Genomic DNA, 288,358 nt, shown 5'->3' with positions numbered 1-288,358 from the left:
CCTGAAGATGTAACAGAAGTGGTGGGTCATGACAATGAGCTGCTGGTTATGTATCTTCAGAAAACAGCTGGCAGTCATTGTATTTCCTTTCATGGGTCTGGCAAAAGCCATCTTTGTTTCTCTTTTGGACATATTTGGGGATTATTTGAGTTGATTAAGTTTGTCAACTGGAACGAGTAGGTATGGTGTATGTAGATTATCAGAAGGCTTCTGATAAAGTCCCACATAGGAGGTTTGCATTGTAAACAAAAGAAAACATGTGGGAATAAGGATAATATACACGACATGGATTGAGATTTGGCTGGAAGCCAAAAGTAGGAATAAATGATTAATTCTCAGGTTGGCAGGCTATGGTCTTTGGGGTATCTCGGGATCAGTACTTGTGCCCCTACTATTCACAATTTATATCAATGATTTGGATGTGGGGCCCAATTGTAACATTCCCAAGTTTTGAGATGATACAAAATTTGATGGGAGCGTGAGCTGTGAGGAGGATTAAAAACAGGCTTTGAATATATTTATACAGGCTGAGTGAGCATGAGCAACCCCCACTAGTGTTGTCCTGACTGGGTAAGAACACGGCACATGGAGTATAATGGATATCTGTGAGGTTATTCACCTTCCAGAGAGGAACAGAGTTAATTTTTAGATGTTGAAAGATTGGGAAATGATGATGTTTAAAGAAATCTAGCTGCCCTTGTTCCTAAGTTACTTGGAGGCTAGCACACAAGTACAGCAAGCTGTTCAGAAAGTAAAAGAAATTTTGTTTATATCGAGAGGATTTGAGTGCAGGAGTGAAGGGGTCTTGCTTCCATTGTTTAGAGCTCACCTGGAATACTGCGTGTAGTTCTGGTCCCCTTGCCTCAGATAAGATGTTCTTGCCCTGGAGGGAGTGCAGCGGAGGGTTGTCAGACTGATTTCTGAGATGGTGGGAGTGATGGTGGGTTTGCAAATGTTATTCATTCAGAGGGTGGGGGAAGCCACTGCCTGAAAGGGTGGTTGGGTCAGAAGCTCTAACATTTAAGCAATATTTAGACACTCATTTGCATTACCACAGGGGGCATGAACTGAAAAGGGGCAGTTCAGTGGCAATGTTCTCACTTTTAAGTCTGAAGGTTGAGAGTTTGAGCCTGAGCACAGAGATTGGACCGAAGGGTCTGTTTCTGCACTGCTTAGCTCTATGATTCTATAAATTCTACATTGCATGCAAGTATATCATTCAGATCTATGGGCCAAAAGCTTGAAAAAATGATTCATAAAATTGATCTTTTCTGGCCAGTGCAGACATGATGAGTTGAATGGCATCCTCCTGTTCTGTGTGTAAGAGTCTGAGTCTCACCAATAGACAGGTTGTCAATGGCCCCTGTGGACTATGGATAAAAGACTGTCTGTTCACCATATGACTTGCCACTGCCTCAGTCCTATGCCTCTACCATTGGTTACTCAACATGCCAAGCCTCTTGGTGTACCATCTTTCTACATCAAATGGAAAGTGAACAAATTTGCTGATTTGAAAAGTCTTGACCAATACTTCAGATCATTTACCATTGTCATTTATGGGTGTGAAAGCCTAAAAGAAAGTAAATAAATATGTTTTCTATTAACGCTTATGATTACTCTCCTGGGTTACTGCCAATGCATTCAGTATTTCTGCTCCCTCTATGACTGGTCAGCTCTGCAGAGAGACAGTCAACTTTCCACTTCAAGTAACTGATGAGCTGCAGCGGAGTCTCAATGTGACACTTCCCAGTTCTCTGACTTCACTGAAATGCGGCTGAAAGCTGAATCTGACTCACTGTCTCAGACTGAGCCTATCTCTTCAATACAAGTATTTCACCATAGATTCAATTTCACAATCATGATTGTTTTTGTTCCAAATCGACAGGGGCAATTTTCACTTTGTGCCAGCATCGGGCATGTAATGCAATTTCACCATGGCCTGAATGCCGTTGGTAAGAGGTTGAAGGACAACAAACCATTTTCGTTTGGTTGCTGAGTTGTGACACTGAGCCACACTTACAATAAATTCACCAAGTGAGGAACATAGTGGGCATGAACTGAAAAGGGGCAGTTCAGTGGCAATAGTCTCACTTCTAAATCTGAAAGTTGAGAGTTTGAGCCTCAGCACAGAGATTGGACCGAAGGGTCTGTTTCCATGCTGTTTAGCTCTATGATTCTATAAATTCTACATTGCATGCAAGTATATTGTCAGGAGCAAGAGTAGGCCATTCAGCCCCTCAGAACTGCTCCACATTTAATAGGAACATCATAGCCTCCACTCCACTTCCCTACCTACCCCCAATATCATTCGACTCCCTTGTTGGTCAAGAATCTATATATCTCCAGCCTAAAAATATCCAATGAATGCCTCCTTCATTCTCTCGGGAAGAGAGATTAATGACCCTCTGAGAGAAAAGGTTTCTCAACAACTTCATCTTAAATGGGAGACCTCTTATTTTCAAAACTTGTCTCTGAATTCTTGTCTCTCCCGCAAGAGAAAATTTCCTTTGGTATCATCTCTGTCAAGTCCCATCAGGATATTATACGTTTCAATAAGATTGCTTCTAAACTTCAAATGATACAGATGCAGCCTGTTCAGCCTCATAAAATCAGATGATCTGGCGACATTCACACTGTGGGACCTTGCTATGCATAAACTGGTAGCCTGTCTCTGACATGATAACCATGACTACACTTTGACTTTGTTGGTCATAAAGCACTTTGGAATGTTTTGAAGTTGTGAAAGGCACTATACAACTACAAGTGCTTTATTTCTTTACTGTACGTGGAGAATTTGGATGGGCTATGTGGAGAATTTGGATTTGCTCAAGGCAAAATCTTTGCAAAGATAAGAGCATTCCCATGTTAACAAGATCCAAGGAAATTGCAGTAATTCCTTTTTATGGCAGTGTTGCCAAATGATCTGCAGCAGTCTCTTCACACAGTATTGCCTCACGGTCACTTGTGTGTTAAATCATTCAGTTGTTGGCTGGTTAAAACCAAGAGCCTTCCATAATTGCACTGAGGTTACTGTGAATCAAGAGAACTGGCTGGAGAAATAATCATCTGAAAACTAGACAGATTACTGATGAATAATTCTGCCACACTCACACGATTCAGCAAGTCGAAATGGTTGTGAAAGAACTTGGTGCAAGTGGATAATCAAAAATCATCCCATCTCAAACTGCAGAGAATTAACTTGCAAAAACGAGCCACAAATGAGTAAGTGAGAAACCTTCACATTATTCTGAGTTTAAATGTCACAGAATGGCAACGTCACATTAATACGATACAAGCATACAGCTACAAGTCAGCGAGAGGAAACGAAACAGCAAATGCAATTTTTCCAATTTGTTTAATTGTCCCTTTCCTCCCCACCCCTTCCCAAACTGGTATTTCCTCTGAAATGTCAGAGTGCGTCAGAGAATTTTAAACGACAATGTCTTCACAGATAATTTATTCCTGTCAACCTATAATGTTAACGATGGGAGCCATTAATTGGCAGGTACAGATGATGAAATAATTAAGGATAATGACACTTTAATGAGAGGTGAAGGGTTTATTGAACTGCCAAAGACAGGAGTAGGGAAACACAAATGCTGTAGGCCATTCAATCCTCCCAGCTAGTTTCTCTACTTAATTAGATCATGGCTGGTTTGAATATTAATTTCATTCACTGCTTTGGTTCAAAATCCTTCCTTGAAGTTTATTGATCCTAAGCTTTCAATGGATTGAGTCTCAATAGATTTTCACTACAATTTGTGTGGCTAAGAGCTTTCTGACGCATATCAGCCTCGATTTAATTTTAACGTAATGCATCTTGTCTGGACTGTCCTAGAAAGGAAATTGTTTAGCTCCATTTAACCTATCAACTTGTTTGATCACCTATAACATCCCTAGCAGCTTAGTCCTTACACTGCTAAACTCAAGGGAATATTACTGACATGCTTAGTTTGTTTGTAAGCAGCATCTTTGCACTTCATTGCTATGGTGACAAGATAACCGTTATGGATAATTCTCCTGGAAAAAAGGCCAGAACCATTCCCATCCAGCACCACCCTCCTCCGCCTGGCTGAGCTCATCCCTACTCTGAACAACTTCTCTTCTAACTCTCTCACTTTCATCAGGTCAAACAGGTGGCTATGGGTATCTGCATGGGCCCCAGTTATGCCTGTCTCTTTCTGGATATGTGAAACATTCCTTGTTCCAGTCCCCAAACACAACTCCTTCTCCAGTCGATCGGTTATGTCATCGGTCTTGCTTCCTTCTCTCATCTGAAATTGGAAAAATTGTATCAATTTCTCTTCCAATATCCACCCTGCTCTTACTTTCACATATTTCGTCACTGACTCCTCCATTTCCTTCTTTGACATCTCTCTTTCCACTTCTGTGGAATTGGCTGGACACCAATATCCAAAACAAAGAAACCAACTCCCAAAGCTACCTGGACTGTACATCCTCGCACCTTACTTCCTCCATTTCATTCTCCCAGTTCCACCATCTCCATCGCGTATGTTCTGATGAGGCCAGCTTTGATAAGGGACCCTCCAAAATGTCCACCTTCTTCATCAGCACCATTGTTGACAGGGCCCTCAGCCAGGTATGATCCATCTCCCACACTTTGGCCTTCACTTCCATCTTCCCTTCTGCCACAGCGATAGGGCCCTTCTGGTCCTCATCTACTATTGCACCAGCATCACATCCAGAGGATCATTAGCCACCATTTCTGCCACCTCCAACGATCAGACGTATTCCCCTCCCCCCTCCCCCCCACTTGTCTGCCTTTGGCAGGAAGGCCATGTGGTCCACTTCTCCTTCACCCCCAACTCCCCCCAACAGGCCAATGGCACCTTCCCCTGCAACCGCAGAAAGTGTAACACCTGCCTGTTTAACGTCCTCTCTCCTCAGTATCCAAGGGCCCCAACATACTTCCAGGTGAAACAACACTTTTCCTGCACTTCACTCAATCTAGTCTATAGCATTCACTGCTCACAGTGGTCTCCTCTACATTGGGGAAACGATGTGTAGATTGGGTGACCATTTTGCAAAGCACCTATGTCCTGTCTGAAAAAAACCCCTGAGCTTCCAACCTGCTACTTAAACACACTGCCCTGTTCCCTGGCCCACATCTCTGTCTCAGGCTTGCTGCAGTGCTCCAGTTAAGCAAAGCTCAAGCTGGAAGAACAGCATCTCATTTTATGCTTGGGGACCCTGCAGCCTTCTGGACTCAATATCGAGTTCAATGACTTCAGGGCTTGAGCATCTTCCCCACCCCCACACACCAGGCCTTATTATCACATGGTCTGCTCTTACACACAACCCATTGTTAGTCACTAACAGTCCCCATTGTCAGTTATTCATTCTCCCAGGCTGATCATTATCCAATCCTTTGTCTGTCCAACTGTTTTGCTCTCTCTTTGGCCTCTAACTTCACCTATCATTTACTCCTTACCTCTTTCCCCCTCACCCTATCTTCTGCATAAAAACCAACATTTTCCTAGCTACCATCAGTTCTGAGGAAAGGCCACTGGATCTGAAATGTTAATTCAGATTTCTCACCATAGATGCTGCAAGGTCTGCTGAGTTTTTCCAGCAATCTCTGTTTCTGTTTATTGTTTCTAGCATCTGCAGTTCTTTCAGTTATGATTATTGCTAATTTGCCTATTATAGATGGTTGAGGAGAAAGTGAGGACTGCAGATGCTGGAGATCAGAGCTGAAAATGTGTTGCTGGAAAAGCGCAGCAGGTCAGGCAGCATCCAGGGAACTTCTCCTGTTCCCTGGATGCTGCCTGACCTGCTGCGCTTTTCCAGCAACACATTTTCAGCTATTATAGATGGTTACTTGTTGTAAGTATGGGTAATGTACTTATTGGTGGGAAGAACTGTCAATATAAAGCAAAGTACAAAATTCAGTGTATAAAATGTTTGCTCTATATCCTTATTTGATGCAACATATTCCAATTCTGTAAAAGAATAAGTAAACATGATTATGTTTTAAAATCTTTGATGCAATTTTTCTCCATGACATCTCCTTTAAATAAACAGGTTGTCATTGAAACTTCCAGTGAAGTATAAAATTTCTGGACTTGAATAGTAAAATAACACAGAGTGGGGCAATCAAAAATTTTGTCCTTGTAATGTTGGGTGTTTCTACAGCCATTATTTTGAGTTGCACTACATTAAAGTGACATGCTGACAGATACAAGTCTGCCTCTGATGTTAAGTGATTTCAGATGATGGTTTAAGAGATTTAATGTGCTCTCAAAGTAATAGTTATGCAGTAGATGAGTTAATTTTGTTCATTGTTTTTTTTTAGCAACACACAAGTTTACTCTCCTGGAACTTGAACACATCACAACTAATGTACAACAATGAATTCAGACAACTCAAATATGTGATGATAATGCTGAACAGATGAGTGGAGAGTCAGTGAAATCATTAAAAAAGGGACCAGTTTCTAAATCAGGCAGCTGATCGACCCCAACACACTACCATCAAGGCAGCAATGCCAAAACACTCTGTTAACTCTTAACATCCCACCATTTGAAGGTATTTCTGCTTATGTCTAGGTGTGCCCCAGCTGATACCACTTCCTGGGGATAGGTGGAGATGATCTAGAGTGTCATGTTCCTTGGAGGGACAACAATCTGTTCTGGACCACCCACATTGATGCAATGGTCAAGATGGCACAACAACACCTCTTCTTCCTCAGGAGGCGAAGGAAATTCAGCATGTTCCTCACTCGCTTTTACAGATGCACCATTCTGTCCGGATGCATCGTGGCTTGGTACAGCAACTGCTCTGCCCAGGACCGTAAGAAACTACAAAAAAGGTTGTGAATTACAGCCCAGACCATCACACAAGCCAACCTTCCATTCATTCATCTACACTTCTTGCTTCTGCAGAAAGGCAACCAACATCATCAAAGACCTCTCCAACATCTTCCAACCTCTTCCATCAGGCAGAAGATACAAAAGCTTAAACATACATCCCAGCAAATTCAAGAACCTCTCAAATTTCAAATCTAATGTTGATCTTGCTTTATGCGCACCTTCTTTGCAGCCATAACCCTGCATTCCTCGCTCTATTCAATCACCCTATGATCTTCACAACTTTGTATGTTAGGATCTGCTGTACTGCACACAAAACAAAACCTTCACTGTACTTAGGTACATGTGACAATAAAAAAATCAACTCAAACCATCCCTGCTGCAGCCTCTGGTGTCAGGGCAATGATGGAGAAGGTTCCGCTCTCATTCTGCTGGTGCTGCTCATTCAAGTTACAAACCCCAAAAACGAAGGTATCAATTCAAGCTCTTCATTTCTGGTCGTGGAATCCGGCTGGTGCAATGCAAATAAATTCAGAATGAATTATTGACAGAATGTGACCTGTCAGAATATACGGTACTTCACCTCTCCCCTCTATCTCAAGAAGTAATTTATTCATGAGGCAGTGGAGCCTTGAGAATTAAGTAGAATCTAAAATGTAATGCCTTATTCTAATGTACTGGCTGATGACCCATTTTTATTTACTAATGTCTACGACCATTAGCAGATGCATTAGAAGTACAGATTTGTTTTAATTTATTCCATATTGAATTACAACAATGGTAATAATTTAAGGAATAAATAGAACATGGAGTATTGACCCTGGTTGTGCTTTCAACTGTTAATTTGTGCCATGAATAGATTAGAATCTACAATGATTCATTAACTTGTATTGCTGTGGGCTGCCAAACTGAACACATCAAAGTGAAGTAATACACTGAACAGAACAGGGTAGCATGATGAATGTGAAGTAATACACTGAACAGAACAGGGTAGCATGATGAATGTGAAGTAATACACTGAACAGAACAGGGTAGCATGATGAATGTGAAGTAAGACGCTGAACAGAACAGGGTAGCATGATGAATGTGAAGTAATACACTGAACAGAACAGGGTAGCATGATGAATGTGAAGTAATACGCTGAACAGAACAGGGTAGCATGATGAATGTGAAGTAATACGCTGAACAGAACAGGGTAGCATGATGAATGTGAAGTAATACGCTGAACAGAACAGGGTAGCATGATGAATGTGAAGTAATACACTGAACAGAACAGGGTAGCATGATGAATGTGAAGTAATACACTGAACAGAACAGGGTAGCATGATGAATGTGAAGATTTCAAAATTTCAAGGTAGTTAAACAAGGTTCAGATTTACTCCAGGCCGGGTGCGGGATGAGACTTTAAGATCTGGATGCTTTAATTTCCTTGACTCTGTTTCTTTTACTTCTGCTTTTCGTGTGTTTTTTTGAAATTCTGGTTGGTGCCAGGTAATGGCAGACTTTGAACACTTTTCACTGTACTTCTGTATTCCTGCGCTTGAGTACTCGTGACAATAAATCTAATTCTAATTCTAATTTGGTCTGTTTCTGTCCTGAGAGCAGTAATTAGGAGCCAGTTGCCTAGAGTGGTGCAGAATAATACCAGCAGCAAAGGTTCAATCTGTCTATCGCTATTAGAATTTGTTGAACTGCTTCCTTGGCTTGTTCTAGGATGGCACGGTGGCTCAGCGGTTAGCACTGCTGCCTCACAGCGCTAGGGACCTGGGTTCGATTTCAGCCTTGGGTGACTCTCTGTGTGGAGTTTGTACATTCTCCCCGTGTCTGCGTGGGTTTCCTCTGAGTGTGCCAGTTTCCTCTCACAATCCAAAGCTGTGCAGGTTAGGTGAATTGGCCCAAAGTGTTCAGGGATGTATAGGTTAGGTGCATTAGTCAGGGGAAATGTAGAGTAGGGGAATGAGTCTGGGTGGGATACTCTTTGGAAGGTTGGTGTGGACTTGTTGGACCAAAGGGTCTAGTTCTACACTATAGGTATTCTAAGTTCCATGCTTGATGTGGAATGCTACCCCTTAAGCCATATAACCACTTGATTCTCTCTATTGGACAGAGATGCCTTCAGTAGTCCTCATGCACTACTGTGCATCGTCAGCAGTGCAGACAGAATGCTGCTCTGTCAGAGTTGGCACCTTTTGGATGAGATTTTAAATTAAGTCCTGCAGCATTCAAAGAAGTGTGTTGGAGTTCCCTCCAAAATCCTGGTCAACACTGTTCTCTCAACTAAAACATGAATCCTCGGATTTGGTCATTTTCACATCGCTGTTTGCAGGATGTAAAACTGCCTGTTGCTCTTCTCAAAACGGATAATGCTTTTAAAAAAAATCTTAATTGGCTGCAACACATGTACAGTATCCTAAAAGATACTATATAAAAGAGAGTCTCCCTTTCTTTTACATTGAAAGAAATCTGGCAGTGATTTTCTGACATTTGCTGATAATTTGTTTGACTGAGGCAGAAAATAGGAGAAAGTGTTAAAAATAACAGGAAATATTTGGTGTTTAGATCACAATTGGTGAGTCTGTCCATATCGGTGAAGGCATGTTTTAATGTTAGAATGATGGAAATATGTCATCATATCTGTGTTTTTTTAAGCTGTGTCACAGCAGTGCTGAATATGAACTTCATAGCTAGTGTCAAATGTAAGAGGAGTAGGACTAGGTAATTAACAGTTAAAGGTTGTGCAATTAATGACTGAGAAAATGATTATTTAGGGGTTTTAGACAATTTTCATAATCTTCACCTGGCAGTACAGAAATTACTGGCCTGGGGCAGGATTCTGGGGACAAGGGATTTGACAGTGATCGGAAATTATGACTTCAGTCCTTCAGCTAAGGAGAAAGTGAAGGCGGCAAATGCAGAAGATCAGAGTCAAAAAGTGTGGGGCTGGAAATGCACTGTTGGTCAGGCAGCATCCAAGGAGCAGGAGAGTTAACGTTTTGAGCATGGGCTCCTCATTCAGGAATTCCTACATTCCTGATGAAGAGCTTATGCTTGAAATGTCGACTCTCCTGCTCCTCGGATGCTGCCTGACTGGCTGTGCTTTTCCAGCCCCACACTTTTGATTCAGTCTTTCAGCTGTTCTGTTGGGAGAGATTATGGCTCCTTTATGACTTGATGTCAAACAGATAGTCTGACAGTGGTCATGGGAATTGAGAGAGGGTGTGCAGAGGTTAGAAAGCGGTGACATTGGCATTCCAGGTGCAAGTTGGCATCACATGCCACCATGTGATGCTACTGTGAAGCAGGATGGTGATGAAGAGCAGGTGAGGGACTGAAGACTGACCTTTGGTAATGTCATATGGGCTCTATTCCTTAGACATAAGACCACAACATAGGTGGAGAAGTAGGCCATTCAGCCCATTGAGTCTTCTCCACTATGATCTGATAACCTTCCTTCCTCCTTTTTCCCCATACCTTCAATTCCCTTACTGATTGAATATACAGAATGACCCAGACTTGATAGCCCTCTGCAGTAAGGAATTCCACAGATTCCCTACCCTCCAAGAAAATGCGTGACCCCTTACTCTGAGATTATGTCCTGTTGCCCCAGACTCTCCCACCAGAGCCTTTCTGCATCTACCTTGTCGGGTCCCCATAGAACTTTCTATATTGTCTGCATTTGGATGATTAGAAGTGAAACTATGTCAGGACAATAGTAGAAAAGTCAAAGAGTCATAGCAGGGTCACAGTGAGAGGCTGGAATACAACTTTATCCAGAATGTCTTGGTACTATGAACAAGGAGGAAACTTACATGGACAGGAGAGGGAGTCTGGAGCAAGATGGCACGGTGTCAGTATATGGTCAATGACATGATTTGGAGGTTTGGGTTCAATACGATTTTTTTCTCTGTCTTGTCTTTCTGTTGGAGACAGGGGACATCCTTGGAGCAGCCATCATAAACTGTCTGGGCTTCCCCCACTGACCACTACCTTCACACTATCCGTATTGTAAGGTAATGGCTCTGAAGGAGCAAATAATTGTGTTACGTTGAGCTCCATCCCATGTGACGATGCCATACAATTGCATTCTGCCTGAGTAGGTAAGGGCAGCAAATGTAATCAATACAGCTCCCGAGAATCATAGTAATTATGCCTTGTCTATTAATGTACACAGGTTGCTCTGCTATCATGCAATAAACTCCTGTGTTGTAGTAAAACAAGTTCCTTTTCTGTTTTGACTCACCAACAGTCTACTACTATCCTCTACCACTGATAGTTACAGAGATCCTAGACTGAGCATCGAGAAAGACGAATTGCTGGCAGGTAAATACCCAAACCAGAAAGCACGGGGGCACTGGCCTGTCTCTGAAAATATTCCAAAATGCACTGTCTGAAAGTGTGGTGGAGGCATGTTCATTTGAGGCATTCCAAAGGGAAGTCTGAATTCTGAGGAGAAGATGAAGGAATGTCTTCAGGTGAATTGCTTCTCAATCTGGCGTAGACACAATGGGCAGAGCGACCTCCTCTTCACTGAGAATCCTGTGATTTTATGTGAGATAGCTGAGGGAAGGGTATAAAGCATCTGGTGTGATATTTTGGTTTTGGCTGTCACCTTTCTTACTTTGCAATTCTCAATGCTCTGCTCTGCCACAACAGCACAATGCAATGTGAATCCAGGAGAAGGAGCATTGCCTCACCAAGATTTTTGTGCCCTGAATTTGGGCATGACTTTCCACTCCATGAGGTGCTGAGAATAATGGTGGGCGTGATGAGTTAATTTGATGATAATCGAAAAATCAGGTTCTTGCTATTGAGCTAAGCGTTTGCAAGTAAGTCCTCCTTCCTTAGATGGTGATAAGGTAAAATTATTGCCATCAGATGGTGAGAATGTATTTGCATCTCATTAATTATAAGCTTGCCAGAATTAACTCTCTCACTTGGCATTTCAGAAACCTGGTTACATAAACCAAGTGTAAATAGAGTCATAGAGTTTTTACAGCACAGCAAAAGGACCTTCAGCCCATAGTGTCCATGCCAGTCATCAAGCATCCATCTATTCAATTCCTGGTTCAAAGATGTGCAGGTTAGGTGGATTGGTCATGGGAAATGCAGGGTTACAGGGATAGGGTAGGAGCGTGGGTCTGGGTTGGAAGCTCTTTGGAGGGTCGATGTGGACTCGATGGGCCAAATGGCCTGTTTTCATACTGTAGAGATTCTCTGATACTATTTTCCAGCACTTGACTGATAACCTTCATTGCTTTGGCATTTCAAATGTTAATTTAAATACTTTTTTAATGCCTTGAGGGTTCCACCTTCTACCACTCTTTCATGCAGTGGGTTCCTGATGCTCATCACCTTTTAGGTCAATTCCTTTTTCCTTAAATTCCCGCTGAACCTTCTGCTCCTTACCTTCAAACTATGCCGCCTGGATATTGACCCCTTTACTTAGGAGAAAGGGTTCTCACTATCTGCACTATCCATGGTCCTCAGAGGTTTGCAAACATCAATCAGGTTCCCCCCTCAACCACCCCAGCCTATCTAATTTCTCTTCATAGCTGTATCACTCCAGCTCAGGCAACATCCTGCTTAGAGTGCGGTGGCTGGTAAATGGGACAAGTTTAATTTAGGTTATCTGGTTGGCATAAACAAATTGGACTGAAGGGTCTGTTTCCATGCTATACATCTCTATAACTTTATGTCCAGAACTGCACACAGTATTCCAGCTGTGGCCTAACTAATGTTATATACAGCTTCATTAAAGCCTCCTTGCTCTTATATTCAATGTATTGACTAATAAAGGCCATATGCCTTCTTACCCACCTCAACTACCTGTCTTGCTGCCTTCAAGGATATATGGACAAGCACACTAAGGTCCTTCTGATCCTTTGTACTCCCTAGGATCTTATCATTCAAGTACTCTGTTGCTTTGTTAATCTTCCCAACCCACACTTTTCAGGATTAAATTCCATTTGTCACTGTTCAACCCATCTGACCAGCCTGTTGTCTAAGGCTTTCCTCCTCACTATGTCCCACACCACAAATGTTTGAGTCATCTACGAACTTACTAATCAGATCTCCTAAACACATGTCCAGCTCATTGTTATACACGACAACAGCAAGGGACCCAGCAGGGAGCCCTGTAATATACCACAGGACACAGGATTCCAGTTAGAAAAACACCATTCAACTATACAAGGTTATAGTGCAACCGATTTATTTGGAAGCACTCGCTTTCGGAGCGCTGCTCCCTCATCAGGTGGTTGTGCACTTCATCAGGTGGATAAAGGAGCGATGCTCCGAAAGCTAGTGCTTCCAAATAAACCTGTTGGACTATAACCTGGTGTTGTGTCATTTTTAACTTTGTACACCCCAGTCGAACACCAGCATCTCCAAATCATGACTACCATTCCACTATCGCCCTCTGCTTCCTGCCACTAAACCAATTTAGATCCAATTTGCCAAATTTCTCTGGATTCCATGGCTGTTAGTTTCTTAACCAGTCTGCCACGCAAGACTTGATCAAAAGCCTTCCCAAAGTTCACATGCACAACTCTACTATTCTCACCTACCCACCCAGTAACCTCCTTGAAAAATTCAATCAAACCTGTCCCCTGACAAAGCCCTGCTGACCATTATTGATTAATCCTTGCCTCTCCAAGTGCAAATGAATTCTATCCCTTATAATCTTTTGATATAGTTTCCCCATCACTGGTGTGTAGTTCCCTGGTTTATCCATTCTTGCATAATGGTATCTCCAGTCCTCTAGCACCCATCCTGTCTCCAAAGAGGGTCTGAAAATTAATATTAGGCTGTAATCTCCTCCCTCACCTTCCACAGCCATTGGGAAGTAGTGACCATAATACAATAAGCTTCAATCTGCAATTTGAGAGGGAGAGGGTACAGTCGGAAGTGACAGTTTTTCTGTTGAATAAAGGGAACTATGGAGCTATGAGGGAGGAGCTGGCCAAAGTTCAATGGTGCAATACCTTAGCAGGGATGACCGTGGAGGAACAATGGCGGATATTTCTGTGTATAATGCAGAAGTTGCAGGATCAGTTCATTCCTAAAAGGAAGAAAGATCCCAGGAGGAGGCATGGGCGGCCGTGGCTGACGAGGGAAGTAAAGAAACATTTAAAATTAAAAGAGAAAAAGTATAACCTAGCTAAGATAACTGGGAAAACTGAGGACTGGGAAGCTTTTAAAGAACAACACAAGATTACTAAGAAGGAAATACGCAGAGGAAAAATGAGGTACGAAGGTAAACTGGCCAAGAATATTAAGGAGGATAGTAAAAGCTTTTTTAGGTATGTGCAAGGCAAAAAAATGGTTAGGACAAAAATTGGGCCCTTGAAGACAGAAACAGGGGAATATATTACTAGGAACAAAGAAATTGCAGAGGAATTAAATAGGTACTTCAGATCTGTGTTCACTGGAGAAGACACAAGCAATCTCCCTGACGTAACAGTGGCTGAAGGACCTGAACTTAAGGGAATTTATATTTGCCAGGATTTAGTGTTGGAGAGACTGTTAGGTCTGAAGGTTGATAAGTCTCCGGGGCCTGATGGTCTACATCCCAGGGTAATGAAGGAGGTGGCTCGAGAAATCGTGGATGCGTTGGTGATTATTTTCCAGAGTTCAATAGATTCGGGGTCGGTTCCTAAGGATTGGAGGGTGGCTAATGTTATACCACTTTTTAAGGAAGGTGGGCGAGAGAAAGCAGGAAATTATAGACCAGTTAGTCTGACCTCAGTGGTGGGAAAGATGCTGGAGTCTATTATAAAGGATGAAATTACTGCACATCTGGATAGTAGTAACAGGATAGGACAGAGTCAGCATGGATTTATGAAGGGTAAATCATGCTTGATTAATCTTCTTGAATTTTTTGAGGATGTAACTCTGAAGTTGGACGAGGGAGATCCAGTAGATGTAGAGTACCTGGACTTTCAGAAAGCTTTTGATAAAGTCCCACACAGGAGGTTAGTGAGTAAAATTAGGGCGCATGGTATTGGGGGCAAAGTACTAGATTGGATTGAAAATTGGTTGGCTAATAGGAAACAAAGGGTAGTGATAAATGGCTCCATTTCAGAATGGCAGGCAGTGACCAGTGGGGTACCGCAGGGATCCGTGCTGGGACCGCAGCTTTTTACAATATATGTTAATGATATAGAAGATGGTATCAGCAATAACATTAGCAAATTTGCTGATGATACAAAGCTGGGTGGCAGGGTGAAATGTGATGAGGATATTAGGAGATTACAGGGTGACCTGGACAAGTTAAGTGAGTGGGCAGATGCATGGCAGATGCAGTTTAATGTGGATAAATGTATGGTTATCCACTTTGGTGGCAAAAACAGGAAGGCAGACTACTACCTCAATGGAATAAATTTATGGAAAGGGGCAGTACAGAGAGATCTGGGTGTTCTTGTACACCAGTCAATGAAGGCAAGCATGCAGGTATAGCAGGTAGTGAAGAAGGCTAATAGCAGGCTGGCCTTCATAACAAGAGGAATTGAGTATAGAAGCAAAGAGGTGCTTCTGCAGCTGTACAGGGCCCTGGTGAGACCACACCTGGAGTACTGTGTGCAGTTCTGGTCTCCAAATTTGAGAAAAGACATTTTGGCTATTGAGGGAGTGCAGCGTAGATTCACGAGGTCAATTCCTGGAATGGCAGGACTACCTTACACTGAAAGACTGAAGCGACTGGGCTTGTACCCTTGAGTTTCGAAGACTGAGAGGGGATCTGATTGAGACATATAAGATTATGAAAGGATTGGACACTCTGGCAGTAGGAAACATATTTCTACTGATGGGTGAGTGCCGAACCAGAGGACACAGCTTAAAAATACGGGGTAGACCATTTAGGACAGAGCTCAGGAGAAACTTCTTCACCCAGAGAGTGGTGGCTGTGTGGAATGCTCTGCCCCAGAGGGCAGTGGAGGCGCAGTCTCTGGATTCATTTAAGAAAGAGTTGGATAGACCTCTCAAAGATAGTGGAATCAAGGGTTATGGAGATAAGGCAGGAACAGGATACTGATTAGGAATGATCAGCCATGATTATATTGAATGGCGGTGCAGGCTCAAAGGACTGAATGGCCTACTCCTGCACCTATTGTCTATTGTCTATTGTCCTGATCAGGTGTACCAGAGAACTCTGTGGGAAGCTAGAGAAGTGATTGCTGGGCCTCTTGCTGAGATATTTGTATCATCGATAGTCACAGGTGAGGTGCCGGAAGACTGGAGGTTGGCAAACGTGGTGCCACTGTTTAAGAAAGGTGGTAAAGACAAGCCAGGGAACTATAGACCGGTGAGTCTGACCTCGGTGGCGGGCACGTTGTTGGAGGGAATCTACTTTTTGTCATTTACACAGATGATTTGGATGTGAGCATATGAGGTACAGTTAATAAGTTTGCAGATGACACCAAAATTGGAGCTGTAGTGGACAGCGAAGAGGGTTACCTCAGATTACAACAGGATCTTGACCAGATAGGCCAATGGGCTGAGGAGTGGCAGATGGAGTTTAATTCAGATAAATGCGAGGTGCTGCATTTTGGGAAAGCAAATCTTAGCAGGACTTATACACTTAATGGTAAGGTCCGAGGGAGTTTTGTTGAACAAAGAGACCTTGGAGTGCAGGTTCATAGCTCCTTGAACGTGGAGTTGCAGGTAGATAGGATAGTGAAGAAGGCGTTTGGTATGCTTTCGTTTATTGGTCAGAGTATTGAGTACAGGAGTTGGGAGGTCATGTTGCAGTTGTACAGGACATTGGTTAGGCCACTGTTAGAATATTCTGGTCTCCTTCCTATCGGAAAGATGATGTGAAACTTGAAAGGGTTCAGTAAAGATTTACGAGGATGTTGCCAGGGTTGGAGGATTTGAGTTATAGGGAGAGGTGGAAAAGGCTGGGGCTGTTTTCCCTGGAGCTTTGGAGGCTGAGGGGTGACCTTATAGAAGTTTACAAATTTATGAGGGGCTTGAGTAGGGTAAATAGACAAAGTCTTTTCCCTGGGGTTGGGGAGTCCTGAACTAGAGGGCATAGGTTTAGCGTGAGAGGGGAAAGATATAAAAGAGACCTAAGTGGCAACTATTTCACACAGAGGGTGGTACGTGTATGGAATGAGCTGCCAGAGGAAGTGGTTGGAGGCTGGTACAATTGCAACATTTAAGAGGCATTTGGATGGGTATATGAATAGGAAGGGTTTGGAGGATATCGGCCGGTGCTGGCAAATGGGACTAGATTGGGTTGGGATATCTGGTCGGCATGGACGGGTTGGACCGAAGGGTCTGTTTCCATGCTGTACATCTCTATGACTCTATGACTCTATATAACAGTTCCTGGATGGGCATGTGAATAGGAAAGATTTAGTGGGATATGGGCCAAATGCTGGCAAGTTTCACGAGATTAATTTCAGATATCAGGTCGGCATGGACGAGTTGGACCAAAGGGTTTGTTTCTGTGCTGTACAGCTCTATGACTCTGTCAGACTCATGTTGACCCTGTGCTCTCACTATGGCCATTTTAAGTGTCTGGTGCCTTTGCTTTTCTGTCTGGGTGAGTACATAGCTTTGGCTGCCTACTGAAACCTTCTCTTAATCTTCACTTTGGCTGCAAACCTTTACAACTGCAATGGGAACTTCTGGGCGACTGGGGCAGAAAGTGTCCCTGGACCCAGTGAAAAATAGCAATGCATCAGCTCAGCTTCACAAGTGATGTGTTAGCAGACAGGGCCAGCGAGCAGCTTTTACATCAGAATGACACTTTAGTGCAGCAGGCAAGGCAGGAACATGTGGCTGTAGGCAACAGTGAAGTGTCAATGTGGAAGAGGAGGACATCCCGCTGTATGGCATGGTGCTGTGTCAACGCACGAGGTGGCTTGGTAAACATACCACATGTAAAGAGCATTGCAATGTGCGAAAGGCAAAGGGAAGGCATGGACTATTGGGGAGAGTAGTCAAGTAGCACCACCACAGTCAGTCCAGGGGCTGATCCAGGGACAGTCAGGCGGTTGGTTCATCACAATCCCAGTGATTGTCTCCATTCCATTTTGGGGATTGGACCATGCTCAGGACTGGGGGTCAAACAGAATCTCTTCAGGCTTTGCTGGTCCGTCTGTCAGGGTCATCCTGCAAATTCAGCCCAGCAGGTGGGCCGTGGTTAGTTGGGACTGTACTGTCCTGTGAAGTCTGTTCAGGAAACGGGCCACAGTCATTTGGAGCAGGTTGTTGTGTATAATCTGGGGAATATTTCGGACCTATCAGTGGCACCTTTGAGGCTGGAGCAGCTCAAGTCAGGGATTGATCCTAATGGTATTTGTTAGCTGAGGGGTGCCATCTGAACCAGGGCCAAAGCAAGTTATGTTTACTCTGGCCTCAGTGTGAGGAGGGAGCAATGATAGTCAGGTCATGGACTCTGGTGGTAAAATGGGGAGGTGGACGGCAAAATAAAGTGGCTCACTTTATGGGAATGATGGTGAAGGGTCATTGAGGAAACAGAGAGGAGGGAAGTAATGAATGAGAGGGGTTATTCTGGGTCACAAACAGAACTTGCCAATCGTGACTGCAAGTGCAAATCCTAAAGCTTATCATATTGGTCCAAAAATCAACTGTGCAACATGCTTTGACATCGGCAGAGTGCACCCAGAGAGACAGGAGTAAATAATAGTCTTTTTGAAAGGGAGCAGAGGTCAGGGCTGGAATGGGAGGCTACCGAAAGGGCTGTTCCAGTAATCAGGAATCCAGAGATTGCATATCACTATCCTTTGACCGTCAGTCCCCTCTCAAACAGCACGTCAGCCTTGTCATACAATTGCAGTGTCCATACCTCAGATCAGGATACCTGCTCTAGAAATATGTCATTGTTTAACATATTTTAACAATGATTAACGTACCTGATATCATCCACCTATTGCAAAACTAATCTGAAAATACCCGATTTCAGAAGCTAAACAACCTCAAGCCTTATTAATACTTGGGTAAGAGAGCTCAGGTACAGTAAATCCAAGGGTCTTGTGGTATTCTCCCCACCTCTGGGCCAGAGTTTGTTTCTCACTCATTGGATGTGGGTGTTGCTGGCTGGCCAGCATTTATCACTCATTCCTTGGTGCCCTTGAGAGGCTGATGGTGAGCTGCTTTCTTGATCCACTGCAGTTTATTTGGAATCAGTACACCCGTAATGCTGTTAAAGAAGGAATGGCAGGATGTTGACCAAACAACGATGAAGGAACAGTGACGTAGGTCCAAATTAGGATGATGAGTGGCTTGGAGGGGAACTTGCAGGTGGTGGTATTCCCAAGTATCTGCTTCCCTTGTCCTACTAAATGGAAGTGGTCATGAGCCTGAAGGGTACTGTGAAAGGAGTTTTGGTAAATTTCTGCAGGGCATCTAGTAGATAGTATTCGCTTCTGCTACTGAGTGTCAGTGGGTGGAGGGAGTGAATGTTTGTTAATGTAGTGCCATTCAAGCGGACTCTTTGTCCTGAATGGTGTCAAGCTTTTTGAGTGTTGTTGGAGCTGCACCCATCCAGGCAAGTGGGGAATCTTCCATCACACTCCTGACCTGTGCCTTGTAAATGGTGGACAGGCTTTGGCAAGTCAGGAGGTGAGTTACTCGCTGCAGTATTCCGAACCTCTGACCTGCTCTTATAGTCACTGTATTTATATGGTGAGTCCAGTTGAGTTTCTGGTCAATGGTACCCTCCCAGAATGTTGATAGTTGGAGATTTGGTGATACTAAGGCCATTATTAGATTATCTCTTGTTGGCAATGGTAACTGCCTGGCATTTGTGTTATGCAAATGTTACTCGCCACTTGTCAGCCCAACTCTGGATATTGCCCAGACCTTGGTGCACTTGGGTATTGGCTGCCTCAGTATCTGAGGAGGTGTAACTGGAGCTGAACATTGAATAATCATCAGCGAATAACTAATTGTAGCCTTGATGTCAATAGCATCATTCTGACCTCACAGCCTGCAGAGCAAGGAGCAGCAGGACAAAAGCCAGTAGGCCGAAGGAGAGTTCCTGCAGGGAAGGGGATTGTTAGCTTCCTGCAAATGAATGAGAACTAGAGGAGGAGATGACGCAGTTGGTCCTGAGCCAGCATCTCATACCTGTGCCAGCTGCTGGGCAAAGATCTATATTCCCAGGGACGCGGTGGAAATCCCATCCAAACAGCCTGAAATGTAGCAGCTGCCCTTCATTTCATTGCCAGCGGATCATTTCAGGGCCCCGTGTGGCTCTTCATAGTCCTCATCTCGTAACTGCATCGGGTGCTGTCATTGTGAATGTCCAACCATCATCACATTTCCCCTTTTGAGGAGAGTCAGAGAGCGAGGGTTTGAGGATTCTCAGCCATCACTGGGTCCCCACAAGGTTCAGGGGCCAATTGATTGCACCCACACAGCAATCAGGGTGCTCTATCACTGGTCAGCAACCTTTGCAAACAGCAAACGATTCCACTCCATTAACATCCAAATCATTTACGACTACAGTAGCCAAAGAATGCATGAGACATCCAGGGAACTGCCATGAATTGTACACCCTGGACCACTCAGTCAGTCGTCTCTTGCTGTATCCCATTCTTGAATCCTTCTCGAATTGAATTATTTATGCGATGAACTCTTGACTGTCCCTTTTAACTGTGATTCTTTTGCAAAGCGTGTGAAAAGCTTGCTCTGACCCAGTGTTAATGCAAAAGTGACTCTGATACAGTGAGCACTTCCATTGCTTTGGATAATTGTGCTAAAATGGTCCCTGCGCCAAAGACATTTAACAGATGTCAGCTTTGGCAGCACATGTCTTAACACTAACAATGCAGAAAAGATTAGCAAGGCATTACATGGATAATATGCAAATTCGTGAGGCACTGGGAAGCCCTCTTATGACACTGTAGTAGTGTCCCTAGCCCTGGATGGGGAAGCCTGGGTTCTAGTCCCACCTGCTCCAGAGCTGTGTAATAATATTTCTGAACAGGTTGCTTAAAAATAAGCTTAAGTCATGTGACACCCTGGTGGATGCTCGCAAGTTGTCTCAAAAACTGAGATTGTTCCTTTTGTGTTTTATACTTTTACTACCAATGTTGTGCCACAGGATGAAGTGAGCTTTCAACCCCTGCAACACTTGAGCACCTTGACTGACAGTGCTTTCACGATGATGGGCTTCATGGTCTTCCCTCTGTTCAGCTGCTCTTACAGCCACCTTGAGAAGAAGGGACATCTGGAGGAGAGTGCCTCACCTCTCTCTTGCCTTCCCATTAATTCTGGGCAGACATTATTTGAGTGATGGAGTGCAGGCCCAAACCCACATCCAGCAGCCATTGAGCATTGTCCTGGATCTGGGTTTCAAAGGTGACCCCCCTCCCCTCCACCCTCTCCATGGAGACAGCCAAGAACAAGAATCACTTGAGAACTTGAATGTTTTAATCCAATGTATCTAGCAAACGTGATTAGCTCTGCACTGGTAGTGGGCACAGGTGAACGCCTTGCTGATGTATCCTTTGAAGGTTCACAGCTTGCTCCTCCCTGAGCTGGTGCTGGAGCAGAGGGACTAAGGTGTCCATCTGTTGCACTCAGCCTGGTGCTGCATGGTGTCAGCTCCTGGAGATAGGTAATTCAGCCCCTTGAGCCTGCTCCACCATTCAATACAATCAGGGATGATCTCATCATGGCCTCAACTCCGCATTCCTGCCTTTTCTTCACAACCCTTCCATCCATTACTAAGTAAAGGTCTGTGTGTCTTCTCCTTAAATTTACTCAATGTCCCAGAACTCTGGTGTAACATATTCCACTGAAACAGAACACTTTGAGACAAGTGATTCCTCCTCATCTCTGTTTTAAATCTGTTACCCTTTATCCTCAAACCATGACCTCTCATTCTAGATTGTCCCACAAGAAGAACACCCTCTCTACATTCACTGTCAATCCTGATTAGCATCATCTTATATACTTCAATTAGATCTCCTCTCATTCTTCTAAACTTCAGAGAGTATAGGCTTAAACCTCATTAAAAACAAGTCTTTCATCTCTGTAATTAATCTTGCGAACCTTCTCTGAACTGTTTCCAATGCAATTCCATCCTTGCTCAAATTCGGGAACCAAAACTGTGTGCAGTACTCCAGATGTAGTCTCATTGATGCCTTGTACAGTTATAACAACACTTCCCTTCTTTTATACTCCATTCCTTCAGCAATAAATGTCAAAATTCCATTTGCCCTCCTTATTACCAACTATACTTGCTTATTAACTTCTTTTGACTCATGCATGAGGACATTCAAATGCCTCTGCAGTGAAGCATTTTGAAGTTTGTCTCCATCGAGATAATAAGTTGCCTTTCTATTCTTCCAACCAAAATGGCTAATCTCACTAATATCCAAGTTAAATTCCATCTACCAAATTTTGGCCCTATCATCTAATCTGTATATTTGTAAATTTCTTATTTCTTCATTGCAACTTAGCTTCTGATCTATTTTAGTCTAATCTGCAAGCTTGGTTATTATACTTTCTAGATTAGAGTGGTGCTGGAAAAGCAGGTCAGGCGGCATCCGAGGAACAGGAAAATTGATGTTTCGTGCAAAAGCCTTTCTGTCCCTGTTACTAATATAGTTGTAAATAGTTGGACCCAAGACTGAATCCTATAGCACCTCAGTAGCTCGAGCTTGCCAGTCAAAGAATGACCAATTTATTCCAACTCTCTGCTTTCTGTTGGTTGGCCAAGTCTCTATTCAAGCTAAAATGTGATCCCTAACCCCGTGTGATCTTAGATTGTGAACTTACCTTTTGAGCAGCCCCTTATACAATACCTTTGGGAAATCCAGATATACTACACCTAATGGATCCTCATTACTCACTTTGCTTATTACTTCTTTGAAGAATTCTAGCAAATAAGTCAGATATGATTTACCCTTCACAAAACCATGTTGATTCTGATCAATTGCATTTTGACTTTCCAAATGTCGTGTTATTGCTTCCTTCGAATTTGAAGCAATTATTTCACTTTAACAACTTTTAATGGCAGGTGTTAAACTAACAGGTCTGTAATTTCTTACTGTCTGTCTACTTTCCTTTTTGAACATGGGCTTTACTTTATCATTTTTCTAATACACTGGATTCTTCTAGAGATTCAGGGAATGCTGGAATATTATAATCAATGCATCCATTATCTCTGCTGCCACTTCCTTTAAGACCCTTGGATGTAGATTATCACACCCTGGTGCTTGTCTGCCTTTGACCCGAATAGTCTGTTTAGCAGTTGCTCCCTTTGTGGCAAAGTGGCAATATGATTGATCCTTGTATCCATTCAAGAAGAGCAGACTAAACTGTTGCTCACTGGCCTTATGTCCCATCACCACAGTAATATTCCCTGATCTTCTCTGGTCACCTGGGATCTTTTTACCTGTCAACCCCTGACAATCTTGGTGTTTTCTTCTGGATGGCTTTTTGCCAGATATTCCTGGATTGAACGCAATGAGAGTTTTGGCCCCATAGAGGATGGAACCTCAACCCAGCACCTGAGACCATGTGACCTTGTGATGGACACATTCCAAATTGTGAGGGTGATATTACAGCAAATCAACTGCGTGTGCAGTTTGCAAACAGCAGACTCGATCTTCCTCTCTATTCTGGGTTTAAGGGCCTTTTCGATGAATAGTGGTAGAGGATAAGCCATTCATGAGTCTTAATGAGAGGAGGTTCTCACTGTCACATTCTGGAGTATATTGTATGATAGTGTTCAGTTCAATTGCATTGACTGATTAAGATATAAGAAACAAGAACATTAGGAGACATTTCTAACTCATCAGTCTCCATTGGGACTTTGCTCCTTTGGTCCTCCACCCAAGACTGTATGACATCATTAAATAGGATGGATCTGAATACAATCTTCAACATTAACCCCATTTCACAACCATTACCTACATCACAGGACATGATCTTCATATTATCAGGAATGAACATGATATTCCAACTATGATCTAAATAAAAAAGTAAGATGTCACAAGATGCTTTATGGCCAGATAAACACAAAAGCTATGAAACCATTGCTCATATATCCCAGAATTTTATTAGGGCTTTCATTACGTGTCCCATTATTTTTATATGGAAAATATTATGTCTATGATCACTCAGATATTCCTTTCTAAATCACTTTATATTATTTCTATTCCATTCATTCTATGCTGAAATTGCACCCTATATCCCTATAGTGTACTCTTTATATTTGTCACTGTTGACATTAATTTGACATTTGTTTTCCTATTGCAAAATCATGATTTGAACCTCTTTGTAAATGATTAAATGTGTAATCTGTCTTTACCACCACCAGTTGATGTGGAGCAATGGGAATATCATCATCCTCTATGAAAGTGGTTGATAAAGCATGATGCAGGAGCACGTTAGGGTGTATCAGGGATTTGCAGGTTGTTTAGATTAACCTAATCAAGCTTTATAGATGGATGCCAAGATGATCAGGCTGCACAAATATCACATAGGATTAGAAACAGGGGCAAGTACAAAGTAAGGTGATAATGTTAAAATTAGAGACATCAGTGGTCAGGTCTAAGTGTAAATATGACATTGCAGATTGATATGCTCAATGGGAACACTCTAATTATCATTTCCATTGGGAAAACTGAATGGTTTCTACACTGAGCAGCCTATCTGTGACACCCATTTTATAGCCAGGAACAAGTTCAAATCCAGTCTATTCTGTCCAGTTTGGAAGGGATGTCAAATTGTAGAATAATGGGATATGAATTTGTCAACGATGTTGATGCCACTCTGACATCAACAGAACAGAGAAGGAGGGAAAACTTCTTCAGAAAAGACTTGAGCAAAGAAGCATTGTACCAACGAGTATGATGTACATAAGAGTAAATAATGAGTTTATAGTAGTAGAGAATGAGAGACTTACTTTAAGTTAAGGATAAACTGGAGATGCAAGGGATTCAGAACAATAGCCTAGTAAAAAGCTGCAACCTCGAAGAATACAAATGTAGATAACCCAAGAGAATCAAGAGAGTATGTTCTCTGTGAAAGGACGACCAATAAGTAATAGTTAATGACATAAGCACAATCTGTAGTATTAGGTCCAATAGCCCAAGGTATGGAGGCTGCAGAATTCTGTTGAAGTATGGTGACAGCAAGGAAGATTTCAACTTTAACAAATTGAAGACAGATCATGGTCCTGGAGGCAGCAGAAAAAGAAGAGGGAAGATCAGGAAGTTGGAAGATGTTAATGGCAAAAAGGTGCAATAGGAGAAGAGAAGGAGAAATAACCAGAAGACTTCAAAAGACAAGAGGAAAGAAATACCAAGGTCAGCACATTGCCGTCACTGCTTGGGATGGCAGTTCCAGTGGGAAAACTGCCAGCTGCCAGTGACAAGGGGAATCAATTGAAACATTTGTAATTGACTTATACAGAGCAGCAGGGTGCTGTGAATATACAGCTTTAAAGGATGAGCTTATAAGAGATTGCATCGTCTTAGGTCTCAGGATTGAAAGATTTTCCGATTTATTTTGCCAAGAGGAGCTCACGCTTGAGTGAGCAATTCCCTATTCCACATAAACGAGGTTAGGTAAAATATCGAGGGGAGCCTGACTGAATTTTGGTTGACAGCTGATTTTGGTTAAAATCAGTGGGTATTCAGTTGGCAATTATCAAACAGCAAAATCCCAGGGGCACAGATTGTCAGGTGCATGGTCAGTTTGCCACCACACTCAGCCACCAAGAGAGACCAAAAACACTCTGCATACATCCAGCAAGGTCTCTTAAAGAGAGCAGGTACAGTGCTACAAGAGAAACATAGGAAATAATTTTGCCAGGAGTTTCCAGAGCTTTTCACAGGCTTAGGATAACTCAAACAAGAAACCACATGAAACTGCAGAAAGATGCTAAGTCAATACACTTGTCTACACTCCTGAAAAAGTACTTCAACCAGTGTTGAGAATGTGAAGGCAGAACTAGACAATGTGGAGAAGCAGAGTCAAGAGTATAGCGCTGGAAAAGCAGAGCAGGTCAGGCAGCATCTGAAGAGCAGGAGAATCGACGTTTCGGCAAGAGCCCTTCATCAGGAATGACGCTCTTGCTGATGAATGGATCTTGCCCGAAACATCGATTCTCCTGCTCCTCGGATGCTGCCTGACCTGCTCTGCTTTTCTAGCACCACACTCTTGACTCTGATCTCCAGCATCTGCAGTCCTCACCTTCTCCAATGTGAAGAAGCAGCATTACGTCTGCGTTTACAGATGGAGCTCACGACTGTAGCAGTTCACAAACTCAATAGAGAACCACGGATTTGTGCCATTCTCGTTCAACTGATCAAGATGGTTCAAAGAGACTGTTACCCTATCCTATTCCTGATGAAGGGCTTTTGCCCGAAACATCGATTTTACTGCTCCTCGGATGCTGCTTTTCCAGCACCACTCTAATCTAGATCCTATTTCTTCAGTCAACAACAATTTGGGCAGATTAGCAGAAGCAGAATTTTAACCAAATTGACTGCAAATAGCTGATTTTTACATGCTGAGACCATCAGACAGGTTTGTTAACCATTTTCATCATGCCTCTTAGACGATACTGTTACCATTGTCTCCCTTTTAGAATCTTGTAATCAGCAGAAATCTTTCATTGTGCGACATCACAGATCCTTAAGAGCAAGTAAGGTAGTACTGGTATACAATCCTTTATCTAAAATCCTTGGGACCAGTTGTTTTTCAGATTTCGGAATTTTTCTGATTTTGGAATAAATGACATTTTCACAGTGAAATAAAAAAGAATGATCGAACAGCAGACGCACATGTAAATAGTACAAGCGCTGAGCCACAACTGACACCTGCTAGTGCTGGGCCACACCACCACGTCACATCTGCGTGACATGGTTTGAGTTGGTGTGGAGTTGGGTCACCTGCTCGCATGCTAAAATGACCCTCCACACTCCACGAAAATAATTCGGATTTTGGATTTCAGATAAAGGATTGTGTACCTGTTTTGTCACATGGATGCTAACCTGGCACATAGTCAGACTAAAAAGTAACATGATCACATAGCCAGAAAATGCTCTCAAAAGCATCACAAAGTGTAGGCCTTACGCTGAACAAAAAATGTTAATTCTCCAAGACAAAAATCATTTTTGTGGGACACATAACACAAGTGCAAGATTTCAGAAAGATGAAGGTTAAAAGACAAATTCCCACACCTGAAGTATTTAATTGATATACAGAGTTTCCTGGTGAACCATGAAGAAACGTTGATTCCTAAATTAGACCTACTTACACAACCAATGGTTGACATCTTAAAGCAAAGTCAAACATGTTAGAAACAGACTGCAGCTTCTAAGAAGATAAATTAAAAGCCAAGCTCAGCAATACTGAGGTAAGCCCACAGAAGTAGCTACACTCAGATTCAGAATGATGAAACCTGGAAACCGATACATTTTGCATCAACAGCATTGACAGAAACAGGACAGAGATGCTGGACAAATGATGACTGTGTAGTCATTGCCAAATGTTGTAAAAAGCCTATCTGGTTCACTGATATCCATTTGGGAAGGAAATCTGTCGTCCGTACCTGATCTGGCCTACATGTGACTCCAGGCTCTTTGGGCAATCAGAGATGGGCAATAAATTCTGGCCTGGCCGTTGATATCCCATGCATGTTTTCAGACCCATTGCCTTATACAACATATCTCCCCAGCCTCTCTTCCCATAACTAACCTGTACATATTCACATGTATAACTATATTTATCACTTCCCTGCTCTCCCCTAAGTCTCTGACATCACAAGTGCAGGCAATCAGGAGGTTTCATCATTCTTCCAGAACATGATTTCTTTGCATTGGAGGGTTGATTGGTCTTGGCCTGAAGATGTTAACTATGATTCTGTCCTAGACTCAAAAGACCTGTGAAGTCTCGTCCCTATACAAGACCTTGAATGTTCTTCAGAAAGGACATTGCTCCTGCTGAACCAAACAATTGATCATTTGTTCCATCTGAGGACCCTTGAGCTCCTGAATTTCCTTTGCAGTTTTTTTCCATGCTGAAACAGGGAACTACCACATAGCATCATTTTGGAGTCATTTGCTCCCACGAATTTCCTTTGTGGAAGATAATTGGCTTGATTAAGCAGGTATTTTTGGATTTCTCAGCCACTCAACATTTTTCTTGGCAATACCTTGGCTATCCGTGCCAGATGGCTTCTTGTTGTCCCGAATGTGTGGTTACCCCAAATCAAAAATGGCTTTAATAGAGTCATATACAGCTCATTCTCAATCTCAAAAAATACAGTCCGCAGATTCCTCAAGAACAAACCACGACAAGCAGACCAAATACAGCCAGAAACCCTAACCACCTTACCATACATCAAAGAAGTCTCAGAAATGACAGGCAGCCTACTAAGACCCCTCGGAATCCTAGTAGCACACAAACCCACCAACACTCTCAAACAAAAACTAACAAACTTAAAAGACCCAGTACATCCCATGGACAAAACCAACGTCGCCTACAAAATTCCATGCAAGGACTGCCACAAACACTACGTAGGACAAACAGGAAGAAAGTTAGCCACCAGGATACACGAACACCAGCTAGCCACAAAAAGACACGACCCTCTCTCCCTCGTAGCCCTTCACACGGATGAAAAAAACCCCACCATTTCGACTGGGACAACACATCTATCCTATGACAGGCTAAGCAAAGACATGCCAAAGAATTCCTAGAGGCCTGGCACTCCAACCACAACGCCATAAACAAACACATGGATCTAGATGCCATCTATCAACCCCTCAGAAAATGAACAGGAAATGACATCAGCACAAACCCCAGGAACCCCATCCAGGAGAAAGATATAAATAGAAAGCAGGAGACAACAGCTTCGCTTCACTTGGAGGTCGCCACTGATGATGTTACCTAGCCTGGTAATGAAACGTCTGGATATCAAACCTACAGCTCAGCGAGCAAACCTACACCCTAAACCTCAACCTGAGCTACAAACCTTCCAAAAATCATTCTCAATCTGTGCAAGGAATCTGTTGATCGATTTGTGCTGACCTATGTAGACTCTGGATTTTTTTTGTTCATGAGAATGGAAACCTGCATTCACCCACTGTGCTCACTTTACCAATGAACCCCCACATGTTCACTTCCACAATTGTACAACTTGAAGATTGCTACTTGCTCAGCATGATGTCTGTCACCGATCCTGATCATTCTTCCTTGAAAAATTAAAGAATCGAAATGTTCCCCTTGAACCTGTCTCATCTCATCATCTGATAACAGAGTTAGTTCTACCACAATGAGTCATAGAGCACAGCATGGATCTTTCGGCTCAACTCGTCCATGCTGACCAAGTTTCCCAAACTAAACTAGCCCCATTCTCCTACATTTGACCTATATCCCTCTAAACCTTTCCTATTCATGTACCTGTCCAAATACCTTTTAAATATTGCAACTGTACTCACCTCTACCACTTCCATAGCTCATTTCATATACCCATCACCCTCTGCATAAAAAAGGTTGCTCCTTAGGTCCCTTCTAAATATTTCCCCTTTCTCCTTAAAATTATACCATCTAGTTTTGAACTCCCCTACCCTAAGAAAAAGACCTTTGCTATTCACTTTATCTACCCTCCTCATGATGTTATAAACCTCTATAAGATCACCCTTCAACCTCCTATGCTTCAGTGATAAAGGTCCCAATCTGTCCAGCCTCTCCTTATAACGCAAACTCTCCAGTCCCGAATAATATCCTTGTAAAGCTTTTCTACACACTTTCCAATTTAATCACATCCTACCTATAGTACAGCAATCAGAATTGTACACAGTACTCCCAAACTGGCCTCACCATTGTCTTGTACTGCTGTAACATGGTGTCCCAACTCCTATACTCAATAGCATGAGCAATGAAAGTCAGCATGATAAATACCTTCTTCACAACCCATGTACCTGGACCCCTTGGTCTGTCTGTTCGACAACACTTCCCAGGGCCCTACTATTAACTGTGTAAGACCTATCTTTGTTTATCATAAAAAAATGCAACATCTCACACTTATCTAAATTAACCTCCACCTGCCACTCCTCAGCCCATTGGCCCAGTTGATCAAGATTCCTCTTAGACAACCTTTCATTGTCTACTATATCACCAATTTTGGTGTCATCCACACAGTTACTAACCGTGCTTCCTATATTCTCATCCAAATTGTTTGTACAAATTAACTTTGCTGGTCACCAGACTCGTGTCTGAAAACCAACCCTCCACTGCCATCTTCTACTGGCAAGCCAACTTTGTATCCAATTGGCAAGCTCACCTTGGGTCCCAGGTGATCTAACTTTACTGACCAGTCTACCATGCGTAACCCTGTCAAAGCCTTGCTGAAGTCTATGTTTTCAATGTCTACCACTCTGTTCTCATCTATTTTCTTGGTCATATCCTCAAAAACTCAATTAATTTAGTGAGGCATGATTTCCCACGCACAAAGCCATGCTGACTTCCCTAATCAATGCTTGCATCTCCAAACGCATGTAGATCCTATAGCTCAGAATTCCCTCCTACAGTGTACCCACCATTGACATTAGACGTACCAGTTTATAGTTCCTAGCCACAACACTGGTCATCATCCAGTCTTCCTGCATCTCACCCCTGGCCACAGATGATACAAATATCTCAGCAAGGGGTCCTGCAATTTCTTCCCTATCTTCCCACAATGAGCTGGGATAGACTTGATCAGGTCCTGGAGATTTATCCACCTTTATGCATCTTAAGACATCCTGTAATGTGGACTGTTTTCACGAGATCAATATTTATTTCCCTGAGTTTCCTAGCTTCCATGTCTTTCTCCCCAGTAAATACTCATGCAAAATATTCAATTAGTGTCCCTTCTATCTCCTGTGGTTTTACACATAGACAGTCTCATTGATCTTTAAGGGTGCTATTCTCACCCGAGTTGCTCTTTAGTCCTTAATGTACTTATAGAATCTCTTTGTATTACCCTTATCTAACAAGGCTTTCTTTTGACTTATTCACCAAACTGTGTGAACAGTTAAAGATTAATCATTGTATTCAAGTGGATTGTACTGCTCATTGTCTTTCTAATAATTTTCATCTTACAGTCATAGAGTCATAGAGATGTACAGCACGGAAACAGACCCTTCTGTCCAACCTGTCCATGCCAACCAGATATCCCAACCCAATCTAGCTCGACCTGCCAGCACCCGGCCCATATCCCTCCAAACTCTTCCTATTCATGTACCCATCCATATGCCTCTTAAATGTTGCAATTGTACCAGCCTCCACCCCTTCCTCTGGCAGCTCATTCTATACACGTACCACTCTCTGCGTGAAAAAGTTGCCCCTCGGTACTCCTTTACATCTTTCTCCTCTCACCCTAAACCTATGCCCTCTAGTTCTGGACTCCCCGACCCCAGGGACAAGACTTTGTCTATTTATCCTATCCATGCCCCTCATAATTTTGTAAACTCTATAAGGTCACCCCTCCGCCTCCGACACTCCAGGGAAAACAGCCCCAGTCTGTTCCGCCTCTCCCTATAGCTCAAATCCTCCAAACCCGGCAACATCCTTATGAATCTTTTCTGAACCCTTTCAAGTTTCACAACATCTTTCTGATAGGAAGGAGACCAGAATTGCACACAACATTCCAACAATGACCTAACCAATGTCCTGTGCAGCCGCAACATGACCTCCCAACTCCTTACTCAATACTCTGACCAATAAACGAAAGCATACCAAACGCCTTCTTCATTATCCTATCTACCTGCAACTCCACTTTCAAGGAGCTATGAACCTGCACTCCAAGGTCTTTTTGTTCAGCAACACTCCCTAGGACCTTACCATTAAGTGTATAAGCCCTGCTAAGATTTGCATTCCCAAAATGCAGCACCTCGCATTTATCTGAATTAAACTCCATCTGCCACTTCTCAGCCCATTGGCCCATCTGGTCCAGATCCTGTTGGAATCTGAGGTAACCTTCTTCACTGTCCACTACACCTCCAATTTTGGTGTCATCTGCAAACTTACTAACTGTACCTCTTATGCTCGTATCCAAATTATTTATGTAAATGACAAAACATAGAGGACCCAGCACCAATCCTTGTGGCACTCCACAGGTCACAGGCCTCCAGTCTGAAAAACAACGCTCCACCACCACCCTCTGTCTTCTACCTTTGAGCCAGTTCTGTACCCAAATGGCTAGTTCTCCCCGTATTCCATGAGATCTAACCTAGTTAATCAGTCTCCCATGGGGAACCTTGTCGAACACCTTACTGAAAGTCCATATATAGATCACATCTACCGCTCTGCCCTCATCAATCTTCTTTGTTACTTGTTCAAAAAACTCAATCAAGTTTGTGAGACATGATTTCTCCCCCACAAAGCCATGTTGACTATCCCTAATCAGTCCTCGCCTTTCCAAATACATGTGCATCCTGTCCCTCAGGATTCCCTCCAACAACTTGCCCACCACTGAGGTCAGGCTCACCAATTTATAGTTCCCTGGCTTGTCTTTACCACCCTTCTTAAACAGTGGCACCACGTTTGCCAACTTCCAGTCTTCCGGCATCTCACTGTGACTATCGATGATACAAATATCTCAGCAAGAGGCCCAGCAATCACTTTTCTGGCTTCCTACAGAGTTCTCTGGTACACCTGATCAAGTCCTGGGGATTTATCCACCTTTAACCATTTCAAGACATCCAACATTTCCTCCTCTGTAATCTGGACATTTTGCAAGATGTCACCATCTATTTCCCTATTGTCTATATCTTCCATATCCTTTTCCACATTAAATACTAAATGAATATTTTGCATCAGTATCTCCCCCATTTTCTGTGGCTCCACACAAAGGCCTCCTTGCTGATCTTTGAGGGGCCCTATTCTCTCCCTAGTTACCCTTTTGTCCTTAATATATTTGTAAAAACCCTTTGGATTCTCCCTAATTCTATTTGCCAAAGCTTTCTCATGTCCCCTTTCTGCCCTCCTGATTTCCCTCTTAAGTATACTTCTACTTCCTTTATACTCTTCTAAGGATTCATTCGATCTACCCTGTCTATACCTGACATATGCTTCCTTCTTTTTCTTAATCAAACCCTCAATTACTTTAGTCATCCAGCATTCCCTATACCTACCAGCTTTCCCTTTCACCCTAACAGGAATATACTTTCTCTGGATTCTTGTTATCTCATTGCATTTTGTGCTCATTCTGACTCAGTAATTTGTTTCTGTCACTGCTGGCCACGGTCTCACATAGGGAATCACCTGGGACGTAAATAAGAGCTGTTTCAGTGCTGGGGCAGGTTGGGAAACCCTTGTGGAAGAATTCAAATATGGAATTCCAGGAAAAATGGGCACAGATGTGCAACATTATCAATGATTTTGGAGAGGGTGGGGAGCTTGGAGATGACGGAGCAGGGTTTTGCTTTGATTTGAGGAGAACAGGGATGACAGCAGATTGTAAGGAGAGAGAGAACAATGATTGAAGAAACCATGAATGACATTGGCTAATATGGGTACTAGGAGAAGGGAGGATAAGTAACTTAGTGGGAATGGGGCTAAAGGAAGAGAAGGTTGGTCTCATGGGTGAGATGAGGATAATAAGAAAGAAACAAGAGAAAGACGTGGGTGTAATGTTGGAGGAGGTTTGGTCAGTGGGAGAAATGTAGCAGAAAGAAATGTTCAGATAGTCCAAATCTCAGAGGCAAAGCAATCCATGAGTCAATTTGAATTGTGCACATGAACAGCAGGGGAATTTCTGTGGATATAATGGTATTTAACACGATACACAATAATTAATGGAGGTGATAGGAGTCTTGTTAAAGACAAGCATTGCCTTTTTAGAGTAATCCTGCCACATTAAGTGTCACTCCAGCACTTATCAGGCCAGAAGTGGGACTTCCTCCAGGATCAAGGACCCTGGGGGTAGAAGTCTTACCCACAAAGAGCTACCAGCCAATCAGAGGCTGGTGGCTGTATTGAATGGCAATGCCACTTTTGAGGCAGTGGTTATTGGAAATATGACGCTCAGCCAAAGCCCATTGGGAGACAGTTGTGAGTTGGGGATACAGGTGGAGTGGGGGCTGGGTGGTGAATCTCATCATACTTTGCCATTTCTGACACTGGGTCCCTTAAAGAAACAATGAGTGCCTTTGAATGGGAGACATCCCGGGAGCCGGCAAGTAACCCTGCCATGTGTTTGGTTGTCATACTCTCTGACAATACGGAAGGTGGCCCGAATTGGCACCAGGGTGGGAAGACCATCCATAGATTCCTCCACCCACCACACTCCAGCTTGACTAAATGACCCCGTCACCAAATTAGTCATGAGGGAGGGGAATGTTTTTGCACGGTACATGTTTAGGTTATGACTCTCAGTGCTTAAAAGTGCTTTAACATTTTCTGAGAAGCTTGAATAAAAACCCGTACAATGGATTAATGCAGAATGAAGCCCTCACTAGCAGAATCAGTTTTCATTATGAGCAACATGATTGATGATATTTTAGTTTTTCTTATCTTCTGGGCAAATGTGACTTTTATACAATGAGTTACAATGCTTTCCTTTTTGCAATAAAAAAGCTCAGAAACCTATTAAATAAGTTTTATTCGTCATCACTTGATAACGAATCTGCCCATTTACAAACATAAGGTGCAGTTGGTCGATGATGACTGATGCCCAATCTCAGACGCCCTGTAGGTAAATCACTCCGCATCCCCAAACAAGCTTCAACCTCATCCTTGGTACAGGCATCTCAGAGTCATTCGGTACTGACATGATTCACTTCTGCCTTGCAGTGTTGGCAGATGTCACAAAATGTATGGTGCAAAAGGGCCTCCTGGAGGGCAAAGCAGCAAATGTTAAAATTATTCAGAAAATGAGTCAACTTGTTGTGAGCATCGTGTCTCGGTGCACCATGTAGTGACTGAAATGGGAGAGATGTATGATAGCAGCTCACCTGCTTGACGTGCTGATTGGCTTGTGGCAAGTGAGGTATCTAAAGAGAGTTGGTGATAAAGAATTAAGAGTTAAGCAGATTGATGAAGGGGAAATTTTTTTGTCTCAGTTACTCACAAAATTCAGTCAGACACTTTGATGTGTTGCTGAGGAAGCTTTGTCCTATTCAAGGGAATGTCTTTGAGGTGTGATATTATAGCTGGATCTCTTCTGCTTGCTCATGTGAATATAAAATACCACACAGTGCTATTTGAAGAAGAGTATAGTGGTTTTCCGCAATGACCTGGCCAGTATTTATCCTGCTAACAACATGACTAAATCAGTTTGTCTGGTCATTATGGCACTGCTGTTCATGGAAACTTGGTGAGTGCAAGTTATCTGAGAGATAGTTTCATTCATTCTCACATCACAAATGTAACAATTCCCGAAAACATGAGGAAGGTTGACCATGAGCTGTCAATTTTGTCAAGCTAACGGTGGAACTGAGCAAATTATGTGATAATGTAGATCTGTCACATCCAGTTTGTAGGCAATGTTCCCAATTGTTATAGTTCCATATAGTTCCACGGCTCAAACCATTGATCTTCTAAGCATGGAGGAGAGAACTGTCTCCCCTTCTTTATTCACCCACTGCCTTGGTTGGTCACAACAGGGTTAGATTACAAAAGATCCCTACCCTTATGGATTCCTTTCTCCCAGGTCTGAATGAATTTATATTTTAAAAGGAGACAATTTAGCCAGGCTTTCTTGAACTAACAAAAAGAGTTTAGTAATTACTAATTGGAAGAACAATAACAATGCATCATACATACAGATTTGAAATGAGAGGCAAATCCATAAAAAGAATTACATATACAGATCAGACTCTGAATTGTGAAGAGTGGCTTGTTGAATCTTATGTCTATTGAAGTGGAGATTAATGGTAGTGTTGACATTGGCAGTTGAACAGTTGCATTTTGATTGAGACTCCTGATTCCTCTCTCAGTGGCTGACTGGCAGCACTCAGCATGAAAGAGAGAGAGAGAGAGAGACATCTTCCTTTTCTTCTACCTGCAGCGCAGAAGTGTTTAAATGGCTGTTCTTACAGTTGTGATTAGAGTGGTGCTGGAAAAGCACAGCAGGTCAAGCAGCATCTGAGGAGCAGGAAAATCGATGTTTCGGGCAAAAGTCCTTCATCAGGATGAAGGGCTTTTGCCTGAAACGTTGATTTTCCTGCTCCTCAGATGCTGCCTAACCTGCTATGCTTTTCCAGCACCACTCTAACCTTGACTCTATTCTCCAGCATCTGCAGTACCCACCTTTGTCTGTTCTTAGAGTTGTGACGGTCAAAACATGCGAGCTTACACACAAGGATGTCAGGTCACTATAATACACTGTCTAGAGTTGAACCTTGCTTCTAACCCCTGTTCCTGTGTATTCCTGAAAGGGGTAAACACAAATATGCATCTTGCCCAGCACGCTGCCTTTTTTCAATCATCATGTTCCCAGGCTGAGGCCTCCCAGGAGATTACAAGTTCAGTTTATAGTGCCTTTCTCCATTTTGAAAATTGTTTGAGAATTCACCAAAAGCGTGACATTCCAGAATCTGTCTCTGTCTCTCTCTCTCTCTTTCTGGAAGGCTACTCCATTTATATTTGCAATCAACTTTTGGCTGTGATGAAAGTCCGATATGCCCATAGGTGATCCAAGTTTATGGTGTGTGGTCATGACAAAACTCACCAGAATTTGAAAAGAGAGAAAACAAAAACCAACTCCATCCTTCTGATACAGTCTACTCCTGTTACTTTGAGTAGGTTTTAGCCGGAAGATAGCGAAACAAAAAAGTAAATAGCACAAATTTGGCATTCTTTTGTAAAACTGCACAGGGGGCTTTCAAAAAAAAAATTCAGATGAATAACTTGCATGGAAATTAGGGAGCTTTGAGTGCCTGCACTCATTAGCTTGTGATTTACTGTCATTCACTTTCATAGGGATAACATCACAGCTTGTGAATACATACACAGAAGCCCTTGGCTCACTTGTGTTTAATAGAGCCCATGCATTCATCTGTTAGCTGTTTTCAGATCCAAATGATCCTTTGCATTCCTGGTCATTTCAGATTTTCAGAATTTTATGAATGCAATATGGATATCAGAATGATCCATCTTTTCTGACTTATCTACACAGTTTATAAATTATTACCTTTAGTAATTAATTACATTCTTCAGAAATTTTCAGTACCTACTCAGCACTGTCAGTGCTCTCTGTGTCATAGGTAGGCTACAACATGGATTTTTGACCACAGGCTCCCCATTCACATTCCTGATGAAGGGCTTATGTTCAAAATGTAGACCCTCCTGCAGCTCGGATGCTGCCTGACTGGCTGTGCTTTTCCAGTGCCACACTTTTTGACTCTGATCTCCAGCATCTGCAATCCTCACTTTCTTCCCATTCACAGTATTGGACCAAACATGTAAATTTCTGATAATCAGTCTGCTGTTGACAAAGACTTTGGACCTTGGAGACTGCTACCCATGAAATATATGTATTGGAGAAGTTCCTGTCACTGGGAAGTCATACTTAGTCGATCTCTCATACAATATATAACTGGTAAGACGGCCATTATAATACATGAAGTAACCAGTTGTACAATAAAACTTACTGGGACTGTTCTCACTCATAGGGCAATGGTGTTTATCCATTCCTGGAATCGGGGTGACACTGGCTAGGCCAAAATTTATTACTTATCCCTAATAATTCCAAGAGAAAGTGGTGGTGAGCTGTCTTCTTGAACTATGACAGTCCTTGGCTGGATAAGTATATCCAGAATGCTGGTTGGAGGAGAGCTCCAGGATTTTGACTTGGTTAAAGCTGTGATGCTTTTTTCTGGCAGGCAACTTTTGTAAATATAGGTCAGTTAGTTTCACAGCTTTCATTGGGAAAGTGTCAAAGGATGCAATAGGAGACTATTTATTAATTAATAACATAATCAGTCAAAGTCCACATGGCTGGATAAAACAAACATCGTGCTGGCCTATTTTATTAGAATTCTTTGAGGCAGTAACAAGCAGGTTAGATAAAGGGGAGGCACTAGATGTCATGTAATTGGATTTTCCAAAGGTGTTTAATCGGGTATCACATGTAGGCTGCTCAGTAAGATAAGAGCCTGTGGTGTTGGGGGTGGCATATTTGTATAAATACAGGTTTGGTTAACTAATAGAAGAGAGTTAGGATAAGGGGTCATTTTCAGGATGGTAACCTGTAACCACAGGGATCAGGGTTGGGGCCACAATTATTTACGGTATATATTAATGGCTTGGATGAGGAAAGTGAACTATCATTAGTTTTGCAGATGATACAAAAAGGAGTGGAAAGGCAAGTAGTGAGGATGATGCAAAGAGTCTCCCAAAGGACAGGTTACGTGAGTGGAGCAAACTGATTATAAATTGGTGGAAAAGTGCTTTTCCAGCAACACATTTTTCAGCTCTGATCTCCAGCATCTGCAGTCCTCACTTTCTCCTGATTATAAATTGGGAAAATTGTAATGTTACGTACTTTGGCAGGAAGAATAGAACAGCTAAATATTATTAAAGTGAACAAAGACTACAGAAAGTTGCAACATCTAAGATCTAGGAGTCCTTGTGGCTGAATCATAAACGACTAGAGTCCAAGTTCAATGTGTAATAGGGAAGGCAAATGGACTGTGATGTTTATTTCAAAGGAAATACACTATAACAATAGGAAGGTCTGCTGAACCTATACAAGAAACCCCTCAGATAACAGTTGGAATAATGTAAACCATTTTGGTCCCTCTTATCTAAAGAAGGATGTACTGGTATTGGAAGCAATCCAGAGAAGGTTCACTAGGTTGACCCTGGATATGGAGGAAAGTGAGGACTGCAGATGCTGGAGATCAGAGCTGAAAATGTGTTGCTGGAAAAGCGCAGCAGGTCAGGCAGCATCCAAGGAGCAGGAGAATCGACGTTTCAGGCATGAGCCCTTCTTCAGGAATGAGGAAAGTGTGCCAAGCAGGCTAAGATAAAAGGCAGGGAGGAGGGACTTGGGAGAGGGGCGTTGGAAATGCGATAGGTGGAAGGAGGTCAAGGTGAGTGTGATAGGCCGGAGTGGGGTGAGGGCGGAGAGGTCAGGAAGAAGATTGCAGGTTAGGAAGGTGGTGCTGAGTTTGAGGGTTGGGACTGAGACAAGGTGGGGGGAGGGGAAATGAGGAAACTGGAGAAATCTGAATTCATCCCTCGTGGTTGGAGGGTTCCTAGGCGGAAGATGAGGCGCTCTTCCTCCAGCCGTCGTGTTGCTATGGTCTAGCGATGGAGGAGTCCAAGGACCTGCATGTCCTTGGTAGAGTGGGAGGGGGAGTTGAGGTGTTGAGCCACGGGGTGGTTGGGTTGGTTGGTCCGGGTGTCCCAGAGGTGTTCTCTGAAACGTTCCGCAAGTAGGCGGCCTGTCTCCCCAATATAGAGGAGGCCACATCGGGTACAGCGGATACAGTAAATGATGTGTGAGGAGGTGCAGGTGAATTTATGGTGGATATGGAAGGATTCCTTGGGGCCTTGGAGGGAATAAAGGGGGAGGTGTGGGTGCAAGTTTTGCATTTCTTGCGGTTGCAGGGGAAGGTGCCAGGACTGGAGCTTGGGTTGGTGGGGGGTGTGGACCTGACGAGGGAGTCACGGAGGGAGTGGTCTTTTCGGAACGCTGATAGGGGAGGGGAGGGAAATATATCCCTGGTGGTGGGGTCCATTTGGAGATGGCATGAGAGGGGCAGTATGAGAAGAGTCTGATTAGATTGGGCCTGTGCTAATTCGAATTAGAGGTGAACTTATTGAAACATCAAAGATTCTTAAGGTTGACAGGTTAGATCTGGAAAGGTTGTTTCCCATGTGGGAAAGTCTAGAATGAGAGGGAACAGTCTTTGAACAAGGGATCACACATTTAAGACATTGAGGAGGAATGTCCTCTCTCGGATGGTGTTGAATCTGTGGAATTCTTCATCACAGAATGCCATCAAGGCTGGGCTGTTAAGTATATCCAAAGCTGAGGCAGGCAGATTTTTAAAAAGTAAGGGAATCAAGGGTTATAGGTAGAAGGCAAAAAAAGTGGAGTAGAGGTTTATTAGATCAGCCATGGTCTCATTGATGGTAGAGCAGATCTGATGGGCTGATTGGCCTACTCCTGCTCCCAGATCTTATAGATTCCTAATTAGCCGCCTGTGTGTGTAGTTTCCAATTTGGTCTGGTGACTGGGCTTCACATAGCATCATTTCAATCAGACAGCAGTCTGCTCTGAAACTCCTGCAACACCACAAGGGTATGTGGCCAGTCTAAGGAATGCAGGGGACGTTGACAGCCAGACAGGTAAGTTTCATGGTCACAAGACAAAGGGGAAATCACTGGGGACAAGCATTGCTTTCATCGTCCATAATCCCTTCTTTGCTCCCTGGGCCTTTGCCCCAACCCTGAAATATGAGAGGGAAGCCATCTCGATTCAGGAGGCTACCCTGCTCCAAATGGGGATTTGCCCAGGTGCTGGCAAAATGCTGACAGCCCCAGTTAGATGGGCCCCAGTTGTGCTTTTCATGATGTGACTCACCTGACCTGCCTAGGGCATTGGGGCAGGCAGCCTCTTCTTATCCATCCCACCATTGGTAAAATGCTCTAACAATAGACGGTACCAAACCAGCCTGGCTCTCCAATATTTTACCATCTCCTAACCTCCCCCCACCCCAACACTCCTTCCACCAGTCCTCAGAGGACTGGCAGAATCTTGTGGTCAGTCTCACACCTGGTAAACCCCAGTAGACTTGACACGTTTGTGTCAAGTACACTGTCTGACACTCCGACAGTGCCAAAACAAACAACATATTCACTGCAGAAACGGATCTGTTACATTTGCATGGTGCACGTGGCCACAGAAATAATGTGTTAATAAATAGAGAAATGTAGATCAGATTGGAATTCAGAATTCCCGAGGAATTAAGTAGTCTGGCTCCAGATGACCTCACAGCTAACAGGGTAAACTGGGCAAGTTATTTAATGCTTTGTTTCATTGGTGAGTGGCCAGGACTTTGTGCCTTACAAAGTTGGACAAAAACAGGGTCTGCACACACAAAGACATTCTATAATTGTCCAAAATTGACCTTTTGTTGAGATTAACTCTTTTGTTTTGCTATGTTTAGTTTTGTTTCTCAGCATCATACTGTTTCCTGTTCACAAGGGTTGCTGGGTTATTTATTATCCTTTTGTTTGGATTCAGCTTTGCTGATGCATCAGATAATTGACAGCACTTGGCCTGACATGGGCATTGTTCCTGCCTGGTGTGCAGTCACAGTCTATCACCTCACCTTCACGATAATACTCAGAGAAGGTGCCATCATTTCAGAAGGTGCAGTGACTGGTCAGCAAGTCTGTAGTCACTGTGACTATGTGTGTGAAACAATGGTGGAAATGCCCCTGCTATATTAATCCAGGGGAAAACCTGAGGAATTCACCAACATGCAAAATTCCCCACTGTCAATGCATCCAAAACAAGAGTTTCAGGCCTCTCCCATTCTGATTCAGTGAAGCCTTTGCTTTTTGTTTTGTGAACATTGATGGTTGGCTGCCCAAATCAACTCAATGCCATTCTGTAAAACATGTCACTATCACCAGGTGAGATTGTGAGAAAACCACATTCCAAGCTATTTACAATTTCTGAAGTGTTTTTCAAAGTCCCAGAAGTGTGAATTTTTCTACAAAACACTCAAAACTCTCCAAGGACGTACCCTTCTTTTACAAGCATCACTTTGCAATGAGGTCACACAGTATTTTGCAAGTACAACCACAGCATGTTTAATTGCGTGCTCTTTAGATTTTGGAATATACAATGAAGCTAAAATAATCATGTTAACTGTTCTCCTAATATTTATCTAGAATGTCACACTTTAAATAATTCCTTATTAAGATCATCCTTTCTTTTGTGAAAATTGAAAATGCTTGAGAACATGAGTTCTGCAGTAGAAATTATCAGGTATATTTGTCCTTATTAAAGAGTCATTCACAGTTCCAGCTGCATTGAATGATACTGGGCCCTCTCTGCTGTCCCAGAGGTCATTCTTCATGTGTTAACCCAGAACATGATGTGTGCAGGTATCAGGCTAACTGCTGGATTCCATTATGACCCCACGGCCAAGGTTTCAATGGAATTGCTCTTGTTAATGAATTGAAATTCTCTTTTGATTATCCCCAATCCTTTAGGGTGCAGCTCAAAGCAATTTTTACCTAAACGTCACAGGGGAGGCAATGGTGTAGTTGTACTATCTGGACTATTAATCCTGAAGTGCAGGTAATATTCTGGAGACCACAGCAGATTGTAGAATTTGATTTCACTTTTAAAAAAATCTAACAGTGACCATGAAACCATTGCTGATCAGCAGGGGGAAAAAAAACTCACTTGGTTCACTAATACAGAAGGAAATCTGCTGCCCCTACCTGGTCTGAACTATATGTGATTCCAGATCCATAGAATTGTGGTTGGCTCTTAATTGCCCTCTGGACAATAAACTCTGGTCCAGCCAATGATCCTGTGGATGAATTTTAAAAAAACTTCAACTACCCAAAACTACACCTGGATCCATGAGTCATCATGGAACCGGGGGATGAACCCAGGAATCTTGACCCAGTGGCCACCCTAGAAGATTTGTGACACCCTTAGGGTTCAGGAATGACAGAAGATGAGATTCCAGCATCTGCAGTCATTGTTTTTACCCATAATAACACCATTACCATGCAAGTGTCATTCAATGTTTGCAGCAGGAAATTCCAGAGTTTGTGATGAACAACAGGAAGTTGGACTCATTTACACCCTCTGAAAGAATAGTGGCCACTAGCCAACATGCTCGAAAGAATGAATGCTATCTTAACTGCACTGGGAGGAGGTGAGTAAGGGATCTCAGCTGGTTTCAGGGAGGTTGTCATTATAACTTTATTCACATTCTGGTTAACTTTCTGATGTTGCCTGACAAAATGGTTTCACTGTAATAAAGGAGGACAGTGAACATCACTCTGGCAAGAGCTACTTTAACAGGTCAATGTATCACTGTCATGGAATCATATCACACAAAAGGAGGCTTTTTGACCCAATCTGCTTCTCCTTACTGTTTGAGGTAGCTATTTAACTCGAATCGTATCCAGGTCTTTCCCCATTGCCTTCTAAGTGTTTCCTTTTCAAGTATCCGTACGCACAAACACACACGGTGGGCGGCACGGTGGCACAGTGGTTAGCACTGCTGCCTCACAGCGCCAGAGACCCGGGTTCAATTCCCGTCTCAGGCGACTGACTGTGTGGAGTTTGCATGTTCTCCCCGTGTCTGCGTGGGTTTCCTCCGGGTGCTCCGGTTTCCTCCCACAGTCCAAAGATGTGCAGGGCCAGGTGAATTGGCCATACTAAATTGCCCGTAATGTTAGGTAAGGGGTAAATGCAGGGGTATGGGGTGGGTTTCGCTTCGGCGGGTCGGTGTGGACTTGTTGGCCCGAAGGGCCTGTTTCCACACTGTAATCTAATCTAAACAAGAACATGCAAATTAGCTCACAGGTTGGCCATTTGGCTCCTTGAACCTGCTCCACCTTTGGATAAGATCATGATCTGATTTAATTGTAGTATCAATTCCACTTCCTTGTCAGCGTCACCCCACCCTGTAACCCTTGTCTTCTTTCAGTTTCTGGTTCTCCTAAATACACAACTTCATTCTGTAAGTTAATATCAAAACTGCATCCATCAACCTTTTAGGTGGCTCCAGATTATGATGGCCAACTATAACAGCTGTAACAATTTTGAAAGTTCTCCATGCCTTCTGCTTGGTTCTTTTGTAAATGACCTTATTCTGCAATGCATCGTGTACAAGTGCTTTCTGCAGCAACAGCAAGTGACTTCAGTGGCAGGGCGACAATCAAGTGATCTGCTTTATCCTGAACTGTAATGAAATTCCCAAGTGTTGTTGTAGCTGTACAAGGTACGTAAATAGTGAGTATTCATCCCACGAGGGGAAAGGCAATTTACTCACTGCTATGCCACTTCCAGTTGGTGAATCCAGGGAGTTGGAACTCACATCAAACAAAGTCAGCTCCTGATCATTTCATCAATGTCTAATCTCCTCAACCCCACTGATCAATTGCTTTGCTTTGTCTAACCATGCAGGGCATCTATTTCCCTACTGAAGATTCTTACAATTTTCCCGTTGGCCCAAATTGTTCACCAATAATATTGATGACACACACAAATTGTGACCTCTAATGTTACCTCCACATCACCAGAAAAGAGCTTCATTCCACAAGTATGAATACACTTTGACATAAGTACTTGGTCATCTGACAGTTGCCATGTATCATCATGTTACAGTACATTCCCAAAGTCCCCAAAGCACCAAGGAGCTTGGATAGATGGTTGTTGAGGGAGCAAGATTGTGTATTGTTCCTGAATGCGTAGCACCATGAGATATTCCCACAGACCTGATCAAAGATATAATAAAGCACATGCCACTCTAGGGATCTGGGTAGTTTAGACCAATGCTATTTTAGACGAATGCTCCAGTGTAACCCAATGAAATTGCCTGAGACTATTGTCTATAGTCGCAGCTATAGACAATAGTCTCATTTTACATTGCAAATGGACATTAATACTGAGCAGTTGAGGGGAAACTGACCACACGAGGAGGCATTTCATGATTTGTGTCATATATAATATAGATTATTGTAGCATGAAAACACCCTTCGGTCCAATTCACCCATGCCGAACCGATGTCATAACCTAATCTAGTGCCATTTGCCAGCATTTGGCCTGTATCCCTCTAAAGACTTCCTATTCATATACCATCCAAATGCCTTTTAAATGTTGTAATTGTATCAGCTTCCTCTAGGAACTCATTCCATACATGCTCCACCTCTGCATTATAAAATTGCCCCCTAGGTCCTTTTTAAATCTCTCCCCTCTCACGCTAAACTTATGCCCTCTAGTTTTAGACTCCCCCACCCCGGGATTAGACATTGTCTATTTACCCTATCCATGCCCCTCATGATTTTATAAACCTCTATAAGGTCACCCCTCAGCCTCTGATGCTCCAGGGAAAATAGCCCCAGCCTATTCAGCCTCTCTGTCTAACACAAACCCTCCAAACCTGGCAACATCCTTGTAAATCTTTTCTGAACCCTTCAAGTTTCACAACATCCTCCCTATAGCCGGGAGACCAGAATCATAGGCAGCATACCAAATGTGGCCTATCCAAAGTCCTGTGTAGCTGCAACATGACCTCCCAACTCCTATACTCAATGCTCTGATCAATAAAGGCAAGTATACCAAATGCCACCTTCACTATCCTATCTACCTGCAACTCATTTTCAAGGAACTATGAACCTGCACTCCAAGGTCTCTTTGTTTAGCAACACTGCCCAGGACCTTACCATTAAGTGTATAAGTCCTGCCCCGATTTGCCTTTCCAAGATGTAGCACCTCATATTTATCCAAATTTACCTCCATCTGCCATTTCTTGGCCCATTGGCCCATGCCCAACTCCTTTGTTAAAGATGGCAAGGGAAAACTATTGACTGCTACATCACCAAGGAGCAGCTTCAACTTCACACATGGACCTTGTTTAGAGAACGCCAAAAAACTGCAATGTTTGCACAAATAACACAGAAAACGTTGAAAGCCTTAATGGGTAGGATTAATGCATTCTGGAACTGCTGAGCACCACTCCTTTCAAGGTTGGCATTTTAAAATACAGCTTCACTTTGAATTATATGAATGGCTTTGAATAGTGCCTTGCTGATTATTTACAAATGATGAAATAATGAAGGCAAATTGCTCTCTGGCACACTATTTCCAAAATTCCCAATTCCCACCGATAGCTTGGAAAACCCTATGAAGACTGCATCTGTTAATATTTCAGTGCATGTAAAAAACAAATGAGCAAAAAACATCTTTATGCCTCTTTTAGAGAGGTATTGTAACTGCAATGGTTTCTCTGGGATGTTAACACTGCTATCAGATAAATGAAATACAAAAGCTTTTGCAGTCTGTTTTGAAATAATGGCAGATATATGAAGTCGGTTTGTGCCAAAGATAATAGTAAGCAGAATATTAGATTCTACCCCTGTCTAATCAGCAACATGTGATGTCTGGTATCCCTAGGTAATTTACTTGCTATTGTGACTGAATGTGAAATTTTAACATGGCTTTGGGCCTCAAGCATTGTTGGCAGCTTTTCTTTGAATTATTTTTGGAAGATAAGCTCAGGACTTGTCTCACAACCAAGGGCCCATGCCTTGATTAAGATTAAGTTAAGAACAGACAGCAAGAATTTATACTTTAGGTGACCAAACTGCAGTAGTTAGCAAAATGACAAAGAATGCCATAAAGAATAAAATAACAGTCTCTTGCTCAAAGCTATTGTCAGTGTCTCCTTGATGTTTCATATTCATAGAATCATAGAGAAACTGACCCTTTGGTCCAACTCGTCCATGCTGACCAAGATTCCTAATATAAACTAGTACCTCTTGGCTGCGTTTGACCCATATCCTTTCCTATTCACATACCTGTCCAAATGTCTTTTAAATGTTGTAATTGTACCTGCAGCTATCACTTCTTTGGCAGTTCATTCCACATATGAATCACTCTCTGTGTGAAAAGGTTGGTCCCTTTTAAATCTTTCTTCTCTCAACCTAAAAATATGCCCTCTAGTTTTGACCCCCACTGCTCTGGTGAAAATACCTTTGCTAATCACTGTACTTATGCCCTCATGATTTTATAAACCTCTATAATGTCATTCCTCAACTTCCTACGCTCCAGTGAAAAATGTCCCAGCTTATCCAGCCTCTTCTTGTAACTCAAACCCTCCAGTTATGGTAACATCCTTGTAATTGGGGTGGCACAGTGGTTAGCAGTGCTGCCTCACAGCACTAGGGTCCCAGGTTCAATTCCAGCCTCGGGCGACTGTCTTGGTGGAGTTTGTATATTCTCCCTGTGTCTGTGCTGGTTTCTTCCCATTGGCCATGCTAAATTACCCATAGCATTAGGTGCATTAGTCAGAGGGAAATGGGTCTGGGTGGGTTACTCTTCAGAGGGTCGGTGGTGGACGTTTTGGGCTGAAGGGCCTGTTTCCACACTGTAGGGAATCTAATTTAAATCGTTTTTTAATTAATTAATTTAATAATATCCTTCCTAAAGCAGGACGACCAGAATTGTACACAGTCTTCCAAAAGTGGCCTCACCAATGTCCTTTATAACTACAACATGATGTCCCAACTCCCGTACTCCCCCTCTATTTTAAAATCAGCATCTAAGCCCAGCCCTTGTGAAAACAGAAAGAACTGCGGATGCTGTAAATCAGAAACAAAAACTTAAATTGCTGGAAAAGCTCAGCAGCTCTGGCAGCATATGTGGAGAGAAAACAGCTTAACTGCTGAATATAGCAAATAAATTGTAGTTCTGCACTGAAATTCACAAACAAATGACAGTAATGGTTTCGAAAACTTATTTGGCCCACTTAAGTTCACATCAATATCGCTTCTAAAGCAAAAGTCTCATGTTCAGTAACATGTAACAGTAACATGTAACAAGTAAAAGAGGGGGTCCCACAATCACACTTCTTTTTATGGAGAGTGATCTCACCTTCCTTATCATTTTCTAAATATACTTGTTGCCCCATCAGCGTGACTTTCTAAAGAGAGGGTTTCACCATCATGGCCATTTTCTCACTATCAGCACCATCTCCTATACAGAGGGATCTCTATTTAGATCTTGTGTTCCCATTTGGTACAATTTAAAAAGTGTGGAAAGGATTAGTGAAGGAATATCAGGGTTTGGAACCACGAAAACTGAAAGAACAGCCAGCAGTGAAGGGACAATGGAATGAGTGTTGTACAAGAGGCCGGATTTGGAAGAATACAGAGTTCTTAAAGGGTTGATGGTTGACTTATGAAAATGGGGCATGTGATGCTAACAGGAAATCTGAACAGAAATGTGTAGTAATGTGACTGATGGTGTACAATGTTAATGCTGAAATTTCTTTATAGGTATCCATCAAAAACAGAAAAACTCCTCATAAATTTTGAAGTTCTATCAGATACTATAAACATATTTTCTGGCCAGAATGAGAAATTCAGAAAGATATCATTCAGAACAGACCACTGTTCAGAAAGGTCCCTGAAATGACAATAATCACTAAGACAGAGCAAGACCTCAGCCCTCCATCACCCACCCCAGCTCTCTCTCGTTGGTTTGCTCTCAGAAAGCAAACCCATTTTCTCCCTTTCACACCAATCCTTTCCACCTATTTTACATCACCATCTCTTCTTTGCCACCATTGGCTGACTTTTGTCTTCTGTGGACCCTCACCAGCTGTTCCAGTCTCTCCTCTTACCCCTCAGTCTGCAGCATAAAACCCACCTTTTTCTAGCTCCTTTCACTTCTGCAGAGTATTCAGATGATCCCGTCTGGGCAATTAGGGATGGGCAATAAATGCTGGCTGAGCCAGTGACACCCTCATCCCATGAATGAGTGAGTAAGTCTCATCCGCACCCTCTCCAAAAAATAGAAGCAGAACAGTACAGCACAGGAACGGGTCCTTCAGCCCACGATGTTGTGCCAAGCACGACAGCAAATTAAACTAATCCCTTCTGCCTGCCCTTGGTCCATATCCCTCCATTCCTTGCATATTCATCTGCTTGTCTAAAAGTCCCTTAAATGACCCGATTGTGTCCGCCTCCACCTCCACCCTGGCAGTGTGTTCCAGATAACTGTGTAAAAAACTTGCCCCTCACATCTCCTTTGAGCTACCCCCTCCCATCTTAAATGCATGCCCCGTACACAGTCAGAACCTTTCCCTGTTTCAACTGGGGAAAAGTTCTGACTGTCAACCCTATCTATGCATCTCATCATTTTATAGACTTCTGTCATGTCTACCCTCAGCCTCCGCTCCTCCAGAGAAAACAACTGGGGTTTTCTCCCCTCTCCTTACAGCTCACACCGTCTAATCCAGGCAGCATCCTGATAAATGGGATGGGTGATGGCCTAGTGGTATTATCACTGGAACATAGAGACCTCGTTAATGGGAACTGGGGTTTGAATGCCACCATGGCAGATGGTGGAATTTGAATTCAATAAAATGGGTGGAATTAAGTGTCTAATGATGACCATTCATCCATTGCCAATTATCAGAAAAACACATCTGGTTCACTAATGTCCTTCAGGGCAGGAAACTGTCATCCTTACCTGGTCTGACCTATATGTGATTCCAGACACATAGCAATGTGGCTGACTCTTAACTGCCCTCTGGGCAATTAGAGATTGGCAATAAATGCTGGCCTAGCCAGTGACTCCCCTCATCCCATAAGTAATTAAACCTCATCTGCACCCTCTCCAAAGCCCCTGCATCCTTCCTGTATTATGGTGACCAGAATTGAAACATTAACTGTTTCTCCTTCCACAGATGCTGCCAGACCTGTTGAATTTCTCCAGCATTTTCTGATTTTATTCCTGCTGTTGTTTATTCAAGAGGGCAAGTGCACTCTCTTTGCCATTCTTTGCAGAGGCACAGTCAGTGTTGATCATGAGGGAGACACATCCCACCGTTTTCTCTTGTGTCGTAGGGTGCCTCCTTTGTCCTATTTCCTTCTCAGCAGCCCCTACAAAGTACCCCAAATCATCCCTTCATCAAAAGCAGTACAGCAGTTTGACATGTAAACCCTGACATTGTGAAAGCACCTACACATGTTCCTCTCTTGTTTCTGCAACATGCATCTCTCTCAATTAATATGGAGTCTGCTTTTAGTACACGGCCAGAATGAAAGGAGAACTAGTAATCCTGTCTCAACTGGGTGTAGGCCAGAAAACATGTGACCCATTGTACCTAGCTTCCAGTTAAAACTGATAGGTGGCTAGAGAGCAGCTGATTGGGTCTGATATCTGGATCAATATTGAACATGAGCTGAAAATAAATATTTAAACACATATGGTGGGGGTTGAGCTATGAAAAAAGAAATTGGATTTGCAAAAAAAAAGCTTTTATTATTTCAAGCCTTTCAGATGTAGAAAGATGGGGGTGGGCAAAAAAGACAATTTTTTATAAGGAACGATTGAATGCAGTTTGAGTGTTTGACATGTTTCCCTGCACTTTGTACAACAGTTAAAATGGGGTCCAAAGTCCAATGGCTGCAGGAGCGGATGGATAAATGTGAACCCAGGAAAATGTGCCCAGTTCGAATGTAAACAGAGGAACCGAGGCCACGCTGGTGATGACCAAAGCGGGTCACTTTCTGGTTTAGAAAGTAATGGTTTTGGTGACTTACTTGTTTTTGGAAGAGCTTGCAATTTAACTGAACATGTGGAAAGAGTTCCATAACATCAAGGGACATCTTATGGCGAGGGGTAAATAAATTGGAACTAAAGAGGGGGAAGAGAGTGGATTGTTACAAGTTTAGGCTGAGTGGGTTTTTTTTGGGGGGGTAGGTGTTGGTGGGAGATGGTGACCAAATTGACAGCCTTGCAGCAGGAGCTGGTCAATGCATTGGTTGGCTCTGGGCTCACCAGAGAGACCCTGGTCGAAGCTCTTCAGGAACTGGAGCCTTATCCAGCTGGCCAGAGCGAGGAGGCTCAGGGCTCAGCGCTCAGCATCCTCCCCAGCGATGCCTCCAAACCCGAATCCCTGCCGGCCTTACTGAACGGCCACAGCAACCCCGACAAACTCTCCGGGGACGAGAGCTCAGAGGACGGCGATGATGACTACGACACTCCGGCCATCCTGAAGGAACCGCTCAATCTCAGCCCCGAGGAAGCCGCTCAGCAGAAGGCGATCGTGGAACAGTTTCTCCAGTAAGAAACCCTCCCACTTGTTTCCCCACGTTGATGTTCTGTGAGAACTTGTTGCTGCAGGTACTGTTCCCTGATCTTGTGCAGCCCATTCTGTGCAAGTGTGATGGGAAACCGCTTGGCTGAATTAGGCGTGCCACAGCTAGTTACTAATTATCCAAGTGATTGTTATTTCTTTGTGCTTTTTGCAAAATATAAACTACAATAGCATAGCCGTCCCTTTTTGCTTATATTTGATCATTAACTACTGATTATACAGGACGTCCGGAAGTATTACAGATATGGAATGCCTGTTCAGATTAAAGTTATATCCTCGTTTGTTATTAATTAATTTGTGAGTAATGGTGTTGGCAATTGTCTATACCCTTCGTGCAAGGTGATTGTAACAAATTCACGCCACTCAGCGACCCTGTGTCAAAGTCTGGGTAAAAAGGAATTAATGTTTACCCTTTTTTTATAATCCTTCAGATTGAGTTCCATTTATAATTAAATCTTGTTTAAAAATGAAATGATGAAACTTCACGGGGGGGGGGGGGGGGGTATGTAAAAGGAATGTCTGTTACAGATCCTGGGTAGTCACATTAAAACATTGCACAAAGCGGGTTAATACAAAAAAAATCATCGATTTTTCACTCCCCCCTTTAAGGCCTGCTTATAACTGGAGTTATTGCAGTGCGTTTGTGCATGACTTGCGTGTACTAATGAATTCTGTTGGTTTAGCAAACTACATGAAGAGTTTTAAACAAGTATCGAATATTTGAGCAGTCCTAAATAATTATCTTGTTGTCATCACATCTGCAAACTTTCAGAATAGCAAAGTTCTCCAGTAGGTTAAAGCAAGTTTGATTTTTTTTAAAAGTTGGTTATGACTAGCTAGCAGTATAGTTTTATTTAGTGCAGTATACTTTGGCATTGATAATTGTGATTTGAATCCATTGATTGTATGATGGGGTTATTGTTGTGAATTGGATGCATTTCATTAGCGAGGGTGGAAACTGGCAGCTCACTGGGCGGGTCAAAGTGTTGTTTTGGCTTGTTCTGGGGATGGACACTAAATAGTCAATCCAACTCCCACCGAAAGCGAACCACACTCCGGCTGGATGCCTAATCGGGATAGCGATTGACAGGCAGGAGAACGGCAGGACACAGCCCTTTAGTAAATCTGGCAGCACCCAGACAAATTACAAATGGAGTTTGTAAAAGCAGGAAAAGACGCGCTGAAACTGGGGTTGCTGTTTGTTTTAAGATTTGGACTTTGCTCCAGCTGCAAGTTTTATCAGTAGCTCAACATCAACAGCTCAATAAAAAAGTAGTTCAGGATTAGCACGTCTTTGAGGGAAACCGTACGAGATGTTGTACAAAATGGTTGATTTATAAACAAGAATATTTTCACAGTATTTTCCAGGCTGTTTGACCGTAAGACATAGGAGCGGAAGTAAGGCCATTCGGCCCATCGAGTCCACTCCGCCATTCAATCATGGCTGATGGGCATTTCAACTCCACTTACCCGCATTCTCCCCGTGGCCCTTAATACCTTGTGACATCAAGAATTTATCAATTTCTGCCTTGAAGACATTTAGCGTCCCAGCCTCCACTGCACTCTGTGGCAATGAATTCCACAGGCCCACCACTCTCTGGCTGAAGAAATGTCTCCGCATTTCTGTTCTGAATTAACCCCTCTAATTCTAAGGCTGTGTCCACGGGTCCTCGTCTCCTCGCCTAACGGAAACAATTTCCTAGCGTCCACCCTCTCCAAGCCATGTATTATCTTGTAAGTTTCTATTAGATCTCCCCTTAATCTTCTAAACTCCAATGAATACAATCCCAGGATCCTCAGCCGTTCCTCGTATGTTAGACCTACCATTCCAGGGATCATCCGTGTGAATCTCCGCTGGACACGCTCCAGTGCCAGTATGTCCTTCCTGAGGTGTGGGGACCAAAACTGGACACAGTACTCCAAATGGGGCCTAACCAGAGCTTTATAAAGTCTCAGTAGCACAACAGTGCTTTTATATTCCAACCCTCTTGAGATAATTGACAACATTGCATTCGCTTTCTTAATCATGGACTCAACCTGCATGTTTACCTTTAGAGAATCCTCAACTACACTCCCAGGTCCCTCTGTACTTTGGCTTTACGAATTTTCTCACCGTTTAGAAAGAAAGTTGGAGTTGGGTTGAAAATATTTGCAGGTCTGTGTTATAGAAACTGTCTAATCAGTCTGTTTCAGACATATTATTACTCACTTCTGGAGCAGGTGGGACTTGAACCCAGGCCTCCTGGCTCAGAATTTGGGATCTGTCACCATTTCAGAAGAGGCCTTTCTCTGCCTGGTTTCAGATAGACCCCAATGCATTTTATACTGCAGTTTGAACAATTGCTGAACAGAATTTATCTCATTTCAAAACCACCTGTGGCAGTGTCTGAGGTGGCCCAAAGATGGGTGCATTGGCTCATCCAGAAACAGAACGAGAGAACCACAGAATGGCCACAGCACAGGAAGAGGCAACTCGGCCCGCTGTTTTGGTGCTAGCCCTCTGCCAATGCAGATAACATGGCCTTGCCTTGCAAATTAATCCTCTTCAGATAGTGATCCAGTTTTTAATTGAAAATTACAAATGGATTGGCTTCCATGCTCTTTTTCTACGCATCGTTTCTTTTACCTCTGCCATTTTGCCTGCTCGGTTCCTTTTATCAATAGGACCAGCTTCTCACTATCTGTCCAGATTTCTTCCTGATTTTGAACACCTTGATCAAATCACTTCTCCAAGGGGAACAGCTCCAGCTTCTTCAATCTGTCTTCATAACTAAAGTCCCTAATCTGGATGGCATGTTGGCTCAGTAGATGACAGTGCTATCTCTCAGCATCAGGAACCTGGGTTCAATCCCACCCTTAGGTGACTGTGTGGAGTTTGCATGTTCTCCCCCTGACTGTGTGAGTTTCCTTTGCGTGTTCCAGGTTTATGGAGATAGGTGAATTGGTCATGCCAAATTGGCCATAGTGTCCAGGGATGGTTAGCCATGGGAAATGTAGGGATTTGGGTGACAGGGTCTGCTTCCACACTATATAGGGATTCTATGTTCCGTGAAATTGTTTCCCAAACCTTTTCTGAAACCCTGCTGAAATAGTTTCACATTTTAAGTAATTCCCTGAATTGGACAGTGTACTCCAGGTGAAGCTGAACCAGGTGTATCAGATCTTTCATGCTTTTGTTCCCTATGCTCCCTCTTATAAAGCCTGAGATTCTGTAAACATTATTGACCCGTTCAGTCACCTTCAACGATTAATGCACATTTACATCTAGGTCCTTCTTGGAATTGTTGATGTAGATGTGACCATTTTTCTGCATTCTTCTCAACACAATAAATCCCTTCACTCCATTGTATGTTAACTGCCATGAGCTGAAAATGTGTTGCTGGAAAAGCGCAGCAGGTCAGGCAGCATCCAAGGAGCAGGAGAATCGACGTTTCGGGCATGAACTCTTCGGGCAGGATTCCTGAAGAAGGGCTCATGCCCGAAACGTCGATTCTCCTGCTCCTTGGAGGCTGCCCGACCTGCTGCGCTTTTCCAGCAACACATTTTCAGCTCTGATCTCCAGCATCTGCAGTCCTCACTTTTTCCTAGAAGATGTTAACTGCCATGTCTGACTATTCCATCAACCCATCCATGTCCTTTTTAAAATTTTACATTATCCTCTTTGCAGTTCACAATATTTCTAAGTTTTGTGTCATCTGCAGATTTTAAAAGTAGACCATGCACACCAAAGTCTAGGCCATTAGTATACAACAAGAAGCAGGAACTTCAGTAGCTTCAGTTGAATAAATGTGTATTAACCACTTAGAGTCATAGAGATGTGCAACACGGAAACAGACCCTTCGGTCCAACTCGTTTAGGTCTCATTCCTTTACATCTTCCTTGCTTGCACCTGATGGTTGCAGTCACAAAATCTTCTGATAAATTTGAAGAACGACCATTAGAACTGCACCAAATAACATTTCTTGTTTACCGCAAAAAAAGAAGCCTCAACATCTGGACATCTTTCTTCACAACTTTATCCCTTTTCATTTATTCCAGTGAATATTTGCTTTAGCATTTCTCTTGCCACAGGTGGAATATCCAGCAATACTGCAAACCAGTATCTGACACATATTCACCTCCTTGTTTCTATATTTAATGGTCATATACTTATTGCAACCTGGAATCTCATTTGCCATTTTTGTTCTGTTTCCTTTTGTCTGCACTTCCACCTGCCACAATGTGTATTTTTCCATTGTTATCATCTCATATGGTCTGAAGGAATACCTGAGACTTGATGGAATGAGAGGATGGTGGATGACGGATATACTAATGAAGAGTTAACTGAATTTGAATTGCTTGTATAAATATAAGAAGTAATCTGTAGGGTGTGAGTTTTATGCAGTGTGGTTATCAGAAATAAAGCTTTCACTAGAATTGTGGATTTGGACTCTGTTTCAAAGTACAGTTATCTTCTAGTGTATAATGTGCATTCCCTGTGGCCAGATCAGGGCACCACAACTTAGGATGGATATACCTGTCTTGGCTTGGGGCTGAGTCCAGGTAGCAGAATGCTACTCCTACTCCAAAGGTGAAGAGATTGTAAACACTTGGGTTGGATTCCCTGAAATTAAAACGGTTAAGAGTTGAATTGGTCACAGGTTTCAAGATATTAAATGGAACTGTTGGATAAATAGCAAGGAACTATTTCTGCTTTAGAGGCATATCTTTCATGAGTGAAATTAGGAAACACCTGTTGCTTCAAAGGAGCTCTGAGCTCAGAAATGTCTTCTGCAAATAACAACTGATAGATTTATAATTCACAATTGGACTAAGTGATAGATTTTTGTTAACCAAAAGCGTTAAGGGTTCAGGGCAACGGCCCTGAATGAAATCACAAATCAGACATACTCACACTACATGATAGGGCAGGCTCAAAGGTCTGAAGGCCTGTCCCTCCTCTTGTGATGTTCATTTTCAAAAGAAAATGATCATTTCACTGCATCTGCCAATTCTCTAACCTGTGTAAGTCTTCCTGTGATTTTTGTTTTGCTTTCTTCCTTATTTTGCCATGCCCTTTTAATTTGGTGTTGTCAGCAATACCACAATAGGCACATTTCCCTCTTCCTTTTCAAATGGATCTTTAGGGTTGCTGTAGAATAATAATTGATTGTGAAGTAAAATGCATGCCTCAAATTAAACCAGGCTAATTTTCTGTCAGTAGAAGTAGTTAATAAATAAGGGAATGACCTACTTGATTGATTCATTCATTTGCTCACATGTCATTGGCAATAAAATTGCCATTCACTTATCATCCTTAAGGTGGTGGCGAGCTGTAGCCTATTGTAGCTGTTTTGATCAGATTGAGTGAATTATAAACCCATATCAGAGAACTGTTGGGATTCAATCTCATTGCTGTTGGTCTGCAGCTATACATGGACCAGACAAGTTAACTTCTCTCTGCAGGCTTCTGGTCATTCTCAGTGGAGAGCTGTGACTTTATAAGCTGTGGGCTGACTGTCTAAGTTGTATAATTGTGTGGTAACCATGATCCTATTGTGTGGCAACCCTTTTGACCAACATATAAGTGTGGTAGTTCAGCAGCTCAAAGAATCCCTACAGAGTGGAAGCAGGCCATTCGGCCCAATGACTCCACTGAAGATCCTCTGAAGAGTGTCCCACTTCCCTGTCCTGTTCCCCATACCCAATCCACCTAACTTGCATATCTTTGGACTGTGGGAGGAAACCAGAGCACCCAGAGGAAACCCAACAGGGAGAATGTGCAAACACCACACAGACATTTGCCGAGGGTGGGATCGAACCCAGATTCCTGGTGTTGTGCAGTGGTAATGCTAACCACTGAGCCACCCTACATGCTGAATGCTGCTTATGCATCATTTCCATCCTGTCTTATTCGTTGAGAAGTTTGTCCTGCGTCTCAGAGAATTTGATCGATCTCAGCTTTTTGATGGAGGAAAGGATCTTTAGGATAGTGGGTAAAAGGCATTGAAATGCTCAATAAGCATATCAGGAGGCAAAAATCAGTCATCACACTGAAGACTGGGAAAAATTCAGAATCCTGTAAAGGGTGGCTAAAAAGATAATAAAGAGAGAAAATAAACTAAAAAGGCAAACCAGGGAGAAATATTAAAACTGACAATAAAGGGAGAGGCCAAAGTGAACATAGGCCCTTTAGAAAATAGATTTGGGGGGGGTTGGTTATGGGGAACAAGGAAATGACAGAGGAATGAAACAGATATTTTGCTTCAGTCTTTACACCAGAAGATGCTTTGAATATCCCATCGATACTAAAGAGTATTGGGGAAGAATTAACTTACCATCACCCCCACTAGAGAAACAGTATTAGACAACCTAATGGGACTCAAGGCAAATACAATCTAGCAGGGCCAGGAGACTTATCAGGATTCTCAAGGAAGTAGCTATAGACATAGTTGACGCATTCATCATATGTTTTCTTGGATTCAGGACAAGTACCAAAGGATTCGAAAATTGTCAAAATCATGCCACTGTTCAAAACAGGAGCGTGTCAGAAAGTGGATAACTGTAGATCAATTAGCCTAACATCCATTGTTGGAAAAATATTGGAATCAATTATTAAGGAGGAAATAGCAGAAAATTTGGAAAAATTATAATGTAATCGATAGGTCAGGTGTGGGTTGGCATTTGGGTATGAAGGAAGGACGGTGAAGGGGTGGCATGTGAGGTAAATAGGGGAGAGGGATAAGGTGTGAGGGGCTAAGGTGGATCTGTGTGAGGTGTTAGAGTGTGAAGTCAGTGAAGGGTTCGGGTGGCAGATGGGTGGGTAAAGATGTAGGGGGGTCAGGTGGGTAAGGTGCTAGGTTTTGCGGTAGATGACGAGTATAAGGTACCAGGTGGGGGCATGAGGCAGAAGGTGGGTAAGTTGACATATGGGTGGGAGGGGAAGATAGAAGGTGGATGAGAGGGTTAGGGTGGGGAGAGTAGGTTGAAAGGTGGGTAGGTGCCAGGTGTATTGGGTGGCAGGAGGTGAGAGTGTACGGGCAGATGGTTAGTGAGTGAAGCCAAAGGGATGGGTCCCCGGTGTTTGTGGTGTGTGTAGGAAATGATGAAAGTCCTGGTGTGTGTCATTTTGAGTGATTGAGTTGTCAGTTTTGCAGTTTCCTTCTCTAACTGCTGGCATTAATTTCTGGAACGTTTCCTATTTAACTATACAAGTAAGTAAGTGGGCACCATCTGAAACTCCAACTTTCAATCAGAGTTGAGTTCTTGTCTTTCAGCATTTCTCTTGCTGACTAATGACCTATGAGTAGCTTAATGTTTCCAGGTAACTACTGGAAACTGGAACCTCTGAGTATCCATATCTCACCTGATCTCAAGGCACCGCTTTAAGGGGATTGGGAGTTAGTCCTGTGTTGTAGTAAAGTTTACTGTGTACAAAGGTGGAAGTGGGTACTGCAGATATTGGAGATTAGGGTCAAGGTTAGAGTGGTGCTGCAAAAGCACAGCAGGTCAGGCAGCATCCGAGGAGCAGGAAAATCAGGATGAAGGGCTTTTGCCCAAAACGCTGATTTTCCTCTCCTCGGCCGCTGCCTGACCTGTTGTGCTTTTCCAGCACCACTCTAACCTTTACTGTGTACATGTTCATCCACTATTCATTTCACCAGCTCTTATAGCAATGGTTCATAATGAAATAATGAGTTAGTCATGAAGTTGAGGCTTGATCTTTTACTCAGCATGTTTTAATGTTTGAGTGCCAGTTGTGACGATTTCTATAAGCAGACCAAGTCTTCTGTGATCTAAAGTCTACTTCCTTATCAGCTGTCCAAAATAATTTGTTATTTTCCGGGCTGTTCTTAAGATTTTTCTCAGGGGCCTGCTTTATTCAGGACTTTGTATTTCGGTTTTGAGGGGTTGCTATTCATTCTCACTAGCTAATTTATTTGGTGATGCAGTCATATGGCAACATTATTGAATATGGGTTATTTGGACTCTCACTTCAACAGCCTGAATAATTATCATTTATGTTTAAAGGAAGGCACGCATTACTTTCTCAGACAGTCAGGGCAGGATTTAAATTGGTACAATTCAGTAGGCATAAATTGGCGACAAAAGTGTTTTTCAAAGTAACTGATACAAACTTCTACAGTGAGAAAGCCATCACCTTAAATGCACCTTTTCACAGGCTGGTGAAATCACAACTAGTAAGTTACCATCACATTTGTACAAGGCTGGAAGGTTTTAATTAGGCATTTGCCACCCTTTTACTGCATCTCAGATCTCAAATTCAAACATAAATTGAACATTGGTGCTTTCTTCATTACAAGAGTGTTCCCTATATTGTTCTTCATGGAGGAGCTTTTGAAATTTGCAGCTTTGTGCTAAAGACTTTGCATTTATTTTCAAGGAATGAGCATCCACTTCTTAACCAGTTTTAAAATTATTCAACCTCTTTTGCAGCAGCCCTTTCCTCCTTCATTCTTTGTAGGTTTTTTCACCCTCTTTACACCCGTCACCCCCTTTACTCCTCACCCCCCTTTACTCCTCCCCCCCTTTACTCCTCCCGTTCCCCCCCCTTTACTCCTCCCGTTCCGCCCCCTTTACTCCTCCCGTTTCCCCCCCCCCCTTTACTCCTCCCGTTCCCCCCCCTTTACTCCTCCCCCTTGTCTCCCCTTTACTCCTCCCCCTTTACTCCTCCCGTTCCCCCCCCCTTACTCCTCCCGTTCCCCCCCCCCTTACTCCTCCCGTTCCCCCCCCCCCCTTACTCCTCCCGTTCCCCCCCCCCTTTACTCCTCCCGTTCCCCCCCCCTTTACTCCTCCCGTTCCCCCCCCCTTTACTCCTCCCGTTCCCCCCCCTTTACTCCTCCCGTTCCCCCCCCTTTACTCCTCCCGTTCCCCCCCCCCCTTTACTCCTCCCGTTCCCCCCCCCTTTACTCCTCCCGTTCCCCCCCCCCTTTACTCCTCCCGTTCCCCCCCCCTTTACTCCTCCCGTTCCCCCCCCCTTTACTCCTCCCGTTCCCCCCCCCTTTACTCCTCCCGTTCCCCCCCCTTTACTCCTCCCGTTCCCCCCCCTTTACTCCTCCCGTTCCCCCCCCCTTTACTCCTCCCGTTCCCCCCCCCTTTACTCCTCCCGTTCCCCCCCCCTTTACTCCTCCCGTTCCCCCCCCCTTTACTCCTCCCGTTCCCCCCCCCTTTACTCCTCCCGTTCCCCCCCCCTTTACTCCTCCCGTTCCCCCCCCCTTTACTCCTCCCGTTCCCCCCCCCTTTACTCCTCCCGTTCCCCCCCCCTTTACTCCTCCCGTTCCCCCCCCTTTACTCCTCCCGTTTTCTCCCCCCCCCCTCCCTTTACTCCTCCCGTTCTCCCCCCCCCCCCCCCCCTTACTCCCTCCGGTATCCCCCCTTACTCCCTCCGGTATCCCCCCTTACTCCCTCCGGTATCCCCCCTTACTCCCTCCGGTATCCCCCCTTACTCCCTCCGGTCTCCCCCTTTACTCTCTCCCGTCTCCCCCTTTACTCTCTCCCGTCTCCCCCTTTACTCTCTCCCGTCTCCCCCTTGTCCCCCCTTGACTCCTCCCCCTTGACTCCTCCCCCTTGACGCCTCCCCCTTGACGCCTCCCCCTTGACGCCTCCCCCTTGACGCCTCCCCCTTGACGCCTCCCCCTTGACGCCTCCCCCTTGACGCCTCCCCCTTGACGCCTCCCCCTTGACGCCTCCCCCTTGACGCCTCCCCCTTGACGCCTCCCCCTTGACGCCTCCCCCTCGACTCCTCCCCCTTTACGCCTCCCCCTCGACTCCTCCCCCTTTACGCCGCCCCCTCGACTCCTCCCCTCCCGCCGCCCCCTCGACTCCTCCCCTCCCGCCGCCCCCTCGACTCCTCCCCTCCCGCCGCCCCCTCGACTCCTCCCCTCCCGCCGCCCCCTCGACTCCTCCCCTCCCGCCGCCCCCTCGACTCCTCCCCTCCCGCCGCCCCCTCGACTCCTCCCCTCCCGCCGCCCCCTCGACTCCTCCCCTCCCGCCGCCCCCTCGACTCCTCCCCTCCCGCCGCCCCCTCGACTCCTCCCCTCCCGCCGCCCCCTCGACTCCTCCCCTCCCGCCGCCCCCTCGACTCCTCCCCTCCCGCCGCCCCCTCGACTCCTCCCCTCCCGCCGCCCCCTCGACTCCTTCTCCCCCCCCCCCCTCCCGTCGCCCCCTCGACCCCTTCTCCCGCCCCCCCTCCCGTCGCCCCCTCGACCCCTTCTCCCGCCCCCCCCTCCCGTCGCCCCCTCGACTCCTTCTCCCGCCCCCCCTCCCGTCGCCCCCTCGACTCCTTCTCCCGCCCCCCCCCCCGTCGCCCCCTCGACTCCTTCTCACGCCCCCCCCTCCCGTCGCCCCCTCGACTCCTTCTCTCGCCCCCTCGACTCCTTCTCTCGCCCCCTCGACTCCTTCTCACGCCCCCCCCTCCCGTCGCCCCCTCGACTCCTTCTCACGCCCCCCCCTCCTGTCGCCCCCTCGACTCCTTCTCACGCCCCCCCCTCCCGTCGCCCCCTCGACTCCTTCTCACGCCCCCCCCTCCCGTCGCCCCCTCGACTCCTTCTCACGCCCCCCCCTCCCGTCGCCCCCTCGACTCCTCTTCCCCCCCCCCTCCCGTCGCCCCCTCGACTCCTCTTCCCCCCCCCCTCCCGTCGCCCCCTCGACTCCTCTTCCCCCCCCCCCTCCCGTCGCCCCCTCGACTCCTCTTCCCCCCCCCTCCCGTCGCCCCCTCGACTCCTCCTCCCCCCCCCTCCCGTCGCCCCCTCGACTCCTCCTCCCCCCCCCCCTCCCGTCGCCCCCTCGACTCCTCCTCCACCCCCCTCCCGTCGCCCCCTCGACTCCTCGTCCCCCCCCCCCCTCCCGTCGCCCCCTCGACTCCTCTTCCCCCCCCCCCCCTCCCGTCGCCCCCTCGACTCCTCTTCCCCCCCCCCCCCTTCCGTCGCCCCCTCGACTCCTCTTTCCCCCCCCCCCTCCCGTCGCCCCCTCGACTCCTCTTCCCCCCCCCCCTCCCGTCGCCCCCTCTACTCCTCTTCCCCGATCTCTTCATAGCCAACTGCCGCCGCGACATTAACCGCCTCAACTTCTCCACCCCCTCACCCACTCCAACCTCTCGCCCTCAGAACGCGCAGCCCTCCACTCCCTCCGTTCCAACCCCAACCTCACTATCAAACCAGCAGACAAGGGAGGCGCGGTAGTAGATTGGCGCACTGACCTTTACACCGCTGAGGCTAAACGCCAGCTCGCGGACACCTCCTCCTACTGCCCCCTTGACCATGACCCCACCCCCCAGCACCAAACCATCATCTCCCAGACCATCCAGAACCTCATCACCTCAGGGGATCTCCCATCCACCGCCTCCAACCTCATAGTCCCACAACCCCGCACCGCCCATTTCTACCTCCTGCCAAAAATCCACAAACCTGACTGTCCCGGCCGACCCATTCTCAGCCTGCTCCTGCCCCACCGAACTCATCTCTGCATACCTCGACACGGTCCTGTCCCCCTTAGTCCAAGAACTCCCCACCTACGTTCGGGACACCACCCATGCCCTCCATCTCCTCCAGGATTTCCGCTTCGCCGGTCCCCAATGCCTTATCTTCACCATGGACATCCAGTCCCTGTACACCTCCATCCCCCATCACGAAGGACTTAAAGCCCTCCGCTTCTTCCTTTCCCGCCGTACCAACCAGTACCCTTCTACTGACACCTTCCTTCGACTGACTGAACTGGTCCTCACCCTGAACAACTTCTCTTTCCAATCCTCCCACTTCCTCCAAACGAAAGGAGTAGCCATGGGCACCCGCATGGGCCCCAGCTATGCCTGCCTCTTCGTAGGATATGTGGAACAGTCCATCTTCCGCAGCTACACTGGCACCACCCCCCACCTTTTCCTCCGCTACATCGATGACTGTATCGGCGCTGCCTCGTGCTCCCACGAGGAGGTTGAACAGTTCATCCACTTTATCAACACCTTCCACCCCCGACCTCAAATTCACCTGGACCGTCTCAGACTCCTCCCTCCCCTTCATAGACCTTTCCATTTCTATCTCGGGCGACCGACTTAACACGGACATTTACTATAAACCGACTCCCACAGCTACCTAGACTACACCTCCTCCCACCCTGCCCCCTGGAAAAACGCCATCCCATATTCCCAATTCCTTCGTCTCCGCCGCATCTGCTCCCAGGAGGACCAGTTCCAATACCGAACAACCCAGATGGCCTCCTTCAAGGACCGCAATTTCCTGCCAGACGTAGTCGACGATGCCCTCCACCGCATCTCTTCCACTTCCCGCTCCTCCGCCCTTGAGCCCCGCCCCTCCAACCGCCACCAGGACAGAACCCCACTGGTCCTCACCTACCACCCCACCAATCTCCATGTTCAGCGCATCATCCGCCGTCATTTCCGCCACCTCCAAACGGACCCCACCACCAGTGATATATTTCCCTCCCCTCCCCTTTCAGCGTTCCGAAAAGACCACTCCCTCCGTGACTCCCTCGTCAGGTCCACACCCCCCACCAACCCAACCTCCACTCCCGGCACCTTCCCCTGCAACCGCAAGAAATGCAAAACTTGCCCCCACACCTCTCCCCTTACTTCCCTCCAAGGCCCCAAGGGACACTTCCATATCCGCCATAAATTCACCTGCACCTCCACACACATCATCTATTGCATCCGCTGCACCCAATGTGGCCTCCTCTATATTGGGGAGACAGGCCGCCTACTTGCGGAACGTTTCAGAGAACACCTCTGGGACACCCGGACCAACCAACCCAACCACCCCGTAGCCCAACACTTCAACTCCCCCTCCCACTCCACCAAGGACATGCAGGTCCTTGGACTCCTCCATCGCCAGACCATAGCAACACGACGGTTGGAGGAAGAGCGCCTCATCTTCTGCCTGGGAACCCTCCAACCACAAGGGATGAACTCAGATTTCTCCAGTTTCCTCATTTCCCCTCCCCCCACCTTATCTCAGTCAAATCCCTCGAACTCAGCACCGCCTTCCTAACCTGCAATCATCTTCCTGACCTCTCCGCCCCCACCCCACTCTGGCCTATCACCCTCACCTTGACCTCCCTCCACCTATCGCATTTCCAAAACCCCTCTCCCAAGTCCCTCCTCCCTACCTTTTATCTTAGCCTGCTGGACACACTTTCCTCATTCCTGAAGAAGGACTTATGCCCAAAATGTCGATTCTCCTGAACCTTGGATGCTGCCTGACTTGCTGTGCTTTTCCAGCAACACATTTTCTGCTCCCCCGTCTCTCCCTTTATTTCCTCCCCCGTTTCCCCTTTACTTACTCCCCATTTCCCCCTTTACTTCGCCACATCACCCCTTTACTTCTCACAGTTTCTCTCTGTACTTCCTCTCTGTTCCTTCGTCCACTTTGCTGCTTCTCTCTCTTCTCAAGTCCCTTGGAGCCTCCTTGTCCTCCCCTTGTAATTTCCTTCTCACCTTCCTTCCTGTTTGTGCAGCCTCTTTTTCCTTCCCAACGATGCTCTTCCACTCATGGGCTGTGTCTCTCTCCAGTTTCTTTTGAGAGAGAACCAGCCTGTTATTGGAGGACCAATTCTCTCCCTGGGCAATATTGGTTGCCCCAATTGAATTTTTCGAGGTGTTTTTAAGAGGTGAATTTATCCCCTTGTGATAGTCCTTAAGCATGGTCTAACCTGAAATGGAGTCAGACTTGGATCAACAGTGCAATGTTTGCTTTTCATTCAGAAGGTTGTCAGTTGAGATTTCACTCCAGGGAATATAGGGCAATACTCCAGGGTATTGCAGACAGAGGTTTAAGTGAAGCAAAGTTTGTACTGTCCTCAAGAACGCATTGAGTTATCCCTTCATCCTGGTCAATATTTATCCCTCAACCAGTATCACGGAAAGAGAGTATCTGGACACTATTGAATTCCTGCTTGTGGCATTTCACTGTGCATTAGTTAGGAGGTTGCCTGACATAACCACACTTGGAAAAGTAACTTGTAAATGTGCTCAGGTCATGAATCTGAAACTATGGTCTTCTTTAAGCCTTAATTATGAGACGTAGTTAATGGGGTTACACAACTTGTCTCTTAGTTCCACACTCTCTTATTTCTTTCAAAATGGAGATCAATGTATAAAGGCCAAATCCAGTGTTGGCTTTACTTATTAGTTAATCTATAACAGAGGCCAAACAATATATCAAAAACCTGAAAGGGCTAAATACTTGAAAGCAATGAATTTACAGTCAGTTGATAAGGGTTAAAATCTTCTGGAATATTTTTTCTCGGAGTTTGATAAGGGTTACTATTTCAACTTAAGGTTGCTCATCACTTGGTTCTCCTTCCAAATCTAATAAATCGGTGAAATGAAATCCTATTGTATTATGGACCTTAAATCGTCCATTAGAACGAAAGACATAGATCATAGAACATTTCAGTGCAGTACAGGCCCTTTGGCCCTCAATGGTGTGCCGAAGCATTTCCTACACTCATTGAGCCCATTGACCTTTGCAGTCTGAGCTGGGATTATTATAATAGGAACTATCTTAAACATTTCATCTGATTGCATACTGTGACTGCGCAATTGAATTGATTCCTCAAACAAGCCCTTGTGTTCTACCTGGTTCCCAGATCGAAAGCTGTGGTTGGATGCTATGGACAATTGATTTTTTCTGATGCTAATTTGTAAACATGGTCAAGAGAAAGTAAATACTATTTGAACGTAAGCATGGGGCGGCATGGTGGCTCAGTGGTTAGCACTGCTGCCTCACAGCGCCAGGGACCCGGGTTCGATTCCAACCTCGGGCGACTGTCTATGTGGAGTTTGCACATTCTCCCCGTGTCTGCGTGGGTTTGCTTCGGTTTCCTTCCACAGTCCAAAGATGTGCAGGTTAGGTGAATTGGCCGTGGTCAATTGTCCCATAGTGTTAGGTGCATTAGTCAGAGGGAAATAGGTCTGGGTGGGTTACTTTTCGGAGGGTCGTTGGGGACTTGTTGGGCTGAAGGGCCTGTTTCCACACTGTAGGGAATCTAATCTAATCATTTCAAAGCAGTATGACACAACAGACAGAAATATCATTACAGTGTCTTAACCTGTAGTGGCCTATAATTCCCCTACCACCTTGTCATATCTAATGGTGTACATCAAATTGTCCGCACAGAGGAGGCCATTCAGACAATTGTGTTAAAGGATTGTGTGATGTTTCACTATTATCAAAGTATTATTTGGAATGTTGTCCCTCTGAATTGCTACTTCATGCTTTTGTTTACCAGGTTCTAAACATCTAAAATGTGTGTGAAAGACATTTCATTTGAACATCGTTAGAAGTAAAGATGGTATTTCAGAAGCAGCCAGCCCATGCAACTTGAGGGGAGAGCTGTTCTCCCCATGGCTGGTTTAACAGGATGGAAATGCACTCACCTCTGATGTGAGGCCATCACATTATTGAATTTCAGTGAACGCCTCATATTGATGTGTAATCCTTGTCTACATCAAGTATTAAAAGCAACATTTAATTATCAATGGGACCTGACTGTCACACTCACAATTCAAAAGCAGGGCTCAAAGGCAATTTAGCAAGGAATAATCTTAGCAACTGCTACGTTTGTAATAACCAATTCTCAATCACTGTTTCCAACCCTCCCCCAAAAACCCTAGCCAACTTTCTAAACTGCTTTGCAGGTGATGAACTTCAAGTACAAATATAGCCATTGTTGTAATGTAGAAGAGACAGAACCCAACCAATCATAAAAACAATGTGATAATAACAGGTAATTGAATTCTTGGTGGAGTCGATCGAGCGATAAGTATTGGTCAAAATCCCCGACCTTTCTTCCATGTAGTGTCATGGGATCTTTAATATCCAGCTGAGATAGAACAATGCAGTACTCCTCCAGATTTTTGTCCTGTCTTGATCAGAGAGGTACACATACTGGCAAATGTGAGTCAGAGGCAAGAGTAAAGCCACTGATCTGAGGCTGACAAGTCTCAGCAGTGTGCAGTGTCATCAACGAACTCTGGGGGAGGATGCTTCATAGCTGAGCGAACCAGTGTCAAATATGATCTCCAGATGACTAGTGAGGTCCGCATTGACTCTGAGTCACAGGGAGTGACATGATGGTACTTGCCACTCGTCAGCCGAAGCCTCGATATAGTCCAGATCTTGTTGTATTTGAAACGGACTGCTTCTGTACCTGTGGAATTGTGAATGGTGCTGAAAATGTACAATCAGTGAACATCCTCATTTATGACCTTATGATGGAGAGAGGGTCATTGATGAAGCAGCTGAAGATGGTTGGGCCTTGGACACTACCCTGAGTAACTCCTGCAGAGATGTCCTGGAGCTGAGATGATTGACTTCCAACAATCGCAACTATCTTCATATGTGCCAGATATAACTCTAACCACTGGAGAGTTTACCCCCGATACCCATTAATTCCTGTCTTAAAGGACTCCTTGATGTCAAGGGCTGTCACTCTCTCCTCCCCTCTGGAATTCCGCTCTTTTGTTCATGTTTGAACCAAGGCTGTACTGAGGTCAGGAGCTGAGTGGCCCAGGTGGAACCCAAACTGGGCGTCGCTGAGCAGGTTATTGCTGAGCAGGTGCTGCTTGGTAGCACTGTTGAAGAACCTACTTCACTGAAGATCGAGAGTAGACTGATTGCCTGGTTGGATCTGTTCTACTTTTTATCTACAGGACGTACCTGGGCAATTTTCCACATTGTCGGGTAGATGCCAGTGTTGTAACTGTACTGGAACAGCTTGGCTAGGGGAGTGGCATGCTCTGGAGCACAAGTCTTCAGTACTATTGCCAGAATGTTATCAGGGCCCATAGCAATTGCCGTATTCCATGCCTCCAACCATTTTTTTGATAATATGTGAAGTGAATTGAATTGGTCAAAGACTGGTATCTGTATCACTGGGGATAATTGGAGGAGGTTAAGATGCATCATCCACTTGGCACATCTGGCTGAAGATTGCTGTGAATGCTTCAGCCTTGTCTTTTGTAGGGTTTTGCACAGTTCCCCCGCTGTTGAGGATCGAGACATTTGTGGAGTCTTTTCCTCCTAAGAGTTGTTAATCATCCACCACCATTCACAACTGGATCTGGCAGAAATGCAGAGCTTAGATCTGATCTCTTGGTTGTGGGATCGCTTAGCTCTGTCTATCACTAGCTGCTTATGCTGTTTGGCATTCAAGTAGTCCTGTTTGGTGGCTTCACCAGGCTGACAGATCTGCTTGGTGCTGCTCCTGGCATGCCCACCCACACACTCCATTGAACCAGGGTTGATTCGCTCACTTGATGGTAATGGTTGAGTGGGGGATATAGTGGGCCAGGAGGTTACAGATTGTGCTGGAGTATAATTCTGCTGCTGTTGGACAACAGCGCCTCTGGATGCCCAGTCTTGAGTTGCCAGATCTGTTCAAAGTCTGTCTTACTTAGCATGGTGATCGTTCCGCACAGCATGATGAAGGGTATCCTCAAAGTGAAGGAGGGACTTCATCTCCTCAAGGACTGTGTGATGGTCACTTTTACCGATACTGTCATGAACAGATGCATCTCCAGCTGGCAGATTGGTAAGGATGAGGTCACGTATGATGTCTTGATCTATGGCCTCAGAGCAGTTCCCTGGGGCTCTCATTAGTGGTCCAGGAACACTATCACTATGCCACCATCTCCTCTCCTCCTTGCTGTGTGGTCTCCAGCATTCCCTACTAGGGCCGTTGGAAAGATTGTTCAATATTTTATGTCTACGCGTGAAACTTGGGTGGGTTCCTAGAACTGCTGTAGGATGCCAATGTAAACACTTTAACGAGATTCTCCATTGATTCCAACCCTAGACATTCATTTCAAGGACCATTTTTAATTTGTGTCAGGGAGGTATAGATGTTAATAGGTAGGTAACCCTGCCCTCCCCCCTAACCCCAATCCTTCCTCACCGAACATTTGCACATGTACATCTGGCAGGAGGAATATAGATCTTTTCTTTCCAGTTCGGAACACTTAACAGCCTAAGTTACTATGGCTACGTGTAGTTGTGTCAGGACATACTGAGCTGAAATGGCAGAGATAGCTCTGACCTTCCTGTTCTGTGGGGATTAGTACCACATTGGCAGTGCATTCACCCACCTGATCATTAGGGGAGTGAGTCGTGATTCTCAATGGAAGAATCCATTAGATTGAACTGGAAATAAATGAGTCGATGCACTGTTTTGCCATTTAAAGGGCAATTAAATAATAAATTGCCTGACTGAATGTTTGTGCTAACAGTCAGTATTGAAAGTAAACAGTGTAAAATAGAAGATGCCAATGGACCAGTTACCTGGGGGAATGCACACTTACTGATTTTGTAGACATTTCAAGTTATTTTCATGTTTTGTTTCATTTTATTGCTGGTTTGGGCTTTGCTGAGAATGATTTTCCATAAACAAACAGAAATGCTACAATTTGGCCCAACATGCATTATTTAATAACTTGTGATATTAAATGGCTGCTGCGTGGTCTGGAAAAATTGACAAGTCTGTAACAAAATTCGGTAGCAACAAGGAATTGCCAGGTTAGATAATGTATTCATTTTTAGATGTCCTAGGTCATTAGGAGCTAATTTTTTTAACATTAAACTGTTCAAACTTTAGAAACGGGCGATCATACAAACTTGAACCCAGTTGGTGATGTAAAACCAGTATAAATCTTTTTGTCTAGCCTATAATCAACCAAATTTGCAACATTCACCAAAATGAGATTGACAAAGGGATTAGATCCTTTATTTTGTTGAACTGATTTTATATGATGAAACAGATTAGATTTAAAAATAACATTATATGGCATTTTGTGTATGAAGGGCCTCAGGTCTGAGTAACAACTTAAGTGTAACTATTTATTTCTAATTCTGTAAACTCCTTCTGTGACAGGGCATGGAGGTTTGAGTGCAGTATTGTGAAAATCTTCTGCAAGTGACCATTATAAATTAATGTCACAATATTGGTATGTTTTCTGGGGAACTTTGCACTGCAAGGTGAATTTCTTTTCCACCTGGTTTTTCCTATAAATGGGAGGGACAAAGAATATTCTGTCTTGTGAGACAGTACTTAGTATTAACAGTATTGCTAGTTTCTTTCAAACAAAATAAATTGTTCACTTCTATTTGCATAATTTGTAGTGATGAAACTAGAATAAGGGGTTGCAAGGTAAGAGTTGGGTGTGTAGTTTCCTTGTGTGGTTCCCTATGACAACCATCACCAGAAGTAGAAACGTGGAATACTACTGGGGCCAGAAATTGGAAATAACATAGATCCTGCTGGGAATACTCAGCAGGTTATGCACTACCCATGGAGAGCAAAACAGTGTTACAGTTTCAGATCTGTCATTGAGTACTGTTGGAGCTCCAGGCAAGCAGGGAGTATTCCATCACACTCCCGACTTGTGCCTTGTAGAAGGTGAACATTATTTGGGAAGTTGGGATGTGAGTTCCTCACCACGGTAACCCGAGTCTCTGACCTACTGTTGTAGCCGCAGTATTTATATGCTCAGTCCAGTTGAGTTTCTGGTCAGTGATAACCCCAGAATGTTGACAATGAGGGTTCCAGCAATGGTAATATCATTGAGTATCAAGGGATGATGGTTGGATTCTCTCTTTGGAGATGATCATCACCTGACATGTGTGGACAAATCTTATCTAACATTTGTTAGCCGAAACCTGAATATTATTCAGGTTTTTGCTACATTTTGATATGTATTACTTCAGTTTCTGAGGAGTTGTGAATGATGCAGAACGTAGTGCAATCATCAGCGACATCCCCACTTCTGAGCTTACATCAGAAAGGAAAGGTCATTGATGAAGCAACTGAAGATGGCTGGACCTGAGACATTGCACTGAGGATTCCCTGAGGAGATGTCCTGAGTCTGAAATCGTTGACCTCCAACAATCTCAAGCATCTACAGATGGCTTGAACCACCATAGAGTTTTCCCTGATATCCGTTGACTCCAGTTTTGCTGGCGCTTCTTGATGTTATACTTGATCGATTGGTGCTTTGATGTCAAAGTTAGTCTTCTCTGAAGTTCAGTACCTTTTGCATCAAAGTTATAATGAGGTCAGCTTTGTATGCCACCTTATTGAATGCTCTTTTGAAAATTCAAATATGTTCCATCGCTGGTTTTTCTTTATCAATCTTAACAGTTCCGTCCTCAAAAGCTTCTAGTGGATTTATCAAACAAATTTCTCTTCCATAAGTCTCGGTGCTTAATCATATAATGACTTTCTGCGTGCCTTTTTGTGATTCCTTCAGTAATAGATTTCAGCCTTTTGCCTGCTACTGATGTTGGATAAATGAGTCTAAATTTTTCTGTTTTCTCCCTTCCTCATTTTTTAAGCATCAGTGTTCTGTTTGCTACACTCCAGTCCTTGAACTGTTTGAGGATCTAGATCCATCATTCCTGCCACATAATCATCAGTTTCCTCCCTCTCGTGCTCCTTGGTGCCGTACAAGATCAATTGGTGCCTTGATGTCAAACCATTCTCCTCTTAACCTTGATGCAAAAAGTACTGAAGTTATAATGAGGTCAGCTTTGTGTGGCACTGTTTTCAATGTTCTTTTGAAAATTCAAGTATTTCATACAGTTCTGGTCACCCCGTTATAGGAAGGATGTGGAAGCTTTGGAAAGGGTTCAGAGGAGATTTACAAGGACATTGCCAGTTATGTGGAGGGATGGTCTTGTGAGGAAAGCTGAGGGACTTGAGGCTGTTTTCGTTGGAGAGAAGAAGGTTGAGAGGTGACTTAATTGAGACATATAAGATAATCAGAGGGTTAGATAGTGTGGACAGTGAGAGACTTTTTCCTTGGATGGTGATGGTCAGCACAAGGGGGCATGGCTTGAAATTGAAGGCTGATAGATATAGGACAGATGTCAGAGGTAGTTTCTTTATTCTGAGAGTAACTAGGGGCATGGAATGTCCTGCCTCCAACAGTAGTAGACTCACCAACGTCAAGGGCATTTAAATGTTCATTGGATAAATTTATGGCTGAAATTGGAGTAGTGTAGGTTAGATGGGCTTCAGATTGGTTTCACAGGTTGGCGCAACGCAAGGGCTGAAGGGCCTGTACTGCACTGTAATGTTCTATGTTCTGTGTTCTCTCCCTGAGCTCCAGCATTGAACACACTGTTTAAATGTACTATTGGTCAAGTGTTGAAAGTGTAACTTCACAACCATCAAAATTTCTGCACTTAGCTTTTCTACTCCTTAAAGCTGAAAATGTGTTGCTGGAAAAGCGCAGCAGGTCAGGCAGCATCCAAGGAGCAGGAGAATCGATGTTTCGGGCATGAGCCCTTCTTCAGGAATGAGGAGAGTGTGCCCAGCAGGCTGGAAATGCGATAGGTTTCTTCCTCCTTCCACCTATCGCATTTCCAACGCCCCTCCCCCAAGTCCCTCCTCCCTACCTTTTATCTTAGCCTGCTTGGCACACTCTCCTCATTCCTGAAGAAGGGCTCATGCCCGAAACATCGATTCTCCTGCTCCTTGGATGCTGCCTGACCTGCTGCGCTTTTCCAGCAACACACTTTCAGCTCTGATCTCCAGCATCTGCAATCCTCACTTTCTCCTACTCCTTAAAGCTCTCAGTATTCTTGCCCTAGCGTTGCTACTCTTAATTGTTCAGGCTTCTTGTTTTAATTCTGTAGCTACTTCATAGTTTTGTGATTGTGACTGGAAGAAATTCTGATTGTGTCTAGTTTTGACAGCACCAGGGAGTGAACATTCATGCCCGTTCTGAGTCACATTTTACTTCAAAGTTGCAAACTGCGGTTCTAATTCTTCTAACTCTAATTCTGAAAGCAAGATTCAGGTTAGTTGAGGGTTGGTAAGCAAGGCCATGGAGCATTGAGAGCTGGGCCAGAGCCCAGTAAGAACAACCATGGACTGATGGGGATTAAGTGAGCATAAGGAAGGCGAGGCAACAGTGAGAGCTCAGGCAGTGACTGAGATATGTGAGCCTGACTCTGCAAACCAATCCATCTACTAACCAATCAGTAAATGTAAACACACAGAAACCGATTTAAATGTAGATTCTTTTCATGCTTGTCATTGCTTGTCCACCCTCGTATCTTTTAACGAAAACCGAAGTTGTTGGAAAAACTCAGCAGGTCTGGCAGCATCTGTGGAGAGAAATCAGAGTTAACTTTTCAAGTCGAGTGACACCTCCTCAGAACGCGTATCTTTTAAAATAGTTTATCAATCTATCTTCATGCTTATAATGTTTACTTTGTTCAGATTTAAGATCCTGATTTTAAAAATATCATTTCAAACTCAATATAATATTATGGTCGCTTTTCTGTAGAAGCCTCCAAGCTCGATCCTAGATCCAAATTACTTTGTTCTTCCATGTTAACTATCTTGTCTGCATCGATCTGCTCTGTGCCCAGTGTGTTTGATTAGGAAGGTATTCCGGAACCCAGAGGGAGGTTACCAGGTTTGCCCATGTGCTTGCCTGAGGGAGGGATGGTCATCGTCACCCACCACACTGCTGCTAAAATGCCAGTGGCAGAGAGACAAGAGATATTGACGCTGCCCCCACCATCCCATCTGCTTTGACACTCTGCATCTCCACCTCCCAGCATTCTCCCTTGGGTTCTCGAAGGCTTTCAAATCAATCACTGCATTTGGTCTATATCCTGTTCTCCAATTATTCAAGAAGTAGAACACGGAGGGAATTTTTAAAAGGAAATGGAAATTGTTCTTGTGGGCTGTTGAAAAATCAGCAGTGACTGAAACCTCTTTTGTTAAAGAAAGCAATCAGTGATTGTGACAGGCCCTTTACATCATGAACCCTCCAAACATGCCAGAAAAACACAGTTGATAAACACTTACTGTCTTCCATATATTGGATGGTGCAAAGGGAATTGAACTCTGTACTGTGATAGCTCTTCAGAATGAGCATGTTGAAGTGCTTTTTTCCAGTCATTCAATTGGACTTAAAGCTTTTCACCATACACTTCAAATCTCTGCAATGTGGGCTGCGCCTATTGGTGCTAAACCAGTGCTGAGTAAACATTGCATGTTCTCATTACGTAGTAAATAGAAAAGTAGGGTAGAATTTGCACTGTCAATACTGGAAAGAAATGTGAAATCTCTTTTCAGAACAAGAAAGGAAGCATTGTTAGCTTTGGCTCTGGAAAAAGAGATCAAATGGATCAAGGGTCAATAGGGGAATATTTAGGGGACAGTGACCATAACTTGAATAGTTTCAGGTTAATAATGGAACAGAGTTAAAAATCAGGCAACAAAAATCAGGTTTATTTGGAAGCACTAGCTTTTGGAGCGCTGCTCCTTCATCGGGTGATTGTGGAGAATAAGATTGTAAGGTCTTACAATCTTATTCTCCACAATCACCTGATGGAGTGGCGCTCTGAAAGCTAGTGCTTCCAAATAAACCTGTTGGACTATAACCTGGTGTTGCCTGATTTTTAACTTTGTACACCCCAGTCCCACACAGGCATCTCCAAATCATAATGGAACAGGGCAAAGAGCATTCCAGGTAATCATTTAAAAAAATAGGCAAGGGATCTTGTTCTTGGGGTGAGAATGGGTCTGGCCCAAATAGTTTGGAATCACAAATTAGCAAGTAATAGGCTGACTTTAAAGAGGAATTAGCTCATGTACATTTGAAGTATACCCGCACAATGGGGAAAAGTTAGACATACAAAGGCAGAGCACCTGGATTGATGGAGATCGGGAGGAACATGAAGCAGATATTGGGTGCTTATGACTGATGTCAGGTTAATAGTTCAATTGAGAACTTCTAAGGTCAAGTCTTAAATAAACTATGTAAGAAAGTGAATATGAGAAGAGACCAGCATTTAACATAAAAGGAACCTCAAACCTTCAATAGGAATAAATTGAAAAAGAAGGGATCAGCCAGGTTAGGACCAAACAGAAGGTGATTCCATCCCAGCAGAGGGTATGGGTAAAATATTGAATGAGTTCTTTGCTTGGCTTATCAAGAAAGGAGATGCTACCAAAGTCATACTGAAAGAAGAGATAACTGACAAAGAAGAGGCAGTAAAAATGCTAATCTCACTTAAAATTGAAGGCAGGAGGGAATGTTTGTGAAGGTGTTGAGGGAAACTGGGAAGGCACTGACCATAATCTCCCAATCTTCTCTGCATACGGCTTTGGTTCCAGAGAACTAGAGAAGCGCAAATATTGCCGTTTCCAAACAGTGTTAGGATAAGCAGCGCGTCTACTGACTGATCGGTTTAACTGAGAAAGCTTTTCGAAACAACAGTCCAGAATAAAGTTCAGTCATGTGGGCAAACATGGAGTAATTATGGAGAGCCCAAAGTGAAACATGTTTAAAAGCATTTTTTTGATGAGGGTAAGACAGTTGACCTGGTTACATAGATTTTTGATTAGGCACGACAACAGACTTGTCAGCCAAATTGTAACCCATGGAATAAATGCACAGTGGCTGGGTGATCATAGACCCCCTACAGTGTAGAAACAGGCCCTTCAGCCCAACAAGTCCACACCAACCCTCCAAAGAGTATCCCACCCAAACCATTCCCCAATACTTTACATTTACCCCTGACTAATCTGCTTAACCTACACATCCCTGAACGCTATGGGCAATTCAGCATGGCTAATGCACCTAACCTGCGCATCTTTGGATTGTGGGAGGAAACTGGAGCACCCAGAGGAGACCAATACAGACACAGGGAGAATGTGCAAACTCCGCACAATCACCTGAGGCTGAAATCGAACCCAGGTCTCTGGCGCTGGTGAGGCAGCAGTACTAACTACTGAGCCACCGTGCCACCCCATAACCCCAAAGAGGAGCTGATTCAGACCGGAGGAAGATATTGAGGGGTTGAAACTATAGGACGATTGCTTTTTCTGTGCATACAATTTCAAAATTTTATGATGATCCAAAACTTGCAAATATTGTGAACTGCAAGGAAGATAGTGATGATGGACTTAGAGCAGACATATTTGGGCTGGTGGAACTGAGAGGGGGAGGGACATGCCAGATGCAATTTAGTGAAGAGAAGTTTGAAGTGATACATATTGGCAGGAAGAATGAGGAAAAGCAGTACAAAGTAAACAATACATTCCTAAAAAGGCGCTGCAGAAACAGAGGCCTGAGGATAAATGTGCACAAATTGTTGAAAGTGATCTGGCATTTGGAAGTGGTTAATAATGAAATTCCTTTCTGGTAAACCTGTATAAAACACTGTTTCAGCCTCAACTGGAATATTGTGTCCAGTTCTCGGTGGCATACTTTCGGAAGGATGTGAAGCAGAATGCAAAAATGATACAGGAAAATCTTTCCAGGACTGAAAGACTTGATTGATGTGGAAACATAATTGGAGATGTTATGGTTGTTTTCCCAAAAGGTGAGAAAGTAAGGAGGAGATTTGACAGAAGTGTTCAAGTCTGAACAAGATTGATCGGGACAAATTTATCCCTGTTGGCAGAGGGATCGGAAACTGAAGGATGATGCGACGTGCCTCAATGACTACTGCCCAGCGGCTCTGACCTCCATAATTATGAAGTGCTTTGGGAGGTTAGTTATGGCTCACATCAACTCCAGCTGATCAAATTGTTTTGATCGTTTGCAATAGATCCACAACGGCTGTTGTCTCCCTGACCCTACACTTATCACCGAAACAGTTGGAAAACAAGGATACTGATGTTAGATTCCTACTTATTGACTACAGTTTTACCTTCAACACTATAATTCCAAGCAAACACATCTCTCAGCTCCAAGACCTTGGTCTCGGTTCCCCCCTCTGTAACTGAATGCTTGACTTCCTGACCCATAGACCACAATCAGTAAGAATAGGCAACAACACCTTCTCCATCACAATCGGTATCCCATAAGGCTGCATATTCAGCCCCCTACTGTACTCCTCATACACTCATGACTGTGTGGCTGAATTCTACCCCCGACTCCATTTACAAGCTTGCTGGTGTCACCACCATTGCAGGTCGGATCTCAAACGGTGATGAGACAGAATACAGGAAAGAGATTGTGTGCTTAGCGACGTGGCATAAAGACAACAATCTCTCCAACAACGTTAACAAAACAAAGGAGCTGGTCATTGACTTCATGAAGCCCCTGTCTGCATTCAGTGGAGCTGAGGTGGAGATGGTGGAGAACATCAAGTTCCTGGGAGTGATGCTCACCATCAATCTGTCCTGGGTCCACCCACATTGATGCAATCACCAAGAAAGCACAACAACGTATTTACTTCCTCAGGTCCTGCCGAGAAAGACTCTTACCAATTTTTATAGATGCACCATAGAAAGCATCCTATCTGGATGCATCACAGTGTGGTTTGGCAACTGTTGTTCTTAAGACCGCAAGAAACTACAGAGAGTTGTGAACACAGCACAGTCCATCACCCATACCAGCCTCCTATCTATTGACTCCATCCATACTTCCCACTGTCGAAAAGGGGCTCCATGGGAGGCCAGTTAGGATTTGGACAGGAGCTTAGAATACTGGTAGACCATTTCCTCACCACACATCTGGGTCTGTCGTAGACTCCATAATAGGCACAGACTGCTATGATTAGCTAAAAGCCTCCATTATCATTGTATCATCTAATTACTGGAGCAGCAGAAGGCAAAGTACATGGATCTGCACCTTTTTTATTTTTGGCTTCCAATTCATGGGCGTGCTGAGCATCAATTAACTTGTTGTTAATAAAGCTGGAGGCAAATTCAACTTAGATAGACAGGAAGAAAAGACACAAATTTCCTTTAATTGGAAATAAGGAACGCGATACATACTGTGGAGCTGCAGAGTCCTTTATAGGTTGTCTTTTGAGCAATCTGATTTTGTTTGCTAATGGTTAAAGGTTTATCTGTTTTGTTAAACCCAGTGAGAATGTTAATGGCAAGCTGTTTATTCCACCTCAGTCAGGAACACAGTGCTGTTTGCTAAGATCATCTGGACCGCACCCAAAAGAACTAAAGGGCAGATATGTGTCTATTAACAGTTCAGCTTGCTGTTTGAGTGACAAGAGTATTTGCTCAAACAGCAGATCAGGGATAGCTATGGAAACTGTGCAAAATCTGCTCTCTCTGAGATATGGAGGTGTTATTAGCCAAGGTTCCCTTTTCTGATCATTTATCCAGTGGTCGCTGGTGGAAAGTGGATGTTTGAATGCATGGATCAGGAAGGGATGGTGTTGGTCTGTGAGAGCTCTTTTGATTGAACAGCTAGTTAGCAAAAATTGATGAAGTCATCTTAAAAAAGAAATGCAAATATTAAACTTTATATTCATCCCAATCAACCAAACCGGGTAAAGAAAACTTTCCCTCTGGAGCATGTGGAAATATCCAATCAGCTTTTCTGAAGTAAGAGGATATGAAGGAGGAAGAATTTTTTTCTAATCCTTTTTAAAACGGATGAGGGAATATTCTTAAGATCAATTTGTGCGTCCCTCTGTTTTGGCAAATCTGTTTAAATAGTTCCAGCCTGGCAGTCTCCATTTTGTAGGATTGCATTAGAAATAATGTTCATTACAAATTTTCCATGATTGAGAATCTAGTCAAGCAGCCCCATATATTCTCCCTCTGGGCCTTTTGTAATATCTCCATGCCGTGGTAGACAATGTGTATTGTATAGTCAATTAAATAAAATTGCCATTAGGGAGAAGGGAATGCAGCTGTACGTTCTGTGGTTGCATGTGTTTAAATTGAAATATTTGTTTGGTATAAAGTTACCTGACTACTTAATCTCTAGCAATTTTTGTTTTCAGAACAGATTCCAGCATCTGCAGTAGTTTGCTCTTACTTACTTTTTATATATCTGGGGCAAAATCCCATCTTCTGTCACTGGGCAGCCAGATGGACCCTCTCAGGGGGTCACCAAATATTCCCCGAAGTGCAGCTCCCAAGGTGTTGAGAGATGAATGGAGCTACATGAGGCAACTAGTTAAAACCCTTCATCTCTGGGAAGTACATTCGGATAATCCGCAGGGGAGGATGGTAAAGGGCCTTCTCCAATGACACTGTCAACAGCTGCAAGTGGATCAAATTCCAATTAATTAGTGTCAGCTATGAGACAAAAGAGGAAAAGCTATTTTTAAAAAACTTTGAAAATCACAACTTCTTACACGCCATTAACCCTGGTGTCCTGTTTGTGGGATTTTGCTGCTCCCTTTTTGGTTAAGCAGTAACGTGATGTGCATTCAACTGAATGTTGCAGTGTCTGTGTGTTGATGTTCAGGTTTAAAGTATATTCTCACTGTCGGGATAGGCAATAAATGCTGGCACAAACAGTGTCAACCATATGCCTGTGCATGATTAAAAAACACTTGAACATAAGATCATTAGAAATAGGACCAAGCAGTTCCATGAAGCTGACTCACCATTGATTTCAATGCTGCCTCATCACCTCATCTCATCACTCCTTCAGAATCCACAGTTTTCTACCCAATGTCTTCATCCCAGGATTCAATCTAGTGAGTCTTCATTGCACCCCCCCTGAGGCAAGTATCTCCTTTATATTGCTCAGGACACCAGTACCCCCAGTGTGACCTTTCTAAGACAATAAGCCTTCTTTACTTTTGCACTTGTTCCCATCCTCCCAATACACCCCCACCCCCGCTAACATCCCAGAAGCAGCGATAAAATCGGGAAATGGAAACGAGAAAGGAACTCAGGAAAATTTATATTCATCAGAGAAGTGGCACGGAGTAAACAGTTGGAACTGTGGGCTGATACCTACCCAGGTCCTGATGGTCTTCATCCTACGTACCCAAAAAATGGGATTGAGATAGTTGATGCATAGGTTTTAATTTTCCAACACTCTTGCTAGATTCAGGAAGGGACCTACTTAGATTGGAAAATAGCTAATGTAACTTCTTTATTCATGAAGGGAGAAGCAGAAAGCAGGAAACAACAGGCCAGCTAGCTTACAATCTGCCATCGGGGAAATAGAATCCCTTCAGTGTGGAAACAGGACATTTGGCCCAACATGTCCACACCAACCCTCCAAACTGTAACCCACCCAGACATTCCCCAACGTTTTACCCCTGACTAATGCACCTAGCCTACACATCCCTGAACACTATGGGGTAATTTAGCATGGCCAGTTCTTCTAAGCTGCGCATCTTTGGATTGTGGGAGGACATGGGGAGAATGTGCAAACTCCACACAGACAGTCGCCTGAGGCTAGAATGAAATCCAGGTCCCTGGCACTGTGAGGCAGTAGTGCTAACCACTGAGCCACTCAGGAGCATATATGGTGATCAGGCAGGGCCATCATGGTTTTGTGAAGGGGAAATCATGTTTAATTAATCTGTTGGTGTTACTTCCTCAAAAGAGCATGTGGATAAAGGGGAAATTGTGGATGTGCTTTACTTGGACTTTCAAAATGCATTTGTTAAATTTCCACAAGGGTTGTTGTGGAAGATATAAGCTCATGGTGTGAGAACAACATATTTCTAGCAAACAGGAAGCAGAGAATAGGCATAAATAGATCATTTTCAGGTCGGCAATATGTAACAAATGGTGTGCAACAGAGTTCAATGCTGGGACCTTAACTGCTTATAATTTTATACAAATGACTTGGATGAAGGTATCAAATTTGCAGGTGACCACAAAGACAGATAGGAAAGTAAATTGTGAAGAGACTTACGAAAATATAGGTGAAATATTTGGGCAAAGATGTGGCAGGAAGAACGAGAAAGAAACACATTATTTAAACAGTGAAAGAAAGGTTGCAGTGCTCTGAGATGCAGAGCAACCTGTGTGTCTCAGTGTATGAATTACAAAAGGCTAGGATGCAGGTTCAAATAATACTGTTTGTAGCTGGCAGTAAGTAATTAGAAAAACTAATATAATGTTATAATTTATTGTCAATTGAATTGATACGTAAGAAGGCAATGGTACAATTACGCTGGGGAATAGTGAGACCACATCTGGAGTATTGTGTACAATACGGTTTAGAAAAGAAAGGATGTAAATGTGTTGAAGGTAGTTCAGAAATGCTTTACTGGACTACCTCCTGGAATGGGAGAATTGTTTTTCAGGGAAAAATTGCATGGACTAGGCTTGCTTCCACAGGAGTTTAGAGTTAAAATGTGCTTTGATTTAAACTTAAAGTCCTGAGTGGTCTTGACAAGATACATGTGGAAAGGATGTTTCCTCTTGCATTAGAATCAAGAACTAGGGATCACTGTATGAAAATCAGGGGCTGCACATTTAAAACTCAGACGAGGCAACATTGTTCCTCTGAGGGGTGCAAGTCTTCACTGCTTTCTTCCTCAAAAGATGGTGGAAGGAGAGTCTTTGAATACTTTCCAGGCAGAGGTAGATTGATTCTAATTAAGGAAGGGGCTGAAAGGTTATTAGGGGCAGGTAGGAATGTGGATATGAGGTTGCAGTCAGATCAGTCATGCTCTTATTGATGTGCGTAGCAGGCTCAAAGGGGCTGAATGGCCTACTCCTACTCCAGAACTTGGTACAGCCCCTGATGTATGTTAAATCCAACCCTCTACCTGAAACACTCACCTCTGCCTGACCTTTTCCCCCTTGACCTGAGAAACCACAACCCCACCCAACCTAGCCACCCTTTCCCTTAACATCTGCCCTGCCCTGCTCCCCACTCCGGCTCAATCTGATCTCACTCTGGCCCAACAATTAGCAGCATCCCCCATCAACCCCTACCATTCCCCACCCCCCTCACTAACCTGACTCGCTTCTTCCACCACCCTGATCCCCTTTCCATTGCCTGAGCCCACAACCTCCAAACCCTCATGGCTGGACACCCTGACCCTCCCCAACAATATTTCCCACCTACCCCCGCACTAAACCTGCTTCCCCTCTCCAACGTCAGTCTGACACCACTTCCCCGTCAACCCACTTCCACCCGTATACACTCATCCGTTTGCTTCCCACCTGCCTTGCAGGCCAAAGCCCTGAATGCCCTCACTCATATGTCACTCTACTCCCTACTTCCCTTGCTCACCTGTCACCATACCCCTCCTTAACCCCACTACCTTAAATCCCTCACCCATGTGGGATCCTACCCCCTCACCTACCTTGCATCCTAATCCCCTCATCCAGCCTTCATCCTATATTCATTCCCATATCATTTCAATCACCGAACACATTTCCTTTCTTTCTCTTTCTCTCTCCTCTCTCTTACTCTCTCTTCTTTCTCTTATGTGTTTTCTTTTTGCTCTTTTTCTTTCTCTCGTGCACCCTCTCTGTCTTCACACTGATCCCACTTTGACAGTTGCTATGAAAGGGTAAGTAAAGTGTCTGGCAGTGGTGGTGGGCACTTAAACCACAGAGAACATGTGAACTGGCTGCTGTAAAAAAAAAAGGGCACAGTCTGACAATAAACCTCTCTGCAGCTGACTGAGAATTTTAGGTCAGGTCTCCCCTATTTTGTAGCAGGTGGCTCTTGTCGAGAGATTTTCAGTGTTGTAACCATCTACATGTAAGTATATTTTAGTGTCTGATTAGTTCAGAACTAGGGTTTCTGACACGGATTGGAATTTTTGTTTTAACATTTTTACTACCTTTATGAATAATCTAACTTAATTCCCCACATTATGCTTAACTATCAAATTTTTGCGTGTGTGTTTACCCTCTCTAGATCTCTTTGCAGACTCTTAATCCTCCCTAGAGCTTACTTTCCCAATTTGATTCTCTGTTATGTTTTTCTTTCTATCTTTTACCATGAAGAGAGATACACAGCAACAAAACACAGAAGACTGCACATCTTTGTGATGCAGTGGGCCATGAGCAGTAGAATTGGCTTCCAACACAATATGCAGCATTATAGCCTGGCATATCCGTAACTCAACCATGACCATAAAGCCAGGAGATCAACCCTGGGTTCAATGGATAGTGCAAGAGGGCATGCCCAGAGCAGCACCAGACAGACTTAAAAATATGGTGTCAAACTGGTGACACTACCAAACAGGGCTACTTGCATTCCAAACAGTATGAGCAGCAAGTGATAGAAAATGACAGTTCCAAGGTGCAGAGGGATTTTGGTGTTCTGATGCATTGCACGCAAAAAGCTAATATGTAGGTACAGCACAGAATCAATAAGGCTTATCTGATCCAATCCTTATCAACAAAGGGAATTGAACATAGAATCCCTACAGTGTGGAAGCAAGTCATTTGGCCCATTGAGTTCACACTGACCCTCCAAAGAGCATCCAACCCCATCTTGTAACCCTGCATTTCACAAGGCCAATCTACCTACCCTGCACACTTTGGGCAATTTAGCATGGCCAATCCACCTAACTTGCACATCTTTCAACACGTTAAAGAAGGGTGGTAAGGACAAGCCAGGGAACTATAGACCGGTGAGCCCGACGTTGATGGTGAGTGAGTTGTTGGAGGGAATCCTGAGGGACAGGATGTGCATGTATTTGGAAAGGCGAGGACTGATTAAGGATAGTCAACATGGCTTTGTGTGTGGGAAATCAGGTCTAACAAACTTGATTGAGTTTTTTGAAGAAGTAACAAAGAGGGTTGATGAGGGCAGAGTGGCAGACGTGATCTATATGGACTCAGTAAGGCATTTGACCAGGCTCCCCATGGGAGACTGATTAGCAAGGTTAGATCTCATGGAATAGAGGGAGAACTAGCCATTTGGATACAGAATTGGCTCAAAGGTAGAAGACAGAGGTTGGTGGTGGAGGGTTGTTTTTCATACTTGGAGGCCTGTGACCAGGGAAGTGCCACAAGGATCGGTGCTGGGTTCACTGCTTTTCGTCATTTATATAAATAATTTGGATGTGAACATAAGAGGTATAGATAGTAAGTTTGCAGATGACACCGAATTTGGAGGTGTAGTGGACTACAAAGAAGGTTACCTCAGATTACAACGGGGTCTTGATCAGATGGGTCAGTGGGCTGAGGAGTGGCAGATGGAGTTTAATTTAGATGAATGTGAAATGGTGCATTTTGGGAAAGCAAATCTTAGCAGGACTTATACACTTAATGGTAAGGTCCTAGGGAGTGTTGCTGAACAAAGAGACCTTGGAGTGCAGGTTCATAGCTCTTTGAAAGTAGAGTTGCACGTAGATAGGATAGTGAAGAAGGCGTTTGGTATGCTTTCCTTTATTCATCAGATGATTGAGTACAGGTGTTGGGAGGTCATGTTGCAGCTGTACAGGACATTGGTTAGGCCACTGTTGGAACATTGAGTGCATCCTATCGAAAAGATGTGAAATTTGAAAAGGTTCAGAAAAGATTTACAAGGATTTTGCCAGGGTTGGAGGATTTGAGCTGTAGGGAGAGGCAGAATAGGCTGGGGCTGTTTTCCCTGGAGCGTCGGAGGCTGAGGAGTGACCTTATAGACATTTATAAAATCAAGAGGGACATGGATAGAGTAAATAGACAAAGCCTGTTCTCTGGGGTGGGGGAGTCCAGAACTAGAGAGTATAGGCTTAGGGTGAGAGGGGAAAGATAAAAGAGACCTGAGGGGCAACTTTTTCACACAGAGGGTGGTACGTGTATGGAATGACCTGCCAGAGGAAGTGGTGGAGGCTGGTACAACTGCAACATTTAAGAGGCATTTGGATGGGTATATGAATAGGAAGGGTTTGGAGGGATATGGGCCGGGTGCTGGCAGGTGGGACTAGATTGTGTTGAGATATCTGGTTGGCATGGACGGCTTGGACCGTAGGGTCTGTTTCCGTGCTATACATCTCTATGACTCTATGACTCTAATTCTAAGAACCTGGTGTAGAACGCAGCAGCCAGTGGACTGGAAAGCTGGAGCTGAACGTGACAGCCGGCACACTGACTCATAAACATTGGTCTGCTTATCTGTGAAGAACTAGGGTTGACTTTTACATGAAGTAAATGGAGAATTCCAGGATGTTTGGCCAAAAATAGGGGTCGACTTCAACATGAGATCGACTATTACTCGAGTATATATGGTAACAGTAAGAACACTTTACTTCCATTAAGAGGCATTGTGAGACCACATCATGGATACTGTGTGCAATTTTGGTCTCCTTATTTAAAGAAGGCTGTACTTACAGTGGAGATGGTTCAGAGGAGGTTTACTAGATTGATGCCAGGAATGAGTGAGCTGTCTCATGAGGTTAGAATGGTTAAGGCTGGGTTTCTTTCCATTGCTGTTTAGAAGGGTGAGGGGGTGACAAGGTGGACATGGAAAGGAGCTTTCCTCTTGTGGGTCAGTCAGAACTGTTTTAAAATCAGGATTGGCCCTTTCAGGATAGAGATGTGCCGAACGTTTTTCTCTTGAGGGGAGAGTTGTGAGACTTTGGAACGCTGTCTCAGAAAATGTTGGTGGTAGGATCATTGAATACTTTTAAGACTGAGGTGAGCAAAGTTCTGTTAGGCAGGGGATCAAGTGCTCTCGAGAAGAAATGGAGATGTGGTATTCAGAACACAAACAGATCACCCATGATCTTATTGAGTGGCAGAGTAAGCCCCAAGGTCCGAATGAACTGCTTCTCCTTCCTTTTTTATTTGTATGTTTGTCTATTTTATGAGCTGGGTGCGTGTCCCTGACCACAGCGTTCCTCGTTGCAGCATGGCAATAAGCTAAAGTCTGCCGCTAAAGTAACCAGGTACTTGTTCTGGTCTCTGTGTTTGGCAAGATTGGGAGCTGATAGTGAGTGAGGCATGTTGGGCCATTGACAAAGAGTTTAACGAGCAACAATCCCCCTTTAAATGGAACTTGCTGCTGCCCAGTGAGAAACTCATTTCACCACCCAAACCATACCCCTACCCCCCCCCCCCGCCCACCCCCCCACAATCCTGCCATCAAATTCATAAAAGATGACACGCAGTGCTCCTGACATTGAGATAGTGCTCACATGATCCGACCATAATTCTCGCCGTGAGACTCCCCCTGTAGTTTCAGACAGTGCAGAGGGAGCCTGTCCAGCCCAGTGTTCCTCTGTCAGCTTTTTGAAAAGCTATCAGATTAATCCAAGATGGCGGCAGAGCAGCAGCTCTGGGCCCAGGACCCGCCTGCTCCCGTTAGCTTTCTTTGTTCTTTTCTTTCTTTTTCTTCTTTTCACTTCTGCTTGTTTCCTTTTTCTTGTTCCTTTTTGTTTTCTTTACACTAAAGCCTGGAGAGTGGCTGCGGCCGAGGCTGAGTGAAGGATGAAGGAGGAGGCCTCCAGCAGCAGCAAAACCAGAGTGAGGCAGACGCAGCTGCACGTCCAAGTCTGGGCTTTCCTGGTCAATGAGCAGCAAGTCCCAGGCTGACCGTCCTGGGCTGGGCTGAGGCTCCAGGTCTGCAGCTCGGCCCTGCAGGAGTGGTCTGAAGGGGGATTCGTGTAGTTGAAAGTGATGGTGGAGGTCCCTGACGATCAGTGACCGTCGGCAGTTTCTGGAGGAGCGTCAGGTGGGGAACAGGAAGGACAGAACCAGTGCACCCCAGGCCCATAGCCACAGCTTGGTCACAGTGGCCACAGGAATCGTGGCAGCAGAGGCCTGTAATTGAGACCCAGAGATATTGCAGAGATCCCAGAACCCATAACCATGACCCCAGAGCCTGTACCCGTGACCCCAGAGCCTGTAACCATGACCCCAGCACCCGTAACTGAGACCCAGAGCCCAGCGCCTGCAACCGAGACCCAGAGACCATTACTGCCACCTAGAGCCCGTAACCGTTACCCCAGAATCTGTAACCATGATCCCAGAGCGCATAACCGCGATCCCAGAGCCCACTACTGAGTCCCCAGGGTCCGTAACAGAGACCTAGAGCCTGTTACTGAGACCCCATAGCATGTAACTAAGACACATAGCATGTAACTGTGACCCCAGAGCCTGTATCCGCGACCCCAGAGCCCGTATCCGCGACCCCAGAGCCCGTTAGCCCGAGCCCGTAACCCTGACCCCGAACCCGTAACCAAGACCCAGAGCCCGTTACCGTGAGCCAGTATCTGTTAGCGTGACCCAGATCCCGTTACTGCGACCCAGTGCCCGTTACCCCATCCTAGCGCCTGAAACCGCGATCCCAGAGCCCGCTTCCTCGACCAAGATCCCATTACTCTGACCCAGCGCCTGTAACCGAGACCCAGAGCCCATTGCCGCCACCTAGAGCCCGAAACCGTGACCCCAGAATCTGTAATCGTAACCCCAGAGCCTGTAGTGGTGATCCCAGCACCCGTAACCGTGACCCCAGAACTTGTAACCGTGACCCCAGAACTTGTAACCGCGATCCCGGAGCCTGTTACCGTGACCCAGAGCCCATAACTGTGATCCCAGAGCCCACTACTGAGTCCACAGAGTCCGTAACAGAGACCCAGAGCCCGTTACTGAGACCCCATAGCATGTAACTAAGACACATAGCATGTAACTAAGACACATAGCATGTAACCGTGACCCCAGAGCCCGTATCCGCGACCCAGCGCCTATTACCGTGAGCCAGAGCCTGTTACCCTGACCTAGAGCCTGTAACCGTGACCCCAGAGCCCATAACCAAGACCCAGAGCCCGTTACCCCGTCCCAGCGCCCATAACCGAGACCCCAGCACCCGTTACCGCGATCCCAGAGCCCGTTACCTCAACCCAGATCCCGTTACCCCGACCCAGCGCCCGTAACCCAGAGCCCATTACCGCCACCTAGAGCCTGTAATCGTGACCCCAGAATCTGTAATCATGACCCCAGAGCCTGTAATGGTGATCCCCGCGCCCGTAACAGTGACCCCAGAACCTGTAACCGTGATCCCGGAGCCCTTTTCCTCTACCCAGATCCCGTTACCCCGACCCAGCGCCCGTAACCGAGACCCAGAGCCCATTACCGCGGCCCAGAGCCCATTATCGCTACCTAGAGCCCGTAACTGTGACCCCAGAATCTGTAACTGTGATCCCGGAGCACGTTACTGTGATCCAGAGCCCGTATCCGCGACCCCAGAGCCCGTAACCCTGACCCAGAACCCGTTACCGTGAGCCAGAGCCCGTAACCCCGGCCCAGAGCCCGTAACCGTGACCCCAGATCCCATTACCACGATCCAGATCGCATTAGCCCGTCCCAGCGCCCGTAACTGAGACCCCAGCACCCGTTACCGCGATCCCAGAGCCCATTACCGCCACCTAGAGCCCGTAACCGTGACCCCAGATTCTGTAATTGTGACCCCAGATTCTGTAATTGTGACCCCAGAATCTGTAACCCTGACCCCAGAACCTGTAACCGTGATCCCGGAGCCCGTTACCGCAACCCAGAGCCCGTAACCGTGACCCCAGAACCTGTAACCGTGATCCCGGAGCCCGTTACTGCGATCCCAGAACCCGTTACCGCAACCCAGAGCCCATAACCGCGATCCCAGAGCCCACTACTGAGTCCCTAGAGTCCGTAACAGAGATCCAGAGCTCGTTACTGAGACCCCATAGCATGTAACTAAGACACATTGCATGTAACCGTGACCTCAGAGCCCATAACCCTGACCCAGATCCCGTAACCGCAATCCCAGAGCCCGTAACCACGATCCAAGAGCCTGTAACCGCGATCCCAGAGCCTTTGACACCGACCCCTATCCCGTTATCGCGACCCAGAGCCTGTTATCGCGACCCAGAGCCTGTTATCGCGACCCAGAGCCCGTAACCGTGACCCAGAGCCCGTAACCGTGACCCAGAGCCCATAACCGCGATCCCACATCTCCTTACCCCGACCCAGAGCCCGTAACAGTGATCCCAGAGCCCGTTACCCCAACCCAGATCCCGTTGCCCCAATCCAGAGCCCGTAACCGTGACCCCAGAGCCCGTAACCGTGACCCCAGAGCCCGTAACCGTGACCCCAGAGCCCGTACTCGCGATTCCAGAGCCCCTTACCCCGACCCAGAGCCCCTTACCATGACCCAGGACCCGTTACCGCCACCTAGAGCCCGTAACGGTGACCCCAGCGCCCGTAACGGTGACCCCAGCGCCCGTAACAGTGACCCAGAGCTCCTTACCCCGACTCCGAGCCCCTTACCCCGACCCAGAGCCCCTTACCGCGACCCAGATCCCATAATAGTGACCCAGATCCCGTTACCCCGATCCCAAAGCCTGTTACCGTGACCCAGAGTCCATTACCGCGACCCAGAGCCTGTTACCACCACCTAGAGCCAGTAACCGTGACCCCAGAGTGTGTAATGGTGATACCCACACCCGTAACCGTGATCTCAGAACCCGTATCCATGACCCCAGAGCCTGTAACCCCGGCCCAGAGCCCGTTACCGCGACCCAGAGCCCATATCCCCAATCCAGAGCCCATTAACCCCGGGCCCCTTACCCCGACTCAGAGCCCCTTACCGCGACCCAGATCCCGTTACTGTGACCCCAGAGCCCGTTACCCCGACCCAGAGCCCATAATAGTGACCCAGATCCCGTTACCCCGACCCAGATCCCGTAACCCCGACCCAGAGCCCGTTACCACCACCTAGAGCCCGTAACCGTGACCCCAAAGCCTGTAACGGTGATCCCAGTACCCGTAACCGTGACCCCAGAGCCTGTAACAGTGATCCCAGCACTCGTAACCCTGACCCAGAGCCCGTAACCCTGACCCAGAGCCCGTTGCCCCGACCCCAGAGCCCGCAACCGTGACCCCAGAGCCCGTAACCGCAACCTAGAGCCCGTTATCGCCACCTAGAGCCCGTAACCGTGACCCCAGAATCTGTAATGGTGATCCTAGCACCCGTAACCGTGACCCCAGAACCTGTAACCGTGATCCCGGAACCCTTTACTGCGACCCAAAGCCTGTATCCGTGACCCCAGTGCCCATAACCAAGATCCAGAGCCAGTTACCGTGAGCCAGGGCCCGTTGCCACAACCCAGAGCCCATTACTGCGACCCAGAGCCCGTTACCGAGACCCCAGCACCCGTTGCCGCAATCCCAGAGCCTGTTACCTCGACCAAGATCCTGTTACTCTGACCCAGCACCTGTAACCGAGACCCAGAGCCCATTACCGCCACCTAGAGCCCGTAACCGGGACCCCAGAATCTGTAATCGTGACCCCAGAGCCTGTAATGGTGATCCCAGCACCCGTAACCGTGACCCCAGAGCCCACTACTGAGTCCCGAGAGTCCGTAACAGAGACCCAGAGCCCGTTACTGAGACCCCATAATATGTAACTAAGACACATAACATGTAACCCGTGACCCCAGAGCCCGCTTCCATGACCCCAGAGCCCGCTTCCATGACCCCAGAGCCCATAACCACGACCCCAGAGCCGTAACCCCGACCCAGAGCCCGTTACCCCGACCCAGATCGCGTTACCCCGACCCAGCGCCCGTAACCGCGGCTCAGAGCCCGTAACCGTGACCTCAGAATCTGTAACCGTGATCCCGGAGCCCGTTACCCCGATCCTAGAGCCCACTACTGAGCCCCAGAGTCCGTAACAGAGACCCAGAGCCCGTTACTGAGACCCTATAGCATGTAACTAAGACACATAGCATGTAACCGAGATCAGAGCCCATAGCCGTGACCCCAGAGCCCATAGACGTGACCCAGACCCCGTTACCATGAGCCAGATCCCATTACCGCGACCCAGAGCCCGTGACCCTGACCCAGATCCCATAACCGTGATCCCAGAGCCTGTAACCGCGATCCCAGAGTCCGTTACCATGACCCAGAGCCCGTAACCGCGATCCCAGAGCTCATTACACCGACCTCTATCCCGTTATCGCGTCCCAGAGCCCGTTACCTTGAGCCAGAGCCCGTTACCCCGGCCCACAGCCCCTTACCCCAACCCAGAGATCCTTGCCACGACCCAGAGCCCATTACCTCGACACAGAGCCCATTACCCCGACGCAGATCCCGTTACCGCGACCTCAGAGCCCCTTACCGCGACCCAGAGATCCTTACCACGATCCAGAGCCTGTAACTGTGATCCCAGAGCCCTTAACCGCGATCCAAGAGCCCGTTACCGCGACCCAGAGCCCGTAACCGTGCTCCCAGAGCCCGTTACACCGACCCCTATCCCCTTACCGCGTCCCAGAGCCCCTTACCCCGTCCTAGAACCCCTTACCGCGAGCCAGAGCCCATTGCCCCGACCCCAGCTCCCGTTACCCCGGCCCAGCTCCCGTTACCGTGGCCCCGAGCCCGTAACTGTGACCTCAGAGCCCATAACCGAGACCCAGATCCTGTTACCACGACCCAGAGCCCATTACCCTGACCCAGATCCCTTTACCGCGACCCACAGCCCGTTACCACGTCCCAGAGTCCGTTACCACGACCCAGAGCCTGTAACCACGATCCCAGATCCCGTTACCGCGACCCAGATCCCGTTACCGCGACCCAGATCCCATTACCGCGACCCAGATCCCGTTACCCCGACCCAGATCCCGTTACCCCGACCTGGAGCCCAATACTCTAACCTAGAGCCCGTAACCGTGACCCCAGAACCTGTAATGGTGATCGCAGCACCCATAATCGTGACCCCAGAACCCGTAACCGCGATCCCAGAGCCCACTACAGAGGCCCGGAGATCGTTACTGAGACCCCATAACATGTAACTAAGACACATAGCATGTAATCATGACCCCAGAGCCCATAACCGTGACCCCAGAGCCCATAGCCGAGACCCAGATCCCGTTACCCCGACCCCAGATCCCGTTACCCCGACCCCAGATCCCGTTACCCCAACCCAGAGCCCGTAACCGTGACCCCAGAACCTGTAATGGTAATCCCAGCACCCATAACCGTGACCCCAGAGCCCATAGCCGAGACCCAGAGCCCGTTACCCCGACGCAGATCCCGTATCCGCGACCCCAGATCCCGTATCCGCGACCCCAGGTCCCGTTACCGCCACCCAGAGCCCATTACCCCGACCCAGAACCCGTAACCGTGACCGTGACCCCAGAACCTGTAATGGTGATCCCAGCAGCCATAACCGTGACCCCAGAACCCGTAACCATGATCCCAAAGCCCTTTACTGTGACCCAGAGCCCGTAACCGCGATCCCAGAGGCCCAGAAACCGTTACTGAGACCCCATACATGTAACCGTGACCCCGGAGCCCATAACCGTGACCCCGGAGCCCAGAGCCCGTTACCTTGAGCCAGATCCCGTTACCGCGACCCCAGATCCCGTTACCGCGACCCAGAGCCCGTTACCGCGACCCAGAACCTGTTACTGAGACCCAGATCTCGTAACCGTGATCCCAGAGTGCACTACAGAGTCCCCAGAGTCTGTAACAGAGACCCAGAGCCCGTTGCTGGGACCCCTGAGCATGTAACTAAGACACATAGCATGTAACCATGATCCCAGAGCCCATAACCAAGACCCCAGATGCTGTAACCAAGATCCCAGAGCCTGTAACCGAGATACCAGAACTTGTAATCAAGACCTAGAGCCCGTAACCACGATCCAGAGCCCATAGCGGTGACCCAGAGCCCATAGCCGTGACCCAAAGCCCGTAACCACGATCTATTTATTGAATTACTGTCATCCAAAAGCGAAAATAGATCAAGAAGCATTAGATAAAAATAAAAACTGCTGGAGAAACTCAACAGGTCTGGCAGCATCTGTGGAGAGAAAAACGCAGTTGACATTTTGAATCCGATGTGACTCTTCAGAACTTGAAATTTTAACCTGCTTTCCAAATCCAAACTTACTAAAATACTAAAAAGGACGTTGTAAGAAAAACATTATGATTATCATTTGGACTGACCAAAAGTTCCATGCTGTATCAGTGGGCATGTCATTGCTTGTCCAAACAGGGTGGAAATACAGCTGAGCCCGGTTACCACAAAAATGCAAAACCAAGCTACAGCAGCCTGACCCTGACATATGTTGTATAACACGTACGCTGAGCAGGCCTGTGCTCACTCTGGCTGGAGTGCATCACAGTTTCCTATGTGACATTGTGTCTGTGCAGAGAAAATATCATGGACATGACTTGCTCTGCAGTCTGTAGAACATGCAAGGGTTTACAAGTGGGCTCTGGAGTTTCAAGAAAACAGCAGTCAAAAGGAAAACCACAATGTTTCTTCAATTTATGTCTCCATTTTTAAACAAGTGAGGTCTTTGCAGTCTGAAATTCTAAGTGGTTTGTGTGTTCGGTTCCAGCCCACACAACCAGTTTGTTTTCGAGCTGCTTTAGCTCTTCTTTTGTTATTGGAAGAATAACGAGAGAGGAGGCAAGATAATAGAAGCTGGTGAGGCTAGGATGAGTTTTTAAAGGCTGCAGTCTGTAGGAGGAAGGGGGGAAAAGACAAGGCATTCCAGAGATCGGAGAAAAACAAGGAGTTAGGAGGTGGAGCTGCTACAGTCAGCCTTGAGTTTATTACTGAGATGATGCAGCACTGGGGATGAGACGTGAAAGTATTTTCAGGTGAAGCTGCCAGAGTTTGGGGCTGGGGGCAGCCTGGAAAGAATTGAAAGGCACAAGTGAGAGCGTTTGTTAAGTGAATGATGAGACTTTTCCATTCCTTACACATTCCCACAGCACTAATCACACTAATCATGGGATTGGCTGTTTTTGAATGACGCAGACTCGATGGGCCAAAGGGCCTGAGGACTTCCAAGACTCATTCCCTGACTCCAGGGTGAGCAAGGGCCAACGGTTACCAGAAATTTGTTTTGTACTAAACTATAGCTCGTTTCTGGGTGTGCCTGAGGATGACTTAACCTTCCGATTTCACCTCCCTTCTGGTAACGATGTACCTGCTGAATCATTCAGTAAAAGATTAAAGTAAACTCTATCATTTTATAGAGTGGTGGTAGAAGCATGTTTTGAGGGCCCTTTTGTGACGCAGTAATAATGTCCCTACCCCTAGACTGAGAGGCCTGGGTTCAAGTCCCACCTGCTCCAGAGGTGTGAGGTAACACCTCTGAACAAGCTCGATAAAGGAAAAAACAAGTACATTTGCAGAGCAATGTCCTGATCTCAGAATAACTCAAACTGCTTCACAATTAAGTACTTTTAAACATATTTTTCACTGCTATGACAGGAAGTGAGTAACTAGCATGATTTGAAGTGTTGGAGGGATTGGGTTATGAACAGCAAGTATGTAAATTGGGTATGTTCTCCCTGGAGAGTAGTGATATGGTCATTACTTTTAGGATCCCACATAACAGAGTGCCCGAAACATTGATTTTTCTGCTTCTCGGATGCTGCCTGACCTGCTGCGCTTTTCCAGCACCACACTCTCGACTTAAAAATATATCGCTTTACTTCAGTGTCACGGGGTCAAAATCCTGGAAATCCCTCCCTAACAACGTTGTCGGTATCGACACCCCAAGGACGCATTGGTTCAGGAAGACAGCTCACCATCACCTTCTCCATGGTATTAGGGACTGGGCAACAAATGCTGGACTAGCCAACAAAGCCCAGATCTTTTGAATGAATAAAAATCTCTCGCTGATTTGAGATTTCAGAGTTCCAGAGGAGAGAGATCAAACGTAGTAACTTTTAAAGCCAAGATCTGGATGGGTCTATGAATAGGAAGAGTTTAGAGGGATATGGGCCATGTGCTGGCAAATGGGACTAGATTAGGTTAGGATATCTGTTTGGCATGGGCGAGTTGGACTAAAGGGTCTGTTTCCATGCTGTACATCTCTATGTCGCTATGACTCTAAGTACAGTGAACAACAGATGAGAAAGGAACTGAAAGGATTTTGTACTTAGTGGCACTGAGACACTCTCATATCTTCAGTTCCCTCAATTGCTGCTGCGTGTTCTTTTACTGATGAGTACCAGGGAGCCAGTTGCCACAAATAAATTCCCAAGTAATTGAGTGATTACCACATTGTGATTGATAACCTTCCACTCCTGTACTTGCAGTACAGAGAAAGAGACATCACCTGAAATATTCATCTCTTTTCAGATGCAGATGATCTGTCTGATTATTTGTGCCACTTTTTGTCAGAACACAGATTGAAAGATTAGCCCTTACGTATTAATTTCCCCTCTCTTTTTTCAGTTCTGTGTAATTCTGAGATTTTCTGATTTAACTCTTGGAATTTTTATTAATCTGATAAGATGAGTGCATCTGACAGGGGACTGGCAGAAAGCATTTTGAGGGGAGTAAGGAGTTGCAGATCTCCCAGTGCAGTTTTGAAGTGAGCCTGTAAGTTTGTGGGCAAGGCACATTCACTTGTCTTTGAATGGATGGTGTTTAAATTTATAAATGTAAATCTTAGTTTGTTGTAGGGCCCGTCTTCAGTTTAGAGTACAAATGGAACTAGCTGACAGCTCCTGGCAGCTTCTGCAACAAAATCCCTTTTGATTTTTGTTTCTGTGGTGCTATACTGAAGCCCACTGCTGATCCAGCTTTACCCCCTGCTTCAAGTCCCCACCGTTACTTTGCCTTGCTAATTTGACTCTGGAAAGCTTGCCAACTGCTTTCCAATCTGTTAATGGCTCCTTTTCGCCTCCAAATGAAGTCTATCTCTGAAGATCTCCTGGGGTTTGCTAAACGTAGCTTTGGTAGCAGGGTGTCACTGGTACAGGCCATTCGATCCAACTGGATCTTGCATTTTCTCTCTCTACAGATGCTGCCAGATCCTGCTGAGTTTCTCCAGTAAATTCTCTTTCTATTTCTCAATACCCTTGGTCTTGCAAATGGGAAGCAACGGAGAGAAAATTGGCTGGAAAGTTTTGCTGATTTAACCAAGTGAGTCTTGTTTGTGGGGCAGGGGCTTAACTCTGTGTATAGAAATGGCATTTTACAAGAGGCTGGTTTCATGGACATTGGTTACACCTTCTAACTTCCCAAGTGCCCATCTTCCTGAAACTGACCCGAACATTTGGCTTTGTGTATTGTTATTGGTGAACCTAATCCTGTGCTCCTAATATGCCCTCTCTCAGATTTATGTTTACAGGATTTTCCTTTCCTCTTATCTTTGTACACCAAGATTAGTTGTAGACCACCTTCCTCAGTGTCCGTCTGTGTCTGTACATTGGTTCTAGCCAGAATACAATCCCTTTTCCCATGAGCCTGTTTACTTGTGTTTAGTTGCACAGGATCAGATGGTCTCTTGGCTGAGGTCCAGAAAGGTGATCAATACTTGTGATCCATGCTTTGGCGTGAGGGAAATGAGAAAAGGAGACAAAGGCAAGGAGACAAAGATGTTAATATTCTAATGGAAACCTTTCTGTTTCTTCACCTTCACCACAGGGAGGACCCATGGAGGGCAGCAAAGATGATCAAGTGCTACATGCAACAGCACAATATCCCCCAGCGAGAAGTGGTGGACACAACTGGCTTAAACCAGTCTCACTTATCGCAACATCTGAATAAGGGAACGCCAATGAAAAACCAGAAGAGGGCTGCTCTCTACACCTGGTATGTCCGGAAACAGAGAGAGATCGCCCAGCGTGAGTATCATTCTTTCCCATACCTCAGGCCTTGGCTGAAACTCCAGGCCCGGCCATGAATTTTACATTAACATAGCCATTCAGAACTCTGGATAATATACTTTCAGAAGTATATTCACTTCGCTTTTTCTCGCACTTTCACTTTAAAAGCAATCCTACGCCCTGCCACTTTATGCATGGCTCTTCCCTGAATGTTGTGATAAGCAGCAATTTGCTCCCAGGCTTCTGTTCACCAAACTGTAAAGTTTTTCTTGAGGAAATGCCAAAGCACCCTGAGGTGAGGGACACTCTGTCTCTCGTTCCCTCCCATTGAAGCAGCACAAAGCTCCCACAAACAGCTTTTACTGACGACTTGACTGAGAGAGGGAACTGGTGTCTAAGTGGGGTAAAGATGCAATATGTTCAATGCTGACATACTTGAGCTCAGCTCTCCCCAGTTCCAGCTTAAATTTTCAATTACCCCACTGCCACCGTCACTGTTACAGTGACAACATTTTCGCTCCAGGCTGAGTGCAAGGGACGTCTTGAGTGATTAAAGCCTGTTAAAATGCTGGTTGGAGATGGGCCATTGGTTCTCATTGAGCTGGGCAGAATGTGCAACTTACACACATTAAGCGGTAACAGCTAGTTGCCAGGTTGGAGTGAAACCTACAGCAGTTTGCGCAGGAAGGTCTTGAATGTTCCTCCAGTATTGACAAAGCATGATAGGTCACTTCAGATCCCCGACCCACTCTTGCAGATGTTGAAGGCCGCCCCATTCCTCTGCAGGGATGTACCTTATTCCAGCCTTATTCCTGCCAATCCAGCTAAGACTTGAGCTGTCCAGAAGTGATTCATCCCTGGCCCAGCTCAGGCCCTTCGAATGAACACTGAGGGATGCAGTTGGTGATGGTGAGGAAACTCATGGTAAGATCTGACAATAGAAGGCACACATAACAAGATTTGCAGGATTGGCTGAGAGGGGCAAGAACTCAGAGTTGTTTGAGATGTAGCACAGCCACTGAAAAGTGAGCAAAGCTTCCTGAGATTAAATTACATTCCCTACAGTGTGGAAATATGCCCTTCGGCCCAGCCAGTCCACACTGACCCTCCGAAGAGTAACTCACCCAGACCTATTTCCCTCTGAATGGTGCACCTAGCACAGCCAATTCAACCAATAGACACACAGAGAATGTGCAAACTCCACATAGACAGTCGCCCAAGGCTGGAATCAAACTCAGGACCCTGGCGCTGTGAGGCAGCAGTGCTAACCACTGAGCCACCGTGCCACCCCTTCCTGTAGGATGCTTAACTCTTTGCATTTGGAATGTTTTCACCTTACTGAAGATCCTATAGCCAGCACATACTGTGATGGATTCTATTACAGGACAACTGCTGTTGTCAATTCCCAATCTCAGGAGTTAGAAACCGAGGTCTGAAGCTAATGCATCCCACTGGCAAATGACATGTGCACATTTCCAACGGCAGTAAAATAGAATATAAAGTACCTCAGAATTCATGGGATCCCTACACTGTGGAAACCAGTCCATTTGGCGCGTCAAGTCTGCACCAACTTTCTGAAGAATATTCCACCCAGATCCCTCCCTGCATTTCTCAGGGCTAACCCACCTCACCTGCACACCACAGGCAATTTAACATGGCCAATCCCCCTAACCTGCACATCAAGAGGATTAGATTACTTACAGCGTGGAAACAGGCCCTTCAGCCCAACAAGTCCACACCGATCCGCCGAAGCGCAACTCACCCAGACCCCATTCCCCTACATTTAGCCCTTCACCTAACACTACGGGCAATTTAGCATGGCCAATTCACCTAACCTGCACATTTTTAGAATGTGCAAACTCCACACAGGCAGTCGCCCGAGGCGGGAATTGAACCCGGGTCTCTGGCGCTTTGAGGCAACCGTGCTAACCACTGTGCCACCGTACCGCCTCAAGAAACTGGAGCACTCAGAGGAAACCCACACAGACACGGGGAGAACATGCAAACTCCAGTCAGACGTACGTCCGAGGGTTGAATCAAACCCGGGTCTCGAAGTGTGAGGTGGCAGTGTTGAGCACTGAGTCACTGTGCCGCCCAAACTCCTTATGCATTAGTCTTGTTTAGATTGGGATTGATTTCATTAGGAGAACATTAAAGCTGCTAGGAATGAATAATCACTGCACTGGCTTCCTCAGTGTTGAACATGTGGGGCCTGGAGCTGTGCCTGTAGCAACAGAAAGTGATTGTGAGCAGACTCCAATGTGTAAACAAGACTTGGAGACCATGGCAGCTTACAAAAATATTGTGAGTTTAATATTTAAACAGAAATTATTACTTTAATGAGAGTGCACGTGCAGTAGAATTGACTCAAACATAACTGATTGTAATGATCTTGAGTGCAAACCACTACTTTTAGTGAGCTCATATGTATATGTGTGTCTGTATATTAAGGAACATTGTTTAGATTTTGATTAAAATTGATTCCTGATACAAAATTGACAGCAAACTGGGCATTGGTTCAATGAACCTGTACTACTCAATGTTCCCTGCTCTTGTCATCTTGCTGTTTCAACGTAACTTCTGCTGCACCTCTCTGAAATCTGTCTTCAGTTACTCCATGGTGTTGCAAGTACCAGCAAGTTGCACGTTGTCCTCATTCTCTGGGAAAAGCAGTTCCTCCTGATTTCTTTATTAAGTTTATTAACCACTCCCTTACATTTATGATCCTTTGTTTTGGACACACCCTCTTCTCCATGCCTACTGTTTTAATTTTAATTCCTTCACCCCTGAAATGAAAGTGTCCCAGTCTGTCCAATCTTTCTCAGTGAGATATTACCTGATAATGTATGCAAAATTCCAGAAGAAACAAAAGACTAAATTTTACCAAAACATTGACTGGATTTTTTTAAAGGGAGTTTCATGGAGATGTGCTTTCTCTGAGTGATGCATTTTATGCAATTTCCTGCTGCTCACCTCTTTGCATATTTTTGAGCCTATTTTTCTAATCAATCCGTTCAGAAATATTGTTACACACCACTGCAGCAGGTGAGACTTTAAATACAGGTCTGTTGGTCCACGGGTAGGGACACTACCACAGCTCCATGTCTGCATGATGCTGTGTTGACACTACTCTGCTCTCACCAGCAGTAGGAATACTCCCTCACCATTGCTGGCACCTTCCTGGATTCACACCTTTGGCACAGTACTTAAAGGTTTGCTTAACGATTTGTAGCTCAGGTGCCAGTTGCCATGGTTGTGTGTATGCTTGCCGAGCTGGGAAGTTTATTTGCAGATGTTTCAGCCCCTGTCTTGGTGACACCTTCAGGGCTTTGGAGCCTCCCGTGAAGCGCTGCTGCACTGTGTCTTCTGGAACTGATTTGGTTCCGTTCCTGCTGCTTCCTGTTACCTGTTCTGGTTGTTCGTTGTCGTGGCCGGTATATTGGGACCAGGTCAATGTGTTTATTGATGGAGTCCACGGATGAGTGCCATGCTTCTAGGAATTCTCTGGCTGTCCTCTCTTTAGCTGGTCCTATGATCGTTGTATTGTCTCAGTCAAATTTGTGGTCTTTGCCATCTGTTTGTATGGCTACTGGTGTTATGAAGATGTAGGGGTACTATACGTTTAAGAGATGTGAAAAGCTAGCAAGGACTTAGACAATCACAGACCGTCCGGAACAAGGTAACAATGTAAACATTTGGTCGAAACAGCTAAGAACTGTGTTGCCAGGATACAAAAGGAAATTCGAATTTGGCCAATCAGTTTAAATTATGCCCCAAGATGCCAAACTCCAATCAAGTTTGAATTTAGTACTTTGATAATATTAAAACCAGTGAAATGATCCGATGCAGTGGGGCATAAACATCAGACATTTTCAACAGTTACTCAGAGCGGCAAAGAGCACCAACAAAAACAGAACAATACAGACTGCCCGCAGAACTGCAGTCTTAAAGGTATCTTTATCTATCATAGACCTGTGAAGGAGACTCCCCAGAGAAGAAGAAAAGAAGACAGAGGAAAATCTACAGAGGCCATTTGGCTAAACTGCCTGGTTTTGAAACGTGATTATATTTTTTGTAAATTGTAATCGTGATTTTTATCGGACCAGCATTGTAGAGAGAGAGAGAGAGAGAGATAAAAGATAGGTTAAGAGAAAGTAGTTTTAAATAGTTGTCAGTTAATATTCTCTGTTGGACTTAATAAAGTTCTTAAAAATTTTTACTTTAAATAGTGACTTCTGGGATAGCTCTTTGCCTCTTGCATTTTTACAGATTACGGAATGGGGTGAGTCTTATCTGTGTTTAAATTAGCAGAGGGGTTTACCCTGTGTCGCAACACTAGGGACAGCTGGTTGTGGCATTTAGTGGGTAGTTGGTGTTCGTGGATGCAGATTGCTAGTTGTCTGCTGTTTGTCCGAGATGGTGCTGGGTGCGATCTTTGCATGGAATCTTGTAAACTACTTTAGTCTTACACATGATGGGTATTGGATCTTTTACTATGGTGGCTCAGTGGTTAGCACAGCTGCCTCACAGTGCCAGGGACCTGGGTTCGATTCCACCTTTGGGTGGCTAATTGTGTGGAGTTTGCACATTCTCCCCATGTCTGCGTGGGTTTCCTTTAGATGCTCCGGTTTCCTCCTACAATCCAAAAATGTGCAGGTTAGGTGAATTGGCCGTGCTAAGTTGCCCATAGTATTCAGGGAGGTGTAGGCTAGGTGCATTAGCCTGGGGAAATGTAGTATAATAGGGTAGGGGAATGGGTCTGGGTGGGTTACTCTTTGGAGGGTCGATGTGGATTTGTTGGGCCAAATGGCCTGTTTCCACACTGTGATGTTTGTAAATGCATTGCCTCTTTATATCATCATCTGTCTGACTGTCTCAGGAACGACAATAATAAAGCTGCACAGGAGGCATCTCTTTAAGGCCCTGCCCCTTGAAATGAAGGAGACGAAACGTCTGCAAATCAACTTCCCAGCTCAGCGAACTTACCCACAACCACAGCAAATGGCACCTGAGCTACAAATGAAACCTCTAATGAAACCTCTAACCCACCCCCATCCCCCCATATCACCCCAAGAAAGGCAGCATTGCCTGTGATGCAAAATACTTTTGGTCCAATGTGAGATGAAATCAGCTGCATTGTTCCGTTTATGAAAGCTTGGATTGTGGCCCTTTTAATGTCACTAGGATTAATTCTGCTTTTGGGAGGACTATCTTCAATCTGCAAAGACCAATGACATGTGAAGATTGCTTGTGAGCAAGGATTTGTATCCCACACAGTTAAACACTGCGTGTACTTCATTGGCAGAATTCCAGATATCTTAAACTTGTACTCGGCAAGTGCCTGATTAATGTTCCTTAAAGGGCCTCATTATTGTTCTAGGCTACAACCCATGTTCTCTGATGGAAAAATAAAATGTCTACACCAGCCATTCCAACTGTGGCTGGAACCATTTTTCATTTCCATTGTGCATTTGTGATCTGAATGAGAATAGAATGCACCTTAGATTGCTCTTCGCAGACTGACCCACAGGCTCAGCCTGTTAAATTAGGCAGCCCTCCTCCAAGGTTGATTAATTAATTCTGAGATGAGAATGTGGTGCTAGAAAAGCACAGTGGGTCAGGCAGCATCCGAGGAGCAGGAGAATTGACGTTTCGGGCATAAGCCCTTCATCAGGAATGTCTTGATGGTCCCTATCCTGATGAAGGGCTTATGCCCAAAATGTCAACGCTCCTGCTCCTTGCATGTTGCCTGACCGGCTGTGCTTTTCCAGCACCACACTCTCGACTCTGATCTCCACCATCTGTAGTCCTCACTATGTTCCTGGCCAGCACCCCCACATAACCCCACACCCCAGGTCTACAGTTTAGCCATGCCAACTACTACCACCTTCCCCACACCCCCCCGTGGTGTCAAACCCAGGGTGGTGATCGATGTCACGCTTTCCCACAGGAACCCATGTCCTCCCATGCTCAATATTCTCCTTTCCTACCATTTTGCACATGGCAGCCAGCATCGACAAACCCTTGCCCTTTGACCTTGGAGGTATGTGCTCCTGGAAAGAAAATTGGAGGGGGCACAGATCATCTCCTGCACTTGAGTCACCCTCCTTCACTATTATTATTATTTCCTCTGCATCCCAGTGTCTCACTGCCTCCAATCACTACTTTTGGCTTTCCCGACAGAAGTGGTCCCTAACAATTCCCACCTCTCCGAATGGCCAGTCCATGGATCCTGCCAGATCTGCTAATGGTTGAGACCCCTGACTGACCTGGAATGACAGCCCTAACTGATGGCTCATTGATCTCTGTGCAGTTCCTGATTGATATACCGCTGCTCCCTGGGCAGTTTGGACTGGACTAGAGCCTAACCCCTGCACTGTAATGATAAGTAACCCCTAACTGTGCAGCTGGCTGACTGACTGACTGTGACCGAGTCTGGGCTGGGATCAGACTTGGACTAGAGCAGAAGCCCTGTCTGAAACAGTCGCTATTGACTTGACTGAGGACATGTCCCCTTCAACTTTGAGACATGGCCATTTGTGGAGCACATTCGCGTGTTTGTCTCATGTGCTGCTGACACAGGTAGATTTTCTTTTTAAATTTATCCATGGGATACGGGTGTCACATTTATTACCCATCCCTAATTGCCTAGAGAACTTTGAAGAATCAACTACATTTCTGTGGATTATGTGTACGCCTCAAGGATGGCAGTTTCCTTCCCTAAAGGGCACCAGATAGATTTTTCCCAACAATCAACATTTGTTTCATGCTCATCATTAGATTTTTAATTACAAACTTTTTAAGAAATTGAATTCAAATTCCACAACCCTGTAGCAGGATTTGAATCTGATCTCCCAGAACATTATCTGGGTTTCTTGATTAACAGTCCAGCAATAAAAACATGAGGCCACCATTTTCCTGCAGCTAAGGTGCATTGATGTGGCACAGTGCCATGAAGTAAGATGACTGTTCACTGATCATTGCTGGTAAACAGTGTCAAACAGCTAGGCTTTGGTCTGTGGCAAAAGGCAAGGCAAGACACATACTGAATGAGGCAGCACTGTGTAAAAAGACAAGGCAAAGCAAGGCAGAAATGCAGTGATCATCTGAATTAGCACAGTTGGATGAGTGAGCATGCAGAAGAGCAAACTAAGAGCCCTGGGATTCACATTGCAGGAGACAGGTCCCTGCTCCTGTGTGGAATCTGGCCTGGCAGAAGCATCGCTGTGAGAGATGCTGGTGCTCTCTGAGTTGCAGTATTGAAATGATGCGTTATTTCTAATTGTGCCTGAGATGTGCCAGGAGGATGTAATGAGGCTGGTGCCTGGCTGACATCACCCTCCGTGGATGAAGGATGCAGATGGTCACTGCCCATAGACTGTGCCATGGGATGTTGGGAAAGGCTTGGGTGGAACTGCTCTGACATTCACACTTGCTATTGTTGCTGTCTTGTTTCACTCCACTGCCTGTGCAAAAGAGCAAATGGCACATCAATGGAGCATTAATAGGTAATGATGAGATGTTAATCCACACAAATAGACTTCTCACCTCATATTTATGTGATTCCCCCCTCGTTCAAACTTCGGGTGAAAAATCCGACTTTTCTCTCTTGACGGCGACAGCCATCTCATTTTTCTGATCTCACTATCTTTTCCCAACTGACTCACCATTGCCCATGTCATTCAGAAACCAGGAACATTCTACCCAAAGTGCTGAACGTAAAACAAAATAATTAGAGTCATAGAGTCATAGAGATGTACAGCATGGAAACAGACCCTTCGGTCCAACCCGTCCATGCCGACCAGATATCCCAACCCAATCTAGTCCCACCTGCCAGCACCCGGTCCATACCCCTCCAAACCCTTCCTATTCATATACCCATTCAAATGCCTCTTAAATGTTGCAATTTTACCAGCCTCCACCACTTCCTCTGGCAGCACATTCCATACACATATCACCCTCTGCGTGAAAAAGTTGCCCCTTAGGTCTCTTTTATATCTTTCCCCTCTCACCCTAAACCTATGCCCTCTAGTTCTGGACTCCCTGACCCCAGAGAAAAGACTTTGTCTATTTATCCTATCCATGCCCCTCATAATTTTGTAAACCTCGATAAGGTCACCCCTCAGCCTCCGACGCTCCAGGGAAAACACCCCAGGCTGTTCAGCCTCTCCCTATAGCTCAAATCCTCCAACCCTGGCAACATCCTTGTAAATCTTTTCTGAATCCTTTCAAGCTTCACAACATCTTTCCGATAGGAAGGAGACCAGAATTGCACGCAATATTCCAACAGTGGCCTAACCAATGTCCTGTACAGCCACAGCATGACCTCCCAACTCCTGTACTCAATACTCTGACCAATAAAGGAAAGCATACCAAATGCCGCCTTCACTATCCTATCTATCTGTGACTCCACTTTCAAGGAGCTATGAACCTGCACTCCAAGGTCTCTTTGTTCAGCAACACTCCCTTGGACCTTACCATTAAGTGTATAAGTCCTGCTAAGATTTGCTTTCCCAAAATTCAGCACCTCGCATTTATCTGAATTAAACTCCATCTGCCACTTCTCAGCCCATTGACCCATCTGGTCAAGATCCTGTTGTAATCTGAGGTAACCCTCTTCGCTGTCCACTACACCTCCAATTTTGGTGTCATCTGCAAACTTACTAACTTGTGCTCGCATCCAAATCGTTTATGTAAATGACAAAAAGTAGAGAACCCAGCACTGATCCTTGTGGCACTCCACTGGTCACAGGTCTCCAGTCTGAAAAACAATCCTCCACCACTACCCTCTGTCTTCTACCTTTGAGTCAGTTCTGTATCCAAATGGCTAGTTCACCCTGTATTCAATGAGATCTAACCTTGCTAATCAATCTCCCATGGGGAACCTTGTCGAACGCCTTACTGAAGTCCATATAGATCACATCTACTGCTTTGCCCTCATCAATCTTCTTTGTTACTTCTTCAAAAAACTCAATCAAGTTTGTGAGACATGATTTCCCATGCACAAAGCCATGTTGACTATCCCGATTCAGTCCTTGCCTTTCCAAACACATGTACATCCTGTCCCTCAGGATTCCCTCCAACAACTTGCCCACCACCAAGGTCAGGCTCACTGGTCTATAGTTCCCTGTTTGTCCTTACCACCTTTCTTAAACAGTGGCACTACGTTTGCCAACCTCCAGTCTTCTGGCACCTCACCTGTAACTATCGATGATACAAATATCTCAGCAAGAGGCCCAGCAATCACTTCTCTAGCTTCCCACGGAGCTCTAGGGTACACTTGATCAGGTCACCTTTAGCCATTTCAAGACATCCAGCATTTCCTCCTCTGTAATCTGGACATTTTACAAGATGTCACCATCTATTTCCCTACAGTCTAAATCTTCCATATCCTTTTTCATAGTAAATACTGATGCAAAATATTCATTAAGTATCTCCCCCATTTTCTGTGGCTCCACACAAAGGCCGCTTTGCTGATCTTTGAGGGGCCCAATTCTCTCCCTAGTTACCCTTTTGTCCTTAATATATTTGTAAAAACCCTTTGGATTCTCCTTAATTCTATTTGCCAAAGCGATCTCATGTCCCCTTTTTGCCCTCCTGATTTCCCTCTTAAGTATACTCCTATTTTCTTTATACTCTTCGAAGGATTCACTCGATCTATCCTGTCTATACCTGACATATGCTTCCTCTTTTTCTTAACCAAACCATCAGTTTCTTTCGTCATCCAGCATTCCCTATATCTACCAGCCTTCCCTTTCACCCTGACAGGAATATACTTTCTCTGGATTCTTGTTATCCCATTTTTGAAGACTTCCCATTTTCCAGCCGTCCCTTCACTTGCAAACATCTGCCTCCAATCAGCTCTTGAAAGTTCTTGCCTAATACCGTCAAAATTGGCCTTTCTCCAATTTAGAACTTCAGCTTTTAGATCTGGTCTATCCTTTTCCATCACTATTTTAAAACGAATAGAATTATGGTTGCTGGCCCCAAAGTGCTCCCCCACTGACACCTCAGTCACTTGCCCTGCCTTATTTCCCAAGAGTAGGTCAAGTTTTGCACATTCTCTAGTTGGTACATCCATATACTGAATCAGAAAATTGTCTTGTACGCACTTTAGAAATTCCTCTCCATCTCAACCTTTAACACTATGGCAGTCCCAGTCGATGTTTGGAAAGTTAAAATCCCCTACCATTAGCCCCCTATTATTCTTACAGATAGCTGAGATCTCCTTACAAGTTTGTTTCTCAATTTTCCTTTGACTATTAGGGGGTCTATAATACAATTCCAATAAGGTGATCATCCCTTACTTATTTCTCAGTTCCACACAAATAACTTCCCTGGATGTATTTCCGGGAATATCCTCCCTCAGCACAGCTGTAATGCTATCCTTTATCAAAAATACCACTCCCCCTCCTCTCTTGCCTCCCTTTCTATCCTTCCTGTAGCATTTGTATCCTGGAACATTAAGCTGCCAGTCCTGCCCATCCCTGAGCCATGTTTCTGTAATTGCTATGATATCCCAGTTCCATGTTCTTAACCATGCCCTGAGTTTATCTGCCTTCCCTGTTAGGCCCCTTTCATTGAAATAAATGCAGTTTAATTTGTTAGTCCTACCTTGTCTCTCCCTGCCCTGACTGTTTGACTCACTTCTGTTCTCAACTGTACCAGTCTCAGATTGATCTCTTTCCTCACTATCTCCCTGGGTTCTCCCACCCCACCTTACTAGTTTAAATCCTCCCAATCAGTTCGAGAAAGCTTCCCTGCTAGTTCCAATTTAGATGCAATCTGTCCTTCTTGTAAAGGTCACTTCTACCCCAAAAGAGATTCCAATGATCCAAAAATGTGAATCCTTCTTCCATACCCCAGCTTCTCAGCCATTCATTCATCTGCTCTATCCTCTTATTCCTGCCCTCACTAGCTCATAGCACTGGGAGTAATCCAGATATTACTACCCTTGAGAACCTCCTTTTTAAATTTCTGCCTAACTCTCTGTAATCTCCCTTCAGAATCTCAACCTTTTCCCTTCCTATGTCATTGGTTCCAATGTGGACAATGACCTCTTGCTGGCCCCTCTCCCCCGTGAGAACATTCTGCACCCTCTCTGAGACATCCTTGATCCTGTCACCAGGGAAACAACACACCATTCTGCTTTTTCTCTGCTGGCCACAGAAATGTCTGTCTGTACCTCTGACTACAGAATCCCCTAACACAATTGATCTCTTGGAAGCTGACGTGCCCTTCGTTGCATTAGAGCCAGTCTCAATACCAGAAATTTGGCTGTCCGTGCTACGTTCCCCTGAGAATCCATCACTCCCTACATTTTCCAAAACAGCATACCTACTTGAAATGGGTATATCCATAAAAGACTTCTGCCCTAGGTGCCTACCTCTCTTACCCTTCCTGGAGTTAATCCATCTATGTAACTGGAACTAAGACTTTCCCCCAATTCCTATAACTGCCATTCATCACATACTGTTGCTGTTGCAAATTCCTCATCGCTTCTAACTGTCTCTCCAACCGATCCACTCGATCTGATAAGATTCGCATCCAACAGCATTTATGGCAAATATAACCCGCAGTAACCCTTAAACTCTCTTTAAAACTCCCACATCTGACAAGAAGTACATCTCACTGAAAGGCCATTTTTGCTCCTTCACAATCTACAGACTCAGAAAATAACACTGTCTTATTCCTCTACAAAACAGTGCCCCAGGTTAAATTAATAGTTATGGCTTATATTTTAAGTTTAATCAAGAGACATATTTCTAAAAACATATAATCAAGAAAGAACCCACTGTGCTCACTAATACAGCCTTTCTCTTGGACACACTTAAACAACAACTATCTGATTCTGTGCTGTGAACTTTGCCCAAACAGGTTCCTCCAAGATTAGTTGTGAAATTCACTGCTTGTTAATTTTCCCAGATACCCTCCGATATCCAGCGACACATGAATTCAAAAACAGCAAATTCTCCTGCAGTAAAATGTGCTTTCTTTGAACATGCATTAATGATTTCTGTTTAATCGCAAGAAAACTTGGCTTATGTATAAATACCTCTATACTGATTGTTTCGACTTAATGAAATCCATTAATTATACCTTGTAAATAGATCGGCTACCCTGAAGCTTAGCTTTTAAGTTCAATATAGAGAATAAATTCAATTTCTAGTCAGACCTGTAACCTGAGGCAGGGATTGCAGCTCCCATCCATAGTTCCACTAAATCCACACCAACTGCACATGTTCAGATCTCAGTCCAGTCCCTGGTCTTGTGTCTGTTGCAAGTCCTGCTCTGTGAGAAATACTGGAATCAATGTTAGCTGCACTGAAGAAGTGTGATAAATGACTAGATTAATCAGTGATATGTTTTTCAGCGTGGATTATGTGGAAAAGTCTGAATAGTGAAGAGTACATGAGTGTCCTCTTTCCTTTATCAGGGTGATAATACATGGTGGATAGTGACTGTCCCACAATAAGGGACTACCAATGATAGAAAGCCAAGAGCAAAGATGAAATAGTTTATTGTCTGAAAGCTGGCATTATAGTATTGAATGTCTGCTTGGGTGCCAGTTGCCCTTTCGGCAAGATGAACTTCAGCTTCGGTGCTTCGAGATACAATATAAAGTTTCCAGCACAGTTACACTGCTGATTTCCTGATTATTCTCGCCTGCTGTTACTTGGTGTAATTCACAAACGCAACTCTCATTTCTGACTGAAATGAAACCCGGGGCCTGCGGGCTAACAGGATGACAACTATCGGCTACAAAAACAGAAACTAGATTAGATTCCCCACAGTATGGAACCAGGCCCTTCGGCTCAACAAGTACACCCAGACCCGTTCCCCCGTATTTACCCCTGACTTGGCCAATTCACCTAACCTGCACATCTTTGGACTGTGGGAGGAAACCCACACAGACACGAGGAGAATGTGTAAACTCCACACAGACAGTTGCCTGAGTCTGAGGAGCGTCCAAGACTGGGCCTGCGGACCAGCCTGCAGGATCCTCGGACTCGATTTCTTACCAGGCCCTGGTGAAGGAGCTCACAAAATCTCACCAGATGTTGGGTAGCAGATAAAGGGGAAGCTGGCCCCGATCTCCATCATGCTGCAGAAGCATGAACAGCAACTGGGAGACCTGGACAAACGGACAGATGAGGTCGAATACAGAGCTGTAGTAATGGAAGCTGATACTGGTTCCTCTAAGGATAGGGTCCAAGCCCTGGAGACCCAGGTCATAATTTGCTTGATCAAGTTGATGACCTCGAGAACAGGGGCAGGTGAAACAATATTTGGATCGTCGTTCTGCCGGAGGGTAAGGAAGGTGAGTAGCTGGTGGAATTTATTGAGAACTGGTTGCTGAAATTCCTTAACTTGGAGGCTGGAATGAGAGGCTTGAAGATCAAGAGGGCTCACCGGGTCACGGCGCAGAGGTCAGGTCTGGATCAATGTCCTCGTCCTATCTTGGTGCGGTTTCATCATTATAGAGATAAGGAGAGAATTGTGGAAGCTTCCAGAATCCAGGAGAAGGATCCGAAGGCCCTAGTTTATGAGGGCTCGAAGATCATGTTCTTCCAGGAATTCTCAGCAGCGGTGATCCAGAAAATACTAAGACAACGTCCAGAAAATACTAAGACAACGTCAAGAAAAGACTGAGGGAGCTTGGGATCCAATTCTCTGAGATATCCGTCGATGCTTTGGATCACCTTAGATGGATCTGTACATCTGTTTGACATGTCGGAGAGGGCAAAAGACTTTGTGGGCAAATTAACCTAATGTGAACAATTTAGTATGTACAAATAGTAGTGTTGTCTGGGTATGTCTTTGTTTTTCCTTTTCAAAAAAAGAGGAAGTCCGGTCGGGGTTTTATTTTCCTAGCTTTCTTATTGGTAACAATCTGGTCTAAACTGTGTTTGGTGTGGTTGAGATGTGTCCTTTCAATTTCTAAGTTCAGTTATACCAAAGGATGGGTGGGGTACTGACCATTTTTTTTTTTCAAAATTTCTTTATTCACATTGCTATTCCATGGTGTATTTTCTTCTTTTTCTGCTTGTGCTAATGGTGTGGCAGTAGCTAGGAGGAGGGAAAATGGTTGGGATGGCTAGATGCCTACTTACGGGCAGTTTATAGCCAGTTCAGGTATTTAAATGCCCTGGCTGCAGTATTGGCAGCAGGATGGGAAGTAGGGTTTTGGGATGTATAGTTGTTGTCCCCTTTGGGCAGGGAGTGAGTTCCACTATTCAGTGCCGTTGGCACTTTATATGTTGGTTTGTTTTTTGTTTTTTGTTATATATAGTCTTTGATAGCTTTGATAGGCTTGTTAACTGTAGTAGGTTTAGTTTATGTAGTTTTTATGTTTAGTGGATCTTGCGACACTAAGGCTCGGCGATTTATGGTTCGAGTTCCTCCTCTCTGGAATCGAAATGTTACTGCACAAGGTTATGGCTAATGACTTAATTAAATGGTGTGCCTCGAACATCAAGGGGAGTCACTCACCAATTAATAGGAAGAAGGTACTTTTGATCCGGGAAAGGAGAAGGTGGATGTTGCTTTATTACAGGAGACACACTTGGATGATGGGGAGCATTTGAAACTACAGCAAAGTGGCTTAAATTTTCAGCTTTTAAGACCAGCAGTAGGGGAGTGGCTATATTTGTTAGGAGGAATCTCCCATTTAAGTTACGAGAGGTGTGTTAAAGACACACTCGGGAGGTTTGTAGTTCTCAAAGCCCTAATAAACGGGGATGAATATAGTGTTTTAAATGTTTATTGCCCTCTGCTTCATCCTCTCAAATTTCTGGTAGATGCATTCTCTAAACTGATCAGTCTGGAGTCCCGGCATATCATTGTAGGGGGAGATTTTAATGGATCCCATGGTAGACAGGTTGCCCAAAAGCCCCTGATGCCATCTGTACAAACTAAACAATTAGTGGATCTGTGTGTGGAGTTAGGGATGTCTGGAGGCGTCTCCACCCTACAGGCAGGGATTTTACATTTTTTTCCAATCCACACAGATGTCACACCAGGATTGATGTTTTTCTAACCCCCCGTGGTAACCGTGGACTTGGTAGGATCTTGTACGATTGGTAATACTACCATCTCCAATCATGCTCCAGTGTACCTGTTGGTTAAGATTAAGAACATTGCAGTGGGCCCAAGGCACTGGCGAATGGATCCCTTTATCCTCAAGGATAATAAGTTTGTGGACTACTTCTCTAGGGAATTTCAGGCGTTCCTAGACATTAACTCAGGCTCGGTTAGTATCCCATCCGTCCTTTGGGAAACTGCCAAAGCCTATGCCAGAGGTTAGTTATTTCTTGCTCTACCAGTAGGAGGTGGCAAAAGGGCAAACAGTAACATCTCCTCGAAGCACGGGTTGAAGGTAGCCGAGACGGCTTACTTTGACAGGCCCTCGTTGGTCAAGCTACAGAGGATTATAGCGCGGCGGTCTGCATTGAATTCTGTGCTCACGCAGACAGCAAAGAAGGAGCTTACTTTCGCAAAGCAAAGGTTATATGAGCATGGTGACAGGCCAGGCAAATACCTAGCATATCTCATCAGGAAAAGGAGTGCCCCATAAGCCATTACGTCAGTTAGGGAAGGGTCTGGGAACGTAACATGTGATTCAAAAAGATTAATGTGGCATTCCGGAGATTTTACTCTAAGTTATACCAATCTGAATGTTGTGAGGAGGGATGGGCCAAGATGGAGTCCTTCTTCAAGGATCTGGAGATCCCGGGCGTGACCCCTGAACAAGAGTCTTTTCTCAATGCCCCTGTATCAGAAGCAAGAGGTGCAGGAGGCTGCGAAGCAGCTTCAGAGTGGAAAGGTGCCTGGTCCTGGTGGACTTCCCAGCGAATTCTCTCAGGAATTTATAAACATATTGTCAGGCCTGATCCTCAAATGTTCAATGACTCATACAGTCATGACTGTCTCCCGCCATCCCTGAGAGAGGGCAATATTTAGCTTATTCTTATAAAAGGGACAGGCCCATTTCAGTCTTAAATGTGGACTTTAAAATCCTCTCTAAGATTCTTGCATTAAGGCTGGAGACTGTGTTACCTTCTATTGTTAAAGTGGACCAGACGGGCTTCATAAAGGGCCACAGATCCTCCAAAAATGTTCGGAGGCTGCTTAATGTAACTCAAGTGTGTTAACAATAGCCAATACAGGGATTGGTGATTTCTCCAGATGCAAAGAAGGCATTTGATCAAGTTGAGTGGCTGTACCTTTTTGATACTCTGGAGCAGTTTGGCTTGGGAGAAGCCTTTATAACGTGGGTAAACGTTTTCTACAGTGACCCTCTCGCTGCGGTCATCACCGATGGAATGTGATCAAGCAAATTTAACATTTTTAACATTTTAACATTTGACTTTCGCCGTTGCTCTTTACATTGAACTATTATCAGAGGCCTTTAGTAGGGATCTAGAAGTGGGGTCAAAATTACATAAGATTTCGTTGTACGCAGACGATGTCCTCATTCTTTTTTGTCAAATCCAGCAGTTTCATTGCCTCGCCTGATAATGCATCAGTGCGTTTGGCACCTTTTCAGGGTACAAGATTAATTTTGCAAAATCAGAGGCTATGCCTATGGGTGGTCTTACAAAGGTGCTAGGTCTTAAGGGCGACTATAGATTCCCATTTAAGTGGTCACAGGGGGGTTTTGTGTATTTGAGCATATTCATCACTCCAGTTTTGGATTGGCTGTTTAAAGCTAATTTTGCTCAATTATTCGACAAAATTAAACAAGACCTTCAAAGATGGGAGGCACTTCCAGTCTCGCAGTTGGGTCAGATAGCGCTTATTAAGATGAATATGCTCCCCCGTTTGTTGTACCCTATACAGATGCTCCCCCTGATTTTCGATAAGCAAACATTTAGGAGTCTGAACAGCTGGTTCAGCTCTTTTATTTGGCATTGTATGCAGGCCCTTTATTAAATTAGCTAAACTGCAATTGCCCACATTGGGGGGAGGTGGATCTCCCAGACATTAAAAACTATCAACTAAGCTCGCTTTTATCTTACATGAGTGATTGGGCTTGTGGGGACCCTCTTTCAATATGGTTAGATATCGAAACCTCTCAGGCCAGGGTGCCCCCTGACTAGCTTGTTGTTTTTGGACAAATTGACGACAGTTATGGAATATTGCCATAATCCAATAGTTATCAATACTGTTAAAAGCATGGAGGGCAATTCGGCAGAGGGAAGGCAATATTGGCAAAACATCTTCTCGTACATCTACAGTGGGTATGCTGGGTTTTCAACCAGGAATGATAGATTCAGGATTTAAACGTTGTGCAGCTAGGGGTGTGTCTTGCATGGGTGATTTATTTGAAGGTGACACAATGATGTCCTTTGATCAGTTAGCACGGAAATATGAGCTAGGTAAAAACAATGTCTGCAGATGGTGGAAACCAGATTCTGGATTAGTGGTGCTGGAAGAACACAGCAGTTCAGGCAGCATCCGAGGAGCAATAAAATCGACGTTTCGGGCAAAAGCCCTTCATCAGGAATCAGAATAGCTCAGGAAATATGAGCTATCTAACAGGGACCTCTTTCATTTTTTTCAAGTTTGGAATTTTATTCAAAAAAACAACTACACTTTTGACTGATCCCTACAAATCTGACATGGAGAGGAGGGTGCTTGGTGCTAAGAGTACACTTTCTGTAAGCATTTTATATCATCAATTTGGGACGGCCCCTTAGTTGAGTTCGATCGACTCTGCAGGGTGTGGGGGAGAGAACTAGGTGTTCAGGTCTCCTCAGAGGCATGGGAAGATATTTGGGAAAATGCAAGACAGATATCAATAGGACCCATGCTTTACAGTTGAAGGTTCTCCACAGGGTCCACTTGGCTACAGACCGTTTGTCAAAATTTAAACCAGGGGTAGCTTCAACATGTCCCAAGTGCAAGGTTGGTATGGGCACTTTTTCTCATTGTCTCTGGTCCTGTGGTAGGTCTCAAACATACTGGAGCTCTGTGGCGGGTGCAATGGAGGAGAGTTTGGGTGGAGAAGGACCCTATCTCTCCTCTTCTTGGCCGGCCCAGAGCGTTCCCTGTAGATGCGCATAGGAAAAAGCCTTCCAACATCCTCACTTTCTGCGCAAGAAAGAATATCTTGTTAGGTTGGGTGTCCGAAAATACCCCAGGCCTGACGGGTTGGCGTAAGATTGTTATGGAGCATATCCCCTTGGATTTTCTCGCAAGTATGGTACACCACAAAACTGAGAATTTCTAAAAGATATGATGGCCCTTTTTGGAAACCTGGACACAGATTTATCTGCCACACTAATAAGGGCTTTTATATAGCCGTAACGATTGTCCTTTACGAGTCCAATATCCAGACAGGGGGAACAGTGAACGTATGAATATGTGAAAATTAATGCTCTCAAGATTCGAGAGTGAGTGTTTTGTTTGAGCTGAGTTATTATTATTTATTAGTTTGTTGTTCATGATTATTGATTTAGTTAAGTAGTTGAGTTTTTTAATTTATACATTTTTCTATACATATTTATGCATTTGTAGATGAGGGGGCTTTGGGTTTTTACATTTATTTTGTGTTCTTCCTTTGTATTGTTTTGAATTGTATTGTTTTGTATTTGTTGTAATACTAAAAATCCTATTTTCCAATAATTTGTTTTATGCTTGGCTGTTTTATGCTTGAAATCATCGTACAGACCCTCAGGTGTTTGCTTGTGCCTCCAATAATTAAATGTAAAAATCTAGATGTACAAAAATAAATGCCTCTTGTGTCATTTGGCAGTAAAGCCTTCTTGAGCCATAGAATACCCGTCAGTCCTTGGGTTTTTCTGTGTGGGGAGCTCAAGCAGACAACTCTAGCATGACTCGCTTTACTGTACAAAGGATTCTCTTTGGTGGAGTTGGCCTCTGCTCAAATGGGGCCTTTGAAAACCAGCATTGCACATTACATCATGCCTGGGTTTCTTACCCATTAACTTCAAACAAATTGTCTTTCCTTTATCAGCCTGTATCATGCTAATGATATACAGTAGACAAATTGCACATACAAAACATCTTCTGTTACTATTTACTGGCTTGCAGAGAGGGTGTGGGGACATTTAGATTTCAATCACGTGCATTATCCACAGACTAATCAGAGTTGATATTTGTGTGTCACTACACGTGCTATATTCCACTCTGGTTCATATCCATGATACCGCATTGTGTATGGTAAATTCTGGATAGTGACCGTCCTCCCAGAAGAATAAGCTAAGAGAGCAAGCAGAAGGCAGTTACAAATTGGACATCTACTGCATTATGAATCCTGTTGGGTGAGCAGATGGATCAAAGCAGAAATCAAATCTAGATTTTTATAATCAACCTAGGATAATAATCAACCTGTTATATCAGGATACACCTCTGGAGCAGGTGGGATTTGAACTATAGGCCTCAGAAATAGGAACACTACCACTATTTCACAAGATCCCTTAATGAAAACCAATCTAAACTGAAGACATGAGCTTAGGCTGTCTTTTTTTTAACCCCTGATGAATAGGATTATTGATTGTAGTTAGGTCAGGTGGCACGGTGGCTCACTGGTTAGCAGTGCTGCCTCACAGCACCAGGGACCTAGGTTCAATTCCCGCCTTGGGCAACTGTCTGTGTGGAGTTTGCACATTCTCCCAGTGTCTGCGTGGGCTTCCTCCGGGTGCTCCGGTTTCCTCCCACAATCCAAAGATGTGTAGGTTAGGTGAATTGGCCATGCTAAATTGCCTGTAGTGTTAGGTGCATTAGTCAGGGGTGAATGTAGAGGAATGGGTCTGGGTGGGTTGCTCTTCAGAGGGTCGGTGTGGACTTGTTGGGCTGAAGGGCCTGTTTCCACACTGTAAGTAATCTAATCTAATTAAGATGATAATTCCACAGAGAAAAATGACGGCTATAATGTTCTGTCATTTTAAGGTTCTAGATTTTTTAAGACCCTTAGATTGTGTAGGTTGCCTTTTTGTTGTGAATGAAGGAACAAGCGACATTTATTTCTGTCTTTCCCATTGTAGAGTTCAGCCAACCAACCCAAAAGGCAGGCCAGAATGTGGCAGAGAGCAGGCAGCAGCTGTTTCTCTTTGCAGAGTACAGCAATGCAGCTCAGGGAACTCCGGGGGAAGAACCTGTTGAAGAGCCAACCAGCAAGAAGATGCGGAGGAACCGATTCAAGTGGGGGCCCGCCTCGCAGCAGATTTTATTTCAGGCTTATGAGAGGCAGAAGAACCCAAGCAAGGAAGAACGGGAAGCATTGGTTGAAGAGTGCAACAGGTACGTTGAATGAAGTGTGATGAACAATGCGCACTTGTTGATATTGCTGTGTGAATGAACCAGCTGATATCTTGCCAGCAGCTGGTAGAGGGATATCATTGACTTTAACAATGCTGAGATGGTAAGGTTGGCAGGGCAGGGGTTGGGTACAGTTGGAGTGGTGGGAACCTGTCAGGCTCTTACTGTAGGTACATGTTCTTATCGGGAGAGTGCTGTGTGAACATAGGTTGACAACAACATCGGCACCCTTTGTAACCAACATGATGATGCTAAGTTGGCCTTTCTTCAGATGACAAGTTCATTCAGATGAGCTGTAGAAGCTGCTAATGCATGCACAAACAAACTCAAAGATGAGCTACTCCAATGAGAAGAGACAAACAGTGAGGGATTGAAGAAAATACGTGGGAGTAAAGGAACAAGATGAGTGCACCAAGCTCACAGTAATTCTATCTGTCATCTTACATCCCCACCCTTCACATTCTTTTACATTCCTGCTTCCTAACAAAGTATTGTTTTACCTTTTTATAATTGCTTCTACATCAATGGCCTTCCAGCACCATTATATTGTCTCATCATCTGTCAACTTGAATCTCCTCAGATTCGCTTTGAACCAGCTCAGGCTTTGATAGGGTTATTTCCTTGTTGTCAAACTACTGCTTGAGAGAAGAGTTGTTTCACTTTAACCTCCTTCATAATTAAAGGCACCAATCAGATCACTGCTTTTCTCCAGAGACAACTACGCAAGCTTAACTCAGTGCCTCATAAAAGTTAAATGCCTTCATTTTAGTTATTGCAAAAGATGGGAAATACAACCATGGCAGATCCAAATGGAGACATCTGTCATCAAACAATCAGAATGTTCGATAAGAGTCAAGTTCCTATAGGACATGTGCAAACATCACAAGCCTTCACTCATCCCTCCAAGAGTGACTGCATATATAATATTTACAAACAGTTCTGCAAATCAATGGTTGACTTAACATCACGTGTAAAAGATGATAGAAACCTAGATTCTGAACTCCTGGTCTCCTCACTGAACACTCACCCTTGAGGTGACAGGTGAATCCATAAATCAGAATCAGAGCTATAGACAATATTTCAGATGAGGAATTTCTATCACTATTTAAAGTTGTAGCACAACTTCAACTACATTGTGAATACTTACAAAATACTGTGAACCGTCTGATCGTGTCCCATATTTGTACGATAATGAAAATTACTGAGGGTCCTAACCTGATTCTGTAGAAGTTGATATTTTAAGAACGATCCCAATGTCTTTTAAATGTTACAACTGCACCTGCATCTACCATTTCCTCTGGCATTCATTTCACACCCTCTGTTTGAAAGCTTGCCCCGCAGGTCCCTTTTAAATCTTTCTCCTCTCACCTTAAAAATATGCCCCCTGGTATTGAACTCGCTCACTCTCAGGAAAAGACCTTTGCTATTCACCTCATGATTATCTATGCCCCTCATGATTTTATAAGCTTCTCAACTTTCTGTGCTCCAGGGGGAAAAAAAGGTCTCAACCTATTCTTATAACTCAAATCCTCCAGTTTTGGCAACATCCTGGTAAAGCTTTTATGAACCCTCTCCAATTTCATAAAATCCTTTCAATAGCAGGGTGACCTCATCAACATTCTGTACAACCTCAATGTGACACCCCAACTCCTACACCAATGAAGGCAAGTGTGCTGAATGCCTTCTTTTACCATTCTGTCTAACTGTGACGCAACTAACAAAGAACCATGTATTTGAACCTCAGGCATTCTGTTCAACAACATTACTTCTACTGGTTCCTCTTCAGCTCTACTCCTTTATAACTTCAAAGAATTCTAACTTGACCATGATTTCCCTTTCACAAAACCATGTTGACTCTGTTTAATTGCATTAAGCTTTTCTGAATGTACTGCTATTTTATTTTCCTGACTTTAGTATTTTTTCAGCAGTATATGTTAGGCCAACTGGCCTATAGTTTTCTGCTTCCTGTCTCCGACCCTTCTTTAACAGGAGTGTTGCAATTCCAATCTACCAGAAGCTTCCCCAAATCCAGTGAGTTCTGGAATATTTAAACCAATACCTCCACTATCTCCACAGCCACCTCCTTTCACACCCTTCAATGTAGAATATCAGGTCCTGGCTACCTTCCTGTCTATAGTCCCAATAGTTTGTCAAATACATTTTGCTTCTGGTAGAGCTTATTAAAGATCTCTCCTCCCATTAGCACCTTGTTCATCTGTTTTCTTTGTTGTCTTTATAGTATCTTCCACCATGAAGACTGAAGCAAAACATTGGTTTAAATTATCCCATTTCCCTGTTATTAATTCCCCAGTACCATCTCGAAGGGTCTCGCACTAATTTTAGTTACCATCTTTTTGTATACTTAACAAAGTTCATGTTGTTTTATATTTCTTGCCAACTTGCTTACATGATCAATTTTTTCATTTCTTTATTATCTTTTTAGTCATCTGCTGCTTGACCCTGAAAGATCCTATTTTCTAGTCTACCGTTAGTTTTTGGCTCCTGTGTGCTTTGGTTTTGATTGGATGCTCTCCTTTGACTGCCTTTGTTAAACATGGGTGGCTCACTCTTCTTCGTGAGTCCTTTCTGACTGGAATAAACTTATTGCTGAGCATTCTGAAAATTCTGCTTAAAGGTCTACCCCTTTCTACCTACTTTCACCTGTGACTATTTTCCCAGCTCGCTTTAGACAGCTCTTCCATCAAAACCTGTAACCTGAACCTACAATAGTTTTGTGATGAATCATATCCTGTCAAAATCCACCTTTTGAACAAGTTGAACTTAGGGGCAATCATTGAGTGAAGCACGATGGTTTCGTCTGCTATTATGAACTACCGGGAATAATTGTTGTTGAAGTTAGATCACAAAACGGAGGTATTGTGGTGATTGTCGATGGTCTAACCACCCTCATTCACTTTTTGAATGTCTCTCTGAGCCATCCCTTAAAGAGTAATGAGAAAAAATGTGGATGATCAGAGGAGAGAAGACATTCAGTAATGTTCCAATAATTTATGTAATTCTAAACTTTGTATTCCTTTGCTTTTTAAATACATTCCTATGATCTCTAATGCTGGACATCTATCTCTTCCTTTTTCTATTTTTCTCCCTAAGAATTTGTACTGAAGAATGTGTCCCGAGGGACCTTTGTACCTAAGATGGTGACTTGTAAACTTTTCACTGTAGTCGTTTGAGTACGTGTGACAATAAAGCTAATTCTAATAAAGCAAATTCAAATTCTAAGTCCAATTCTAATTCTATTTCTAATTCTACCTCTAATTCCTCTAATGTTAGCAAGCCTGTGCAAATGAGTTGTAGAGTCCTGGTTGAAATCAGAATGAAGATTGTTGACAAATCATCTAAAAAATGCGAGATACCCAATGCACTTGATGGCACATTTGTGGAGTGTTATGGCGATGGCAATATAGCTTTGCTGATGAAAATGATCTTGATGATTGTTAGGATGATGCCATTTGAGAAGCAGAATGGGATGCAACATTTGGTTCTGAAGAGGACAGGGAGGATGGTGATTTATAATGGATTTTAAGACACATTCTATACAGCGAGTTTTGAGAAGATTTATAGCACAGGTTGTGGTTCTGGATGTAGGTTTGCTCGCTAAGCTGGAAGGTTCGTTTTGAGACGTTTTGTCACCATACCCAAGGAAACCCAAACATATAAATAGAAAGTGGGCTACACCACCAGTGCTTCATTCGGACGCTCACTGAAGATGCTACCTCGTATGGTGACAAAATGTCTGAAAAGAACCTTCCAGCTCAGCGAGCAAACCTATATTCAGAACATTGTGTATATTCTGTTGCTCCATAGTATTCACTTCTGCTCTGTGAAAATGTTGTTTGAAGTCATATAAAATTATGAATGTGGCTTTTGCTTTTGTTGTATTTGATAAATGCAATGAAGTTAGAGTACAGTGAGTTATGCCTATCTTCATGGTTAAAAGTCACACAACACCAGGTTATAGTCCAACAGGTTTAATTGGAAGCACACTAGCTTTCAGAGCACCGCTCCTTCATCAGGTGGTAGTGGAGACCTCAATCCTAACACACAGAATTTATAGCAAAAATTTACAGTGTGATGTAGCTGGAATTATACATTGAAAAATTGATTGTCTGATAAGCCTTTCATCTGTTAGAATACCGTGATAGCTTCACTTCTTTCATGTGTAAATCACAAAGCCATTTTTTAAAAAGTTGCATTCTTGGGTTAGCTGTTAACAATGGTGATAGCTAGACAATGTGTTGAAGGTGTTAGCCCCCTGTGTTCTCTGTCTATGCCATGATGTTTAGATTGATTCTAATCTAAAAAGTGAGATAACAGAGTTTTCATGAATTCATGCAGTTTTTGAGCTCAGAGTTCTACATGAATGCATGCAAAATACAATGTAACCCTGCAAGTACAAATTCACCCCACAAAATATATGTGTGCAATGTGGGTCTTTGTCTGTGTGTGTGTGTGTGCGCCTATCTGGGTTGGGGGTTGTGAGTGCGAGGAAGTGTATGTGTATTTTTAGTGAGTGAAGAATGTCTTGTGCGTGTGTGTGTGTGTGTGTGTGTGCGTGCGCGCGCGCGGGTAGGAGTATGTGAGTGTGTGTATAGTGCAATGGTGGTCACCTGTAATGTGACATGAACCCAAGGTCCCGGTTGAGGCCCTCCCTAGGGGCACCGAACTTAGCTATCAGCCTCTGCTCGGCCACTTTTCTCTGCTGCCTGTCCCGAAGTCCACCTTGGAGGATGGTCACCCGAAGGTCTGAGGCTGAATGTCCTGGACCACTGAAGTGTTCCCCAACTGGGAGGGAACCCTCCTGTCTGTTGATTGTTGTGCGGTGCCCATTCATCTGTTGTCGTAGCCTTTGCTCGGTTTCCCCAATGTACCATGCCTCCGGGCATCCGTGCCTGCAATGTATTAGATAGACAACGTTGGCTGAGTCACATGAGTACCTGCAATATACAAGGTGGGAGGTATCCCCATGCGTGATGGTGGTATCTATGTCCACCATCTATGTCAAAGTTATCTCACTTTTTAGATTAGAATCAATCTAAACATCATGGCATAGACAGAGAGCACAGGGGGCCAACACCTTCAACATATTGTCTAGCTATCACCATTGTTAACAGCTAACCCGAGAATACAACGTTTTAAAATATGGCTTTGTGATTTACACATGAAAGAAGTGAAACCATCACTGTACTCTAACAGATGAAAGTCTTAACAGACAATCAATTTTTCAATGTATAATTTCAGTTACATCACACTGTAAATTTTTGCTATAAATTCTGTGTGTTAGGATTGAGCCCTCCATTACCACCTGATGAAGGAGCGTCGCTACGAAAGCTAGTGTGCTTCCAATTAAACCTGTTGGACTATAACCTGGTGTTGTGTGATTTTTAACTTTGTTCACCCCAGTCCAACACCGGCATCTCCAAATCATATCTTCATGGTGATTGTTACTTATTTATAACAAAATTAAATAGTGAACATACTTTTTACTCCTTTCGAGGGTGTGTTTAGCAGGTACAGTCTGTAATGTAGCAGAACAATAGCAAAGCAATAGGGGAGGGTAGATTTCAAACTTTCCAAAAATGTTACTCATTTGTAACCCCCTAATTTTTCAACTAAACCTGTTGTCATAGAAATTCCACTTCCACATGCGTATACAGTAACTTCTTTGTGTTTTTGGACACCTTACAAACCTGAATCTTCCTCAAACTGATATCTCTGATATCCCCTTCAGCATTCCATTATTAAATACTGATGTCAGTCTGAAGCGATTGTAAAATTAGCCTGCTGAAGATTGAAGTTTTTTTCCCAACAGTGAGAAGAGTTAAAGGTGGAGAGGCTGCAAATTGCACTATATGCCAGGGCATGTTTTAGTTCACTTCCAGTGATTACCATAACTGCAGGGTGTTAACCTTCAATTTTGATTTATTGGTACCACCCAATCCTGGTGCGTGCCCGATAAAGTGAATTTGATTGTAGTGGTAAGCGATAGCGAAAGGCTGTGAAATTATGTTGTTGGGGGTGTAATGAGAAGAAGCCAGAACGAGCATAAATCAAATCATGAACTACTCATTTTTGAGAGAGCTGTTTCCAGTACAGTGAGGGGGTGGCTTGTAGGACTGGAATTTACATTTATTTACTTCTGTCATCCCCTCAGGATTGCCATAGTTCACAGATAGATGTCAGCAATCTATTTCCTTTTGATTTGTTGTATTAGCTAAATTCAACTGCAATGGGCAATTGGGCATTGAAATTGGCTTCAGTGTTACTGACTCGGGGAAAACAGCTAAATTAATAGGAACAGGAGAGGGGAGTTCAGCTTTTCAATCTCACTCTGCTGTTTAGTTCAATCACAGTTGATCTGGAATTTCACTCCATTTACCCATCTTGATTTTATTGTCCTGTTTATAACCTTGGCAAGCACAAGTCTGCCATTTTCAGTTTCAAAATTTTCAATTGAGCTTCCACTTTCTGGGGAGGTTTTAGATTTCTGTTGCTTGTTGGGAGGGGGAGTGCTTCCTGGGGTTACCTTTTAAGGCTCTAGATTTAAGGTTGTGTCCTGTTGTTCTGAACGGACTTAGCAAAGCAAAAGAGAATTACTTCACCTTGTTCTGTGCCACAGAACACTATTCAATCCAATTGTTTAAACCTCCTCCAATTCCTTCCTTTCACCGTCTTGGTGTGTTCCCCAAAGAGACACAGTTTAACCTTTATAAAACAAGTTTTCACTCTAACATTTTTAACCAAGTTAAAAATCACACAACACCAGAATCATTTTTAACCAAAATCAATATAAATTAAACATGCATTAACAGACATGTATTACTTCAATAGAAACAATAGATTTCATGTTAAACAGCCAGACAATGATAATTCTCATGAATTTCTCAGTGACACTCCCAGTACATGTGTAGTACCATGTCCGGTCCAAAGCCCTTTAAAAACTGTCTCCTGAGTGTAGCCTTTTCCCACTCAAAGGATTCAATCCTCCAGCCACTTGTAACATCATTTCTATTCCATCTGAGTTTGCCAAATAGAATTATCACCAACAAGATGGACTTCTGTGAATCTTTTGTCTTCTCTCTCTCTGGCCGCCTCCTGCTCTTTCTCTTTGACTGATGTTTGTCTGCTCTTTCTCTCTCTTGCCCTCCCATGCTTTTGCTCTCTCAGTTATGATAGTGTAGTTTTTCACAATTCCTTTTCAACTGCCCAGTCAGTCTGGTGATTTCTGATTAAAAGCACCCAGCATTTTACCATTCCTGAGGTATTCACACCATTTGTAAGTTTCAGTCCCTTTTAGCCATCTTGCACATTTCCGCACCATGAGTTCCTCTCCTATCTTTTCCTATCGAACTAACAATAGTCTTTTTTTCTTCGAAAACCCAGCTTGCTTCTTCTGAACACCAGGCATTTTCAGTACTCTGTACAGCACATTTGAAGCTGTTGGCCGTTATAAGTTCCCTAGTTTTTGGTTCCACAGCAACCTCTACCAGAACTGAATTTCTCAGAAATGATTTCTCAGCCAGGAATTTCAATTAAGTCCCCTAGCCAGAATCCTTGCTTAGTTTTACATTTAGGACAGTCTGAAATCCAGGAATTTTGCAACTTGCGAAGTTCATCACACTCTCCCATATCCTCCTTTCTCATTGTCCCGCATCTGGCTGTTCAGCTGAGCCAGTTCATGTGGCAGCAAGTTCCACAGTCCAGGGGGCGTTCAGTAAAGAAAAGCTGGAAGTTTAGAACCCCAAGTGGAGGTAAAGGGCTTAATTTTGCTCCATTTGTAATGGGACACATTGGAAACACTCAGCACATCTGGTAGCATCAGCGCAGAGAAAAAAAACAATGGTCAGCAGTTCTTCTTCTGAACTAGAGAATCATGGACCTGCGGCATTAACACTCTTTCTCTCTCAGCTGCCCTCCGGACTTTCTACTGGACCTAGAGTTCTCCAGCATTTTCTTTTTATATAGGCATATCCCCATGTCTGCGGGTGATACACTCTAAGACGCAGATGCCCGAATCAGCAGATGGTATTGAATCCTATCATTTAAATGGGAAATTTACCTTCCTGGCAGCCCCCTGGAATTATTTCTGCAATGATCCGTGTACTATTTTCAGGAGGAAGTGAGGACTGCAGATGCTGGAGATCAGAGTCGAGAGGGTGTTGCTGGAAAAGCACAGAGGTCAGGCATCATCCGAGGAACAGGAGAATCGATGTTTCGGGCATAAGCCCTTCATCAGGAATATTTTCGGGATGCGGCAAACCACGGATAACTGAAACCACAGAAACCGAATCCACAGATATGGGGGTTCTACTGTATTTCAGATTTCCAGTATCTGTAGTATTTTATTCTCCTATTACATGCTCTAAACAGGGCATTTGTAAGTGTGGTTAGTTTCAAAGTAAAATGAGAAAATATTCATTATGACACAAAATTCGTTTGTTAAAGTCACTTAAGTGGATAGAAAAATCACATTATAGTAGGTAAATTTGTTGGTATGAACTTAAGGGAAAGTTTTGATTTTTTCAAAGTTGGAAGTGAAATCAGGAACATGCACCTATTGGAAATATCACAGTGAGTTAGTGATATTCCTATATGGGGGTTATTGTCTGCAGTGTTTATGAGTTCTGGTCTGTTTCACGTTCCTCTCTGGATATTGCACAGGGCCGGGTTCAAGGAAGCAGAGTTGATTGATTGCATAACTTGAATGACCAAATGTAAAGTGCTACATTTTGGAAAGTCAAATCAAGGCAAGATTTATACACTTAATGGCAGGGTCCTGGGGAGTGTTGCTGAGCAAAGACACCTTGGGGTGCAGGTTCATGGCTCCTTGAAGCTGGAGTTGCAGGTAATCAGGGCATTGATTGGTCAGAGCATTGAGTAGGGGAGTTGGGAGGTCGTGTCGTGGCTGTACAGAACATTGGTTAGGCCACTGTTGGAATACTGCATTCAGTTCTGGTCTCCCGCTTTGGAAAGGATGTTGCGAAACTTGAAAGGGTTCAGAAAAGATTTAAGTGGATGTTGCCAGGGTTGGAGGGTTTGAGCTATAGGGAGAGGCTGAACAGGCTGGGGCTGTTTTCCCTGGAGCATTGCAGGCTGAGGGTGACCTTATAGAGGTTTATAAAATCATGAGGGGCATGGATAGGGTGAATAGCAAAGGTCTTGTTCCCCTGCGTAGGCGAGTCCAAAACTAGAGGGAATAGGTTTAGGTTTAAGGTGAGAGGGGAAAGATTTAAAAGGGACCTAGGGGATTCTTCTTCATGCAGAGGGTGGTACGTGTATGGAATGAGCTGTCAGAGGAAGTGGTGGAGGCTGGTACAATTGCAACACTTAAAAGGCATTTGGATTGTGTTATGAATAGGAAGTGTTTCGAGGGAAATGGGACTAGGTTAATTTGGAATATCTGGTCAGTATAGACAATTAGGACCAAAGGGTCTGTTTCTGTGCTTACAGAAACAGACTTATGACTCCATCACTCTAAGTTGTGTGTAATTGTCTGACATCGCGATGGTTGTATCACACCTGAGCATTTGATGGGCTTTATGAATGAGGCAGAGTGTACAAAAGGCAAGAAGCTTTGTTGAATCCATACAACACATTTTTGACCTTTTGCGACTATTGGTTCTAATTCTGAGGACAAGAAGTAGAGAATTTGGAAGAATTTTAACGGAATGGTTCCAAGTCGAAGAGTGTGGTGCTGGAAAAGCACAGCCGGTCAGGCAGCATCCAAGGAGCAGGAGAGTCGATGTTTCAAACATAAGCTCTTCAGCAGGAATGAGGTCCATGACTATGTGTTTCCAGTATCACACTCTTCAACTCTGATCTCCAGCATCTGTAGCCCTCACTTCCTCCAGAATGCTTCCAAGGTTGAGGGATTATAAAGAAGCTGATGTTGTTCTCCTCAGGACCAAGAAGTCAGATAGTCAAGGGGGTATATAAAATTATAAAAGATTTTGATTGAAAAAGAGATTTGAATTATTTATTCCTCTGCCATAGAGTAATCAAACATCGCAAATTTAACTTTTTTGGCAGAAGGAATGGATGTGATTTGAGGAAAACCTTTCATATAAAGATTTGTTCAGCTTTGGAATGCACACTCACCCTAACGTTACAAGTGGATACGACTTCAAATTTGATACACACTTGGAGGGAGAAAATGCAGAGAAACTATGGCAGGGGGTTAGCTTAGGAGGGGAGGTGATGGTAGCACAGACTGGATTTCTCTTTGAAAGGTCTGACGCAGACTCGATGTGTTGAACGATCTCCTTTTGTGCTGAAATATCCTGTTCTCTAGAACCCAAAGTGCATCACGTAGGAGCTGTCAGATGCTGTCAAAGGTAGGGAGCCTGGAATTTGGAGTGGCGCCAGGGATCATGATTTCTTTTCCTGGCTCTGTTTCACCCACATGCTAGTTATATATGATTCCCTCCTCTAAACCCTCAGCCGAGGGGGACATTAAAATTCTGTCCCTGGTTTCTGGATGAGACTCCCTCACCTCCTTGATTCCCTTCCCAGCTCCTGTGTGTCTATAGTTCACAGCAGACTCCAGCTCATCAGCTCTGTGCCGGAGTTTCTCGGGCAGCCAACACTTGCTACAGATGTGGTCACTATGAACCACATCTTCTTCTGTTAACTAACTGGCACGGATTGCATCCAGGTACATAGTCATTTTTACCCAGACCGAGCCGTTTCATTGCATTGCGCTCCCAACTCTTCATCCCCAGAACTGCAGCAGTTCAAGAAGGAGATGCTGCATTTTCGGGAAGCAATTCTTAGCAGGACTTATACACTTAATGGTAAGGTCCTCGGGAGTGTTGCTGAACAAAGGTACCTTGGAGTGCAGGTTCATAGCTCCTTGAAAATAGAATCGCAGGTAGATAGGATAGTGAAGAAGGTGTTTGATATGCTTTCCTTTATTGGTCAGAGTATTGAGTACAGGAGTTGGGAGGTCATGTTGCGGCTGTACAGGATATTGGTTAGGCCACTGTTGGAATATTGTGTGCAGTTCTGGTTACCTTCCTATCGGAAAGGTGTTGTGAAACCTGAGAGGGTTCAGAAAAGATTTACAAGGATGTTGCCAGTGTTGGAGAATTTGAGCTCTAGGGAGAGGTTGAATAGGCTGGAGCTGTTTTCCCTGGAGCGTCGGAGGCTGAGGGGTGACCTTATAGAGATTTATAAAATCATGAGGGGCATGGATAGGATAAATAGACAAAGTCTTTTCTCTGGGGTCAAGGAGTCCAGAACTAGAGGGCATAGGTTTAAGGTGAGAGGGGAAAGATAAAAAAGAGACCTAAGAGGCAACTTTTTCACGCAGAGGGTGGTATGTGTATGGAATGAGCTGCCAGAGGATGTGGTGGAGGCTGGTACAATTGCAACATTTAAAAGGTATCTGGATGGGTATATGAATAGGAAGGGTTTGGAGGGATATGGGCAGGATGCTGGCAGGTGGGACTATATTGGATTGGGATATCTGGTCGGCATGGACGAGTTGGACAGAAGGGTTTGTTTCCATGCTGTACATCTCTATGACTCTAAGTTAGCTCGCCTCCACCTCCTCCTGGGCGATTTAAGGATGGGTTATAAATTCTGGCTGAGGCAGCAACACCCACATATCACAAATAAGTAACAAAAGTTATTTAAGTCTAATGTCATGGTTTCCCGGTGCACTAAAACAGATGGACGTGATAAAGGAAGTTGAGCGAATTGACAATTTCCTTCCACTCACGTTGGTAATATCCTTGGTATCTGTGCCATCGGTCTATCACACAGCACAGCTGGATGTGAATATTAGACTTTTCAGTGAAAACCAGGACAAGCATATTTCAAAGTGTGTCTTGATTAGGGTAGAACACTGACAGCTTTAATGTTTTAACCTGTTCTGTACCAAATCTCTCTCCACTGCAGTTTTCCAGTTTTAAAAATCAAATTAAGAAATGAACTGGTGATGCAGGACCAGACTATGTGTTGTAACTGCATGACATGGGAAATGGTGGACCCCATTACTGTTCATAGTGACCAAATCTGTAATAAGTGGTTGGTTGCCTGAGGAACTTTGGCTCAGAGCTGATAAGCTGGAGTCTGAGCACAAACACTATCACACATCAGGGAGGGGGAGAGTTACCTAGATGCTGGGTTTCAGGAGGCAATCACATCTTTAGATTAATTGCCTCAAATTCAGTCAATGATCGGGGCAGGGGGTGTGACTACCAGTGCGGCAGGTAGAGGGATCCGGGAGGCAGTGCTGAAGGAGCCTCGACCCTTGAGGATGTCTAACAGTCTGAGACTTTTAGCCCTGTGTGGATGAGAGTGGGGGCTGCAGGAAGATTGAGTACACTGACCATAGCACTGTGGTACAGGGAGATATTTAGGAGGGGGGAAAACAGAGAAATGTAGTTGCAATTGGGGATAGTATAGTCAGAGGAATAGACACTGATCTCTATTGCCAAGAGTGAGAGTCCTGAAGGATGTGGTGACTGCCTGGTGCCTGGGTTCAGGATTTAGCATCTGGGCTGCAGAGGAAGGCCATAAGACATAGGAGCAGAAATTAGGTCATACAGCCCATTGAGGCTCCTCCGCCATTCAATTGTAGCTGATAAGTTTCTCAACCCCATTCTCCTGCTTTCACCCCATAACCCTTGATCCCCTTGATCCTCAAGAACCTATCTATCTCAGTCTTAAACATGATCAATGACCTGACTTCCACAGCCTTCTGTGGCAGTGAATTCCGTAGATTTACCGCTCTCTGGCTGCAGAAGTTTCTCCTTATCTTCATTCTAAAAGGTCTTCCCTTTACTCAAAGGCTGTGCCCTCGGATCCTAGTCTCTCCTACCAATGAAAACATCTTCCCTACATCCACTCTGTTCAGGCCACTCAGTATTCTGTATGTTTCAATTAGATCCCCCCTCAAACTTCTAAACTCCATCGTGTACGGAACCTCAGAAGTCCATCCCTGCTTTTATATTTAAGTACTTTCAAAATAAATGTCATCATTGCATTTGCGTTCCTATCTATTGACTCAACCTGCAAGTTTACCTTGTGAGATTCCTGGACTAGAACTCCCAAGTCTCTTTGCACTTCAGACCTCTGAATTTTCTTCCCATTTAGAAAACAGTCCATGCCTCTAATCTTCCTACCAAAGTGCATGACCTCACACTTTCCCATGTTGTAATCCATCTGCCATTTCATTGCCCACTTTCCTAACCTGTCCAAATCCTTCTGTAGCCTCCCCACCTCCTGAATGCTAGTCCCTCTACTATCTCTGTAGCAACTGAAAACTTAGCCAGAATGCCCTCAGTTCCTTCATCTAGATTGTTACTGTATAAACTGAAAAGTTGTGGTGCCAACACTGAGCCTTGCAGAACACCACTTGTCACCGGCTGCCATCCTGAGAAGGGCCCCTTTATCCCCACTCTCTGCTTCCTGCCTGACAGCCAGGCTTCTATCCATGGTAGCACCTTGCCTCTAACACCATGGGCCCTTATCTTACTCAGTAGCCTCCTGTGCAGCACCTTGTCAAAGGCCTTCTTGAAGTCCAGGTAGATAACATCCATTGGCTCTCCTTGGTCTAACCAGCTCATTACTTCCTCAAAGAATTCTAGCAGGTTTGTCAGGCACGACCTCCTCTTGATGAAACCATGCTGACTTTGCTCTATTTTACCGTAAACGTCCAAGTATTCAGAAATCTCATCCTTCACAATGGATTCCAGGATCTTACCCATGACTGAGGTTAGGCTAATCAGTCTGTAATTTTCTGTCTTTTGCCTTACTCCCTTTTTAAACAAAGGTGCCATGTTAGTGATTTTCCAGTCTTCTGGGAGCCTCCCTGATTCTAGCGATTCCTGAAAGATAACCACTAACGACTCCACTATCTCTTCAGCTATCTCCCTTAGAACTCTGGGATGTAGTCCATCTGGTCCAGGTTATTTATCCACCTTCAGGCCATTCAGTTTTTCTAGCACCTTCTCCTTGGTGATGGCAACCAAAGTCAACTCTGCCCCCTCACTCTCTTGAATTTTTGGGTTAGAACTTGGAGAGGGAGAGGAAAGATCCAGTTGTTGTGGTTCACATAGGTAACAGTGATATAGGGAGAAAGAACAAAGAGAGTGAGGGAATATGAACAGCTAGGGGCGAAGTTAAAAAGGTAATAATCTCTGGATTACTACATGAGCCATAAGCTAATTGGTACAAAATCAACAAGATTAAAGAGATAAACAATTTGTTTAGAGATTGGTTTGGGAGAAACTGGTTTGAATTCATGTGACATTGGCACCAGAGGAAGGAGGGAGGTGTTCCGAAGGATTCAGGGCTCCACCTTAATCATGCTGTGACCAAAGTCCCGGTGAATCATATAACTAGGGCTGTGGATAGGGCTTAAAGTAAATAGTGAGGGTGGGGTTCAGTTGCACGGAAAATTAGGGAAAAAGTTAAAGGCAAGGGAGGGCTCATCAGAGGTTGTTAAAGTTTCCAGAAAAAGTAATAGGACAGAGAGTAACTCCAGGCACAGCAGATCAGAGAACAACTGTGAGAAGGGGTGGAGGGGGAGGGGGAGGGGGGGGCAGTCACTATGGGACTGAGGGTGAATGCATGCAGTATATGAAAGAAAGCAAATGAGCTTATAGTGCAGATGACATTGGCAGGTATGATATTGTGGGTATCACAGAGACGTGGCTACAAGGGATTCAGAGCCAGGAACTAAATGTCCCAGGATACACGTCCTATCGAAAAGACGGGTGTGGGGTTGCCTTGTTAATAAAAAATGAAATTAAATTGATAGCAAGAAGTGATGCAGAGTTGGAAGACGTAGAACCTTTGTGGGTTGAACTGTGGAACTGCAAAGGAGAAAAGACCCTGATAGCAGTTGTATACAGGGCTCTAAGCAGTAGTCAGGATTTGAGGAGAAAATAATTCAGGAGATAGACAAGGCGTATTAGAAAAGCACTTTTATAATGATCATGGGGAAGATCTGTATGCAGTATATGAAAGAAAGCAAATGAGCTTATAGTGCAGATGACATTGGCAGGTATGATATTGTGGGTATCACAGAGACGTGGCTACAAGGGATTCAGAGCCAGGAACTAAATGTCCCAGGATACCAATCTGGTTGGTACTGGATCTCAAGAAAAGGAACTTGTGGATTTTTTCTGGAGCAGCTTGTGGATTTTTTCTGGAGCAGCTTGTAGCACGAGGGAACAGGCAGTTCTGGATTTAGTGATGTGGAATGAGGAGACTTGATTAGGGAATTTAATGTGAAGGAACTCCGAGAGGGCAGTGACCATAATATGGTCAAATTTGCCCTGCAGTTTGAGAGGGAGAAGCTGGAATCAGATGCAATGGCATTACAATTGAGTAAAGGGAACTACAAAGACATGAGGGAGGAGCTGGTCAGGGTTGATCGGATGGGGAGTCGAGCAGGGAAGCTGGTGGAGCAGCAATACCAGGTGTTTCTAGGGGTAATTGAGGAGGCACAGCGGAAATTCATCCCAAGGAAGAAGCAGCATACTAAGGGAGGATGAGGCAACCATGCCTGACAAGGGAAGTCAGGGGCAGTGTAAAAGCAAAAGAGAAAGCGTACAATGTGGTGAAGATTAGTGGGAAGCCAAAGGATTGGGAAGCAGAGGAAATTTTTAAAAAAGGGGGGGGGGGCAAGATAAAATATGAGGGTAAGTTAGTTCGTAATGTAAAAGAAAATTGCAAGAGTTCTCTTTTCAATATCTAAGAGGTAAGAGAGAGGCAAGAGTGGACATTGGCCCACTGGAAAATGAAGCTGGAGAAGTAGTGATAGGGAGCAAAGAAATGGCAGAGGAACTGAGTTTTCAGTGGAAGGCTCTAGCAGCATACCAGAACTTCAAGACAGTCAGGGGACAGAGGTGAGTGTAGCGGCCATCGCTAACAAGGCAGTGCTGGGGAAGCTGAAAGGTCTGAAGGTAGATAAATCATCCAGACCAGGTGGACTACACCCAGAGTTCTGAAGGAGACAGCTGAGGAGATTGTAATGGCATTAGTGGTGATCTTTCAGGAATTACTGGAGTCAGGGAAGATCCCAGAGGCCTGGAAAATGGCTAACGTAATGTCCCTAATTAAGAAGGGAGGGAGACAGCAGACAGGAAACTATAAGCCGGTTAGCCTGACCTTAGTTTTACAGGAGAAAGTAAGGACTGCAAATGCTGCAGAGTCAGAGTTGAGGGTGTGGTGCTGGAAAAGCACAGCAGGTCAGACAGCATCTGAGGAGCAGGAGAATTGACATTTTGAGCATAAGCCCTTCATCAGGAATGAGGCTTGTGGGCCAAGGGAGCTGAGAGATAAATGGGAGGGGATGGGTCTCGGGGTTGGTAGCTGGGAAAGTGTTAGGGAGATGAAGGTGGTGGGGGGGGGAGGTGAGGTGATTGGTCAGAGAGGATGGTGGAGCAGATGGGTGGGAAGGAAGATGGACAGGTCAAGAGAGTGGTGCCGAGTTGGAGGCTTGGGACTGGGATAAGGTCAGAAGAGGGAAATGAGGAAACTGGTGAAATGCACATTGATCCCATGTGGTTGCAAGGTCCCAAGGCAGAAGATGAGGCATTCTTCCTCCAGGAGTTGGGTGGTTAGGGTTTGGTGATGGAGGAGGCCCAGGACCTGCATGTCCTCAATGGAGTGGGATGGGGAGTTAAAATGTTCGCCACGGGGCGGTGAGGTTGGTTGGTGCGGGTGTCCCAGGGATGTTGTCTGAAACAATCTGCAAATTGGCGTCCTGTCTCCCCAATGTAGAGGAGACCACATCGGGTGCAATGGATACAGAAGATGAGGTGTGTGGAAGTACAGGTAAACTTCTGTCTGTTTTACAGTCCATTACTCAGGATGAGATTGTGGAGTGCTTGGAAGTGCATGGTAAAATTGGGCTGATTCAGCACATCTTCATCAATGGGAGGTCATGCCTGATAAATCTGCTTAGAATTTTTTGAGGAGGTAACGAGCAAGTTAGACAAAGGAGTGCCAGTGGATGTGGTCTATTTGGATTTCCAGAAGGTCTTTCACAAGGTCCTACTAAATAATAAAAGTGCCATGGTGATCGGGACAAGGTACTGGCATGGGCAGAGGATTGGCTGACTGGCAGAAGTCAGAGAGTAGGGATAAAGGGATCTTTCTCAAGTTGGCAGCTGGTAACTGACGGTGTTCCGTGGGTGTCCGTGCGGACCACAATTATTCACATTATACATGAACAATCTGGATGAAGGAAGTGAAAACATTGTTACAAAGTTTGCACATGGGAAAAAGATAGGCGGAGGGGCGGGTAATAAAAGGATAGAGCAGATGAATGTATGGCTGAGGAGCTGGTTTATGGGAGAAGGATTCACACTTTTGGATCATTGGATCACTGGCCCCAAAGTGCTCCCCCACTGACACCTCAGTCACTTGCCCTGCCTTATTTCCCAAGAGTAGGTCAAGTTTTACACCTTCTCTAGTAGGTACATCCACATACTGAATCAGAAAATTGTCTTGTACACACTTAAGAAATTCCTCTCCATCTAAACCTTTAACACTATGGCAGTCCCAGTTGATGTTTGGAAAGTTAAAATCCCCTACCATAACTACCCTATTATTCTTACAGATAGCTGAGATCTCCTTACAATTTGTTTCTCAATTTCCCTCTGACTATTGGGGGGTCTATAATACAATCCCAATATGGTGATCATCCCTTTCTTATTTCTCAGTTCCACCCAAATAACTTCCCTGGATATATTTCCAGAAATATCCTCCCTTAGCACAGCTGTAATGCTATCCCTTATCAAAAATGCCACTCCCCCTCCTCTCTTGCCTCCCTTTCTATCCTTCCTGTAGCATTTGTATCCTGGAACATTCAGCTGCCAGTCCTGCCCATCCCTGAGCCATGTTTCTGTAATTGCTATGATATCCCAGTCCCATTGTCCTAACCATGCCCTGAGTTCATCTGCCTTCCCTGTTAGGCCCCTTTCATTGAAATAAATGCTGTTTAATTTATTAGTCCTACCTTGTCCCTGCCTGCCCTGACTGTTTGACTCACTTCTGTTCTCAGCTGTACCCGTCTCAGATCAATCTCTTTCCTCACTATCTCCCTGGGTCCCACCCCCCATCTTACTAGTTTAAATCTTCCCAAGCAGTTCTAGCAAATTTCCCTGCCAGCATATTAGTCCCCTTCCAATTTAGGTGCAGGTGGGACTAGATTGGGTTGGGATATCTGGTCGGCGTGGACGGGTTGGACCGAAGGGTCTGTTTCCGTGCTGTACATCTCTATGACTCTAGTGTTGAGAAAGCAGGGAGGCTGCAGAAGAACTTGGACAGGCTAGGAGAGTGGAACTCATTGTTGTAGAGGGGCTGTGGAGGTCATGTTATTGAGTGTATTTAAAACATAGATCGATAGGTTCTTGATTTGTAAGGAAATCAAGGGTTACGAGGAGAAGGCAGGAGACTGGGCTTGAGAAACATCTCAGCCATGATTGAATGGTGGAGCAGACTCGATGGGCCAAATGGTCTAATTCTGCTCTTGTATTTTATTGGCTTATTGTTCAGTGATGTGATAATGCTTCTTGGCAAAAGCTTCAGTTCATGCAGTGGTGTAAAATATAAAATGATAACCAGTTGAGTGCCTGATATGCATCCTTCCTGATGACTATCTCCAGTGGGAAATGAGCTGCCAATTTGCTGTTGCACAAGTCAAGATCTGACCCTCTATTAATACAATGTGGTTATTTCCTGGGAGCTTTAGGCACTAAAGAAGAGAATGGCTGAGAATTTGCTGTAAACCTAACGATGTGTGAATAATGCACACTGTTATTCATGTGCAAATCATCCAGCACTTTGTAATGAGGAAGAGAGAGCCTGAATTGCAAATTACCCCAAGTTAGTAGCTGCTTTTCCATTAACTGTGTAAAAAAAATACCATCACTCCCTTTTGAGAGTTTTAAGATGTTACTGCAATGGCATGTTAAATTCTTGTTAAACTTCGCATAGAAAATTACACTTGCTGATTCACCATCATCTGTTCTACAGTATCACAAAGTCAAAATCACTCTCTTTCATGCTGGCAGAGAGGGAAGGGGATAAACTAGACAAGACTAAAGGAGGAAAGATCACATTGATTGTTTTCTGAATTGTTGCTGTCGTCATAAATGAATTTTGCAAGGATTTTTCAATGCAGGGATGGTTGGTGCTGGTAAAGGTTATAAAGGTATAGTTTCAATATCCCCTGGGGTGGAGGAGAGAACTGAAACTTAGAAACCAGAAGGGAGAAGAGGCCATTCAGCCCTTTGACCCCGCTTGCTATTCAATACGATCATTGCTGATCCTCCATCGAAATGCTGTATTCCTGCTTTCTCCCAGAACCTCATTAATCCTTTTAAAAATCTTTTAAAAAATCTCTCTTCCTTGAATACATTCAGTGATTTGGCTTATGACTTATGATTTTTGTGGTTAAGAATTCCACAAGTTCACTACTCTTTGAGTGAAGAAGTTTTTCCTCATCTTAGTCCTAAACTCTATCCCAAGACAGTGTGTTCCCCCAGTTCTGGGCTCCCCTAGTTCCAGGCTCCCAAATCTGGGGAAACATCCTCTCCACATCTGGTCTGCCCATCCCTATTAGAATTTTGTACATTTCATCAGATCCTCTCTTATCCCCCTAGTGAACACAGTCTCTCCTCATAAGACAGTCCTTCCATCCCAGGTATCTGCTAGTGAGCCTCTGCTATACTCTCTCTATTGCAAGTGTGTCCTTTCTGGGTGGGGAGATCAACACTGCACACTATACTCCCAGCTGTGGTCTAGGATAGTGATGCAACCAAATTGTTCAAAGATACTTGAGCTCATTAGAAATAGTCGAATAGCTCAGTTCCTGAAAAAAAGGTGGATTGTTCTAAAGACTTTTACCCACTTGTGTTTCAATTGTGAAGATGACAGCAGTAAACGTTCCTGATAAAAATAAACGTGCGTCAATCTGCAAACGTTCATATGACAAATAAAAACCAACATTAATCAAATTTTGAGGGACAACATGAGTCCAAGGGGGAATCACATGGCCACATCAAAGAGCTCGGTGTATATCCATGTTGTCAGAAATGCGGTTCATTGACGTACTAACTGGAGAATGGGAAGAATGATTGACAGCTCAGGGTTCCGGATATTAGCTGCTAGAAGGTACATGTGAGGGTGCAGCTAATTCGGGATGTCTGTCACTCATCCTAACTCTGACTACTGAGACTGTCATAGTGCACTGCTGTGATGAGTGGCCAGTCAAGAGCAAATTCTTCAGAAGCACATCTTCAACCACAATCTAAAGATGTGCAGGTTAGGTGAAATGGTCGTGCTAAATTGCCCATAGTGTTCAGGGATGTATAGGCTAGGTGCATAAGTTAGGGGGAAATGCAGAGTAATAGGGTAGGGGAATTGGTCTGGGTGGGTTACTCTTCAGAGGGTCAGTGTGGACTTGTTGGGCCAAATGGCCTATTTCCACACTGTAGGGAATCTAGTTCTAATTCAAAAAAATTAAGATAGAAATAAACCTTGATCTGGTGGAGCAGAGGAACCAGTATGAGGGTCTCCATAAGCTGCTCCCTATTGTGGTGGTACTGAAAGGCCATGATACTGCCTTGGCATGTGGTAGAGGTCACAGTTTTAGGAAGTACTGTCGGAAGAGCCTTGCTGAGTTGCTGTGGTGCATCGGGAGGGCAGTGTGGATGGTGCTGCTACCACCATACAACAGTCCGGCAGGGCCTATGAGCGATCTCCTAAAATCAGGCCCCATTGCCAGGCTGGAGAGGAGAGGCTGCCGCATTCTACATTCAGGCCTGTGACAACGTGGAGTAGATTCCCTTGTGCACCTTTGATAGTGACCGGCCTGCGAATAATTTCCATAAATCCAGCTATCAGTTTTGTCCTGTCTGCTCTCTCTCCTCGAGCCTCACCCTCTGGGAGCTGGCTAACCTCCTGTCCTTGCCCCTAGCCTTGCTGCAGCCCATTCATTCCCAGTTACTCACCACAGGCTGAGTTTAATTTTTGTTCACTGGATGTGGACATCAGTGGCATTGCACGGTGGCAGTGGGCGGCAAGGTGGCACAGTGGTTAGCACTGCTGTCTCACAGCGCCAGAGACCCGGGTTCAACTCCCGCCTCAGGTGACAGTTTGAATGTTTGCACATTCTCCCTGTGTCTGCGTTGGTTTCTTCTGGGTGCTCCGGTTTCCTCCCACAGTCCTTTGAGCATCTGCAGCAGACAGCACTGCACCTTCCCTTTTAACTCCTGTGGCCTCTCACAGACCTTGGCCCCTCCTGAGCTTACAATCATTCAGCATTGTGTTAACCACTGGCCTGTGAACCTCAATCAAGGGGATGAGCAGACAGTGCAAAGTTTACATGCTGCCCCCGTGTGGTGTGGTGTAATTACAATATCACTAACTCACCAATGGGCTTTATCGAACCTTTCCCCATGTTGTGTTCAAGGAGGGTTGAAGGGCTGAAGGAGTTCATAGAAATGGGTAAGGATCAGGAAGGATTTGAAAACAAGAAAGTGATTCTTAAATTGGAGGTGTGGTGATCCAGAAAGCAATGTCGGTTAGTGAGCACGTAGTGATTGATAATGCTCTGAGTTAGCCTGTCTGAAACAACACTAACTGAAACAATAACTTTAATTGCAGCATTTTGCTGGCTGTGGGAATTACAATGCCCTACTTTTAACCTCACATCAGAAAATAAACAAACACAATACTTTTAGTGCCCAATGTTTACAGCCTGTTATCTTGTATGTAAATAATGTAGCTCCAAAACTAACTTCAATGCAGAGACAGGGTGTGGTATTTTTGGTGGATTTATAGATCCGGGCTCCTGGATTCTATTTTAAGGGCTCTGTTAATAATAGGAGATGAGGTGAATTGATTTTCTTTGGAATTTTGTGCACCATCGCAGCTGCTGTGGTGGAATTTATCACAGTCCTCAAACTGTGAGCAGAGTTTTCAGAGCAAGATGTTGCATAGGAGAGGGGGCTATAAACTCCCCAGTGGGATGGGAGTGTCGGGCAGATAGGTTCTTGGGAGGCTTTCAAACTGTCTATGAAGTCTCGATCTCAACTCTGCGACTCTTTTTTGCCAGTCATGAGCGATTGGGAAACACCACATGCTGAAGTGTATGTCTGGCAGGAAATGGTTGTTTGGCAGGAAGTGGATAAACTAAGGTGAGTCTGGAAGATTAAATATGCAGAAAGAAATACAATTCCAAATTAACATATAACAAATGCAAATGTAATGGGGACCTAACACTTTGGTTGCACAACTTCCTGGAGGTTACACTGCTCCCTAGATCCAGCAACACCATTTCCTCCTTTCCAATACCTTTAGAACAAACAAAAATATTCAAAGCAAGAAAATAAAGGACACAAGTTTCTTTTATAAACAGCTGTCCAATTGGGAGAACCCTTTCCCGAGATATCTCAAAGCACTGCAGAAGGAATGACCCCTTGAATGACCATCATTTTCCCTGTCAGAAACTTCAGGAGAGAGACATTACAAATACCATTTATAAAGCAGCAAAATGAAGATTTTATGTTAGTTCAGAGGATTTGGTACTCGCTTATATCAGGTCTTGCCATTTACAATTGCCACCAAGTAGTTTTTATCAGCTAGAATAGTATCCAGTCTGGTACATAGTGAGAGTCAGATACACAAACGTATGCAGGAATGAGCTCTCTGATTATAGTGACACAGAGAATTGCCTCTTGGCATCCAGCTTATTGTTGCATGTAATCTAAATCTGAAGCAGCTGCATTTGCAAGTGACACAAAATGGGGTCATGTACTGTGTACATTTGCAGAAATAATGCTCCAGGCTCCGTTGAACCTCCTTAATGTCTACCCCGCATAATCTGCCACGGTGACTGGATAAGTCTCACACCTATATGATTCTCCAGTCACCAAATCTGGCCATATTTCTTCAGTTTTCATCACATCACCTCCCACCCACAACTGCCCCACCCAGTCAAATAGCCTGTTGCCTCATTTCTAGTGTTTTCACTAGAAAATCAACAACAGCGCTTAAATAAATTAAGACTCATTTAAGTGTTGGAAAGATCAAAGTTGTTGATGACCCGAATGTTATTCTCCAGCAGCCATCTCGATCTGCCCCCAAGCCCCTGTCCTGACCTCTCTCATACACTCATCGATGCCTTAGCGCCCTGCATGACCCTAAATTGAGCTCTTGACCTCATCACCCATCACCACCACCACCACCAAGATTGAGTATTTTCACCCATCTCACCCCACGACACCTCTTCCCTCATTTGTTGTTAAAACCCCCACCAGTGCCTTTGTTGCCTCTGGACCTCAATGGTCTCCCGGTCAGCCTCCAACCTTAAAAACCTGAACCCACCCAAACCTTGCTTCCAATGGAGTCCCATTCCCAATTGCGGCTGCTTCAGATTTGCTAAACTACATTGGGTCAGGCACTGCATTGATTTTAAAATTCTCTAGCATGTTTTCAAATCACCCATCGCCCCAATCTTCCGTATTCCTCCAACCCCTTCTGCACTTTCCCAATTCCCCTGGTTTTAATCACTCCACCATTGGCAAATCTCCCTTCCATTATTTAGGTGTTTACCTCTGGATGTCCTCCTGAATTTGCCACTCTGCTTCTTATCTCTCTTTCCACCTTCTAAGACATTCCCCAAAATCTACTTTATTGACCAAACCAATCAGAATATTGCCTTAATTTGCTTCACATCAAATTTTGAAAGTGTCTTTGAATATTGTGCTGTATAAAAGGTGCTATGTAAGTGCAAATTTGTGGTTGTTGCCTGTGCCACTGAGGGCTATCATCAGAAAAGCTAATTGTTGCAACATGTAATTGAACTGGTTCAGAATAGGGTTTAATTATGTTTTTAAGAAGATGACTTTTTTTTTAAAGCACTTATTTGGTGGTGACAAAGTTCTGTTTATTTTTAGCCTGGAAAAGGGAATTAATATTTGTGACAATATACAAACTGACAAAACCTTCTTTGACCCATAATTGATGATTTTTTTAAAAAATATGAATTCTTTGTATGAACTTGGGCAGCTTTAAAAAGGTGTAACTCACCTGGAAAGTAATCTACCTTGTAGAAATGTTCCCTGCTAACTGATTGAATTAGAATTAGAATTAGCTACATTTTCATATGATTTCAGTAAAACATTTCTAAGGGTGACACAGTGGTTAGCACTGCTGCCTCATAGCACAAGGGACTCAGGTTTAATTCCACCTTGGGTGAAGAGTTATTGGGATGAGGGAGTTGGGTCTTGGGAGGGACTGTATGGACCCGATGGATCAAATGGCCTGCTTCCAAGAAAGTGCCATCTTAGGTACAGCTTCTTAAGTCCAAATGCTTAGCGATAAAAATGGGAAAGATTTAACGTACTGAATTTAAATTGACGTCCTACACATTTCACGTCTATGTTTATTGCAGAGCAGAGTGTATACAGCGAGGCGTTTCCCCATCACAAGCCCATGGCCTGGGCTCTAACCTTGTGACCGAGGTGCGGGTATACAACTGGTTTGCGAACCGTAGGAAAGAAGAGGCTTTTCGTCACAAGTTAGCAATGGATGCGTATGGCACTCAGCAACCCCACACAGTAACCCCGGTGACACCCCATAGTAACTCGCCCATGCAACCAAGTGCCTTGTCGCCCAGTAAATTGCAAGGTAAGGCTCAAACTGTTCAATATTTCTCATTTTACAGCATAGCAGTGGAACATTGTTTCAGATACCCATTGTGGGACATTCAACTTAAATAAGGCCGAGCACACTGGACCACAAATTGAGTTGCCTAGAAGGTATAAAGTCAAAGAACACACTTTTGATACACAACACGTTAGTCGCCGTCAACAACAAAAACAGAAGTTGCTGTAAAACCTCCGCAGGTCAAGCAGCTTCCGTGCAGAGAAAGCAGAATTTATGTGACCCGTCTTAAGAACTGTTTTGCTATATAAACTGTTACGTGGCTACAGTACCACAGACTCACACTACAGTCTGGGTTCTGTGGGATTACTAATGTTACTGACCATTAGACACGTGGCTGATTAACTGCAAAACTCCTTTACACAGTGACTGAAGACACTGGTACCTTTAAATTGGAATGTCACAATTTAACTGTGCAAGGTAACTATAACTGAAAACACTTCCCGCGTGGTCTGGAATCTCTACCACAATACATTCAGTCATGGGTCTGGTGTCTGACAATCAGGAGACTTTGGACCGATGCCTGTTTTGAAAGGAGCTACAAGTCTCTTCAGAAGTACATAAACCAAGATCCTCTGTTCAAGCCTGAAGTGCAGTGTTCTAATCCATGACCAGGCAGCTCACTTACTTTAGACCCGTCATCTATTACCAGCATTTCAGTGCTGACAAGCTGTTGTGCACTGATTTGACAACCAATTAATAACCATAATGCTTTTAAAGCTTTTTATCAATTACTTAATGAGCACTAAAGGTTTGAAGTAGGTCAGTAAGTGATGGGTAGACAGCATTTTAGCAATCGTAATGCCCAATATATTGGCTGTGGAATGTGTTACAAACCTCACTGGCCTGCATTTTGCATACTTTTCCATTTGGGTAAAAGTGGGATGTTTCCCACTGGCTCTCTGATCTCTATTCCAGGATTTTTCCACAGGAACTGGAGCAGAGTGGCAGATTCCCATTCAGTGTTAATGACAAAAACAGATCACCCAGTAATTTTGATCGCTAGTGCCACACTTTTGATACACAACACGTTAGTCGCCGTCAACAACAAAAACAGAAGTTGCTGTAAAACCTCCGCAGGTCAAGCAGCTTCCGTGCAGAGAAAGCAGAATTTATGTGACCCGTCTTAAGATCGCTATGACCCTGCTTTGTCATAGGGTAATGTGAAAAGAGATCAATCTTGGGATAACCCCATTTATACATCTGCCCTGATGTGAAACCAGGCAGCTGTTAAGTTGTCGCCTTTGCATTATTGTCCAACATTCGGATGACCACACTGCCAGCTTTGTGAAGGCAGTCAAATGTAAAACATACCTCGTTGGATGGCATCGTCCACCACTGAGAGTTTCAGCCTCTAGGCTCTGATTCACTGAATTTTCTGATCTATCCAATGCTTATTCTTTAATTGATCTCTTGCTGAGTTTATGGTGCGAGGCTTGTATTTTTTCTATTTTGCAACTAAACTGCCGAAGGCTGTGTTTTGGGAGATCAACGAGCATTTTGTGAATTGGAGGAACACGTTGAGAGAGAGGAAGTAAATTGCATGGGGAGGAACAGCAAGGAGTGATGGGGGGAGTGCGGCAGTCTGTCATTTTAGGAAGGGGCAGAGTGGCAGTAACGTAAAGGACAGATTTCGCCTGGCACCAGACTTCAGACTTCTTGTGCTTGGCCTGGCAACATCGCCATCCCAACCATTCTCCTTTAGTGAGTCAGAGGTAACCAGTTAGACTGTTCCCCTTAAAATTGCTGAGCAAGTTGACAACAAGGAACCCTTCCATTTTGTCCCATGTTGAGCTCCTGGTCACCATGGTAAAATTCAGTCAGGCTTTCTGTCAGTGCACTGGGCCTAAACTAGAGTGTGTTTGTCCCACCTGTGTGCTTTACCCAATACAGCAATGCTCATTTCATTTCCTGTAAAATAAGAAACTGGATGTAGATATTGTGATATTGAAGAATCCACCAGACAATTATTAAAGTTATAATGTAGAAACATTTCATTTCTCAGACAAATAAATGACTGGGTCAGTCAAAGCCATTGGATTACTACAAGAGGAGTGTGCTTCCATAGAGTGTCATGCATCAAGTGGTCCAATGTGCAGTGGAGCCTGAGATCTTTATACCCTTAAGTCATGTGACATAGTGGGTAGGAGAAAATAAGGACTGCACATTCTGGAGATCAGAGTTGAAGAGTGTGGGGCTGGATAAACACAGCCGATCAGGCAGCATCTGAAAAGCAGGAGAATCAACATTTTGAGCATAAGCTCTTCATCAGGAAGATCATAGTGAAGAGCTTATGCTTGAAATGTCAGTTCTCCTGCTCCTCAATGCTGCCTGACCGGCTGTGCTTTTCCAGCACCACACTCTTCGATATGTCTCTTAAACATGAGGCTGAGAGTGATGCGTGTATGGAATGAGCTGCCCGAGGAAGTGGTGGAGGCTGGTACAATTACCTTTAAAAGACATCTAGACAGGTAAATGAATAGGAAGGGTTTAGAGGGATATGGGCCAAATGCTGGCAAATGGGACTAGATTAGGCTAGGATATCTGGTCAGTATGGATGGGTTAGACTGAAGGGTCTGTTTCCGTGCTCTGTGATTCTATGACATCACTCCAGATCTAGTTGTACTGACCAAGAAGACCAGTTGCTATATTCTGATGGTGGTTAATACACAAAAGGGCATGGTGGTTAATACACAAAGTAAAATCAGTGACCCACTCAGTTCCAACTCTCATTGTGCAACACTTCAACCAGAGCTTCTCGTAGATATTTTTAAAAAATTGTGTTTGATTCTGAATCAAGCTGACGATGAACAGCAGACCAGAGTGAACCAGTGGAGGATTAGAGAGGGGGTTTTGGTCACATCTGCTTTTCTCCGTTTTCTCTGTGGAAATCTGTCACAGATAAAACTCAATAGACTCGATAAAAGATCCATTCGGCCACTGTTCCTCTTTCCCATCATGTGCCCTCTTCTGCTAAAGCAACCCTGTCATTTTTGTAAGCTTACTTTAAATGGAAAGCAATTTTATTCATCATTTATTTCTGAATCCAGTAAACACCGTATATCCATCCTTATTGGCCATGTTTACTAACTTCTTATAACAATCCTATCTGATGGTCTGCTCAACAGCTTGAGAATGTAGTATTCATTGCAGACAAATGCCACACCTGATCACATATCAATTCTAACCTTTCGTAGGACTATCTCTACAGATTTTGTTTGCAATTATTTGTGATTAGGCACATATCCAATATTTGTAAAATGCATTGGGTCATTTTTATATTTAAATATAGCTATCTTAATAATGTGATGGAAAATGCCATTGTACTTTGAACACTCAATCCTACATACTTCAGTAACTAAAGCCAACTCTATATCGAACTGAAACGCTTTTCGCTGGGCGATTTTTAACCATATTTCTACCGGATGAAACACAATGGGAAGATCAGTTCGCGTCAGGTTAATAAAAGTAGCAATTTGCTTTCAATGCATGTTGTGGATCTCCAGCCAACCATCAGCATTCCCTCTAATTTTCTTTCCAACTGAAGCCAGAAATCAATGCTGCAGTTTTGGAGCGTGGAACCTGGGAGAGGGCTGCAACCTCGCAGCTTAGAGCAAACGTTTCTAATCAGGCTGCCATTCCAAATTACTGAGAGAAATCGCAAGCTGCTAAATAACGATACTGGAAATCCTTCCTCAGTTTATTCATCTGTCCTTTGAACAACAAAAAATTTCACTCAATGTAGTGACCTTGGGATCTCCCTTTGAGCCCATATATGGTCTGCTTGGTCTCATCTCTTTTTACAGTTATCTTGCCTCCTCTTGAAAGGGTTCAGAAAAGATTTACAAGGATGTTGCCAGGGTTGGAGGATTTCAGCTCGGGGGTGGGGGGGTGGGGGGGTGTTGAATAGGCTGGGGCTGTTTTCCCTGGAGCGTCGGAGGCTGAGGGGTGACCATATAGAGGTTTATAAAATCATGAAGGGCATGGATAAGGCAAATAGACAAAGTCTCTTCCCTGAGTGGGGGGGGGGGGGGAGTCCAGAACTAGGGGGCATAGGTTTAGGGCGAGAGAGGAAAGATATAAAAGAGACCTAAGGGGCAACCTTTTCACGCAGAGGGTGGTACGTGTATGGAATGAGCTGCCAGAGCAAGTGATGGAGGCTGGTTCAATTGCAACATTTAAGAGGCATTTGGATGGGTATATGAATAGGAAGGGTTTGGAGAGATATGGGCCGGGTGCTGGCAGGTGGGACTAGATTGTGTTGAGATATCTGGTTGGCATGGACGGCTTGGACCGAAGGGTCTGTTTCTGTGCTGTACATCTCTATGACTCTCTCTAAATGTATTGATTGCCTCGTTCCTGGCTCACCCTCTGACATCTTATAGCAATGGACTGTTATCACAAAGAGGCTTTGATCATGATTCCTGACAGACCTTTGGAGGTCATGCTCAATACTGAAATCCTATTAGCATGGCCCCTGCACAAGAATGACATGCAAATTCGTGAAGCGTTCCATATTGGAGCAGCACAGTGGCTCAGTGTTTAGCACCGCTGCCTCACAGCGCCAGGGACTTGGGTTTGAATACAGCTTCGGGTGACTGTCTGTGTGAGGTTTGCACATTCTCCCCCTGTCTGCGTGGGTTTCCTGTGGGTGCTCTGGTTTCCTCCAACAATTCAAAGATGTGTAGGTTAGGTGATTTGGTCATTTGTTCAGGGAAGTGTAGGTTAAGTGCATTAGTCAGGGGTAATGTAGACTAATAGGGTAGGGAAATGGGTCTATGTGGGTTAGTCTTCAGAGAGTCAGTGTGGATTCATTGGGTCACACTGTAGGGATTCTGTGATATACTATACTATCCATTGAGATGCACGTCCCGGTAAGGAGTTACTGCATATTTGTTGTGGAGCGATAAACCTTGAACAGCTCTCTTCTCTGGAGACCCAGAAACACTGAGGCCAATTTTAGAATTCCTGCCACTACTTTAGCTGGATTCAGTGAGCAACACAGACTGGGAATTGAATTTAAGGACCTGTTTTCTGCTGTGTATGGCTCTGAATGTCCTGAAACAGCACATTTTGCTAAAATATAGGCTGAGTTGTGCTGAAATTTCTTGTAAATCTCATTAACAAACACCTCAATGTAAAAACCTGTTAAACAGCTGAAGCCCAAGGAAGGCGCTGAACTGATGCTGTATCTTACCTTGAAGTTTTTGTCTTTCTATATATATAGCCTCAAACCCATTGATCCATTGTTTACATGTCTTCAGGTTTACCAGCCTGGCAATGAGTCAGTATTGCAGCATTTTATAGGCAGAAAATGAAAAACAAAGTATCCAATATTATAGGCCACATATACACATACCCACTCTGTGCGGTTAGTGCATCATTTGCCATACTGCTCAAGTCTAAATGATAGAGATTTTAAAAAACTGCAGATGCTGGAATCCAAAGTAGACAGGCAGGAGGCTGGAAGAACACAGCAAGCCAGGCAGCATCAGGAGGTAGAGAAGTCAACGTTTCGGATGTAACGTGAAGAAGGGTTACACCCGAAACGTCAACTTCTGCACCTCCTGATTGCTGCCAACTTGCTGTATTCTTCCAGCCTCTTGCCGGTCTACCCAAATCTAAGCCATAAGCATCCAAAGCTCATACCAGAAATGGGCTTTAGACCATCTGGAAATGAAAACCTAAAGCCTGCTTCAGGTCCTCCTTGTTTGAGATTGGGAAACCCAGTCTGTGTCAGCAGTCGCCCTCCTATTCACCCTGAGGAGGTTTAAGAAAATGCAGTCGTGGAAATGTTTCCTGTTTCTAATGCAAATCTTTCTGTTCTCATTAAAAAGTCTTCATAAATGCATTTGGGCTTCATTGAGAGTAATAGTATGTTGCAACGTAAGCCAACCATATTTTCACGGAGAAAGTGAGGACTGCAGATGCTGGAGATCACAGCTGAAAATGTATTGCTGGAAAAGCACAGCAGGTCAGGCAGCATCCAAGGAACAGGAGAATCGACGTTTCGGGCATAAGAACCATATTTTCACAACTGCATGATAAAATGAGCCTGGGGAATTCTCTTTCATATAATGGAGGATGGGACTTAGTCATTTTCATCAGCCTGTTTGGATGTGTTATGCTGGATCTCTGGGGCAGGTGGGAAATGAACCCAAACCTCTGGTCTCGAGGCAGGGACATTACCACTGCAATTCAAGACGCTCAAGGATTGAGTACATATTCTCTAATCAACCTATTCAGAGATATTATTACACACTTCAGGATAAGGTGGGTCCTGGCGTAGAGGGAGGGATACTGCAAGAGCCTGGTACTAACGATCATGCTTCAATCCAAAGATATTTTTGAATCAACCTCTTCAGAGAAGCAGTCAAGTGATGAGTTAGCTCAGCAGGGAAGCAAAACACTGTGGATGCTCGGAATCTGACATTTAAAATTGGTATTACTTGAAATACTCAGCTGTTCTGTGAAGTCAGAGACATGCTTCAAGTCACAGACCTAGGTGAGTTGGAAATGTAACAGGTTTTAAACGGGTGGCGAGGAGGGGAGAAACCAAAAGGAAGGTGTCTGAAAGAGCAGAAGAGTAGACTGATTCAGTAACAAAAGGGCCGATGGTCCGTGGTGACCGTGGATGGTGATGGGACAAGTAAAGAAACAAAAGCTGTGTCTGCAGAGGTCAAAATGGGAAATACAATTCATTATCACTTGTGGCTGTCTCTGAAAATGGGAGCAATGGTTAAGATCAGGGATTGTTGAACTTAATGTTGAGTTTGGGAGATTTCAACAGAGATGAACATCCATTGAGTTTTATTGGAATGCCGTAGGAGGCTGAAGACAGAGAGATCATGGTGAGATTAGGTCAGAGAATTAATGTTTCAAGTGATGTTTGAGAACCGCTGAGATATTTGTATCATCGATAGTCACAGGTGAGGTGCTGGAAGACTGGAGGTTGGCAAACGTGGTGCCACTGTTCAAGAAGGGTGGTAAGGACAAACCAGGGAACTATAGACCAGTGAGCCTGACCTCTGTGGTGGACAAGTTGTTGGAGGGAATCCTGAGGGACAGGATGTACATGTATTTGGAAAGGCAAGGACTGATTAGGGATAGTCAACATGGCTTTGTGCATGGGAAATCATGTCTCACAAACTTGATTGAGTTTTTTGAAGCAGTAACAAACTGATTGATGAGGGCAGAGCGGTAGATGTGATCTCTTTGGACTTCAGTAAGGGGTTCGACAAGGTTCCCCATGGGAGACTGATTAGCAAGGTTAGATCTCATGGAATACAGGGAGAACTAGCCATTTGGATACCGAACTGGCTCAAAGGTAGAAGACAGAGGGTGGTGGTGGAGGGTTGTTTTTCAGACTGGAGGCCTGTGACCAGTGGAGTGCCACAACGATCAGTGCTGGGTCCTTTACTTTTTGTCATTTATATAAATGATTTGGATGCGAGCATATGAGGTACAGTTAGTAAGTTTGCAGATTACACCAAAATTGGAGGTGTAGTTTACAGCGAAGAGGGTTACCTCAGATTACAACAGGATCTTGATCAGATGGGCCAATGGGCTGAGAAGTGACAGATGGAGTTTAATTCAGATAAATGCGAGGTGCTGCATTTTGGGAAAGCAAATCTTAGCAGGACTTATACACTTAATGGTAAGGTCCTAGGGAGTGTTGCTGAACAAAGAGACCTTGGAGTGCAGGTTCATAGCTCCTTGAAAGTGGAGTCACAGATAGATAAGATAGTGAAGAAGGCGTTTGGTATGCTTTCCTTTATTGGTCAGAGTATTGAGTACAGGAGTTGGGAGGTCATGTTGCGGCTGTACAGGACATTGGTTAGGCCACTGTTGGAATATTGCGTGCAATTCTGGTCTCCTTCCTAATGGAAAGATGTTGTGAAACTTGAAATGGTTCAGAAAAGATTTACAAGGATGTTGCTAGGGTTGGAGGATTTGAGCTATAGGGAGAGGCTGAACAGGCTGGAGCAGTTTTCCCTGGAGCTTTGGAGGCTGAGGGGTGACCTTATAGAGCTTTACAAAATTATGAGGGGCATGGATAGGATAAATCGGCAAAGTCTTTTGCCTGGAGTCAGGGAGTCCAAAACTAGAGGGCATGGGTTTAGGGTGAGAGGGGAAAGATAGAGACCTAAGGGGAAACGTTTTCACACAGAGGGTGGTACGTGTATGTAATGAGCTGCCAGAGGAAGTGGTGCAGGCTGTACAATTGCAACATTTAAAAGGTATTTGAATGGGTATATGGATAGGAAGGGTTTGGAGGGATATGGGCCGGGTGCTGGCAAGTGGGACTAGATTGGGTCGGCATGGACGAGTTGGATCGAAGGGTCTGTTTCCATGCTGTACATCTCTATGACTCTATGACTCTAACTGAACAGAGGTATTCTTCAAAACAGTCACCCAATCTCCCTTGGCCTCTCCAGTATGTCTGACTTATCCCAGTTCTGCTGCACACACAAATAGCTGACACTGAAGTGAAACACTTTGGTGAGATATTAAGTACCACGTTTGGCCTACAGCACAGAAACAGCCCATTCAGCTCGACTTGTCTACACACAAGTTCCCAACATGGTTCCTTGTCTCACTCTCCAGCATATCCATCTTTTCAAAAACAAATGACTGTGGACAATGGAAATCTGGAACAAAGACAAAGTGCTGGAGTAACTCAGCAGGGTCTGTGAGCAGAATCAATGTTTCAAATTCAGTATGATTCTTCTTCAGCCTCTATCCATATTCAACTGTTCCTTACTTATCTAAGTAACAACATGGTGGCTAAGTGGTTTACACTGCTGCCACACAGCATGAAGGACCCAGGTTCAATTCCAGCTTTGGCTGACTGTCTGTGTGGAGCTTGCACATTCTACATGTGTCTGTGTGGGATACTCTGCGGGGAGTTGATGCAGACTCAATGGGTTGAATGGCCTGTATCTGCACTGCAGTGATTCTATGACCTTCTCCATAAATATATCTGCCATTTAGCTCCACTATTCTTTATGATAGCAATATTTGCCAAATCTTTATCACAGTTTTGGGTCTCTCCTGAATTTCCTATTGAATTTATTGTGCTTATATATGTTTATGAGCCTTAATTTGGGATCCACCCCCTCACAAGTGAAAGTTTCTTTTCTGCTCTTTCTCACTGACTAAACAACCATCTTCAGTGATTCACCAAGATGGTGGCAGCATCAAGGAAGGCAGAGCAGGACAGAGGAGAAATCAGCCTCTGACAGAAATGAGGAGGAGGAAAAAGAAGCATATAAACAGGCAGCAAGATTAAAACAGGGTAAAATCAAGGATTGCAGATGCTGGAAACGGGTCTAGAATAGAGTGGTGCTGGAAAAGCACAGCAGGTCAGGCAGCAACCGAGGAGCAGGAAGATTGACGTTTCGGGCAAAAGCCCTTCATCAGGAATAGAGGCAGGGTGCCTGCAGAGTGGAGAGACTCACTGAGATTCTTGTAGAGAGAGGAGGAAAACTTCTTCGAGGCAGGCATCCTTGCAAGAGGATTCGCAGTAGGGTTAAAATCAACGAGGTAAAAACAAGAACTGCAGATTCTGGAAACCAGAGTCTAGATTAGAGTGGTGCTGGAAAAGCACAGCAGGTCAGGCAGCATCCGAGGAGCAGGAAAATCTCTCCACTCTGCAGGTACCCTGCCTCTATTCCTGATGAAGGACTTTTGCCCGAAAAATCGATTTTCCTGCTCCTCGGATGCTGCCTGACCTGCTGTGCTTTTCCAGCACCACTCTAATCTAGACTCTGGTTTCCAGAATCTGCAGTTCTTGTTTTTAACCTCGTTGATTTTAACCCTACTGCAAATCCTCTTGCAAGGATGCCTGCCTCGAAGAAGTTTTCCTCCTCTCTCTACAAGAATCTCAGTGAGTCTCTCTCTCTCACTGCAAACCCCAGGTCATCTCCTCTGCCCTGAAGCTCTTACTCTATGCTATTTTCTCCCTATCCCTACCCTCTCCTCTCATTTATCTCTCCACTTTGCAGGCACCCTGCCTCCATTCCTGATGAAGAGCTTTTGCCTGAAACGTTGATTTTCCTGCTCCTCAGATGCTGCCTGACCTGCTGTGCTTTTCCAACACCACTCTAATCCAGAGCAAGATTAAAACAGGCGAACAAACTTAAACACAAAGGAAGAAGGAAATGGAGTAGTAAAAGAGTGCAGTGGCACATAATATTAACATTAAATTGTGTTGCTTTCAGTAGGTTCTGTTCTCTGCATTGTTGAAGCAGTATTGCATTTACATGCATGGAAACACCAATGTTCAGATCACACACTACAGTGCTAACATTGTGCAATATTTCTGTGCTTTGGGAACTTTGTTAAAATGCCATCCAGATAATTAAAAGCTTATTAATCCACCTTTCATCATTCCTGTAGTCTCCCTTGCAGAGACCTGTATCAATGTTGGCCCTGATTCAGGTGTTACAATAGTTCAGTGCTGTGGGATGATGTTGGTCACAATTACCCATTTACATTAACACTGCTGTGCTCCTCTACCTGCCTTTGCCCTTCTTGGCATTTGACAAATTCCATATCATTTTTTCAACTTCCTCGAAGTAAGTAATTTTCTAAATTTTATTTCACATTAATGTAAAGTGTGGGCTTACTTGATATTGTGGGATGGTGCATATACGAATTCAGATGCGACGGCTGATTAATTAGCTTCAGAATTGGAAAACTGGATTTTCTTTCTAATTGTCAAGGTCTGTTGCACAGTGATACCAAAAATCCCATCCTTATTGCTTACACTATTAGTAACTGTTCGTTTTTATTGAGTCAGCCTGTGTTAGTAGATAAAAATGTACTGTGTGTGTGTGCTATTTTAAATTTACAGCGTATTTAATCAGGGGACTGAGTAATGAAATAGGTTAGGCACTGGCCTGTCATCTTTGGAACTGGCTGAGGATAAAAGCCTCTTCTGTCTGTCAGCTATAGGAATCCTGTGTGAAATGTATTTGAGCAGTCTGAGCCCAATTGTTGATGTCTCAAAATTGATGCTTTTGTTCAGAAGGAGTGAAGGGTCGTTACGGCCATAAATACATCACTGTTACAGAAGGTGTGCTTCAAAAGAAACATTACTTTTCATCAGTGCTTGAAATTAATAATTTTTGATAATCCAATGCATTTGCACATTATTTAAAAATATTACAACTGACAGACAAAGAGATTTATTTTGAAATTGAACCCAACCTTTCCACTGGGGAAATATGGTGAGATCAGCTGCAATTCCACTTTTAAATATTCCCTTAATTTTGTTCAACATTGACGTCCACAAATCATAGAATCCCTACAGTGTGGAAGCAGGCCATTCAGCCCATCAAGTCTACACCAAACCTCTGAAGGGCATCCCACCCAGACCCACCCCATCCCCGTAACCCCACATTTCCCATGGCTAATCCACCTAACCTGCACATCCCTGTGACACTATGGGCAATTTAGCATAGCCAGTTCATCCAAGCACAGTTTTGGACTGTGGGAGGAAATCCACGCAGACATGGAGAGAATGTGCAAACTCCACACAGACAGACAGCCGCCTGAACCAAGGTCCTTGGCGCTTTCAGGCAGCAGTGCTAACCACTGAGCCACCATGATCATGTGAGGTGCCAATGAGTTAGTTTAAAATTATTTCCAAAGTTTCAAACATGAAGACACCTTACAAGCTCAGATTTCACATGACATGTAGGTCAATCTTGGGAGGATTATCCAATTTTTTTTTTTAACTGAAGGACATGAGTGAACCAGTTAGACATTCAGAATGACCCAATGTCTTCATGATCACTTTTAATGTCAGTGTCAAACTTTTGCCAATTAATTTCATTGATAATTTCTTCCTTAAATGATATGAGTAAGCTAGCTGGGTATTTATGGCAATGCAAAATTCTTTTTACTAAAAACTGAATTCAAATTCTCAATCTGCATGATGGGATTGACATTCTTTGGTTTAGTCGTCTACTAACAAGCCCATTACGTTAATGTATCTCAGCCACTTTAGCAACCGGGCATATTTGGTGCTGTTGAAGACCGGGGCAGAAATTTTACCCAAAATCAACTAAGTGTCAGTTTTTGGGAGGATTCAATGAAGTGCTTCCTTCTATAAGCTCTAGCAAGTTACGTCACACTATTCCTCTGCGTGAATGCACCCTACCTCAATGGCACTGTCTTCTCACTGGTGGTAGAAGTACTGACCACTGCTGGGACCTTCTGGGTTTCATGCCGTTGGCACAGTACTCAACCAGGCAGTGCCATTCAGAGTGCACTGTTGCTGGATTCTGGAAGACATGGGTAAGCAGGGCAATTGGCACCCGGCTTCGCCAGCTGGGACTTCGATGCTTTGATGGAAAGGAAAGTCGTCCTCTTTCCTTAGGAGCAGGAGGGAAGGCAGTCGCACCAACTCTGCCATTTTAGGCTGAAATTGCCAGCAAAGTGCCATTAAAACAAAGGGCGGCATGGTGGCCCAGTGGTTAGCACTGCAGCCTCACAGTGTCAGGGACCTGAGTTCGATTCCAGCCTCGGGTGACTGTCTGTCTGTGTGGAGTTTGCACATTCTCCCTGTGTCTGCGTGGGTTTCCTCCCACAATCCAAAGATGTGCAGGTTAGGTGAATTGGCCATGCTAAATTGTCCAGGGAGGTGTAGGCTAGGTGCATTAGTCAGGGGTAAATATAGGACAATAGGGTAGGGGAATGGGTCTGGGTGGGTTACTCTTCTGAGTGTAGGTGTGGACTTGTTGGGCCAAAGGGCCTGTTTCCGTACTGTAGGGATTCTATGATTCTGAAAGGGTCACTGTGCCGTTGACAGCCTGGAGGAACATCCAACAACATGGGAAGATGAATAATGACCTTCTCCACCCTGGCACTGTAAGGACCATCAGATGCGCTCTGCTGCTTCATGTTCACTCTACTTCTCACCAAGGCTAACATCTGTTGCACTACTGCATGCAGCATCTTCCAATTATTGTGGCCCCACCACCCCAGGCCACAAAGCCTTCCTGCCCTCTGCACCCATTTGGGGCATTTTGCCAACTCTCTCTCACCAGCACACACAGCTGTGCCAGCCACTTTCATCTCACTCAGTCCCTGTCCTTGCATCATGGAATCCCTACAATGCAGATAGTGACCATTCAGCCTATTGAGTCACCCTGAACCTCCACACTGCATCCCAACTGTTCCAGGAGAAAACAGCCCACAATAGCACAGAAAGGACCAAGGTGGGTGGTGTTGAGCCTGACATTCATCTCTTCTCTGTCTCGAGGAGAGAATCCTTGCCTTAGCTGCAGAGGGCTGTGACCCCTCATGTAGAACCTAGCGTCACCACATGTCCTGACAGGCAAACACATCATTGATGCATAAGGCAGCACAGTAGTTCAGTGGTTAGCACTGCTGCCTCAGAACACCAGGCACCTGGTGGATTCGATTCCACCCTTGGGCGACTGTCTGTGTGGACATTGCACGCCCTCCCCATATCCATCCATGTGCTCTGGTCTCTTCCCACAGTTAAAGATGTGCAGGTTAGGTGGATCATCCATGGGATTACAGGGATGATGTGGGTCTGGGTGGGATGCTCTTTGGAGGGTTGGAATGGACTTGATGGGCCGAATGGTCTGCTTCCATACTGTAGGGCTTCCATGATCTCTACAGCTGGTTGGGGATGAAAAGCCATGGGGTGCTGGCACTTGGAGGGCTGCCAGAGACAAAGCACCTACTCGGCCCCAGTCAGGAAGGGATCTGGTAGTGGTCCAGCACACGTGATGCTCCCTGGGTGTGTGCACCGTCCTGCACTCCATCACTGTCACCACTGGCGTCAGGTGGAACTCACTCCAGGTGCCTCTTTCCTTACAAGGTGATGGGGCACCCAGCCAGAAGAGGAACCCCTTACAGGCCCCTAACTGTCTCCTCTGAGGACACCCCAGAGGTGCATTGGCTTCCACCTCCACTCCATCTGCTACCCTCTACCCTGTGGGATTTCCAGCTGAGCTGGGGGGAAAAGCATGCATTTGGGCAGGACATTTGGCCTCTAATTGCCCTGCCCAAAACTCGAAAACCAACAGATCCCACTGAGGCTGGCTCTTTTGACCCACCAATGACTCCTCCAAACTTTCATGTTCCTTTATGCATTGCAAATGACCTACAATGGACTCCTTAATTTGACTGAGAACTGCTCCCCTTCGACTTTGAGAGATGGTGATTGGGTTGAAGCACATGGAGTGTGTTTGCTGGACATGGTGCTGGTGTGGGATTGACACAGCACGGTACTGTACAGCAATGTATCCCACACCCTTGACGGATCACTACAGAGACAGGCTTCCTGACCTGGTATCTGCACTACAATGCCAGGCAAGGCAGGAATAATGTGGTGTTATAAGTTGTGAATGAGGTGGACAAGACAAGGTAGAGATGCTTTGAGCACCCATCTTTGCGCAAAGTGAGAATAGAATAGAATCTCTACAGTGTGGAAACAGGCCATGTGGCCTAACAAGTCCACACCGACCCTACGAAGAGTATCCCACCCAGACCCATTCCCTATTACTCTACATTTTACCCCTGACTAATACACCTAACCTACACATCCCTGAACACTTTGGGCAATTTAGCACGGGCAATTTAGCACAGCCAATTCACCTGACCTGCACATCTTTGGATTGTGGGAGGAAACCAGAGCACCCAGAGGAAACCCACGCAGATACAAGGAGAATGTGCAAACTCCACACAGACAGTCACCCGAGGCAGGAATCGAACCCGGGTCCCTGGACCGTGAGGCAGCAGTGTTGACCACTGAGTCACCACGCCACCCTGAGTAAGAATGTCAATTAACTGAACTCATTGTAATTTCCCAACTGACTCGCCACTGCCCACATTGTTCCAGGGCTGGAAAGATTCACCCGTATCTTCCCAACGCTTGTCACTCGTGTCAGCACCATATCAGCTATTATGGGTTAGATGCTGAACAACGCTTCCTCCATTCAGGTGCTTTCACGCTGTGTCAGAACAGCACCTTCCTGATTCACCAGTGTGACATTGGTATTTCCTATTCCAGCATGTTAATGTTTGGATGTGGACAACTCTGGCTCAGACAACACTTGTTGCCTGTTCCTAATTGCCCCGTAGAGCAATTAAGAGTCGACCACATTGCTCTGGGTCCAGAGTCACTTAGTGACATGCCAGACCAGATAAGGAAGGCAGATAATCCTTCTCTAAAGGACTGGGTTTTTATGACAATCAACAATGATCTGAACTGTTAGACTTTTATCCCACATTATTGTTGATTTCAAATTTCTGCCATGGTGGGATTTGAATGCATGTCCCCAGAACATTAGTCTGGGGTTCTCCATTATGTTGCCATTTTGATCTCAGCATCTCTGAATTGAAGGTAGCCTGGTATTGCACCAACTGAATAGACATTGCTTAAATTAATGTAATACTTGGCAGCTATTGTACAGTGACTTTCACCCTGGTCTGGAGTCAAACCCATCTCCCAGACATACAAGGTCATAAAGATTGATCCATGACACTCCAAGTTTGACTGATTTTGTAGCTTGTTTTAAAAAATGTAAAAATGTGTGCCTTAAATAAATTGAGAGACAGGTGAGTGCCCAGTGGGAAAGATAACTGAATGTCCAAGCAAAGCCAAACTATTTTCAGTTGCTCAGCCAAGTGACCTTTTCAAATGTTACTAATTACAAACTTGTGCAAACCAAAATCATAGTAAATATGGTTCACTGGATGTTAACATCATGCACGATTACTTGTCCTAATAATTACCTTATTACATTAAAACCAGATATTTACAAGACAACTGGAAATGTGAAGTTTGACATAGCTTAGCACATTCATCCTAGGGTTTAGAGGAAGATTAAGGGTTCTCTATTCAAATAACTCTCTCGAGTGTCCACTCTGTTCTGTAAGATGTATTGTGAATTCTTTTTCTCCCGCTCTCTGATACTCCTTCATTAAACTTTTCTACTTCATCCTAGTCTTAAAAAACCCAGTAAAAGTCTATCTTATTGGTCAAATGTTCAGCTATCTCTCCTGAATTTCCCATCATGTTTCAGCATTAATTCCATCACTTATTGTGTTTATTTACCACTCTCTTTCCCTTGCTATCCCCCATCCCTCTGCAGTTTCCTTTGGGATGTTTACATCTATTCATAAATGCAAATTAATTTTATTCCATATTTGGTGATGGCTAGCAACAGCACAAGAGTGAACACAAAAGTACTCCTTGTTCACCAACCCGATGACAAAGACGCCAAAGATGGACAAGTCTGACATAATTCATTTATTGTGATGTGATTTGAATGTTGTAAATGTTAAATAATGTGGTCAATTACACACCAATTTTCTTAACCCCATCATACTCAGAACTAAAACAACATGCAGTGACCAATATTTGACCCTCAGTATACATCATTGCCACAAGATGTTAATAGAGCTGATGCTTTCTGCACTCACAATAAGTGCTTTTCAACAAATCCCCTAAGTTCTCTTTCCTTTTCTTGTGACAGGTATAAGATACGGGCAGCAAGCTTCCAATGATGTTGTGCCGACATCTGTGAGTCATCAGGGTAACAGCACCATGGTGACAACTCACACTGTACTGCAGCCTGTTTCTCCTCCAGGTCTGGAGCCAAGCCATAGCTTGTTAACGACTGATACCAAACTGGTAAGTATGTCTGGAATTATTGAATCATACTCAATTGCAGAAAATGATGCTGTCAACAAGGAAGTTAAGGTGTGTCTTCACTGCACTTTCATTCCCCAGACTCAGTAATCAAACTTGCTCATATCGTACACATTAAATTGATTAGTTTTTATTTTGGAAAGGCAAACCAGGGAAGGACTTATACAGTTAATGGTAGAGCCCTGGGTGGGGTTGCCGAGCAAAGAGACCTAGGGGTGCAGATGCATAGTTTCTTGAAAGTGGAGTCGCAGATGAACAGGGTGGTGAAGAAGACATTTGGTACATTTGCCTTCATTGGTCAGTGCATTGAGTATAGGAGTTATGATGTCATATTGCGGCTGTACAGGACATTGGTGATACCACTTCTGACATACTGCGCATAATTCTGGTCTCCCTGCTATAGGAAAGCATTTGTTAAACTTGGAAAGGTTCAGAAAAGATTTACAAGAATGTTGCTGTGATTGGAGGTTTGAGCTGCAGGGAGAGGCTGAACAGGCTGGGGCTGTTTTCCCTGGAGCATCGGAGGCTGAGGGATGACCTTATAGAAGTCTATAAAATCACGAGGAGCATGGATAGCTGGGTCTTTTTCTCAGAGGAGGGGAGTCAAAAACTGGAGGGTATAGGTTTACAGTCAGAGGGGAAAGATTTAGAAGGGACCTGAGGGGCAACATTTTCATACAGGTTGGTGTTTCAGATTGTGCAATAGGAGCATCGCACTGCATATTTATAACCATTTATAGAAATCATAGAACTTTACATTTCCAGAAGGAGGCCATTTGGCCCATCATGTCTGTACTGGCCAGGCATTGGGGTGAGGTTCTCGCCAGGCAATGACATGTTGCCAGTCAAGTGGTATTATTGCTTGTTCTGTGCCTTATTTCCAGCCCAATGTAGTCCAGTAAAATTCATCTAACAGTCATCCAATGAGCATGCCATATGCCTTTTTCACCACCTTATCCACTTGTGATGTTGCTTTCAGGGAACTGTGGATCTGTATGCCTAGATCCCACTGTAAGATGATGCTTCTAAGGGTTCTGCCATTTACTTATCTGTCCACATATCTGTTCCATTATTAGCCGCTGGCTGTTGGGAGGTATGTAGGACAATCCCATCAAAATGATTGCACCCTTCCTATTCCTGAGTGCTACCCATGTGGCCTCACCGCATGAGCCTTCCCAAGGTGTTCTTCCTCCGTACAGCTGTGACATTCTCTCTTATCAGTAACAGTAAGTTCTGTTGACTGATTGGAGGAAAGAAATGTTGGCTTTGTTCACACCAGATGGATTTTATCCAAGACAAAGTCATGCCATTTGGAATGAAAATATGTCAGCATTTTGACATGTTTCAACAGTTAGCCAATAAATTGAGAGACTATAAAATGTTGTTTACATCGATGATTTGGTTATTTTTAGATAAACCTAGGAAAGTCATTTACTCAATGGTTTGATTGATGATGAAAATGGAGTTTGGTTATAAAGCTGGCTAAGAGTGAATTTGCCGAAGCAAAAATGACTTATTTGGGCCACACTGTACCTACAGAAATGAAAGCAAATGGTATTTTGGATTTTCCCATGTCTAGGACAAAATGTGAAATTTTATGTTACGTTCACGAGTGGATTTTATCGCATGTTCACCCTGAACTTCAGCATTGTTGTCGCACCTTGTAACAAATTTGTTGAAGGGAAAGGGAAAATTTGAATGGGGTATGGGAGTAAAGAGGAACCTTGACTATCCAAAGGACATGAGCGGGGAGTATTTCATTCGGTTAATCGAATGCCGGATAACATAGTTAGCCACGCATCGGGACATTGTGAACTTGTTCGGATAATCCGAAAATTCGGTTAATTGAATGCTGGATAATCAAGGTTCTTCTGTGTTAGAGCAGCTTTGAAAACCGCAAAGCTGTGCTAAGAACTGCACTTGCTCTATCCATACCAAATTATGAGGAGCCATTCAAGCTGGTTATTGATGCCAGTGACAGCAGTGTGGAGACTGTTTGACTGCAAGGTGATGGGGATCGAGCAGCCTGTTAGTCATTTTTCAAAGAAACTGATAGCATGTCAGTAAAAATATTCAATGATTGAGAAGAAGACAATGAGTTTTATGTTGGCTTTACATCATTTTGAAATATATATTACCAACAATGTGGAAGATCCTGTTGTTTTTATTGAACGCTACACTGTGATTTTCTTCGAGAGATTTTGAGACACACTTTGATTATTTGGTGGAGCTTAATTCTCCAGCTATATATTTTGAAAGCTGTACATGTGCCTGGAAAAGAAAATGTAATGGCAATACTTCATTGAGCGTACCTATGAAGGACACTGAGTGATGTGGTTCTCATTGACTTGTGAAAAATATGGTTGCTGGGTAACTGACAGGAGTAACATATTGACATTAAACTTATAATATGTCAGATAAAAATAGTGTTTCGGTAATCTTTGGATGAATGAGTAAAATGCATCCCAAGGGTATATTTTCATTCTTAAGTGGGGCAGTTGTACGGCAAAGGGTGTAATATATAATTTATAATATTGTTTATTTTTTGAATTTGGGTTTTGAACTAGTGGCATGTTGGTTTTATTCTGTGCGCATAAGGTGATTTAAAGATTAACTTCTCAGTTTTTCTAGAACCAGGTTTTTTTTTGTTAACTAGTATGGGAGAAGGAGTGCCTGCGGTAATAACAGATTTGTTTGTGTCTGGAGAGTTTTATGAGCAGACAGAGTAACATCACGGAGTATTAGCTTGTTTTCTGTTTAGAAGGATGAAATTTTTTTTGTCAGGAGAGAGGAGAAAACCCGTAGCTTAGAAAGCTTTTGGCTTCAGTTTGCTGATATCCAGTTGGAAGTTAGGTACCCTAAACAGTTTTTCCCAAAGAAAAACACTGGTTTAGTTTGTTAGGAAATGTTTATGTCAGTATAAGAATTACAAAACTCCTAATACCAGGAATGAAAGCAACAGTTAAGTTTAACCTTTAGATGTGACGCAAAAGTGAACTCTGTCTCGTGTTTGAATTCAGTTAGATATAGTGTTGGGATAGCTGGGGTTGTATTTTTACTGTGAGCTTTTAAATTTTTCAAAATTTTAAATTTTAAATTTTTCAAAGTGTGTTATGTATAAATAGCTTGGGTTTATTCTGCTTTATCTTCAGTTCTTTTGCATAATGAACTTCTATTTTATTGTTAAAACCAAATCTGTGGCATTGCGTCTTTGTGTTTCAATGAAAGGCCATCTTGTTAGATCAGATTTTGTTTTGCTTTCCTTTCACTCAGGCTTGACGTCAGTCTGAGATCCACCTTTGGCCAGTGCAAACATCAACTGGGATCAGGCCATGACTTAGACCGTGTCCCTTTCTCCAGTCCCTCCTGTACTCACTGTAGTTCCTGCTCAACTAACAAGCTGAGTTTCAGAATTACCTTCAATGTTTTCAAACTCCTCCATGGCCTGGCTCCTCTGTAATCTCCTACAACCTAACCAGCATCTGCGATTTGTGCACTCTGCTAATTCTGGCCTCTTGAAGAATCCCAATTTTAATCACGTCACCATTGGTGGTTGTACCTTCAGCAGTTTTGACTCTTAGCTCTGCAATCCACTTTTTGAAACAGTCCTCCTCCTCAAAACCATTATTTTATATGACATTCTAAACCATGAGTTCTGATATCAACCACCATTTTTCCCACATGGGACGTCATCAGTGTAGATATGTTGAAAGATCAACTTGCTGAATTTTAAAAGACTCGCTTTTAAATAAAAATATTGAATTTATATATAGCCCACTAGTGTTGATCATCAAGTGGGTTAATATGAAAAGCAGGGACTGCTATTACATGGGTAAATACACTAGCCATTTCAGTTCCAAAAAGTATAACAAACACCAATAGGAGGAAATCCAAGGACTTGCTTTTCTTGGTGTGTTGGTGAGAGAAATCAGAATCCAGGACATCAAGAGAACAGATAGGTCTTCTGCAAATAGTGCTTCAGAAAGCTAATGGCCACAATGTTTTAAAAGAGAGCTTCAAACTGAACCAAGCTGACTCAAAATATGATAAAGTCTCTTTTGCTTTTAAACTCAGAGGAGGGTGCAGTAGATGAAATCTAAGCTGCTGGGAAATTGTCAATACAAGTTAATTTTACATGTTTGGATTCTCTGTACTGACTGTTCAAGGAGCTGAGCCAAGCTAAATAGGCCTGAATGATCCCTTCAACAGAATCAAACAAAAGCAAACATTTCGCTTTTGCTCGTATTACTCAACTCGAACTTGGATTGCGGCGACTGAACTTGCTTGTGTTCCTGGAATGACATTCTTGTCACAACACAACACTGGTGAGGTCAGAGTACAGCTGCAAAGAAACAGATGCCAGGCAATTACCCTCATTCTATCTCTTTCCTGCTCCCATTGCAAGAATGAGGTGGTGACAGCACTGCTTATCAAAATAATTGCAAGGTAAGTTTGATCCATACTGTAGGGGCATCCTTCCTTCCATACTGTAGGGACTGTATGATTCAATGAGATACTGTTTCCTCCAGTAATAACAGACAGCCCCAAAGACTGTGCTACCTATCTGGTGCCAAACGCTCAGCAATTCTCTTCTGGGCTGGCTCCATACAACACAATAGTCAAGACAACCTCCTATCAAAGTCATTTGAACACTGAGGAAATCCTTCACCTGCTGCAAATTAATAGGTTGAAATCGGCTGTGCAGTGTCAGTGCCAGTCATTTTGCAAAAGTAGGCACTTATTTTTCCGCAATACTGACTTAACTCATTGCATTTGTTACTTTTGTATCTGTATAGCACAGGCTCATTAATCTTGTCAGTAGATTCTATCAGTAACCAAAGAGGGAAGCTTCAGGCATTAGAAATTTGCACCGAACGTTATGCAATGCTAGTCCATGTCTTGATGTTAATCCTAACATGTTTTGCAGATATTTTCCTAATCCCGCAGTTCAGAGATATTATTACACACCTGTGGAGCAGGTGGGACTTGAATCCAGATGTCCTGGCTTAGAGATAACGACAATACCACTGTGCCTCAAGTGCTCAGCTTGCAAATTCAGACAAACCGGCTCTGAAATTTTTTGGAAGTCCTCCCAGTGATCAGGGCAGTGAGAGGTGATACATTTTAGTTCTGGCTGGGGAAACAGCAGGAAGTGTGTTTACGTCTATCCCTTGAGGTTTTTTTTTAATGAGCCATGCCTTTATGGATGAGTACAACCTCCAGTTAAATAGTCACTGTAAGATGCGCAATTGTTGTAAAGTGGAGTGAAATCCTTTGGAAACAATCATATACAAGCCAGTGCAGTTTGTATGAGTCAGAAACACAGGGGCAGCACTGAAATATTACGTTGGTATAAAATGATTAAGCACATTGTAATTGTAGAAATTCTTTTTGTCAATACTTTTACTCAAAACTTCAATAGAATTTGGGTTCATCTGTCGAGTAAAATTATCATTGAGGGAAATAGCACCTTTGATTTATGGCAATTGATTCAAGCATTTGCTGAGTTGATGGTGTTCTCCACTCAGAGCAAGGAGTTTCTGGGCACATCCACTCCATTTATTCCCTTCACCCTTAATGCACTGTTGTAGCAGTATGTACCATATACGATATACACTGCAGTAATTCATATGGCAATACAATAGCTTTAAGAGTTCATTTAGTCCTTTTTTTTAAACAGAGATTTTAAAACGGCAGTGCCGAGTTGTCGATTTGAAAGCCAATAAAGTAAACAGCTTGTGAGGCGTGAGTTTTTGTTTAAGTTGAAACAATAGAAGCAGCCTGAATGGGTGTGGTAAAGTTCTCAAAGAACCAGGATTTTCACTTTCATAGGTTTTCAGTAGCAGTTGTTGCTGCAGTACAATCTCTCCCTGCTACACTCTGTAAGCATTCTCCTGATACGTTCCCTCTGGGTTGCTGTTGTTGCGTTGAGACAATCTATTTTATTGCCTTTGCTTTTGCCAGGCGTGTGTTTATGGGTTATTATTATATCAGAACAGTTAATTAGTAATAGTTACTGTATCTTTTATTTTGGCTAAGTTACAGCTAAGCTAATTATTTTATTATTTTTTTTTCTTTTGCTGTATTTTAACTGTAGCATATGAATAAATTGTGCTTTGCTTAACATCGAGTAGTTTGACCAATCAAATTGCATCTGGAACATAACATCTGACAGTTACCTTTAAAATAAGAAGTAGCTAGGGTTGAGACTATCTTCTGAGTATTTTGAAGGAGGTTTTGTCTGGTCCATAACACTTACCAAGGCTCCTTGGGCAGCAAATGCAGGGGGACACAGCACTTTCAAGTTCCCCTCCAAGTCACACACCACCCTGACTTGGCCCCTCTATCACAAGTTCCTCAGTGGGTCAGAATCATGGGAATCGCCTGCCTACCAGCACTGGAGTGTCCCTACCCTCCAAGGACTGCAGCGGTTCAAGAAGGCAGCTTGCTACCACCTTCTCCAGGGCAGTTATGGAGGGGTAATAAATGCTGGCCTCACCAGGGATGCCTGTAATTCTGTGAACAAATCATTAAAAAGAAATTGTCCAAAGTACTATGCTCCTGGTTACCCTCTCGGATGGCGATAAGATATCACCTGCCTCTATCTTGAAGAAGAGTAAGCTAGTTCTCCCCACGGTCCTGGTGATTTTTACCCCTCACCAACCTCCTGGATTTTGTGGGACATTGGTTTCTCAATTCCCTGCATTGCCACAGTGACCGCTTCATTGGCCATAAAGTACTTTGGACATTCAAAAGTGTCCTAGAAATGCAGGTTTTGTTTCCTCTCATGCTGCAGGTTTTATTTCACAACAATTCCGCAGTCCAGTCATTACTCAAAATGGCCGATAAAATGGCTGCCAGTGTGCCAGATGGGTCATGTGATACCAGATGGCTCTGACTGAATTGGATCACGTCAGGAAATCTGCTTGGAAAGAAATATCACTTTGAAGGTGACTTTGAACGGGAAATGTTTGTTGAAATTCTGGTGGTATCTTTGCTGTTGTTGACACTGGCTCCTGCTTTCCAGCACTTCCAAATTACTTTGGTTTCCTCTTTGCTCATACACCCGTGGTGTTTGAAGTATTTGCAGCCCTTCAGTAACTTATTTGCCACCAAGTTTGCAGACAAAAACATTTCCATTTCAGTGTGGATCTTGGCTCAAACTTGAAGGACCTGCATTAAACTGCCCCAGTCCTTCAGATCTAACAGCATTCTAATTGAACTCTAACAACCATTTACAAAATGGAGAGGAGATAATGTGAGATAAAAAAACCTTCCACTTTGAAAATTGATATTCACTGTATAAGGCAGAGAAATATTAAGCTTAAAGGTTAATTTGGAAGTTTCAGGCACAAAATTAATTCCAGACTTTTAGATTAGATTCCCTACACTGTGGAAACAGGCCCTTCGGCCCAATCAGTCGACACCAACCCTCCAGAGAGTAACCCACCCAGACCCATTTCCCTCTGACTAATGCACCTAACACTATGGGCAATTTATTATGGCCAATTCACCTGACCTGCACATCTTTGGACTGTGGGAGGAAACCCACACCGACACAGGGAGAATGTGCAAACTCCAAACACAGTCACCCAAGGCTGGTATTGAACCTGGGACCCTGGTGCTGTGAGGTAGCAGAGCCACCCAAAGTTTCTGCTGCTTTCATTTTATTTGAAAACAACAAATTGCCAAGATAATGGTTAACCTTTTAAACTGTCCCAGAAAGTCTGTCCAATTTCCTACAGATCATTTCCTGTTGTCTCGGAGTAATTGAGATGATATTCTGCCCTGATCTGATCATTTTTGCAGGAAAGAATGACCATGTAGCTACATGGAGCTGCACAGTTATTGGTCATGTATTATATCATATTGCTTAAATGAAGATGTATATTTTACATGTGGCCAAATTCAGGCCTTTCCACACTTTTAAATGCAAAACCTTGATTTTGTCAGTTTGTCCATTAATTTTGACCCCCTGATGATGACAAATAGAGAAAAGATCGAACACTGTTGTGATTCCATTCACAGCCAAGCAGTTTAACAGCATTGGAGGGGAGAGAAGGGGAAGGGAGACGTTTGGTGACAAACTGAAATCTGTCTGTGCCACTCTCAGCAATCATAAAGATGTTGCTGGTTACACATCTTAAGCTGGAAGACGTGACACTATGGCATTTTGATAGGGTAATTAACTATTCCTCTTCCTACACCCCCATCCCTTGCAGTTTGTGACTTCATGTATTGTATGCCATAGAAATGTGCTTGGTAAATGAAAACCAATGCACCGCCCTCTTGAACTGTCCTACCTGTTCATCTTCCTTCCCACCTATTTGGTCCTCCTCCCCACTGACCTATTACCATCACCCCCCCCACCATCGCCTTCCCAGCTACCTTCCCCCCACCCCCTATTTATCTCTCGGCTCCCTTCTCCACCGCACCCCTCTACATTCCTGATCAAGGGCTTATGCTCGAAACATCAACTCTCCTGCTCCTTGGATGCTGCCTGACCTGTTGTGCTTTTCCAGTGCCACACTTATTCTACTGTTCGGTAGGTTAGGACTTGGGTATTGCTGGAAAGAAAATGGCACATTTTGTCAAAATGTCTGCCTTGTATTCATCCAGAGAATTCCTGAGAATACTAATTCAAGGGGAAAACCAACATATAGAGTCATGCTATTCTAATCCCTCAGTAGAACCTCTTTCCTGGCCCACCCTATGTTATTGGTACCCACGTGGGCCATGACAACAGGATCCTTCCCCTCCCACTCCAGCCCAGAAGAGAATTCCTGACCGTTGGCGCCAGGTAGGTAACACAGTTTTTGAGGCTATCTGCGTTTAACTGGAGAATAACAGTATCTCATTGACTCAGAGAGCCCCTGCGGTGGAGAAGGCGGCCATTTGGCCCATTGGGACTGCACTGACCTTACCATATCCCATAACCCAAGTTTACCACCTCACCAAAAACCGGAGCAAATCTGTGCAAACTCCACACAGACAGTCGCCCAAGGCTGGAATTGAATCTGGTTCTCTGGCGTTGTGAGGCAGCAGTGCTAACCACTGAGCCACCATGTTCCCCTATCTGCACTGTTTTCTATTTCTATTACATTTCTGTTTTCTTACCCATTTGAATGATGCTCAGGACCGTGTGCTGTGGTCAGTTCAGGGGCATGAACCTCATACCTATTGCTTAAGGGCATTGGTTAAGGTTCCTCCAAAGCTGAATTCTGGCACTGGTATCCACCAGCTCCCACACTAAGTACAGCAAATAAAATGCATTTGGAAATACTGGCGCTGGAGTCTGCATATGTATTTGGACTGAGACCTAAGAGTCACAAGTGGGACACTTCAATAATGTGCTTCTTGGAAAAATTCCATTTGCCCTTTATAGCTTGAGTTAAAGTTAACATTAATCTTGAAACAGTTGTGTCCTGAAAGCGCCTGAGTTATATTTCAAATTATCCTTTATCCCTGATATCCTGGCTGACAGCAAATTCCATCCTATCTCTAGGAACTAGGGCATTGTTGTGACTTTTCCCCTTTTTTTAATTCAGTGTCGAGATATGGGCATCGCTGCCAATTATTGGCCATCCCTCATTACCCTGAGCTGCCCTCTTTGAACCACTGGGAGTGATCTTGCCAGGCTAATTGAGAGGATGGCTAATAGCCAAATGTTCTATGTTTTTCACAAACATAGTCAGGAAGCGCTTTGTTCCTCTCTTTCTCCATGATCCTCCTTCCTGCCTCCCTGATGGTGATGCCTCTTTGCTCAGACATTTATTCTGCAGGCACGTTCTCCTCTAGTACCTTAATTTGTGTATGAACCTAAACAGTCCATATTAACAGCCCGTTGAACCATAAAGGAGTCCATAGCTGAACCTGATGTTTGGTGTTCTTACATTGAGACTTGTAGCCAATGTTGTTGGAGAATGAATGGGTGTGGGAAACCTGGTTAATACTTCTGTCCTTAAGCCAGGAATGTATTGGCCAATTGTACTGACTCCTACCCTGTCTGAGATTAGTTGTTTACTCAGAATAGCCCCATCATTGACCTTCGAGGTGTGAATATCTTAGTTAATCCCTGAATAAAACTCACTGAGTTGCCAACTGTGCCCAATGTACTATTAAAAGTTGTCGTATGCTGGTACCAGAGCTTGAGTATATTGAAAAAGACTCATTTTGTCAAAGATTTTCACCCTCATCAGGACAGTTCACACGAAATACCAGTAATGGGGAAAAAAACATTTTCACTATGGTATGGAGATTGCTGAGTAGTTGCCAGGTGGTACCTGATTGGTAGAGGTGCTGCCATGGAGAATGCACTAGTTAACAATGATTGACAATTAACAGTCAAATTTTGTTTAAATTTTAAACCAGGCAGCTTGGCTCTGATTGATCAAGGCTTGCCTTGATAAATGAACCAGAGAATGGCTATCACCCTATTTTGTTGAGTTCAAACAGGTGCAGTGTGTGACAATGTTGACAATAACTTGTCAGAGGAAGGGGTAGAGATGCCTGAATGGACTAGAATTTGCTCTGACCCTAAGGTCACTGCTGATAGGAATTTAGTTGTAATTAAAATTGAGGCATCTTAAAACTGTGGAAACATTAATGAAACTGATACTGATGTTGGTTGAAGAATATACCTACAAACACAACATTGTTACAACACAGGATGAGTCAAAAAGTGTGGTGCTGGAAAAGCACAGTTGGTCAGGCAGCGTCTGAGGAGCAGGAGAGTCAACATTTCGAGCATAAGCTCTTCATTAGGAAGGCTTCATGTTGCCTGACTGGCTGTGCTTTTCCCGCACCACACTTTTTGACTCTGATCTCCAGCATCTGCAGTCCTCACTGTAGTTAATTACAACACAGGAGGAGACCATTTGGCCCATTGGTTCACTTGGTGCCATTTTTCTGTCTTCTCCCTGTAGTCCTGCATGTTGTTCCATTTCAGATAACCAAATAATGTCCTTTCAAATGTCCCGATTGAGGCTACATCTGATGTAGCATAAGAACTTTGCACTGGTGCAGACCGAGAACTGTCCAGAAGAAAGCAAGCGTGAGACATGTGCAGTAACTCTGTCAGCATCCATGAAAATTAGAGACCAGTTAATGTTTCAGGTGTAAATCATTTCACCAGCATTGAATCCCGAGCAACAGAAGTGCTTTAGGAATATTAAGGGAAAGAATGAATGGGAAAAGAGCAAGACAATAGGGTCCAATCATAATCGAAAGATCAGGAATCAGAAAATTAACATGAAGGTCATGTAAATGAGGTAATGAAAATTCCTAACAAGAGTCGACTTTAAGGTAAAACATTGTAAAAGTGCTAGAATGGCTCAGACTCTGCAAAGTTAAACCTACAAACAAGAGGTTGGAAGTAAAAGCAGAAAGTACACAAAACAGCCGAGTATGTAGATGAGCCCTGAGAGGAGTGAAAACAGGCTGAGATTGCCGAAGTAGACTTTCTTCCTCCAAATCTGTGACCTGACAACGGCTTTCTGACCAAAATCCGAACCTGCTCACCCCTTGCACCTTGCACCTCGGAAACACCAAACCACAAACGTGTGATGCAGCTATTGCTATAGCCTCTGGAGCTGGAGAAGGCTCTAAAGCAATTTGGGATGAGATACTATCATCAACACACACCCTGTGGCTGAGGAACAAGCACAAAGGGACTGAAGGTGGAGGAGCCAGAGTCTCAGGCCTCGTAATGCATTTTTTTGGTTGTCACACAACAAGAGTTGCAACAATTCAGCAACTGCTCTCTGGTCAGAGAACTTTGCAACTGAGCACGTGTTTCTTACATACAGGCTGTGCATCAGTAGCATGTCAAAGTGTGACAGCCATATTTCGTAATACCCATTATGTGATAAATCAGCTACTATAGGAAAAAGAAGTAATTCATTTACACTCTGCTGCACTTTCCCCAAAACCCAATCAATAGCTTCCCATCCAATATTCATCTGTTTCCTCTTTTTAAAAGTTATTATTGAAACTGCTGCCAATATCCTTTCAGGCTATATATTACATTGTGTGAAAACAGTGCATCTCATTTACCCTCTGTGCACTCATTTTTTTAAAAAAAATCATATTACTAGTGGATCTTCCTGTAAGAGTACAACAAATTGTTGTCAGTACACATCAGTGAGGCTGGGGTAATTGTTTTCTTTTTATGAAATGTCACCAGCCCTGCCTCGTGATAGAGTGCAGCTAAAGAAAACAAACACATGTTATGGATGCAATCGGGGCATTTAATGGAGGCTGCAGTTAGACCTGCTGTTGGGGCAAGTAGAGAACTCCACACTGAATTCGATTTGTACTTGACCTGGGTTGACTTGATGCTTGCGTGGTCTGGAGACTGCGCGCTGGCACGCACTGGAGTGAAAGGACTGTAAATTGAGTACATTTTTTCCTTTTCTATTCTTATGCTGGGCATTCATTTATTATTCTTTCAATTTTGTACCAAATATTTAAGTGTCTGTACCTAGTTATCTTGTACCTAAGATGGCGCAAAAAGCGGTGACATTGCAAACTTTTCACTGCATTCCTTCGAATGCATGTGACAATAAAGCTAATTCAAATTTCAAATTCAGATGTGGTGTGAAATATATTTGAAGACAAAACCTACTGGTCCCTGGAGGTGTCCCTATAGGAAGAGGGTAATAAGTCCATTGCAAGGAAAGTGAATTGACAGCTCAGTCTTGCTGAAGGCGGGGTGTTGTTTCACGTTGGGCCAGATCAGTGGATCTTGTCATAAACTGTCTTCACCTACAAGGGGAGAAGGTATGTGGGAACGCCGCCATCGTGGAGTTCCTCTCCAAGCTACACTCCCATCCAGATTTGGAAATAGATCATTGTTCTTTTGCAGTTGTTCATCAAAATCCTGCAAATCTCTCTCTATACCATGTGTGCCTATACCATGTAGACTGAAGCATTTCAGGATGTTCACTACCACCTTCTCAAGGACAATTAGGAATGATGAACAAATGCTGGCCTTGTCAACGATCCTCACATCCCTTGAGAAAACCAGATTATGAGGGCATTGAGTATGACTGGCTTTGTTTGACTTACCTTAATTGGATTGAACTCTGTACCCAGGTCTGATCCTGATAAATACGTCTTATTCAATGATGATCCCTAACAGCCAGCTCTTCTTTGAAACAGCTACAATTGGTTTCAGATCTGGTTTAGACAGCCCTACAGTTCAAATGGTAAAGGGAAAGGGGTGTGATTGAGCCTCTGCAGAGAGAGGTCCAATGGAGCTCAGCCCTCAGGGTGCACTTTGTTCATCAGTCTTTGGCTCCAATGCAGCAGTGGACTGGAGATCTACAATTGGCCACAGTGGCTTAAGGTAGAGAGGAAAGAGCATCTGTGAGGATAGATACTATTAATTGGAAGGAACGTTTAGATGGAGAAAATGGTGAGAATTGGATGTGATTATGCTTCCCTGAATAAACTCCTGACACCAGCACTTTTCATGATGCAGGGCACTGCAGAGTTCTTTAAAACCACTTCTGAGGGGATCCAAGATGGCGGCGACCCAGCAAGTCTGAGTCTACAATGCTCCTCCCAAGACTTGGGCAAAGTGGGTCACCCACCCCCACCACACTCACCAAATCATTTAAAATAGTTTTTACTTAATGTAATTAGTTGTTTAGTATTGAATTTAAACAATTTAATCTCCAGTAAAAATGACTAAAGGGAAGGGAGCCCGCAGCTCTCAGCAAGCAGGAACCCCTCCCCCACCTTCTCCAGCTGCAGCAGAGGCATCCGCAGCCGCCCCGGGGGACTTACCTACGGTGGCGAGCCTCGTGGAAATCATCTCCAAACTCGATGCGAAGATTGACACTTTTATTGAAGAATCCCAAAGCCAATGGGACTTGCTCTCGGCCGCGCTGCAAAAGCACGACCGAGACATTAAGGAAATCGAGCGCCGAGTCAGAGGGGCGGAGCTAAAGGCCGCGACCTCCGAAACTACGGCACAATCGGCCGTGGATCGGGTCCAGACTCTCGAACAGCGAGTCCGGACCTTAGAGAATCTCATTGATGATCTCAAGAATCGAGGTCGTCGAAAAAATACTCGTTTGCTGGGCCTTCCCGAACGGGAAGAGGAAGGGCAGCTTACAGTGTTCCTTGAATAGTGGCTTCCACAGCTTTTAAATCTGGAGGCTGGATCAGGCCAGGTAAGGGTGGAGATCAGACCAGGTAAGGGTGGAATGGGCCTACCGGGTTGCAATACGCAGGCCCGGCACGAACCAGCGCCCCCACCCGGTTGTGTTCCGGCTGCAGAGCTACAAGGAGAGGCAGATACTCTTAGAAGCCTCCTGAAATCTTGGAAAAGATCCCCAAGCCATGATCGATAAAGGATCCAAGATCATGTTATTCCAGGATTTTTCCCCAGCTCTGGTCCGAAAGAGGAAGGCATTGATGAAGCAAAGAAGTGTTTAAGGGACTTAAATATTCAGTACTCCTTGTGCTACCCAGCGACGCTACGCTTTAACCATGAAGGATCCGTGTATAACTTCAGATCGCCGGAAAAGGCCAAGGAATGTTTGGACTCTCTTAGATAAATTATAAGAGTTAATTGATGTTGGTTTGCTTTCCCCCCACTCCGGTTTACACCCCCCCCCTCCTTTTTGTATATATTAATCCTTTTTCTTTAACCTTACTGTTTAATATTATCTTGGGAATGGGAGAGAGATTTATTTATTTGTTCTCCCCTTTTTTTAAATTATATATAGGCCGGGGGGTTTAATTAATGTTGGTGGGGGTGGTTACCTTATCCTATTTTATCTCTGTGTCTAGGAGCGGGGTTGTTTTTCCCTTGTTATTTTGTATTATTATATCTAATTATTCCTTGTTGAGGCTGTAATTTTATAGTTATATATGTTTATACATGGTATTAACATTACCAAATATATCCAGGTGTTGGTGTGGGTGGGGAGTAGGATGCTCACTGTTAACTCTAATTCTGTAGCATATTTGAATTTTCTTCATCCTCTTAAGGAGCGCCTGGGTCAAGGGTGGGACACTGGTTGGGAGAGGATAGATGGACTTTTGGAAAGGAAGTGATACCCCCTGGGAACAAGGGGGAAAATCTCCATTTAAATACATTTTATATTTTTTAATATAGGAATAGTTTTTTATTATACTGTTGTGAGTGTATTAGAGAGCCTTTTTTTTTGTGAATTTTATATACTCTATGCTCGGGATGTTTTGGATAGGGTTTCCCCTCCTGAGGGGTCTCTGATTTGCCCGGACAATTATGGTTGATCAGTCGGTTAAGTGGTGCACCTGGAATGTCAAGGGGAGTAATTCACCAGTCAAAAGGAAGAAAATATTATCAAACCTCAAGAAAGAAAGGGTTGATATAGCTCTCCTACAGGAGACACATTTATTGGATAAAGAACACTTGAAATTACGACAGGGTGGATTTGATCAGGCCTTTTTTTTTCTTCTTTTAGCTCAAAAAGCAGGGGAGTTGTTATTCTTATTCGGAAGAATTTCCCTTTCAAAATCCTAAATCAGATCAAAGACGAATCTGGACGATATATTCTGATTAAAGCCCTTATAAATGGAGAGGAATATGGGATTTTAAATTTGTATTGCCCCCCAGCGCATCCTTTTAAATTTATAACGGAAGCCTTCTTAAAATTGATGGCACTCGGTGCTCGTCATACAATTATAGGGGGAGACTTTATTGTATTATGGATCCGGAAATAGATAGGATTCTCAAGAGTACTGCAGGAGTATCTCCCAGATCTAAACAATTGGTGGATCTGAACAAAGAATTAGGATTAGTCGATGTATGGAGATGTCTTCATCCACAGGGCAGAGATTTTTCTTTTTACTCCAATCCACATAAATGTCATACCAGAATTGATATGTTTTTTACCCCCTTGATTTTTTTAAATTGCATATCATCCTGTAAAATAGGCAGTATAGCAATTTCCGATCACGCTGCTGTATATATGGAAATCAAGGCAAGGAACAATGAGACATCCCCCCGGCATTGGCATATGGACCCCTTTCTGATGAAAGATAGTAAATTTGTAAAGTACTTCTCTCATGAATTTTAAACTCTTTTAGAATTAATTCAAGTACGGCTAGCAACCCATCAATGATGTGGGGGACCATCAAAGCTTACGCACGAGGTTTGATCATCTCATACTCAGCGACTCAGAAAAAATTAAAGGGAGAGCAACAACGTCTGCTCGAAGCTCGCTTAAAAGCAGCTGAAACAGCATACGCTGACAGACCTTCTATTATCAAATTGCAAAGGATTATGGCCCTTAGGGCAGCTCTAAACACCACGCTTACCCAAACGGCTAAGAGGGAAATATTGTTTGCAAAACAAAGGTTATATGAATTTGGCGATAAACCCGGTAGATACTTAGCATTTCTTGCAAAGAAAAAGAAGGCCCCTCAAACTATCATGTCTATCAAGGAAAGTATGGGTATTTTGACTCATGATCATAAAAGGATTAACGCAATCTTTAGAAAATTTTATTCTGATTTATATAAATCGCAGGATTGTGAAGACAGGACTAGGAGGATGCAGTCATTTTTTAAAAACCTGACCTTTCCGGACCTAACTCCAGAACAGGTATCGGTCTTGAATGTCCCCCTAACAATCCAAGAAATACTGGACGCAATTAGGCAACTTCAGAGCAGTCAGGCACCTGGCCCAGATGGCTTTCAAGCTGAATTCTATAAAGAATTTACAGGAATATTGGCTGGTCCACTTATGGATATGTATAACTACTCATACAGTCAGGGCTATCTCCCACCTTTGCTGAAAGAGGCGAATATCTCTCTTATCCTTAAAAAAGGAAAGGACCCAGAAGATTGCTTGTCATACAAACCAATATCCTTGCTCAAAGTTTGTGCGAAGATTTGTAGCTCGGGTGCTCGTTGTTGTGGTTCTGTTCGCCGAGCTGGAAGTTTTTGTTGCAAACGTTTCGTCCCCTGGCTAGGCGACATCATCAGTGCTTGGGAACCTCCTGCGAAGCGCTTCTTTGATGTTTCCTCCGGTGTTTATAGTGGTCTGTCCCTGCCGCTTCCGGTTGTCAGTTTCAGCTGTCCGCTGTAGTGGTTGGTATATTGGGTCCAGGTCGATGTGTTTTGTTGATGGAGTTTGTGGATGAATGCCATGCCTCTAGGAATTCCCTGGCTGTTCTCTGTCTGGCTTGCCCTATGATAGTAGTGTTGTCCCAGTCAAATTCATGTTGCTTGTTGTCTGCGTGTGTGGCTACTAAGGATAGCTGGTCGTGTTGTTTCATGGCTAGTTGGACCACAGTCCTACCACAAATTCAACCCAAACTCTGGGTCAGATATGTCGATGACACGTTTGTAATCATTAAAAACACGGAAATAGAAAAAACACATCGGATCATCAACGCCACACTCACAGGAATCCGATTCACGAGAGAAGAAGAAAAGGATAGCCAACTCCCATTCCTAGACGTGATGGTACAGAGAACACCGAACGGAGAATTCACTACAAGGGTATACAGGAAAGCCACACACACAGATCAAGTCCTAAACTATGTTAGTAACCACCCCAACACACACAAACGAAGCTGCATCAGGACACTATTCAAAAGGGCCACAACACATTGCAGTACACCAGAACTGCAAAAAGAAGAAGAGGAACACCTATACAAGGTATTCGCCAAAAACGGATACCCGCGCAACTTCATCAACAGATGCCTAAGAGAAAGACCACGGAACGAGGACTTACCACAACCAAAAGGACTAGCCACACTACCATACATCAGGAGCATCTCACAACTGACTGCCAGACTACTGCGACCCCTAGGACTCATAACGGCGCACAAACCAACAGCCACGCTCAGACAACAACTCACCAGAACGAAGGACCCGATACCCAACATGAGCAAAACTAATGTAGTGTACAAAATACCATGCAAGGACTGCACAAAACACTATATAGGACAAACAGGAAGACAGCTAACAATCCGCATACATGAACATCAACTAGCCACAAAACAACACGACCAGCTATCCTTAGTAGCCACACAGGCAGACAACAAGCAACAATAATTCGACTGGGACAACACTACTATCATAGGGCAAGCCAGACAGAGAACAGCCAGGGAATTCCTAGAGACATGGCATTCATCCACAAACTCCATCAACAAACACATCGACCTGTACCCAATATACCAACCACTACAGCGGACAGCTGAAACTGACAACCGGAAGCGGCAGGGACAGACCACTATAAACACCGGAGGAAACATCAAAGAAGCGCTTCGCAGGAGGCTCCCAAGCACTGATGATGTCACCTAGCCAGGGGACGAAACGTTTGCAACAAAAACTTCCAGCTCGGCGAACAGAACCACAACAATATCCTTGCTAAATGTAGATTTTAAAATCCTCTCTAAAACGTTAGCATTGAGGCTAGAAAGGGTATTTTCACATATCATAAAGGAGGATCAGACAGGGTTTATTAAGGGCCGTAGATCATCCAATAATGTTAGAAGAGTTTTGAATATGATTCAAGCCTGCCATCAGGGAAAGATACCAGGAGTAGTAGTCTCATTAGACGCGGAAAAGGCATTCGACAGAGTTGAATGGTCATATTTGTTTTACACATTGGAAAGGTTTGGCTTTGGAAAGGTGTTTACCAAATGGGTCTCAACACTGTATAGCGATCCCAAGGCAGTTGTGATTACCAATGGATTAGGGGCTGTTGTCAGGGATGTCCTCTCTCGCCATTGCTATTTACGCTAACAATTAAGCCACTAGCAGAAACTAACGGGCTGCCTCTAATATAACAGCCCCGAGGATTGGTACAGGTCAACATAAAATTACCCTTTATGCAGATGATGTTCTCCTATTCCTCAGTAATCCCGATGTCTGTGCCTCGCTTAATCCAAGTTATTAATATATTTAGTGCATTCTCAGGCTATAAAATTAATTTCTCAAAATCGGAGGCTATGCCAATGGGTGGCCTTGCTAGTATATCCCACTTATTGGACGCATCCCACTTTCCCTTTCGGTGGTCCCTGGAGGGTTTTTTGTATTTAGGCATTTTTATTGCCCCAGTATTTGATCAGTTATACAAGGCTAACTTTGTGCATTTACTGGAAAGGATAAGGCAGGACCTCCAGCGATGGGGAGACCTTCTAATTTCCTGGCTAGGTAGAATAGCACTAATTAAAATGAATGTCCTGCCCCATCTCCTATACCCTATGAGAATGCTTCCGAGGCTGGCATTACATAAATTATATGGCTGGTTGGGTTCCTTTATCTGGAATCATAGACGACCCCTCATTAAGCTGAAGAAGCTACAGCTTCCACAGGCAAGGGGAGGATTGGATTTCCCAGATTTTAGGAAATATCAGTTAAGTTCCCTAATAAGTTACATAGCCGATTGGGTCTTGTCTGACCCACAATCAATCTGGCTGGACAGCGAGGCTTCTCAAGTAAAATGCCCACTTATTAACCTTTTATTTTCAGACAAGAGGAAAATCATTACGGATCACTGTAAAAACCCTATAATACTAAATACAATTAAAGCTTGGAATATAATGCGTCAAAATGAGGGCAACTCACATAAAACATCCCACTATGCTCCGATAGTGGGAGCATGGGGATTTCAACCGGGGCTTACAGATGCCACTTTCAAACTCTGGAGATCCAGAGGTATCTCATGTTTAGGGGATCTGTTTAAAGAAGGGGTCCTGATGTCTTTTGAACAGTTGCGTCAGAAATTTGGATTACCTAATGGAGACCTCTTTTGATACTTCCAAATTCGAGATTACATACAGAAGAAGACTATGTTATTAGATAGTCTTTATAAATCAGATAGAGAATGTGGAGTGCTATGGCCAATCGGGGTATCTTCCGTCAGTACTATTTATCATTCATTACATGATGAAGTATCGGGAGATATGGACAATCTGCATAAAACATGGGATCAGGATTTGGGACTAGAAATCTCTATAGAAACATTTGGGAATGACATTTGAGAAAATGCCGGAAGAATCACCATCTGCAACAGAACCCAGGCCATTCAGCTGAAGATACTTCATAAGGCCCATATAGCACCGGATCGATTGGGAAAATTTAAGGCAGGAGCATCTCCAATGTGTCTCAAATGTAAAATAGAGGTGGGCACTCTTGTACATTGCTTATGGACCTGTCATAAGATCCGTAGATATTGGACTAAAGTAGCAAGTGCTCTGACAGAAATCTTAGGAACGGAAATTAGAGTGGACCTTGTATCTCTCCTTTTGGGCTTTTCGAACTTACCCTCCCCTGGATATGCATGGGAAGAGATTATTTTCTATTCTCTCTTTCTGTGCAAGGAAAAATATTTTGGTAAACTGGGTGGCTGAGGGCCCGCTGGACTTTCAAATTGGCACAGATTAATTATGGAATGTATTCCCCTTGACTTACTTACAAATATGGTGCACCAAAAGACCAAATTATTCCATAAAATATGGCAGCCCTTCTTGAATTATATAAATACAGATATCTCGGCCATCCTAACAAGGGCTTTTATTTAATTGAGATGACGAACCTGCCTGGTCCGGGGCCCCTTGGGGTAGGAATCCCACATGAATACGGGTTTTGTTACATTTGATGTTAATACATTCCAATCATGTATCCCAATTTCTGTGTTATCCATCGTTTTTTTTTCTCTATTTGAATAATGTAAGAGACTTAATTATGCACTCTGGTTAGTTGTAGGTTTGTTGAGTTTTGTTTTTTTTTCTTGTTTTTTTTCTTTTGTTAAATTTTGGTTATTATTTATTTAAGATTTAATTGTATATCAATGTTAATACTTGTTTTTTTTTAAATAATTTGTAAACTTGTAAAAACATGTTAAATTTTCAATAAAAATATCTATGAGAAAAACCCACTTCCGAAGTACATTGAAATTCACCCAGATCCTCAGACAGCACCTTCCAAACCCACAACCACTTCCATCTGGAAGGACAAGGGTTGCCTTTATTGGTCAGAGCATCGAGTATAGGAGTTGAGAAGTCATGTTGCAGCTGTACAGGACATTGGCTCGGCCACTTCTGAAATAGTGTATTCAATTCTGGTCTCCCTGTTATAGGAAAAATGATGCTAAACTTGAAACGGTCCAGAAAATATTTACAAGGATGTTGCCAGGGTTGGAAGGTTTGAACTATAGGGAGAGGCTGAATAGGCTGGGGTTGTTTTCCCTGGAGCATCGGAGGCTAAGGGGTGACCTTAGACATTTATAAAATCATGAGGGGCATGGAACGGATAAATAGACAAAGTCTTTTCCCTGGGGTCAGGGAGTCCAGATCTAGAGGCCATAGGTTTAGGGTGAGAGGGGAAAGATATAAAAGAGACCTGAGGGGCAACTTTTTCACACAGAAGGTGAAGTGTGTATGGAATTAGCTGCCAGTGGAAGTAGTGGGAGCCAGTACAATTACAGTATTTAAAAGGCAAATGTGAATAGGAAGGATTTAGAGGGACATGGGCCTAGTGCTGAAAAATGGGACTATTTTAATAGAGGATATCTGGTCGGCATGGACGAGTTGGACCGAATGGTCTGTTTTTGGCCTCAACATCTCTTTGACTCTGTGACTGTATGGCAGCCGATGCATGGGAACACCACCATCTTTGGGTCCCCTCCAAACCACTCACCATCCTGACTTGGAAATATATCAGCACTCCTTCACTATCGCTGGGCCAAAATCCTGGAATTCTCTCCCTAAGTGCATTGTGGGTCGACTCACAGCAGGCGGACTGCAGTGACTGCCTTCAAGAAGGCAGCTCATCTCCAACTTCTGAGAGCAACTAGGGATGGGCAATAAATGCTGGCCGATCACAAATACATTTTTAAAAACTCACTGCCATATTGAAAGAATACAACACCAGGTTATAGCCTAACAGGTTTATTTGGAAGTACAAGCTTTCAGAGCGCTGCTCCTTCATCAGGTAGTTAGTGGGGCGGGATCATAGAACACAGACTTTATAGTAAAAGATCAATGTGTCATACAACTGATGCAATGTAGTAGACAAACCTAGATTTAATCACTAGAATGGCGATGCAGATTTCGATTCATTAATATGTAAATCCCAGAACTTCTTTCAAGTCACAGTCCCAAGATAACTTAAGGTTTTATTAAAAAAAAGTGACATCTCAGCTCAGACAGTGCATTAAAGGTGAGAGGTTAGAGTCTGTCTGTATCCCAACCTTTGGCTTTGCGTCTTTGTTTGACCATCCTCCAAGGCGGACTTTGGGATATGCAACAATGTAGAGTGGCTGAGCAGAGGCTGATAGCCAAGTTCGGTACCCATGAGGATGGCCTCAACTGGGACCTTGGGTTCATGTCACACTACAGGTGACCCCGCTGCACTATACACTCTCACACACGCACAGACTCTTACACACGATCACACTCAAACAGACCCTCTCTTGTATACACACACGCGCACACACGCGCACACACACACACACATGTCTGTGGAGTGAATTTGCATTTACAGATTTGCATTTGCAGGTACATTCTGTTTTGTTCAAAAGCACATAGTCTGCAGGCAGTCAGTCCGTCTGATATTTTATGAATTCCTACATTGGAAATAGAACCAGTCTGACTCAAGGTTGGGATACAGACAGACTATAATCTCACACTTTTAATGCATTGTCTGAGCTGAGATGTCACCTTTTTTTTAATAAAGCCTTAAGTTATCTCGGGACTGAGACTTGAAAGAAGTTCTGGGTTTTATATATTAATTCGCATCCCCATTCTTAATGATTAAAGACTTAACAGCTATCTCGGTTTGTTCGATACATTGTATCAGTTGTATGACACTTTGATCTTTTATTATAAATTCTGTGTCCGATGACCCTGCCCCACTAGCTACCTGAAGGAGCAGCGCTCTGAAAGCTTGTACTTCCAAATAAACCTGTTGGACTATAACCTGGTGTTGTGTGATTTTTAACAATGTCTATCCTAGTCCAACATGAGCACCTCCACATATTGCAGGAAAACATACAAATGGAGCATACAAATTGTAACATGGCAATGAGCAGGTAATCAATTTAGCGATATTGATTGAGTGCTATATATTGGCCTGGAACCCAGGAAGAATTCTATGATTTGTCTGAGCTCCGTGGGCTGTCTTTTGCCCAGCATCAAGGGGCAATAGAGCTCCTGTTTAAGGTCATACCTTAAAAAGACGTGGTGTCATGTAAGAACAGCAGCTTGGGTGAAGTATCTAGGGACAATCAATGCCGGTGAACTGCTTTGTAACATAAGCCAGAGTTTCCCAGAACAGAGAATAAAATCTAATTTGAAACATGTGAGTTTGTTTGTGTTGTAAGCCACACTGCAATGTTCAAAATTCTCAACAAGGCAATAGGCCCAATTAAGCGTCAGAACAAAACACTTAGACTAGAATGTGATGCTCAATTGAGAAGAATAACACTTTTAGCTGTAAACAAGTCTTATCTTTTCCATATTTGTTCAGCTGAATGTAAAGTTGTCAGGGAGATGAGTGGAGACAGCAGGGGCCCAGCAGAACAGGCCTGATTCATTAAACACCAATTACGACGTTATTTTTCTGTTAGGGCTGAACAATTCTCTCCAAATGTAGTAATCATTCCCTGAGTGTAGTTATATGGGCAATTGCCTTGCCTGAGTAAAGTGCTTTGGAAGCATTATTTTATATTATTTGATTCATTAACTGAAGGCTTCATCAACTGTTTTTACACTTCATAAAACAGATCTCCTAAAATTAAAGGCTATTAAGTAAAATGCTCTTTGTTTTATGGCTATTTCAATTATGCATTATGACAACTCAGTTGAACAAAAGCTGATACAACCCAATAGGGAGTTTAGACGTCCGTCTGTTCTCCTGCCTGCACCTTCCTTTTCTCCATCTTCCTTTTGAGGTACCAGCTACCAATTTCTTTGTCTCACTCCAAAGTGGCCATTTTGAACTGTGAGGCCAAATTGAGGTTGTACTGAACATTGGTGAGGCCTCTTCTGGAGTACTGTGTCCAGTTCTGGTCGCCCTGTTGTAGAAAGGATATTGATAAGCTGGAGAGGGTTCAGGAGAGATTTACCAGGATGTTGCCAGAAATGGAAAGTTTGAGTTATAAAGAAAGGCTTGATAGGCTGGGACATTTTTTACTGGAGCATAGGAGGTTGAGAGGTGACCTGATAGAAGTTTATAAAATTGTGAGGGGTATAGATTGGGTTAATGGCACATTTTTAAGGAGAGAGGAGATTTAAAAAAGACAGGAGAGGCAAATTTGTTATAAAGAGAGTGGCTTGTGTGTGTGGAATGAACGTCCTGAAGAAGTGGTGGATGGGCACAGTTACAAAATTTAAAAGACATTTGGATAAGTACAGGAATAGGAGGTTTGGAGGGATATGGGCCAGGAGTAGGCTGATGGGACTGGTTTAGTTTGGGATTATGTCCAGTATGGACTGGTTGGACCGAAGGGTCTGTTTCCATGCTGTATGATTCAATGACTCTATCATGAGCATTGATGGAGTTTTCAACAGCAAGATCATTGCTGCTACCTTGTTCTCTCCCCCTGATGCCCTTTTTTAAAAATTCATTTCTGTGATGCAGATGTTGCTGGCAATATTGTGTTTGCAACTAAACTGAGTCTGTACCTCACCATGTAGTGGATGGCTGCCACCATCCGCTTTAAGTGTAGCTGAGTACAGGGCCTGCCTGGACTAGTGCAGTAGAGGAAACTACTTTCTCGTCTAACTGGAAAATGCTCATGTATTGAACAAGAAGTAGTTGCAACTTGATGCAGGTTACATTGAACTGTTAGGCATTGTTACAGAGGCTATGGGGATGGATGTGATGTCTTCCCCTGAGAGCCTAAGCTGCTCTGCCCATAGATCTATGACATTATCATGATTAAGACATTCCTCAGTACTAACCCTTTCAGACCCTTCCACCTTTAAACAACCTGTAAGACTAATATTAAATTTCTAATTTCTAATTGCCCTGGAGAAGTTGGTGTTCAGCAGTCTTCCTGTGCTCCATCCATGCTGCATAGGTACATCCATCGTGTTGTTGGGTGGTTTTCAGCAAAGCCCATTACAGCTCGCAACTAGGAGTGATGTCTGGCTGGTTGGTTCCACTATAATCAGGTCCTCAAAGGCAAACACAGACAGGTCAACACAGCTGAGAAACTGACTCAGAAACTAATTCTGAAGATTCCTATTTGAGGTTCTGATCTTACCTCATAGCCTATTATTTTGGGATATTGTTCTGCATGTAGAGATACAAGATTAAGAGAGGCTAGGATCTATAAAGGACCTTTCACAAACTCTTGACTTTCCAACGTTCTTCAGAGACAATTCGTTGTGTAGGGAGTGCAGTCACTGATGTACTTTTGAAAATGCTACTGCCAATAACAATCATTGGACCATCCTTCCATCAGCAGTTATTCTTAAGATTCATAGAAAATACGTGCAGAAATAGGCCATTTGGCCCCTTTGAGCCTGCTCCACCATTCAGTATGATCATGGCTGATCATGCTATTTCAGAATCCTATCCCTGCATTTCTCCGTACCCCTTGATTCCTTTATCCGCAAGGGCCACATCCAGCTCTCTCTTGAATAAATCTAACAAACTTGCCCGAACAGCTTTCTCTGATGTTGAATTCACAACTCTCTGTGTGATGAAAGTCTTCCTCATCTCAATCCTGAATGGCTTACTCTTATTCTTAGACTATAAAAAAAAGGGGAACTTTGTCAATTGGAGAGAAAAAATATCAGATCTGGGGCTGACCACACTAAGTGAGAGTTGAACTCACGAAGACAAAAGGCTTGCCACGGATTGTGCCAAATTTTGTTGTCTGTCTGAAGTTATTCTGAACACACACAAGCACCTGATGCTTGGCTGTCTACCTGAGATAGCTGTAGTTTGCGGAATTCCCTTTGCTTCAGGCAATGCAGTACATTCTAAGATAGCTGTCTTCTGGAACACTCCTTGAGTGGTGAAGGTGGATTTTTAACTCTCACACTCTTCTGAGAGGACTGGAAAAGAAAGAAAGAGAGGGAGCAATGGGTTGTTGCTGTGCATGCAGGTCAATTTTCTGTCACTAGCTGATTTCAAAATGTAGTCATCTTATTCCACACACAAAATAGGCCATTCGACCTTTCTGAAATCAATGCTGACTCTATCTGAGTCTCTCTCTGTTTTCCAAGTGCTCTGCTAGTAAGCTTTTTATAAAGGATGCTAACATTTTCTCTACTACTGATGTCGGTATCTCGTTCCCAGTTTTCTCTTTACCTCATTTTTAAAGTAGTACCCTTTGGGAATTAAGGTATTAACTTATGATTTTTAATATTTGTAGCTGTAAAAATTGGTGCGTGTGTGAGTGTATGCATGCGTGAGAGTGAGTGTGTCTGTTTGTGAGTGTGTGTGTGCATGAGAGTGAGTGTGTGTGTTTGTGTGTGAGAGAGGGCGAGAGTGTGTGTGTGTCTGAGAGTGTGTCTGAGAGAGAGAGTGTGTGTGTGTGTGTGTGAGAGAGTGAGAGAGAATGTGTGTGTGTGTCTGAAGGCGAGAGTGTAAGTGCATGTGTGTCTGAAGGAGAGAATACCTGTGAGTGCGTGTGTGTGTGAGAGTGCGTGTGTGTGTGAGAGTGCGTGTGTGAGAGAAAGAGAGAGTGTGTGTGTGTTGTAGAGAGAGAGTGTGTGTCAGAGAGCATCTGTGTGAGTGCATGTGTGTGTGTGTCTGAGAGAGTGTGCGTGCGTGCGCAAGTGTGTGTGTGTGTGTGAGAGAGAGAGAGAGAATGTGTGTGTCAGAGAGAGTGTGTGTCAGAGAGCATCTGTGTGAGATTCAGAAGCCCACCTCAGACATGACTGCCAATGAATAGTACTACTGTTTAAACCTAAGAGAAAACTTGCTGCAAGAGTCTCTTCTTTCTAACCAACTTGACAAATGATTTGGAAATACACCTCAGTGTATGGATATCAGACACTTTGCTTATGGACTGAAGGCAAGGCAGTTAAATGACTTTAATCTGACCCGCTCCCCCTGTTCAAAGTTGGTTATCTACAGCCATATCAAGCAGGTGAAGGATTTACTCTTGCCCAGAGCTAATTTCATCTCCTTTCAGATTGAAGACAGGATTCTGGATTTAGCCAGGATTCCAAAGGTACAAGGTTTCATTGGCCGTACTCTTTTTTCCTAAGGGGAGGAGTTCCTATCTAATGTAGCTCATAACTTTGCCACCCTCACCTCTGCCTTCCCTGCTCTGAGGAAAACAACCCATCTCTCTAGTCTCTCTTCACAGCTGAAAAGCTCACTTGCAGTCCATGTCCTGAATGTGTTTCAGTACTAGGGCTAGAGAATACACAAACATTGGACTTTACTCCCATAGCAGCAGTGGCAACTGCGTGATGATACCCAGTAGCTGACATAGACAAGTGTCACTCATCCTGACTGCTGCCGTGATGCCTTTATCCAGTGCCAGTATTCCATTCTCTGACTCTCAGTCCAAACCATTGATTGGGAGGTTTCTGCATGAGGATGAGGCCATCCTTACACCAAGCTTCCTGACACCTATGTGCCATCTCCAAGATGGGATACAGTCAACTTGAGACCATCCTGAGAAAGCACCACATTGTCACCTGGCTTTCGACCCATCAAAAAGTGGCAACCCATTACCTCCTACCACACGTGTACTCACTGGAATTTAGACAAATGAGGGGTCATGTCATATCGAAACATGGAAAATCCTGTTGGGACTGGACAGCTTAGATGTGGGAAGAATGTTCCCGATGTTGGGGAGGTCAAGAACTAGGGGTCACAGTCTAAGAATACAAGGATAAGCCGTTCAGGACTGAGATGAGGAAGAGTTTCTTCATTCAGGGAGATGTGAACTGTAGGATTCTCTCCCACAGGAAGCTGTTGGGGCCAGTTTGTTAGATATGTTCAAGAGGGAGCTGCATGTGATCCTGGTGGCTAAAGGGATCAAGGGGTATGGGAAGAAAGTGAGGGTAGGATACTGAAATGGCATGCTTAGCCATGATCATATTGAACAGTGTGGCAGGCTCAAGGGGCCGAATGGCCTACTCCTGCACATATTTTCCATACCTTTTGTCTGCTCACTCACAAATCCTGCACCAGAAGTGGCTTAGTGTAATGGTTGGAATCCTGCGTCCTGTTGAGATTTAAGTCGGAAATTGGTCTAAGGCCAAGCTAAGGTCCCAATGTGCCCTCTAATGCATAGTAGCAGACTACAGAATGCTGTGGGCATTGCAGGTTTTGTCTCTCCTGTTTTAACTTGGTGTGTTTTGTTTCACAGATAGCTGCATCAGGAGGAACCCTTCCCCCGGTCAGTACACTGACTGCGCTTCACAGTTTACCCCACAACCCACACGCTGTAGCTCAGCAGACCCAGAACCTCATCATGGCTTCCTTACCAAGCGTCATGGCCATTGCACCGAGTGAGTCAACCTGCCTGTCGCCCGCACTCACCAATGGGGGAGCTTCTGCTTTGGTCATCGGTGAGTAGTCCTTCACATTGCTGCAATAAGCACCTCTGAACACATCACACACACTTCCACATCTGAAGCCTGATGTTGTGTATGAAAACATCGTGGCAACTATTTTGCGTGGGATGTGATCCCACCAGCAGTCAATTCCATAACTAATTAATCTGTTTTTACAATGTTTTCTGAGGGAGGAAATGTGAGATAAGATACTAAGAGAACTCAGGGCTCTAATGTAAATATACCATAAAATCCTCAGCATCTATTTGATTGACTATCACATGCAGATGATGTTAACATGCTATTCAAAGAACAAATACCAATTAATTAAAAAGCAGAAAACATCTCAATTTGGTAAATACAGTGGCTGGAATAGAATCATGGTACATTGGGGAAACCGAGCAAAGGCTACAACAACAGATGAATGGGCACCACACAACAATCAACAGACAGGAGGGTTCCCTCCCAGTTGGGGAACACTTCAGTAGTCCAGGATATTCAGCCTCAGACCTTCGTGTGACCATCCTCCAAGGCGGACTTCGGGACAGGCAGCAGTGAAAAGTGGCTGAGCAGAGGCTGATAGCTAAGTTCAGTACCCCTAGGGAAGGCCTCAACCAAGACCTTGGGTTCATATCACATTACAGGTGACCACCATTGCTCTATACACACACACAGACACTCCTACACACACACACACACACAATCTCTCACAAACACAGGCACTCCTATACACACATACTAACGGACACACATATACACAGACGCGCACACAGACACCCACACACACCCTTACAGACACACACTCCCACACTCACACATGCACCCCCTCACAGACTTAAGACACTCTGCACTCACTACACACACACACACGTACACTTTCTCACACTCACAACCCCAACCCAGACAGAAACACACACACACAGATGGACAAAGACCCATATGCACACATATATTTTGTGGGATGAATTTGTCCTTGCAGGGTTACACTGTACTTTGCTCAAAAACTGCATGAATTCATGTAAAACTCCGTTATCTCACTTTTTAGATTAGAATCAATCTAAGCATCATGGCATAGACAGAGAACACAGGGGGCTAACACCTTCAACATATTGTCTAGCTATCACCATTATTAACAGCTAACCCAAGAATGCAACTTCTTTTTAAAAAGATTTTGTGATTTACACATGAAAGAAGTGAAACTATCACGGTATTCTAACAGATGAAAGGCTTAACAGACAATCAATTTTTCAATGTATAATTTCAGTTACATCACACTGTAAATTTTTGCTATAAATTCTGTGTGTTAGGATTGAGCCCTCCACTACCACCTAATGAAGGAGCGTCACTCCGAAAGCTAGTGTGCTTCTAATTAAACCTGTTGGACTTTAACCTGGTGTTGTGTGATTTTTAACTTTGGAATAGAATAGAATCCCTACGGTGTGGAAACAGGCCATTTGGCACAACGAGGCCACACCAACCCTCTGAAGAGTAACCCACTTCCTTACCCTCTTACTCTACATTTATCCCTGACTAATACACCTTGCCTGCACATCCCTGAATATTATGGGCAATTTAGCATGGCCAATTCACTTAATCTACACATCATTGGACTGTGAGAGGAAACTAGAGCAAACCCATGCAGACACTTAAACTCCCAAGGCTGGAATTGAACCCAGGTCCCTGGGGCTGTGAGCCACCATTGCTAATCATATGATCAAAGACTACAACATTAAATGAGGCCACTCAGCCTATTGTGACTATGTTGACTCTTTGCTGGAGAAATGTAAATAAAATCCCACTGCCTTGCCCTATCCTTATTGTTTAATATGTTGGAGGGTATAGGGCATTCTCTTAAAAGGGACAACGGTTTCTGGTTTAATTGTTACCTGTCCTCCTGGATGTATTCTAGTAAATTGATCTGAAGTAAGAATTCTGAAAGAAAGAGCTTGCATTTATATCTACCCATGATCTCAGCATTTCTCAATGTGCTTTATAGCAAATGTGTAGTCGCTATTGTAATGGAGGCAGTCTGCTCATAGGAAGATCCCACAACATGGAAAGGGAGAGACAGAGAGTCAGACAGAAAGAGAGAGAGAGAAAGAGAGAGAGAGAGACAGACAGACAGGTGGAGAGAGAGAGAGAGAGAGCGAAAGAGAGATAGAGAGAGAGAGACAGATAGAAAGAGACAGACAGAGCGTGAGAGTGAGGGAGAGAGACAGAGAGAGAGAGACAAAGAGAGAATGACAAGAGAGAGACAGAAAGAGAAAGTGAGAGACAGATCAGAGAGGCAAACAAACAGAGTCAAACATACCAGAGACAAACAGAGAGAGAGAGAGAGAGAGAGAAGACAGAGAGAGAGAAGACAGAGACAGAGAGAAGACAGAGACAGAGAGGGGATCGGCAGAGATACAAAGATTCAGAGACAGAGGGACTGTGCTGCCAAAGCTGTAGAGAGAATGGACTCTATGGAAGCTCAGGAGATGTGAGGCATCTTCACTATTTGCTGCTCCTTCAATCACAGTGAGCACCTCAGCACCAAATGCAGGAGAGAAGTGATCTCTGATTGGAGAACCTTCCAAACCCACTGACCTGTGTGTCCTGGATAAGAGCTGGTGGGAGTGCTGTCCTCCACACCCAAAGGAGAAAACCAGTAATACTCACATCAGAGACGCGCTGGTCCTGTATTCTTTAAAATGGAGCTCTAGTATGATCAGATGATGAGTCTTGCTGCCTTTTGTTTACTGGTCTGGCCTCAGAAGGTCACATTTGCACCTATTCTAATTTATAAAATATGGAATGGACTGATGGGAATTGAGAGAAACAAGTACTTGGTGCCCTCTGGCAATGAAAAGATGGCAAACAACATCTACAACTCTCACTGGTTTCCAAGTCAGTGCAACCTTTCTTCCCAAGGACTACATATTGAAGAATGTGTACCAAGGTACCTTGTACCTAAGATAGGGCTGCAAGTGGTGACTTGTAAACTGTTCACTGTACTCATGTGAGTACGTGTGGCAGTAAAGCTAATTCAATTCAATTCATTTCAATAAATGTCACAGAAAATGTTCACAGTCCCATCAATGGAAATCTTTAAAACCCAAGTTCAGATGAATTCCATTTATAAGTTTTTATCAGCAGGACAACCATCTCTGCAGCTCATGCCAAGTTTAGCCAGCACTACCTGTTCAAAAGGTTGACGTAATCCGGACACGAGCCTGGGACAATGCTTACAGCAGATGGAAATAAACCTGTTTTTGGGCACCAGGGCAACGTGGTCCAACAAGAATTCCTGGAGGGAATCCCAATTCAGGGCTCCCGAGTTTGTTTGAACTGAGATTTTAATTGAAGTTGTAAATAGCAAGTAGTCATGAAACACCCAAATGTCAAAAGAACAGAGGGAGCTCTGTTCGGGCGGCACTGTGGCTCAGTGGTTAGCACTGCTACCTCACAGCGCCAGGGACCCGGGTTTGATTCTGGCCGTGGGTGACTGTTTGTGTGGAGTTTGCACGTTCTCCCCGTGTCTGCGTGGGTTTCTTCCCACAGTCCAAAGATGTGTAGGTTAGGTGAATTGGCCATGTTAAATTGCCTGTAGTGTTAGGTGCAGTAGTCAGGGATAAATGTAGGGAAATGGGTCTGGGTGGGTTACTCTTCGGAGGGTTGGTGTGGACTTGTTAGGCTGAATGGCCTGTTTCCACACTGCAGGGAATCTAAAAAAAATGCTGTTGTCATCCTGCGCAACCCAGTTTTCTTACAAAGGGAAAATGCTGTGGATCCTGGAAATCTGAAACTCAGCAGGTCTGGCAGTGTCCGAATACTAACCTAGCAATGATCACGAAGGAGGTTTTCCCAGGATGAGACTATCCCGTTGCACTTTGGAGGTGCTGACCTCTGCAAAGTCCCTAAATGTGAAATACTTAACTCCATTCATGCTCTTCTTTGAAAAGGGGGTTTTGTGGCACAGCGGTAGTGTCCTTACCTCTGAGCCCAAAGGCCTTGGTTCCAGTCCCACCTGTTTCAGAGGGATGTAAGTAACATGATTAGATTCCCTACAGTGTGGAAACAGGCCCTTCTATACCGACCCTCCGAAGAGTAACCCACCCTCTGACTAATGTTCCTAACAACTATGGGCAATTTAGCCTGGCCAATTCACCTGGCCTGCACGTCTTTGGAATGTGGGAGGAAACCGGAGCACCCGGAGGAAACCCACGCAGACACGGGGAGAATGTGCAAACTCCACACAGCCAGTCGCCCGAGGCTGGAATTGAACCTGGGACCCTGGCACTATGAGGCAGCAGTGCTAACCACTGAGCCACCCACTGGGGCACCAAATCTGAACAGAATGATTAAAATACCTCTGTGGACAGAGAAACAGAGTTAATGTTTCAAGTCTGGCTTGAATGTTCTTCAAAACCATTTTGACAAAGGCATCCTAGACTCAAAACATTAATTCTGTTTCTCTCTTTACAGATGCTGCCAGACCTGCTGAGTTTCTCCAGCGTTCTCTGTGTTTTTCATTCTGTCTCTTATAACCTCACGAGTATGATGTCTGTTATGAAAATGAAGTAAATCCAGAATACTATTCTAAGTTAAATCACAAGAGCAGAACATGGGATACAATTTTTTTTAAAAAACACAATAAATGTTAGAAGTGACTAAACAGGCAGATAGAATCCATGGAGATAGAAAACTGGGTTAACACTTCAAGTCAATAACTGGTGATTAAGCACTTGCTGATTGTAGTTCAGGATTCTGATGTCAGCTGTATTTTACGTTTGCTCTGATCGAGGCTGAAACTAGTAAAAGTGGAACTGGTGTGAGGACCTTTCCCATTACAATAGGTGAGATAAAGTGATGGAATAGACTTTCAGATTGAGTAGTGAAGGCAAAGCGTCATGAACAAAAGCAAGAGGGCAGGGATATTTTGGATTCACAAATCAAGCAGGATTGATTAAGTTGATGCATCCACATTTTCTTGTGGCCGTTCCCAGACTGGTGTCAGCTATTACTGACATGTTTGACTTCGAGGCTTCAAAACCCACTCCAGAGAGACCTGAGCATGCAGTGTAGTAACATACAGCTGTATGAAGTGAGCACTGCACTGCTGGGAGGTGCTGTCTTTCCTGCATTTGTCTGCCCTCCCAGATGGACGTTCAAGACCCTATCCCATCGTTCGACAAAGGGCAGGATTGATATTTATCCCTCAACCACCGCTGAAAAGATTATCTGGCCATTGTCACACTGTTTGCAGCATCCATGAATGCAGACTGGATGCTGCACCTCCTACCTTTGCAGTGGCGACTACGTTACAAAAGTATCTAGTTGGCTGTAAAATACTTGGTGAGATATCTTGAGATCATGAAAGGCACTATAGAAATGCAAATTTTTTTCTCAGGAGACTGAGATGGAGGATTACAGTGCTGTGTTGTGCTGGAAGTGGACAGGAGTCACTCCTAAACTTATATGATCCTTAATTCCCGTACAAAAAAAACTTCTATTGGCCCACAGTGTGTGTTGTGTTTGAACTGTTTAATGTGTCTTGTGGTTTTGACTACACAGAGTGCGCCAATAAAAATACAAAGACAAATACTTGTTTCTGTGCTTCCAGGCCTTGCTACGACTCAAGCTCAAAACGTTCCGGTCATCAACAGCGTGGGAGGGAGCCTGACGACCCTTCAGCCCGTACAGTTTCCACAGCAACTGCATGCCCACCACCAGCAGCCAATCATGCATCAGGTCCAGGGTCACATGGCTCAGAGTTCATTCATGGCTACAATGGCCCAGCTTCAAAACCCACACGGTGAGACACTCCTACCTTACGGTTTCAAAAAGTGACCTCGTGGAACTCTGTGTTCAGCACAAATCTCGCCTTAAACAGTTTAGAATTCAACCCCTGGCTGGGGAGGTATGCTGAGTCCTTTGATGAGATTAGCTGTAACTGCTGAACACGTTAGGAACAAGGGAAGGGAACTGTTCCTCCCACCACCACCACACATACAAGAGACCAGTTTTTCTTCAACCACAGACAAAAAAAAAGTGTGGAACGTCCAATTCCTGTGGAAATGAATTCCCTGGCAAAGATATCAGCCAGCCGGAATGATACAAAATACCTTTGATGCTGGAAGTCTGAAGTCACAAAGAATGGCCTCTTTCTGTACTGTAGAACTCTATAATTCTATAAAACAGAAAATGCCGGCTTCGCTGAGCACTTCCTGATAAAAAGTTATCAGAGCTTTTCCCACTTGGTGGAGGGATCAATGACTAGAGGGAACATAGATTTAAAGTAAGGGGCAGAAGGCTTGGAGGAGATGTGAGGAAAACCTTTTTCACCCAAGTGAATCTGTAAGGGTGTTAGAGACAGAAACCCTCATAACATTGAAATACTTCTTCAATGTGCTCTTAAGATGTCAACACGTACAGGCTATGGGCCAAGTGCTGGAAAATGGGATTAGAATAGACAGTTTGTTGTGCAGAGTTGATGAGCCGAAGGGCCAACTTGTGTGCTGAAACATTGGTTGTGTTTTCCCAAATTCTGAGTTGTTCCACCATTCGTACCAAATGAGCATTTGGTCAGCATGATCCCAGGTGGGATAGTATCAATGGCTGCTATTGGAAGCACCATCCTCGTGTTGAGCTCTCCCTCACAGAGCTGCCAGTCACGTCAAGAAGATGACATTTCAGTAGTGCCATCCGGGGAGAGAAGCCCAGTGGTAAGAAGAAGGGAGCACCTCCATGGCCTCAAAGGGCAAGACAGTTCCCTTCACACAGATTATGGCAAGCTTTGACAATTGGAGATGGCTCATCCCTCCAGTCCAGCAGTACCATCTCAGCCATGGGGCTGACCATTGCCACTGTAGGGCCCCTTTGTGCACCATGGTGCGGCTATTAAGACGCCTCCCCCTGCCGCCAGGTCTAACACATTGGCAAGTCAATGTGGTTCCCCACCACATCCCAGTTGGGGACAGAGGTGACCAATTGGATGCCCATGTCCTGTCAACAGGCAGCTCTGCCACTGCTGTACCTGTCATTGCGAATATTCCACAATGGTACAGAGGTATCAGGTTCTATCACCATATCTTCTCCCTCCACTTCACCAGCCAAACCCCTGCCACTGCATCTCAATGATTCTCTAGACTCTTGGTAAAGCACTGCCAGTTAACTGTTCCACTCTCCACGGCTGCTACCAGATTTGCTGAGTGTTTCCAGAATCTTCTGTTCTTATTCCATCCAGTAACAACAATCCTTGGGTTCTTCTCAAGCAGTCAATGGGCCTGTCAGTTTAGGTGACTGCATACATGCCTGCCCAGAAAGCCAACAACAGTTGACCCTAACGCTAACCCTAACCCTAACTTCCTCACAGTGAAACTATCAACTCAGAACAGTTTTGTGAATTTTATATCTTCAACAGTCTGTGAATCCAGCATTGCTAAGTTCATTTGCTATCTTTGGCACCTTCTCTGCTGATGCTTCATTCTGAGCTGTCTCGTTTCAATGACAGTTATCCTCTGCTTCCTACTGCCAGGGGTCACACGAGGAAGCAGGAAGTCTACCTCAGCCAGATTGGGAATTGAACCTGCATTACTGGTGTCATTCTAACCCACAAACTAGTCATGGGATCCAATCAGCCTCCATTCTTGACCTTTATATTGGAGGAATCATTGCAGATGCGTGAAATTTCAAAGTCGGAAGTTTTGTTTTTGAACACAGAGTTGGTGCTGCAGTTCCACTGCAGTTGTTTAGTCTCCATTTCCCTCTCCTCACTCGGCAACACTCCCCTCTACTTGACACTCCTTTTCCTTGTCACTTTACCCTGAGCCATACATACCCAAAATGCCTTGATTTTGGAATCATAGAATCATACAGTGCAGTCTACTGTCTGTGGCATTGAGTTGATGTTGTAATAGCATGGCTTATGTGGTCAGTCCCTGTGACAGAGCAGAAACCCATTGCCATATAACGAGAGTGGAAGTGCCATCTATGGGCCAACCCATTTTGGTCAGAAATTCTGTTTCTTATTTGCATCATGTTACAAATGTCAACCAAAACAATCAAACAAAGAGATAAGGCTGGCCACAGCGTAGGGCCCTCTGCACAGGCTGAATGGGCTGACCTTGTTTCTATTGGAGTTGAGAAAAGAAAGGGATGACTTGATTGAAGTGTACAAGATCTTGAATGATCTTGACCTGGTGAAATGAGGAGGATGTGTCCTCTTGTGGAAGTGTCCAGAACTAGGGGTGATTGTTTTAAAATGAGGGGAAGCACTTTTAGGACAAAGGTAAGGAAAAATTATTTCTCACAGTGATGTGTGTGACCCTGGAACTCTGCCTCAGAGGGCAATGAAAACAAAGTCATTGAATATTTCTGAGGCTGAGCTGGATGGGTTCTTGTTAGGCAGGGAAATGAAAGGTTATTGAGCTCAATGCAAATGTGAAATTTGAGACATGTATGTTATTGAATGGTCTTTTTTTTCTCTTATTTTGTATATTCATATGTATTGGTCAGGCAGTATCAATATCTTTTCATCCCCAAGGTCATTTGATAGTACAGTCATAGTCATAGAGTCATACAGCACGGAAACAGACCCTTTGGTCCAACCAGTCTATGCCGGACATAATCCCAAACCAAAAACATATCCCACCTGCCTGCTCCTGGCCCATATCCCTCCAAACCTTTCCTATTCATATATCTATCCAAATGTCCTTTAAACACAGTAATTGTACCCGCATCCACCACTTCCTCAGGAAGTTTATTCCACATGCGAACCACTCTCTGTCTAAAATAAATTGCCCCTCGTGTCTTCTTAAAGTCTCTCTCCTCTCACCTTAAAAATGTACCCCCTAATCTTGAAATCCCCCATCCAAAGGAAACGATAACTACCATAAACTCTATCTATACTCTCATTATTTTGTAAATTTCTATCAGGTCACCTCTCAACCTCCTACGCTCCAGTGAAAAAAGCCCCAGGCTATCCAGCCTTTCTCTATAACTCAAACCTTCCATACCCGGGCAACATCCTGTAAAGAACTAAATGTGCAAAGAAATATGCTGACAACCAGTTTAGGATTTTCAGTCAGTCTCACAGTGAGGAAACTTATGTATATTAATATTCAGGGCCCTGTCCTTTGCAGATAAAAGGAATGTGTACATACACTTCTTCTATTTAAATTCAGCAATATAGATGATAGCCATCAGCTGGTTAATTTCTCAGGGCAGTACCTTCACCAAAGTCAACCTGCCTGCTTATAAATTTACGGAAAAAAAGCCTATCAGTTAACTGTCATGTATCATTAACTTGTGCATTCTACCCGTGTCTTACCAATCAGAATCCACATACAGTATAATTATTGGTTTTCCTTTCAACGTTGGTATTTCTTGTGAATTGTCCTGATGGGTGCCTGACAACAAGCTTCAACAAAATGTAATTTTTTTTCCCCAGCAATACATCATTTCAAAAAAAAGCTATTGCTCAAATCTTGTTACCCCAACATCAGCACAAATTGAGAGCCAACTGTGCTTTATTACAGAATGGTGCATACTTTATCATGCTTTAGTTAGCAAGCAAACTACGCAGCCTGGCTGCCTGTATTCGAGAGAATGTTCTGATCAGACCCAGGGCTCTTGGTGCTTCTGGTGAATTGTCTGATAACTGTGAGATGTCTTTCCCACCGTCCCCTCTGCTCACCCTACTCTTACATATCTTAGTTGTTAAGAGTATCGCAAATGCCTTTGGTTTGCGGGTAGCTGTCTACTTTGAGGTGACAATTGTCATAGAATTTTCACAGCACAAAAAGAGGCCTTTTGGCCCATCATGTCCACGCTAGTCATCAAACATCCATCTCTTCAAATCCCATTTTGCAGCATTTGGCCAGCAGGCTTGTCTGCTGATGTATTTCAAGTGGTCATCTAAATAAATGTTGTGATGGTTCCTGTCTCTACCACACTTTCAGGCAGTGAGTTCCAGATGCCCACCATCTTTTGGGTAAAAATATATTTCCTCAAATCCCCTCTAAACCTCATACGATTGCACCCATCTATATATAGGCTGAAGCCTATTCCTGTTATTTGAGTTTGGTGAGAGACCTTGCTGACTGGTAATGGAGTTGGAGAATCAGTGTGAAATTCCGGGAGGGAATTGATGGATCCAACTGTTATGACGACTTCTTCACCCTTGGTGTGGAAGTTATGTGGATTCCAAGGTCAGTTTTGCTTTGGGTCTGAACTGGAATTAAGATGGTACCGGGCCAGATTAAAGCAGCAAGTTGGGGCATTCACTGTATGAGTTTTGTTTCCATTGGTTACTGTGGTATTTGATGTGATCACACACTATCCCTATTGGCCTGTGTAAATATGTTCTACTCTTCTCTCTTTTCAACACTGTACACTCCCCATATAATTCGAGACTGCTCATCCAGTCTGAGCATAATGTTACAACAGAACATCTGTGTGTCCAGGTATCTTTACATAGTAAATATGTTAGATTAGGTGCAGCCCAGGTAAGATTAGGCTTCAATAGAATTCAAGTTTAGTTGAGAAATTCCTTTTACATTTTGCCCTCCTTCACCTTATGTATGTATGTAATTTAAGAGACGATCAGTGGCTGTTAGTAGAAGAGGTCTTAGAAACTTATAAAATAGGAGCAGGTAGCCCATTTGGCTGATGGAGCCCACTCTGCCATTCATTATGATTATGGCTGATCCTCTAAATCAATGCCACACTCCTGCCCTCCCCTGACCCCTCAACATCTATTCCTTAAGCAAATTCTGGGACTTGACCTCCACAGCCTTCTGTGGTAGAGAATTCCACAGGTTCGCCATCCTCCAAAGTGAAGACGTTTCTCCTCACCTCCGTCCAAAATGGCCTACCGTATATGCTGAGACTGTGGCCACTTGTTCTGGACCCTAGGTCAGGCGAACATCATCCCTGCATCCTGTCTATCCAGCTCTGTCAGAATTTTATATATTTTAGTAAGATTCCCCCCTCATTCGTTGAAATTCCAGTGATAGACTCAGAGTCATACAGCACGGAAACAGAACCTTCTGCCCAACTTGTCCATGTGGACCAAGATTGCCAAACTAAACTAGTCCCATTTGCCTGCATTTGCCGCAATTCCTCTAAATCTCTCCTATTCATGTACCTGTCCAAATGTCTTTTAAAAGTAACTGTGTACACATCTACCACATATTCTAACAGTTCATTCCACTCACAAACCACCTTCTGTGTGAAAAATGTGGCCCCTCAGGTCCCTTTTAAATCTTTCTCCTCTCACCTTAAAACTATGCTCTCTAGTTTTGAACTCCCCAAACCTGGGGAAAAGACGTCTGCTATTCACGTTATCTTTGCCTGTCATGATTTTATGAACTGCTATCAATCTTCTATGCGCCAGTGACAAAAGTCCCAGCCTATCCTGCCTCTCCTTATAACTTCAAACCCTCCATTCCTGGTAAATCTTTTCCGAACTCTCTCCAATATAATAATATCCTGCCTATAGCAGGGTGACCAGAACTGTACACAGCTTTCCAAAAGTGGCCCCATCAACATCCTGTACAACCTCACCATAATGTCCCAATTCCTAAACGCAATAGCCTGATCAATGAAGGCAAGTGTGCAAATGCCTTTATTACCACTGTGCAACTGTGATTCAACTTTCAATGAATCATGTACCTGAACCCCTAGGTCTCTTTGTTCTACAACAATCCCCAGGCCCTCCATTAACTGTGTAACTCCTGCCCTAATCACACAACACTCCGACCTTCCAAGAACTCAGTCTCTTGAGCCTTCACTGCATTCCCTCTTCAGCAAGTTGATCCTTTCTTGGGTAACAGAGCAAAATTGTCCACGACACACCTGGCATTGTCTCACCAAGGCTCAGTCTAGATGCAGTAAGACTTACTTGTCTGTACTCAAACTCTTCTGCAATAAAGGCCAACATACCATTCACCTCCTATTGTGTGTGTGGGTGTGTGTGTGCACGAATGCGCGTGCACGAATGCGTGTGTATGTGTGTGTGCGTATGCGTGCCTGTTTTCTCTTCTTTCAAGATTTCATTTTATCAAACTGGGGTTAGGATGAGGGACAGTCACCTGGGAGTAATGTTTTCACTTCTCAATTACTGCACCTAAGATGACCGTCTAAAACCATTTTAATCATAAAACTGTTTGGTGTACAAGGGCACTAGGTCTCTTTGTGCATCGCTGTTTTCCAATCTTGAGGGATATTCATTAGCATTCTGCTCCTGAGGCAGAAGCTCCAAGTGCAAATCCCAATCCTGGATTTGATGGTGAAAGAAGGTGCCGGCATGGTGCCTCAGCGGTTAGCACTGCTGCCTCACAGCACCAGGGTCCCAGGTGTGATTCCAGCCTCGGGTGACTGTCTGTGTGGAGTTTGCACATTCCCCCTGTGTCTGCGTGGGTTTCCTCCGGGTGCTCCAGTTTCCTCCCACAGGTCCAAAGAAGTGCAAGTCAGGTGAATTGGCCATGCTAAATTGCCCATAGTGTTAGTTGCATTAGTCAGAGGGTAGTGGATCTGGGTGGGTTACTCTTCGGAGGGCCAGTGTGGACTTGTTGGGCTGAAGGGCCTGTTTTCCACACTGTAGGGAATCTAATCGAAAAAAAACTTCTAACCTATGCCACTGGCCGACAATAAAACCAGGACAGATTCCTTGATAGGTGTTTGCTGGAAGGAACATTGGAGGCTGTGTCATCAACGCTCCCAGCTACAAGTTGCCTATAAAAGTGCATGTTGCCAAAGCAACTGGGACCCCTTTGAGATTTGACTGGACAATCGCATGGATCAGATTGATACTCCCAATGTGGAATTCGATCCGTGATCTGAATGGGGTGGGTTCAGAACTATCCTCCTCATCCAACCAAGGATGTTATGGGTCAGATTGACCTTTGGGCAGAGAACATGAAGAATAATCAGTCTCCCCAAGAGTTTCCCTCCCTCAACTGTCTTCCGTTATAGGGTTAACATTGGCCAGTAGAATGCCTCATTGGTATTCTCACATTACCCAAGCAAAGTTTCAAACTTTTTTTCTTTATTCATTCACAGAATGAGGGTGTTGCTGGCTAGGCAGCATTTTTTGTCCATCCTGGCCAGACCAGCTAGGGATGGCAGTTTCCTTCCCTAAAGGACATTAGATTTTATCAACAATCGACAATGGTTTCATCATCATCAGATTCTTAATCTCTAGATTTTTTTTTGTTGAATTCAAATTCCTCCCTTTCTACTGAGGTGGAATTCGAACCCAGGTCCACAGAACATCATCTGGGTCTCTGGATTAACAGTCCAGTCATAATACCACTAGGCCACTGCCTCCTCTAATTACAGTAGATTAGGTAGGACTGTAAAAATGTCCAACCTACCTTGCACAGTAATCAATAGAGCCTTAAAAAAAATTCAGGATAGAATTTCCTGCCCCTCCTGTGTTTGGGAGCAGGGAGGAGTATTTGATCAGGTAGAGTGCTGTGCAAGCGTGCTGCAGTCTTCACACCTCTGTCAAAGGTAAGTGCTGGGTATGGGAAGGTCTGTGGTCTGCCCTCTTGCCCATTGTGACCCTTAAGTGGACAGACAATGACCAGTGAAGGGCCTCATCCATCCCTGCAGGTATTAACCCAGAGGCAGTTGCCGTGATGTGAAGCGCTGCTTGTGACCTTACAGAGGAGGGCGCCTTCTTTAATGGCACCCAGAGGCTTCAGCAAGTGACTGGGAAGAGTGCGTGCTGCTGAGAAGTGACCCCTCCCACCTTGCTGCTGGAAGGGGGCAAGTCCAAGGGCTCATCTTATTTCAAAGGGACCAACAAACTGCAGTCACTGAGCAGGCATCGCCTGGTAGCCCAGGGAGCTGGGAGCACAGACTGCTATATGCGTAGCTCCAGCTCTCAGGTTGATCCTGGCACAGGGGTCAGAGGGAAGCAATCTAGGGGAGGACTGAGTGACTGTCCTTGCTGCTGCAACTTCGCAATCAATCTGTCCTCACAGAGTGGTGCAGGAGAAACCAGTGTGACTGTGCCAGCTCTCTGAATGCCCATCTCACGTTGGGCGGTAATCCTGCACATTAATCCTTTTCCAAATAACAGTCTAACTGCCCATCGAGGGCCTCAACTGAGCCTGACTCCACCTTCCTCTTTAGCAGTGCACTCTGACCACTCGCTGTGTGAAGATGTTTTGTTCCCCTTACTGACTCTGCTTCTTTTGCCAGTTATTTTAAAATCGGTTCATTCTCATTCTTAATCCTTCCTGGTGGTGGCCTCCAGCAGACACAGGAGACATTGCAATGCCACAGCGTTTCCCTGGGTTGGGGGTAAACCAATACTCTCTGAAATTAAGGAACAGCATGGTAACACAGTGTGCTGTCCAGTCAATAGTTATTAACGTACCCCAGGACCCAATAGTCATCCAAGACAAGAACTCAACTGAGATTCCTAAACTGAATCAAACTGCATACATTTAACATCAGAAATTGCCAGCTGTAACCATGGAGATTCCCTCCTATTGTCTGTTTCTAAGCCGATTATTCTACATCATCAATAGCCACTAACAAAATCTTGTGAGCACCACAAAGCCAGCTCACGTGAAGCTTAGAGGAACTCCATCTGAATTGAACAGAAACAAATCACAGTTAATTCCAGTAATCCTAAAGTCATCCAAAATTCTGCTGCCCATACCCACACAATTCCATCACCTCGGACTTGAAAGTTCAACAATGCATCAATTTTTAAATTCAGTTTTCTTCTCATGGCCTCACCCCTCCGTCTTCCCTTTCACTGCAGGCCTCAACATTCCATGTCCCCCTCTAATTCTGGCCTTATGAGCTCCCCTGATTTTAATCATTCCATCATTGGCTATTTAGCCAACAGCTATCTCAGCCCTAATCTCTTGAAGTCTCTGCCTTTCCCTCTCCTCCTCGCTGCCCTACTTTCCTCCTTTAGATCCTTCTTAAAACTTATGCCTTTGACCAAGCCTTTGACCATATTAATAGACACCTGGGTATTTTAATGTCAAATATTGTTTCCCTCTGAAGTAAGTTGGTGCTGTATAAATGCAGATTGTTGTTGGAGCAACACCAAACTGCATACAAAGTTCACTCACTGCATCCCCTTTGACAGCGTATCACCTGAAGATCAGGTTCTCCTCCAGTGGTGACTGGCCATCGGTGTTCTGAGATGACAAGGTTTTAATATTCTGTTGTATGCAATAGAAATCAGAGTCATAGAGTTATAAAACACAGAATCAGGCTCTTCGTCCATGCTGACCAGACATCCTAAATTCATCTAGTCCTATTTGCCAATTCTAGGCCATTTCTGGGTGAGCTAAATTGTGTTTTAGAATACAAAGTTATGGAAAATGCTACTCTTTTTAAGACATTCATTAAGATCTATTACTTTGATGAGGTTGTAGGTCCTCAACTTATTATTCCAATGTGGCCTGCTGTTAAATTTTGCTCCTGTTCAACACTTTGGGCTATTTTAATACATTAAAGGTTCTATCTGAGTACAAATGGTTGCAGTTGTTGATGGTGGTGTAGTGATGATGTCACAAAGCTAATGCTGCACGGACATGGGTGCAAACCTTCACCATGGCAGCTTATGTAATTTAAATTCAATTATTACGTCTGCAATATCGAACTGGTCTCAGTAATAGTGACCATGAGAACCGTCAGTTACCCTTACCTGGTTCGATCTATGTTTAACTCCAGACCCATGACAGACTGTTAGCTACCCTCTAATACCGCCTAGCAGCCATTCAATTCAAGACCAGTTAAGGATTGAGACCAAATGCTGGTCTTTCCACATCTCATGATAGATTGAAACAAAAGGTTGAACTCACAAGCTCAAGTATAAACAAAGTAACGTGTTTCCTTCTTCTCCTGAAGTATCATGCTCTGATTGAGCTCCCAGCTGCTTTCCTTGTCATTTCCTGAAGATCGGTTTCTCATTCAACCTTTGTGGGGGCATTACAGCTAAGCCGGATCCTAATATCTCCTGACACTCACATACAGACGTTCAGCAAAATGGCAATAGGATCAATACACCCAAGGTATAACAGCACTTGCTGCTGACACTCATTCTCAAGGGCAATATGGAAACATAGGCAACTGATGTTTGAAATTGGTCAGTCCATTCAGACTCCGCAAGTGCGTGTGAATACAGTCTCCCTCTGCCCTATTCTTTGCCCTAGCTTTGTATGTCTTCTGCTTCAAATCCATTTACTGAACATGCCAATGGAGTTATGAACAAGTAAAGGTATGAGACGGGAATATGCTGCTGTACCTTTAGTAGGGCCAGCGCATTGATTTTAAATCTTTGTACAATAACAACGTGAAAAAGGATACAAATTGCCATTGTAATGTAAATTGCTCCCGTTTGTCTTCAATGAAATGAAAAGGAGGCAAGAGATAATTACGCCCTGTTCACTGTTCCACCTTTTTATTAACCCTTTCATATTCCTTCCCCGATCCTCCTTCCATTCCCAGGCTCTGTTAGTGATTTCAGTCTGGTGTGTAGGCTGTTACGCTCTGTGGTAATTCTTAAAACCCTCATAAATTGATGAATGTAGTTGGCATTTTGTGGGCCCTCACTTACCCCAATTCTTTATTAGGAAGCTCTGTCAGTTGGGTGCATTTCAGGCAGGCAGAGCCAGTGCCATTGTCGATATAATTCACATTTTTGAAAGCAGCAGTTATTATTTGATAGAAGTCTCATTTATTCCAATTAAACCTCAGTTGGCAATCCTAAACAATTGCTTTGTGGAAAATTGTTGGAATCAGGGCAACTGTGGTGGTGGGAATAAATCCTTTTAGATTACATGTTTCTGTCCTTTTAACCTTGAATGAACTTAACCGTTCAGTGTGGCATTGTGATTGCTAGAATAGGCATTGGACGAAACACAGCAGCAACTCCTTTAGGTGTGAGAATCCTTTCACTTCATTCCTGTGGAAAATATTCAGCTGACCCAAGTGTACTTTTTGCACAAATTGTTATTATTCTGTTTAGCAGTTCCCCAGGCGCACACACCTTTCTCTCTCAGTGAAAGGAGATCCCAATAATTGGCCGTGAGGAAAAAAAATGATGTTCTAGTGACATTGTGCCATTTCCTGGGCCTTCATTGTGGGCAGTTTCATCATCTTGCTTTTGACATGGTCAGAATCTCCATGCATACACCCCTGTCCACAGAAGTAGCCAGCCCAGCTGAGCATTTCCAGCACTGCCTGTCCTCATTTCAAATCTCCAGCAGCATCAAAGGTAGTTTGCTCTTGTATTCTCCCAGCCAATATTTAACGCACAACCACAAGACACGATACCTGGTATATTTGCATTGGTGCTCATGGGAGGTTGCTGTGTGGAGATTGGCTGCCGTGATTCCGATTTAGTAATGGTGACCTCACTTAGGAGGTACTTCAATAACCAAAGATCATAAAAGGCACTATTTAAATGTAATTTTCTTTGATTCGAGCAGTTTCTAACAATCCCCATCTCCAGTACAAACTGGAAGTGACATTGTGGTTGCAAGCTGCAGAAGCATGGCTCTGCTTATGGATAAACCACTGGACCAACCTTACTGTTCTCAATATGGAGGCTAATTTGATAAAGAACAAAGAAACTTTGTAATTATTCATTAAACATTGCTGCATTTCTCTTCAAAAATACTTAAATATCTAGGAATGCATTTATGACAGACTGTTCCTTTCAGTGAACGTGCGATTAAGAAAGGGATCACATAGAGAGACACTTTAGCCAGTGGGTATAATGCAGAATGCATTCTGTTGCTTGGTAATTATAATGGTTTCCCTTCTTTAATAAGAAACATTCATTGTTTACTTCAGGGGAACAATATATCGCTTCCCCTCATAAAACCTTCCTCTATAATTTATCCTAATTTGATAAGCTATTTGGGAAATGAAACACTTTCATTCACACAAATATTAATGGTTAAGGGTGCTAATAGTTTTACTGTGTATTAATGCTTGCCAGATGAAATGCAAATAAGTAACTTGCAATTAATTTATGGACACTTGGAAAGGTAATCGAGGTGCCAATAAATTATATCAGTGTTTCTGTGCATCTTGGACCCCTGTGGGTCCACCTCTCAATATTACAATAAATGCTTTATTAAATCTACCTATTTCACACATTTATTTAATTAACCATTGCGCCTACCAACTAATTTCAGATGTTGATTCATTGCAAAATAGTTCATTTTTTTAAAGCAATGCTGTCAAATTTACTAAGCAAACGTAGTCTAGGATTTAGTTGCAAATCAAATCTGATCCTAGAGGGCATGGAGATGTCAGGTCAGTCATGATCTCATTGAATGGTGGAGTAAGTTTGAGGGGCCAAATGGCCTACTCGTGTTCCTATGTTGAATTACAGTTCATTGGTAATCACAGACTGACATCTAATGTGGAGGAACTCACGAGGGAAAGGTACTTGACAAATAAATTCAAAAGATCCCATGAAATGTATCAACTTCTCAATAGGTCAGAAGACTTTATTCTGAATGCATCCAACAATAACACTGAGACAAAAATGACTCTCATTGCCCAATGCATGTTTATTTTGGTTAAAATGCTTTGAGAGCAGATTTTGATCAGCTCAACAAATACCTTTTCTGCCTGGTTATGTAGATTCTGTACCTTAAAAAAGTCTCCTTTCTTAAGACAACCATAGTAGGCAAAGCTTCAGAAAAAGCACAACACTCTGACAGCCAGATAAAAGTGTTTCATGATTGTAGGATCTACCTGAAAAGCTTAATTTTCTGAGATCATATAATCATGTATTTAGGAAATATTATTTTTATGGTATTACTGGAATGTTAGATGGCAGGCAGGGTGACATATCTGAGAGTGGAAGGCCATGGCTGTTGAATGTGAAGAAGCACAACATGACTGATCATACTGCAGCAGACTGGAAACTGAAGCTAAATTGTGGCTCATTACATTAAGGTCATCTCCAATTTCTCACTCCTCCACTTTGATTCCATATAACATTATGTACCTCAGTTCATAATTGTACATCACTTCCCAATTCCTGATTCTGCCTTGCTCCATGTTTCCACGTTGCACATCATTCCGTCATTCCTTCCTCCATGTAAATCCCAATTTCGCATTCCAAAGGAAACATTTGCTTGACCAGGCTCCTTACTGTCTTTCTTTTATTCAACTTTGCTCTGATTTTGATGGAAGAATAGCAAAACACAAACATCAAAGTAACAGTGGGAGCAAACACTGGAAACTGTGCCCAGAACAGAACTTCATTCCAGCGAAATCAGAACTGTACACTCATGACATTTCCACTGTACACACAGTGATCAGCCTCTCGGCATCATCCCCGAGAATTCTTAACTAGGAGGCAACATTTGGGAGCTGCACAACTTCCTAATTAATCCGAAGTTTTGTTTAAAATGGGACTGGCAGAAACCAAAGTTGCATTCTAGAATGTTTTTTAGATTAGATTAGATTACTTTTAGATTAGATTACTTACAGTGTGGAAACAGGCCCTTCGGCCCAACAAGTCCACACCGACCTGCCGAAGTGCAACCCACCCATACCCCTACATTTACCCCTTTAACCTAACACTACGGGCAATTTAGCATGGCCGATTCACCTGACCTGCACATCTTTGGACTGTGGGAGGAAACCGGAGCACCCGGAGGAAACCCACGCAGACACGGGGAGAATGTGCAAACTCCACACAGTCAGTCGCCTGAGTCGGGAATTGAACCCGGGTCTCTGGTGCTGTGAGGCAGCAGTGCTAACCACTGTGCTACCGTGCCGCCCAATGTTCATGTCAATTGTGATGCTGCTGCTCACTCAATTGGATTTAACAGTGTTGACACAAAGATTCTTCGATCCAATCCGTTGGAGGCAAATAGGGTAATACCCTTTAAAGATCAATATTGTGACATCATTTTTTTCTGGACCTAGAATTGACCATTCCTAGATATTTATCTGATCAAGGTTTCAAATAATCTAGCTGTTCACTAAATGGCAACTCATGAGTAGATTTTCCACCAAAGCTCACTCAGATGCTGATGAATAAATATTAGTTAGAAGCATGGAATCCCTAAACTCAGAAAGGAGCCATTCAGACCATCGGGTCTACCCAGACCCTCTGAAAAGCATGCCATCCAGACCCAGACCCCCAACCTATCCCCCACATTTCCCTTGGCTAACCCACTTAGCCTGCACATCCCTGGGCACTCTGGGGCAATTTAGCATGTCCAATCCACTAACCTCCACATCTTTGGACTGTGTGAGGAAAACAGAGCACCTGGAGGAAATCCATGCAGTCACAGGGAACATGTCTGTGTGGAGTTCGCACAGTCACTCCAGGGCTGGAATCGAGCCCAGATCCCTGGCATCATGAGGCAGCAGCGCTAATCACTGAGCCACAGTGCTGCACCAAAGCCATTGCGCTGTCTGAAGTACAGTTGTCAGGACTTTGATTCTAGAAGATCACGTCAAGAATGTTTCTCAATATGTTGTGGATTTGTTCCAATTTCACTTGGTGCACAATTTCAGCTTACTTCCTTTTGCCTACCTCTTCTACTCTTTCTCCACTAGATCCAATGATCCTGACTCTATGGGGCAATATTCTGGAGCAACCTATCACCTCAATTATCCGCTTAAATGGCCATTCTTCTTTGTCCGAATCTCCATTCTGAATTCCTATTGATTACTTAATGGCAGGGGCAGAGATGTCACGATGGAGTCCCATCTTGGTCTTGCCCAACATCAAGTTGATCTCCAGCAGGAGTCACCTGTCGATAACCATGATGCAGAACTCTGGCTAATTTCTACCTTCCCTATCTCAAGGAGGCCAGCATGTATTTCTCATTTTTAATTACCCATTGAATGAAGAGCTAGGGCCATTTCAAAGTGCAGTTAAGAATCAAAAGCACTGCTGTGGAGCTGAAGTCAGAGATAAGGGTGGTGCTGGAAAAGCATAGCAGGCCAGGCAGTATCTGAGGAACAGGAGAGTCAACATTTCAGGCATAAGCCCTTCATCGGGAATGTCTGAGGAATGTCTGATTCTCTAGGCCTGCAGTCCTCACTTTCTCCTCGTCTCTGAAGTCACAGATAAGCCAGACCAGGTAAGGATGATTAATCTTCTTTCAGCAAGGAAATTTATGAACCAGATGGAATTTTACAACAATTGACAGTGGTTATATGGTCATTGTTAGGTGAGCTTTACATTCCAGATATTTTTAATTTAATTTAAATTTAATCCAAATGTGAAGTACAACTGTGTGTAGTTAGTGTTGTGATTTAAGAAATGCAGCAGCCATATTGCATAATGCAAGGTCCCCCTAACAGTACTGATATAAATGTCTTGGATGGCTACTTTTAGCAATGTCAGTTGAGGGCTAAATACTGGTCAGGATCACACTGAGAACTTTCCTGTACTTCATCAAAACAAATGCCATGGAACCTGCTACAATTTTTGTGGAGAGGACAATGATAACTTTGAAAGAGGAATTTGAACTTGCAGTTAACTTTTGAAAGAATAACACCAAGATTTAATGCTTTAAAAATCTTTTACTGTATCAAATTTATTAACAATACCATTGATGAAAGGCAATTATCTATCTTAGGGAATTTACAATTTTGACTATAGAAATAAATGGTTTCTTTTTACTTATTCAAGTGTAATGAGATCTGACAAATTTACTTGAATTCTTTGAGGAGCATAGATAAAGGGGGAGTAGTGGATGTAATATATTTGGATTTTCAGAAGGCGTTTGATCAGATACCACACATTAGACTACTCCTTAAGAGGAGAACTCATAATGTAGGGGTGGCCTGGATAGAGGATTGGTTAACTAAGAGAACAGGGAGAAAGTGAGGACAGCAAATGCTGGAGATCAGAGTCAAAGAGTATGTTGCTAGAAAAGCACAGTTGGTCAGGCAGCATCCAAGGAGCAGGAGAGTCAATGTTTCGGGCATAAGTCGTTCATCAGGAATGGGTTAAGAGAACACAAAGAGTTGGATAAGGGGGGCATTTTCAGAATGGTAACTAGTGGAGTATCACAGGGATCAGTGCTGTGGCCACAATTATTTGCTACATACATTAATAACTTGGATGAGGAAAGTGAATGTACTATAGACAGGTTTGCAATGACAAAAGAAAAGTGGGAAGGCAAGAGGTGAGGATGGCACAGGGACATAGACAGGTTAAGCAAGTGAACAAAAACTTGGCAGATGGAATATCATCAAATCATAGAATCCCAACAGTGTGAAAACAGGCTATTTGGACCAACAAGTCCAGACTGACCCTCCAAAGAGTAACCCACCCAGACCTATTCCCCTATCCTGTTACTCTACATTTACCCCTGACTAATGGACCTAATCAACACAACCCTGAACACGCTGGACAATTTCAAACAGTCAACTCACCCAACTGTGGGAGGAAACCCACGCAAACACTGGGAGAATGTGTAATCTCCACACAGACAGACAGTCACCCAAGGCTGGAATTGAACCTGAGTCCCTAGCACTGTGAAGCAGCAGTGCTAACCACTGAGCCACTGTGCTGCCAAAACAAACTGTGTGGTTAACAGTGAAATTTTAAGTACCTCCAAATTTTAAAACATCAAGTTAGGTGAATCCAACTCAAATAATTTCTAAAAATAATCAGTGAAAAAAACACGTTAATGAATAAACATGATTGCGATTTGTTAGACATGTACAGTTGAACTGACCCAGAAGGCCAGAATAAAGATAATAGCTAACAACTGTAGGAAAATGTGAGGTTATGTATTTTGGTAGGAAAAACAGAGGAACTAAATATTACTTAAATGTGAGAGATTGTTAAAAAGGCTATAGAAGACTGGGAATTAGCTGTCCTTCCACAAGACTCACAAAAGGCTAGCATCCAAGTTCAGTCGTAATAAGGGGGTCACATGGCATTTTATTCAAAGTGAATCAAGTAAAAAAGTAGGGCAATTTTATTAAAACTATCCAAGACACTAGTCAGTTCATAGCTGGAAATTGCAAACAGTTTTGAGCCCCTTTTTGAAGGCAAGATACACTGGCATTGGAGGCAGTCCAGAGACAATTCACTAGGTTGACATCGGGAATGGAGGGACTGTCTCATGAGGTTGATTAAGTTGGGCTTAGACACTGAATCTCCCAAAGTTCCATGAAACTGTTGCAGATATTGGGTTATAATCAGTGACTCAAATGAAAACAAGTTGTGAATTAAGGATAATGAATTAACATTTCTATTGAAATAGAAGGATAATGTGTTTCCTGTTGCCATGGTAAACAGGGTAGAGGAAGATGTATTGGAGCCTGGGCATTCCCAGCTGGTTATTTCCAGCAGCAGAGGACTGAGGTCCTCAAGACAACCTTAATTGTTGACTAAAGATGTTAGTTGTTGACAGGGTGATTTCTACGCATTCCTGCCCCAGAACTTAATTCTGGGTAAGACCGGAAGGTGACAGGATCTGGGCACACCACTCCAAGTACTCCTTCTGCCTCTGATTTTACCCTACTTTCCCATTGATACAGACTGAAGAGGACAGGTTGTAATAGACTCCAGTATTAAAGTATGATGAACTTTGACCTTAGCTCTATGAGAATACCTCTATCTGATCTGGATCGGAGTTGTATGGATTTTGCCAGAAACATTGTTCAGTGCATTTCGCAGTCAATTGAAACAGAAGGATTTGAAACACAGTACTCCTTACGACTGTAAAAGGTAATGGTTCTGAAGCAGTTAATGTTTAGTGTCTACTCTTTCCAGATTTAGAAACTACTGACACTGTCCCCAGGTCTGATTAGTTACAGCCCCGTCTCCCAGTAGCTGCCGGCCTGCTACAAACTTCAGGGCTAGAGGCATCCATTCATGAGACGTGATGTTGGGGTGTGAGTGGCTGGTTCCTCTTTGAAGCTACTCTCCTTCCTGTCCAAAAGGATTCTAGGGGTGGGGAAGAGGCGAAGATCTGAGATACCCAGACTTGTCATCTCTGGCTTCTGTGATTTCGTAATTGCACCTAACTAATCCATATAACTTGTGCTGTTAAGAAATAAACTGCATCTTATTATACAAGTGCCTCTTCCCATTAAGACTTAATATTCATCTCCCCTCTACCATCGCTAAGTTCAGAACAGGTAGATTAGAAAATATATATACTATGAGTGGAATACATTTGATTGGCTCTTGTGGTGCAGTGGTAGTGTCTCTACCTCTGAGCAAGAGGCCTGTCTCAGAGGTTTGTCATAACATTTCTGAACACACTGATTGGAAAATATCTCCATCGCAAGTTGGGCTGGTATGTGGTTTTAGTTTGGATAAATATGGGCTCTTCTGGTGCACTGGTAGAATTCCTACCTCTGGACTATGAGGTTCAAGACCTACCTGATCCAGAGGAGGTCAAGACAGAGTGGATGGACAGAAACTGGATTTGTAATGCAATGGGGAAAGAGTGAGGGAATGAGACTGTTTGAGTTGGTTTTGCAAACAATTACATAGATATGATAGGCTGAATCTATGGTTCGACGCCATTGAGTCATTCAGCATGGAAACAGACCCTTTGTTCCAACCAGTCCATGTCGACCCATAATTACAAACTAAACTAGTTCCACCTGCCTGCTCCTGGCCAATATTCCTCTAAACATTTCCTATTCATGTACACATCCAAATACTTGTCCAACAATTTCACATCATAACCACTGCTCCCATTTATTCCGACCGGCGATTGGTTTTGTTAATTTCAGCTCCTGTGGAACTAAGACACTGCAAACTCCTTTACTTGGTGTATAAATTGTTGTTCTCTTTCTAAAGTTCTCTTTTTGTGTTTCAGTCCTGTTGGTGAAAAGCTTTGACTCCACATCCCCTGTTATCAAGGCTTAAATTCAGTGCTTCCAAGCAATTAACACTTTACTCCCTCAGCTCCAAGTCCGATTCTTGGCATCACTGTACTTCAACCACAAGCCACCAATGGTTGGTCCAGATTATAGTCCCTAATCTGACACTCTCTGAACAGTTCCAGTTGCCTGGTCTCCACTCACTTATTTCAGTGAAGTATTTTCCTCTGGAATAAAGCAGATCATACTTGGAGGTTTATTTTGTTTCTCACAGCTGGGTGTGTGAGGCATTGCAATATTAAACACTTCAACCACAAACAGGAACAAATGCCTTTCGTCCTGTTTATAAATTGCCATGCTGATCCTGCCACACAATTTACCTGTATTGCAAAACACAACACATATCTCTATTAGGCTATTAACAGAGTTCTTTCTGTGGCTATTGTTGCCAGACCATTGCCAGATTTGATTCTGCGCTTAAAGACCTCATTTCCAGTTTGCCACTTGAGCAGATGCAAATGTAGCTCTCTGCACACCAGTGTCCCATTGAGAGACAGGCTGTAACTAAAAGGTGATTACTTTACATAACTTTTGTGAGGAGGTTTGTGGCTTAAAAATGTATTCAAAGAGAAAATTACATGTATTGTATTCTCAGCCAAGTTTTGCAAACAGACAAAAATAAATAAGAGAACTGACCTAAATTGGTCTGGGAGGGGCGGGAGTAAAGTGTTAATTGCTTGGAAGCACTGAATTTAAGCCTTGATAACAGGGGATGTGGAGTCAAAGCTTTTCACCAACAGGACTGAAACAAAAGAAGAGTTGAAAAATGTGGCGCTGGAAAAACACAGCAGGCCAGGCAGCATCCGAGGAGCAGGAGAATCGACGTTTCGGGCATAAGCCCTTCATCAGGAATGAGACTGGTGTGCCAAGCGGGCTGAGATAAAGGGTAGGGGGGGGGAGGGAATTTGGGGGAGGGGCGCTGGGATAGGTGGAAGGAGGTGAGGGTGATAGGCTGGAGAGGGGGTGGGGGCGGAGAGGTTGGGAAGAAGATTGCAAGTCAAGAAGGCGGTGCTGAATCCGGGGGTTGGGACTGAGATAAGGTGGGGGGAAGGGAAATGCGGAAGCTGGAGAAATCTACATTCATCCCGTGTGGTTGGAGGGTTCCTAGGTGGAAGATGAGGTGCTCTTCCTCCAGGCGTCGTGTGGTCAGGGTCTGGCGATGGAGGAGGCCAAGGACCTGCATGTCCTTGGCGGAGTGGGAGGGGGAGTTAAAGTGTTTGGCCACGGGGTGGTTGGGTTGGTTGGTGCGGGTGTCCCAGAGGTGTTCCCTGAAACGTTCTGCAAGTAGGCGGCCTGTCTCCCCAATGTAGAGGAGGCCACATCGGGTGCAGCGGATGCAGTAAATGATGTCTGTGGAGGTGCAGGTGAATTTGCGACAGATTTGGAAGGATCCATTGGGGCCTTTGAGGGAGGTGAGGGAGGAGGTGTGGGTGCAAGTTTTGCACTTCTTGCGGTTGCAGGGGAAGGTGCTGGGAGTGGAGGTTGGGTTGGTGGGGGGTGAGGACCTGACGAGGGAGTCGCGGAGGGATTGGTCTCTCTGGAATGCTGATAGGGGTGGGGAGGGAAATATATCCCTGGTGGTGGGGTCTGTTTGGAGGTGAAACACAAGAAGACTCAACTTTAGAAAGAGAACAACAATTTATACACCAAGTGAAGAGATTTGCAGTGTCCTAGTTCCAGAGGAGCTGAAATTAACAAAACCAATCACTGGTCTGAATAAATGGGGGCAGTGGTTATGATCTGAAATTGTTGGACAAGTATTTGGATGTGTACATGAATAGGAAACGTTTAGAGGAATATTGACCAGGAGCAGGCAGATGGAACTAGTTTAGTTTGTAATTATGGTCGACATGGACTGGTTGGAACAAAGGGTCTGTTTCCATTCTGAATGACTCAATGACGTCGAACCATAGATTCAGCCTATCATATCTATGTAATTGTTTGCAAAACCAACTCAAACAGTCTCATTCCCTCACTCTTTCCCCATTGCATTACAAATCCAGTTTCTGTCCATCCACTCTGTCTTGACCTGTCAAGTTTCTGAGCACTTCCATCACATCTCTCCTTCTCAAATGAGAACAAACCCTGACTGAAGAAGTCCGTCATACATGGGACCGGTCTCATAAGTCTTTTTTCTCCAAATTCTCCATAAAGGCTACACATCCTGAGCAGTGTTCAGAATCAAACATAGCTGAGGCCAAAATGATGTTTTATGAAAGTTTATCCAAACTTGAATTTTTTTGTACTCCAGGCCTCCAGTGATATGTTAAACTAGCTTTTGAAAAGGAAATGTCTCAGCCCGCCAAGCCACCTTCAATGATTTGTGTACATATCCCCATAAGGTCTGTCCATTCCTATACCCTCTTTAGAATTGTATCTCCACTCCACATTTATCCTGCCAACACATATGACTTCTGCTTCTCTTCATTGCATCTTATCTGCTGCCTGTCTACTCATTCCACCTGCTTGAAGCCTATCACTATCCCCCTCATGGTTCACAGCCTCCAGTGTTTGTGTCACTTACAAAGTTTGAAATTCTGCCTTGTATGTTTTAAGCCTTGGCAATGAATATACGTTAAAAAAAAGCAGTGGTCCTAACTTAGACTTTAGGGAACCCCCACAATGTTTCTTTCTTCAGTTTGAAAAACAACCGTTCGTTTCTGCTTTCTGTTTCCTGTCACGCATCCAATTTCTTAGCCATCTTGTCACTTTTCTCTTGTTCTGTGGGCTTCAATATTGCTGGTCTATATGTGGGACTTTATCTAAGAATTTCTTGAAGTCCATATGCATCGCAGCATGCAAATTATTCTCATCAGTCATCTCTGGTATCAAAAAAATTAAATACAATTTGCCTTGAGCAAACCCATGCTGGTTTTCCCTAATTAATCAATACTTCTCCAAGCGACTGTTAATTTTGTCTCAGATTATCATCCCTAAAAGCTTTTCCACTGCTGAGGTTAAACTTGCTGGCCTCAATGTTGTTTTAAAGGGATTAGTCTTCTCTCTAAAGATATAATTCTGTTCACCTACATCATTTAGTTGAATGATAATTTGGCAAAAGGTAGGTAATTTCATCCCTGAATGTGTGATTGGTTATCTGTACATCGGTGCTTTATTAGCAGATTAATGGGCCACACTTATCTCTTTCACATTGTTAATCAATTCATCTAAACAGTGAGGATTAACAGCTCATTATTCATAAGAGTCGAGGCAATGTGCTTCACAGAAAAACAAAGTTTACAAACCCTACATTTGATTTTGCAGAAATTAGTCCATCTCTCAGAAATAAAAAGCGTGGTTAAATTTAACCACAAATTTTAAGGAAAAACATGTAACACTCGCTGAAATATGTCTTCCTCTGATGTTGTACATCAGGAACCTTGAGACCACATTGCTTCAGGGAGAGCATTGAAGGGTGAGGTCCGAGATCTATTGCTCAGTTCATTGATGCAGATGGACGATCCGGCGGGGGGGGACAGTAAACTGGACGCCATGTCCAGAGCCCTGATGGACACGGTAAAAGATGCCAAGCTGCACGACGTCTTCAGCACCCCTGCAGACGGAGCGCAGCGTAGATACACCTGGTCACGGGCAGACGGGTCTATCCGCTCAAGGATAGATTACCTGTTTGTGTCCCGAACGCTCTCAGTCAGATCCACCGACGTCAAGCCGGTGTTCTTCTCTGACCACTGCCTCCTGCTGGCCGACTGTCACCTACAGGACGGGCAGCGGGCTGGTAAGGGAACGTGGAAGCTGAACACAAAGCTGTTGACCCCGGGAAACATTGAGGAGCTCAAGAGGGACTACGCAGGTTGGAGAACCGTGAAGCCCCTCTTTGAGTCCCCAGCGAACTGGTGGGAAACAATAAAAGGGAACATCAAGAGGTTCTTCATCCTCAAAGGTGTTCAGGAGGCGAGAGAGAGGCGGGGAAAACTGTCCCAGCTCCAGGAAAGTATGCAGAACCTGCTCCTGCTGCAGACGATGGAGTGGATGTCACGGAGGACCTCAAGGAGGTGAAGGGCCAGCAAGCCTCGCTCTTTGCCTCGGAGGCCTCCAAGATAATCTTCCGGTCCAGGTTCCGCTCGGTGGAGCAGGACGAGACGTCCTCACGTTTCTTCTTCCAGAAGGTGCACAAAGAGAGCTCCGTGCTCAGCAGCCTGAAGGAAGAAGATGGCTCGATAACGTCATCTCAGGCTGATGTCATGAGGATCAGTAAATCCTTCTGTGCCAGTCTGTATTATGTGAAGCCGACCGACAGCGCGGCCTCCCAGTCATTCCTGTCCTCTATCACGGAGGTCTTAGACGACAGAACACGGGAGAGGCTGGACCAGCCGCTATCTCTGGACAAGCTGACCAAGGCCCCCTAGTCCTTCGAAAAGAATAAAACTCCCGGAGGCGACGGCTTACTGGTCGAGCTCTATTCCGCTCTGTGGGACTTGATTGGCCAGGACCTGCTGGAGGTGTATGTCAGTATGCTTCGGGCAGGTACCGTGAGTGAATCCATGAGGAAAGGCATCATCACCCTCATCTACAAGCGGAAGGGGGAGAGGGAGGAACTCAAAAATTGGAGACCAATCTCACTGTTGAATGCGGATTACAAAATTCTGTCAAAGGTAATCGCCAACCGGGTCAGATCTGCTCTGGGGTCGGTGATTCACCCTGACCAAACCTGTGCTGTGCCGGGCAGGAAGATCGCTGAGAGTCTCGGACTCCTCAGGGATACGATCGCCTACGTGCAGGACAGAGGGTTGGACACCTGCCTGATCAGCCTGGACCAGGAGAAAGCCTTTGACAGGATATCACACAGGTATATGAGAGATGTTCTCTCCAAAATGGGCTTTGGGGAGGGAATCTGCAATTGGATCAGACTGCTCTACACCAACATTGTCAGTGCAGTCTCAATCAATGGGTGGGAATCAGATAGCTTCCCAGTCAGATCTGGAGTCAGGCAGGGCTGCCCTCTCTCTCCTGCCTTGTTTGTGTGCTGCATACAGCCATTTGCTGAGTCCATCAGGAAGGATGCGAGCCTGAGAGAGGTGACTATTCCTGGCAACAGGGGCCTGCAGGTTAAGGCCTCCCTGTACATGGATGACGTCGCCGTTTTCTGCTCGGATCCGCTGTCCGTGCACAGACTCATGTGCATATGTGACCAGTTCGAACGGGCCTCAGGGGTCAAGGTAAACCGAGGCAAGAGCGAGGCCATGCTCTTCGGGAACTGGACCGACCAATCTGCGATCCCCTTCACCGTCAGGACCGACCACCTGAAGGTGCTGGGTATTTGGTTCGGAGGGGCTGGGGCGTGGGCCAAGTCTTGGGAGGAGCGTATCAGTAAAGTGAGGCAGAAACTGGGCAGATGGAAGCTACGGTAGCTCTCCATTGCGGGAAAAAACCTGGTCATCAGATGTGAGGCACTGTCATTGCTATTATACGTGGCACAGGTCTGGCCTATTCCCAGAACCTGTGCCGCTGCAGTCACCCGGGCCATCTTCTAGTTTATATGGAGGTCAAAGATGGCCCGGGTCCGAAGGGACTCGCTGTACAAAGATCTGGGCAACGGGGGAAAAAATACGCCCAATGCCACCCTCACCCTGATGGCCACCTTTGTGTGTGGCTGCATCAAGCTGTGTGTGGATCCCCGGTACGCAAACACCAAGTGTCACTACGTACTGAGGTTCTACCTGTCCCCGGTGTTGCGAAGGATGGGCCTGGCCTCGCTGCCGCGGAACGCTCCAAGGAGTTGGACCGTTCCGTATCACCTGTCCTTCGTGGAGAAGTTTATGAAGAAAAACACCTTTGACCACAAGTCCGTCAGGAAGTGGTCAGCACTTAGTGTCCTTGAGACCCTTCAGGAAAAGGAGAGGGCGGATCCTATCGAGCGATTCCCTGAGCAGACTGTCAAAGCCATTTGGCAGAATGCCTCATCGCCAGAACTTTCCAACAAGCACCAAGACATGGCTTGGCTGGTGGTGAGAAGGGCTCTGCCTGTGAGATCCTTTATGCATGCCCAGACTCTCAGCCGCACCGCACGCTGCCCTTGAAGCGGCTGCGGGGGGGACGAGACTGTCACACACCTCCTTCTGGAATGTGCCTATGCAGAGGAAGTCTGGAGAGGGATGCAGTGGTGTTTGTCGAGGTTCGTCCCGAGCAGCGCCGTGACGCGAGACTCTGTGCTCTACGGCCTGTTCCCCGGGACGCACACCGAGACGAACATCAACTGTGCCTGGAGGATCATCAACTCGGTGAAGGGCGCTCTCTGGGTGGTCTGAAACCTGCTGATCTTCCAGCTGAAGGAGTTGACCCCGACTGAGTGTTGCAGACTGGCACATTCCAAGGTCCAGGACTACGTGTTGAGGGACGCGCTGAAGCTTGGGGCAGCTGCCGCCAAGGCGCGGTGGGGAAAGACCACCGTGTAAAGCCTGCCTGCCTAACGAAGAACAGGGGGCCCATGCAGTCATTTGGGCTCCACTGACACCTCAGCTAATTATATGGGCATATGATTGAAAAATGTACAGACCTGTACAAAAATGATAAATTCTGATCTCTGTATGTACATGTTTACATATGTATGGCATGACCAACTGTACAGACCATCAAATTATTTTATGAATAAAGTATATTTTTGAAATAAAAAAAATAAAAACATCTATTGCTCGGTTCATAACTAGAAAAAGGGTGACTGGAGTTCAAACAAAGGTTCAAGGAGTTCCAGCTGTTTGCAGACAACACCGAAAGTGATGAAGAAACAGTGTCAAACTCCTCTGACCTTGAAAAACATTGACCACAGACTTTAGGAGGCCCCAAAGTTATGATCTATACCACCACATGTTACACAAAAACAAGAGTCTGATTCTTCTCAAATAAATATGTGTTACTGCTAATCCTATCATAGACTTCTAGTGCATGGAAGGAGGCCAATCAACCTATCATCTTTCTGCAAGCTCTCTGAAACAGCAGTCCATGGAAACATAGCTGACACATGATTGTCTGTGTTACTCAAAGTAACCTATCCTGCATAATCCCAGTTTGCAGCTCTTGGTCCACATCTCTGCATGTTACAGTGTGTGTGGAAGTTTTTTTTCAATGCAATGAAGATTTCAGCCTCCCCTACACTTTCATGTCGAGTGAGTTCCAAAGCATTTCACCCACTGGTTGAAAAGGTTTCTCTTCAAGTGCCTACTAATCCTTCTGTCAAATACTGAGATCTATAGTTAGAAACAGAAAATGCTGAGCAGGCCAGACAGTGCCTGTGGAAATCGACAGGGTTAATGTTTCATCAGACCAACTGCTTCCTACCAAAGTGAATAATCTCACATATCCCCGCACTAAATTTCATCTGCTGTTTATTTGCTCTCACTCACTCACTCTGTCTGTAGCCCTTTGGATATTACGGTCTTTGCAGCCTCTCTGGGCTGAATTTTCTCGTAGCAAGTTTTGAGAAGATTTGTAGCTGAGGTTGAGGTTTTGGATGTAGGTTTGCTCACTGAGCTGAAAGGTTCATTTCCAGACGTTCCGTTACCTTACTAGGTAACATCTTCAATGGACCTCATGCAAAACAATGCTGAAAATTCCTGCTTTCTATTTATATGTTTGGGTTTCTTTGGGTTGATGATGTCATTTCCTGTGGTGATATTATTTCCAGTGGTGGAGTCACTTCCTGTTCCTTTTCTCAGGGGGTGGTAGATGGGGTCTAACTCGATGTGTTTGTTGATGGAGTTCCGGTTGGAATGCCATGCTTCTAGGAATTCTCTTGCATGTCTTTGTTTGGCTTGTCCTAGGATGGGTGTATTGTCCCAGTCGAAGTGGTGTCCTTCCTCCTCCATATGTGAGGGTACTAGCGAGAAAGGGTCATGTCTTTTTGTGGCTAGTTGATGTTCATGTATTCTGGTGGCTAGTTTTCTGCCTGTTTGTCCAACGTAGTGTTTGTTACAGTCTTTGCACAGTATTTTGTAAATGATGTTAGTTTTGTTCATTGTCTGTATTAGGGTCTATCGAGTTCATTAGCTGTTGTTTCAGTGTGTTGGTGGGTTTGTGGGCTACCATGATGCCAAGGGGTCTGAGTAGTCTGGCAGTCATTTCTGAGGTGTCTTTGATGTAGGGGAGAGTGGCTAGGGTTTCTGGACATGTTTTATCTGCTTGTTTGTTGCTGAGAAATCGGCGGACTGTGTTCATTGGGTACCCATTCTTTTTGAATACACAGTATAGGTGATTTTTCTCTGCGTAGTCCCTCTGTGCTTCAGTGTGTTTTGGCTCATTGAAATAATATTCTGATGCAGCTTCTTTTGTGGGTGCCGGGGTGGTTGCTTCTGTAGTTCAATATTTGGGCTGTATGTGTTGTTTTTCTGTAGACGCTGGTTTGAAATTCCCCATTGGCTGTTCACTCTACTGTGACATCTAGGAATGGCAGTTTGTTGTTGTTTTCCTCCTCTTTAGTGAATTTTATGCCAGTAAGGATATTATTGATGGTCTTGAAGGTTTCCTCTAACTTGTTTCATTTAGTGATGATAAAGGTGTTATCTACGTAGCGGACCCAAAGTGTTGGTTGGATGGTTGTCAGAATGGCTTGTTTGAGTCTCTGCATTACTGCCTCTGCTAAGAACCCGGACATCGGAGATCCCATGGGTGTTCCGTTGGTTTGTCTGTAAGTTTTGTTGTTGAAGGTGAAGTGGGTGGTAAGGCATAGGCCCATTAGCTTGATGATATTCTCCTTGTTGATGAAGTTAGTTGTGATTGGTGTATGTGTTGTTGGGTCTTCTAATAGTGTAGTCAGTGTTTCCTTGGTCAGGTTAATGTTGATTGATGTAAACAGGGCTGTTACATCAAAGGAGACCATTACTTCATCCTCTTCTATCTTAGTGTCTTTGATGGTCTTCAGAAATCCTTGGGTGGAGTGGATGGAGTGGGGTGAGTCTTCTACGAAGTGTTTTAGTCTTTGGTGTAGCTCCTTGGCCAATCTGTAAGTTGGTGTTTCCAGGTAGTGAGACTATGGGTCTGAGGGGGGCTCCTGGTTTGTGAATATTGGGTAATCTGTAGAAGTGTGGTGTGTTAGATCCATCTGGTTTCATTTTTTGGAAGTCGGTCTTACTTATTTTCTCAGTTGATTCAAAATCTTGATGTCGGCCTAAATTCTAGGTCAGGTAATAAGACATTGTATGAGAAATGATTGCAATGTTCCCAGAGGCCCAACAAGGACACTTAATTGTGCCACATTATCTGTCCATCATGTTTTAAAACTCATTTGTGGGACTTGGACATCACTGGCCAAGCATTGGTAGCCCGTCCCTGTTTGCCCTTGAGAAGGTGGTGGACAGCTGCCTCCTTGAATTGCTGCAGTCCACTAGCTGTTGGTTGACCCACAATGCCAATCGGGAGGGAATTCCAGGATTTTGACCCAATGACTATGAAGGAACGGCAGAATATTTCCTAGTCAGGGTGGTGAGTGGCTTGGAGGGGAACTTACAGGTGTAAATTCCTGAAGAATAAATGAAGGCAGACAAGCATGATTAAGAAGTCAAAAGGAAAGACTTTTTTTTATTCTCGAGGGATGTGGGCATTGCTGGCTGGCCAGCATTTATTGCCTATCTATAGCTTCCTTTGAACATAGTGGCATGCTAGGCCATTTCAGAGGGCTATTGAGAGTCAACCACATACCAAGTGAGGATGGCAGATTTCCACATTAGTGAACCAGATAGGTTTCTTTTTCCTGACAATGCTTTCACAGTCAGTAGATTCTTAATTCCAGATTTATTTTTCAATTGAATTCAAATTCCACTATCTGCCATGGCATGATTTGAACCCAGGTCCCCAGAATATTATCTGCGTTTCTGGATTAATTGTGTAACACTAATACCATTAGACCATTGCGTCCCACTATAATATTTAATGCTGTAAATGATTGGTTGATTTTCTATTAGTCTAAAAGTGTAAAATTATGGGGTCGGTGAGGCAAGTTCGAAGATCAACATCACATTCAGCATCAATATCTTATTAAGGGGGCAGCCAGTTGGTTCAAGGGGTGGCAAGGTGGCTCAGTGATTAGCATCGCTGCTGCACAGCACCAGGGACCTGGGTTCGATTCCAGCCTTGGGCGTCTGTCTACTTGGAGTCTCCCCAAATCTGCTTGGGAATTCCTACAAGCATGGCACTCATCCACAAACTCCATCAACAAACACATCGACCTGGACCCAATATACCGGCCACTACAGCGGACAGCTGAAACTGACAACCGGAAGCGGCAGGGACAGGCCGGAGGAAACACCAAAGAAGCACTTCACAGGAGGCTCCCAAGCACTGAGGATGTCACCTAGACAGGGGACAAAACGTTTACAACAAAAACTTCCAGCTCGGCGAACAGAACCACAGCAACGAGCACCCGAGCTACAAATCTTCTCACAAACTTTGAGCTTGGGTTTCCTCCCACAGTCCAAAAGATGTGCATTGGCCATGCTAAATTGTCCATAGAGTTCAGGGAAGTGTAAGTTAGATGCATTAGTTAGGAGTAAATGTAGCGTAATAGGGTAGTGGAATGGGTCTGGGTGGGTTACTTTTTGGAGGGTCGGTGTGGATTTGTTGGGCCAAATGGCCTGTTTCCACACTGTAGGGATTCTATGATTCTAAAATGTCAGCCTTCTGGACTAAGAGGAGGAGAAATATTTTCATTCAAAAGGGTTGTGAATAAATTCTGTATGTCAGAGAGCATTTGTTTCACAGTACATTCAAGACAGAGTTTGATTAGATCTTTAAGTGCTTAGAGAATGAAGAGATATGGGAATAGGACAGGAAGTCGGAGCTGAATGGGGGAACAGACTTCAAGGGTCAAATGGTCTCCTCTAGTTATTCTTTCTTGTGTTCATAGAATCCCTACAGTGTGAAAGCAGGCCATTCAGCCCACCGAGTCTACACTGACCCTCTGAAGGATATCCTACCCTATCCCCATAACCCTGCATTTCCCATGGCTAACCCATGTAGCCTACGTATCCCTGGAAACTTATGGCTATTTAGTATGGCCAAATCCACCCACCCTGCACATCTTTGGACCATGGGAGGAAACCAGGGCAAACACTGGGAAGAATGTGCAAACTCCACACAGACAGTTGCCTGAAGGTGGAACCGAAGCCAATCCCTGGTGCTGTGAGGCAGCAGTGCTAACCACTGAGCCACCGTGCCACCCTGTTGCGTTGCTAATGCTAGTCCATAGATAGTGGGATCTGTACTCTGGTACTGTGTGTGAGCAGCATTGCACTGGTGAGTATGACCTCCCCCAGGACAATGTTTATGAAATTAAATTAAAAATGTAAATATCATCTAAGTAGTCTTGGCTGAGTCTATCCAATAACCTGGAATGCCCTCAGAGCAGCCGGGGATGTGCAATATTTCCCACATCCCGAGCAGACCTGAATAAATTGAAATCGATTGTTGATTCTTGCACAGTATTAGTAACCGGCACATTCAGCTTTTACCAGGGACCCAACCTATCCAGCATGCCTGCTAAAAGAGAAGCTTCACACAGACACATCCAACATATTGTGCAGCCATTTTCAGCCCCTCCCATTCCCTGTGGTCGAAAACTCAATAGCTGGACAGTATACGATGAACCGTGAGACACTCGGATATAAAGAGTCCCCTTTGTCCCAGAGTGCCATTTGGTGTATGGTGGAAGAAGAGCGAGTATTTTTGTCTGCATCAGCTTATTTTCTGTGCCGACACCAATCTTTTCTTTCATGGTCTCCAACATTGATGGGAAGTTGTGGGAAAGCAATTTGTACATTCGCTGGTGATAACTGTCAGGCCCCCTGCAGATTTTCAAAGTGATTTCGATACAGAACCCAAGGGAGGTTTTAAACACACTTTGGAGACTAATATAGCTGCATTGAAACAATAATTTACTGTTAATTGTCCCTTGCTTGTTACAAATAGGGACTAACTGCACATAAAACCACAAGAGAGTCACCTTCAAGATGTGCCGCTGATGGCTTGGTTTTGTTTTAATCTAACTGCTAAGCTGACAACTTGCTGGCTATGTATTTCCTGCAGCAACACATGTTAGATAATATGGACAGAAGGAGAGTTATGCAAAGACTCTCCACTGATGAAGTTCTGCTGATATTGCTCTTTAAGACCAGCACATCTGCCTTTGCTACAGCAGACTGAGTTCTCCTCTGCAGTCAGGGAAAATTCAAACTGAAAGACCACCTCAGATTTCTTCCCTTCTCTCCTGCTCCATCCCACATTCCTCCTCCTTCGACAGCACCCTTCCCCCTCCTAATCCCCCGATCTCTCCCGCCTGCACTTGCTCCCTCCCCTGCTTTGCCGCAATTCCCGCTTCCTCTCCCCTCGTGTCCATAACTGCATCCCTCATCTCCCTCCATTTCCCTCTGTCACTCCTCATGCTCCCTCTGGGTTTGAAGCTGAAAATTACAGTGGGGAGAGCGGGGCCTAGTTCCTAGGAGTATTCCCCTCCCCCTGTCCATCTCATCTCCAAGCCCACCATTAGGTTAAGGGGCACAGACCCTGAAAAAAAAGAGGTCATAAATACTCAAATTTTCCAAGTAACATGAGGGAACTTCATTGCTGTTTCATCCCCACCCAGCAGTTATTTTCTCAGGGCTCACTCTTATGAAGATACACAGTGAGATCCTTTGGGTCCTCTAGGGCCTGGCCTGCCTTTCCTTCTTACAAATTGGCAGCAATTCCTTGATGTCTGCACTTTTCACACTGTCAGCTCTGATGAGGCATATTGTGGGAGCTTCCATCACCTGTTCACCCACCTCCAGTCCTTCTCCTCTGCCCAGGAGGTTGAAGGGCTTATGCCCGAAACGTCGATTCTCCTGTTCCCTGGATGCTGCCTGACCTGCTGCGCTTTTCCAGCAACACATTTTCAGTTTCTCCTCTGCCCCCCAATCTTCCCAATTCCTTTGAATGCCATATTCTCTCCAAGGAGAGTAACCTTCCAGGTATCTAAATTCCAGGGCCAACCTATGGATGGTTGGTGTCTTCAACATGGGAATATAGAAACAGTAAAGTGCAAGAGAGAGGTGTGTAAACGGGGGAGAATATTAAAATTAATTTTTATTTCCTTTAAATACAGCTGTATACAGCCACAAGCCAGAACTCCCACAGTACCACACCAGTCTCTTCCCCCAGACTATGGTCTTCACGGATGCCAGCAATCTCAGCAGCCTCACCAGTCTCCCCATGGCGAAGCAGGTAATCAGTGTTGTCAAGCATCTTTCTAGTAATGTATACTGACTCCTCTGGGAGGGAAAAACAACTTAGCTTTCGAGTGCTGCTATGTTCCTGCACTCAAAAAAGGGCAAAACAACGACTGGAAGTTAGCTAGAAAATGTCAAAGCACAAAAGCAGAACGCTGCAGATTCTGAAAATAAAATAAAAATAGAGAAAGGCATCCATTGACCTGTAATGTAACTCTGGTTCTCTCTCCTCAGATACTGCCAGAGCTGCTGAGTGTTTTCAGCATTTTCTGCTTTCATCCCAGAAACACCTATTATCCATTGTAGCTTCTTAACAATGCAGGTCAGCTACTGACCAGTGAATTCAGAAGGAATAATTAACTCAAGATTTATTGTTAAATAAAAGACCACCAATACAGGACTTACTGTGTGGTCATTTAAATAACAGAGTCTCAAGTGGGCATTCTGTGCCCTCTTCCCTCCCATGAATTGTGTACAGTATGTTCACTGTGAAGCTCTGCTAAACAGATTGAAAAGTGCACTTCAAGTGATAACCTGCATATACTCCTAGTGAAAGAAAGATTGTACTGCAAGGGTTCTGCTCATCTACTACAAACTAGACAATGCCGATAAGTTTTATGGAATTGCAGGCAGATTTCCCAGGGGAAAGTCCCTCTGTCAGCACTAAACAATAACAAAATAAAAATATCAGGGAATAAAACAGATTCAGTGAGTGACGAATGAGTTCAAGTCAAAAATCTCCATGAGAGCAGGCTTCAGACAGTGTCCCCATCAATTTGCACAAGGTTTAATGCTCGCATAAACCTGATGCCAAGTGGGGAACAAGTGTGCTGACTGCCTCAGGGAGATACAGCATCCTGCAATTTCATCCATTCAGATATCAGGCTCTGTATTTAAAGGAATTGATGACTTTGCCTTTTTACGTTCCTCCTCATTAAATAGTAAGGATTGCTGAATGCTTTTGCACATATTCCTACATCAGACACCTTCCACTTCAATCTGCCCAACCCAATCAAACAAACACTTAATTCCCATTCACAGTATTTTCACAAGTAAATGCAAAGTTCAAATAAAGCAAATAAAACATTTTTTTAAAAATTGAATGGTCAATAGATTCTCTGTCTGGTGACCCACATTCGAGGGATCTCCGGACAATCCTGGAGGGTTGGCTTCTCTGGAACTCTACCCACCGAGCCATCTTCATTTCCTCCCTTCAGGCCCTCCTTGAAGAGTAGGCCTTTGGTCTATCTGATTGACTTCTCCTTTGTTCAAGTGTCAGTCGTCTGCTCCCAGAGGTGGTGAGCTTGGAGGAAGAGTCTCTGAATTAGTCAGGTGGTGGCCTACCCAAATCCGGTCATCCTCTCACCTTCCACACCCCCCCAGCAATCTGGTTCTGAGTGGGAATCCCACTGCCAATTGAGGCCTTTGAGAGGGCCATTAAAGGACTCCTTAAGGATCTCAGCTCTCTGCCACTGACCAAGCTGCAAGGGAGCCTGTTATTGGTCAGCAGGTGAAAGTGTGTATGTTTGTTTCCACCTTATGGGGAGATGTTCCCTCAAACAAAGGCACTGAGCGCTTGATTGAGGATTGGAGCATGAGGAAGGGGTAGGAGAGCACGCTGCTTCCCCTGACCTGTTTCCTCATCCTGAATGTGGTCTACTGAGCGCTCTCTGGAAGTGATAGTGTCTCTCACACCCTCCCTCTTCTTTCCAGCCAGCAGGGGAGACTCTCAAGCCTTAAAGAAGCTTCTGTGCAATATGTCTGCCCGATCACTCTCCATTGGGACACTTTAATAGCTGATAGGTGTAAATACGTGTTGTTGCTGAAAAGTCAACATTGCCTGCTTTGTATCTGCAAAAAGGGAAGTGGCATCTTTCTAACATGTTATTTTTGACGTAGAATTTTCACAAACATACAGTCTCTGGGGAGTTGCTGATCACAGCTGGGTTGTTGGAGGGTGCAGATTGTGGCCTGTAGTGACATTTTGCACTCCCAAGAGAGGACAGGAGGGTCAGACTGCAAGCTCTCCTCTGGAACCTCTTCACGGTTCCTTTCCCCAGTGGATTTTATCTGTCAATCGTGGAGAGGACATGCAATCCAGCCCCATGAGCACTTGAGTTCTTCAGGCAAGTGCCCGTTCTTTGTCTGTGTCCAGATTGAGTTCTGGCAGGATATTGAACCCTGAGTTGGGCATGGGAAAGGGCCACCCCAACCCAATTGTGCTTTTGCTTGACCATTCACTTAACCAGGTTTCCTGCTAGACTTGCAGGGCTCCAGGTAGATTCTGTAGCTCAAGGGCACTGACATCGTATCACTCAAGTCTTCCTCAGCCGAAGCTGAACGTGAATGTGAATGAGTGTACTGTCACATGTATTCTATGTGAGAAAAACTGTAAAATATAATGAAAAGCTTTTCCAATGTTGTCATGATCTGGTGCCATTTTGAATAATTTAAGAATAAGAAAAAACAATAGTAAGAGATAGCTTAGAGTCCTTCAGTCCCGAGCAGCTTATCATCAATAACATCTATGCTGCCATCCTCCCTCCACCACCTCACTGCCGTCTACACCGGGCACAACCAACATTGAAGTTACCACTCTTCAGGTGTCACCTTTGCCTGCTGGGCCGATTCTCCTCCACCACCGCTTCCTCACCGTCTCCGCCTACGCCAGACCCACCAACGGCAAAGTCGAGTCTCTCACCATCAGACCCGTCTTGTGGATGTTGTTGTGATGCCCTCCCGCCACCGTCAGCGCCGGACCCGACCAACGACAAAGTCACCGATCCTCAGCTGCCATTTTCATTCGTCACTGGGTTTACCGCGCCTCTGCCAATGTCACAGCCGTCGATTCCGTTACCAGTTCCCGTGCTCGCCTCGATAAAGTAAGCAAGGGCTCACTTGGGTCCACTCACCGCTGCCCATAGCGTTCGCACTGGGATCTCTCACTGTCCAAGCCTCAGGACAAGAGGTAAATAAAGGAAAAGGGAAAAAGAAACAAAAGAAAAAAGAAAGAAAAAGAAGAAAGAAACAAGAAAGAAAAGCAGTTAGAGCGAACAACTCTTGGCTCAGGACCCCTACTCCACTGCCATCTTGATGACATCACTGACTTTAGGCGTAACTGGCTGTCAAGTCTAAAACCTCCAATTCTGCACCAATTCAGTATAAAATCTCTCACACGTGAACCCATTGTGTGAACTCATGTTAGTTACAATATCCTGAGGATAAGGTGGGATCAATTGTGCAACACCCTGGTTTGTGGATCCAAAAGAATTTAAAGGACTTCGGATAATAATATCAGCATGAAGAATTAAATGAAATGCTACATCCTATCTCTGAACACCCTTTGCTTTTGCAGGCTTTAATAATGAGAGCCAGTTTACTAATTATACGCAGAGCAGCTACAATGAAACAATTGAGCTTCATTTATTAATCCATTTGTTTTGAGTTAATTTCAGCTCCCATGATGATTCAGTAAAGCTGACACATGAACATTAATTTCTATGGTTACAGGATGTAGCAACATATCATCACTGAGCCTGAGTGTCAATACAATTGCCTGATACTTCCTTTGATTATTCAGTCAAAGCCAGTTAAATGAAACATACATGATTGGGGTATTCACTTTATGGAGAATTTCCTTTAATATATTCGAGCTGATTCCTGTACGTCTGGTGAGACGGAGGTTAACATCAGGTTGCCTGTGAGACTGCACCCACAGGAAAGACGCTGGTTACATATTATGTTGACAGTTAAAATGAAACCACATAACATTTAAGAATGCTGACTTTGTACAGATAAGCCTTGGTAATCCCTCCCATATCACATAGAGAAAGAAACAAATCACAAATTATGAACATTTTTGGTCATGTCAAGACAAACCAGGTCTCTCATAGGAGCTGACATTGCAAATACATTGCCAACTGAGTATTTATATAACCACAATCTAGTTGTGACTACAAGCTGCTAATACTAATGGAGTTATGGAGCCATAGAGCTGTATGGAAACAGACCTTTCTGTCCAACTCATCCATGCCGACCACCTATCCTAAATTAATCTAGTCCCATTTAGAGTCATAGAGATGTACAGTATGGAAACAGACCCTTCGGTCCATGCCGACCAGGTATCCCAACCCAATCTAGTTCCACCTGCCAGCACCCGGCCCATATCCCTCTAAACCCTTCCTATTCATATACCCATCCAAATGCCTCTTAAATGTTGCAATTGTACTAGCCTTCACTACTTCCTCTGGCAGCTCATTCCATACACATACCACCGTCTGAGTGAAATGTTGCCCCATAGGTCTCTTTTATATCTTTCCCCTCTCACCCTAAACCTGTGCCCTCTAGTTCTGGACTCCCCGACCCCAGGGACAAGACTTTGCATATTTATCCTACCCATGCCCCTCATAATTTTGTAAACCTCTATAAGGTCACCCCTCAGCCTCCGATGCTCCAGGGAAAACAGCCCCAGCCTATTAAGCCTCTCCCTATAGCTCAAATCCTCCAACCTTGGCAACATCCTTGTAAATCTTTTCTGAACCCTTTCAGGTTTCACAACATCTTTCCGATAGGAAGGAGACCAGAACTGCATGCAATATTCCAACAGTGGCCTTTTGTTTGAACCTTTGATTCTTGTTCGACTGCACTTTCACATGGCTCTGACTTATTAACTGATTAAAATATAGCCAAATTCATTGCTTTCAAAAAAGTATGAGAACCAGTTCCCACCTAGGAGTGGCTGATCTGTGGAAGGGGTAACTAGTCTGTACTTGTCCTGGGCACACAGATTTCCTTTGTCATCTGTTAGGATAGAACCTATAGGCAGAGTACTCCCAACTCAGTGGGGCTAGATCCCAGAATCCGTGAGATGGAAAAATCTCAAAAAAGGACAGATCCCAACTCTATCCTGTTCTGTGACAGATTTCTGCAGCTAAGGATTGCAAATCCAGTGAAAAGTCCCCTGGGCCTGGTGTGGAAGCTTTTGAGATCATTAAAAAAAAGCCTTTGTAAAAATCATGAATGTCTTCTTTCCCAACATTGCATGATTCCATGCTGTGCCTGTAGTACACCAGGGTTACTGTGGAGCACTTACCAGTGTGGAAACAGGCCATTCGGCCCAGCAAGTCCATACCAATCCTCTGAAGCGTAACCACCCACACGCTATCCTTATGACTCTGCATTTTCCCCCATGACTAACGCACCTAACCTACACATCCTTGAACACTATGAGCAATTTACCGAGATTAGATTTAGATTAGATTCCCTATAGTGTGGAAACAGGCTCTTCGGCCCAACAAGTCCATACTGACCCTCTGAAGAGTAACCCAACCAGACCAATTTCCCTGTGACTAATGCACCTAATACTATGGGCAATTTAGCATGGCCAATTCACCTGACCTGTGCATCTTTGGACTGTGGGAGGAAACTCACAGAGACACGGGGAGAATGTGCAAACTCCATACAGACCACCTGAGGCTGGAATCAAACCTGGGACCCTGGTGCTTTAACCACTGAGCCACCGTGCCACCCATAATATTTAACCTGTTTTTCTAATCAACCTGTTCTGGGATGTTATTACACACCTCTGGAGCAGGTGAGACTTTCAGTTTAGGGGCAAGGACACTACAATCATGCCACACTAGAGACAGATCACACATTGATTGTTAAGATACAGTACAGAGAACTCGGATTAAAAAGCAGCACCCAAACAGGGACTTGAACCCTGGACCCTCAGATTAAAAGTCAGATGCGCTACCTACTGAGCAATCCAGGCTACAGTCCACCTAACATGCACATCTTCAGACCAGGTTTGATTAGTTTCATTGAGGAGCTCCAGCCATTGCTGTTGAGGAACTGCAGCTCACAACGTTTCCTCTCCCAGAAAGTTCAATCATTGCTCAAAGTTGATTGCCAAATTCCTGGAAGGCTCATGACCCTGTTTGAAATTTAATTCATCTTCAGCCGCACTTTTCCTGCCGCCAACCAACAAAACAATAGTCTTAGACCACCTGGACAGAGATTAGTTCACAAGCCCACCCACCATGCTGACAGATGGGAGCATTGTCCTTTTCTTTATTGTGAGGCATCTGACCCTACATCAGGAGGATGTACCACATTGGGAGTGATGCCAGTCAATTGGTGGGCACCAGGTGAAAGGGTGCTGGATCTACAGCCCATCCTGACAAAGAGGGGTGCAGGACTAAAGATATCATGGGAACCAGCCTGGGAGATAGTCTGGGAGGGGGCTGCATTTGAGAAGTTGAATCCAGAGGTAAAAGGGGGAGTCTGACTTTGGTGGGTGGTGGAGGATGTCTGGGATAATATCCTAACCAACCAGTTCAGAGATATTATTCCTCAACTCTGGAGCAGGTGGGACTTGAACTTGGACCTCCTGGCTCAGAGGTATGGTCACTACCAAAACCCCTAAAGGTATGGGGCAGTCTGTCCGCTTGGCATAGACCTCCCCCTATCATGGGTAAAATAGCAGCAGAGTGGTATAAAGCAACTGAATGGCCATTGAGGCTTTCAAGAGGCCTGGCAGTCAGTGGGCTGACTAATTCCTTTAGGGAGACAGTGAGGTCTGCAGATGCTGGAGATCATAGTTGAGATTGTGTTGCTGGAAAAGCACAACAGGTCAGGCAGCATCCGAGAAGCAGGAAAAATTGATGTTTCAGGACGGAACCCTTCCCGATGAAGGGCTTTTGCCTGTAACGTTGATTTTCCTGCTCCTCGGATGCTGCCTGACCTGCTGTGCTTTTCCAGCAACACAATCTCAACACTAATTCCTTCAGGGCCCCTCAGGTAAGTAGCTGGTGGGAAGACCACCCGTTGGATTGGGCACCCAGCTTTTACATTCAAACAGGGTCAGCGAACAAATTCAAAAATCCAGCCCAACAAAGGAGCATCTTCTGCAGCTCCAGCTTGCACCTGACTAGGTTGAAGGAGGACATGCCCTCCACACAGCATCAGCAGGAGCAACACCAGTCACTGCCACCTCCTCAGCTGGATCCCTTCCATGATGGCTCCAAGATTCAACTGGAAGAAAGCAAGACCCAAGCACAGGGTCTTCAAACAGAGCATCAACACTTTTGAAATCTGAGGACCAGTGCCCCTAGATGCTCAGGATATCACTGCAGTTGTTAATGTTTGCAGACTCCTAAAAGCAAAGCTCCTTCCCTGTTGCTGGTGACTAATGAAGGTGTCAGTCCTTGGATGATTACTAGTTTCTCAACTCCACACTCCCAAAAGTCTTTGCCTCCTGACAGGAAGAGGGCACCTTGATGGCCTCTTGTCCTTGAGTCTACCTCCCGCATCCCCTCAGATCCCACCTCAGGGACCTCCCAGTAAAAGAGAGAGAGAGTGGTAGACCTGGGTCGTACCCTGCCCAGCTCCCCTCATCATTCCTGTGATTGCAAATTCAAACTCCAAGTGTCAGAGACCTTTGCAATGCTTCATTTCGCAGAATGGACTTGATATTCCACCCCCTGCCTGCCCACTTTCTGAGATGGGCTGGCACAGAGGTGGGATAATGATTAGTTTAGTCTGGTGAAGATCATAGGATGGGTGTACAAATCAGTCAGATGACTTCCCAAACCAAAAAAAAATCACCTGAGTTCTAGTAAGGACAGACGTGAAAATGAAGAACTTGAGGATATTAATGTTCCATTAATTAGCACAAGAGAATTTAATGTGACTAAAAGTTGACAAAACGTCTGCCCTAATTGCCTCCAACCATTTAAAAGAGACTCAGTAAATGCATTGATTTTTATTTTCCAGAACTTTCGAGATTCTCGAGCAGTTGTCTAGATTGACAGGTTACAAATATGACACAGCTATTTAAGTGTGAGATTAAAAAAAACTGGCATGCTTGGACCACCCAGCCTGATGTCAGTTGTAGGAAAGATATTGATTTTTCTTATTAGGTTCAAGATAACAGGACACTTAGAAAATAATATGACTGGGGAGAGCCAACATGGATTTATAAAAGGGAAATAATATTTAATAAATCTATTAGAGCTTTTGAGGTTGGAACTAATTAGGTTGATAGAGGTAACCAGTAGATGATGACAAAATAGGATAAACCAAACTATTTACATATAATGCAATTTGAAAGATTTTGAAATAACAGTAAAAAATTTCAGTCCCAACAGCAAGCTGTTACAGTAGTGAAATACCAGAGAAAATTATTTTCTTTTTCACACATTTAAAGGGTTTATTTTAACTGTATCTTCTAATTCCAGTTTTGACAGTCAGATAGCCTCTTCCTTTACTATTCACAGAATTAGGCTTAGACTCTCAGCTTCAAATCATTCCTTCATGATTCTACCCAAACACTTCTGGTCTGGGACTTTCAAAATTAAACTCCTTACTTTGATGTAACCTAGTTTAAATTGTCTCCTTCCTTCAGAAGTTGTTTTATACATCTAATCTGCACCAGGACATCTGGGCACTGAAATCAATAGGCTTTCCAAGCAGAGTGTGTTACCACAAACCAAAAAAAATTACAGATCTTTCCAAATGAAAGTTCAATGTTCTTCATCAGTGTTTATTCTGTTTGCTCATAAAGCTTTCTCATTGTAAACAAATTCCCATTATCACTGCAAGAACTCCCTTTGTCATACAGTATTTGGGGGAATAAAACGCTTCAGAACTCTATCAAATTAATTATTAAATCCCTTCTACACACAGACCAAAACACACATGCCACTAGTTCAAAATCCAAATTCTAAGTGGTGTTAAAATATACATGAATTACACCTTACATCACAATATTTAGGTTGCATCAGGCCCAAATGCATGACAAGAGGACAGAAAATTCCACCCATTGTTTCCTAGTGTTGTTTTGAGAGATCTATTTTCAGAGATTAATCCCATCCATCTGCTTTCACATCTGTCTCTCCAACGATACATCCAGTTGTGTGTTGATGTTACCTAAGGCCCTAGAAACACGGTGTATCTTTGGTAGACTCTGTATGAAAATATTTGGCCGTCTTCCTTTTTCATTCCTAATTTCCTCATTGTTTCCTGTGCCCCTTGATATTTGAGATTATCATAATAGTAAATTGTGGCGTAAGTTATTGGTTCTGAAGGAGTTAATATTTAAGTTGCATTCATATCATACAATTTTTGGGTGGAGATGGGGACCACTCCATTAGCATTCCAAGGGTGTGGATATATTCTGTATAGCTCCAGAGAATCCTTAGTAATTATGTCTGACTAATAGTGTAAGTTCTATCTCTATCATGCAGATTACTTGGCTTCATTGTACTAAATTGCCCATAGTGTCCAAGGATGTATAGGCTAGGTGGATTAGCCAGAGATATGCAGGGTTACAGGGGTACGGTAGGTGGGTGGGTGGAATGCTCTTTGAAGGGTCAGTGTAAACTCGATGGGCCAAATGGTCTGCTTCCAGACTGTAGGGATTCTGACTCAGATTCAGTAGGTCATCTTGTTAACTAAGAGAAATGCCTCTTCTCATTAGAGAGTTCACCAATGGTCTATCCTCTACCACTGATCATAAGACAAGGCCCAGACATAATGGAGTCAAAGGAGGATTTGTAGCAGCAAATTGTTTCAAAAAAGCCTATATTCTATTTCATGTTCTGGCAAAGATAACAGATACACAAGTTACCATAACTAGAACAAACATTGCTTGAACAATTTAACCTACATTGAGGGTCACTTGTCATTGTACACTCGTCTTAATTTCATTTCTTCAAAATCTTGAAGTGCACATTTCATATTTGCTGGGAAAATTTAGATGTGAGCTTTCCCAAGAGAAACATAACAATATAATTTCCAAACTGTTATTCTTTTGTGCTTTTTGGATCACTCAACTTAATTCCCCATCACTCATTCAACCTCAAATTGGCCTTTTCTAGTCTCAAACTGGTTAGCCAGCTGGAAATGACAGCAGTCCAAGTTACCCACTTCCTGTCACTCTCCGGTCTTCCCTCTGGAGAAGTTACCACAAAATAGATTTGGACATCCAGCGACCCTTCACCTCCATCGAGCCAAACTTGTCTCCTCACCTTGTGACCAGTCCCACCAAAGGTCAGATTTCACTGGGAGAGAGCATTTCCTTTGGTCATTCAGTGTTAGTGAAAGAGTGACCATAAATTTTAATGCATTTCAAAGTCCGGAAATTGCCAAAGAAATTCTTTCCAACCTTGTCAGCACGAATTAACCAATGGCCATTTTCATCCATCAGTTATTACTTTTTGATAGCTACCAGTGTTTGCAATGATTGAAAACTCAGATGTGACATGGTTTTACATCTTGGGTGACTATGGTTATATGGTTTAGTTTGACTTCCTGTTGCAATACCTTGTGTAATAATACTGTCTGCATCTCATGAACTGATGTAATGCAGCACCATGCATTGGGTTGTGTGAGACCAATAATGAAAGGATACTATCTTATGTAAACTGCTATTACATGGATGTACTTTAGTGACACAGATTGAGAAGCCCAAGATTAAAATATTTCATCAGAATTGGTGGACTAGAACTACCGGACTAGTGGGATCCCTATGTTTTAATAGGTGACTGCAATGGATATCAGCGAGGACAAGGATAAGAACTAAAGACTGAGCACTGAGGGTGGCTTCCTCCATCTGGGACGACCCAGCTACAATATCCTTCATGGTCTACGTACCTACTAACATTTATTGTTTAAGCTTATAGACGGCCCCATGAGTGAGATGCTAAAGGAAAATTGATTTCTGTAGTGCAGTATGAGAGAGAGCTACTTCAGGAGATAGATGGTGACAAATACAAGTTGCATTGAGGATTGCCTTACTTAAACTTTTCATTTTGCTCAATTACCTTTAATATGCATTCCAAAATATAATTATTTCTGTGCAGAAGCTCTAAAGTTTCTTTCACAGTTCAATAGGGTAGAGATTACCGATATTGACGGTTTAATGTTACTCCTGTTGGCTATTTATAAGACAGAGTACTAATTGCTGCTTTCAATTTGACAGTTCAATAACAGGTAGCCATGCAGCTTTCAATCACCCCCAAATTCATGAAGAATGGTATTATTATATGATAAGAGATACTGCAATCAGAAACCCAGCAGAGCAACCTAATAGTTATAAAAGACACACTCTTTGACAACAAACTACCACGTCGAATTTGAGTTCTCAACAATTGTAGCTTATCACTGATAAATATTTAATAGTTAGAAAACTCTGCAAATGCTGAAAGGTAAAGAAAAAAAAAAATCAGAAACCTACAAGGGTAAAATTTAACCTGATTAGTTCATGTGGCTTTTTTGTTATAAGCCATAACTGAGGTCAGTAGCACTATCACCTCTGCGTCAGAGAACATGGGCTCATATCGAGAGATTTGAGCATAAAATACAGAGCCAAAATTTTTACAGCATGGAAAGAGGCTCTTCAGCCCATTGTATTCATTCTGGTCATCAAGCTACTCCAATTGCATTTTCCAGCACTTGGCCAATTAGTCTTGAACACAATGGTGTTTCAAGCATTGAACTGTAGGTTTTCACTTCAGTGCAGTACTGAGAGAATAGTGCATTTTTGAAGGTGAATTTTTTCCAGTTGACATATTGAACTGTCACCCTTAGTGCCCCCTCAGATAATGTAAAAGAAATTGTGGCTTTATTAAATATGAGCAAGGAGTGCTGTACACTGTTGTTTTATACTTAAATTTAAACCAATCTCATGTCATGCTGCTCTTTACAAGTGCTGTGCAAATCAGCAGATGCATTTTGAACATCAAAACCATGACTACATTTCAATAATTATTTCATTGGTTATAAAGTGGTCTCGAAAGTCAGTATATAACTACAAGTCTTTCTCCTATTTCAAAGTTTGAAAAACATTTTAAAAATCCAAAATTTTCCTATTTCTTTTCACATATCTAGCCAGTTCCTTCTTGAATTTCCCAGCATTCCTGCTTTCTGAAAGGCAGGCATCTTCATATTTTCCCACCAACCCAGCTCTATATAAACATAGTACTCTGAATGGCCTTTCCAACATCCCTTGGATGAGCTGGACAGTGTCTCAATATTAAGATTTCAGTCAGAAGTGACTTTGGTAGAATGCTAGACGTTAAAGGATGCTCTAAAACCACACTGAAGAGCAGTAGCAGCAGCCATTGCTGCCAATAACATGAGAAGAAACCATTTTCTGAAACTGTGCCTGTTCTCTAGATCCATCTGCTAAATTCCAGCTAGGCAAAAGGAGTCACCAAACATCACTGGGGGCAGGAGTGCAGAGGAAGGACAAGTTTCAGACTATTAGGAGTGCACTGTTGGGTTTTTTTTTGGCCAAATACCTTTTATTAAAAAAAAACACACAGTGCATTTTTGAAGGTGACATATTTGATCTCTAACATCTTAAAAGATTATGTTTTTGCTGCAAATAATCATAAGCCTACACATTCTACAACTGTGTGATAAGAGGAGAAGAGTTGCTTAGATCATGCCATTTCATCAATATTTGCCATTGGTTAGGCAAGAGGGGAGAAAATGAGTCTCTCTCACCTGATTTATCCTCCCACTGTCTCAGGAAGGGGAAATTCCATCTTTTGATTCAAATGTGCAAGTCCACACTCTTGAACAGTTCAAGAACACTAGAGCATGGCTTGGAAAATGTGATCAAATTATCAAGCGGTGACATGAACAGATTTACTGACTGCTCCTTGAATGTCAATGACTACCTCAATTTAATGCTGTGGTCCCGAATCAGAGAACCTTATATCTCCACCACAACCACCTTACAATGCAACAACAGATCAGAGACTGGGAATTCTGCTGCAAGTAACTCACTTCCCAGATCACACAAGCCTGTTCACCATTGACAAGGCACAAGTCAAGGGTGTGATGAAATACTCCCCACTTGCCTGGATGGGTGCAGCTCCAGCAACACAAGAAGCTCAACAACACCTACGAGGAAAAGCCTGCTTTATTGCTCCCTCACTGACTACCTTAAAGGTTCACCCTGTCCAGTGACACACAATGCATACCATCCACAAAATGTACTGCCAGAACTCATCAAGCCTCCCTTAGAAGTATCTTCTAAACTCCGTAACTTCTGTCACCTAGAAAGACAAAGGCAAAGGCAACAATAGCATGTGAAACACCACTACCTCAGGTTTTCTTCAGGTCACACACCATCCTGATGCAATTATGTTATTATTGCTTCACTGCTGCTGAGCTAAAATGCTAAAAACCCCTTCTTAACAGCACTGTTGCTATATCAACACCACAGACTACAGTAATTCAAAAGGGCAGTTGTAGATGGGGAAGAAATACTGATTTAACTATTGAGGCTCAGATATCCTGAAGTAATGTTTTTAAAAAGCTATTTTAGAAAAAGTGAGCCCTGAAAAGCAGCACTGTATTAGCTCTCACAACTCTCAGTAATTAATCTCAACAGAGATACCTTTACCCCTACAAAAATTACAGGCATCTCTTCTTAGAAGTAGAGCTCAGACAGTAAAGAACAGAATATGAAAATCAATTCCTTATCTGCTTACAAAGCATTCAGAGGTATTATATACCATACATTGTCAACTTAACAACCATAGATTCAGCTGGCTCCTCTATGTATGAAAGGAAGCCTCAATTAATGCTCACCACTTGAATTAACCACCCAATTAATAAACAATTATCCCCTTGACAGGCTTTGCAAGTTAGTTAATCAATTGGAAAACACAGGTCACTTACTGATGGGAGTTAATGGGTAAAAATTGTTATAAGTGATTTGGTAGTGGGGAAAGCTATTTGGTTGTGTGTGCAAAAGCACTTCTAGATATAGAACAGTACAGAACTAGCAGAGGGCTTGTGTAATGTCCCTATTGCTGAGCCTGGGTTCAAGTCCCACCTTCCTCAGGGGTGTGTCATAACATCCCTGAACAACTTGATAAAGAAGTATCTACACAATTAGCAACTTCCTTTTTCTATCCTTAAATGTGTAATCAACATTTCAAAAACAATATTTAATGACTTCCATGTGCTGCACAAAACATTACGTTGTGAAACACTTCTCCTCCTGAATAGTTTCTTCGTCACACACTTCCTTTAGGAAAACAACGTTGATACTTGATTGTTTAAATCTTCCCATTCTAATTTTAGATACTTCCTTTTTCTTCAGCATTTATGTCAGGCTGACAGGATCAATCTATGATGGTTTCTCATCCCGCAATGAATGAATGCTGCAAATTGTTCAATGGGTATGCTATCTTAACTATCCCCACTTTATAGCATGTCACATAAAGTATTTTCCAAGTAGAACCTATTATCACTGACATCCATGAGAACAAGTGTTTTAATAACCAGAGTAAATTTAATGATCCTTTTTAATTTTTGTTTAGCTTCCGAAACTAAACATTCCGAAACTAAACAATGGTACCAGATGCACTTGATTATCTATCTAGCAAGTTAGCAGGTGAAGCAGCAGGAAACATAGCCAGCTTCTTCTTCAATAGATCACCTTAGGATTGGAACTTAACTACACATCTTCCCGGTGATAATTTCTGTAATGTCTTATTTGCCCTTCAAGTATTTTCTAATTTGGGCTATTTTGTCAAAATGTCTAATATCAACATGTCAAAACTGCCATCTGGCCCAGTCTGAGAGTGCAGCCACTTAATCTAACTCATCCAGCTTCTCAGTTTCCTGGTGTGTTTTGATATGTGAACATATTTCTGTGATGACCTCCTCATTCAATTCACCATGATGGGAGCAATATTATCTAGATAGGATTGTGGATTTAAAGTTGTATCAGACTACTATTACTTAACATCTTCTAAACCAGTGTACTTGAACACCCCAGAAGTTGGGTTCTCAATTTTAAACTTTAATCTGGTCTTGTTAATAGATACATTTCTCAAATTCCCCATTAGACCCCAGAACAAACATTTACATGCAGTATGATGGTGTCTGAAAGTTTTTGATTACAATAAAACATTGTGGAATCTGCCTTTGATTGATTGCAACTATTTTCATCTAAACATATCTCACCAACTAATACCTCACCCTCAAAGCATCATTGATGGATTAGTTTAGTTTGGTTTTAGTTTCCATTGATTTTCTTTTGTTTAGAATTTTACGTTCCATGAATAAATTAGCAGTTTTATTTAATTTCATCTACCATCATGCTGGATCATTTCATTATTTCTACCTGGCCTGTTTATAACTTTAGAACTTGACTTCTTGTTGATACAAGTCGTGGTAAAATCAATGTCCTGGTAAAAGGTTACTTCTTTCTGTACATGACTGCACTTTGAAAGGAATCCTACTAAGAAACCTTGGAGGGTCTAGGGACTTCAGGCTAATTTCACTGAACACAGAAGCAACGGGTACCTTGAGAAAACATTCACCGAACACAACTGTACATATGGAAGGCTTCAACTGATGCCTCAGGTTTTCATCATTACTTCCCACGGCTGTATCACTTTTAGTTTCCTGTTTCTGTTCAGAAGAATTGCCACCTACTTTACACTACCCTCCACTCCAAAGGGTACTCTATTCCTAAGTATGTTTGCCTCCAAGATGGCACGGTGGCTCAGTGGTTAGTACTGCTGCCTCACAGCGCCAGAGACCCAGGTTTTATTCCAGCCTCAGGCGACTGTCTGTGTGGAGTTTGCACATTCTCCCCATGTCTGCGTGCATTTGCTCCGGTTTTCTCCCACAATCCAAAGATGTGCAGGTCAGGTGAATCGGCCATGCTAAATTGCCCATAGTGTTAGGCGCATTAGTCAAAGGGGAATGGGTCTGGGTGGGTTACTCCTAGGAGAGTCAGTGTGGACTTGAAGGGCCTGTGCCCACACTGTAGGGAATTTAATCTTCTGCTGTCTCTTTCGGTCCTCTGTAAACTGTATTTTGCTGCAAAAAGAAGACCTTTATGTCAATTGATCTACACTCTCATAAATACATGGTCAGAGTTGAAATGATTTTTAAATTATTTTTCCAGCAAGGGGAGAGTCCACTTTAACATCTCTATCACTCAGTCCCTTCTGAAACCTTTTAGCTATTGGTTTCATAACCCCATTTGCAAGGGATTTTTCGGTATAAATGCGTCTGTGTCATTGGCTGCAATTTGTCAAGTACCTCAAAATAAACTCTCTAACCATCTGTTTTGCTTCTTTTACTACCTTATTGTTCTGGGTGTTGGTTAGTTTAGTTGCCTGGGTAGCTAGCATATCACTCCAATGGTTTGGATTAAATTACCATACTAGCTATGTTAGTTAATATAGGCTTGTCTTGCCCCATGCTTTACCAGGTCTGGTGCCCTTGAAGTTAAATAACCAATTGATTCTCTCCGAGAGAGAGAGAGAGAGATAAGGACGGACGGACAGATAGATAGATATGCCTGTGGTCCCTTGTGGACTGCAGCTTATTATTTTACCAATTAGTCTATCCAAAGGTTTATCAGTAGCAACTGTAAGGATTTCTGTTACAGGACTGTTCTGTGATTTTGATTTCGTTTTGCAATCTATTCAAGCCATGGTCTCTACTTCCAATTTTATACTTGCTGGGAAGACTACTGTAAAATTTCTCTCTCGTGCCAGTTTATGATTGTTTTCTGATGCAAGAGTAACTTCCAGACTCACTATCAGCACCTGCACTGTGTTTTCTTATTCTCCCACTCTGGACTTCCCTTTTTAGCTGTCACTGTCTTGCTGCATAGCCTACAAATATCACATCCCTCTAATTCTTTGGGACATTTAAGTCATCTGGACAGCTCTCCTGCAGATACTGTGTTAGGAGTCTTGTGATCACTCACATTCCCCACTATCCAGCCCTTGAACTTGCTGGACTCTGTACGTCAGTACCTTCATCTGAAAAATGTGAGCATTAAGGGACAAGGTAATTTTTTTTAACCATATCATGAGACTCTGAGATAATTTAATTAATTCTAATTAAACATGATGGTGAACCATATTCCCTTGATCACTATGTTTGTCAAATACAAACCAGTCCGACGTTTTATGTAACATATTACAAGATTTTCTGAAAGCAAACTGATTTTTTGTTTTAAAATTCATTTATTGAAAACTGTATACTAATTTTTAAACATCAATTGTCATTTGTTGTACTTTCATCAGCTGGCATAGTCCTTTGAACAGAACATTGCCACCTGGGAGACAAATCTTTGCCAGTGGATTTATCTGAATAAAATGCAGCTTCAGGAATACTAAAAAAAAAGTCCAAACATGTGCAGATCAAGTGAATTGGCTATGCTAAATTGCTTATAGCATTCAGGGTTTGTAGGTTAGCTGCATTAGTCAGGGATAAATGTAGGGGAATGGTTCTGGGTGGGTTACTCTTTGGAGGGTCAGTGTGGACTTGCTGGGCCAAATGGCCTGTTCCCACACTGTAGGGATTTTATGTAAAACACAGTCTTATCATCATGACCCACCTTATATTATCACAGAGACCAGTAAACCATTTTATTTTGGAAATGTGAAAATCTAGTTATCCAGGCACAAAATTCACTGTTTGAAATGAAACAATTTTACTGGACAAAAAATCAAAGGATATGCATGCTAATGACTATGTTGTATCCTAACTAGTTGATTTCATTAAAGATATGAAAAGTACATTTACACACATTATTATACATTAAACCATTCTTCCTGGTATAGTCATTCTCTGCTGCTATATTAGAATTCAGGCAGTAAATGATAAAACACTGGAGCCAAAGTTTTATACAGAATCACAAATGACATATTATTAATTTCCAATCACCACATGAGTCCCTAGTTATTGCCTACTACCTGGATATAATTAAATACCCAGTAAATACAATTAGCATCCTAAAGAATAGCAGCAAAAAAAGAAAATTTGGCAATTAGATACTCCTTAAAGTGATGTGTTAGGCTCCTCTTGGTGACAGCTAAGCACTGGAATTGTTGTTGAGTGCAGAGATGTCCTGTAGCCCACATCATGCCATTTACTTTAACCGAAGGAGATAACTAGTTGCAAAGATACCTGACAAAATAGAATTGAACAGACTGTCAGTGCATTCTGCCTGTGCTGGCCCTTTGAAATATCCATCCAATTATTCCCAATCTTATACTGTCTCCCTATAGATCTGCAAATATTTACTCTTCAAGTATATATCCAACTTCCATATAAAGATTGTACATAGAATTGGCTTCCACCATCCTTTCCAGCAGAAAATTTCACTTCATAACAACTTATTGGATTAAAAATTCTCATCTTCCTTCAGTTCTTTGGACAACTACCTGTGTCTTCATGTCCCTGTTTCCCCAGTGGAAACAGTGACCCAGATTCAATCACAGCACTGAGACTCTGTTGTAGTGAAAATGCCTGAAGTGGCTGAAAGTGACAAGTCACGCCCTGAACATGGCAAATCCCTTTTCACAGGACAGGAATAGGGTCAGGGTCCACATTACACAGATATAGCTAGGCATTTACACTCACATGGGATTTCTGTAATTTTGGAGCGTGAAATCCATAGTGTGTGTGAAACCCATAGACTAGTAGGAGCAGGTTTGAACTTTGTGCATTTGTTTAGAAAGCCGGTGTATTCCTTTGGAGAAGGAAGGCATCCATGTGGATACAACTGGGGGAAGTGATAAAACACTGGAGCCAAACCTTTATACAGAATCACAGGGATAGATGAGATAAACACTGGGGGGTGTGTTACGCAATTTGGAATTGTTAAAAGAATGCATTAATGTTTTTAACAAGTGCAGAAACTCATTACTGCCAAGCTTATTGGAATAGTCAACAGGCCTGTCAAAATCGACTGCCAAAACACTCAGAAGCTTTTGTCAGAGAGACCTATGAAATGGAACAGTCAGAAGTATCAAAAGGACACATCAAAATCACTTTTCAAAGTGAGCTATCAAGCCATTAAGGCATTTAAAAGTCCTGCCTTTTAAGTCTTTGGAAAAGAAAGGACTGGCATGTTTAAAAAATATTGTTGCTTGCAACTTCACTTTGTCTCTTGACACAGGCGTGAAGGCATCCATTGCTGGGAACTACGATTGCATGACTGATTTCACAAGCATCCATTATCAAAGCGGTTATAAACTGTAAGCAGTTGAACTATAAATGATCTCCGCTGCTTGTTGTTACAATGGCTTGTGCACTTGAAGGAAATGTTTGCTCTTATAAGGCATTCTGTAGTTGAAGGGACTTTGGTGGAATAAATGAGTTTATATGCATGAGAGTGTTTTTTAAATGCAGTGAAGTCTTCACTTAGAACTTCATTTTATTTTATCTCTGCATGAGTTCAGAGGTCTGTCCATGTGACCATGAGATGAGTTGGCATAATGGGTGTGAAGGCAAAAGGCGGTAAAGGGGACATGGAGGGAATGAGGTCGTGGGGCGGGTGGGGAAATGATGCATCATGAGTTGGCACGAATTGAGCATGAGGAGTGTGTGGGGACGAGAGGGGAGGTAGATGAGGCTGGAGGAATGTTTCAAGTTTTACTCTTTGTTTGTAAACTTTGGACACAGTTCGGGATTGTCAAGACAAGCTTTCTGCCCACTCGGCTCTGCACCCAGCAAACTCTTCAGTTCTTCCAGGATTTCTGGCCCTGACTTCTAATCCAGCTTGCCCCTCACAAGGACAGTATAACCAAACCCTGGACAGCCATTTGTGAAGAGCAGATTCTCAAAAGCAGGAATCCTCCCATCTCTGCGTGCCCAACCAAGGCATGGAAGTTCAGGCCCGAGCTGCATTATCCACTCTACCGAACCCTACATAACTTTCTAATCTCGCCTCAGGCACTTGTGCTTTAAACAGTACAATCACATCCAGTGAAGGTGATAGGAGTGGCAATAGATAGATAGCATTTATATTAATGTTGCCTTTTTGGTTTAATTCAGGTTCTTACACTAAATTCGGAAAGCCAGTCAGAAAACCAGATCAATACATCAGCGCAGCAAGTCCCCTTACAGAATCTGGAAGGTTCCATTCAACATATCCATCGGATCTCTGCAAGTCCAGCCATCACCACAGGTACAGTCTAGTATTTGGTTAAACTGATGACAGTCTACCCTGAAGAAGGTGATGCTGTGAAATGTCACCTTTCTTCATACGATAGCTAACATTTGGCATCCAAATTGAAAGCTGCAAAACGTTTAGAAAACATAAAGAAACTATTCAGTAATTTAAAAATTGTTACAGTTCCCATGTCTTTAAGAGACTGGATACACATTCAAACAGAATTAATATTGTGTTTAAAAACCGAAAGAACTGTGGGTCCTGTAAATCAGAAACGAAAACAGACATTGCTGGAAAACCTCAGCGGGTCTGGCAGCATCTGTGAAGGCAAATCAAAGTTAACATTTCGGGTCTGGTTAACTCTGGTTTCTCTTCACAGATGCTGCTAGACCTGCTGAGCTTTTCCAGCAACTTCTGTTTTTGTTTCTAATATTGTGTTTATTAAGGGAAAAACAACACGTGATTCATATTTAGGTGGCAAAATTGTTCACTATGCAGAAGAGTTGAAACATCAGGGAATCAAATCACAAACCTGAAAGTCTGATATATTCAGTCTTATACAATGTAGTCTCTCAGGTTTCATGTAAAATTTAAATCAATGTCCTCATCAACTTGCATTTAACACAAGCTGTGATTATCAAAAGGTCACAGCTCTTTGATCTATTATTTATCCACCAATTATGAAGTAACAGTGCTAAGGACAGTCCTCTTCAAACTAGTAAATTCATGAGGTTTAACAGAATAAATCAGTGAATAAGATAGATCAGTGCAAAAGGCACTCACACAGGTTACTAAGGCCTGAGTGCCTGATATAGACAATAGGCTTTATCAGCACACTTCTGTATCGTAAGTATTGTATCCAATTTCAGCCTCTTGTCAGTCCTATGCCCAGAGATTTGTCACCGCACCTTCAGCTATACCTAGGTCCTAAGTGTTGGAATTTCCTTACTAGATCTATTGCCCTTTCAAGATGCTCCTTAAAACCTCCCTCTGACCAAGTTTTTGAGCACCTGTCCTAATTTTGTCACAGACACTGCCTGATCAGCAGAGTATTTCCTTCATTTTCTATTTTGATTTCAAATTTTCAGCAACCCCAGTATTTTCCTTTTGTCCTAATATCCTTTTAAATGACAAATAGTTATGTTTCTATGAAGGGCGGTGGCATATGTTGGTGGCACAGTACAAATGTAGGTTAATGTTGTAGTGCAAAGTTGCTGTGATTCAGGTGGCTGTGTGACTGCAGGTTTTGTTGATGTTCTTGTCGTTTCAGTAGAGATTGAGTCACTACCTTGGATCTTTGATTTTCCAACTAATATGGTGTCTCACCATATTTCCCACAACTCTGATTCACAATACAATTGATTACATGTTTAAAGCTTTGGACAACAAGTATTTGGCGACTGCAATAGCAGCAGTGTTTGTTTTGGTATGTACTACCATTTACGAATCTGGGTGAAAGGGCCGGTGTGAATACAGAATAGCTTTCCCTGTCAAGTACGTGTGGAGATTATACCTGTGTATTTCTTGGCACATGATTAAGGGAGGTTACGTCTAATCGTTGTGGTTTGCTGACAGCCTGACGACTTCCCACAATTGCTTTTTCTCATCATCAGAGGAAATTTACCACTTTGCATCTTTATCATTGTTTAAAAGTAACTTTCAAAGGTACACTCGCAGCAAAGCTAGAGATCTGAAATTCTCCCCAACTCCCATCCATCACAGAACTGAATCAAGATGATTGAACTCTATAGTTTGCTAGAGTTAGTAGCACTTATGCAGTTTTCCCTGGGGGTAGTTATATTACTGTGAATCATAGAATGCATACAGTGTGGAAGCAGATCATTCGGCCCATCGAGTCCTCACCAACGCTCCAAAGAGCAGCCCACCTTGACCAACACCCCCTCCCCCGTCACCCTATCACCCTGCATTTCTCATGGCTAATCCACTTAGCCTGCACATCCCAAGCAATTTAGCATGGCCAATCCACCTAATCTGCACAGATTTGGACCGTGGAAGGAAACTGGAGCACCCAGAGGTAACCCACACAGACACAGGGAGAGTGTGCAAACTCCACACAGACAGTCACCTGAGGCTGGAATCGAACTCAAGTCCCTGGTGCTGTGAGGCAGCAGTATGAACCACTGAGTCACTGTGATGCGACAAACCTCTAGTGGTGTTCAAGTGGTGCCACCCTGAGAGGGTTAGTGTGTGTCATATGTCTGGCACAGAATGTTTCAACCCAGAGCTTCTTCAGTTCTAGCCTTCGAGTCATCACTCTTTCTGGTGCTGGTTGAAGTGTCATGGCACTTAGCAGCTAGATCAGACATATTCTTTCAGTCCAATATGACACCAGTAAACGAGTCATGGCCAGCACTCTGTGAATGAATGTTTGATTTATTTATTATCACTCCCATTTTACAGTGAATAATACAGCAAAATACAGGGAAAAGCTTCAACAGTCGCTTCAATGTGGCACCATTTTGAAAAGTTTAAGAATAAAAGGGATAAAAGATATAACTGAAAGAGAGCCCTAAGTCGACTCACCAGCAAACCTGCACTGCCACCCCTCCTCCACCACCTCGCTGCCACCTGCACTGGACCCACCGACATAGGAGATGCCACTCTTTAGGCACCATCTCTTTGCTGCTGGGGCCACCTCATCAATGTCACCACTGATGCCGAGTCCCATGCTGAACCCACACTCACCCCGCAACCAGGAGTCCCAGGCTCTGCCACTGCCTCACTAATGCCAGGAGGACCCACTCTGGGCCCATGCAACCAGGAGTCCCTGGCTCTGCTGCCAGATCAGGCCGCCACCTCACCAAGGTGCCATCCTCCAAGATGTCACCTTGCTGTCTTCACCACCATTTTGAAATGAAGCCACGGCCACCTCTGATCACTGGAGGAGCTTTGTTGCTGCTGCGTCTGGGTGAAAAAGTTGCCAAAAATTTCAGCCTCATTCAATGTGGGCCGGTTATATGCTCCATCCTTCCAAGAGTCAGATGCCAGCTATATCTTATCCTATAATTCACAAGAGGAATGAGCTTAATTACCACTTGTCATCTTGCTTGCCTCCCATCTCTCAGCTTTGCAATCAATAAATCCAGACAAAAGAATCAAAGTTGCACAATATTTGACTAACAGTTCTGTGCATTGTCTAGGCTATTGTCACTGAACTGAGTCATTGTAGAAGGGTTTCTGTGATAACTATGTTCTAATGAACTGTGTGTAGTCAGTGCTGTGAGAGAAAATGCAACCTTTCTTTCATTACAAGCTCCATTTGCAGTGGATGTTCTGCCTGTGTGGAGTATGCAGCCAGGCATGTTGCTTGTGACATCGACATCACCTTCTCACAGCCTTGATGGGGTACCTGCTTTGGGGATGGCAAGAGGATTTATGTATTTTTAAATCCAACCCTGCTGTCCGTTGCAAAGCCCAGTTCAAACACTCAGGCGAGACATAAATTTACCGGTGCGTCGCACTAATGGGACAGGTACCAAGACCTTAAGGAAACACAAACCTCATCACTGGAATACCCCATGATAAATCTCAAAAATTGCCTGCCTGGAAAGGAGGAACAGAACACGTTGATTGCTCTACTGATTTTAAGTGGAGAAGGGACTACATTATTTTAAATTCAAAAAGTGGGTATATGTACATAAAAAGTGGATATAGCACCCTTAATGTTCTGTTATATTTCAAGGCAATTCACAGGAGCATAATTGGATCCAAATTGACTCTGAGCCAACACCGGAGATATTAGAACAGGTGATTTAAAGCTATAAACAAAACATAAAGAAGGGTGGCACAGTGGATCAGTAGTTAGCACTGCTGCCTCACCCGAGTTCGATTCCAGCCTCGGGCGACTGTCTGTGTGGAGTTTGCACATTCTTCCCATGTCTGCGTGAGTTTCCTCCCACAGTCCAAAGATGTGCAGGTCAGGTGAATTGGCCATGCTAAATTGCCCATAGTGTTAGGTGCATTAGTCAGAGGGAAATGGGTCTGGGTGGGTTACTCTTTGGAGGGTCGCTGTGGTCTTGCTTGGCCGAAGTTTCCACACTGTAGGGAATCTAATCTAATCAACTGCAGATGCTGGAAATCTGAAACAAAATAGAAATAGCTGGAAACCTTAGCAGGTCTGGCAGCACCTACAGAGAGAAAGCAGAGTTAATGTTTCGGGTCCAGTGACTCTTCCAAATAAGGGTCACTCAACTCAAAACATTGACTCTGTTTCTCTCTCTGCAGATGCTGCCAGACCTATGAGTTTCTACAGCTGTTTCTGTTTTTGCAACTTAAAGCTATGTTAAGGGAATATGCTCAGATGAGTGTCTGAAAGGTGGAGAGGCAGAGGGAATTCAGTACGGACTATTCTTCCTTTGAACCTTGCTAAGTGCACATGAACAATGCAAGAATGAAGCGCAGGATGTCACATTTGCACGTTCTCCCCGAGTCTGCGTGGGTTTCCTCCGGGTGCTCCGGTTTCCTCCCACAGTCCAAAGATGTGCAGGTTAGGTGAATTGGCCTTGCTAAATTGCCCGGAGTGTTAGGTAAGGGGTAAATGTAGGGGTATGGGTAGGTTGCGCTTCGGCGGGGCGGTGTGGACTTGTTGGGCCGAAGGGCCTGTTTCCACACTGTAAGTAATCTAATCTAAACTGAGGAGGAGCAAGATTGAAAATTCAGGAGGAGCACTAATTGCAATGACATTAGTAAAATATATTTCAACAGGAAATATTGTCAAGAAGGTAGCACATGATCATCTTCTCACAGAGAATTAAGGGCAGCATAACGTTAGTTTTACTAGCAAGAATATATCCTGAGAATGACTAAAATATGATAGCCTTAGGGTCTGGACAACAGGCAGACTCCAGCTGAAAAGCAGCAGATTAACATTTGTGTGAATTAATGCTCATTTCCAAGAATGCGAGGGAAGGCAATGGCCACTGTTATTATCACTAGACTATATTTCCAGAGACCAAGGTTATGTCCTGAGGACACAGGTTCAAACCCCTTCATGACAGGTGGTAGAATTTCAATTTAATAATTAATTCTGGAGTTAAGAGTCTAATGATGACCTTGAAACTATTGTCAATTGTTGGGAAAAATGCATCTAGTTCACTAATGTCCTTTAGGGAAGGAAAGTGCCACAGTAATGGTGCCAACTCTTAGGGATGAGCAATAGATGCTAGTGTAGCCAGCAACACCCAGATCCCACCAAGGTATAAAAAGAGATCTGACCATTTCACCATGCCCTTCAATGACGTTACTGTTGATAAGTTGCTCAAATTTACATCGCAGAGGTCATAGGTTCACATCAGTTGTGTGGGCAAATGCTCAACACTCAAGAAGCATAGCATCACCACTGCTTGATAGAAGTAATTGGAACAAGGTTTAATATCCATCCTCACCACCACTAACACAGATGATGTTGCACCTACTGCTTTCAGTGATACATCACAGAGACAGTAGCTAAAGGAGACAGTCCATCAGGATAACAGAAACCTTGCCAACTCAGCTCAGCTCTGAGTTTCAATCTGATCTGTACAGCTCCCCTTCTTATTGAATACATTTGTGAGACATCAGCAAAGGCTTTCCACACTGAAATACAACAGCTTTATCATGTATAAACTAATTTCTTGAAGAACATGAAAGGTTAGTCCACTTCAAGACATTTATTTTGGCTAGAATCCAGCAGATAGTGAGTAATGAGGAATTAAATGGACCCACTTAGACAAATAAGTGGTTCATATTTACAATGGATAGACTGTTGTTCAAACCATATGGTTACATGCTCAATTGAACACAGACAAAATTTGACAAGTGAACACATTAAAAAACTGAGAGTTAGGCAGAGAGGTTCAGAGTTTGATGCTAAAGGGCTGAAGGATTGCCCGTGTTGGGTAAAGGAAATTGGGGATGTTCAATTGTTACATTCTCCTCATGTCTGAGTGGGTTTCCAACAACTGCTCCGGTTTCTTCCCACAGTCCAAAGATGTGCAGGTTAGGTGGATTGGCCATGCTAAATTGCCCATAGTGTCCAGAGATGTGCAGGCTGGGTGGATTAGCGACAGGAAATGCAGGGTTACATGGAGGGGTGGGGGAGGTTGGGTGGGATACTCTTCGAAGGGTCAATGTGGACTCAATGGGCTGAATGGCCTGCTTCCATACTATAGGGATTCTATGATTCTATGCTGATCTATGCCTTGAGTCTTCTGACATTTAGAGCTGAAAATGTGTTGCTGGAAAAGCGCAGCAGGTCAGGCAACATCCAAGGAGCAGGAGAATTGACGTTTCGGGCATGAGCCCTTCTTCAGGAATCTTCTTCAGGGCTCATGCCAGAAATGTCAATTCTCCTGCTCCTTGGATGCTGCCTGACCTGCTGCGCTTTTCCAGCAACACATTTTCAGCTCTGATCTCCAGCATCTGCAGTCCTCACTTTCTTCTGACATTTAAACTAACTTGTTAGAATGAGTGACCAAGTGGCAATTTAGTGTGCTCTCTGCAGCCAATCGAAACTTTTTATGTTGAATTGTGTCTGAGGTTGATGTATTTTGGCGAAAATTTCCACACTGCTGACTAAAATGACTTAACTATTCCAATACAAAGACACCCAAGTACTTCCTTAGTCTGATGGCCATTCATACCCTGAAGGCAAGTGAGGTTCTTAGCAGATGAAATTGTGGCTTTTCACACATAAACCACCGAGTGTGTTCCCATTCTCCATTCCTCACGTCATAACCTTCTATGGTTACCTTCTTCAAGCAACGGCTTGATTGTTTTGAGGGGCATTTTATCAATCAAAATCCATGGAAATGAAATTTGGGCCCTTTTCATGATGGACTGGGATGGCAAGTTGAAAATTTAGCTCACAATAAATCAATCATTTGATCAAAGTTGTAAATATATTACCGAAGTTCTTGGCATTTCAAGTGCAAATGTTCACGTATCAAGAGCAACACGTTTACAATTTGGTTTGGATTACTGAGAAGACAAGATCCTCACAAATTCATTTGCTACATTATATCACGTGGGAGAAAAGCTTTATTCTGTGCCCTTCATGAAGTGACATTGCAAACGCTATGCAAACCTACCCTCTCAGTAACCACAAGATCTGAGATTACATAAATAAAGAAGATGCAGTTTTGACTGATAATCTACAGCAGAGCTAGTGTCGTCAGGGGTCCCTATTGTCACAAAGTAAGTAATCTGTGAATTATACATTATTTTTCAAGGCACAGATCTTTAAGGACTGAATGCAAAGCGTAATGCTGCACCCTTCTGGTACAAGGCTGTCATCCTTCTCTCGAAGGCAAAGTGAGGACTGCAGATGCTGGAGATCAGAGTCTAGATTAGAGTGGTGCTGGAAAAGCACAGCAGGTCAGGCAGCATCCGAGGAGCAGGAAAATCGATGCTTCCGGCAAAAGCCCTTCATCAGGAATGAATCATCCGCGATGAAGGGTTTTTTCCCGAAACGTCAATTTTCCTCACCTTCTGTCTAACCCAATCCATTAACAAGCAAGTTCTATTATTTATTCTTCTTGTACATGTCGTGAACTTCAGTTTGAACCTGAAGATTTGTTGTCGAATGTGAAGTGCAAGCAGGAATAACCATCCTGAGTGAAATAAAAGCAACAGTGTCATCTCAATTTATATTAATTAGAAGAAATTTTCTGGTTGCTCTGATGGATATAAAATGAACAGAAAGTCATGTAACTTTCCAATATGCAATCCTCGTAAGTGGGGCATAGGGGCAGGACCAGGTGATTGGAAAATTTATTGTATCAGATTAGACAGTTTTTAAAGGCTGGGTTCAGACCAGGACCAGCCCTTAGGCCCCACCCCTGTAAATCACCAGGCCATTTAATCTTTGTGATCTACTGCCTTCTCCCAGAAACAGAAGTCACATGACACCAGGTTATCGTCCAACAGGTTTATTTGAAATCACAAGCTATCAGAGCGCTGCTCCTTTGTCAGGTGAAGTGCCTTCAAAGCTTGCAATTTTAAATAAACCTGTTGGACTACAACCTAGTGTTGTGTGACTTCTGACTTTGTCCACCCCAGTCCAACACCAGCACCTCCACATCATCCTCCCGGAATGGTGGACTTGCATGTGGGTCTCTCACACCCATTGAGTCATGGACTGTAGCTGAGTGTAGCGTGGACATAGGCAGAGAGGGGAAATGACAGATAACTTTGTACAGCACCCAGCCCCCAGCACTATTTCTGAAAGATACTGGCAAAGTCCTGCCACCAGGTCAGACAGACGTATCAAACAGACTTGGAGAGGGAGCAGAAATTAATAGAGAAGTTACCCTCAATTTAATATGAATCATAATATATGTTCAGTAGCTGAGGATTAAATCCTTTACATTTTCTACAATCTAAAATAACTGAAGTAATGTTAACTCAGATGAATGCTTAACGTATACACAACGTTCATCACTTTGCTATTTAAAAGCAGGTCTACTTTGTTAAATTCAATTCCCAATTGATCAGTGCAGCTGCTGAACGCTTTGTGACTGAATGCTCTTAACTAGGTCTTATCTCTTTGCTCAGCTTGTGTTCAAACATCATTATAACTACAGACTGTTCTCCTTGCTAATATTAGGAACAAACAGTATAATGTTACCCAAAAAGTAAAAACATTGGACAGGCCAAATGTAAAAGGCTCTCTCACACCTTTTCCTCTTCCTTTCTCTTAAACAAAAACATCAGTTTAAAATTCTGCCATGAAGCTCTGAATCATTGAAAAGTACTCATCCACAGCGACCAGGGGCTGTTTAAGCACAGCTCTGATTTTCTATCGTGAGTCAAGTCAGTATTGAACTTTGGTGGGAATCCAGCCTGACCCACATATTGTCTCCACCCATAGCCAACGTTTCCAGGCCTGGGTGTGCAATGGTGGATAAGCAGTAGGAAGGTTGAATGACTGTTCCTTTCCTGTCTCTTCGTAAAGCATGCAAGCTGTCCCAGCCATGACCAATTCCCTTAAGGCTAACTCCAATCTGCAGCCTTCTGGCCATTTAGCTTAACCTTTCGATGAATGGCTTTCAAGAAATAATCTTTTTATAATTTGCAGTGTGAATTAACCACTATGTCTAATTATTGGTGTGTAAATTCATTTAAGCGTTAATTAATATTATAGCTCTTGACATGTTTGACATTTTTAGACTTGATGCTTTATCTCGCTACTCTATAATTTAAAGTTTCATGTCTTTTCACCCAATCTTTATTCCACTGATTGTTCATTTGCAAACAATATTTACAGCAACTGCTGTAGGGTTCAATATGACAATCCCAGGGAAAAGCTGACCAGTCGAAAAAGAATTATGTTTTAATCCACAAATCCACAAAGGAAATTTTAAGCTTGACGAAATTAACTATATTTTTGAGTATGGCACGAGCATGCAATTCATTCTGTCATTATCACAATGTGACTTACAGACCATTCTGTTATAACGCATGTTTCATCAGCGCGAATTGGCTATAATGTGATTGACGAATTTTGGACGTTGTTTGGATAATGCAAACTTTCTACTGAATGGGTTTAGCGATTTTCTATTAGCAATTTTCTATAGCGTGATTTTCTATAGCAGTTTTCCATAGCGTGATTGACATCAAATAACATAGCAGAAGTCAATCATAGAGTAATACACCATTGAAACAAGCTGTTCAGCCCACCTTGTCTATGCTGACTGACAAACACCAAGCTACGTTAATCCCATTTACCTGCACTTGGTCCATAGCCTACTGTTCCCTACATTTTAAGTGCTCATCCAAATGCTTCTTAAATTTTGCATGCTTAACTCCCTCCATCCTCCCAAGCATTCCATATTCCTGCCTCCCTCTGGGTGAAAACAAATTCTCAGATCTCATGTAAACCACTTACCCCTCATTTTCAACTTGTGCCCACTGGTCTTCATCTGTCTGTTATGGGGAAGAGATTCTCGTAATCTATTCTGTCTATGCCTCACATAATCCTGTACATTCAATTAGATTCCCCCCTCAGCCTCCTCTGCTCCAAGGAAAGCAAACACAGCCTATCCTGTTTCTCCTCATAGCTGAGACTTTCCATCCCAAGCAACATCTTGATGAATCTCCTCTGCACCCTCTCCAGTTCAATCACATCTTTCCAATAGTGTGCTGCACATACTATTCCTTCTGAGGTCTAATGTATGTTTTATAAAGTTGTAACAAGACTTCCTAGCTCCTATATTCTAAGCTCTGGCTAAAGAAAGCAAGTATCTGCGTGCCTTCTTCACCACCACATCTACCAGTGCTGACACTTTCAAGGATTGATGCACCTATACATTAAGGTCCCTCTGCTTCTCATTACTCCCTAGCGACTTATCATTCATTGTTGCATATCCTTCTCTTATTAGAGCTCTCAAAATGTATCACCTCACATTATCAGGATTAAAGTCCACCCTCCATTGCTCTGCTCAATTTACCAGCTGATCAATATCTGACTGTAGCCTGACCCCATCCTCCTCAGTGTCAACAACACCACCAATTTTCAAGTCATCTGCAAACTTATTAATTATACCTTCTACATTAACATCCATGTGGTTAATGTATATAACAAACAGCAAGGGTCCCAGCACAGATCCCTGTAGTAGCCTGCTGGTTCCAGGCTTCCAATGATGAAAAATTCCCTCCACCCATTACGCTTCGCCAATTTCTATCCGTTTTGCCAGCTTGTCTTGGACCCAGGGTCTCTTACCTTTTGAACCAATCTTCCAATTGGGACCTTGTCAAAGATCTTACTGAAGTCCATGTAAACCACATCAACTGCACTACACTCATCAATGTATTTCTCAAATAACTCAACTAAATGAAATAATATCATCCTCTAACCAACCTGTACTGACTATCCCTGATTAATCCTTGCCTTTTCGAGTGTTAATTAATCCTGTCCCTCAGAAGTTTTTCAATAATTTGTCTACCACTGACATCAGACTAACAGGTCTGTGATTACCTGGCCTGCTGCCCTTCTTGAACAAAGGAACCATATTAGCTATTCTCCAGTCATCTGGCATTTCACCTGTGGCCGACAGGGCCCCAGCAATCACCTCCCTTACCTCCCATAGCAGCCGGAGATACATTGCATCAAGCCGTGGGGATTTATGCACCTCTTTGCCTGCTTAAGTGTTTAATACCCCCCTCCTTATTAACCTTAAAATGTTCTAGGACTTCATCATCCTAAATGATATCCCTGACTATAATGCAGATGAGAAGTATGTATTTAAGACCTCACCCCTGTCCTCTGCTTCTATACATAAGTTAACCCTTTGGTCTCCAATAGGCCCCACTTTTTCCCTGGTAATCCTCTTACTTTTAATATACTTATAAAATACCATAGGGTCTTCCTTGATCCTGTCTGCCAAAAATATTTCATGGCACCTCTTTGTCCTGCTAATTTCTTTTTTAAGCAACCCCCTGCTGAAGAGCCTCCCCTGTTTTTAATGCACTGTACCTGACATATGCTTAATTTTTTTTCTTTATCAAACTTGCAATATTCCTTGCCATCCAGAGTTCCCTGGACTTGCTGCCCTTGCACTTCATTTTTGGTGGAATACACTAGCCCTGAATTCTCACTATTCTGGATCAGTGGTGCTGGAAGAGCACAGCAATTCAGGCAGCATCCGAGGACAGGCAAAATCGACGCCCGAAACGTCAATTTTGCCTGTCCTCGGATGCTGCCTGAATTGCTGTGCTCTTCCAGCACCACTGATCCAGAATCTGGTTTCCAGCATCTGCAGTCATTGTTTTTACCTGAATTCTCACTATATTACTTTAAAAAGACTACCACTTTCCAAATGTGGACATACCTGCAAGTAGCTGCTCTCAGTCTATGTTCCCCCATTTTGAAACTTTATTGCTGGAACAGCACAGCAGGTCAGGCAGCATCCAGGGAACAGGAGATTCGACGTTTCGGGCACAGGCCCTTCTTCAGGAATGGCCTCTGAAGAAGGGCCTGTGCCCGAAACGTCGAATCTCCTGTTCCCTGGATGCTGCCTGACCTGCTGTGCTGTTCCAGCAATAAAGTTTCAACTTTGATCTCCAGCATCTGCAGACCTCACGTTCTCCCCCATTTTGACACTTAACGTCTGCACTATCCTGCTCCCTGTCCTGAAAATGGAATTAAAGAGATTTCTCAGGGATTGTTGGAGTAATATTTTTTCATTTGTACATGAGATGTGGGTGTTGCTGGCCAGGCCAGCATTTATTGCCCAGTAGGCAGTTATGATTCCATTGCATTCCTGTACATCTGAAGTTACACGTAGGCCTGACCAGGTAAGGATGGCAGATTTCCTTCTCTGAAGGTCATTAGTGAACTGGACAGATATTTACAACATTGATTGCATTTTTTCTTAAATTCTAGAATTTTCATTGAACTCGAGTGAGAGTTCATCTGCCATGGTGGGATTTGAAACGATGTCGTCAGAGCATTAGCCTGGGATTCTGGATTACTAGGTCCAATGACATCACCACTATACTACCTCAACAGGCAGGGGGCGAAAGATACTTTTGGTGGCCTCTTGCCCTCCAGGTGGTGTGTCAAGCAGATTTGATAGAGTGCCAGGAATCTTCATTGTCCTGACAAACTGAAGACAATAATCTTTCCTAGAGTCTTCACTTGAAGCCACTGGGAGAGAGGTGTAGAGAATGTTTTGAATGAATGTCAGCGTTGTGACAATTACCTTTTGCTTCTTCACTCTCAGTTTCCTCAGGTAGTCTGGTCATGTATCAAAACACACAGCCAGCGGATGGCCACAGCCACCTCCTGTCACCGAGTCAAAGCAGCATTGAGACCTTCATCTCGCCGCAGATGTCCTCCACTGCACCGTAATCTTGCCAACCAAAGCAGAATACCTTGTAACATGCTTTAGATCTGGATCTAGCCACTGGGGAGAAAGAAAGCAACAGGGGTTAACTGTACTTGCGGCAGTTGGTTTTTAATAAAAGCCATGAACATTTTATAAAAGAGGTACTTATTTGCATATTTTTAACAGTAGAATTACTTTATTTTGAGAGATATTGATGTGCAATATGTTTAATGAAAATCCTCAAATCATGTGTCTAATCCAAGTGTTGCTTAAGGTGGAAGGGATTGGGAGCTCCATGGTTGGAGAATTACAGGTGAAACACTTATAATTGTGCCTGGCCTTCCCCAGATATTCCCAATAATGTGATACTCTAAATATATTTGGCGGCATCAATTTTAAATCTGCATATTGTGCTGTTATTTTATCCATGTGAATTAAATCAATATGATAAAATTGAAGCTCTGATTTTGAAATATCTTTTCCTGACTTAATAAAAATGTATTTACTTTTTTCTCCCCTTACCCTGCTGATTGTAAAAATTGAATTGAAATATTTAACTAACAAATTGTGAAATGTCACTGCAACTCACTTTGTAAACTCTGTCTTTTCACTCAAAATTTACACACTAACAGTATTAAAGTTCATTCAGTTTGTATTATTGCCGAAAGCTGTGGATGTCTTTTTCTTCAATTGTACCTCCTGTTGTGAAATATATGTGTTATAGATTAGATTCCCTACAGTATAGAAAAAGGTCATTTCGCCTAACAAGTCCACAACAACCCTCTGAATTTTACTTGACTTAGTGAAGCCTGACTATCTCTGGATAGTGAAAAAGAGCAGTCTGAATTGCTGCTGCTTGGAAAATGTAACCGTTGACTCTCTGGGTGACCAATTCAAATGTAGCTTATGGGTGGAACACATCTCCAAGTGTGGGGTCAGATGGGTAAATAACAGTTCAGTGAGCATATATCTGGCAGTGCTCCAGGTCTCAATAGTTTTGCACCTTCAATTTGATTTGATTTGATCTATCATTGTCGCATGCACCTAAATACAATGAAAAGTTTTGATTTGCTTGCAGTGCAGGCAAATCATACCATAAAAAGATCATAGGGTGATTGAACTGAGCAAGGAATACAAAGTTACGGCTGCAAAGAAGGTGCACAAAAGCAAGAATGATTGTGAAGAATGTGAGAATAAGATCTGCTGTAGAGAGCTCACAAAGAGTCTCCTAGTGTCAGCACCATCTTGAAACAAAGGCTTTTCTCCCCAGATGATGTTAACCCTTCCATACCTGAGGAGACAGTGATGTCTGCAGATGCTGGAGATCAGAGTTTAGAGTGTGATGCTGGAGATCAGAGTTTAGAGTGTGTTGCTGGAAAAGCACAGCAGGTCAGGCAGCACCCGAGGAGTTGGAAATTTTCCTGCTCCTCGGATGCTGCCTGATCTTCCATACCTGAGCCAAGTAGCATTGCCAGTCAAATTAAGTGAAGAGAGTACCACAGCCAAACTCTGTTCTGTTTTCTCAATCCAACACCCACACATTCATTTGGAGTTACAATCATTTGCAGCATTGAAGAAGGCAATTCAGCCCATCGAGGCCATGCCATCCCTCTGTGGGACAATCAAATCAGTCTCACTCCCCAGTTCAATACATTCAAGAGCTCATCTAATTTCTTTTTGAAATCATTGCTATTCTGTTTCTTGTGGACATGCAGTTCCAGATCATGACTACTTGCAGTTTGTCGTCACGTTCCCTGACTCAAAAACATAAATCTGTGTCCCTTAGTCCTTGTAATATCACTTAATTGGAAAACATTTTCCAAATTGGTCACAATTTTGTGCTTCTATCAAAGTGCCCTTCAGCCTCTTTTACTCGAAGAGAAATAACCCCAACTTATACAACCAAACTTGTAGCTAAAAACCCTCATCACTAAAAAAAATTATGGTAGATTGCTTCTGTACCCTTTTAAGGACCCACACCCCCTCTTAAAGTGTGGTGTTTAGTACTCTAGCTTGGGCCTGATCTGAGTTAGATGAAGGCTCAGCATAACTTCTGTGCTTTTCTATTTTAAGAGACGACATAGTTTACTTTTTTGGAACTGGAAACTGAATTGGAAGTTGTACTGCTCTAACCCAAGGAGAGTTTTTACAACTTATACATAAAATGCTGCAAACGGTGGCACAGTGGTTAGCACTGCTGCCTCACAGCGCCAGAGACCCGGGTTCAATTCCCGCCGCAGGCGACTGACTGTGTGGAGTTTGCACGTTCTCCCCGTGTCTGCGTGGGTTTCCTCCGGGTGCTCCGGTTTCCTCCCACAGTCCAAAGATGTGCAGGTCAGGTGAATTGGCCATGCTAAATTGCCCGTAGTGTGTTAGGTAAGGGGTAAATGTATGGGTGGGTTGCGCTTCGGCGGGGCGGTGTGGACTTGTTGGGCCGAAGGGCCTGTTTCCATACTGTAAGTAATCTAATCTAAAAATCTAAAATAACATTGCTCTTTGAAGTGGAAAGAGGCAGAATTCAAGATTATGTGGTCATAACTTTTATGTTAAGGAAATTCTGCCTGACAACAACTGTCTGATAGCTTGCCCTGTGGAGTGTTTAAAAAGCTTTAAATGTCAGGAACAGCAGAGAAAAACATCCAGAGCCTGAACATGGGAGGCATCTCTCTCTCTCTCTCCCCCTCTCTCCTTGCCCCCACCCCCCCAGGAAGAAAGTAATAAAAATCTAGAAAGCTTCAAAAAAATTATTAAACAAGAAAAGACCTAAGTCCACCTGATCAGACATCGTATTGAAGAACACCCATCCCCCTTAGAGAACAGGTATGATCATTACAAAAATAAAAAGGACTGTGCAAAAGTAAATTTCCATTTTGCCGTTTGGACTTGGTCTTCAGGATTTTGTTTACTCTGTATGTTTTTTCTATCCATAGTTTCTATGTTAAATTGTCTGTCTTCCATCAGTCTCAATTGTGATTGAATATGTATGCATTCGTGGGTTTGTAGGGAAATAGTTTACGTTACACAGTAGTAGATTGGAAATCATTTCTTTTTTCTGCTGTTGATAAAGTTAAGTGCATTGCAATAAATAGGCATTTTTCTGTTCCTAATGAAACCTGGTGTGAACTGCTTTTGTCCTGACTAGCAGGCAGTCAAGCAAACTGCTCATTTTGGTGCTCTCGTTGGGATTTTATGCATTTAGAAACAAATAAATATTAAAATTAGGAACAGGAGTAGGCCATCTGGCCAACACCTATCCATGTAACCCTCCTTATTCCCCAGCCTATGATTTAGTAGTTACTGCTTTCTAATTAAGTCCTAGAACACACTGATCAAGGACACAGGAAGGAGATCTACAGCACTGTGATCAGAGTGGGTAATCTGACTATGCTTTAGGCATTCCTGAAGAAGGGCCTGTGCCCGAAACGTCGAATCTCCTGTTCCCTGGATGCTGCCTGACCTGCTGTGCTGTTCCAGCAATAAAGTTTCAACTTTGATCTCCAGCATCTGCAGACCTCACTTTCTCCTTTAGGCATTAAGGCCAAGTAAAGCTGGACTCAGGGCAGCAAACACACTGCTGACCAGCAATCAAACAGGGCATTTATTTGGTCTGTGCACCCTTTCCTTCCTAAGTAGCTTACTTTGTAAAAATGAAGTATGGTGTCTTTTGGATGTGAAAAAGTTTCTTTTCAACTCTCTCTTCTATTTCAGAGTTTCTCTGACTCTCACATTCAGTTCATGCTTTATCTTACCTAGTGCTTTAATAAGAAACTTTCTCACTTCCATTCAGGCGTCAAGGACTATGAGCTTCAAAAACTCTTCAAGACCTTCAGCTCTCCCATACCTTTCTTCCACATCACATCCCTCCCACCCCGGCTGGAAAAGTGGGAAGCCTTCAGAAATTAGATATCGAGAATCCAGAGAAAGTATATTCCTGTCAGGGTGAAAGGAAAGGCTGGTAGGTATAGGGAATGCTGGATGACTAAAGAAATTGAGGGTTTGGTTAAGAAAAAGAAGGAAGCATATGTCAGGTATAGACAGGATAGATTGAGTCAATACTTAGAAGAGTATAACATAAGTAGGAGTATACTTAAGAAGGAAATCAGGAGGGCAAAAAGGGGACATGATAGAGCTTTGGCAAACAGAATTAAGGAGAATCCGAAGAGTTTTACAAATACATAAAGGACAAAAGGGTAACTAGCGAGAGAATAGGACCCCTCAAAGATCAGCAAGGCGGCCTTTGTGTGGAGCCGCAGAAAATGGGGGAGATACTAAATGAGTATTTTACATCAGTCTTTACTGTAGAAAAGGATATCAAACATATAGACTATAGGGAAATAGATGGTGACATCTTGTAAAATGTTCATATTACAGAGGAGGAAGTGCTGGATGTCTTGAAATGGGTAAAGGTGGATAAATCCCCAGGACCTGATCAGGTGTACCCTAGAGCTCTGTGGAAAGCTAGAGAAGTGATTGCTGGGCCTCTTGCTGAGATATTTGTATCATCAATAGTCACAGGTGAGGTGCCAGAAGACTGGAGGTTGGCAAACGTGGTGCCACTGTTGAAGAAGGGTGGTAAGGACGAGCCAGGAAACTATAGACCAGTGAGCCTGACGTGGTGGTGGGCAAGTTGTTGGAGGGAATCCTGAGGGACAGGATGTATATGTATTTGGAAAGGCAAGGATTGATTAGGGATAGTCAACATGGCTTTGTGAGTGGGAAATCATGTCTCACAAACTTGATTGAGTTTTTTGAAGAAGTAACAAAGAGCATTGATGAGGGCAGAGCATTAGATGTGATCTATATGGACTTCAGTAAGGCATTCGACAGGGTTCCCCATGGGAGACTGATTAGCAAGGTTAGATCTCACGGAATACAGGGAGAACTAGCCATTTGGATGCAGAACTGGCTCAAAGGTAGAAGACAGAGGGTGGTGGTGGAGGGTTGTTTTTCAGACTGGAGGCCTGTGACCAGTGGAGTGCCACAAGGATTGATGCTGGGTCCTCTACATTTTGTCATTTACATAAATGACTTGGATGCAAGCATAAGGGGTAGAGTTAGTAAGTTTGTAGATGACACCAAAATTGGAGATGTAGTGGACAGCGAAGAGGGTTACCTCAAATTACAACAGGATCTGGACCAGATGGGCCAATGGGCTAAGAAGTGGCAAATGGAGTTTAATTCAGATAAATATGAGGTGCTGCATTTTGGGAAAGCAAATCTTAGCAGGATGTACACACTTAATGTTAAGGTCCTAGGGAGTGTTGGTGAACAAAGGTACCTTGGAGGGCAGGTTCATAGCTCCTTGAAAGTGGAGTTGTAGGTAGACAGGACAGTGAAGAAGGCGTTTGGTATGCTTTCCTTTATCGGTCAGCGTATTGAGTACAGGAGTTGGGAGGTCACGTTGCAGCTGTACAGGACATTGGTTAGGCCACTGTTGGAATATTGCGTGCAATTCTGGTCTCCTTCCTATCAGAAAGATGTTGTGAAGCTTGAAAGGGTTCAGAAAAGATTTAAAAGGATGTTGCCAAGGTTGGAGGATTTGAGCTATAGGGAGAGCCTGAATAGGCTGGGGCTGTTTTCCCTGGAGCGTCGGAGGCTGAGAGGTGACCTTATAGATATTTACAAAATTATGAGGGGCACGGATAGGGTAAAGAGACAAAGTCTCTGGACTTTGGGGTCAGGGAATCCAGAGCTAGAGGGCATAGGTTTAGGGTGAGAGTGAAAAGATATAAAAGAGACCTAAGAGGCAACTTTTTCACACAGAGAGTGGTACGTGTATGAAATGAGCTGCCAGAGGAAGTGGTGGAGGCTGGTACAATTGCAATATTTAAGAGGCATTTGGATGGGTATATGAATAGGAAGGGTTTGGAGGGATATGGGGCGGGTGCTGGCTGGTGGGACTGCATTGGGTTGGGATATCTGGTCGGCATGGATGAGTTGGACGGAAGGGTCTGTTTCCATGCTGTACATCTCTGTGACTCTATTTGTCCTTCCTGTTTTATTCTTCACTGTGTTTTAACCCCTCTGATCTTTCCCTCTCTGGTCCTAAATATAAGTGTTCAGAGAAGGTTTGTCCCTTGCTGTGTTCCAACTCAGTGATCTTCTAGATTGACATAATGATGACATTATTCCATCACCCTCAACTTTGCACCCTCTTCATTGTGCACACCAAACTCTTTCCTTGCCTCCACCATTTTCACGGAGAACCTCTTATCCTCTCTAGATCTTTACAGTGGGAACAATCAGCAAGAAATCAGCCAACTCAATGCTTTTGTTTCACTCACTTGCTCTAACCCACCTCTGTCTGATCTTGCAGCACACTTTCCGATTCAAAATTAACATTTGCATCAAACTGGCTGACAAGAGTATCACTGTTAATTGTTTAATGAACAGACCTGTAAAACATGGAGATGACATGCTAATTGTCCACATGGGTGGCTCAATGATTAGTACTGCTGCCTTATAGTACCAGGGACCCGGGTTCAATCCCACCCTCGGGTGACTTTCTGTATGGAGCTTGCACATTCTCCCTGTGTCTGCATGTGTTTCCTCCCATAGTCCAAAGATGTCTCTTGAGTATAGGAGTTGGGAAGTGATGTTGAGGTTGTACAGGACACTGGTGAGGCCTCTCCTGGATTACTGTGTCCAGCTCTGCTCGCCCAGTTAGAAGAAGCTGGAGAGGGTTCAGAAGAGATTTACCAGGATGCTGCAGGATATGGAAGGTTTGAGTTGTAAAGAAAGGCTGGGAATGTTTTCACTGGAGGATAGGAGGTTGAGAGGCGATCTAATAAAAGTTTATAAAATAATGAGAGGTATAGATAGAGTTAATGGGAGTTGTCTTTTCCCTAGAAGGGGGATTTTAAGACTAAGAGGCACATTTTTAAGGTGAGAGGAGAGAGATTTTAAAAAGACATAAGAGGCAGAGAGTGGTTCGCATGTGGAATGAATTTCCTGAGGAAGTGGTGGATGTGGGGACAATTATAACGTTTAAAAGACATTTGGATAAGTACATGAAGAGGAAAGGTTTGGAGGGATATAGGCCAGGAACAGCCAGGTGGGACTAGTTTAATTTGGGATTATGTTCAGCATGGACTGGTTGGACCAAAGGGTCTGTTTCCATACTATATGACTTGATGTGCAGGTTAGGTGCATTGACCATGCTAAATTGCCCATAACATCCTGGGATGTATGGGTTAGCCATGAGAAATGCAGGGTTACAGTGATAGGGTAAGGGGTGGATCCTGTGAGATGCTCTTGAGATTGTCAGTGTAGACTTCGGCTGAATGGCCTGCTTCCACACTGTAGGAATTCTATGATTCTATGTTCTCCTAAAGACAATGACACCAAACCATCATTTTCCATATCTTCAGTGACTTATCTTCTCTGGTGAGTTTTCTTCCCTCATGGCCACTTGACCTGAACTCACCTCTCTCACAACAAACAGGACTATCCTGACTGACTCCACTGGTTCTGCCCAGTGGACTGATTTTATATAACTTTAGCTCCACTTGTTTCTTCACTTTTCCAAGCACGTTGAACTTACATCTGTAACATTCCTGATACCCTCCTCCAGTTTAAATTTCCCATTCCCACTGGTAATGCAGTATTTGTGGCTCATCCTTAATTGTCCCTAAACTGAGTGGTTCATAAACTCTTTCAGATGGCAGATTGCTGTGGGTCTGGAGTCACATGGAGGCCAGACCGGATGAGGATGGCATATTTCCTTCCCTAAAGAACATAGGTGAACAGAATAACTGTGCTCTTTATACACTGACAATCAGTGCCTCTACATTTACATTCATCATCAGAGAAACCTGAGGGCTCTTTGCTTGTTTCTTGAATAGAGCTTGTCTTCCACCACCTTCCTCTGCCTGGCTAATCTTAGTTAAAAATCACACAACACCAAGTTTATTTGGAAGCTTGACCTTTTGGAGCGCTGCTCCTTCATCAGGTGGTTGTGGAGTATAAGATTATAAGACACAGAATTTATAGCAAAAGTTTACAGTGTGATGCAACTGAAATTATATATTGAAAAAGACCTGAATTGTTTGTTAAGTCTCTCATTTTTTATAATGAACATGTTGGCTTCAGTTCTTTCATACGTAAACCGCAGAACCTTTTTAAAGTTATGTTCTCAAGTGAACTCTAACAGTTGGTGTAATGTCAGCCCAGATAATGCATTGAAGGTGTGAGGTGCCCTGTGTGAGACTGGTGCGAACATGATACCAATCGTTAAAGTTCACTTGAGAATGTAACTTTAAAAAAGTTATGTGATTTACATATGAAAGAAATGAAACCAACATATTTATTCTAAAAGATGAGAGACTTAACAAAAAATCCAGGTATTTTTCAATATATAATTTCAGTTACATCACAATGTAAACATTTGCTATAAACTTTGTATCTTTTGGTCAGTGGTTAGCACTGCTGCCTCACAGCATCAGGGTCCCAGGTTTGATTCCAGCCTCAGGCGACTATCTGTGTGGAGTTTGCACATTCTCCCCGTGTCTGCGTGGGTTTCCTCCGGGTGCTCCAGTTTCCTCCCGCAGTCCAAAGATGTGCAGGTCAGGTGAATTGGCCATGCTAAATTGCCCATAGTGTTAGGTACATTAGTCAGACCGACATTAGGTACATTAGTCGGTCTGGGTGGGTTACTCTTCGGATGGTCGGTGTGGACTGGTGGGGCCGAAGGGCTTGTTTCCACACTGTAGGGAATCTAATCTAACCACCGGGTGAAATTGCAGCACTCTGAAAGCTAGTGCTTCCAAATAAACCTGTTGGACTATAACCTGGTGTTGTGTGATTATTAACTTTGTACACCAACAGTCCAACACTGGCATCTCCAAATCATAGCTTATCTTATTTTCACTTATTCTTTGAATCCTCCCACTTCCTCCATATGAGAGCTCTTTCTCTGGGCACCCCTTCTGTCCATCCTATCCAGGACTTTCCTATTGTTCTTTCCTTACCCTTCCCTTCTCCCCCACCACCCCACTCCCTGCTTAAAATCTGTTACCCCAATAACATCCCACAGTTCTGATAAACAAGCTCAGAATAGAAATGTTAATGCTGCTTCTTTCTTCCTTGATTCTTTGAGTATTTTCTGCATCTTTAGTCGGTATTTCAGATGCCCAGCTTCCACAGTACTTTCCCTTCGGATACATGTAGTCAATCCAAGTTCAGTTCCTTTTGGAGTCGGCCTAAAGTTTACTCACAAAAATGGGAAATCTCATTCAGAAGCATCCAAGCTGATCTGTGCAAGAAGAGAATGTCTTCTGTGGTTGAGACCAATTTATGTTTTTGAGGTGAAGCAGAGGGAGTAAGATTCTTCACCTAATCCATAGTCTGACCTGGGAACACTTGGTATGTGAGAAGATGATGGCTTAGTGATAGTGGACTAATAATTCAGATACCTAAGTTAATGCTCTGGGGACACAGGTTCATATACCACTTTGACTGGTGATGGAACTAAAGTTAATTATTAAGAAATTTGGTATTGAAAGCAATTTTCAACCATCAATGATTGTTATAAAGTTTATCCTGCTCACCAATATCCTTTAAGGAAGGAAATCTGCCACTCTTACCTGATCTGGCCTCCATGTGACTCCAGATCTGCAATAATGTAGTTGACTCTAAACTACCATCTGAAAGAATTTAGACAGCCCCTCAGTTTTGGGACAATTAAGGTAAGCAATAAAAACGGATGACCCCCTTATCCCCAGGTGATACGTTCCAAGATCTACCGTGGATGCCCAGAATTGAGGATAGTAGTGAACCCTATCATTTAAATGGGAAACTTACCTCTCTGGCAGCCCCTGGCATTATTTTTGGAATGTTCCATGTAATATTTTTGGGCCGCGGTATTCCGCAATAACTGAAACACGGAAATCGAATTCGCGGATGGGGGGGGGGGGGGGGGTTCTACTGTACTGCCTTACCACTGATGTTCACATCTCATGAAAGAACAAAGAGAAAAATGAGTGATTACTGAGCGCTGATAAGGTTAGGTTTTCAATTTTGAATTGTTAGCTTTTCTTCCTTTGAAGAGCATACAAATGTTACATTAATAAATTTGGGTGGGGGGGTGGTCACTGTTTTAAAAATCAGGCATCACCAATTTAAAACAGAGATGAGAGCTAACTGTTTTCAGTCAGAAGGTGGTGAGCCATTGGAGCTTTTACTGAAAAGATGGTGGAACTAGAGCCCTTGATTGTTTCCAAGGCAGAGGTGGTTTGATTTTTGTTAAACAAGAGGGTGAATATTATCAGGGGTAGACAGGAATGCAATTTGAAGTTACATTCAGATATTACAGGATCTTAGAATCCCTACAATGTGGAAGTAGGCCATACAGCCCATCGAGTCCACTCCAATTCTTAGAAGGGCATCCTACCCACACCCTGCTCTATGCCTGTAAACCTGCATTTCTCATGGCTAATCCACCTAGCCTGCACATCCCTGGACAGTATGGACAATTTCCCATGGCCAATCCACCTAATCTGCACTTCTCTGGACTGTGGGAGAAAACTGGAGCACCTGGACAATGTGCAAACTCCACACAGACAGTCATCGGAGGGTGGAATCGAAACTGGGTCCCTGGCGCTTGTGAGGTAGCAGTGCTAATCACTGAGTCACCTTATCTGAATAGCAGAGCAGGCTTAGGAGGCTGAATGGCCCATGGTGCCTGGTTGAATGTTAGTATGAAAATTTCCTGATAAAATTTCACCGCCATTCAATTTTTCCAAATGTACTTTCCTGTGTGGCATAATTAGCACACAGATTAACTGTTTTGAGGAAATTCCTCTTTGTGCTGTTGTGGCATAGCTGCTGAATATTTGTTTTGATAAGATAAATATCTATATTAAAAATTCACACAAGCATTGCTGCAATAACTTTACAATCGTGCACAGAGGAACCTAAACCCGTTGGTATTAAAATGGCTGGAGCCTATTGTTGGACACAGTTTCAAAAAATGAACATTCCAGGAAATCAATCCTTTGAAATTCAGACTTGCTGTGAGTCTTCTGATGATTGAATAGTTTCATTGGGTGAGTGGGTGAGCAGCTGATCTCAGCTGGAGTACCAAGTAGTGTGCTGTAATTGGCCTCAGTGCCACCAGCTAGGGACATAACCCAGCCAGTCATTATTTAATGGCTCCCATCAGAAGCTTTCAGCAAGATATGGGAAAATATTCTATGCTCTTAATACTCGAAAATGGAAAGACAGGAACATTTTCAGAGAAAATTTTATGAAGGAAATTTATTCACTTTTACCTTTGATTTGACTGTTCAGGATGCTAATATTTTAATGCCAGTGGCAGATGTTATTTTGGCTGAAAATGTGTTGCTGGAAAAGCGCAGCAGGTCAGGCAGCATCTAGGGAACAGGAGAATTGACGTTTCGGGCATAAGCCCTTCTTCAGGAATCATTCCTGAAGAAGGGCTTATGCCCGAAATGTCGATTCTCCTGTTCCCTGGATGCTGCCTGACCTGCTGCGCTTTTCCAGCAACACATTTTCAGCTCTGATCTCCAGCATCTGCAGTCCTCACTTTCTCCGCAGATGTTATTTTCACAGGCAAGGAGTCTGTGTCATTGAGAACTGAAGACCTCAGAGAGGATTGATTGACAGTGTCTGAATGCTATATTTTGTCCAACCCAGGTTCAAATCTAAGACTTGCAGACAGGAGAGGTTCATCACAGCTGGTGCAGAAAAGAATTTGAAAGTTTCTATTCAGAGTCCTTAGGAAACAGGCTAATAACAGGAGCAGTCTCTCTCAGGGATAAGGTGCTAAAATCTTTGAAATGAAATGTTAACAGATGCTGTGGTTGAGACTCAGTTAAATGTGGATCTGTGATATGTGCAACTTAGAGAGAAATGTTCTTCCCTGTTATAAATATTTTCTCATATGCTTCAGCAAGTTTTCTAATGCTTTAGCTCCAAATACTCTGACTTGTATGTGAAACTTCTAAAGATAATCAAAAGAAATTTCTGCTAATTAAATAGAATTTCTGAAAATGGGAGGTTATAACTATCATGACTATCAAGATAGGAAATGTCTTTACCTAGATAGGCCCCAGGAGAAGGTGGAACTTTTTGCTGCGGGGAGTGCTTGAAAGGTGTTTACGTCCACATACAGCAACGCATTGTCAATATTCAGGCTTGGGCACATAAGTGACAGGTGATGTTTGTGCCCCTCATGTGCCAATCAATGACTATCTCCAACAAGAGAGAATCTAATCAGAAGAAAGCGCTGGAGACACAAAAATAGAGTTAACTCTTTGATTCCAGTGACTTTTCATCTGACAAAGGATCATTGGACTCGAAACATTAACTCTGTTTTTCTCTCCACAGATACTGACAGACCTGCTGTGTTTCTCCAGCACTTCCTGTTTTTGTTTCTGATTTCTAGCATCCGCAATTCTTTATTTTTACTTTAGAGAATCCCTTGACATTTAACGGCATTACCGCTTCTGAATTCACTACTATCATATCTTGCAGAATAGCACCTGAGTGAACTCAAGCGTTCTGCTGTAGCAGGGAGAGATGTACAGCTACTGAAAGTTAAACTAAAATCCTGGAGGTGTGGGAGTTTGACTTCATCCATCCTTTCCTTTATCTGCTTCTAAATAAAAACCGAACCTAGCAACAGTGCTGGGCTCAGAGCAGACAGCACGCCTCCAAGTTTATAACACTTTCTCTCAAAAGAAACACGACAGAGCAAAACCTCAAAGGCACATCTCATAGCAAGGCACAGTGATAGTGTCCCCACCCCTGGCCCGGGAGGCCCAGATTCAAGTCCCACCTGCTCCAGAGGTCTGTTATAACCCCTCTGAACAGGTTGATTAAGAAAATAGGTCCTCATCTGGTGCAGTGGTAGTGTCCTTATCTCTGAGCCAAGGTGCCCAGTTCAACCTGGCCCAGAGGTCTATAACAACATCTCTGAGCAAGTTGATTAGAACTACCTACCTGAGTGTTCAAATCAAAGAATTGATGACTGCTGCCATATTTGAACAATTATAGTCTTTAACAATGTCTTAAAAGAAGGTTAACCCTTCTCTGTGAAAACCAGATCTCAATAATGCATTTTGTAGCTTCATAGTTTGAGAGAACCATTACTGGTGTCAATAAGATGACATACAAAGGAGCTACTAAAAGATTCAATTTCCAGCAACGAGCCCTGTCTCCATATCTCCATTTACAGCAGTGAAAAGCACCTTTAATGTGATGCATGACGGTCACATTGCACATCAATCATTAAAAGGCACTTGATCAAAGCCAATAGTCTTGGAATGGAATCTGTCACCTTCACTGGTGATAAACAATAAGGACACCTAATCAGCTCTCACTGGAAAGGATGCCTGGCTGATCATCACTAGAGACTTTGGAGAAAGCTCATCAATATTAACCTGCCAGTTTTTGCTTCACACATGATTAGATTCAAAAGTCAGAGAGTTCAGGGATGTAAGGTTGGTTTGTCCTTTGCAATTGTTCTACAGTGTGCCTGAAACATGTTGAATTTCAAGTTTCCACACTCTTCCTCCTCTGCAACCTTAAATTTCTTTGTTCACCCTGCCTGCCTAAGGTGTTAGCTCATGCTGGACTACACATTGCTTTTAAAACTTCAACCAGTTGTGTGAGCCCAGACTGTGAGTATCATTACTAGAGAGTATTTGGAGAGCATAGGTTATTTGGATCTTAACTGTCTCTTTGTCTTCAAATAACAATCACTATTATTTCATTTGTTTTCATTTATCAAGGCCAATTTTAATTTTACAATATAGAGTGTGAAGTTTAGAAAAAGAGGTGAAATCCTACATCTTTTTCAGTACTCAGATGTCACTATTATACACCTGTTTCAAGAAGTTTCTCCACAGCCAAAGTTAAACCAACGTTAGCCTCACAGTCTTGTTTGAACAAGGCCATAATGTTGGCAATTCTCCAGTCACCTGGCACCTCCCTGGCACCAAATGTTATGACCAGTGCATCCATAATTTCTACCCTCACTACCTACAAAATTGAATTGGATGCTTTGCCATTTTCAACATCTCAGTTTGCCACCCAACACTGAATTAAGGAATGTGGTTGACATGTTGAATCCGAAGGGAAGGGAAACATATTGACTCCTCTCTTTCCAGAGAGAAACAGGTGAACAACTATGTATGTGGCTTCACCAGGATACTGTGCATCCACATGGTGCATGATACGTCTAATTGCATACGCACTGCATCTAAAATGAGATATATGCCTTAACTATAAAGTGTTCCCCTCCTTCTATGTATATCTACTGTGCAACCACACACAGCACATCATGGGGGTCAATGCCCTTTAGCCAGGCAGCAGTCATTATAAGACATAGGAGTGGAAGCAAGGCTATTCGGCCCATCGAGTCCACTCCACCGTTTAATCATGGCTGATGGGTGTTTCAATTCCAATTACCCACACTCTCCCTGTCGCCCTTAATTCCTTGCAAGATCAAGAATTTATCAAACTCTGCCTTGAAGACACCCAACGTCCCGGCCTCCACCGCCCCCACCACTCTCTGATTGAAGAAATGTCTCCTCATTTCCATTCTAAATTGACCCCCTCTAATTTTAAGGCTGTGCCCACGGGTCCTAATCTCCCAGCCTAACGGAAACAACTTCCCAGGATCCATCCTTTCTAAGTCATGCATTATCTTGTAAGTTTCGATTAGATCTCCCCTCAACCTTCTAAACTCTAATGAATACAATCCCAGGATCCTTAGCCGATCATCATATGTTAGGCCTACATTCCAGGGATCATCCGTGTGAATCTCCACTGGACATGCTCCAGTGCCAGTATGTCCTTCCTGAGGTGTGGGGCCCAAAATTGGACACAGCATTCTAAATGGGGCCTAACTAGAGCTTTATAAAGTCTCAGAAGCACATTGCTGCTTTTATATACCAATCCTCTTGAGATAAAATTGGAACGTGCTCATTTGTTATGAATTTGCACTGTGCACCCTGACATCATTAAACATGCGAACTGGCCATCTTCATGTTTTCATTTGTTTACAAACATCCCTCCCCAAGATCTAACACATTTTGGCACCAGGTAGGATGAAGGTAGAAAAACACATTAGGGAACGTGATGAATGAGATTTAATGGCTCTCAGTGACCCACTCACTAATACGGCACAAATTTTGACTGAATTGTGTTGAACATCACCTGATATTGTCGAAGAGTGTGGTGCTAGAAAAGCACAGCTGGTCAGGCAACATCCAAGGAGCAGGAGAGTCGATGTTTCGAGCATAAGCTCTTCATCAGGAATCCATCACCTGATATTATGTGACTGCACTCGTTTGAATGGGCTTCTGTGGGTCTGAGTGTGCATCTGACTCATCTACTGATTTGACGGACTTTGGGTGAGTTTGTCCTGCCTTGGCTCCATCTGTCCCACTGTAATGGAAAGTGCAGTGAGGTATTTATTGGTTACTGAAATAGAATATTGTGGCTGGACCAATGAGGTACACCAGAATGCTATCGACATATGACAGGAATCATGCACTCAAAGAATGGACACATTTTTCAGAGTTTAAAATACATTCACATTTGAAGTTGAATGCAAATGGTTCAATCTCAGATTAGAGTGAATGCAAGAAAGCAATTTTGCTAACGCCAATTGGCTCAGACGTGAGGCCATTTGCTCCCAACAAGGAAAAGGATTTGTCTTTCAAAAAGTGAATAAGCTGGAGGATGGTTTCAATCCTAAACCACTGGAGATAGCTGAAAGGTACAGACATTTAGAACCAGAAATCAGAAAATTAACAAACCAGTTGTTGAGCACATTTTGACACTGCAGAATTTATCATTATGTTGCAGCTTTGACAAAGTCTTAGACCGTGTATTGTGGACAGATTGGTGGGTGGATGAAAGAATCTAACTGAAGTTACTTAAAGTTTGTCATTTAAATCACTGTGAGATTGATTTTCCCACGGAGGTGGCATCATTACTACCTTCTTTGGCTTTTTTGTCATTCAGTGTCTATCATGGACCCTCCCTCTTGTGCTTTTTCAATCAACTTCTTCCCCTCCTTCCCTCACCCCCATCATTCCAACACATAAAAGTTATTCCATTGCTATTTTCTTCTAGAAATGTTGAAAGGTCACTAACTACCTTAAACATTAACTGTTTCTCCCTGTTTCCAACTCTTTTTCTGTTTATTTAAGTATTTTTGAAGAGCATTAATCTCTGAACCTTAACAGCCAATTTGCACACAGCATGCTTTCACCAATGGCAAAATCATAATAGAACATAGAATACAGCGCAGTACAGGCCCTTTGGCCCTCGATGTTGCGCCGATCCAAGCCCACCTAACCTACACTAGCCCACTATCCTCCATATGCCTATCCAATGCCCGCTTAAATGCCCATAATGAGGGAGAGTCCACCACTGCTACTGGCAGGGCATTCCATGAACTCACGACTCGAAAGGTAGCCTAACCAATAAACATGCATGCATTTCTGGGCTTCCTGCTATAGGAAGGATGTTGTGAAACATAAAAGGATTCAGAAAGATTTATGAGGATGCTGCCGCAATTGGAGGTTTTGAGCTTTAGGGAGAAGCTGAATAGGCTGGGGCTGTTTGCCCTGAAGTGTCAGAGGCTGAGAGGTGACCTTATAGAAGCTTGTAAAATCATGAGAAGCATAGATAGAGTGAAAAGCTAAGGTCTTTGTCCCAGAGAAAGGGAGGCCAAACCTCAAGGGCATAGGTTTAAGGTGAGAGGGGAAAAATTTAAAAGGGATCTGAGGGGCAACGTTTTCACACAGAGGGTGGTGCATGTATGGAATGAGCTGCCAGTGGTGGTGAAGGCTGCATTTACAGCATTGACAGCATTTAAAAGGCATCTGGATGGGTATATGAAGAATAAGGGTTTAGAGGGATATGGGCCAAATGTTGGCAAATGGGACTAGATTAATTTAGGATATCTGATCAGCATGGACTGGTTGGACCTAAGGATCTGTTTTCATGCTGTACATCTCTATGACTTTATGAATAGGTCATGTGATTGAGAAATAAATATTGGCCATGAGACTGAGGAAAACTGCCCTGCTCTCATTCAAAATATCATGCTATCTTCTACACCCACCTGAAACCAGAAGCCAAGGCTTTCATTTAACACTGCATCTAACAGACGACACCTCCAACAGTGCAACACTCCTTCAGTGCTGCAGTGAGTTATCCAGCTCTCCCTTGAGCCCTCAGCTTTCTGGACTCAGCCCTTGTACTTGATTAGCCCAAAGTTTACTGGACTCCCAACTAGTGATTGTACTTATTGAAAGCACCTCTCACTCCCATCACCACCCTCTCAACTCACAAAGACACAAATACACAGAAATTCATTCCAGAAAACTGCCAACAAAAACCATTTCAAATTTTCAAAGCTATAGAAAAAGAGCAAGGCAGTGGGATTAATAGGACAGCTCTTTAAAAGGGTAAGCACAGGTCTGAAGGACCCAATGGATTCCTTCTGCCTTCCATAATTTTAATAAATGTAACGGAGGTGGCTGTAAAAATTCCCAGTAAGTTTCCAGTAGGATAGATCGCAGCCTCTTTACACTGTCCAGAGAAGCATCTTTTAACTCTTGAAATTTTGTGCCAAAGTCTTGAAAATAATATGAAGCAAAGTCAACCAGAAACAGCTAAGGTGATCTGCATTGTCACCCAATAAATGTGTGACACTGTTTAATTAGAAGTCTTTTCAAATGAGTTTGATCATGCTAGGTATGTCTTTGGCACCTACTGCTCAAAACCACACTGATGTTAGTTAAAAAATACTTCAATTGAAGTGAAATCAAGCAGAAAAGTATGTTGACATCCAATTTTAGTAATGATGGCTTTCCTCTGCATTTTAATGTGGACACCTGGAGCAAGATGCTAACATCTGTTAGGATGACTAAGGGGCAAAGTTAGTACTTTAAGTAGGTCTTTCTTTGTCCTTTAACAATGATACCCACTGATATTGCTTATTTTCCTGCATGACAAACAAATGTCAGTGTTGCCACTACTGCCAAGTATCATCTTGGTGACTGTGCTGGGTTCTTTAGAAACCATAGTTTCTTTATCAATATAAGTAGCGAATGAAGAGACTGTTGTCTTGGTATAGAAAAGCACAATTGCAAATACCTTGGCAAATCTAGCAGCCAAGAGGAACAAATAAACCGAAACAAAGATACTGCTGCATGCCCATTTTTGGTCTATTTTGTACCTTGAGCTCCAAAATAAAATTGCTCCATCTATACAAAATGAGTTTGCATCTGTCTGGATGAATGAAACAAAAGCTTTCTTTTTTCCAAGGTATTCAAATTCAATGAGTGGGAACAGTTTCCATGGAGCTCACAAAGGAATAAAACGGTTACCTTAGAAATGGAAATTGATTCAGTTCCTGTGTTGTTTTAGGTCACCTTTTTACATCCATTAAAAATAGCTGAACAGCTAACCATTACAAAGTTGCTGGGATAGGCAAATCAACATAGTGTAAGAAATTGCCAGAATTGGTACTTTGGCTGAATTTGATCAATTTGTCAGTTTAAGGGTCAGCCAATCGGAATGGACTCATGCCCTTTACTGTTTATTTATGTCCCCGCAATGTTTCTGGGTGAAGCCCCTAACCCTGGAGTCATCCACTAATCCAATAGAGTGAATGTAGCATTCAATAGCATCGTGGGCTTAATATTGAATTCAACAGCTTTATATCACAACTTCTGCTTGTGTTAGTTTTCTTTTGTTACTAATTTTTTCTTCTTCTCTTGTTTCTTTCTTTATTCCTTCAAAGTTAAAAATCACACAACACTAGGTTATAGTCCAACAGGTTTAATTGGAAGCACTAGCTTTCAGAGCGCTGTTCCTTCATCAGGTGGTTATGAGGAGCAGTGCTCCAAAAGCTAGTGCTTCCAATTAAACTTGTTAGACTATAACCTGGTGTGTGATTTTTAACTTTGTACACCCCAGTCCAACACTGGCATCTCTAAATCATTTATTCCTTCACTTTGCATTCAGCCGCTATCCTACCATTGAACATCTTCTGTTTCTTTATTTGTCCCAATACCACTCTCTTCGGCTTTTGTCGCACAAAACATTTTGGCATTTCATTTCTCTTACCCTCCACCCTATTAGGAACCACCCTTTCAATCTTCCCACTCCCTTCCCCAAAATACTTGTTGAAATTAATTATATTTCTATCTTTCCTCAATTCATCAACCTGAAATGACAACTCTGTTCTGCTCCACAAATGCTGCCTGATCTGCTGAGTATTTTGAGCATTTTTTATTTTCATTTCTGATTTCATTCCAGCAAGCCAAGGGTACAGAAACCAATTATTACTACTCAAGTGATTAGGTTAATACAGCAGAAATTCTAGGGATTTTATATTTATATGTATGCATAAATGTCTAACATAATTTATGCAAGTACAGGATATTCTTCACAGCTTAACAGTAGTTAGTAACGAAATGAAACAAGAGAACTCTGCATTTCACACAGGAGATTCCGATCAGGTTCTATCTATTCTGACAGTGCCCTTGTAGAGTGGAAATGTTTGGGGGAGGCGAAATATGCTCCATTTTACAGAGCGGTCAGTTGCCAGAGTCATAGATAACCACTTGGCAGCTACTCTCAAACAATAAGCACAAAAAGTAAGTGTGAGGTTAGGGTGTCAAGCAGGAAGGGTATCAGTTGAATAGGTGATTAGGATATGGGGAAGTAGAGTGCCAAGTAGTAGATGTTAGGGTACCATGCAGGTAGAATGCCAATGATTGGGTGCGGTGGAAGGGGGGTGGATATAGAGTGCTAAATGGATTTAATGTGGTATGTAGGGCTATGTTGTCAGGGGATAGGGTGACTGGGGCCAGGTGAGTGATGCAGTGATCAAGGTGGGTGGCCCCGGGGAGTGGGGGAAAAAGAGCAGAGATTGGAGGAGGCAGATTGGGTCCATCGTGGGGGAAGGGAATTTCGGATCTCGAGGTGGGTGGAGGTGTTGAGTCCTTGGGGGAGAGAAGGGGCCGTCAGGTCAGGGTCTGAGGGGGTGGAAGAGGCTGAAGGGTGTGTGAAATAAGTATGGGTTCAGTTTAATAGTTATTCAGAAGCTAAACTAGGTATTTAATAGTTTAACTTTTCCTGAGTAACTATTCAGTTAATTTCTTCGGAACCCTCTGAATTCTCTCATTTAAATGAAGATTTTCCAAGGATAGAGGAATTGCCCAGAGGAATCTTCAGTTTCCTGCAGGATGCCCATCTGCAACTCCCAAGCACACTCGAATAATGACTGTCAGGAAGACCTGAGAAAATGACTTATATCCCACTGTAGCATTGGTTTGAAAACAATACTTTGATGTCTGAACTATACAGAACGCAAAGGTTCAAGGTACAATCTCCAGTCTGCAATGGGGGTTCATTATAATAATCCAGATTAAAAAAATGAAGGCAGCCGGCAGTCTAAATCATGGAAGTCTGTGCAGGTGAATGACAGGACCAGGATTGGCAATATAGACAATTACAGTTATCCCCAATAAATGCAGTGGTCATGTTCCTGAAAATCACTGTGTCAAGCAAAACCACATTATTCAAGACACATTCCCATAGAAATCCATGTGAATGTCCACATTACATTCCCAGACCATCAAACACGTACAGAATAGATAGATAGCATAGTGAAGAAGGCATTTGGTATGCTTTCCTTTATTGGTCAGAGCATTGAGTATAGGAGTTGGGAAGTCATGTTGCGGCTGTACAGGACGTTGGTTAGGCCATTTTTGGAATGCTGCATGCAATTCTGGTCTTCCTATTGGAATGATATTGTGAAAGTTGAAAGGGTTTAGAAAAGATTTACAAGGACATTCCCAGTGTTGGAGGAAATGAGCTATAGGGAGAGGTTGAATAGGCTGAGGCTGCTTTCTCTGGTGTGTTTAAGATTGAGGGTTGACTTCATAGATGTTTATAATATCTTGAGGGGCATGGATAGGATAAATAGACAAGGTCTTTTTCCTGGGGTGGGGGAGTCCAGAACTAGAGGGCATAGGTTTAGGTTGAGAGGGGAAAGATGTAAAAGGGACCTAAGTGGCAACGTTTTCACACAGAGGGTGGTGCATGTAGGAATGAGCTGCCAGAGGAAGTGGTGAAGGCTGGTACAATTAGGTTGGGATATCTGGTTGGCATGGACATGTTGGACCGAACAGTCTGTTTCTGTGCTTACATCTCTATGACTTTATGACTCTATAACACAAGCACAACTTTAACATAAAGCACAAAAATATATATGAAAATATGCAAAAAGAATAGTTTGGCTTCTTGCTGGATCAACAAAGATTGCTTCTCTGGTGGTGGGAAACTATGGATCTTCAACCAACTCATCTTATCCTCCCTTAATTGAGGCAGTCAACAGCCAATATGAGCTGAAGGAACAGGAATTTGACTAAAAATGTTGAGTTTTGCCATGTCTTTATTCCTCTGCTATACCGAGAGTCAGGTAAGAGGTACATTATTGCAAATCAGGCATGCGTTATGGAAATGATTGGCTGTTTAGTATAAACCATGTTGTCTGAGGGGCTTCTATGGCACAGTGGTAGTGATCCTATCACAGAGGAAGAAGAACACCTATACAATGTATTCGCCAAAAACGGATACCCCTGCAATTTCATCAACAGATGCCTAAGGGAAAGACAACAGAATGAGGACATGCCACAACCCAAAGGACTAGTCACACTACCATACATCAAGAGCATTTCTGAACTGACAGCCAGACTACTGCGACCACTAGGACTCATAACAGCACACAAACCAACAGCCACTCTCAGACAACAACTCACCATGACCAAGGACCCGATACCCAGCAGGAGCAAAACCAATGTAGTGTACAAAATCCCATGCAAGGACTGCACAAAACACTATATAGGATAAACAGGAAGACAGCTCACAATCCGCATCCATGAACACCAACTAGCCACAAAACGGCACGACCAGCTATCCTTAGTAGCCACACACTCAGATGACAAGCAACATGAGTTCGACTGGGACAACACTACTATTATCGGACAAGTCAAACAGAGAACAGCCAGGGAATTCCTAGAGGCATGGCACTCATCCATTGATTCAATCAACAAGCACATCGATCTGGACCCAATATACCGGCCACTGCAACGGACAGCTGGAACTGACAACCGGAAGCGGCAGATACAAATCACTATAAATGCCGGAGGAAACATCATAAAAGCGCTTCACAGGAGGCTCCCAAGCACTGAGGATGTCACCTAGACAGGGGATGAAACGTCTGCAACACAAATTCCCAGCTCAGCGAACAGAACCACAACAACGATCCTATCTCTAATCAGGATGCCTGAGTTCAAGTCTCACCTGCTACTGAGGTGTGTCATATTGTCACTGAGCAGGCTGACTAGGAAATATCTACCACAGTCAGATCTTTAGGGGTCTCTTGCTGCAGTGGTACTGTCCCTACTTCTGAGCCAGGAGGCCCAGATTGACGTCCCGTCTGCTCCAGTAACATCTTTGAATAGGTTGACTAGAAACTAAATAAACCACTTTATGGCAAAACTGTGTTAATCAAGGTACTACTACCTGTACATAGTTTGCTGTTAAGATTTACATGAATATAGTGCTGGAATACAGTCAGTGCTTAGGGCGGCATGGTGGCTCAGTGGTTAGCACTGTTGCCTCACAGCACCAGGGTCCCAGGCTTGATTCCAACCTCAGGCGACTGTCTGTGTAGAGTTTGCATATTCTCCCTGTGTATGCGTGGGGTTTTCTCAAGGTGCTCCAGTTTCCTCCCCAGTCCAAAGATGTGCAGGTCAGGTGAACTGGCCATGTTAAGTTGCCCACAGTGTTTGGTATATCAGTCAGAGGGAAATGGGTCTGAGTGGGTTACTCTTCGGAGGGTCAGTGTGGACTTGTTGGGCCGAAGGGCCTGTTTCCACACTTTAAGGAATCTAATCTTACAGAGTTTACTGTTGCGGGAAATAGAGGAGAAAGGTAAACTATAGTACAGCTGATTCTGTAACCCAAAGTTTCACTAAACCATTCAAGAAGTGGTACGTCTGACTTGGTTACTATTAAAAAAAACAAGCAGTCAGTGTTGCTTATAAATGTTTAACTAATATTTTACTTATCTTATCAGTGTTGCTTATATATTTTTCACCAACTTTTTGCTAATGTTATCATTGTCGATATAAACCACCATGATCTGCTTACCTGACTGAAATAAATGTATATTTCAATGTGCAGCCTTCTGTATGTAAATACTATCACTAAACTAAACTCCAAGTTGCCTTATCCAGAGGTAGCTACATGTAAACAAGTTGTCCTCATTCTTCTCTAACTTTAGTCAGACTCCTAACAGCAATGGGTAAAATAATTCCATTTCCCACTGGTTCCCTATTAATTGCAGTATAATGCTATAATTTCACCAAAACAAATCAATTGTCGATGTTTGCTAAATTTTTAATTCGGGGTTACGACTATTTATTGCAAAGGTATGTCCACTTTCAATACATTCTTAACAACAATGTCCTTGTAAGAGGTTAGGTGATTTGGATTACAATGTATATGAGAATTAGTCAGCATGAAGTTAATCACATTTGCTGAACCACAATTTATTAAAAATAACATTGGAAACTATAGAGAGTAGAAGAGGACTTGTCTGACACCTGACACACGTGGGCCAGGTTCCATCTTGTTCGGACACCGTTATTAATATTATTACTACATTGCATAGTCCTTTATAGTGTTCCACAATACTACAAACCATGCTTTACATATAATCTCTCATTTTAGGTGGAACTAGGATGAAACAAACTAAGGGGTTATTCTGAAAGGAAGACATGTAGGGAAACTAGATTTCCTCATAGGTAAAGGCACTTTTCTGTATGGTACAGACCAGAAAGAAAACCAAGTTTTTTCTCAGCAAGGGCTGTGGCAAATGTACTACAATTGAACTCAATGCCCTTTTGACTTGGAGTGGGAGGAGAACAATTCAATCAGGGTTCCCATTGGCTGTCCAGTGCCTCCTCCTGGAAAGTGTAAATGGACAGATTGGTTGGTGACGGGATAGATGTGGCTGAGCTGCCTCAACCCACCCTTCCTTCCTCCTACAAAGGAAGAATTTGTCTTTTCATCACTGATCATTGTTGTAGTCTCAATACTGAAGAAAGACCAATTTTGCATTTCAGTATGATCAGTCCTTGTGACAATGATCAGCAGTTTTCAGAAATGAGGAAAGAAAACTGCAAGCGCAGTTTAAAAAAAAATTTGCTTAGCCAGGAAGAATTATTCACACCCCCAGGGGGCATGGTAGCTCAGCAGTTAGCACTGCTACTTCACTGCACCAGAAATCTGGGTTCCACCCTTGGGTGATTATCTGTGTAGAGTTTGCACATTCTCTCTGTCTATATGTGTTTCCTCCCACAGTCCAAAGATGTGGAGGTTAGGTGGATCGACCATGCTAAATTGCCCTGATGAAAGCCTTTTGCATGAAATGTCGATTCTCCTGCTGTTCAGATGCTGCCTGACCTGCTGTGCTTTTCCAGCATCACACTCTTGGCTCTAATCTCCAGCATCTGCAGTACTCACTTTCACCTAAATTTCCCATAGTGTCCAGGGATGTGTGGGTTAGCCATGGGAAATGCAGGGTTATAGGGATTGAGTAAGTCTGGGTGGGATGCTGTTTGGAGGTTCAGTGTGGACTCGATGGGCTGAATGGCCTGTTTCCATGCTGTAAAGCTTCTATGATTCTTATAAAGTGCATACAATTGAGCATAAAGCCAATGTCAGGTCTCTCTATCCCATGCTGTGGCTCTCTTCCTTATAAACTTATATTTTATTTATTAAAGCTGGAGGGTGGATTAGGGGTTAATAATCCATGAGGACTTTAAAAAAAGGAGCAAACTCATTTTGATGTTTCTGCTCTAAGAGGTGAGAGTGAATTGAAGCTGCCAGCACTCCAGTAATCACACTCTGTGATTTGGCTCCTGATAGAAGCAGCACAGTAGCTTGCCCTAATTGGGTTGGGGAGAAGTTGTGGAAAGGGAGAATTTCCAGGCTGAATGAAGGACAATGAGGATTTTTTAAAAAAACTGCTGAAATCTGAACTCAAATCAAAACACACTGCAAGTGCAAGGAGCTCAGTCACTATTTCTAGGCCCTCGATTCTGATTTAATTGCTCCCTTAAATTTTTAGATCCTCTGTTGTGTTGCTGATGGCCCGCTATATATTTCTTTCTGTGTGAGAGGAATTAACACACAGGTTCACACATTGATGCAGAACTGAAAGAATTTAATACGAAATTTATAAACAGAAAATATCTTGTTGTTGTTCATTTTTATCATGATTGGCAAATCTCAAAATGCAGAGGCACCTGAAACTGTTTTAACACAGACAGTAATCCATTTACAGCAGGTCAAGGATTAAAGGGCAATTAATCTGTCCATTACCTCAGGATTCCCATGAAACCTAAACCAAAGGGACTTTTCTTTTAATGAATTGAATTAGTTCAGACAGCTTCAAATTATTTCCCTGAGGAAATCTCTGCAGCATATGAAAGCAAAGGGGGAGGGATCTCGTCAAGGTATGCTGTCAGAATGATGTGTCTAATACAATACACGTGTGACCTTGGAGTGTTCAGTTTTCCCAGGAGACGCAAAACAAATGAAATCTCTGCATCACTCTCTGTCATGTGAATACACATATACTGTAAACCAATGCAAGGAATTCTGGATAGCTTTGAAACAAATTATGATCCTTATCCTCTTCATAAAATGTTATTAGCATTATGAAAATAAGTACTATTAATTATAAGCAAATGGAAGTACATCAGATTCTCTCTCTCCCAGATTCTTAGTTAAGTTAAAAACCGAGTGTGCCAATTTGCAGATTGCCAAGAGCCACAGATAAAGGAATGTTTGATCACTGCGTCCCTCAGGCACTTCTGTCTTTGAAGTTCTGTCGGACAATAACAGCTTATATATAAATTTAAGTAAGATTTGTAATTCTGCAGCACTTTCATTAGTCTGGAATGTCCCAAATTTACACGTATTAAATACTTATGGACAATATTTACTGTTGCAAAGTAGGAAATACATACATATTAAGGTCCTAGAAAAAAAAACAGGATAATCTGCTTTTTTTGTTGATGCTGGTTGTGATATGAATATTAGTTAAGCAAACAGTTCTGATGAAGGGTCACTCCACCCGAAAAGTTAACTCTGTTTTTCTCTCCACAAATGTTGCCAGACCTGCTGGGTTTCTCCAGCACTTTCACTTATTGTTTCAGATTTCCAGCATACAAAAACACGATACACTATTGCCATCAAACTGCTCACTACATATAATGTCTGCAATCAGAAACCTTGAATTCAAGCAGTACTGTTTGACTTGGTATAGTCTTTCTTTTCCTGCTTGAGTATTCGCTCAGACTGTGATATAGTATTAGCAATACTCTAACAGATTTGAGGTTACGTTAGAAGTCATACAATGTTTCCACAGCCTACCTGACTCTATCTGACCCAGACAGTTGGGATGAAATAAAGGTGAAAGGAGTAGATCCCAGAGTGCAAGCAGCCAAATAGGTGAGGAAAAGACAGACACTGGAAAAAGCTTGAAAAACAGAATTACTTACAGCAATTTATATATCAATGCTCATATCTCAACTGCACAAAGTGGGGACAGCAGGTGGTTAAGAGCTATAAGTGTTGCAGGTGTTAAGAATGCAGGTACACTAACCTGGTCATGGAGATGTGGAGTGGTTTTTGTGTAACTTCCTGTAACCCTGCAACCATTTAAGAACTCTATGTTCCTTTAACTTTAAACTCCTGTGCAGACCCTGCCCTCTTCCCCTACCTCACCCAAAATGGCAGCGATTCAAAAAGTTTCCTCTGCAAATTTCTTCTCAAACCTTTTTCCTCCCTAAAGACTCTAAACAATCTTGTCAAAATCATTTATTCCAACAGTTCATTTTTTGGCTTGCTGTCAATTTTTTTTAGATATATGCTCCTGTAAAGGTCCTTGGGATCTTTTTCAATGCTAACAGTGTATAGATATGGCAATTATTGTTTCTGCATGGTACAAAAGAGGCAAAATAATTCCAATGCAGTCCTGGCCTCCCATGTTCTTGGTATCATCCAAACATCTCTGTCAGCCACATTACTCAAAGCAAACCTGTTCACTTATCACCCCTGTTCTTGTTAACCTGCTTTGCTTGCCGGTAAAGCCATGCCTTGACCTTAACATTCTCATCCTGGTCCTCAAATACCTCCATACCTTTATATATTTCTGTGATATCCTTCAATCATTCAAGCCTCAAGAGATTTGCATTCCCACAGTACTGACCTCTTGAGCTGCCCTGTCTTTATTTATTCGCAAATGGCAACTGTGCTTTCAAATCCCCAGGCACTAAGCCCAGGAAATCCATCTCAAAACTCCTCTGACTCTTGACCTCACATTCCTCCTTTAAGATGCTCCTTAAAACCCACAAGATTTTGGTTATCTGCTATATCAGGTGACTATTTTGCTTTATAATGCTTCCACAAAACAGGAATATTTTATTGTGTTAAAGACACTTTATAATAAGTTGTTGCATTATTATTTAAAAACAGCTTTGGCGATGTGATGGGCCACATGGACAGACACTGGAATTATCTTGACGTTGTTGGAAGGCACGCAGTCTGCGTTCCCTCAAATTGCTGCCTGGGTTCAGAACTTCATCTATGTTCAGAGCTATTTCCTATTGAACAGAGAGTGATTTGCAGTCAACAGCACAAAATGGATGTTATTGGATTCACTTCTACAGACAAAACATATTTGCAGCCTTGAAAAATTCAATACTAATATTGTTTTACTGTTAAGTGTCGGGATTTATAAATACATAATACTAACTGTGATCTAGTAATACCAAAGCTTTTAATATTTTACGTACCTCAATATTTTTTTGAAATCAAATCAGGAAAGCAGAACAAGGCAAAAGTTTAATATTTGCATAAAATTAAGACACTTCAAGAAGAACATCTTTACTCAGATGCTGAAATAACGTTCTTGGATAATAGAGGTAATAATACATGGACAATTCAAATTAAACTGAATGCCAAGAATTAAGGATACTAAAAGGCTTAGCTCTGATGCGTCAAATGATTTTTTTTATTCCTTCACAGACCATTTATAATTGCCCTCCCACGGTTTAGACAATACAAGAATAGCCTGGCTAATCACACTTACACAGAAATATATGAAAACAAAAACATAGGTGCCCATTCCTTTCCATGCATATACAGCAGCTGTAATGCTGCAATTTCATCTCCTCCTTTCCCACTGTCCAGGCCCCAAAACGTTCTCCAGGTGAAACATCAATTTATTTGGAATGCTTTCAACTTAGTGCACTGTTTTTGACACTGGGGAAATTAATTCCAGATTGGTTGTTCGTTCTGCTGATCATCTTTGTTCAGTTCATACGCATGACCTTTTGTTTCCCATTCACTTACTGTTTTAATTCTTCCCTCTTATCTCGGCCACCCGTACTGTTTCAGAACCTGAAATGTTAACTCGATTTCTCTCTTCACAGATTGTATTTCCAGCATTTTCTCAAAACTCAAGTGGTTTGGTTGCTTATTTGGCTTGATACAATGTAACATCAGTAGAAATCTGACTATTTCTCTCTCTCATTTCAGCAAACAAAGGCACTGCATCTGGCTGAGGGATTAAATAAAAGAGTTTCAATTCAAACCTGCTGGCTCTGAGTCGGTAAATCGAAAGCCAAGAACTTGGATGTTAACAATATGGTTAAAGAAACAGATTTAGAACTAAAGTTTAATACTTTAATTTCAGCTCAGAACTTTGTACTGTATAGTTGTGTGTTCAGGAGGAGGAGGTAAATCTTGAGAGTGGAGCTTTTGCCATCCTTAAAGACCAAATGACCATAAGATCAAAAGTAGACCATTTGGCCCATTGAGTCTGCTCTGCCATTCAATGAGATTACGGCTGATCTGATAATCCTCATCTTCACTTTTCTTTTTCCCATCATCCTTAATTCTCTGACTGATTAAAATTCATCGCAGCCCTGAATATACTCAATGAACAGCCATGACAGCCCTTTGCAGTAAAACATTCCTCAGACTGACTCTACTCAGAGATAAAAATCCTCATCTCTCCTTTAGGTCGGCCACCCTTTATTCTGAGATTATGCCCTCTGGTCCTAGACTTTCCCACAAGGGAAAACAACTTCTCCACATCTACCCTATCAAGCCCCCTAAGAAGCTTAAATGTTTCAACGGGTACAAGCCCAATCTCTCCCAATAAGAACATACCTCCACACCTGGAATTAACCTCATGAACCTTCTCTGGACTGCCTCCAATGCTAATATGTAATTCCTTGGATAAGGGGACCAGGTATTCAAGGTGTGATCTGACTAGTTCCCTGAACAATTTTAGCACAAGTCCCTATTTTTAGACTCCATTCCCTTTGAAATAAAAGCTGACATTCCATTTGCCTTCCCTGTTACCCACTGGAGAAAGTGAGGTCTGCAGATGCTGGAGATCAAAGTTGAAACTTTATTGCTGGAACAGCACAGCAGGTCAGGCAGCATCCAGGGAACAGGAGATTCGACGTTTCGGGCACAGGCCCTTCTTCAGGAATTCCTTAAGAAGGGCCTGTGCCCGAAACGTCGAATCTCCTGTTCCCTGGATGCTGCCTGACCTGCTGTGCTGTTCCAGCAATAAAGTTTCAACTGTTACCCACTGAACTTGGATACTAGGTTTTTTTGAGACTCATGCACAAAGATTCAAAAATCCCTCCGTGCTGCAACTTTCTGCAATCCTTCCCCCATCTAACTAATACACAAAATCATCTTAGTCAGTACAGTCAGCATGGTATAGAAAGCTAAATGGTTAGACTGGGATTACACACAAGAACATCATTATCATTTTAATAAAGCTGCTCACCCAAGTAAATAAAGGGTCAGTAGCTTCATCAAAATACCAGACCAAGTAATTTAAATTTGATGTCTTTCAGGGCTTATTTTATATAAAACCTGCGTGTACTGGCAATACAATTTATGTCAAGTACAGTCTTATCCAAATCACCTGAGAAACACGTATTCAAAATGATTACGTTGATGATTGACACATTTATTCTGTTCTGCACTATCAAAAAAAATTCTGTCAATGCAGAGGATGATCATCCAATTAGATATACCTAAAGGCCCAGCCGATCTGGACAACTGGCGATGTTGGTAACTCACTTTTAATAGTTCAATGTCCCATAAAAATAGGGAAGTAAAAGCATTTAGGTGTTGTGCGAATAATGTAATAGACAACTTGTACCAGGGGTGTTATTTTATCCAATTAATAAGAACTTATAACAGACATGGGAACAGGAGTATTTCAACACTTGAACTTATTCCATCATTTGACAAGATCGTGAAGAATCTCTGACTTACCCAGCTTTGTCCTAAATCCCTTAATATGTTTGGTAACAAAAGAAAATCAATATTAGTTTCAAAATAAATAACTGAACTGGAATTTAGATAGCAAAGTGGCAAATGCTTCCCTTCTGGTCATTTATCAACATGGACTTTCTTTGGGTAATAAGCTTCACTTGTGTGGCTCATTACATTCACAGCATAGAAACAGGCCATTTGGTTAGAAAGGTCTATTCTTGTGTTTATATTTCACACAAGCCTCCTCTACTTCAGCTAACTCCATCAGAATACCCGATAAGTTTATGATATAAATGGAGCTAAGCAAACTCTACAGAGTGGGAAAAACTATTATTTCAAATCATAAAGTCAAAGTTTTATAGCGTGGAAACAGGCCTTTCAGCTCAATGTGTCCATATCAGTCATCAAGCATCCCTCTTACTCCAGTCACATTTTCCAGCACTTGGCTCATAGCCTGGCATGCTATAGCATTTCAAGTGATCATTCTTCTTAAATGTTGCGATGGTCTCTGCCTCTACTACTGTTTCAGGCAGGGATTTTCAGATACCTGTCATCCTCTGGGTGAAAAAATTCTTTTTTAAATCCCCTCTAAATAACCTGCCCTTTACCTTAAATCTGTACTTACTGGTCATTGATCCCCCTACTAAGGGGAAACGTTTCTCCCTGATCTACCCTATCTATTCCACTCATAATTTTGTACACCTCAATCAGATTCCTCCCTAAGCCTTCCCTGCATTAAGGCGAACAGCCACAGCCTATCCAGCCTTTCTCCATAGTTGAAATGCTCCAGCTCTGGCAATATCCTGGTGAATCTCATTTTAAAATGAGGCACACAGTATTCCAGCTGTAGCCTAACCAATGTTTCATTCACTCCACTATAACCTCCCTGCTCTTGTATACAATCCCTTGACTAATAAAGGCAAGTATCCCATATGCCTTCTTAACCACATTATGCACCTGTCCTGCTGCCTTCAAGGACTTGTGGAAATGCACACCAAGGTACCGCTGATCCTCTCTACAATAG

General features: G+C 43.6%; 1 protein-coding gene and 2 pseudogenes across 2 annotated transcripts; 2 read left to right on the top strand and 1 right to left on the bottom strand.

The window, feature by feature from the left end:
- The first annotated feature begins 49,840 nt into the window (after nt 1–49,840).
- hnf1a (HNF1 homeobox a) lies at nt 49,841–258,259 on the top strand. 2 transcript variants are annotated; one of them, XM_043715931.2, is made up of 10 exons: nt 49,841–50,598; nt 95,664–95,863; nt 115,858–116,113; nt 140,574–140,809; nt 157,369–157,526; nt 185,845–186,046; nt 191,637–191,828; nt 223,983–224,101; nt 243,946–244,078; nt 256,786–258,259. In XM_043715931.2, the coding sequence occupies exons 1-10, from the start codon at nt 50,249–50,251 to the stop codon at nt 256,911–256,913; spliced, it is 1,974 nt and encodes a 657-aa protein (XP_043571866.1). In that variant the 5' UTR covers nt 49,841–50,248; the 3' UTR covers nt 256,914–258,259. The 2 variants fall into 2 exon arrangements, with proteins under 2 accessions (XP_043571866.1, XP_087856254.1); XM_088000128.1 differs by lacking the exon at nt 256,786–258,259 and adding an exon at nt 256,446–256,603.
- On the top strand, nt 145,276–145,367 carry LOC122562906 (U6 spliceosomal RNA; annotated as a pseudogene).
- Nucleotides 219,147–222,617, bottom strand: LOC148145439 (uncharacterized; annotated as a pseudogene).
- Nucleotides 258,260–288,358: the final 30,099 nt, after the last annotated feature.

Source organism: Chiloscyllium plagiosum, unplaced genomic scaffold (assembly GCF_037043375.1).
Source record: "Chiloscyllium plagiosum isolate Xiang-an unplaced genomic scaffold, Cpla_swu_hap1 HiC_scaffold_24, whole genome shotgun sequence".
NCBI classification, from domain to species: Eukaryota; Metazoa; Chordata; class Chondrichthyes; order Orectolobiformes; family Hemiscylliidae; genus Chiloscyllium; species Chiloscyllium plagiosum.
This window is presented reverse-complemented; position numbering and strand designations above follow the sequence as displayed.

What these genes read in the sequence shown, in the direction of transcription:
- hnf1a (XM_043715931.2), top strand. Translation starts at nt 50,249, where the DNA reads ATGGTGACCAAATTGACAGCCTTGCAGCAGGAGCTGGTCAATGCATTG. An exon ending in GTCGCCCAGTAAATTGCAAG is followed by an intron (nt 140,810 to 157,368) that starts GTAAGGCTCAAA and finishes TTCTTGTGACAG; the next exon opens with GTATAAGATACGGGCAGCAA. An exon ending in AAGTCCAGCCATCACCACAG is followed by an intron (nt 244,079 to 256,785) that starts GTACAGTCTAGT and finishes CTTCACTCTCAG; the next exon opens with TTTCCTCAGGTAGTCTGGTC.